This window comes from Mercenaria mercenaria, chromosome 4 (genome assembly GCF_021730395.1).
Source record: "Mercenaria mercenaria strain notata chromosome 4, MADL_Memer_1, whole genome shotgun sequence".
Lineage (NCBI taxonomy): Eukaryota > Metazoa > Mollusca > Bivalvia > Venerida > Veneridae > Mercenaria > Mercenaria mercenaria.
Window position 1 is genome coordinate 12,695,691 of NC_069364.1, and position 212,996 is coordinate 12,908,686.

The window sequence follows — 212,996 nt, forward strand, 5'->3', positions numbered from 1 at the left end:
GATGCAATTTACCATTTTTTGCGTTGACGTAACGAAAACAGTATGCCACACAACGATTAACTGCAGGAATTATTGGTAGCACTCCCAGGTTCCAAGCATAACATGGCCTTACATACTAACTGACATACTTTTGCATAAGAAAGACAGAAAAAAAAAATGGGAGTTCACTGTTAGGTATTTGTGTATACTAAAGGCAGCATTTATTGATGTGCAAATGATACAAATGACTTTATCTTTTGATAATACAAACATGATCACTACAACATTTTCATCCGTTACAAAACGTTATGACTAAGGTTTTTTTCAAAATATAAATTTAATTAATATAGAAATATTTTCTTTAACTAAAGACTGTGCATTACAGATATACCGAGTACATGCAGTCTTTAAACAGATAGTATGATTGCTTGAACTCTTTTAACATATCCTAAACCTCTCTAATTTTAACCAGCAGCTATGTATAGGTTAGTGTTATTAATGTGTATTTACAAAGTTTAATCAGCTACGAGCGGCGATGTACCATCCATGTTGTACCACAGAAAAATGGTTGCCTACGGCCAATAATAAAAAAATAAGCTATTTATATAAACATAAAATGGAAGTAATTAAAAAAAAATATTGTAAGTGAACAAAAAGGGATCTGCCATATAAAAACAAGGACACCGCAAAGCATAGCAATATACATACGAAACTAAGTCATATGACCTCTGACCCTTAAGAGTGACCATGACCTTGAAGCAAGCCATCCGAAAAACGCGCTCTGCACGTCTTCTCAATGTGGTGTACAATTGTACCAAACTTCTTTGAAATCCTTCAAGTAGTTCAAGAGTTACAGAGTGGAAACAAATCAAACTCATATGACCTTTGACCCACGAGTGTGATCTTGACTTTGAAGCAAGTCATCCAAAACATGCACTCTGCATGTCGTCTTGATGCGGTTAACATTTGTGTCAAGTTTCTTCAAAATCCTTCAAAGGGTTCAAAAGTTACAGAGCGGACACGAAATCGCTAACGGACGAACGGACAGACAGATGAACGGTTCCCGAGGGTATAACATAATACGTCCCTTTGGGCGTATTAAAAATAATTTCAAACACTAATATCGATCTTATATGTAACAGGAATAAACAAAGATTGTTACCATAAACTGTTAAACATAGGGAGATTCGGAGATTGTTTCGAGATAATAGACCAATATATTTTCATTAAATATAGCGCTTGTAAATGTTATATTTACGGTGTAAAATGATGATATATAAAATAAAGATTCCATTTCAAACATGAAATGAAATTGTACTCAGTAAAATGCACATATTACTACGTAATCACGGAACTGTTTTGCACTATACGCCATCTGAAAACAGATATTCAAGTTCAGGGCATAAGATTTTTCATAGTTAGAAGGTATAATATTTAAGGGTAATTCAGAACTAACGTCTCACAATCTTTCATAGCCAAATGGATGAGCATGTTACGAGAACCAGGTCTTTTACCTTAATCTTTGCAAACCATTAGGTTTAAATTTAGTCGTGCAATTTGTAATATACTATGACATATATTGTTTGTTGCTGCGGTAAAGTGAAAATATTTATTAGTATTGATCATTAAGGAAAATGTCACAATTAAGAAGACAGATATAATTATGTTTACAACTGACACAGAGAAATCATACCTTCCGTTCTTACAAAAATCTATCAGTAAATAAAATTTCAAATATTTTCTTTATTAGTAAATGATGCACTCACAGGGAATATTACACGAGTGTATTTTTGTATTATATCATAAAGAAGTCAATTCGACGAATGTCTCCTATACTTTAAAACGAAGTCGACGTCAAAGCTTTATTATACTAGTATATTATCAATTTAATGCAATGGCTGTATTTCAAATATGTGATAAAGTCTTTTATTATATACCTATAAAAATTATGTACAAAATCGGCTTGTATTTCACAATTAAATATGGACAGACAGACAAAAATTCCGTATTGTACCTTTTGAATTCCGTATTGTACCTTCCGTATTGTATGCTGCCGGACTATTTTCATTAATATGCATGACCCGGCACATTTCTATAAATAGCGCACATAAAAACTTCACTAAGTTCCATTTAACATCGATTAACATTGAAGATTTCGTTCAAGAACAAAACAAGAATCAAAATGGTAAAGGTATATATAAAAGGGTCTTTATAACAGTTGCTAGATCTGGGACTTTGTATTCGGCTCTCGTGGATTTTGCAAGGTCGGATCACACTCGGCGCTTGCGCGCCTCGTGAGATCCTATCTGTCAAAATCCACTCAAGCCGAATACTGCTTCCTAGATGAAGCTCCTGTTATAATAACCCTATTATATCATACTTTGACATTTCTTTCTGTTTGGCAAACTAATATATAGAATATAATTTGGTATTGAACAAAATAAAACCAAAACGCATCCACTCCCGGATATATAAAGACAGCCAAACTATGAGAAGATGTTACATTAATAAAGCTCCGATCCTTGGTAGTTAAATTTTGCGCAGCCATAAGAGTTATTGATCGCGGCCGATGAGGATCGCCGCGATCATATTGAATAGGTAAAGTATATGCGCGCTGGGGAAAACATTTCATGATGGACCTGTGAATTCTTTACTTATGGGTGAAACAGGTCTCATAAGCGTAAATACGACTAGCTTCTACTGATTATAAAACATACCGTACGATTTGTTGTGAATTAACTGTTGTTGTACTTTTTAATTTAACCAAACACAAGTTTACCTGCATAAACAGAAAGCATGATATGTCAGCATGCGCGGGTCCCGAGCGGGGGGGGGGGGGGGGGGGGGGGGACCGGACCCCGCCTCTGGAAAATCTTTAAAAAAGGAAAGAAGACAAGAAGGAAAGAAAATGTTTTTCGAAAAAGGAAACATTAGGACTGCATGTAAAGTATATGCGGCTGCTGCTACATACGACCCCGACATAATTCATATTATTTATCTTAAAGAATCTTACCTTCAAGAAAGCTTGATTTTATCATTTTCCCAAATTTAACAGGTTAGTCCATAAAACTGTCACAGAATGCAAAAAATGAAGTGCTAAATTTCAAAATTTCCAGGGTGGGGGTGGGGGGGGAGAGGGGATCGGACCCCCTCTGAAAAAATTGGCTGTGTCCGTGCATGGTCACTATACCTGTCCAGTACTGGACATTATGGTAAACGCTTCTTTCCTGCACAAATGACAATTTCGCAACTTCTGTCCGGTTTGTACAAATTTCTGGCCGCGATAAACCATTTGACCTGTTGCTTGTCCTTGTAAAGCTCTTCGTTTATTTCTCACATCTTTCTGATGTTTAGATATGAATGATATTATAGGTCAGATTTTTTTGTTATTTGTCAGCATAACTTGTAGAGATACATTATAGTCATACAGTTAATTGTACTGTTCGCTAGTTTAATCCTATCGAAAAATGTTCTGTATAATATACGTATTTAGACATGTACTTTGGCAGAGAAGCTATCTCTCTTTCTATCGACATTGTTTATATCCTTTCCATACCAAAGGTCAATGCCAATCTTGTTTATTATAACTTGGTATTGCATACTTAGTGTAAGTATGCAAAGCAATAATAAGCATCAGAGATTATTTATTTATCATTAGCGGTTACGCGCCAAATATTTTCTAAACAAGTTACATGACAGCGGTATTTTTTTTAGTGTTTTGACTAACGTTTCCCGCGTGAGCAAAACAATAGAACAATCAATCAATTGTATACAACGGTTAATCTGGTGATCTCGTGAATAAAATGGAATTAAAAAAACAGCAATCACGCAATAACATTTCAGTCATGAAGTCAATGTAGAAAAATACAGCTCCAGACCTCTAAGATTACGGAAGGTCGGCTCGTGCCTGAAATAATGCACGAAAAGGCAACTGGGGTCTTCCTCCACACCAAAAGCTGAAAAGTCGCCATATGACTAGTGTCAGTGTGACGTTAAACAAAACAAAAAAAAAAGACCTTTCAAAAACAGACATCGCCTGATATCAACTTGTATAAAGATCATAAGTGAACACTTTGCATCGTATTAAAGTCACCTTCAGATGAAGCTCGTCTCTCTACAAGATATAGACATTATATACAATTTCGATTGTATCATCTTTACAAAAGTCTTGTCTCGACATGGGAACGAGTTTTCTTTACTCAAATTATTCTGGAGAACATTCGTCTCTACATGGGTTCGAGTTTTCTTTACTCAAAGTATTCTGGAAAACATTCGTCCCTACATGGGTTCGAGCTTTCTTTACTCAAAGTATTCTGGAGAACATTCGTCTCTACATTGGTTCGAGTTTTCTTTACTCAAATTATTCTGGAGAACATTCGTCTCTACATGGGTTCGAGCTTTCTTTACTCAAATTATTCTGGAGAACATTCGTTTCGACATGGGAACGAGCATTCTTTACTCAAATTATTCTGGAGAACATTCGTCTCTACATGGGTTCGAGCATTCTTTACTCAAATTATTCTGGAGAACATTCGTTTCGACATGGGACCAAGCTTTCTTTACTCAAATTATTCTGGAGAACATTCGTTTCGACATGGGAATGAGCTTTCTTTACTCAAATTATTCTGGAGAACATTCGTCTCTACATGCGTTCGAGTTTTCTTTACTCAAATTATTCTGGAGAACATTCGTTTCGACATGGGAACGAGCTTTCTTTACTCAGATTATTCTGGAGAACATTCGTGTCGACATGGGAACGAGCTTTCTTTACTCAATTATTCTGGAGAACATTTTCGTTTTCTATCAATATTGGGAATGTTCGAGGCGGCTTTCTTTACTCAAATTATTCTGGAGAACATTCGTTTCGACATGGGAACGAGCTTTCTTTACTCAAATTATTCTGGGGAACATTCGTCTCGACATGGGAACGAGCTTTCTTTACTCAAATTATTCTGGAGAACATTCGTCTCTACATGGGAACGAGCTTTCTTTACTCAAATTATTCTGGAGAACATTCGTGTCGACATGGGAACGAGCTTTCATTACTCAAATTATTCTGGAGAACATTCGTGTCGACATGGGAACGAGCTTTCTTTATTCAAATTATTCTGGAGAACATTTGTTTCGACATGGGAATGAGCTTTCTTTGTAAACTCAAATTATTCTGGGGAACTTTCGTTTCGACATGAAAATGAGCTTTCTTTGTAAACTCAAATTATTCTGGAGAACATCCGTTTCGACATGGGAACGAGCTTTCATTACTCAAATTACTCTGGAGAACATTCGTTTCGACATGGGTTAGAGTTCTCTTTGTAAACTCAAATTATTCTTGGGAACATTCGTTTCGACATGGGAATGAGCTTTCTTTGTAAACTCAAATTATTCTGGGGAACATTCGTTTCGACGTGGGTTAGAGTTTTCTTTGTAAACTCAAATTATTCTGGGGAACATTCGTTTCGACATGGGAATGAGCTTTCTTTGTAAACTCAAATTATTCTGGAGAACATTCGTTTTCTTTATTCAAATTATCTTTGTGAATATTCGTCTCGACATTGGATGAGTTTTTTTTATTCAAATTATCCCAGTGAACGTTTGTCTCGTCATGGGCCAATCTCTCTTGATTCAAATTATTTTAAAATAGCTGTCGTTCTCGACACTGGATCGAGTTTTCTTTACTCAAATTATCCGTTATGGGATCGAACTCTATTCACAAAAAAAAACGAGCGTGACACTCATGCATCCATGTGACTCTGGACATGGATTAATGAAATAATAAAAAAGGCTTTACATACTAAAACTACGTTTATTTCAGCGTTCTATATTATTCTTTCAAGTGTTTGAACGCACATGTAACGATGATTGGGGAAAATACTTAATTATATCGAGCTATAATGAAGTTTGAGTTGCAAATAGTTAAACCGAGTCCGAACAGTCTCTAAAAACAGACGTAAAAAGACATTGGCAGTACTAAAACATATGGTATGATCGTGTAAATCAAATCCTTTAAAACATCATTCTTTTACTCTAAACTTTGCCACTTTCTGGCTATTTTCTAATGCAGCATCAATAAAAAACTAAATGCCTCCCTTAATTTACACGGCTACATAATTACTAGAAACGTCTACAATACTGAGTTGTTGTTATTCGTTGTATATTTACAGCATTCCAACAAATCCGGTTTTTTGTTCCATAATTTGTTTGCAATGTATACAGATACTAGCAACTCGACATATTTTACATACGGAACTACTAGTGTCATGAGAGAAATTTCTAAAAGCAAAATTGTTCGTGTACATATATAACTTACAATGAAATATGACAAAAACTTTCAAACAACAGCAATATCAAACATTTTTATCAACCGTAGTCTTCAATGTTATTACTGGCACAATGAAATGGATCATACAACAAGCAGTAACAGCTAAGAAATTGTTTAAGGCTGAACTTCAGAAGATGTATCCATACCAACAGTTTTGAACGTGATCCCCGATGTCGATTAGTTTTGTAAAATTGTCCTCCTGTATGCCCTAACATGATCTCATAAAGGGGAGCGGTGGTCTAGTGGCTAAGTTGTCTTTCGCTCAACACGAGGGCCATGGTGCCGAGTCCCAATAGGGTTAAGACTACACCTCAAATGACCCCAGAACTGTTTTTTTTCCAAGAAGCGGACTCGAGAGGTTGAACTTATCATAACAATCTAGCTAAACTAAACTAACACGAAAAAATAAAAGATAAAAATGAAAATGATAGTACTTATTGCTTTGGTTTTATTAGAAATGAAAATTGTGTACACTGTTCACGACGAGTAATACTGAATAACAGTTTATTTCATATTTTGCTTTTTATTTTGAAAATCTTGATATTTACAATACTGGAACAAAGTTAAAGTTTGACTATTATAAATTAAACCCTTAGCCTGTTGGCGGCAAGTGATTCTGCCTTTGCGACCAGTGCAGACCAAGATCAGCTTGCACATCCGTGCAGTCTGATCATGGTCTGCACTGTTCGCTATTCAGTCAGTAAATTTTCAGTGAACATTCCTTCAAATAATAAATGGTATTGCCCAAATAGAATGATAGACCAGTCCATTTTAAAAATTTAGCGGACTTAAAGTAAAAAGACATACTCTGCTTCATGTAGAGATACGGGAGGATTTGCACATAGCAAACAAACTCTAAACTACCTATGAAGATACATCCAGCTAACCTCAATAACGTCAAATTGTATACGGACGTACATGCTTGTCTCAGGTTTCAATTCGATAAGATATTCGAGAAACTCCTATACTTTGAATTAAAGTTATTAAAGCACAAATAGTAAGAATAACCTTATACAAAAAGTTGTCAAATTAAAAGGACAAACTGTTCTTCAATAACTAAATGCATAACTCTTTTAAACCTTTGTGCCAAAAATATGATTTACCTGTTTAAATACATTTGCAACCCGCGATTGTCTACATTAAAAATAACTAAATGACTGTTCAGATATAACAGTATTCGGACTCAAGCATTCAGGATGTTTTAAGTACTGAATATACTAATTCCCGCTAAAAACCAACGTTTACTATGTTCTTCAAACATTTAAACACTCAAGAACTTCCTTATATTGGTCCAAACTGTTCACATTCATATTGTCATAAGGATACGAACAGTATTATGAGATCCTATCTACATGATCATAGAAAACTATAAGCATGGAACAGTTTAAAACAACTGAAATACATCATGGAAAAGAATCGCTTCTTTCACATGTAAAACACATTTCTATTCAGTTTATAACAACTGGAACCTTTACATGATAAAACATAAAAATGTATCATTTACAATTCACAGACATTTTCTGTGTGCCTAAATGAAAAGAATTCAAATGCGTAGAATTTAAGATCAGTGAAAAAACATTCAAAGACATACTTGAACATGAACTGAAATTCATATGTCACAAAATCATTCACGTTATGATTATACACCAGAAAAATGAACGATAAATTGAAGACTGTGTATATTCATCGCGTAAATGATCGGTAACATGAAATTAATAACCGTGATAGTACGTAGTATCTTGACGTAAAAACTGATTCTGAAATGATATAAATATATTTGTATAGATAAGGCCTTTTGATTTATATAATCCATCTATTAATTCAAACAATTTGATTTGTTTAGTCGAGTCGTTCACATACTGATGGAGCGCTTGATTCATGCGAGCATTTCGTTCACATACCGACGGAAATCTTGATTCCTGGGAATACTTCGTAGCGCTTGATTTATGCGAGTACTTCGTTTACATACCGCGTTTGATTCATGCGAGTAGATCGTTCTCATTCTAAGTAGCGCTTGATTTATGCGAGTACTTCGTTTACATACCGCGTTTGATTCATGCGAGTAGATCGTTCTCATTCTAAGTAGCGCTTGATTTATGCGAGTACTTCGTTTACATACCGGGGAAGCGTTTGATTCATGCGAGTAGATCGTTCTCATTCTAAGTAGCACTTGATTCATGCGAGTACTTCGTTTACATACCGGGGAAGCGTTTGATTCATGCGAGTAGATCGTTCTCATTCTATGTAGCGCTTGATTTATGCGAGTACTTTGTTTACATACCGGGGAAGCGTTTGATTCATGCGAGTAGATCGTTCTCATTCTAAGTAGCGCTTGATTTATGCGAGTACTTTGTTTACATACCGGGGAAGCGTTTGATTCATGCGAGTAGATCGTTCTCATTCTAAGTAGCGCTTGATTTATGCGAGTACTTCGTTTACATACCGGGGAAGCGTTTGATTCATGCGAGTAGATCGTTCTCATTCTAAGTAGCGCTTGATTTATGCGAGTACTTCGTTTACATACCGGGAAGCGTTTGATTCATGCGAGTAGATCGTTCTCATTCTAAGTAGCACTTGATTCATGCGAGTACTTCACTAATGAAACGCTTGATTTATACCAGTACTTTGTTCTCATACTAACGACGCGCTTGATTCATGCGAGTACTTCACTAATGAAACGCTTGATTTTTACCAGTACTTTGTTCTCATACTAACGACGCGCTTGATTCATGCGAGTACTTCACTAATGAAACGCTTGATTTATACCAGTACTTTGTTCTCATACTAACGACGCGCTTGATTCATGCGAGTACTTCACTAAAGAAACGCTTGATTTATACCAGGACTTTGTTCTCATACTAACGCAGCGATTGATTCATGCAAGTACTTCGTTCTCATACTTATGTAGTGCTCGATTTATCCGATTACATAAGCACTGTATTAATGCCGAATCAAGTACATGGCTAAAATATCTTCATTTCTGAACGAAACATATAAGAGTGAGCACTCATTTTCTTATTAAATATTTCATAACCGTCGATTATGGTTTGTTTCAATTCAAAATTTGATAAAAATGTTTATTTTGATGGGAGAGCAAAATCACTATTTCAAAGAAAATCGGGGAAGAAACATGTTAACTTGGAATTATAAGGATTATCGTATCTTTTTCTGGCGTTCTTGCTAAATTTAACATTTAAGCGCGCACGAATACCATAAAAATCAATCCTAAAATAATATTTTTATTATAGGAGTCACTTTGGACATGCCTCTTGATTTCTTTTTCCTTTTTTAAATTTGTTTACAAAGTAATTCAATTGTAAATAGCAGACAATAAAAAAAACTGACTATTGTAAAAATATCCATTGGTTTAAAAATATGTAGACACTTCAAAACCATTTTAATGTTTGTCATGCAGTAATTGTAACACTTCTTTGTAATTGTAACACTTCTTTGTAAAATTAAAATAACCAGCTTATTTAGGCATACTCCCTTAACTCAGCATATATGACTTTTGATTTTCAGTAGACTGTTGTCTATTACTAGCAAAAATTGTGATGTACATGTGATGGTATATCTCTTGGAAAAATATTGATTACAGTACATGGGTTGACTATTTTATTGCATGACGACTGAATCTAGTCTAGGTGAATTTGGTCGACCAAATATGGTCATTTTAATGTAATCAACCACTCCATGTGCTCTTGGTTTCTCCATTGCTTCGTATAAGTCCCATAACTTTCTATCGCTCGGTCTCCAATTTTCTGGCTCCCTTGACTTAGCAAAACGCTGAAAATTGTAAAAGTAATGTAATTTCATATTCATGTTCTGCCACTATCCCATTACGTAATTTTGTTGTACTTGTGATTAAGTTTGATATATTTTGATACAAGTTTGGATATTAAAGTTAAATATATGCGTTTATGATATATAAAAACGGAATATATTCCACATCACATGGTTTTAAGATATTCTATGTATGGAAATATAAACAATCACTACACATTAAATAAAGAAACATAAAATAGATAATTATGTCCGTATATATACTTAGAACTGACTGTTAGGTATTAAGTACTACACACTAATACATGAATACGAAAACACATTAGTTACTATAAAATGTCATAAAAAGTAGTGACATAAATTACTTCCGGTTTCATTTTACTGCTATATAGCATCTCTCAATCAGTCTAAGTTATTTCGTTAGTAAGCCGTCCAGGAGAAAAGTGAACTCGCACCATCTGGACTTAAATTCCGATTTCTTACAGTCAAATATATGAGCCGTGCCATGAGAAAACAAACATAGTGGGTTTGCGACCAGCATGGATCCAGACCAGCCTGCGCATCCGCGCAGTCTGGTCAGGATCCATGCTGTTCGCTAATGGTTTCTCTAATTGCAATAGGCTTTGAAAGCGAACAGCATGGATCCTGACCAGACTGCGCGGATGCGCAGGCTGGTCTGGATCCATGCTGGTCGCAATCCCACTATGTTGGTTTTCTCATGGCGCGGCTCATATTATGAATCGTTAAACTCACCTCTGATAAAGTTCCACTTCTTGTAACAAGTTCGTAAACAAAGCAAATTGGCAATGGCAATACTGGTATCAATGCTAACACAAATCCTAAAGTGATTGCGTAATCTGGGTATGGATGACCTTCGTAGGTAGCTGCCTCGTACCGTGATAACAGAAGGATAAAGACTATAAAGACGGCAGCGGGAGAAATAAAACACCAACATATACGAAGTAAAACGGGTGCACGGTAACCTAACATCAGCTTCAGGTCGTTACTGAATCTCTCCGCTCCTGAAAACAAAACATGTCACATTTCAACACATGTCATCTTTCAACACATGTCAACAGGTCTCGAGGTGCATCGTGGCAGTCATAACATATGATGGCGACATGGATTATTAAAATAATTTCTGAACTATTTTCTGCTGTGACTTGCGTAGACTTTACTTGCGTAAACCTGACTAAAAAGCAACTATCATATCAAACAAAGACGAATTAAAAGAATCTATTTGTGAACGCATGCATACAGGAATATATGGGTATAACTTTTAAAGAGTATATTGTATCAATCCTCATAAACTGCTTTTATAAAACGCACAATTTTATATTCATAACTAGCTCAAATTATTTGGGGAGAAGCAACTGAAAAAGTAAATTTTAGACTGTTAAATATGTTGAAAGTTTTGAAAGAGTCCAAGACGTTTTTGAAAATAAAATACACGAAAAGATCAACACTACATGAAAGATGACATGAAAGTTCATTCCTTTTGTTATAAAATGCACACTATACATATCAAACTCGCGTGTAAATTCATAAACTCATAAACGAGTCGAAATGGCATTCTTGGCAGCATGTGGAAATTTTATTTCGCTTGGATCTTTGTCACTGAAAATTCAAATGTCACATACCATAGTACCAGCCAACAGCAATGAACTCCAATCCACCTCCTAAACACATGCAAAACGCACTAGCATACCAGTCTATCAAGTTGTATATGTATATACCAGCCTGCAAGAAATATAAATGTCAAATGTAGATAAACCGGGTTATCATTTATACAGTTTACTATGTAGTTGAACTTTCTGTACATCTGTTCATCATTTCTCAAAATATAGCAATTGGATCCTGTGCCTGCCGTGGCCTATCAAAATAAATCTTAGTCTTTTGATATATACAAACATATGATCCTGGCTGAACCGAAACTTGGATTTTTTCATAACCCTCAGAGTCGTATTGTTACTGCGCGTTTATTCATGAACATTTCATAGAAGGGGGATTCAGTGGTCGAGGCCCCTCACTGATGTGGGTTCGAAACTTCACTTAGGGCGGAGAATTCTTCATGTGAGGACGCCATAAAGCTGGCATACAATAGGTCGACGGTTCTAGCGAAGAGCCCGCCCATACCTGAAGCATTGCCTTGCACAAAAAAAAAACGGGAAAAGTCGCCATATGACTTACATTCTGTCGTTGGGGCTCTAAACCAAACAAAATCAATCAATCTATTTATCAAGAAGAACCTTCAAAACATCTTAGATGCAATCTAGGATATCTCACACCAAACACCTCTAATTTTGACTAGCAACCTGATAAACTTTAGACCCTCCCGTATATTTTGAAATGTGACGTTTTTTGTAACATTCTGGGCCAGGCACAGTGCCCACACTGACGTAATAATTTTTGTGATAGCCACGTATTTGAAAAGATTTCAGAATTACTATAAACTACATAGTGCTTAAATCATAAAAAAACTTTCTCGGTAACAAAATTGTGTCCATGGCATATCCTCCCTTCTTACAGTTGTTATATAGAACATGACAGATGTGCCAAAAGAAAGTCACATCTCTCAGACTTTGATTGTGGTTTTATCTTGTTATGACGGATTCTTATTCAATTATACCGATTCTTGTTAAATCTGACGAGTGTGTGTATTCGGGTCTTGCGGATTGTTCGACCATTTTTCCGTCATATAACGGCGGTGTCTACTTGTAGCAACGCTAAAACTTTATATTGCTGCCATACTGGAATATCACGCCTTAGACACGTGACAAAGTACCCCATCCAGTCATATGGCAACGGGGAGACCTTGTAATGTTGAGCGCCAAGCGAGGAAGTTACTAATACCATTTTCACGTCTTTTGAATGACTGACGCGGCCTTGGAACGAATCGACGACTTCCCGCATTCAAAGCAGGTGCTCTACCACTAGGATACCAAGGCGGTCACAATCTGATAAGGAAGCTACACTTACACTTGTTGTAAACACCAGTCCAAGAATAAACATCGCACAAGCGATAGCTGCTGTGACCAGTGTTTTTCGCTTTGCAAGTTTGTGAGGAAACGCATCAACGATACCGCTAGATAGTGTCTCAAACATTCCAAACTGCAAAAAGGTAGAAAAAAGTTACACATGACAGAAACCTAAATAAGCGATGAACTAGATGCGTGTCTGTATGACACTGGTGTCCCACTTCCTGTCACTGTACTGTCATATGATACTTGTTGACAACACCAGACTAAGTAAACTAAATCTCCAGGTGCACAGCTTTACATAATGAACAGCATACCTATAAAGTTGCACGACTTTATGTCAAACACATTTTGACAAACATTTAAAACCTAACTGTATATTTTTTTTACTAAATCAACGCCATAACTCTTACTAAGTGAAATGCCATACAAAATACCAGGTGCACAACTTCACATGCTAAAAAATAATCCTGTATGGATTCATGACTCAAAGTCAACTTATTTTTGAGAAAATTGCGAAATAAATCTTACGGCATTTAACAATTTTTTTACTAAGGCAATAGCCATAACTCTGGTCTTACACTGCGAAATCCCAAAGAAAATCCTAGATGCACATGTCTTTACATGCTAAATAACAGTCCTATAAAATTTCATAACTGTAGGTCAAATACATTTTAGAAATGCGCGACACAAATTCAGACGAACGGACGGTCATATGTACGGAGAAAGGCAAACCTAAGAGTAAAACTGGCATCAATGGCAAACTAATCAGCTAGACGTGTAATATTAAAACTGAAAGCATTCAAAACTACAAAATGGTTGTATTTCAGACTATCAAATAGGCAAGTGAAGTGATGAATGTATCGGATGCTCAAAAAGTACTGAATTGACAGAATGGTTCTTTTTGCATGATGTTTCATATTAACATTATACATATCATGTTCACTATAATGTACATTTCAATCAGATACGAATCGTTAAAACAGAGGACATAATGAACGAAAGAGCCTTGAAAATACTTTCCCCTCCCGCGAACTATGACATTAAAAGGGTGTGTAACTAGCAGATGCTTTTGTAGAAAAGCGCATGTTTCCCCCAATGCATAGTCGTATAGGCAAGAAGTCAATGGGGGACTGGAGCGAAAGTCAAAGAGACACTGATGGTTGGCTGCAACAGGGATCATCCACTTGGCATGTCCAATCATCCCACTAAGTTTCAACAATCTGGGCCTAGTGGTTCTCAAGTTATGAATTGGAAACGGTTTTCCATGTTCAGGCCCCTGTGACCTTGACCTTTGATCGAGTGACCCCAAAATCAGTGGGGGTCATCTATTCTGCATGTCCAATCATCCTATTAAGTTTCAACATTCTGAGTCTAGTGGTTCTCAAGTTATTGATTGGAAAGTGTTTTCTATGTTCAGCCCCCTGTGGCATTGACCTTTAATGAAGTGACCCAAAAAACAATAGGGGTCATCTACTCTGTAAGTCCTATCACCCTATGAAGTTTGAAGGTTCAAGGTCAAATGGTTCTCAAGTTATTGATCGGAAATGGATTTCCATGTTCTGTCTGCTGTGACCTTGACCTTTAATAGAGTGACCCCAAAATCTATAGGGGTCATCTACTCTGCAAGTCCAATCATCCTATTAAGTTTCAACATTCTGGGTCAAGTTGTTCTCAAGTTATTGATCGGAAATGGTTTTCCATGTTCAAGCCCCTATGACCTTGACCTTTAATAGAGCGATCCCAAAATCAATACGGGTCATCTACTCTGCAAGACCAATCATTCTATGAAGTTTCAACATTCTGGGTCAAGTGATTCTCAAGTTATCGATTGGAAATGGTTTTCCATGTTCAGGCCCCTGTGACCTTGACCTTTGATTGAGTAACCCCAAAAACAAAAGAGGTCGTCTACTCCATAAGCCCTGCCATCCTATGAAGATTGAAGGTTCTAGGTCAGATGGTTCTCCAGTTATTGATCGGAAACTAAGTGTGACGGACGGAAAGAGCTAAAACAATATGTCTCCCCCAGTGGGGGTGAGGTGGGGCGGGGGGGGGGGGGGGGGGGCGGAGACATAAACAGGTTTTACGCAGTTTTCTTTTGTTTAACACATTTCTAATTAACAAACAGTTAAAAATATAATGTTCTATTTCAAATCAGTCTTGAGACTGTTATAACAGAAGCCTCACTTTATTATAATATAAATTGTCGATTTAAAAAAGGTTGAAACTAATGATATTTTAAATAAAACAAGTGCGCAATCTACAGAGTATCAGTCAGTAATCGTCTACCTGTGTATCAAGTCCAACAGTAATCATCATGATGAAGAAGAGAACCGCCCAAAGTTGTGGTACTGGCATCTTTGATATAGCCTCAGGATACGCTATGAACATCAGACCCGGTCCTGAAATTAATCATTTGTAAGTAAGTTTTTTTGGATCAGATTGTCCAGCATAAGTTATATTATACGAGAGTTACACGGGAAATTCTTGCACGTTTTTCTGTATAGTTAAGTAGTATTTAATCACATATTTTCAGGTACATCAAAAGATTCGCCACTTTACTAAAAGTAAAACACACTCGAGTCGTTATTGCAAAAGAAAACCTCGATATTATCCGATATGACACTGATGTGGATCATCAGTCAAGACCTAAATGTATAATTCTTTAGTATCTTCCCAGAAATGCTCTCACACAGATATCAAAAATTTACATTCTGACTTCGATCCCTACATCTGACATTGATTTCCAAACAAAAATAAACTAGAATTGCAATGCGAAAATAGCAAAAGTGTCAATGCCGATATTCTTTGACAAAATGAAAAGTAACAGGCTTAATTCTCTTTAAACGAACTGGACCTAGCTGTCAAATTTGAACATTTTTGGCAATTATTCAAAGACTGCTGAAAGCATCTTGAAGCAAATCACATTCTAATCGCATGAACAGCCTATGTCGAGCTCCCCGCTAGCGGGTTCGACTGATCAACTCAAATCCTTCTTTGTGTTATTGTTGTCACAGATCGGATGACATGCCTTCAGCCTATATCACCGGATTTGTCACTTACCAGCTGTTGCAACTTCTTCAATCGGTTGTTTCATTTCCACTGCCATGTAACCGACTACAGCAAAGACAACAAAGCCAGCAAAGAAGCTTGTCAGGCAGTCAGCAAGACACGCTATGAAAGTATCCCTGAAAAGTGATGGTAAAACAACGTGTTTAGCAGTGTCTTGAGTGCTGGGTACCCTTCTGTTTAATTTTGCTTTTTAGACACATCGTAGATCAACAAAATGGAACCATTAGTACAGATATCGAAACTTAACGGAATTTGGAATCACATGTTCAAATGGTTGTTACAGACTGACTTGATATCTATGTCTTTTAAAAACAGGTAGAAAATAGTAGAAATATACATTAATTTTTAATCCATCTCAATGTTCTTTGTTGATGATCTACGGTGTATAAATTGCAACACAGAAGGGCCTGGCCAGCACAGGTACAAAACAGTTATACATACTTTATTTGTCTTACCATGAAACGTCATCCAGAGTTAACTACTTCCTTACCTGTATGCGAATCAATATACTTACTCCCATGTACAGGCAGGGATGGTATTAAGGCATCGTCGATATAGTCTTTCAAAATCCTCGCAAATTGCAGGCCCTACTGCCTAACGACGGAATGTTGAAATACTGCGGACGGAATGTTGAAATAATCCAACAGCAACGAACATGAATCAATAAACGTTGAAATGAAAAATATCATCGAAAATGTCAACCGGACAATCATTAAGCGATTATGAATGTCGTCACTGGTATACGAGACATCTTCTAATACAACAAACTCTACGAGACGAAAATCCAAAAAGCAACTCCAAAGGAAAAAATCCATTTCGTTGTCAGTATCACCAGACTGATGTTACATAAAATCACGCGATGTTAAACAAGGCATGGCAGCAGAAAAAATGATTATTCAGAATTCAAACCTCGCACATTCGATTCGTAAAGACAACACATCAGATGAAATCAATGAAACAGTATGGCCAGTAAACGCATATGAAAGTGAATGAGTCAAAAGGAAACACAAGCTCTTGTTTACTAAAACGACGTATTGTAGACAAAGTCGAAGTATTTTACAATGATATCCTGAATTCTAGACATCGTTGCCCTCAATCGTAGTCACATACAAAATTAAAAACCCTTCGAATAAGAAATAGCGTCGTAGGTGTACACTAATCCACTGTTATCCAAATCAAGTCCACAAATTGACACATAATCTTCAACGACAATGTAATCAGAAGATACTAGTATTCAAACGTTTAATAGCTCATATGCCTCCGAAATATGTCTTCACGAAGAAACATGAAATTGTTTTTCTTTTCGTGGCGCACACAGAACAAACCCCGTGAAAGCTGAATATTTCATAACCACTTCAAGAAGAGAATTCAATATACCTTATGTGACGTTCGTTCCCCTTTTGAAAAATTGTCACGTTGAATTATTACATATTTCAAAGTGACACACATATTTTCTAGCAATCTTTTTATGAAAACTTTACTTAAAAAGCAAATATAAAATCACTTGTTACTTAAAAGCCAAAATGACATGAATTTATTTTAAAGCTCTTTGTGTCAATTAACAAAGATAATTTTTGCAGAGGTTTGTTAAAATCTTTTTTTAATGATGCTAGTATATGTTTTCATATAAAGCTATTTTACTCATAATGAAACCACTTTGCAAGTTGGTTACATCAATACGGATTGAAGCATTGTTAACTTTTTTTTCAAAAAGGAAGAGCTGTTTACAAACTTTTAGTTTTCTGACACACAGGATCTGATACAGCAATATATATTTATGCATATTCAACGAGTATTTTAAAAAAATTACCAAACGTTTTGAAAATGAGAACGAAGTGCGAACAAGAGGACCATGATGGGCCCAGATCGCTCACCTGAGTTACATCGCTTGCTTGAACAGTTCTGGTAAATGGTTATGCACAGAAAATGCCTGTGAAATTATTATGAAATAATGCCATTGTTTTCTGACAAGAATACTTTTCCACTAAATAAATATGGGCGGGTTATGTGTGTTATGTGTGTATACGTGTTAGGTTGGGATTGGGATAGGTGATGACATAGGATAATAAAAGACGATACCAAAATAAAAGATTTTTAAAGTTTCCACTACATAAATATAGGGGAAAGTGACTACAGAAGGGCCATGTGAAATTATTGCAAAATCTGACAAACGGTTTAGGAGGGAATGTCGTTTGAAGATTTTTCTATCTTTAGCTCTAGCGGCCCTTTTTTGCATCCAAAAGACACCATATGAGAATTTTGGAAGAGGACCACCCAAGGAACATTCAGGTAAAGTTTCTCAACTTCCGACATACGGTTTCAGGGGAGATGTCGTTTGAACAAAACTGTGGACGGACGGACGGATGGTGTGTCATCATAATAGCTCATCCCGAGCACTCTGTGCTCAAGGGAGCTAAAAAGACATGTTTGTATTACACATACTTATATGCCCCTATGATGGCTCGTCGAAAATAACTGAATATGATATGTTCACTTTTAAGTAAAATGTGAACTTGCCATTTGTTAAAATGGCCCTAAAACATTACATTCTATTTACTGACCACATAATATATTCATATTAAGTTTTACTGTTGTTTGTCCAGATGTTTACAGTTAGTTAAAGAAGAACAATTTTCCATCTCAATGCAAATGTAACAAAGGGACCGTGTTATAGGGCAATCATCGCATGAAGTGGGATAGTCAAAAGCATAATCATTGTCCAGTTAATGACCAGACACCATTTAACTATAGTTACATTGGCCTTTCGCTCACTCACCCTGTCCCCACCATTCCGGAATCAAAATGTGTCTTTATCTTGCCTATGCTATGGGTATTGATGGCTGAGGGCCCAAACATGCTCAAGTTATAAATCAGAAATTATTTTCAGTTCAAACATCATTGTGACCTAGGCCTTTAGCAAAATGATCAAGAAAAAGGATTATCTACTGGCAGGATACTATCTTACACTGTTTTTACTACTGTATAATAGAATGTTCTCCACATTATAACTGTGAGCCATATTAAGTGCAATATGACGAGCAGGAAAACATATGTAGTTTGAAGGCGGCAAGCCTAGCGGTAATAAACCACATTTTAGCAGCATAAAGGTCACCGAGACATTTGACGTATTGAACCCAAAAATGGTTTCATCTACTGACTTCAGACTACCAAGGCCCTGTGTCAAAGAGTTCTCAAGTTATAACTGTAAACCTATATCTTTACCTTTGATGTACTGACAAGAAAATATAGCAGTCATCTACTGAACACAATTAATCACCCTATTACGTCTAAGGGTCTTATGCTAAAGCATACTCAACTTCTTTAAGAGAAACAATATAATCTACGTACAAACCTTATAACCACCGACCGACATAAGTAAAACAATATACCCTCTTCTTCGAAGTGGGTGGTATAAAAATACCATTTACTTTTTTATCTTTAAATATCAGTAACTTTGTTGCAGAAGTGTTTGCCATCACTTAATAATGTTAAACAGTTCATTCGCAGTTTGAATGACAAAGATGCATGTGAACCCATTGTAAATTACCATATATTGATAACAAATAGAGTTAAATAGTCATCTGATTCTCATCTCGAGGGGTGAGTACGAGCCAGGTTTAACTGTTTCTTTGTTTACAAACACTTAGACCTACTTCTCTTTCACCCCAGTAGTTAACACAGTAACCCTTTCCTTGAATACAGACTACGTGTTACCCACCCCCCACCCACCCCCACCCCGGCCCCATATTAATAATCGTCCGTAAACTGAAAATCTAGCAATTTAGCATAAATATATATTGCTTAATAGGGTGTCTAGCGGGTAGCAAATGATTGTTAAATAAACTTGTGTTCACAGTTAGTATACCGGGGTCAACTTGTTCACTCCTGAGCGGCTAACACAGATCGCGCAAGTGGCTAGAACGAACTGTGCTTACACATGCTGATGGACATGATTGAATGTGATAAACAAATAAGCATAGAACTAGCACCTATTGTTTGACTGTGACAGAAGTGACTTTAAACAAGTTTTTTTCTCTATATTCTCCGAAAATAAGACGTTTACGTCTGATGTATGTATGCACAGATAAAATGTTTTACCATTCCAGCCGACTCGCGCACTCTGTACACAAGGACGTGCGTTAAATCTACGCCAATATTACAGGCGAATCGAATTAACGACAAGTCCATAGCCAACTGTGACGGGCGGTTGTTTGACCTCTAAACCAAATTAACTCTTACTGCAAGATTGTCAGCCATATAAGAGAGTAAAAGGAACTTTTAAAAACGTTAAAATTCAAATATAAATGGAAAAAAAACAACGTTTTATGTTGTTTCCGTAAAAACTGATCTCCTCGGTTCTGCCATACACCATGAAGGAATCTAGCACATTAGCTTTCTACAGCGAGACACCATTAGCTAGAATATTTAAATGACTTCTGAAATGATTTGAGTCAGAAAAGCGATGTAACACTACAATGTTCCCAATTCTGCTCTCATCACATAGCTGTAATCAGTTATGTATTCTTGCTGAATAAAATACAGTAATGTGTCAGTATAGGGACAAACATTGGTAACTCTTCCTTTTTAACGAGTCACGTGGAATTAATGAAAAGCATGAATGTCTTTCAACAAAAGTATGCTTAAATATTACTTTGTCAGAAACAGTATGAAATAATGTATTTAGCTGAATTTAAAATAAAATTGGATATAAAGAAACTGTAACAAGCCAAAAAAAAAAGTTTAAAAAAGTTGAAAAGTCATGCGTTTCACTAATTGCACGTGACTTTAGCCCCTATATTCTCATCACATGACTCTATGTGGTAATATTCGTAAACAAACAATGAAAAACCGTGGTAGACTAAAATATGAGCGACTTAATCGACGACGACAATCATGTGTATCCCGACAGTAACTTCACATATTCGCGAAAACAGTTCTAAAAAGCATTCTTACCGAATCAAGACAAAAAATGAAAAAAAAACTCATTTACTGTAAATTATATTGAATAGTTATGGAAATGAAAGAGATGGGATGATTTCCTACAAGCGAAAATAAGAACTAAAAGAGGTGATTCGAACTCAGAAAAGGGGAATTTAACGCGTTCACATGCTAATACCGTTTTTCAAAATCTTCAGTTTTACGCGACAATATTACGAATACATAGTCACTTGATTTGAGTCATGTGATGTATAGGTGCAAGGTTCTTGCCTCAAGCAATTGTTCCTAAACTTGTTGTAGCTTGCCATGGTGACGACGCCTCCCCATGTTGGTCCGAGGGAATAAAAAACCTGCACGGCGGCCTCCAGCCAGACCTGTTTGGGTAGTCAGCATTCATGGTATAGCAAAATATCTCTGGCCAATATCGACTGGCACAGAACAAAATACTTTCTGCAAAGGCAGTAGGTGGTTTAACAACAGAAATAAATTGAAAGGGGATTGAAAAAAATATTCTGTTAGAAATGCTGAACGCGTAAAACATGAATGATAGTAAAACAACGCATTGTAAAACACGTCTTTAGTGCGTTAGTGTGCTTTCCATTCGATGAAAATCAAAACCCTTGCAAATTTTCAATCTATTTTGTGGACGTAAAAGGTAACTTTTTCATTTTTATTCATAACAGCCAAATGAGTAACAAAAGAACGTTCGACAATCACGTCTGACCACAAGTCAACACTTTGGCACGCTATGATAATGTTCTATACAAAAATGAAATCGTAATGTTTAAAAGACATGGAAATCCTCTACAATGAAAATGTCAAACAAACTCAAATAAACGAGTATTTTTAACTTATAATAATCGCGCATTATTTTTATAACACAGATGTGAAAATGGGATATGAATATATCTAGTTTATGATGATCTTTCAAAGGACGAATATAACTCCTACCTATAAATGCTCTGAATGAAAAAATAAAAACAAGATCGATAGAACAACAGCCTGACTGTCATTTTACTAAACGCTTTGAAAAAATATATGAGCCGCGCCATGAGAAAACCAACATAGTGGGTTTGCGACCAGCATGGATCCAGACCAGCCTGCGCATCCGCGCAGTCTGGTCAGGCTCCATGCTGTTCGCTTTTAAAGCCTACTGGAATTGGAGAAACTGTTAGCGAACAGCATGGAGCCTGACCAGACTGCGCGGATGCGCAGGCTGGTCTGGATCCATGCTGGTCGCAAACCCACTATGTTGGTTTTCTCATGGCGCGGCTCATATATAGTATTGTAACAAATAACAATATCAGGCCAAACACGGCGGTAACATAATAAAGATAAGTTCCATATCTTAAAGAGTCAGTGTTTACTAAACAGTAATATTAATCCAGGAGATCCCGTGATCCCTCCCCAATGCCTACTGCTAAAACCCATTTCTTTTAAGAAAAAATCATATAAAACGATTTTAATATAAACGATTTATAAATAATAAATTAGAATAAACTATTCTTGTAACATTGTACGAAAATACAATGGTCAATTTGTTTGTAATGTCGACTGTAACTTTAATATAATAAGCAGATCTCACAAACTGGAAAGAAAGCATTTATATACCCATCTAGAATAACCTGAATAAGAATTGGATTGGACTTTTCATAACATTTCTGTAATTTAATGAATAGCGACAGTTTCTCTTTTCCAACAACTTGTATTTAGTATTAACAAAATACAGTGGATAGATCCCAGACTTTAGCTATTGTACGGTTGTAGCAAGGAGTTATCCTTTTAAAGACCCGCTTCCAGAATTCATTTCAACTGAAAAAAGCTTGTGTAGGACGGGACCATTTATATTCCAACAAGATCGTCCAGGTTCAATTTGTTTTATTTTTTATCAAAGGGCTATTTGACATGTTTTCCCAGAAGAAATGCAGATATGTATCATAACGACTCGCTGCTTCAACGCGTTGCTCACTTTGCGTATAACTGAACTACAGATACGATCAAAGTCACAGTCTTTAAAATGTACCCACTTTCCAAAACATTGCACGTTTATGTTAATTCGTATTTGGGAGATTGTTCACGCTATCCAAACAGAATGCTTTAAAGAAAAAAAAACTATTCGGAGCACGCCCACCATACCTTTGATGGAAAACAGTCATTGTGAAGTCCGACCCTTCAAGCAATAAAAAAGGAATATATATTACTCAAAAACAAATGTCATTTATTAGGCATGAACAAAAACAGGAACCAACTCTTGACTAAAGATCTGATTTATTCTCAAATGCAAAATAGTCAAAATGATAAAGTTATAGGAATATGAAATGTCTGCAGTTACATAACACTGTTTGCACAAAACAAATTCGAAATGCAAAGATTTTTTTAAAATAAAATTTTGTATTAAACTGAATTAGTAAAAACTATAAAATAGTATCTTAGAAAACTTTTAAGTAATTACTGAGAATAAATATTAATTAAGATAGATGATCAGAAATATCTATATTACCTGACTGTCACGGAGTCTGTTAAAGTCAGGTGAGAGGTAGTACCGTATACCAGCCATAGCCCCTGGAAGAGTCAGCCCACGCACCAGGAAGACCACCAGTAACACGTAAGGTAACAATGCTGTCACATACACTACCTAGTGAGATACGATTATAGGGGGTGATTAGTACATGATATGGATAGACAGTCCGAACACCAAGAAGATCACGAGTAACACATAGGTAACAGCACTGTCACATACACTACCTAGTAAGACACGATTATAGGGGTTGATAAGTACATGATATGGACCTGACAGTCCAAGCACCAAGAAAGCCACAAGTAAAACATAGGGAAACAGTGCTTACACATACACTACCTAGTAAGATACGATGATCGGGGGTGATTAGTACACGATATAGAACCAACAGTCCAAGCACCAAGAAGACCACCAGTAACTCATAGGGTAACAGCACTGTCACATACACTACCTAGTGAGATACGATTATAGGGGGTGATTGGTACATGATATGGACCTGACAGTCCAACCACCAAGAAAGCCACAAGTAAAACATAGGGAAACAGTGCTTACACATACACTACCTAGTAAGATACGATTATCGGGGGTGATTAGTACACGATATAGAACCAACAGTCCAAGCACCAAGAAGACCACCAGTAACTCATAGGGTAACAGCACTGTCACATACACTACCTAGTGAGATACGATTATAGGGGGTGATTGGTACATGATATGGACCTGACAGTCCAACCACCAAGAAAGCCACAAGTAAAACATAGGGAAACAGTGCTTACACATACACTACCTAGTAAGATACGATTATCGGGGGTGATTAGTACACGATATAGAACCAACAGTCCAAGCACCAAGAAGACCACCAGTAACTCATAGGGTAACAGCACTGTCACATACACTACCTAGTGAGATACGATTATAGGGGGTGATTGGTACATGATAATGACCTGACAGTCCGCGCACCAAGCAGACAACCAGTAACATATAGGGTATCAATGCTGTCACATACACTACCTTATAAGACATTGTTGTAGGGGGTGATTAGTACATGATATTGGCTTGAAATCGAGAACACTGTTAAGAAATATTAGGTGTAGAATTACTGTTATTGATTTGTACCTTTTATAGATTTGATAATGGAACAGTCCCATTTATAGACTATCCAGGAGAGGAACACTCCTTGGTTGTAAAGTACATACAGTGTACTTTTGCAGAGTTTTGCAATAATACACTGCCAAACAAAACATGCATTCAGAGGTTTATCAAGTGTAAAACACACCCAATATTGTCAATGTTTTAACAGGAATTTATATGAACTGTGCCGATTTTTGCTCCAATGCAATACCTCACTAAAGTGAAGTGGTGCTTATTTGACAGGTGTAATAAAGTACCGTTACAAACGAAGAAGTTGTGAAACTCTATGTAAGATAGTTAATCATGAGGCTGTCCAAATGCAACATTAATACTAGGTATGGGTGCTCTAGATTTAATATAATTTCTAACCTATATCCCTTGCAATACTTGAGGAAACTTTGAAAACATTTTCATTGTCTTACTATAATTATGAATAAAACTGATGCCTGTAACGGTCCAAAATTTGGTTCCAGCAATCGAGCTCCATAATCTTAATAGTGTAATACATAAGACAACAGAACCTACTCCAAAGTGTGCACCTTTGGTTTGATATTTATAAAAAAAATAACTTTTAAGTGAAGCTCTATGTAAGACACAAGAATGCCTTTTGTAGAACACCACTATCCAATCACATGTGTCATATCTTTCGTCAAAACCTTTGTACATTTTGGAGAGGAACTTAAACATTCAAGGCACCTGGAGCGAATTCTTACACACAAGAGGTCTTCATGAAAATTAAAGCAGCAGGCCAAAGAACAAGTCATTTGAATTTACAATTTATGGACGAACAACGGAAATGTCATGAAAATCGCACAAATCTTCTGATGGATGATAAGTGGTTTAAGGCACACCAACACATTACCTGTTATATGGCACCAAACAGGAAAATGAGGCATTGATTCAAAACTTTTATACCTGCTGGCATAACAAAGATACAGCAAAACAAAGAGACCAGACCCTATTATTCGCCTCGCATGATCATGCAAGGGTAAGAGTGTAGTTCCAATCTTGAGTTTCACATGCAAGTTGTGACTGTTGTCCCACAATCACACGAGGCGGCAGCAAAACTTAAATTTCAAATTACATACTTCAGAGGTTAGAAAGTGCGTTGAATTGAGAGTAGTACGGTATCAAATACATCAAAAGGACAGCGAAAGGACACATCTATCAACAGTATTTTTTTCTTGAATGTTACAGCGTATCAAGCACATTTTCAAAGTTCAGGCAAAAATAGATGTAGTAATGTAACTTAGTTCAAGGTAGTCTTGGTTCTGACGTTGGCTATGATTTATTACAGACCGTAAGTAGAAGTGGTTTTTCTTTACTGCGATAAATCTCCCAAGCAGATCACATTAAAGTAATGAGCTTGTACTTTATACTGCAAATTGCAATCTTACATGTCATAATGTATCCCATTCATTTGAAAACGTGGTCCCTCTCAATGTAGATATTCTATTGCCTTTCAACTAGAAACCACTGAAGCTTGGATAACAGATGATTGTATTTAATAAGTTTTATAACCGTGAAGGCACAAATTCATATGCTAAATAATTTAAAGTCATAAAGAGAAACTGGTTATGTTAAATTTACAGTTTCTGTTGACGAAAACACAACTGAAGTTTAGCCCATAATCAAAACAAAAACAATCTTCAACACAATGTTCTTTTTCTAACTTAAGCACGTGCTCTCGATCTTTTATACTATAAGGACATAAAAATTTGTAAAATACGAGAAAGGAATTGGAAATATATTTTTTCCAAGGTAGGTGTAGCTAAACAATAACAATCTACTAGCATTCCGAACAAATTTGACACCCTTAAGAAGACAAGGAACGTATGAGCCTATTTATGGTAACGTAAGAGGCACGGAACAACACTTATCTATTCTTGTGACACCACAAAAACGAAGAGGAATGGTATAGCACATAAGTGAAATGCTAAATAACATTCATAAATACCCTTCTACTCACCTTTCCAACAGATTTGACACCTTTAATTAGACAGAGAAAGACTAAGACCCAGGCACCCATTAATGCCAAGACCAAGTGCCATTTAACTGTACCGATCTCATCTATTCCCGAAGACATCTCTAACACATTGTACCTGTAAAAGAAATCGAAAATACTTTAGTTTTCTGATTGTAATTAAGGTCCAAACATACTGCTTTAAATGTTCACGCACAATAGGGGCAAATTCCCTGGAATATTCCAGCCCATTTGCATCAAAACGGACAATGTCCCTATGCTTTAAAAGCAATGCTTACCGAATTATCCATTTTTGACATGAGTTATCTTATTACATTTTTACATACATAAATTTTATTTTTTTCTTCAGCATGACATGCTCATCGACATAACAGTACTTCCCATTCTCAAGGTATCAAGTAAATCTTACCGGATTAAGAAAATTAAATAGTTTAGAGATCGCACCGGGCGGCACAGTAGTAAGGAGCCTTGACTACAGTGCCAGCGATCCAGGTTTCATTTTCGGCTGTGGCAGATATCCAGACTCTGTCCAGTTCTGATTACATAAATAGATACTGTTTTCAGCAGTATCTGACTGGACTAGATGCTGGGGAAATAAATATGACATCGTCATGGGCTCGGCTGAATAAGTTATTTCAATTTCAGTTGAGGACTCTCGGCGACAGCCCACATAAAATAACGAACATTTACATTTACCTTTTATAGAAGAAATATTACTCAACAGGAATAATTGCCAGGACAATAAAGACTGAATATTACATGAAAGCAGAGTGCAGAATCTGCTCAGCTGCACTGAAAATAGTTTGCAACGATCGATTCCTACGTCAGTAATAACTTTAACAGTAAAATTTACTTTTGCATTTACTTGTAGTCTTCGTAAACAATTCAACGAATGACATAAACCACATGACATCATCCGACACAAGGCAGTCGATAAATAAGCACATGAAGGATGTTTGAGAAACAAACACAGATATCGACTTACTGCCAGAATTCCTTCGCCGAACTGACGTTTCTGACAGGAACGAGGCTATAAATATCTTCTCCAGTATGATTAGTAATACTGTTGTCTTCCAGCTTTTTAAGCGCTTCTGGGTCAGATGGCCTACAGTTTTCAGTATTCCAGTCATTGTCACAGGTAGACCAAGGCAGCGTGGGATAGAAGGAATTCACAAGATAGTATAGCACCCACGCAATTATAGTGTTGTAGTACCAGGACACTATGCCTGATATAATAATCATTAGCCAACCAAGTCCTGTAATAAAATACCGAAATTTACGAGCATATAATCACAACATATCATTGTTATTGATCTGATATTATTTTGATCACAAATGACATTCAAAATACTAAAAATATATATTATAATTTGAATGTTCTTATTTGAACTGAAATTTGATATAGTTCTTTAACATTATGGATCAAACACTATCACATTTTTTGCATCGTTTGGTTAGGTATGTACGTTATGTTAAACCTTTGGTGAACGTTTTCCGAAGGGCACATTACATGGTCCCATAGCACAATTTTAAAAATGGATATACATGTATGTACTTATTTCACAAAATATATTGATCAACTTTGAATTTATCAACCAAAATCCATTTCGATGGATTATTTTGAACTATTTTTTTCCATTGCTAATTTCAGACATTTTAGAATTACACTTTTGACTTGACTATCAATGGTTAAATATCATCATAGGTTTCTATCTTTTAGGACAGCTTAATTAGCATATAAGCAATCTGTTTACTTAAAGGTTGTGATAAAAAAATCCTTTCTTTCCAAATTGACATGGGCAAAATTTTAAGCACTGACATCCCTGCGAAAAAAAATGGCAATACGGGTAAATGATTCATTCAAATGTAAGTTATAAATTTTCTTATCATTGGGTCCAATAGATACACCACTTAAACTAAACGAACTTCATATTTTATCTATGACAGGCAATAAAACCATAAAAGAAAAATTAAACATTTTACTATGATACTCAAAACAAGTACATATAAGGTTATATTGGCTACTTGATATTGAGTTAAAGAAAAACAATCCCCTTTCCATGAAAACGTATACATTTAAATATGTTTCAGAAACTGCAGTTTGCGAGTATTTTATGACAGAGAGATATATTTATATTTTATCATATTTATATCTAATGGCTGATGCCAGTCTAAGGTCATCGAGGACAAGCTGTCATCAGAAAAATAAGGTCAATCATCATGATATAAACATGACTGATATTCAAAACTTTCCCTTGTGTACAACTGTGCCCATACAGTGTGTGCACGAATGGGGTTTGAGCTATTGCCCAGTCAACAGTGTCAGACAGTGTAAATCACTTCAGCTGCCTTATGCAAGCTATAAATATATGTCCAGTAAATGCCTTCAGAATCCATATCTTTGAAAGCATATGTTAGGCGGAGCCTCCAATATGAGGTAATTTCCCTGAATCCCCAATTCCCACACCCCTGTTGGGGCTACAACTTTTCAAAGCAACCAAAAAAAAACTTGTTCTTTTTAATTATAAACATTACATGCAAAAGTCCGCATCAGTTTTGGCTATTATTTTTTTATAGTTTCAAAAGTTGGCTATTATTTCTCAGAGGCCAGTGTGAGCCCTGGTCAATGGCCTTCGGTTACACCTGGCGCTGCAAAGCGATTCAGCAATACATCGTTGTGCTGAACCAGCTTATATCAGCCTGACTCATTTGCACTTTAAATTATTAAACAATTATTATTTATTGTATGTATTCATGTAACTGTACATAGAAGTTGCAATAAAACATTATTAAACATAATACACACATTCTCTTCGCTGTCAAGTTAATTAAAACAAACAATATCATTTCATGTGATTCAAATAATAAAATCGCCTTATTTTCGTCGTTGTTTTCGCTGTAACATCATTGTACAGATTATAGATTCATTTATTAACTTTCTGAAGAAAAACGAAGCGTAGGGAAGTGAAAGCTATAACTTAATTTATTTGAATTTATATCTATAACCTATTGATAGTTTATCAAGTAAAACTGTAGATAACCTTTTATTAGCAACCCTTATATCTGCTAACTAAATGATATACATAATGGACTCGCTCAATAGATACTGTATAAACTGATATATAATTCTCTTAGTTGCTGACTGGATCTTACCATAAAGAAGAGGGTCATGATGACCCTAGATCGCTCACCTGATAATATATCCAACATGTCATCAATAACACGAAAGAAGGTCTTAAGGTGAAATATATCATAACTATTGAAATTTTGGTGAACATGGCCCATATATCAAAGCTGCTGCTAAGATATTCAGAAAGTAGGTCAGTAGATCAAGTTATTGATTTCATCTGGTGACCTAGTTTTTTTAACCCACATGATCAAGATACGATCTTGACCTAAAGGTCATCAAGACAAACATTCTGACCTAGTCTCATGACGATAGGGTCATAAATGTGGTCTCAGCGTTTTAAAAAGCTTTTCATTTGATTTGATCGGCAGACCTAGTTTTTGACCCCCTATGACGCAGATTCTAACATGGCCTAGAGGTCATCAAGACAAACACTCTGACCTTTTCCCATGAGTTTCAAAATTAAATGTGGTCTCTAGTGTGTTAACAAGATTTTCCTTTGATCTGGCCTACTGACCTAGTGTTTGACCCCAAATGACCCAGTTTCAAACTTGACCTAGAGATCATCAATAGAAACATTCATTAAGATAGGGTCACAAATATGGCCTCTAGAGTGTCAACAAGGCAAATGTTGACAGAAGCCGGACAATGACCGGTCACAATAGCTCACCCTGAGCACGGAAGCTAAAATGTTACTAACCGAAATCTTTTCTGTTTTAACTTAGTACTCATTAGCCTTAAAGTTCTGTAAGGCTTTAAGTTTTATGTTAAACACAGATAAGGGACCTCCGTGGCCGAGCGGTTAAGGTCTCCGACTTCAAATTTACCCGTCACCGATGTGGCTTCAAGCCTCACTCGGGGCGTTGAATTCTACGAGTGAGGAAGCCATCCAGCTGGCTTACGGAAGGTCGGTGGTTCTACCCAGGTGCCCGCCCCTGATGAAATAATACACGGTGGGACACCTGGGGTCTTCCGCCACAATCAAAATCACCATATGGCCTATAATTGTGTCGGTGCGACGTTAAACCCAACAAAACAAAACAAAACAAATAAAAACAGACAAAACAGACGTTATGCAATCTTACAAGAATAGAAAAGCACTACTTCATATTGCAGTTACAGCCATAATTGGAGGTAATAAAAACAATGGATTCAAATAACACCTTCCACTATGTTAATCAATATTCAAACCTTTGACAAATATGAGAGAAAACAACTATCTAAAATAGGTAGGAACAAGAAATTAATATATATGTTCATAACAAAAATGTGGCAGCCACAGTTATAAGCCTTTCACGGTCGGTCACTTTTCATCAAATATATTTGAAAACTTACCTTTTAAAAGCGGGGCTATTCTCCAGACGAACAAAGGACTGCTGGCAGAAAACTGACCCAGACATACCTCTAGGTAATACAAAGGAAACGCAACCAATCCCATGAATATGAAAAATGGAATCAAGAACGCACCTGCAAAAGTTAAAACATCAAACAGTTGATATATTTTTTTGTTGTTGTTTCTTCTTAAGTCAAATTCTGCAGCTTTACTGGCGGAGACAGATCCCGCCTGACCCGTCAGATAATATTTCAAGCATGTGTAAGCATCTCTGTGTAAAATCATGTACAGTCATTTTGCAGGCAAGATGGATTGCTTCTGGTAAATGATGTGAAAGTTTCTGACTTCGAACAGGCACAATCCTCAGACTTATGTTATTCACACTTCCTGAACAAGTATTTTAGTAAAATCAGGGAAATTTGTTTAAATATCAAGACGTTAATTAGCGAGTCTGATGAAAATTCATTCAGCGGCAGAAAATTGGAGAATAGAACTATTATATCCGCGTGTGAAAACCAGCCTGAATTCTATCTATTATCAAATTTGAATGTAACATTATTTATCAAATATATACACCAGTTCTACGGATTTATAAATATAGTTGAAAGTCGATATATTGAATAAACATTAACTTTTCCGCTATGAAAGTTTCCATTGTTTCAAATGCATGTACATGCAAAGATGACATATACTTCTTTTTTGTGTGTAGGAACGCTTATTTATAGTCGCCACCGGTAACCCATATGCGCGACAACTCCAGAAGATTTTTAGTATTTTTTAGCGGGATAGTGTTAGCTACATAAGACAATCCAATTCCAGGAGCTTCCCTGATTCTAGCGAGCCAGTTGTAAAGCACCCATAGGCGGGACTCTTATCCCAATTTAAGAAATTTTAGTTTGAGGAGCGGGGACTCGAGTTCACGACAGAAGTCAGACAGTGTTACCCCTGTACCACTTCTTCCGCTCTATGTTAACAGTTTATATCAATTATATAGTGGGAAAGTGTTCTCCGACAAATCCAGACGAATATACACTGGTACTTGACTGACAAGATTTCAGATCTACTTTACCATAACCGATGTCACAACTGAAACAGAGTGAAAATATGTATAATAAAAAGAACCAACGGGAACGTTGACAACACTTGACAATTTCTTTAAGGTTGCCAGATACCATGTTTCATCTGTAATGAACTGTGTTTGAAAGTGGTTGCTGTTGATGTTAAACTGCATACAGGTACTTTAATGTAATTAAAATGATCGTTCTCTCCCACCATCTTCCCACTTGGCATTTTAATCCGTTTTTCACCTCAATAGCATTTTAAGAAACATCGTGTCAAGTGGGCAAACAATAGGCAGTTAAGTCAGATAAGGTCGTCATAAAAAGCTACTTCCTTATTATAGTGTTGACACTAGCTGACGTAGGAAAATCTGTCTGATTAAAGATGACATGAAAGTGAAATCGATATTTTTTATACCATTCAGTAATATGATCTAAGCAAACACCCACATGTACAAAATTCAGGCAGTATTGAAACTGTAGTGTAGAGCGACGGTTAGAAATAAAAGATACCTTAATGAAAGTAAGATTTTAATCTAGAGGATCATAATTGAGCCGTGCCATGGGAAAACCAACATAGTGGGTTTGCGACCAGCATGGATCCAGACCAGGCTGCGCATAGAAGCCTATTGGAATTGGAGAAACTGTTAGCGAACAGCATGGATTCTGACCAGACTGCGCGGATGCGCAGGCTGGTCTGGATCCATGCTGGTCGCAAACCCACTATGTTGGTTTTCACATGGCACGGCTCAATTATGGTCTAAATCGCGCTCAGCAGAGAGAATCAAAAGACCGTTTCATCTAAGATTTGACCTTCGACAAGCTAGCTATATAGCTTCTTCACATGACGATTCGAGCGATGTAAGAGCCCTGGGGAGAGGGAGAAGAGCTTCCAACTTATCTACATGGCCACGGAGGCCTCGCGGCATTTTGTCAAGTTGAACTGCGATCTAACAGCAAGCTCGAAATTCCATGCCGCTTTGTTGAAATCTGAAAATCTGAATTAAGGTATCAACTCGAAGTCGCTTATTACGATCGAGGTTCGCTTTTTAGATCTAAACGAAGTTTCTATCTCAGCGCAAACTTCAAAGAATTATTCAAAATGTGTTGTATTCCCATCTGACTACATAACTAAATCATGTGTTAAGAGGGCATCTGCACTGTGCTGATTCAGATATAGACGTTTACAAAATCAATGATGACATTTAATAGTAGCTGGCATGAAAGTAGCAACACACAAAATGTCATATCTTATTGAAATCGGTTTTGTTTATATAGCACTGTGCAAAATTATGTGCAAAAGAATATGTACCACTTAAAAAGCAAAAGCACAAGATAGGTAATGGTATTGAGCACATTGTACGAATTACTGAGAAGAATGCCTCCACGAGTACAGTTAACAAAAACAAAAATGTTTCATTACATTGTTACAAATCATTATAAAGTTATAATTCTTATTGCATGATTCATTACATTAATTATTAGAGTCTTGTTTCTAAATCAAACGCCCTGTATTCCTGATGTCTAATACAACGAAGGAGTATTCTTATACAACGAAGGAGTATTTGCATGCATATTTGTGAAAAATGTATCTGTTACGAAACGTTACAGCGTGGTTTTTTTTTTTTTCAATTTTGGGAGAATGGTTGCGGGGCCCGTTTGGAGGGGGAAATCGCGCCACGACTAAAATAAGGGGAAAACTGCGTCGTGATAGGCCTAAAAGCAATATTTTGCATCAATAACACTTGGAAACAAAATGATTTCAAAGCACATTGTCTCGTGTTTTAAAGGCACCGTTTACATTATTATGTAGATCTACTAAGAGTTTCGGATAGAATATATATATAAATACTTTTTTTATAAGGCATTTTTTCAGATATGGGGGAAACACATACTTTTTGAAGAGGGGAATGGGGCCGAATTTCGGCCCACAAAAACCGCCCAAAAACAATCCCTTACCTCCGCCGTTTCGCATACACAGGTACGGAAATCTCATCAAGTTGCCAAACGCAACGGCATAACCGACGATAGCGAGTATAAATTCGAACTGTGACCCCCATTTCTCCCGATCAACGTAGTCCGATTGGTCGTCCAAGGAAGAACTTTCATCACTAGGGACAGAACCCTCATGTTTCTCGTCTCTATCTTTCTCCACTAGATGATCGTCTTGCTCCATCTGAAAATAAAGAAAAAGAAAATATATCATGACCTTCACTTTTTTTAACAGTTCCGCCCGTGAAAAACGTGCAAAATGTCCGCAAAGCATACGTTCAGAACTGATATTTTCGTTTCTTTTCACATAAATGAAGAACAGAATGTAATACAAATGCAAAAGCATTGAAAGATGATGTAAAGAAAGGCTTTTCTTTTTTTATTAAACGGTTTAGGAGGCACAATAGCTTCATTTTTAAAATTTAATCTTATTGCAATATGTGTTGTTATTTCCCATAGCTTTAAGAGTTTTTTTTGTATATCGTTCCACTAGTATTATACACGTAAACATGTAATGTTTTGAAGGTATATCCTATATGCAAGGACAAATTTGCTTTAATATCCACACATACTTGCCGTGATACTGATAAGCAAAGTATGAAATAAAAATCACCAGTGCAGTTTTTACAATTTTCAGTTACGAAATATAAAGTGAGAATATTTGTTTGTTTCAATGGAAGGTCAGATGTAATATTTTAACGAGTGGTGTAGCCAGAAGTGCAACTGTAAAATCTAGGATACTGAGATATTTGTTTTTAAATCCTACTTATAAACAAGTGGGTCATGATGACCCTATATCGCTCATCTGTTAAACTTGGCCCTGGAATCATAAAGATAAACATTCTGACCAAGTTTTATGAAGATAGAGTCATAAATTTGGCCTCTAGAGTGTTAACAAGCTTTTCCTTTGATTTGAGTGGTGGCCTAATTTTTGACTCCACATGACCGAGTTTCGAACCTGGCCTAGAAATCATCAAGATAAACATTCTGACCAAGTTTCATGAAGATAGGGTAATAAATGTGGCCTCTAGAGTGTTATCTAGCTTTTCCTCTGATTTGAGCGGGTGACCTAGTTTTGACCCACAACACCCAGTTCGAACTTGGCTTAAGAATCATCAAGATAAACATTCGGACCAAGTTTCAGGAAGATAGGTTCACAAACATGGCCTCTAGAGTGTTAACAAGCTTTTCCTTTGATTTGAGCGGGTGACCTTGTTTTTGACATGAACTGACCCAGTTTCGAACTTGGCCTAGGAATCATCATCATAAACATTCTGACCAAGTTTCATGAAGATAAGTTCGTAAATGTGGCCTTATAAGTGATAACACGCTTTTCTTTTGATTTGACCGGGTGACTTAGTTTTTGACCAAACATGACCCAGTTTAAAACTTGGCATTGGAATCATTAAGATAAACATTCTTACTAAGTTTCATGAAGATAGGGTCATAAATGTGGCTCTAGGGTGTTAACAAGCTGGTGCTTTGATTTGACCTGGTGACCTAGTTTTTAACCCCACATGACCCAGTCTCGAACTAGGCCTACAGATCATCAAGACATTATTCTGTGCAAGTTTATATCAAATCAAAGCATAAATGTAACCTCTATGTGGCTGACAGGGCCAAAATAGAAAATTCTGACCCTTTCATGGGCAGCAAATCTTGAACCCATGAGGGAATCTAGCCGGTTTTCCCAAGGAACCGAGATCTTTTTGTGACTTAAGTTGTGTGAAAGTGTGGTTAAATTCAAATATAAAATGTCACTTCTATCGTGTTCGCAAGGTAATGATTAACATATTTTGGCTCTTTCAGGGGTCTACCAGGGGCCGTAACTCTGGAACCTATGATTGGATCTGACTGATTCATCATGGAATCCAAGATCTATTGTTGTTAAATATATTTTGAAAGTTTATATCAAATCAAACCATAAATGAAGTCTCTTTGGCTGCAAAAGCCAAAATAGCAAATTTGGGCCATTTAAGGGAACATAGCTCTGGAACCCATGAAGGGATCTGGCCAGTTTTCGAAAGGACCCGAGATATTAAGCCAATGCAAGGTGTGTGCAAGTTTGATTAAAATCGATTGCAAAATGTGGTATCTATCGTGTTCACCAGCCAAAATAGCAAATTTTGGCCCTTTAAGGGGTCATAACTCTGGAACTCATAATGGGATCTGACCAATTTACGAAAGGAATCGAGATATTATGCCAATACAAGTTGTGTGAAAGTTTGATTAAAATCAATTGCAAAATGTGGCCTCTATCGTGTTCACAAGAAATTGTGGACGGACGGACGGACGACGGGCGATCATAAAAGCTGCCCTTGTCGCTACGTGACAGGTGAGCTAAAAACAAACAATTTTTTTCTTTTTCTTTTTTGCTTTTTTTCAACAGTTTCAACCAAAGTTCACTGTGAAATTATCAGATATATTTTCACTGTCATATTTCAACAACTCACTGAAGTAAAACAACAATACATAAACAATGAAAACAAAAAGGATGTAATAAAACTTATATTACAAAAACACATTTCCTGTCATTTGTTACACGGTCCTGTCTGTTGAGCTTATCAGAGAAGATGTTGTGTTGCTGTATGATTACACTAGATACTGTAAAGAAATTGCCCAGTAAGTCAATTTATTTTGTTGGGTTTAACGTCGCACCGAAACCATTACAGGTCATATGGCGACTTTCCAGCTTTGATGGTGGAGGAAGACCCCTGGTGCCCCTCCGTGCATTATTTTATCACGAGCGGGCACTTGGGTAGAACCACTAACCTTCCGTAAGCCAGCTGGATGGCTTCCTCACATGAAGAATTCAACGCCCCGAGTGAGGCGTGAACCCACATCGATGAGGGGCAAATGATTTGAAGTCAGCGACATTAACCACTCGGCCATGAAGGCCCCACCCCCACCCAGTAAGTCAAGGATATGTAAATCATGATAAAAGTCTATCTACCTCATCATTCACCCACACCTCGACCTACTTTCTTCTGAAATCGCATTTCAATATGCTTATATTTACTTTAAATCTACATGTATGTTAATTCCTAAAACACTCCATCAATGGTGTGTGTGTGGGGGGGGGGGGGGGGGGGGCAGGTTTTGGCCTTAAAAGCTTGAACTGACTCCAACATGTGATTGGTTCAGCCTTTAAAACTAAGCCAATCCTCTAACATTCTGACATCTAGCTAAATTCCACTTTGAGCTGTCAGTATGTATGCTACTGACTGGATTATGTTAATATTTCACAAGCGAGTTTCAGAAATGTGTTTTTTCTGTTTGCATGTGCTGGGGGTGGGGATAAATCTATTTTCTTCAGTTTTTCTCCGAAGGTTCTCATGGTTTCTCCCTCATTTCTAAAAATGCTGTAGAAATGTGCGATGTGACTTGATAATTAAAAATATTGATCCGCACAAGTCTGGTAATAACAGCAGACGAGAACCAGGAAACTCTGAGAAGACATTTATTAGTTTCTGTTTACACATACTGAGTGGGATTGTTTTCTCCTATATAGAATAAGTTAGACCAAATGTTCCAGTATTGTCGAACAAAAATAAAACAATGCTATTCTTTTGGATGTTTCGTTAGCTTGGTCTGACTTATGATCTATTAGGTTTATTAAATTGTTATCATATAAGATTATCAGATACTCTATATTTCAAACCATGTAACTAAAGAACTTGGCATCTATCCAAAGGAACTTGGCATCTATCCAAAGAACTTGGCGTCTAACCAAAGAACTTGTCATCTTACCAAAGAACTTGGCATCTAACAAAACAATCTGGCATTTAACCACAGAACTTGGCATATAACAAAACAACTTGACATGTTACCAAACAACTTGGCATCTAACCAAAGAACTTTAGATCTAACCACAGAACTTGGCATCGAACAAAAGAATGTGAAATCTATTTAAAAATCTTGGCATCTAACAACTAGGACCACTGGCAATGCAACATATCAAATACCAATCAAATACATATCAAAATCCTATGCCTTGCAGTTTCAGGCAAAGAGATTTTAAAGCTTTTTCCTATATAAGTCTACGTAAAACTTGAGATCCCCCGGGGCAGGGCATCTTTTCACCCAAGGGTAATAATTTGAACAATCTTGGTACAGGACCACAAGGCAATGCTTCATACCAAATATCAAATCCCTAGATCGTGTGGTTTCAGACAAGAATAGTTTTAAAGTTTTTTTCCCTATATAAGTCTATGTAAAACTTAGGAACCCCGGGGCGGGGCCTCTTTTCACCCCCCCCCCCCGGGGCACAATTTGAACAATCTTCATAGAGGACCATTAGATAATGTCAAATGCCAAATATCATGCCTCTACGTCTTGCGGTTTTGGACAAGATTTTTAAGTTTTTCCTTTCGGTTGCATGTCAATCAGAGTTCTGCATGGAATTCAATTATTTGAACAATTTTGAAAGGGGGGGGGGGGGGCACCCAACGATCATTCATGTGAGGTTTGGTGTAATTCTGCCCTTTGAGAAGAAGATGTTTTAGAAATGTTGACGGACACACGACGGACGACGGACATTGAGCGGTCACAAAAGCTCACCATGATTCTTTGGCTCAGGGAAGCTAAAAATTCAAATACATGTAGTCGACATAAAACTTGTGCAACTATCGTGAAGATTGACAACAAATGTAAAAATAGCAATACTGACAAATTCAAGGGCCATAAATGAGCAATATTGGCCGTTTTGTCCCTTGCATATTGTGTAGATCTACACATATAAATCGTCTGTAAGTTTAGGCAGATTACTCAAGAAATATGGCATCTTATGTGGTAATAATGTTAAATAAGACAATTTTGACTAATTCAAGGGTCATAACTCTTTATGTTTCTTGAGCTATCTTGCCAATTATCGACATGTATCAATATCACGAGGCTTTTTACAATCTACGCAAGTTTTATGAAAATCGCTACAGAAGTGTGTATGCTAGTATGTGTACAATGAAAACTAAGATAAGTACAACAAATTCAAGGGTCATAACTCTAAATAACTATGCCCAATATCAACCTATTTTCAAGACCTTTAAGCCATATACATGCATTCTTTGTAAATTCAACGAAGATTGTTTAAGAAATGTGGCCTCTAATCCAAACCAGCAAACCCACATCTAGCTACCAATGAACAGATAACATTATTATATTGGATAAATTTATTTTGCTTGGAGGCATTGACATGGCACCCATGTTTATTCTGTATGTTTCGTAAATCAATTTTTATTGAAAAGCTAATACAACAGTGTGTACACTACGGTAGCGCTTTCATACTGTCTAGACGGAAAGTAGTGACGTCATCCTCTATGTGTAGGATGGCCAATACAAGGCACTCATTTTTTAATTATGTGCAGACAGCTATCGTTAAAAAAAGATATTTTTAGGATACAGAATGTTGTCGCCTAAAACAGCGAAACTGCTCGAAAATATTGACGAAGATTAATGCCAGGTCAATGTTCACGCACAATGTAAGAAACCGTTTGCCGATATTGACCCACTGTTTCACATAATGTTCTTCTAAACGGTTAGGTACTAAACTAAAAATTTGATGTTAAGAAATATTTAAATCCAACATTTTTGTACCTTGTCAAAATCTAAATAGTTCTAAATTTCCTATCAATAATAAATTAGCTCAATATTAATGTAAGACTGGCATCAGTCGTTTGAGTCCTTAAAGTAAATATCTCTGACATAGCCTAAAATCCTCTCAAACTGAAGCACTCCTCTCTTGTCTAGGGAGAAAAAGGTTTTCTTAGAAATTATCAGTGTCATTTTGAAGAAAGAAAGATAACTTGATCTCAACAGACTTCGTAAGTCTATGTTTATGTTCAACATATCGTCTGCCTTGTGGGTTCGAAACTGATTGCATCAAAACACTTTCATTCGTTCGTATCTCTATGACACAATGACAGAAAAGTTTGCGGACAAGAAAAGTTAAGTATCAAATCAAATATGATATTAGTTAAATGCCACGAAAAATATCGAGTATTCTCTCCCTTGATTATCGATTGGGTTAAAGCCAATCTGACTAAAGTACATCTCCTATTACGCTACGCATAGGATCTGAGAACGACCTATTCATAGCCTCGTTCTGACGACCCTTTAGCTAACCAATCATAGCCTAACTTACAACATTTTGCAAATGTACCTGTAGCCTTGACTTTTGATATTTACAATTCTTATGTCGTAATGTGTCAGATAGCCGGTTAGCTCAGTCGGTAGCCCGCTTGCTTTGTAAGCGAGGGGTCCCGGGTTCGAATCCCGGAATGAACGCACATTTTCTTACTCTTTGACTTTTAGAACAAGTCGTCTGATTGGATAAAATAAAAATAGCAATACTGGAAATCCAAAATATACAGAAGACGAATGTGAATGGGTCGTTCTCAGATCTTCGTTTAGAAGATCAAGTACTTTAGTCAGATTGGGTTAAAGCAATGCTCTCTGATTGGATTGTCTCCCTTACATTAGCAAAAGCCGATAATCACGACCATAGAATTTGCACTGTGATTGTGGTATTTCTTTTGGCAATACAATGAAATAATGAGCGAGTTGGGTTTTACGGCGAATCGACACAAAATGGTCTTATATCGCCGAGCATAAACAATGAAATAAAGCTCGCATTTTAACCCACAGAAAGCAACATAAAGAAACCCTTCTGCATTTTGATTATATTTGCTCTGGCCATTGTCGTTACAAATCCCATTACATAATAGATTCATATAGAAATATTATTTCTTTACACAAGTAAAAATAAAAACGTGTAAAAACCTTATGTTAGTCTATGCCAAACTTTATGATGTTATAGATTTCGTGTTTTCATGTAACAGAAAATGAATACAGTTTTAAACGGATTTCTTTCCTTTTGTTTTGAAACTTTAAATTCCGTCATAAAAAGACGGCCAAATATTTCATAAAAAACCCCCAAAAAACAACAACAACAAAAACATGTAATGTAATTTTCCTCCTTGATAGATAGAAACGAGACTAATATAAAGATACACGTATTCCTATTTTGTTTGCATGCTCTTGTCTATATAACAGTAGTTTTAGTGTTTAACAAAAAAAAAAGCACGTACATTGGACCGATTACCAATTTTTCACTGATTCATTCTGTCTTCTTACTTAATAGTGTGAAAATGTGACAAAAAGAGCAAATCTGAAGTTGCCATCAATGATTCGTATATCTGTTTGCGCTGATTTATCAATCGGGAAACCTATATTGATTATCGGGTTACTTTCAAGGGGGACAACCTAATACGATATGCCGGTGCAAATATATTAAAAGCTGGGGATGCATGATGGGAAGAGAATAAACATGATAAAAGAAAGAGAGAAAAGGGAATAGGAAAAGCAAAAATAAAAAAAATTAAAAAAACATAACCTGAAAAAAATCATTAAAAACTTTATGAAAAAAAAAAAAACTGCTATCAAAGACACGTCCTCGTGCTTACGCGGAAATCACATTATCATTCGGGAATAGAAGTTACGGAAAATGTTTAAACATTCATTGTTACACACATAAGAATAACACTACAAAGATAAATGTGATTCATACTACTTTATATCGGATGGACATCCGGTCTTTGTCGGACACATCTGCCGATACATTTATTATTCCCGCCACTAACCTATATGTATTCGATATGGACTCTTTCTAGGGATGTGTTATCAATGTAAAATATGACAATTTTGATTTATTCAAGAGCCATAACCCTGGTGTTACATGAGCAGTCGAACTTGACCGAGATATTGTGGTAAAATACATCATGGTTTAATATCTATAAACGATATTACTTCTGACAATGGTGAAATTAATACAAACAGTTTATATCGAAAACCCGTAAACAAAGAGAACTGGATTGCTGAGATTAGCAAACTCAAATAAAGTCAATTCCTGGTCGTTGGAAAGACATTCTTACTTCTGAAGAGTCAACAAAATCGAAAGTAAAAACATCTTTTAATATGTACATCAAACACAAATTAATCGAAAATACAGCAATTAAGGACATATACGACTCTTTTCTCGACGCCAAATTTAACAAACCGTATATTCACAAATATTGGTCAAATAATATCAAATGGGAATCCTTTTACTATGTGTTAAATAAAGTTGTAGTAGATAATTCGGGTCAAAAGTAGAAGTAACATTTAACAGATGAGGTTTTAATAAATCATTCAGGAATTTGAGATGTATGATTACTGGATAAAAGATAGAACTCCGTGAATATAACTATATAAATTTATATATATCATCATGAATTCGAAATACAGACATGATTCTGTTCTGCAATGAATCAAGGTCAATCACCTCAGACGCTCGAGAGCAGAACTGGTAAATAACAAACTTCTGATAATATGCCAATACTCAAGATAATAAATAATGTCCAGTTTCATTACAATCAGGCGAATAACCTCGGGCCAAGGGCATCTATTTTCCAATTGCGTTATTTTTTGTTCTTGAGAATATGGGCGACTTCTCCACTGCTGAAGACTGTTATAAATTTTTAATAAATTTCAGGAAATATATGGACACTACTGTGCCCGTAATTTAATGTCGTTTGATGCGTTTTAAAAATAATAAAATGCCGATCTTTTTTTTTAAAAAGGTGACTCTAATAATCAATATTTTCCAGCTAACTGAACTCATGTGTGCCTTTTTTATCATGTGCCCTGGCCCCTGGCTTTTTAAGAATTTACCATCTCCTATTACTTCGAGTATGAAATAGCTCCATTTACATATCTCATTTGCATAGCTCACTTATGCAGCACGTTTTAAACAACGCGTTGTGGGTCTTTAATATCCGGGTAATCATAAATCTTGCGTAACAGCCGTTGGTTTAACTCGTACAAAGGCCACAACGTGTATTTAAGCAAATATTTGTAATCGGTAGTTACCTGTTTCTTTTCAAGTGTGTTTTTTGTTCAAATTGAAGTTTGCTTGAAATCACGAACCGTTGATTGAGTTTGTCGCGTAAAGGAGATATACAATGACACCATCTCTAAAGTAATAATATCTATGTTATCTTAAACTTACAGAAGAAAATATCACATTTGCTTCGATTAACAATTAAGTAAAGATCGCATGGTTTAACAGTAACGAGATATGTGGTGAAGTTTTATCATTTCTTTCATTTAAGTTTTAGTTAATTCAGCATTTTATCAGAAGAAACTCAAATAATCAATAAATTTGATAATTGTACATAATTTATAGTCACGCCAATACTGAGGACAAAATCTCATACGCCGGTTTTGTATTAACACCATGGCATTGTAGTGACTAATCAAAAATAATATCATATATCTGCAGAAACATTTAAAATCATTTTATTATTCAGTTTTTAAAAGCAAAACTTATCAGACAACGTAATTACTAATGGTTTCACGACATAACCTATCAGCCTTTTATATAAACTATTTTATCTTCCCTAATTAAAACTTCCCTACTTAAAATCCGCTATATTTAGGGAAATTAAAGTTAAAAAAACAACGATTTCTTGTAAAAGGAAATAAATGTTGTGATTCATATTTCGTTACATTTTTGTATACATACATGTAACATGTGTATATTGTTACCAGGCCTAAAACATTATTTGGTTATGGTAACCCGACCCTACCTATACCCTAGCATTTTTTTTCAACTTTTAACAAAAAGGGCATTTTTAAAAAAGATGGAAACTTTATCTGTCAATAAAAGCTCTCGTGTTTTCTTTTAATTAAGTATAACACTAACATGTCCAATTTCTGATGCCCTGTCCAAACTTACAATACCTACATATTTCGGAGACATAGCTTACACTAAACAAACATTTTATGCCTTAATGGTTAATCATTCTGAATATCTCAAAGAGTGGCAAAAGGGACCTCGTTTTTTTTTAAATATCAGCACTCAAATAACTTTTTAATAATTGAAACAAATTTAATACAGTAAAAGGTTACAGATTTACATATTAAAATATTCTCCATTCAATTTCAAGGGATAAAACTATAGCTGGTATTACGTTATAAAACATAAAATAATGCATGTTATAGCAAATTAGTAATAACCAACATTGATAAAACAGTGGCTCTAATGACAAGGCATTAAAGTATAGAAGACTTTTTTTTACAACAGTTGAATAACTCAACCGGTTTTTGTTAATACGGTGATGTACCGTTACATATTGAACAGTTAGACTGTCCAATCACTATAGAAGAGATTTCCAAAACTATTTCCTCAATGAATAGAAATAAAAGCGCAGATTTTCAAAACATTGTTGCTGACTTTTTTATTGACGCTAATAAGTTTATAAGTCCTTATTTGTGTACTATTTTCAATAAAATTTATGAGACAGGCAATTACCCCGAGGCATGGCGTAAAGGGATTATTGTACCTATACATAAGAAAGGCGACACCGGAAATCCTTCTAATTACAGGGGCATTACGCTGGTAAATAATATGGCCAAAATATTTTCCTTAATACTTCGTAATAGAATTAATAAATGGTGTGAGTCAGAGAGAGTTTTTAATGATGTACAGTTTGGATTTAGAGACTCAAGATCTACAGCTGACGCTATTTACATTCTTCATTCTCTTATTCAAAAGGTTTTAGCTAACAAATCTAAACTTTACTGCATTTTCATTGACTATGAAAAGGCATTTGATACAGTCATAAGAGATGCTTTATGGATTAAACTGATTGAAAATGGTGTCAGCTGTAAAATAATTACTATGATAAAATCTATTTATTCATCTGTATTGTCTTGTGTTAAACTAAATGCAAATATGAATTTATCAGACTTTTTTGAGGTAACTCTTGGTTTGAAACAGGGAGAGCCATTATCTCCCTTGCTTTTTATCCTATTTTTAAATGATATTGAACAATGTATAGATCTTAACAAAATGTCAAATACTGACCTGGAGTTATTATCCAAATTTGTTACTTTTTGCTGACGATATCGTGCTGTTTACGACTGACCCTGTAAGTTTGCAGGCTCAAGTAGATAATATTTATGAATATTCATCAAAATATGGTCTCAAGATAAATGTTGACAAGACTAAAGTGTGTGTTTTTGAGAAACGTAAATCAGCCCATAATTTTAACATAACTATAAATGGACAAGTAATAGAAAATGTTGATGATTTTACTTATCTAGGTGTGAAATTTTCTTATACAGGTAGCTTCGTTGAAGCAGCTAAATCTCTCTCAGATCAAGGTCTCAGGGCCTATCACAATCTTTTAGCATTATTTGATAGAGTTAAACTTGATGTTAAAACAAAGTTATACCTTTTTGATACGATGATTGCTCCAATCCTGCTGTATGGATCTGAGGTTTGGGGTATATATAAACTTAAAGACATTGATAAACTTCAGATTAGATTCTATAAATATGTATTAGGTGTTAAAAAACAAACCCCAAATTTTGCAGTTTATGGAGAAGTAGGGAGATTTCCGTTGTCGGTTTTGTGCAAGGAAAGAGCATTAAAGTTTTGGAATAAAATTGTTATGAATCTGCAGTCACCAGTTTATGATATATATTTAGACCAATGCATCAATGGTAATGATAAATGTTGGGCCAAATGTATTCATACAGTTATAAGGAATATGGGGTTTCCATATATTTTAGATAGTTTTGTTGTCAATATCAATTATGAAAAGTTATTTAAACAACGACTAAGAGACCAATTTTTACAAGAGTGGCACGACTGTATTGAAAATATGCCAAAACTTGATTATTACAAGAAATTTAAAACACAATTTTGTTTTGAGGAATATCTCAATATTGTTAAGAATGACAACTTACGTAAACAGATGTCTTGCTTTAGATTGTGTTCTCATACTTTAGAAATCGAAACAGGAAGATACACAGGGACGAGCAGAAATGAAAGACTTTGTAAAATGTGTACGCAAAAGAACGTTGAATCGGAATACCACTTTTTATTATGTTGTCCTTTATATTCTGAGCTAAGAAAATCATTTATGAAACCTGCATCTTTTCCAACACTGAATAAGTTCAGCCATATAATGTCAACGAAAAATAAAGGTAAAATATTGAAATTATGTAAATTTATAGATAAAGCATTTGCATTAAGATCTGGTGTTATAGGAACAATTTTAGAATCGTAATATTACATTTACACTGTTGTTATTTTGCATTATATATATGTGATTTGTATGAATGTCAAATTTCAAGTGTTGTATATATTATGTTTTGTATGTATTGCCAAAGGCAAGGATTTGCCGAAAATTGCAATAAAATTTGAACTTGAACTTGTTAAAGCCCTGTTCCGCGGCTATACAAATTCTATTGTGTGTATGCAACCTATGATTACAATAGGTAACAGTTAACGGCCACGCGCCACAATTTAGCACGCAAAACCACAGGTATTTTATACAGAATTTTATATAAAATAGACTCTATTTTGACAGGCGTCGCTGTTCATAGTCAGGATTTTCATGCTTTTTCAGTGACAATTTAAGGTTAAAAGGTAGGAATGGAGCAGGTCTTTAAGATAGATCTTAGTACCAGATAACAGAAAATATTGGGTTTTCAGTATCTAACTGCTCCCTTACTTCCAGATAGCCAAACACCTGACTCATAAGAGGTTAAATGAAGCTCATCAATATTTTCGCGATAAGCATTGATTACGGCAAATGTTCAGTAAAATTGTAGTGTTTTCCAATCAAACAGAAAGTATATGAAAACTTCCGAAATACCTGCTTCTTTGGAAATGCGTTAGAAACGGAACTATTTAACATGCACCCGAATAATTATATTATCGGGTTACCACAGGTGTCTTTTTTACGCTGCTCTGCTTAGTATTACAATACAACCGAGGGAACCCGGACTTCTGTGCATATCATCAAATTATGTTTTGTATGACTGTATTCTACATATAAATGAGCCGTGCCATGGGAAAACCAACATAGTGGGTTTGCGACCAGCATGGATCCAGACCAGCCTGCGCATCCGCGCAGTCTGGTCAGGATCCATGCTGTTCGCTAACGGTTTCTCTAATTGCAGTAGGCTTTAAAAGCGATCAGCATGGATCCTGACCAGACTGCGCGGATGCGCAGGCTGGTCTGGATCCATGCTGGTCGCAAACCCAATATGTTGGTTTTCTCATGGCACGGCTCAAATGAGTTCCTTGAAAGTAAACAGAGATATCGCATATGCCACGTGAATACATACACAGGATAATCCAGATTATCTGATAATGTGGTTTTGGTGGTTAGGTATTAAAAGTTTTTCTTCATGATAACAGGAAAAAAGGTAACACTTGCATAAATCTATGATAACAAAGGGCAAACTGAAGACAAAGAAGTGTGCAATGCAAATTATGTAAACTGCACGTTTTAAATACTTGTTTTTACACAATCAACACGATTTCTGTCTTTAGAAAATGTTTTCGTGCATGTAAATGTGTTTTATATAAAATACATCAGTTAGTAAATAAAGCGTTTGAAATAAAATATATCAGTTTCTTTATAGACTGATTCGCTATTTAAACTAGTAGACAAGCACCCACGAAATAACACTGTGACGAGAAAAAAAAATCGAATAAAAGTAAAAGCTTTTATTAATCTCTGAAAACTTCCGCTAAATGACTGCTTTAAAAGTAAATTTAATATTTTTGATATTGAGTATTCGTCACTCTCGGAATCTTGATGCTAAATTTATAGGGCCTGGTTATAACGCATGTGCATACATTAAATAAAAAAAATCTGAATATAACTATTGATACGGATTGAAGAAAATCTCTGACACTTTGAATATTCTCTTGCTTTGTTTTTCATGCTCTACTCATGTCATTACTAATGCTAAAACAGCGAAATATCATAAAAAAATGTTGAATCATAAAACAGTAAATTCAGGCCCCGAATCCAGGATGCCCGTGACCCGTGACCCCCGCCCCCACCCCTAGCGGAGGGCCACTCCCAAACCTAACCCCGGTGACGCCTTCTTACTAAACTTGTGCACCCTCTAACCCCACAATTAAATATTTCTGGACCCGGACCTGAAACTGATGCATTTCTCAAGGTTTAAACAATTTAAACGGCCTCAGCAGTTTATATCAGTGTATATTTCTTTTATAAAAAAAAGTACCGTTGTGATAAAATATCCAATTTTTTTAAATATGTGCATCTTACGATTAAGACGAACAGGAAATCTGTTTAAGTGTTAAACTTTTGACGAATAAATTAAGTCTGACAAAAGAACAAAGAAAGAGAATAGATTACACTAACCTGGTTGTGTCTGTTCGCCTCAGTATTCCAGTATCTAATACAAAAACGCACGTGGTTCTGACAGCTTTTCTCCAATAAAATGCGAACAACTACGTTAAAGCCGGCAGACTCCAATATTTTGCAGGGGTGCTAAGGCGCACTACATAATCGATACTGCCGTACATTTCATATTAAGAGTGCGATAGATTCTATTTCATACTAGTTTATTTTCTTTTTTCAGTTTATCCGGTAATTTCACAGTGGAAAATATCAAATATATTTTATCACTAGTGCTGAACTGCACAATGGATGACATATAACATAAAACGGTGGGGTTTATGTCACACATGAAATTATTGCATGCGAATTTACCTCTCGATGTAACACAAACAAATAATTAACCCCAATCTGTGTATTAAATTTCGATTTTAAATGTGTTCTATAAACACAATATCATCGAAATAACAATAAGTTATTTACTTTAAAGATAAAAACCACATTTAACTTGTATAATATAATTTCCGTTAAATAACCGGACACACACTTAAGAAAACTAGTTTAGTAACTGCAAAATTCAGGCATTAAGTTATCATTATGATTCAAAATAGACTAGCAACTAGACTGGTAAAAAAGAATTTGTCACACATTTTCATTTCTTTGTAATATTTCTTTTATTTGATGTAAACATGACAAATTCCAGTCAATTTTAAAACGAAATATAATATCATTATATTGGACATAGGATATAGACTGGCTGTATTCACAATTTTTAGAAACTAAAAATGATAAATCATAGTCTTGGGGCTAGTTTAGATTCATAAGACAACAATATTTCCCCTCTCAGAATATACGGAACTCGTAAAGTGGCTTAAAGTTTAAACGTTATATTTTTTTATTTCATAAAATATTATCTCGAATAGTGTTTATTAATGTTTATTCTATATCTATTTTATCTATCCAATCGCGAACGTTCATTTGCAACACGTGACCGTGCAATATGATGAGGTTATTTAACAGTGTTGAGTATAATACTGAATTCTATTTGGACGATGATACTGTAACCTAATAGTATTAACAAAGTTTAATCAGCTACGAGCGGCGCAGCCGCGAGGCTGATTAAGTTTTGTAAATGCACATTAATAAAGTTACACTAACCTACTTAGAGTTTGAAGTTATTTTTTGTTTCCAGATGATGTCACAATAACACACCTCTTGTCCCTTCTATAAACATGACTAACCTGATTAATAAACGACTGCAATGCCATTGGACAAAAAATAATTTCAAATACTAAGAAATATAATTTCTTAAAAGCGATTTATCATTTCGTAGAAATTGATGATCATTTTGTACGGTGGTATGTTTAGGACATGCATTTATGTTTTTTTAAAGATTGAATTATCTCGAGCGCACGACATCTTACCTCGAGCGATCGACATCTTATCTCGTGCGCACGACATCTTATCTCGAGCGCTCGATATATTATCTCATGCGCACGACATGTTATCTCGTGCACTCGACATGTTATCTCGAGCGCTCGACATCTTATCTCGTGCGCACGACATCTTATCTTGAGAGCACAACATCTTATCTATATCTTGGGGCCCTTTGCGTGTTTTAGGTCATCAACAAAAACATACGAAGAAGTAGATAATTAGGGTCCCGCCTATTCAGATGTTATTTTAACTTCCCTCAAGTACAAGTTTATCAGCAGTGCATATAATATCATATCTTATTATCTTATCATTTATACCCTGTTTAGACTGAAGATGTGTATTATTATTGTGCGGATGCCATTAAAAAATAATCTAGTTTGCATTCACATTAAATATTAAGGTATATGCATGCAAGATTCATGAATATCTATAGCATTGTTGCATTGAGTGAAGAAAACATGAATGTAGAAATATAGTTGTAAAGTAAACCCTAGGAGAGAAAATACCAAGGTTCCTACTGGGGCTCGAACCACGGACCTTGTGATCTGTAGGCAGACACTCTAACCACGTCGCTAAAGGGTTAACCCAACAGCAGGGCTGTTGGAAGTGGCCTATAAACCTACTATCACTACACTTCTCCCCCTTTACTTTTCAGAGATTACCAGCTCTCCAGAATGACACTTCATGCACACCGCATGAGTCCGTCAAACACTTCTGACACCATTAAAGTAAACCCTGGGAGAGAAAATACCAAGGTTCCTACTTGGGCTCGAACCACGGACCTTGTGATCTATAGGCAGACACTCTAACCACGTCGCTAAAGGGTTAACCACAGCAAGGCTGTTGGAAGTGGCCTTTAAACCTACTATCACTACAGTTGTTTAAGGGAATGATTTGTAATAAACAGAACAGATAACAAAGAAGGAGGCCTGCAGATATATGAAGGAGATGTAAAATTCACAGTCATTGTATCCATTGTTTATAAACACTAAAGATAAACATGCTGCATTCTCCCGCCAAAATGTCAGATTTGGTGGGAAAGCCCAAAATATATTTTTTTTAATATTCCACACTAGTGATCACACTAGTCAATGTAGATTAAATTTTAATGTAACATTAAAACTACCTCTGAAGGTAGTTTAATTAATGTTACATTATTTTTTTTATTAATCCACTTTTTACCTTCAAATAATACACATTCTAATACACATTGTGTGTGGTCGCAAACTGGATTAAAAAATAAAACCGTTTTAAAACACATTTAAACCCAAGTCTGAACAGAGTATTAGATAATTGAAGATCACACCTCTCTGCACCTATTGTTTTGATGAAGATGGTACTTTTATGTAATTCACGTGTGTTATTTGCCCTGCGAGAGTGACTGCTTTCTCACAAGTTTGGTAATTTTACTGGCTGTTAATCGCGTTAGACAGGGTCACGCTATATAGTGGTTCATTATATAGGACTTTTCATTTCGGACCTAATGCTGGCCGTTACAGACAGGGTCACGCTATATTCAGGTGACCGCTATGGCATGTTACACTGTATTTGTTTTACAGCGCTGGTCTGTCTTGTTTTACCCACCCCCACCTGAGGCACCCTCTTCCTGAATGTTTTAGTACTTTCATTGGTTGAAATGTGATACATGTACTTCTGTGAAAAAATCTCCCTAAAATCCATACTTGGAATAATGGAATAAACATGTTCGGTACTTTCTCCTAATATGTTTTATATGCAATGTAGTTTTTACATTGATGGATATAATTTACTGCATTTGATACAGGCCGTATCCTACCCCCACCACCACCCCATCCCACCCCTATCTAAGTAAATGGGTCAATTATTTCATAACATACATTTTTGCTACAGACAATCAACACAAGGTGTCTAGACAAGAAAATTGCACTGAACTACTTTACATGCATATGGTATGTATAAAATGGTCAACTGAATGCGATAGTGAGGGTCATCTCCCTTCTGACATGAACACCTCTTGAGTGGCAAAGAAATATTTTACATGATCTCTTATGTCTGACCTGGAATGAGCCTAGAGAGGAAAGGGCTTTCTAAACAGTACGTTAAAAAGAAATAAGTTGTATTAAAGATTTCTATGTGATTTTGAATTACTCAGTAGATGTCAAGAGACAGAATACCAATGTACTTGAGCATTAACATAGACATTTAGTACATACAGGGACTTAAAGTAAACACAAACACTTACTTTTCTCCGGCTACAATAGATATGAACTCGGTCAAAACTATATAAAAGTAAAGTGTTTGTTTTATTATAGTGTCACCCCTACTGAAAGGGCCAGACATAATATTGGCTTAGGAGACACATTCATACATTGAACAGCATTACTTCCAGATTCCTAATTTTTAATGCCAGGCACCAGGCAGGTAGGGAATCGGTAACCATTATTCAACCAGCTGGCGGCTCACCAACCGGTCTCCCTTCAGTAACAAGACGTGCCTCTGACAGGACTCGAACTTTTGACCTCACGATTGCAGGGCAAGTGCCATATCAATCAGGCCTCCGCAGCTCGGTATATATATTTTTAAATATCTATATAATAGACTGTAGAAAATTAACCTTTTATGACTACCGACTCGATATCTAACGAAGCAGATTTCATGCAGATATATGAACTATGACGTATAATCCCAGACATCTTAAAATATTACCTGTCATATGTCTTTTAACTTTGGAAAAACATGTTAAAACGACGTTTAAAGGTACTTCCAGAACTAAGACCAACAACTTCCGAGCTTTTACCTAAGTTCAATAACCCATGAGTCATTTTCATCCATGAGGTATACTCTAAACAAGAAATATCTTTAAAAATGATGGTCGGCGAATTGTAATAAGGAAAGAAGTTTATGAATTTTTCATCTAACATTCATCTTTCATCTAACATTTTTCAAATTGCAAAACTAAACACCGTACTTTAACAATTTAAATGGTTCTCTTTTAATTTTTCGCAAAGGTTTCGTACGGTTGCAATTTTGTTTAGTTTATCCTTAGACGAATAATTACAGCAGTAGTTTGATGAAGATTCATGATTCATTTCAAACATCTTATCCGCAAACTCAATAACAGGCTTAAATGACATTTATTGACAGAAATACACTAATATTCTACATTCTTCTCTATACATGTCACTAATAGATCCAAGGACAAATTACTTGCCATCAGCTAAGTGATTACAACAACATAAAGTAAAATATAAAATTAACAGTAGCAATAACAACAACGCGAAACTAGCAGTAGCAGTAGCACTAACAGAAACGCGAAACTGTCAGTATACATATAGCTGTAGCAGTAGAATAATTAGAAAATGTTGAACTGCCAGTAGCAGTAGTAGCATGATTAGAAAATGTGAAACAGGCAGTAGCAGTAGCAGCAGTAGCAGTAGAAGACTAAGAAGTAGCAGTGGTATCAGAAGCAGCAGTAGGAAAACGTGAAATTTACAACAGAAGTAGCAACAGTAGCAGTGGAAGATAAACAGTAGTAGTAGAAATAGCTCAAGAAGACCACGCAGTAGCAGTAGCAGTAGCAAAAACATGACATTGGCAGTAGTAGCAGTAGCAGAAAAGTAAAATTGGCAGTTTCAATGAGCAGTAGCAGCAGTTGTAGCAAGCCAGTCATAGAGGTAGCAGTGAGCAGTAGAACAAATAGGACTAGCAGCAGCAGCAGCAGCAGCAATTGAAAAACTGTGAAACTGGTAGTAACAGCAGTAGTTGATACAGAACAACTTGAAACTGACAGTATCAACAGTAGCAGTAGAAGAATAAATAATACTAGAAGTAGTAGCAGTAGCAGTAGCAGTAGTAGCAATAGCAGTAGCAGAAACAGTAGCAGTAAAACAATCGTTAAACGGACAGTAACAGTGAGCAGTAGCAGAAGAAGTAGCCGTAGTAGTAGTAGAGGTAGCTCTGAGCAGAAGCAGTAGAAATATCAGTGAGCAGTAGCGTTGAGCCATGCCATGAATATCCTACCACTTTAGATTTCATACAGTTTGCCGGGTTTTAGTGATGAATATAGCCAGTCTATCCCTCTGATCCATGACACTCCGTGCAAAGCATGGTTGCAAATCCATTCCGTGCAAAGCATGGTTGTAAATTATCTAAATACATGTACACTGCTGACTAGCGTACAAATTAAACCAACAACAAATCGAGTCTGCAATATTTACTATTTGTTTTGTCCTCGTTGCTTCTGAGGAATCTATTTTTCAGATTTTGTTAGGGCCTAATATATATTATGTTGTTATTAAAGACGTTCGCGGTAGTAATTTCTGCGCATCTTTTTCACGCATGTACTGTATTAGATAATTTTAGGATTTTATTTAATGATAACATCCTTACATCATTTAAATATGTTTCAGCAAATAACTTTTTATTTACACTACAGTATGTTCTTTGATTTTAATGCCGACCGTAACTTTGTAAATTCTTGTCCGTGCTGTAATTCTGTCATCCATGAGGATAGTTTGGCATAAATATATTAACCTTAATGAGACGACGTTTCATGTGTAACACCCAGACCCCTTTCTACAAGGTCAAGGTCACACTTAAAAGTCAAACAGTCTCTTTTGTGTCCGGATCGTAACTTTGCCATTCATCAAGAGGTTTTAAAAGTACTTAGCATAAATGTTTATCAAAATGAGAACCCTAGCTCCAAGGTCAAGGTGTTAACAGTATTATTTTTGTGTCCGGTCCATATTTCTGCTATCCATGGAGGGATTTTGAAATATCTTGGCATAAATGGTAACTATAATCAGACAATGTGTCACGCGCAAGACCCAGATCCCTTGCTCCAAAGTTAGTGTCATATTTAGAAGTCATATCATAATAGATCTTTACGTGTCCGATATATAACTCTGTTATCTATGAGGGGGATTTGAAACAACTTGGCATAAATGTTTACCATAAGGAGGCAATGTGTTACGCGCAAGTCCCAGACCCCTAGCTCCAAGATCAAGTTTACACTTAGAAGTCAAGTGAAAGGTTAAGATCCGATTCGTAACTCTGTCATTAATCATGTTACAATCTAAATATTCTAAGATTTTGTACCAATTGCAAATTAGCTCAGTGGTAAAGCATACAGTCCATGTTAAACAAATATTTTACCGTGTGGGTTCGAAACTCACCATCGACATTATTTTTTTTCTCGTAAACATTTAGATTCCTTCATGAACTATGTGACAACACTATCATAAGCCGATATGGCAGGTCAGAAAAGTTTACCATTATATCAAAGATGATATTGACTAAATGCATGCATTTAAGCCATGCAAATAATAAACATACTGTTGTTTTATATAAAGGCATACATACAAATACAAACCATCGAAAAATGAAACAAAAATATGGGAATGAAAAAGAAAACACACACACACACACACACACACACACACACACACACACACACACAAAGACAAAACATGAAACAAACTCACGTAGATTCGACCCCACAAAATGATTACGCGCAAGACCCAGACCCCTAGTTCCAAGACCAAGTTTACACTTAGAAGTCAAGTGAAAAGTTAAAAGGGTCTGTTTCATATCCGGTTCGTAACTCTGTCATTAATCAAGAAATTTCGAAATTAATTAGCAGAAATATTCCCCGATAACGAGAAAACGTCTCGTGCATAACAACCAGACCACTAGCTCCACGATCGATGTCACATTTAGAGGTTAACGGTTTACATGGTGTGTTTCTTGTCAGTTCCATACCTATTCCGTCGATGAAGACATTTTAAAATTACATGGCATAAACGTTGACGTGTCAGACGCAAGTCCAAAATCTCTAGTTTCAAAGTCAAAGTCAAACTTAGATTAAAAAGCTAACATTTATGTTTCTTGTCCAGTCAATAACTCTGCCATCATCAAACATTATTGTCACAATTTTCCCTATGATGAGTTAGTGTTCATGTTCAAGACCCAGGCCCTAGCTCTAAGGTCAAGGTTACCTTCGGAGAAATTTTTTTCTCTTGTAGAAAAATTAGTCATACCTTAACTATTCTGGCATATTTTGCGCATCAAACTGTAGCATTCTTGGACAAACCTCGGGGGCGTTTGTCACTATAGTGCCATCTCTTGTTTGAGCTTCAATTCTAACTTGAGAGTTATATATATTTGTACTTATCCCTTTAAAATGTCAAGGTCAGTAGTGGCTATTGTCAAGTTACCTTAAAGACACACCACTAACTAACTGTAACCATTTGTATTTCCATAATGCTGTCTGACTAAAGTACATCTCCTATTACGCTATACTTAGGATCTGAAAACGTGCTATTGATAGCCTCGTTCTGACGACCATTCCGTTAGCCAGACAGAAGGCTTACTTATAACATTTTGTGTAAGAATAAAAAATCTATATTTAGACTGGGTTTTTGATAGTTACATTTTTTATGACGTAAAGTGTCAGCCGGTTAGCTCTGTCGGTAAATCGTTAGCTCTGTCGGTAGAGCACTTGCTCTGTAAGCGACTGGTCTCGGATTCGAGTCCCTGACAGCCTACACATTTTTCTTAATCCTTGACATTCAAACAAATCGTCTCATTGGTTAAAATAAACAAAAATAGAATTGCGTAAAATAAAAATAGCAATTCTGGAAATCAAAATGTACAGAAGACGATTAAGAATGGGTCATTCTCGGATCTTCGTTTAGAAGATCAAGTACTTCAGTCAGATTGTTCCATAATTGTAATTATACATTTTTGTATGGAGAAATGAGAAATAACAAGTGTCTAATTACAGTTTGACAGTAACAGATATAAGGCTAAGACAATGTATTACTAAATATATTATTCAATTAATGTAGTAGTATGCGCGGTACTTCATGTATTAAGGTGAGTTTAGATCACACTTTGTTTCTATATACAGTGTAAGATAGTTATTATTCTTTTTTTTATAAAACTATACTGAGAAGAGAATGACTGAGTAAGTCTGCAGATGAAGTTATGAAAACCAGACTGAGCTTGTCCACCTGTCATCTTGTAGAATAGTTGTATGATACCAGTATTACCAGAATTATTTGCACAAAGTTCATGTGGGAGGAAAAGGTAGACCACTAGGTGTGGGTGGGTCTTTAACTCTTCTAACTTGTTAAATACCGATGGATAAAAATAAATGCTATAGCCTATAATTAACGGTCAATGCGAATACGTTAATGTTACACACCGATAGCCACACGAAAACTACATGTAGATATAGACTTGCCACAGTTCTCTACTGCGAAAATCTAAAGTGGTAATTTTGACCGGGAATTCACGGCATGAGTATCTTGAGCAGTAGTAGTAGCAGCAGAAAAGTGAAACAGACAGTTGCAGTATCAGCATGAACAATATACAGTACAGCCTCTCCAGAGCAGCCCTCTGTTATGCAAAAAATCTCTCTATAAGAACATCATCAAAATTTCTCTAAGCTGAAATATACTATCAAATTTACCTCTCCAGAACAACAACCTCTACATAACAATCAATATTTGTATCACCCAAAGGGTGTTGCCCTACAGAGGTTGCACTGTAGGCACCAAAGTAGCAGAATAAGTAGAGACAGCAGTAGTTGCACTCGCAGAAACAACAGCAGGGAAAAATCGTGCACTTGGCAATAGCAGTAACAAACAGCAGCAAAAACGTAAAATTGGCAGTAGAAGTTGTAGCAGAAACTTAAAAAAAGGCAGTAGCAGTCGAAAAACGTGAAACTGACAGTAGCTATTACTTGCTATTGCTCACTGTTACTACTAATATCACGATTGTTTTACTGCTTCTGCTTCCACTGCTTTTACTTTTCATTCTTCTACTGCGACTGCTGCTTCCACAATTTCAAGTTTTTGCTTCATCGACTTCTGCTGCTACTTCTACCGACAATTTTATGATTTTGCAACAGTTTTCTGCTCACTGCTACTGGCAGCCACTTTCACGATTTTTTACCACAAATTTCACGTTTTTACCACTGCTACTGCTACTGCAACAAATTTTACGTTATGGCTGCTGCTTCCCTTACTGTTTATTTCACAATTTCGCTACTGTTACCTTAAATTTCAAGTTTTTGCTATTGCCATTGCAGCTACTGCTCCTGCCAGATTTGCGTTTTGGCTAATGCCACTGCGGCTACTGCTACTGTCAATTTCATGCTTTCGAAAATGCTGCTGATGCTACTGTTCCTACATATTTCATGGTTTGCTGCTACAGCTACTACAAATCTTACGTTTTGGCTACAGCTACTGCTGGTACTACTTATATTGCCTATTTCACGTTTTTGCTATTGCTGCTGCTACTGCATATTTCACTCTTTGCTTCTGCTGCTGCCTGTTTCACGTTTTTGCTTCTGCTTCTACTACTGCCTGTTTCACGCTTTTGCTTCTGCTTATGTACTGCCTGATTCACGTTTTTGCTTCTCCTCTGCTACTGCCTGTTTCACGTTTATGCTACTGCTGCTGTTATTGCCAAGTTTACCATTTGCTACTGCTGCAGCTGCTACTGATACTGCCAGTTTTACGTTTTTGCTACTTCTACTGGTGCTACTGCTACTACATATTTTACGGTTTTGCTACTAATACTGCCAATTTCACATTATTGCTACTGCTACTGTTTCTGCTGCTTCTACCAATTTCATGATTTTTGCTTCTGCTTCTGCTAGTAGTGCTACTACAAGTTTTGCTACTGCTACTGTGACTTTCACGTTTTTGCTACTGCTACTGCTGGTACTGCTACGGCTACTACTGTATCTTCCAATTTCATGGATGCTGTTTTTTGCTTTGTTTCTGCTATTACTGCTACAGTAACTACAAGTTTTACGTTTATGCTACTGCTGCTACTACTAATGCTACTCTGAATTTCAATGTTTGCTATTGCTACTACCCCTGCAAATTACACGTTTTTGCTACTGTTACTGCATCTGCCTATTTCACGTTTTTGCTACGGCTTCTACTGCTTCTGTAGATAACTCAGTCCTTAACTCAGTTTCTTTATTTCACTCAGATCATGCAAACAAACATTACAACATGATGTAATAAGACAATTACTAATATCATACGAGGCTAAAGAAAGCAATCATTACAGTGTATATATATATTGCAGGAGAGCAAGTAATACAAAAGTTTTCTACAGAGCCAATTTCATGTTGTTTTTTTTTGCTTTTGCTTTTGCTTCTGCTATTACTGCTACAGTAACTACAAGCTTTTAGCTACTGCTACTTTTACTACTGTGATTGTGAATTTCAATTTTTGCTACTGCTAGTGCTACCACATATAACACGTTTTTTCTACTGTTACTGCTTCTGCCTATTTCATGTTTTTGCAACGGTAGTTGCTACTGCCAATTACATGTTTTTGCTACTGCTGCTGCTACTGCCTCTTTCACGATTTTGCTACTGCTGCTAGTGTTACTTCCAATTTAACGTTTTAGATACTGTTACTGCTAATGCCAATAAGTATTCATCGTAGAATAAACGAAGTCGAAATATACGAAACCTTTGTGAAAGCCATTTAAATTGTCAAAGTGAAGTGTTTAGTTTTGCAATTTGCAAAATATTAGATAGATGATAGAATAACACAAATGACACGAAAATATTATAAACTTCTTGTCTTACTACAATTCGCCGACCATCTTTTTATGCCCCCGAAGATGGGCATATTAAAATCGCACTGTTCGTCCGTGCGTGCGTGTAAATTCTTGTCCGGGCTGTAACTCTGCCATCCATAAAGGGATTTTGTAATTACTTTGCATAAATGTTCACCATAATGAGACGACGTGTCATGCGCAAGGCGCAGACTCCTAGCTCCAAGGTCAAAGTCACACTTAGAGGTCAAAGGTTAACAGGGTCTGTTTCGTGTCAGGTCCATAACTCTGCCATCCATGAATGGAATTAGAAATTACTTGGCATAAATGTTTACATTAATGAGACGACGTGCCGTGCGCAAGACTCAGACCCCTAGCTCCAATGTCAAGGTCACACTTAGAAGTCAAAGGTTAACAGGGTCTGTTTCGTGTCCGGTTCATAACTCTGCCATTTCATCAAGTGATTTTGAAATTACTTGGCATAAATGTTCCCAATAATGAGACGACGTGTCGTGCGCATGATCCAGCCCCTTAGCTCTAAGGTCTAGGTCAAACTTAGAGTTAAAGGTTAACATGGTCTGTTTCTTGTCCGGTCCATAACTTTGCCATCGATGAAGGGATTTTAAAATTACTTGGCATAAATGTTCCCTATATTGAGATGACGTTTCATGCGCAAGATCCAGACCCCTAGCTGCAAGGCCAAGGTCACACTTAGAAGTCAAATGTGTTTCTTGTCTGGTCCATAACTCTGTTATTTATTAAGGGATTTGAAAATAATTTGACACAAATGTTTACCATATTGAGAAGGTGTGTCGCGCTAATGAACTGTGTCTCTCAGGGTAAGGTCAAGGTCATAAAATGATGTGTGATTTTTTTTTTTGCGCAGACAACTGTAGCATTCTTGGGCACGTTTCGTGGGCATTTGTCACTAATAGTGACAGCTCTTGTTAAATGATATTTCTTGTTTCTACTGCTACTACCACTAGTGTTATTGCCAATTGCACCTTTTGCTATTGCTGCTTCTGCTACTGCCAACTTGATTCTGATCGAATACACCCGAAAAATATGGGCGATAATTAATGACTGCCAGGTCAATGCTTATGGACAATAGTTACCATAGATGTGTTGACTATCTGTATACATTTTTCTTAAGAACATTCTCGCATTTATCCGTATAAGATACTAACCAGTGTTTACAGTGTAATCATATAATGAAATACTTATTGTATGATGATATCGATGATATCATACACTTATTGAAAGTCTTGCTGGTCTATAGTCTGAACTATTGCCTGACGTCCGAATGATTTTTTTTACATGACATCAGAAAGTAGTTTTAAAGACCCACCACGACCTACTGACCTAATTTTTTCACCCACAAAGACTTCATGAAAATCATCAGTTATACTACAAGTTTTCAGGTGGACAATTTAGGCCCTTCCTAAATAGATGTGTTTTCACAACTTCAACTGCAAACTTATTCAACGGATAGGGACTATCTGTTTGAAATAATTCAAATTATCATTGCTATGTATCAGAAATAAATACTGTTTTATTTTAAAAATAGAGATGAGTCAAATTTTAAGTGAAACAAATACGGTTTTGTTTGATGAGTCATTGTCTGTATTTGACGATTGTAAGAATATTAATACTATAGAAACTATTCCTGAAGTTGTGTCTTCCAACATGCCAGTTAATAAAGGTAGTGCTGCCGCCGCGGCCAATTCTACATCAAAGGGACAACCTAAGCTGCCTTCAAACAGTGATATTATGGAGTTTCTAAAGTCACTTGAGACTAAAATTGTAAACGTTGAATCTAGGTTGAATAAACTCGACTCATTAGATAAAAAAGTGTCTTCTTTTGAAAAGGATATTAAAACGTTGTTTACACAGATCCATGTACATAAGAACATAAGCCAGCTCTGAAAGTTTCATAAAAATAGATGAACGTATTGAAAGGATTGAGTTCATAACAGGAGAATATCAGTCTCGCATTCAGGAACTTGAACGGGAAAATGGCGATCTTAGAGACCAGGTAACATACTTAAAATCCCAGTCAATGCGGAACAATCTTGTTTTTGGAGGCATAGTCGAGGAACAAAATGAAGACTTAGATAAGAAATTACGTGAAATCCTCGCCAACAAACTCAGAATTACTCAAAGCATTGTTAACTCCATGAAAATTGAGCGTATACACAGGATGGGTCAACTAAGTGATAACCCTGGTCAAGGCACGTGTCACAAAGTGGTTTGTAAGTTCGCGTACTTCTCAGACCGCGAACTCGTCAGACGTCAAAGGAAACTCCTAGAAGGCTCGAACTACTTTCTTCACGAACAGTTTCCTCCTGAAATCGCGGCAAAACGTCGCAAATTGATTCCGAAACTCAAGGAAGCATTCAAAGACGGGAAGAAGGCCTGGATTGTTTATGATACTTTATATATAGAAGGTAGGCCGGTCAAATGTGATACTAGTAACTAGGATCGGCCGGAGGATGGACTGAGTGTTCTAGTATGGAATACCAATGGATTAACTGACACTAAACTTTCTGATTCAGATTTCATTTCTACTTTTTCTGATAATGATTTAATAATTTTGAGTGAGACATGGACTGATAAGCATTCTAATATTGAAATTGATGGATACTTTAGTTACAATTTTTACCGTAAGTTTAAGCATAAAAAAGCTAGGAGAAACAGTGATGGAATTTCTATATATGTACGTAACTCATATAAGGAGGGTATTACTATTATCAAAAACCATTTTAATACCATTATTTGGTTAAAGATAGATAGGGACTTTTTTAATCTTGATAAGGATGTATATTTTTGTGGTTTGTATTTATGGCCAAATGAGTCTCCGGCCGCCAATGTAATTGAAACAGATTTATTTGAGGTTATTGCTCAAGATTTTTTAGATTTCGAACAATTAGGTCGGGTTTATTTAGCAGGAGACTGGAACTGTCGCGTGGGAAATAGGTCAGATTACATTCTTTGCGATAGAAGAATCGATAATTTTGATCCAGGGGACTATATCCCTGATCAACACCTAGGTAGGGCCAGGCCCGTGTGCAGGATTTGATTGCTGGGGGGGGGGGGGGGGGCCCAACCTGAGGTGGGTTCGGGAGGGGTACCCCCTCCCGATTGTGAAATTTTTTTTATATAGCACATGAATAGATGCATTTTCCTGCTACCTGAAACACCTTTAAGGATGCATGAATGTATTATATATTTAAGGAAAAGTCTACTTTTTAATCATTTCATCAAGCCTTTTAAATGTATGTATGATTGTACAGTCACAGTGTATGGACTTATTTTTCTGTATGATACCTAGTTGAAAAAAAATGTTGAAGTTTTAAGATGATTATTAAGTAGACTAGCTCCTAGACTATGATGATTTTTTTTCACATTTTTATGATTTCATGTAGTGAACTGAGCCAGTCTATATACTATGTCCAATATTACAATTTTAACATCAGTCCTCTTAGAAAATCTCTAGAATAGACTGGCTTTTGTCTCTATGCACACAAAAAAGAAAAAAAAATCATAGAAATATCGTAATTATCAGTCTAGTGGCTAGTCTAATTATTAAGGGTATCCTATTTGCAAAATGGCCAACTGTTTTTAGATTTCCAACAAAACAAACGAAGTATTATGACAATTACTATTTACATCACAGATTTCAAATGACAATGAACTCTTAACTGTACCAAAGATCTATAAAAATAAATAGATGTGTATTTTATACTTCTTTGACTGTACAAACTATAACATCACAGCACATATTAAATATTTTTATGTATAAAACCTCTCATAAGTAACGAGCTTTAGATACGTTTTGTAAGATTTACTGAGAAACTATTTTTAAAACTATGAGAGTTTTTAAGTAAGGTTAATGGACCCAAAAGAGTAAAATTGATACAGTAGTTTCAAATTCATAATTGTTGTAAAATAAAAAGGTAGGATAAATATGTATCAATTTAATAAATTTGGGGAATGTGCCTTAATGTAAAAACAAAATACAACCATCATAATGTTTCAATTTTCAAATTCATTTTATGATTTACTTAACAAAACCAACAATGTAATGATCATTTTATAACACTTCCAAAGAGTAAAAAACATAATAGTTTCTCCACTACCCAATCAAGTACCGATCAAGCGATCAATGAAGCATGCACAGATAAACTTTTACCTGTGACATGCCTTGGGCTAATTTCCACTACTGGACACGGTTTTATGGCTCTTTAGCCTGTGTATTGCTGTCAAATCAAGCCAGTTGCGCTGGTGTATAAATTTGTTAATTGAGGGGCCCATAGTAATAAAAATCGTAACTAGCCAGCCAGCTGGGGGGGGGGGGGGGGGGGGGTCCCCTGGCCCCCCACCTGGACACGTGCCTGATTCATTAATATGTATAAATTGTCAGTTAACCATATTAAAACACTTCGCTGAAGCGAACTGGTTAAAGAAAGGTTGAGGAATCTTGCGTGTCAAGGTGTGTGCAAATAACAAAAATAAATCGCACATTTTTGACAGTTGAGGACTTTCTTCATACAATACAAGGATCATATTTTGATGTACTTAAGAAAACAATTGGACAAATAATCAAGTTGACACTCTCTAAGTACAGACAATTTCATCTTTGTGTCTGCCTTTTTCTCCCCAATAAAAGATCCCATATGTATCAGTATCTACTTTTGTTTACCTCTGGTCCCTTCTTTCACGCATTCGCATGTCAAGATATGTATAACCTTTAACCATTGTTATGAAAAATAGACACAAAATAATTGATAAATTATGATGATTACATCCAGGTATTTAAAAACGTAAATTTACTTTGACATAGAATTTGCCGTAACAGGAAACTACCTGTATACCGAGTCGTCTGCTCGCATTCGGAAAAATCCGGAAAATTCTGTGTCGGCCCGAGTCTTCATTTTAAAAGTAATAGTAATGTTATAAAACACCCAAAGGGTAAGTTAAATAAAATATTTTTTTTTAATTTATTTTTGCACAGTTGAGTCGAGCAATAATTATTCTGTAGAACATCACCGAAGCAAAAACGATTATTTTCACCGATTTTCGAACTTTGAACAATTACCCTAAATTTTAGCAAAAAATAGACATCTACAATTGACGTCAATGGAAAACAAGGGTGGTACGTTTAAAAGTCCAAAGGGTAAGCGAAAGCGTAAACTTACAACATTTTAAATTATATCATCATTTAGATGAAAGATTAAATCAACGAATGCCACCGAAGCAAATTCGTTATTCTAAACCATTTAAACGATATAGTGAATAAATCGAAGTTATCCTTCTTTATTTAATGTGTCAAAAATCGATAATACCGATTATTGGAAAAATTTAAAGTTCAATATGAGTCAATCTCTTTTCAGCATAGTTTCAAAAATATAGATAAATAACTATCTTACACTGAAGAAACAAAATGTGATTGAAATTTAACTAAATACACTGATTTCTGTACATATTGCTACAGTAGTTCAATAAAATGTAAAGACAGTACACACATTGTCTTGGCCTAATATATGTCACTGTCAATTTGTAACTAAATACTTGTATATCTATTTTTTTTTCATGTAAATCATGTATAACTACCATCATGGAAATACAAAAGAATACAGTTATTTTATGGTGCATCTTTAAAGACGCGCCTCGAAATAACTGTATTCTTTTGAGTTTCCATAATGGTGTTTATACATGATTTGCATGAAAAAAAAGAGAAGTAAAGGAGTCTAGTTACACATTGACAGTGACATATATAAGGCCAAGACTATGTGTTTTTGGTATTCACAGTACTTGGTGTATTTAGGTGAGTGTAGATCACACTTTGTTTCTACAGTGTTAGACAGTTATTATTCTGTTTTTTTTTAAAACTATGCTGAAAAGGGTTTGACTGAATAAGTTTGCAGAAGTTGTGAAAACACATTAATTCATGGAGGGCCTAAATTGTCCACCTGTCATTTTGTAAAATAGCTGTATTATACCATTATTATGAGAATGATTTCCACGAAATTCATTTGGGAGGAAAAGGTAGGTCACAAAGTTGTGGCGGGTCGTTAATTTAAAGTAAAAAGGTAAGTGTAAAGTGTTTCGTGGGAAGCCGACGAAAGTCTTCACCCAAAAAAGATGGAACAACTTATTTCCAGCTGAGTCCACTGCAGGTCCCCAACATCCAGTCTAGGCCTATACTGTCTTCTGCCAAATCTTGCATTTTATATTCATTCAATTTTCAAAACTGTTGAGTGGTCGAGCACTGTTCTTGTTTTAAAGTTATGCTCATTTTTCGAATAAGCTTTTTTCTAGTTAAGTCTTTTGTATGTAAGTGTTTCAATCGCCGCGTTTGGTACTTGACTGAAACTTTACACACTTGTTCACCTATAACTTTTTCGCTTTTTGACAAAGTTATGTCTTTGACAATATGATTAAAATCATCTCCAATTAAAGCTACGCATTGGATCTGAAGAAGGTTACGTTCAGGAGCGTACCTGGGCATACGCCGGTACGCCTGTGCGTACAATTCAATTCAACACCGGGAAAATAAAAAAAGCTTAAAGTGTGAAAAAATGCAATAAAATGTAAAGCGTAAGGGGAGTTAGACGGCTATTTCAAGTTCTTCGTTTAACAATATCATCTGCATGAGATCTATCAAATTCGTTTTTGAAATAGATTTATTTGTTCCTGTAATTATCTTGGAAAAGGTAAGGGTAGATTCCTTGCAAGCATAAGGCCCAGCAAATACAGCCAGAGCCACACATCGCCAAATAGGCGCGCCTTAAATAGAAACACAGACGCACACATGATTATTGATGAAAGCTGGTCCTATTGACAGTATTTCATTTAGTACTTCATATGAAAAATTCAACGCCCCGAGTGAGGCTCGAACCCACATCGGTGAGGAGCCAGTGGTTCAATGTTAGCAACCTTAACCACTCGGTCATAGAGGCCCCAAGTAAAACATTGGTATTCAAGCATGCAAAGGGAGAACAAAAATGCTTCAGTCATTCGAGGTCCTAAGTAAAAAAAGCTTGCGCTAAGATTTAACGTCAATATCGATGTGCGATTCAATCAATCAAAGGATACCGAAATACCAAAGCAATTTACGCAGTTTGAATTTTCGTTTGCAAAAATTAGATGTTATTTACATTTAAAATGTTTACTTCCGTGTGAGAAAGATATATCAATGATTATTTGATAAAACCTGACACATTCACAATGAATGGGTAGACGCATTTATAAAAAACCTACCAAAATGCGGATGCAGAAGTCATGCATGAAATTTCAACAATAATTAGGATTTCAAAAACGATAACAACAAAAACTAGTATACCCTTGTAAACACAATCCAATCGAGACTCTCTCTCACTCTCTCTCTCTCTCTCATCTACCCTATACTCACAGCATCGTTACTGGCTCATAGTTATGCTGCTCATTTATCTGGCGTACAGTTCAAAATCATGCAGGTACGCCCCTGACGTTCAGACGACCTTTCCGCTAGCCAATCTGAGATTTGCTTTCAAAATTTTGAAAGTGAAAGTAGAAATCTATATTTAACCTGGGATTTTCAGTTTATAACGGATTTTTAATTCTTATGACTGAACCCGCGTGTTTTTTCTTTGCGAAGGAATAAAATAATAAAGCTTATGAAAACACATGAGAATTAGTTGTTGTTCTTATTTTTTACCAATTCGAAATTGAAAAGCGTTTGCAAAAGGGTACCGGAGATAAACTGCCTTAGTTATTAGCTTTATAATTATGTACTTGTTCCTCTGTGGTGTACTGGTCAAGAACGCGGGAAAGTTTTTATTGCCGCGGCGACCCGGGTTCGATTTCCGACTCGGGCGTTATTTCTTACTGATTTCGCATTTTTTAATCTTAAAGATAGTTTAGAAACAAAAGCTCATGTTCTTATGTCCATGATATAATGAAACTTAAGTTAGCCAAATTTTGTCAAGCCAAACGCTTGTTGAAACAAATCGTTTGATTGGTTCAAATAAAAATAGATTGGTTGAAATAAAAATAACAATATTGGAAATCTATTTATACAGAAAGATGAATTTGAATGGGTGGCCACCAGATCTTACGTTTAGAAAGATCGTGTACTTTAGTCAGATTGTGTCTCTGATGTTATCTAGGGTGGCTGATATAGGACATTTCGTGCAATTGCGTGCGCCCGGTTTATCTGGCAAATTCGTTGTGTCGACCTGGGTCGCGCGCCAATGCACCATAACGAAAATTTGAAACTTTTTCTTGTCGTTTTGGTGCGTGTACAAACGCTACGAATCGAAACAAAGGACGCAATATAATGAAACATAAACACGACAAAACGAAACATTTTATTTCGTGCTGGCGCGCGTGCCATCAACATAAAAGGGGTCGCCAACAAGAACTGAAATATTTCGTTGTTAATGGTGCACACGCAAGCGCAAATGTTCCGTTCTGTCTTGTTCTATGTTTCATTATGTCGCGTTGTTAGTTTTTAAAATCACATCTAACTTTCAAATTCCGTTATTGCGCGTTGGCGAGAGCGAAACGTGCTTCAAAAGCCGCGCGCACGCGATTGTAAATAACAAATTACTAGTACCGTGAATCAGGTACCATACTTCTCTGATAAAGCATCTTAAGAGAGGAAACTTCCATGATTTGGATCGGCAAATACATGTACATGAATCGCACTAGCAATCAACTGTTCATTTACCATGAAGATATATTGCATTTAAATTATATTTTCTTTGCATTAGTTAGCAAATCTGTGGTATAAATTGCGCATTTTTATGCATTTTACTTTTAAGTTCAGTTTTCGTTTTTTTCCTAGGCCGCATACTGAAGCTTAAATGATGCTGTCTCGTCAACTTCCTAGAGCAAAATGACTGTAGCTTTCCTGTCCTGCGCAGGCGCAACCACAACGCTTTTCCGTAGCTCAACGTAGTTGATCGTAATTTGTCGTAGTTGTTCGTACTTCGATCGTAGTATATACGTAGTGTAACGTAGTAACTCGTGGTAAGACGTAGTGATACCCTAGTTAACCCTACCCGATTTACTCGTAGTTGAACGTAGTTGTTCGTACTTACACGTATTTCAACGTACTTAGACTTTCCATATTTCATCTTTTAAACCTAGTTCGAGCGTACTCCAACCTAGTTGACCGTAGTATTACTACGACAAACTACGTTTAAAATGAACTACGACCAACTACGTGCGTGAACGTAAATGTGACCATTGCTTAAGAGTCTCTCATTCAGTATTTTATCAATATTGTATGGTGGCTGTTTACTGCCATATCGTAATTTGGTTTTAGAGGATATAATATTTCCTATGTGTCTTTTTGGTCTTCTAGTTCTGTCGTTCGCCCCCCAATAACATGAAGAGACGACAATTTAGATAAATGACGTCTTTTTGCGGGCGAAATCATCACGTGACAGAAATCAGCCATTGTAAAACAAACGAAACGAAACATTACAGAACAACAACAAAAAAAAAAAACAACAACAATAGAAACAAAAAGAAAGCAAGAAAGTAAATAAATAAACAAATAATAACTTTATCACTGCGCCTTACAGGAGCTTACCTCACGCTAGTGCTTACGAAAACAGCTGCACTACGTTATTTTGTGTGGTTCACGATCTTTTCCCAAGGAAGCGGACACCTGACGAAAATGATGATAACATTGATTTGTTTCAGTGTAAGAGCAAGATGTGTTATGTTTTTCAATGACTAATTCAATTATAACGGTAGATTATATGAGGTTATTTAACAGTGAAATTCTGCTGGACGAGTACACGGCAGTAATAACTCATATTTGGACGAGGCGAATACTGTTGTGTACGAGTCCGATTGGATTCAGTATTGTACGCAACACTGTTAAAAATGGCCCCTTTATTTCACACCATAAAAAGATAGACGTGAAAAAAAAAAAATCACGCATTTCAACTTACAAACAACCGTACTTCTCCAATAACAAATATATGTTAATTTTCCAACTTTTACTCCCAGTGCCAAAAAAAAAAAATTAAATCGAAAACAACTTTTCATGAAATTTTGAACCGAAACCATAATCATCGGATAGGAAACGTTCTAACTAAGAAATTGAGTGCTTACACTTACATGTTTCGTTCAAAAATAAGAAAAATATCGCATTTAAAAAAAGATACTGCAGCCGCTATATATAAGGGAAGTAGTTCTAAATGTCTCTTTATAAGGATTCGGAAGAGTTGTCCCGTCCAATATGACCAATATTAAAAAATATGGAGATTTCGGATGTTGCTGTATATACTTAAGAAAATGCGAATGCCCAGTACAATATTGTTTTCTATTGTATTGCCACGTGATAGAAAAAAAAGCTTCCAATTGGTTGAAAATATGTAGGTGTGAAATAATATTCTTTATTTTCACAGTTCAAACACACGATGTCAATTCGTAAAGGATACCCAGTAGCGCAATTTACCGTATCCAGTACCTTGAAGGCACCATACTCTTTTTGGAACATACAAGTCTTTGTGGCAACCCAAAAGCTTTTGTAGTTTTCTAGGAATGCTGGTCACGGGATCGAATCGAGAGAAAATGTTACTGAAATCGTGAGTTAAGGTTCAATGCATTTTGCTTAAATAGTTCTTTTCCTGAATTATTCACGACTGTATACTCAGTTCCAAAAGAAAGTGTGCACTTTTTTAAGTTTAAATATTTCAAAAAATTCCCCGACGTTTTTGTTTCATTTTTTCATACACTAACTCTCAGGTATAGCTCAAAATCTAAAATGCACACCAATTTGTTTACGAACTGATTTAAATTTCGGTACCAAACATTATAAGTTTTCATGAAAATAACCGAGAAAAAATAACAGAAAACTAAGTGCACACTTTCATTTGGAACTGAGTGTATACACTTCATCATTAACTACAGGTTTTTGTTTTAAATATACTCCCAAACCTATCTGTCTAACAGAATTTTTACGTTCTTAATATTTTTACAATGAGCGAAACACTGTTATACGTTTGCTTAACTGTGATGTTTGTATTGTACAATCATTCCTATGCAATAGCTGTGATTCAACATACAGTACGCACAAGTGTTTAAGGGCGCACGAAGTCCGCATCATATACTTCTACTACGGCAGAATTTCTATCACACGATACTAGAACCACCCTATCCCCATATTTGAAATAACATAAGAAAAATGATTCATTGCTTACAGCACTTGAAGTTGAAAAATCCAAACGAAGGTTTAACTTTTCTCGTGTCCCAATATACACGCACTGACTTCGTCGTTGTATATATATTTATTACGTACTCGTTTCTATTCCCCGATAAGTTATAACGGTACTGTAAACGTCAATACTTTTACATATACTGGCACCTGAATTATATATCGGGTGCGTGGCTTAATTTAATGTGTGTCGTTACATTAGTTCAGTATTGTCAATCAGGCTATTGAACAAATTCATAATATTCAGATTACATTCACACGTGCAAGATGTATGTAATAAAAAGTTATTATATTTGCATCGGTATATATGCACTCGTTCTTAAGCGGAAGAATATTTCGTTCCTAAAGTCGCTGCAGAACTCATGCATATTTCCCGAAAAATTTGAAACAAAGTTATGGCGCAGTATATATTTGCCACTATAATGTTTAGGACAATAAATATTGGTGAATACGGGCCCAGACCTTCACCTAAGCATTTCATTTAACATATGATTAAATTTTTGACAGTAAAAAGTAAATAAATAATGTGACAAATACCTATATATCTATGAATTACTCCCGCAATATGTTCGTATATATACGATACTCAGCAACAACGAAAACTCCTTGGCTGTACAAAATTTACCTAACAAATTAAACCTATAATAGTCTTCCTGTCAATTTATAAAGGGATAACTGATTATGCATGGGGTGTCTTCTTCATACAATATCGATCTGCGTTTTCTGTGGTCTTAGTCATTTTTTCGTCTATGCAAAATCGACATTTCGTTCAACTAGATAAGCAAAATAGCCATCTCCTTTCACTCGGCGTCTATTTCGTAGAAGAACCAATTCGTGATCTATAATAGATCTATAGCAAAATAAATTGCATGTAAAAGATGTCAAGCAGGGCCTCAAAACTGGCTGTGAACTGGTTTATCCCAAACTCACTAGTATCACGTGAAAAATGGTATAATTAGTAGGCCTACAGCTGGAATAAACGGGATAGATATCTTTAAAGACCCACGGCAATATAGTGACCTTTTTTCTGAGTTACTGTATATTCAAAACTTTGATAGCAAATTATTTCTGATTAAATCAATCAACTTACGGTATATTTAAAGGTTTTAAAAGTACCACTGTATAGATAATTGACACTGTGGAAGCCAGGTGTGTCTAAACTTATTTAAATACGTCAGTTCCCCTAACTTCTTCAGAACCCGGACACAAGTGACCACAACTTAGGTCAGTATATACTTATACTGACTCTGACCAAGACAATAACCTATCTATAAACATAAAAAACATATATAGTTTCTATAAATATGTTTAATATGTTGAAGCGATTGGGTAGACTTTACAGCACATCTTTTAACAATATTATGCACAATATTAATATGACCTTTCTTATAATGATAGAATCTAATGATCTAATTCAGTCCTTCATTATTTGATTATCAATAAATGTCAATATCATTTGAAATTCAGTAACTCTTTATGTAGTCACTTATCCCAGATTATCATGAACTGTTCATCTTTCTCAAAATGTCACCTTTCATAAATAAATTCATTCTTATTGATAACAATGCAAAATTTACTATATATACAAAGTAAAAAATTTATGCTTTCAACTTTCAAACATTTTTTTCAAATGTAATTCAATACTCTTAGTCATAGTGAATTTCTGTACTTCAAAACAAATGCCAAATTAAAAAGAATTTTAAGTTAGCGTGCTACTATCATGATACCCAACGCTGAACTGACCACACTACATTTATCATCAATAACTGACCGGTTCTTATCCAATCAGGGGAAATTATTTTCCCGCTAATTCGTTACGCTCAAACGCATTTATTTTGCATTTGGACAATAAACACACAAGGCCTCAAAATGTCACTGGTGAATTTTGTTTTTCTCAATATGGTAAATATCATATTTACAAATGTACAAATAATTACCATTATGGAAGCGTAATAGACTACAGTTATTCTGAGGTGGGTCTTTAATGGAATGGACTTAAAGTCGTCCAAGGATCAGCTATGTATCAACAAAAACAAAACAAAAACAAACAAGGTCATAACTTTATAGTCCGATTTTGAGGTCAGCGATGTTTTTGTACTTTTAATAATGGAATGGTCCGTTATTTAGGTAGTGTTATTCAGTGCGATAGTGGTTCTTATCTAAATAAGGCAAGGCAAATCATGCTGATTTCCCTAATCGGCAGACGAATCTATGAATTGAACTCTCGAAGGTCAAAATAAAACTATACGACTCCGCGATTTTTAACTGAGTGTTTACCTAATGATAGTATTCACGAAAAATGTACACAATATATTTTTATCTTAATTGTATGAGTTTTTTTATGCAAGCGCACGGTTCACCTTGAAAGTCCTTGTACCCATTCTCAGGTATGAGAAAACAAAACAGAACAACCAGAGCTGTCTAAAGGACAGTGCGTTCGACTATACAAACCTATTTGCCAATAGAGAAGTGAAAAATAACATTTTAAATGTAATAGAAAAATTACACAAGAATTTGAAAGAGGAAAGACCATAGATGAAAGAACAATACATTGATTTTTTTTATTTCTTGACATGATCGTTGGGCGAGAGTATTGGGTTGGGACGAAGGGATGAGGATATGTATTGTTCAGATAGAATTTTTTTAACAAAATTAAGTGGTAACAGGAAAATGAAATTTGGTTGCTAAAAAGCAAACGCTGTCTTCACATTGACTTTTATTTCGAGCAATATAATTACATTAGCAAACCCTTTACCACTGAAATGCGCCCCTGCTGGTTGCATAGTATACCTCTGACAACGTCAACATGTCTTCGAAGCAGAACATATTCAAGGGAACCGCGACATTAGAACTAGTGCTGTTTTATACCAACATACTGGGAATTTGCGTTTTATTCTTAATATTGAAGTTACAAAATGTACTTGTTGGCGGTACTGTTTTGCATACATTGCTTTGTTAGTTTGTCTTAAGCTAATCTATCTGATCATCATCATCCCTGAGATACATGTAGTTTTCTCTTATATTTGAAAGACCAAAGGCAGTAAAAATAAAGGAAGCACCACTTTCGTATGTGTCATTTCGTAATCATTTTTGCAGTTTCAACCTCCGAGGCTAAGCGCATTTTTTTGGGGACATTGTCCAATATCTTGACAGTTTGAAACCGTACTATTCACAAGCTACTGCATTGTTACAATGACTTAGACTATGAATACCTTTTGTGTATCCAGAAGTTTCACATCAGCCTTTGTTTATGCTGAATTTAATCCATCTATTCGAACGTTGTCAAAACTGTATCGAATCCCTTTGGTGCATAATCTGATTTTTTAAAACTCCAACATTCTGAAGTTTAATCCGATGACAGAGTTGAAAACTTTGGTCTTAGCTCGGGCCATATTATGATACGTTGAAAGTGTATGCCAAGAACATTAAAAACCCTTTGAGATGACAAGAGGTATTTGCCGAACACGGAATCTAAGACTAATGGGCTTTCCTATTACTACATGCCATCATTTTAAGGGCATAAGGATCAAAGTAATCCAGATGTCAGAAGTACATATTCTTCGATTTAAACTGTCTTAAGAACGTACAAAGTATGTGAGCTTTTAACATAAGTGTGAAGTCTCGACACCTGCAAGTAGAGTGTTAAACTGAATGATTTGGGAATTATGCTTTCGAAACAATTTTACAATGGTTTGGTGTTCTTGTCACATTATTCCGGCCAGTCTGGACGGAAGGGCATTACGATAGAATGTTTATTTAAAAACAACGAAAAAGACCGAAGCCGTCTAATAAAATGGAGACAGTTTTTACCTTGTTTTCAGTGTGAGCAATTATACTTTATTTGCGATTGCTTTGCCAAGCTGAGAACCAGTTTCGTTTTGAGCTGCTGAAAGGAATTTCATCTTTGCGACATTCGGATCTCTCGTCGTTGACTTGTTTATAACTATGTTTTACAGTCTGCTGACTTGACTATTTAATCTTAAGATGAAGACGTTATGCATTTTGTACATTTTAAACTATAAGGCGAAATTTTAAAGTGACTGAAAACGTTCAATATGTTTCCGATATAGTCTCCAATTTTTACATGATTTTAGTGAACTATGAATACAGAATGTAATTTGAACGACAAAATTTCTGCATTTAGGTTACATTATACTTATTCAGTTCCTTCTTTATTTGATATGAACAATTAAATCTGTAGACCCCATTTTTCATTTCTTTAGAGCATTTCAAGATATAAAAACCACTGTGTATATCTAATTAGTATTAAATAAATGAAACATATTAAGATGTCATATACATAGAAGAAACATAATCTGTTCTGAAAAACAACATCCTATGAAAATGCTCCCATGAAATGCATATGCAGACATTTTTCCTCAATGAATAAATCAGAAAACTGCTAAAATATATAATTCACAATGAAAGTGGTCTAGATCTTTACTCAATACAATAAGAAATAACACTAAATAGAAATGCTGCATCCGTATATGCCTCATAATACCATATTTCCTTAACAACATGGAATAACATTTTGGACTACTTCGCATGTAACACTGCGAAGTCATTTCCTATTTGGTGTAAACAGTCCTTTAGAAGACTTTTTTGACGTGATCTAACCAAAGAAAACAAATCAGACTAGATTTAACTTTTGACTGGAATTACAGAAATAAACCTGTCAAAATCCAACACATTAAGACCAACACATTTAAACTAAATAAAACCCCCTTGCCAACCAGAGGAGGCGAAACGAAACGAGATCTTTTTGATTTTAAAGGCAGAAAAAGTCGCTATAATAAAAGATCTAACATTTTTTGCTTTATATTATGGGCGGCGGTTACCGCCAAAATTAGTAAGTATACAATCCATTCATAAACAAGTCAGTCAGTGCAGTGCATTTCAACGCCGTCTAGTCTAAAACTCCATCCCGTCCAATAAATTTGCATTCAACGCATTGTATTTTGAAACCATTTAACACAAAACTTCATTCCTTCCATCTAAACATGGAAAGATGCATTGAAAAACTTGTTGCGATGCATCGTACTATGAAATCATCCAACAAAACATGAAACCATCCAGCTCAATGTGAAGCCGTTTAACACAACATGAGTACGTGCAGTGTAAAATGAAATGATTTATTACAACTTGACGCCGTCTAATGCATATTGAAACCGCTTTGTGTAATTAAGAGCGGTGTATAATAACTTGACGCCGAAGACGTTTAACGCAACATGAGTTCGTGCAATGTAAAATGAAACGATTCATTAAAGCTTGGCGCCGTCTAATGTATACTGAAACCGTGTTGTGTGATTTGGAGCGGCGCATCAAAATTTGATGCCATGCAGCCAAACATGAAGCCGTTTAACGAAACACGAGTACGTGCATTGTAAAAGGTTAATAAGACTATCAGTTCATAAGTTTGCCCTGTTATAAATATAGATACTGAATCAGTTTTACATAAGAAAATCTTAAAATTTATCCTTAAACCGACCTTGTGGTAAAATTCTAACATTTAATTTGACACTGTTCCTGCAATTTATCTGACTTATTTTCGTGAAACATGTTTCTTCTTAGTTTAAGCTTTGTCAGAAGTATGCTTCGTGAAACAGACTCAGTAATAGAAATAATAATGACAAAATTAACAAACACTAAAAATCTCCCGAGTTGATTATTAATCATATAAAATAAATGTTAAGAGACAGAGACGCCCAGAGACAGCCTGTTGTTAAAATATGTGAGCACCTAACTTCACTCATAGTAAAAAGAGAAGGGTGTAAATGCATGGGGCGGGAAACAAACAAGACAATAAAGCTGAAACTGCGGCGGGGGGTGGGGGGGGGGGGGGCGGCGGACAGTCTTTGAACGGTCAGTAACTATGTAAAACCGGGAGATTAAACACGTTTAGGACATGCCAAACACCAGAAACATATTTCATATCAGCTCAGAATAGTTTGAATGTTCCATCTGCTCAATCGTGAATGCGTTGCGGCTTAAATAGTCCAGTAACATACAACTAGAAATTGTATCGACCAAAAATCTTAGAATGTCTGTAAGGAAAATCCTGGTAAGAGCCAGATTATCACAGAAGAATCTTTATTTTAATATTGTCGTCAAATCAAAGTCTATACAACGATCGCAAATTTAAATTAACCATCACGCGGGAAATGTCAACGGTAGTTGGATGGCAAATGTGTTTATTGCTATAATAATCGTTATTATCTTATCACACTAGAGAATCTTATGAAGCATGACAGGACACAACCCCATCTAGTTTTTGAAATACTAAAAGTGAAATTATTTTTTCAGATATTACATATTCTTATAAATTAGAATATTGTATTTAAACGGATGCCGTAGCATACAATTTAATTAAAGGTACAATAGATCTAAATTTGATATATGAAAATATGAGCAATTACTACATATATTTTATGTAAACATAGAATTAACTTGTATATGTTTTAGAATTACTACATATATTTTATGTAAGCATAAAAATAACTTGTATATGTTTTAGAATTACTATGCCTTATATGTGTTAAATGAGCCGTGCCATGAGAAAACCAACATAGTGGGTTTGCGACCAGCATGGATCCAGACCAGCCTGCGCATCCGCGCAGTCTGGCCAGGATACATGCTGTTCGCTAACAGTTTCTCCAATTCCAATAGGCTTTAAAAGCGAACAGCATGGATCCTGACCAGACTGCGCGGATGCGCAGGCTGGTCTGGATCCATGCTGGTCGCAAACCCACTATGTTGGTTTTCCCATGGCACGGCTCAAATGTCGATGAAGGTATAATAAGGCTTTATATTAATTCAAACTTAAGTAAAATAAGAGCGACTAATTACCTGCAAAATCTTTTTACATGTTTCTATTTAAAAGTGACTTTACTTAATTTAAGGCACCGACGTGCAAACGTAAAGAACACTACTATTTGTAACAAAACCATTGCACTTATTTTAGATATGTTTTTTACAAGTCATACTTTATGCTTCCCAGTCCTAAAAAAAGAGGCGGGGAATACCCGACAGCTTTTTGAATGCATGGATTAACACTAGTTTTTTTTAACTTATATTTTTAAATCAAACGTCATTAAAACTTGTAAATTCCATATTCGCCGTGATTCATGCAGTTTCGGATAGAGCTAAAATATACATTTAACCTATATCCACATAAGTATATAAACACTTTTAAAATATAAGTGATACCTACTTTAACTAATTTACTATTTCATGAAAGGTGTCATTTACGCGTACTTCTAAAACAAAAATGAAACGATAATAGTGTAGAGTAGACAGGTGATTATTGATTTGCGTTTCAACAGTTATTTTAAATATTTGATACACATTATCCGAGTATTTAGTGTTTTGATATTATTGAAACCCGACTTCCTTCTTTCTATATATCAGGAAGTGATACTTTTACACTGGATTTAAATGTTTGTTATTATGTTATATCCTGAGATCTTTTCGCCACCTTGGACGACGGACATAAAATCGAAAGAATGAAAATTCAAGAGCATCTTTTGTACATTCTTTTATTCAGTCTGGTCAATACAAATAAAGGTAACTCTTTTTAATTATAGACTTAAAAAGTTGAAAGCTAATTGAATGTAATATTAATAGCACATTATGTGGTTAACATCACATTTGCTTTTGACAGCAAGCTGGTACCATTGTAATTCGGGGTATATTGATCACGCACTCTGAATTCTGCGTACAGGAAAGGAAACACATTTTAGTTCTGAAGATTAAATGTTGAAATTTTGAGATCTGAAAGGGAAACCACTAGTATTTTGTAATGAAATTAAGAATTCTTGTATTAATACTCTTTCACATTTAAAGTTGTAAGCAAATGCAAATTATTTCAAACCAAATCAGTGGCAGAGTAAGTTGTTGGAAAATTTTTAATTTCTAATTTTAGTTAGAGATTCAATCAATACAATCACAATCTTGTCAATTAAGTCAAACAGCATTAACTTTTAAAGTTATTATCTATATTTATAAGAACCCGAAGATTCTTGCTTCAATTTTCAACCCTCTTTGTTTAATAGGAAAATTGATCAGATCGTGTTAGAATATATACTGAATTGTCATTCCATAATCATTATATTTTAGTAATACATTTAACGAAACTTCTAACGCTCCCTTCGGTGGTTTTTGCAATATCTGTCATATTTAATGAGATTCATTTGGTCACGTGTTTGGAAGATTATATTTCAAATAATACATTAAATTCTAAGCCTTGATATCTCTTTTAGGCCTATGTCTAGAATTTATATATCATTTTGGACTTGTTTGGGTCCAACTTTATGTCACACACACATATATATATATATATATATATATATATATATATATATATATATATAAAACTAAAATGTATGTATTCTAGTCATTATAGTTCTCATTTTGTTTATTAAAATGTCTGGCATTGGTTAGATGTCAGATAAAGTCAACATACACACTGTGTTTTCTTTTCTATGTGACATAAATACAACTTCAGAGGCTAGAGATGCGCAAATATAAATATCTTTATACCTGACGAGTGTACGTTTTCATCAAATGAGCCGCGCCATGAGGAAATCAACATAGTGGCTTTGCGACCATCATGGATCCAGACCAGCCTGCGCTTCCGCTCAGTCTGGTCAGGTTTCATGCTGTTCGCTAACAGTTTTTCTAATTCCAATAGGCTTTGAAAGCGAACAGCATGGATCCTGACCAGACTGCGCGGATGCGCAGGCTGGTCTCGATCCATGCTTGTCACAAAGCCACTATATTGGTTTTCTCATGGCGTGGCTCAAATGAATTTGATAGCTTCTAAACAAGAAAGAAAATTCATGATCTGCTATTGTTTCATATAAGATAACTGTTGATTAAAATATCGAGTGCAGCGTTAGAAGTTCCGATTAGTATATAACTTTTAACATTATTTATACTATCAATGTACTTCAGTAAAATGTTTTACATTGAGTATGTTATTACAACAGCACAATGCAATGCTATATGTGAAAACGACAATGCTATATACAAAACAAAGGTCCAAAACTCTTACCTTGCTAAATTTCTATAATGAACTTGTCCGTCTTTCAATTTGGACAATACCATTAACTGTTAAAAGGGGCGCTTACCAAAAAGATACTGACTGAATGGCGAACAGTGCAGACCATGATCAGACTGCACAGATGTGCAGGCTGATCTCGGTCTGCACTAGTCGCTTGCCAACAGTAGGCTAAAGGTAAATGATAAATAATCTTGCTACATTTCAGGTCAGCTTTCTTTAAAAGAAGATTTAAAGACAATAAAGGAATGTGACATTAACAATATTAACTTTAACTGTAGTAACAACGACGACGAAATCATCGCAGTGCAGTCTATAGAGTTTTGGTATTCTCCTGAATGCGAAAGTGTATGCTGTGAATACAACAGCAGTCACGCTAAAGATGATCCATCCTCAGGTGACATTGAAGCTGTTCGCCGAATGTGCTCTGGTAAACAGTCGTGCACTCTAAACTTGGATGTACTGCGTGATTTTAGCCCTTTTGGTCTTCAAAAATCCGTTTATGTTATTATACAGTTTCACTGTATACCTAGTAAGTGAATGTTTGATATCTATTTATTTATTAGCAAAGGAATATCAGTCAGCAGTTTATTTTCACTTTAAAACGACGTTTCGTCAATTTCGCTCCAGTTACAATATGGTCACCCTATTGTTATGTTTCTCCTAAATCTTTCCTCTAAGTTGGTGTATAGATCTGTTAAATAGGGTCCAATTTGGGATTCATGTTTTGGAACTGAAATTGAAACTCTTGTTTTATCAATCACCTATTGCTATACAAGTCAGTATTCAATAAAATTGTACTATAAGTTTTAAAACATCAAAATGTCATAAAGGTACATCAGAATACAATATACAACAAAATTACGTAACAAGATACATAAAAAAAAATCTTTGAAGGAGAAGCATAAAAAGCTGGCTGTTACGTTATGAATCAATGCACAAAAATCTCCAAAATAAAAACGTCGAAGGATTTAGTCTGCCTTGTATTCAAAAGTATATCATCCGACAGTCTCGGACATTCAGTACTGAAACTTCTATCATTAAATGACAACACAGCATCCCAATGTAGTGGTCAAAGGCCTAAAGCCTGGTATATTTAGACAATATTGAGATAAAGGACAAGACAAATAGACTGGTGCATTTCAAATAGAGCAATTGTACCTGAAATAAAAATATTAAAATCTAATGTTGGTTTTGATACGTGATCAAGTCGGGTTGTACAAGACCTATTTGTGCAATTTCCTCATCACGAATGATGAAGTTATACAAAGTATCTATGAAAAAAGTTTGTAAAATCTATTAAATATCATTTTTTACAGGAGCAAGGAGAACGTCAGTTTGCTCTAGTGACGTGGAGCTCATGTCAAACGGACTTCCGTTGTACCTTACAAGCGAAAACTATCCGAGTGTGGTAACTGGAAATAGCATGTGCTCATGTTCGTTCTCATCATGTTCGTCAAATATCAATCTTTATGTTATTGATGTAGACTTATATCTTGAACCGGCAAATTGTGAACAAAGTCTTCAAGTTTTGAGCGGCGCTGATGCAGTTTTACATGAGATGAACTGTGAAAGTCACTATGACAGGAACGATATAGCTGTAACTAATCTGAACTCCCGTTACGTCAACATAAATTTCATTAACAATTCAACACAGAATCAAGAAGGTTATTTTTTTCTTGGATTTGCAGGTATGTCACAATTGACACTTCACGCATATATTGGCTTTAATTTTATACGGAGTTTATTATGCCATACAAAAACATTGTATATATCGGCGAAAACATGTGTCGTAACTTGACACGACTTCATATTACGTGAAAAGTCTCCCTGTACTTGAATTCAGTGTTGTTATATTTTCTTGTCCTTTGGTATCATAGAATCCATTCAATAAATGTGCTATAGAGTTCCGCTTAAGCCGGTGCTAGGGGGCGTGAGAGTTGTTGCACGTTTCATTACATCTCCGTCATGAACAGACTCATCAAACCGTGTCTGCTATTATTCTACTTGGTTGCATTCTTTGCTTCCAAAATATCTCTTTACAGATTTTATTCAATAAACTGCAGAACTGATTTGTTTTGTAACTTATACAACATATTAACTCGTTACATTAACACGTGTAATCAAATTGTGTGCAACGTTACATATCAATTATACCTAGTACATATATCAAATTCAGGAACTTGAATTAAAGCTCGAATGTTTTGTTGTTGTAATCTGTATTATATAACGGTAGCAGCTAAAACAACTGTAAACGTTTTTACATCTTAGATGAAATTTTCGTTGTTGCAAAAATTTGTTGTTTTCATGGAATTTTACAATTACGTTTATATTTCAGCTTCGGATCAAAATGCGAACTTCACCCTTACTTGTCGGGATGAACCAGCGTCCAGCATGTGTATTGGTAAGACGTAGCTGACAGGCATTCAATGAACTAACTATTTTCTATGCCCCTACTAAACTGTGTTTATGGGAATATATAGGAATCACTTCTCCCACCCCGTCCGTCCCTGCCCTTTCCCGTCCCATCTATCCCTTGATACCGTATATATCTATATATCATATATATCTTATTGAAACTTACAAAATGTTTTACGATCATAACATAACTTCACATTAAATGTTCCATTACTCTGACTTTTGCCCTGCACAAAATCGGCCATCCCGTTCCGTCTCCACTCTGAAACCCACCCATATCATGCTGAAACTTAAAATTTAATATTAGGATCATAAGACAAGTTCATATACCAGGTCTAATAACTCTGACTTTTGTTTTGACAATTTGTTTTCACCATTTCACCTTTAATTGAAACTTCAAGCACGTATTAGAGATCAATATGTACGTTTACACATCAGGTTCCATAACTCTGCCTTTTATTTTGACAAAATTACTCACCTTTTTGACTTTCCAATGTGGTACAATCGATGTTCTTTTTTAAATGAAAATATTGCATCAGCTTCAAAATAGGGTTTTTAGGATCATTAATCAAATTAATACAGCAGGCACAAAAACGCTTACTTCTGTTTTGACAAAAATCCATTTTCGCACTTGAAAAATGTCTCGAAAATGAAACCTCCTTCAATATTTTGTAAATATATGTATGCATTGGCCGGACTGGAAAAGTAACTTTACATAAATCAAGAATAATATATAAATATCATATGGCAGCGTGTTTGACATTGATATTGTCAACCCGAGGGCAGAATGTCACCCGAGGCGAAAGCCGAGTGGTGACATTCTGTTTCGAGGGTTGACAATATCAATGTAAACACGCTGTCATATGATATTTATTTTATTATACCGAACAAAATTTAGTATATAAAAATGTTTAAAAATGTTTTTAATTCATTTTATTTAACAGTTTCATCTTTAGCGCGGTAATCGCCTGTGTACACATTGAATAGTGACGTCACTACTATGTGTACAAGGGAGACAATCTTTTGGCTAAAAAATTGAAGCAGTTAATTGCCCTTATATGACATTCAAAATATCAGCGCGGTCACATGACCTGACAGTCACTTTCGCTTGGTCACGTGTCAAAAAACTTGAAAATGTTTTTGATAGTCAAAATATCTCTTTCTCGGGTAATGGGATTTTATCATTGTAGACAAAAGAGAGGTATAATAATAATGTATTTATACACATTAAGTCAATGTAGATGTTTTATTTTGGCAAAGTTAATACCTTTTTCGGACTCGAAATGTAAATAATTATTTCCTTTGAAAGCTCTGACGGCAATGAAGTCATTTCATTTGAACTGTACACAAACTTTTGATTTCATTCAACCTGTCGATATAAGACGTCCTATAACTCTTGACTTTTAAACAAAAAAAATGTCAGCCTGTTCAAATTCTGCAAAACTGATTACATTTCTAATACTTATAACAGTCCTACCATGGAATATTTTTCAGTGTCCGATGGAAGTTGAATATAGGGTTATTTTATTCATTGATGAAATACAGGCTGTATTTCAGACAAAAAATCGTAGATATACAATACAAAGAACAATACACAAACAAGGTTAAAGCTATGTTGATAATTTAAGCACGATAACGCGTGTTAATGCCTTTGAAATTTGATCCATTGTTTAAAGCAATGAAATAAAAGTCAAGCAATTCACACGTCAACTGTAATACATAATGTAAGAGTCTGGCTAACAGAATTTCTCGCGATATGGATTTTAGAACACGATTCGCTCAGACAGAAAAAATAAATGATATGTTTATAAGGTTGTTGAATCCATATACAAATTAAGTAAATCATATTGGGAAATTAATATCTTTAAATGAATAACAGTCAGAGAAATGTCACATGAAATATTGGTAAAGATGGGAGGTAGCCTAAGCTATCATACACATGTGGAGTCGAATAGTCTAATTTAGGAAATCTTCCTAATCACCAATTCTATTTTCTTATATATACTTTCCTTTTTTGATTTGTACATCTTTGATAGTTTTACCAATACTACGTTATCTTTCTTCAGTTTCTGCAAAGCGTGTTTGGAGAACGAGGAAATGAAATAGTTTTTAAATGTTTCGTTTCGTTATTAATGGTACTGAGAATATTATACCAGTATATCATACTTTGGTTCCCCAGAATGTGTGGTGGGCGCCACAGTAACGACCACGAATGGTAGTATTAAAAACTCAGTACAATGTATGTCTTCGAAAATTAATACACACATACATCCGGGGATCTAGTGTGTAAACAACTATTCAAAACTAAATGTTGGCGAGTTGGAACCTAATAAAACTTCTTCTGCCATTCAAGACAATACCTTAGGTGCTTAGTTTGACAAATAATAATATAAGGTTCAAATTTCCTTGTGACATAATTTTTTGAGCACGTCTTAAGTAGTTGTTTTTAATGACAGTATTTGAATGTACTGTGAGCATCGATGATTCTGTCACCAGGATTAAATCGAGCAATGAATGTGGCCGGTGGCCGTAATCCTAACATTTTCTATGTTTGGGTCGCTCGAAACCTTTGATATCCTTTCCGCGGCCGTAACGTAAAAAAAACATATTAACGTCTGATGGCCCTTTCACGCTTCCGTAGAATCAACTTTATTACACGAAATTCATTTTGAAAATATTTCTGAAATGTCTAGGTTTGCAGCTCTCAAATACGGAACAATCTGACATTCGACGCATCTACTGACACTTTTAGACAACATCAAAAAGGACCTTTTGAACGATTTCCAAAATTCTCCATATACCCTTGCTCCGTTACGGACCCCTGTGGGATTTGTGTTTATTTCGAGTGCAAATATTATTTCAAAGATGGAAAGCTAACATGTCGTGCTAAAGCCAAGGTACTTTCAAATTGTAAGAAAATGCTGAATATTGACTTCTTATTAGAAAAAAAGAAGTTTGTTTGCTTTGTTTGTTTGTTTTGGGTTTAACGCCGTTTTTCAACAGTATTTCAGTCATGTAACGGCGGGCAGTTAACCTAACCAGTGTTCTTGGATTCTGTACCAGTACAAACCTGTTCTCCGTAAGTAACTGCCAACTTATCCACATGAATCAGAGGTGGAGAACCAATGATTTCAGACAAAATGTCGTTTATCAAATAGTCACGGAGAACATACGCCCCGCCCGAGGATCGAACTCACGACCCCGCGATCCGTAGACCAACGCTCTTACTTACTGAGCTAAGCGGGCGGGTTTTTAAGACCACATGCATACATTTAGAGCAACTTCCTTTCTACACCACGTCCTAAAAACTTTAGTTATATTGCTCAACTAATCGGACAGAAAATTTTGTGTTATATCCAATTGTATAGGTTTTGAATTTTCAATAATATAAATTCGTTGATAGTTACAACTGAAATATGCAATTTTGCAAGTAGGAAATACATTATTTCTTCACATACAGATTCCTGCACACCAGCAAATGTCCCAGACTAAATGAAAACATGGTTGACCATGGTCACCACAGTTTTTGATGGTTGACCATGTTTTCACATGGTCAACCATCAAATACCATGGTCAGGAGCAGGGTCGGCCATGGTCGACCATGGTGAGAGAAGATTGGTCATGGTCGACCATAGTCAGAAAAGACAATCAACAGTTTGACCATGGTTTACCGTGGTCAACTTTTTTCAACCACGGTTGACCATGGACTACCATGGTCATGTTAGTAATTTTCACAATTATAAAGTTTTACAATGCACAAAGATGCCTGACTGCATTTTGGCTCCAAAAGTTTTCCTAGATATAGAGTTTTCCTGCATTTATAGACAGATTCAAAGGTAAACTTTCATAGGCTGACTATAATTTCTTGTCATCTTAGCAATTTTATGACAAATAAATGACTGATTTGCAAAAGAAGATAGAGACTGCAATTGTCATGTATGTTCACGACCCTTTCAAATTTATATTTATACATTTAATTACTTATCTGTATTGGTGAAATATTTTGATATATTTCCAACAAACCTTATAATTTGTAAAGTGCAAAACATTGTTCAAATATATACAGATATTAAGATATATCAAAATCATAGTGTATTTTGATTTCTCGTTACAAAGTAATTTTTTCACATAATATACCCAAATTTTCAGTATATTTACATAAGTAATTACTACCGAAGAAACGGTCTCTCAGAATTTTGAAATTTTCTCCAATATGATTTTATGGAACAGTCAATTTCTTTTATCAAAATTTAGCCACCGAAAATGTTCCATTATAAATTATAATGTCATCGAACAAGATATCAACAATCTGAGAGATGCTTCCCTCCATATTACACCACGGCCTTATCACTTCAGTAAATATTGCTTAACTAATCGGACAGGAAATTTTCTGTTATATCCATAAGTATAGGTTTTGAATTCCCAATAAAAGCATTGAGTTGATGGTTGCAACTAAAATATGCAATTTTTGTAAGTAGGAATTATATTATTTCTTCACACATAGACTGTGGCGCACCAGCAAATGTGGATGGCGCAAATGTATCAACATCAAATGATAATCTTGAAAACTCGGTAGCAACGTATGTTTGCGAAAATGGACATACACATACTTCTGGAGATCTAGAACTTACTTGTGGGTCCGATGGTAAATGGAATGGAACAGCGCCAGTCTGTACACCTGGTATGAAATGCTACATTTCTTTTTCTATAATCTCATCCAAATTACTGTAGTTAACATAACATAACTGGTCAGATAAGAAATGATTTCTAATGACTGTTTGTTCTAAAGTCCGTACAATAGGCAGATGAACTAATCGTTAGTAGTACAGTTTGTCATTTCAAAATTGCAGACAACATTTGTATATCGGTTTTTCATGCATAGATTGTGGTACACCAGTAAATGTCGATCGTGAAAATGTAACGACATCGAATGCTAATATCGAAAACTGAGTTGTTACGCATGCTGCGGAAATTGATATACAAATACATTTGGAAATCTCAAAGATATTCGTGTGAACGATAGTAATGGAACGGAGCATCGCCCGTTCAGACTCTTGGCATGCACTACAACAATTGTCTTTTTTACACCACGGCCTTATCACTTCAGTAGATATTGCTTAACTAATCGGACAGGACATTTTCTGTTATATCCATTTGTATAGGTTTTGAATTCCAAATCACAGCATTGAGGTGAGGATTACAACTAAAATATGCAATTTTTGAAATTTAGAATTATATTATTTCTTCACATATAGACTGTGGCTCACCAGAAAATGTGGATGGCGCAGATGTAACAACATCCAATGACAATCTTGAAAACTCAGTAGCAACGTATGTTTGCGAAAATGGATATACACATACATCTGGAGATCTGGAACGTACTTGTGGGTCCAATGGTACGTGGAATGGAACATCGCCAGTCTGTACACCTGGTATGAAATGCTACATTTTTATTTTACATAGCGTTTTAATCGTTGTAATAAACATAACTTGACTAGTCAGATAGGAAATATTTTCTAATGCCTGTTTTCAGGTTTGAATTCTGGACAACAGGCAGGTGAATTATTCGTTGCAATTACAAATTGCCCCATTAGGATCTTCAGAAAACATTTGTATATCGTTTCTTCATGCATAGATTGCGGCACACTATCAATTGTGGATGGTGCAAATGTAACGACATCGAATGGTAATACGGAAAACTTAGTAGCAACGTACGTTTTCGAAAGTGGATAAACACATACATTAGAGGATTTAAAACATGTTTGTGGGAACGACCGTAATTGGAACGGAACATCGCCAGTTGTTCGCCTGGCATGTACTACAATAATTGTCTTTTTATACGACAGTCTTATCACTTCAGTAAATATTGCTTATTAACTAATCGGAGAGAAAATTTTGTCTTATATCCATTTGTTTATGTATTGAATTCAAATAAACGGCATTGAGTTCATTGCTGCAATCAAAATATACAATTTTTGCAAGAAGGAATTATATTATTTCTTCACACATAGACTGTGGCGCACCAGAAAATGCGGATGGCGCAAATGTAACAACATCAAATGATAATCTTGAAAACTCGGTGGCAACGTATGTTTGCGAAAATGGATATACACATACTTCTGGAGATCTAGAACTTACTTGTGGGTCCGATGGTAAATGGAATGGCACAGCGCCAGTCTGTACATCTGGTATGAAATGCTACATTTCTTTTTCTATAATCTCATCCAAATTACTGTAGTTAAAATAACATAACTGGTCAGATAAGAAATGTTTTCTAATGACTGTTTGTTCTAAAGTCCGTACAATAGGCAGATGAACTAATCGTTAGAAGTACAATTTGTCAATTCAAAACTGCAGACAAAATTTGTATATCGGTTTTTCATGCATAAATTGTATATCGGTTTTTCATGCATAGATTGTGGTACACCAGTAAATGTCGATCGTGAAAATAAGACTTCGAGTGCTAATATCGAAAACTGAGTTGTTACGCATGCTGCAAAAGTTGATAGACAAATACATTTGGGGATCTCAAAGCTATTCGTGTGAACGATAGTAATGGAACGGAGCATCGCCCGTTCAGACTCCTCGAATGCACTACACTACAACAATTGTCTTTTTTACACCACGGCCTTATCACTTCAGTAGATATTGCTTAACTAATCGGACAGGACATTTTCTGTTATATCCATTTGTATAGGTTTTGAATTCCAAATAACAGCATTGAGGTGAGGATTACAACTAAAATATGCAATTTTTGAATGTAAGAATTATATTATTTCTTTACATATAGACTGTGGCTCACCAGCAAATGTGGATGGCGCAAATGTATCAACATCAAATGATAATCTTGAAAACTCGGTAGCAACGTATGTTTGCGAAAATGGACATACACATACTTCTGGAGATCTAGAACTTACTTGTGGGTCCGATGGTAAATGGAATGGAACAGCGCCAGTCTGTACACCTGGTATGAAATGCTACATTTCTTTTTCTATAATCTCATCCAAATTACTGTAGTTAACATAACATAACTGGTCAGATAAGAAATGTTTTCTAATGACTGTTTGTTCTAAAGTCCGTACAATAGGCAGATGAACTAATCGTTAGTAGTACAATTTGTCATTTCAAAATTGCAGACAACAATTGTATATCGGTTTTTCATGCATAGATTGTGGTACACCAGTAAATGTCGATCGTGAAAATGTAACGACATCGAATGCTAATATCGAAAACTGAGTTGTTACGCATGCTGCGGAAATTGATATACAAATACATTTGGGAATCTCAAAGATATTCGTGTGAACGATAGTAATGGAACGGAGCATCGCCCGTTCAGACTCTTGGCATGCACTACAAAATTGTCTTTTATACACCACGGCTTTATCACTTCAGTAGATATTGCTTAACTAATCGGACAGGACATTTTCTGTTATATCCATTTGTATAGGGTTTAAATTCCAAATAACAGCATTGAGGTGAGGATTACAACAAAAATATGCAATTTTTGAAAGAAAGAATTATATTATTTCTTTACATATAGACTGTGGCTCACCAGCAAATGTGGATGGCGCAAATGTAACAACATCAAATGATAATCTTGAAAACTCGGTAGCAACGTATGTTTGCGAAAATGGACATACGCATACCTTTGGAGATCTAGAACGTACTTGTGGGTCCAATGGTAAATGGAATGGAACAGCGCCAGTCTGTACACCTGGTATGAAATGCTACATTTTTATTTTACATAGCGTTTTAATCGTTGTAATAAACATAACTTGACTAGCCAGATAGGAAATATTTTCTAATGCCTGTTTTCAGGTTTGAATTCTGGACAACAGGCAGGTGAATTATTCGTTGCAATTACAAATTGCCCCATTAGGATCTTCAGAAAACATTTGTATATCGTTTCTTCATGCATAGATTGCGGCACACTATCAATTGTGGATGGTGCAAATGTAACGACATCGATAGGTAATACGGAAAACTTAGTAGCAACGTTCGTTTTCGAAAGTGGATAAACACATACATTAGAGGATTTAAAACATGTTTGTGGGAACGACCGTAATTGGAACGGAACATCGCCAGTTGTTCGCCTGGCATGTACTACAACAATTGTCTTTTTATTCGACAGTCTTATCACTTCAGTAAATATTGCTTATTAACTAATCGGAGAGAAAATTTTGTCTTATATCAATTTGTTTATGTTTTGAATTCCAATAAACAGCATTGAGTTCATTGCTGCAATTAAAATATTCAATTTTTGCAAGAAGGAATTATATTATTTCTTCACACATAGACTGTGGCGCACCAGAAAATGTGGATGGCGCAAATGTAACAACATCAAATGATAATCTTGAAAACTCGGTGGCAACGTATGTTTGCGAAAATGGATATACACATACTTCTGGAGATCTAGAACGTACTTGTGGGTCCGATGGTAAATGGAATGGCACAGCGCCAGTCTGTACATCTGGTATGAAATGCTACATTTCTTTTTCTATAATCTCATCCAAATTACTGTAGTTAACATGATATAACTGGTCAGATAAGAAATGTTTTCTAATGACTGTTTGTTCTGAAGTCCGTACAATAGGCAGATGAACTAATCGTTAGAAGTACAATTTGTCAATTCAAAACTGCAGACAAAATGTGTATATCGGTTTTTCATGTATAAATTGTATATCGGTTTTTCATGCATAGATTGTAGTACACCAGTAAATGTCGATCGTGAAAATAAGACTTCGAGTGCTAATATCGAAAACTGAGTTGTTACGCATGCTGCGAAAGTTGGTATACGAATACATTTGGGGATCTCAAAGCTATTCGTGTGAACGACAGTAATGGAACGGAGCATCGCCCGTTCAGACTCTTGGAATGCACTACAACAATTGTCTTTTTTATCCCACGGCCTTATCACTTCTGTAAATATTGCTTAACTAATCGGACAGGAAATTTTCTGTTAGATCTATATCCATTTGTATAGGTTTTGAATTCCCAAAAACAGCATTGAGTTGATGGTTCCAACTAAAATATGCAATTTTTGAAAGTAAGTATTATATTATTTCTTCACCTATAGACTGTGGCGCACCAGCAAATGTGGATAGCGCAAATGTAACAACATCAAATGATAATCTTGAAAACTCGGTAGCAACATATGTGTGCGAAAATGGACATACACATACTTCTGGTGATCTAGAACGTACTTGTGGGTCCAATGGTAAATGGAATGGAACAGCGCCAGTCTGTACACCTGGTATGAAATGTTACATCTTTATTTTACATAGCGTTTTCATCGTTGTAATAAACATAGCTTAACTAGTCAGATAGGAAATGTTTTCTAATGCTTGATTTTCAGGTTTGAATTCTGAACAATAGGCTGGTGAGTTTTTCGCTGTAATTACAAATTGCCCCATTGGTAACTTCAGAAAACATTTGTGTATCGTTTCTTCATGCATAGATTGCGGCACACTATCAAATGTGGACTGTGCAAATGTAACGACATCGAATGGTAATACGGAAAACTTAGTAGCAACGTACGTTTGCGAATGTGGATATACACATACATTTGGGGCTTATATCCATTTGTTTATATTTTGAATTCCAACAAACAGCATTGAGTTGATTGCTGCAATTAAAATATACAATTTTTGCAAGTAGGAATTATATTATTTCTTCACACATAGACTGTGGCGCACCAGCAAATGTGGATGGCGCAAATGTATCAACATCCAATGATAATCTTGAAAACTCGGTAGCAACGTATGTTTGCGAAAATGGACATACACATACTTCTGGAGATCTAGAACGTACTTGTGGGTCCGATGGTAAATGGAATGGAACAGCGCCAGTCTGTACACCTGGTACGAAATGCTACATATTTATTTTAAATAGCATTTTAATCACTGTAATAAACATAATTAGTCAGATAGGAAATGTTTTCTAATGCCTGTTTTTCAGGTTTGAATTCTGAACAACAGGCAGATGTATTATTCGTTGCAGTTATAAATTGCCCCATTAGTAACTTCAGAAAACATTTGCATATCGTTTCTTCATGCATAAATTGCGACACACTATCAATTGTGGACGGTGAAAATGTAACGACATCGAACGGTAATACGGAAAACTTAGTAGTAACGTACGTTTGCGAAAGTGGATATACACATACATTTGGGGATTTAAAACATATTTGTGGGAACGACCGTAATTGGAACGGAACATCACCCGTTGTTAGCCTGACATGCACTACAAGAATTGTCTTTTAATACGACGGTCTTATCACTTCAATAAATATTGCTTATTAACTCATCGGAGAGGAAATTTTGTCTTATATCAATTTGTTTATGTTTTGAATTCTTCCAACAAACAGCATTGAGTTAATTGCTGCAATTAAAATATACATTTATTTTGCAAGAAGGAATTATATTATTTCTTAACATATAGATTGTGGTACACCATCAAATGCGGATAGTGCAAATGTAACGACATCGAATGGTAATATTGAAAATTCAATAGCAACGTACGTTTGCGAAAGTGGATATTCACATACAGCTGGGGATCTAAAACATAGTTGTGGGACCGACGGTAAATGGAACGGAACATCGCCTGTCTGTACTCCCGGTAAGTACAACAAATTCCTTTCTACACCACGTCCTAAACACTTCAGTAAATATTGCTTAACTAATCGGACAGGAAAATTTGTGTTTTATCCTGTTGTTTAGGTTTTGAATTTTCAATAATAGGAATTCGTTGATAGTTGCAACTGAAATATGCAATTTTTGCAAATAGGAATTACATTATTTTTTTCACATACAGATTGTGGAACACCAGCAAATGTGGATGGCGCAAATGTAACAACATCAAATGATAATCTTGAAAACTCGGTGGCAACGTATGTTTGCGAAAATGGATATACACATACTTCTGGAGATCTAGAACGAACTTGTGGGTCCGATGGTAAATGGAATGGCACAGCGCCAGTCTGTACATCTGGTATTGACATCTGCATTTCTTTTTCTGTAATCTCATCCTTATTAATGTAGTTAACATAGCTTTACTGGTCAGATAAGACATGTTTTCTGCTGCCTGTTTGTTCTGAATTCCGAACAATAGGCAGATACATTAATCGTTACAACTACAAATTGTCAATTCATAACTGCAGACAACATTTGTATATCGGTTTTTCATGCATAGGTTGTGGTACACCACTAAATGTCGATTGTGAAAATGTAACGACATCGAATGCTAATATGGAAAACTTAGTAGCAACGTACGTTTGCGAAAGTGGATATACAAATACATTTGGGGATTATATCCATTTATGTTTTGAATTGCAAGAAACAGCATTGAGTTGATTGCTGCAATTAAAATAAATTATAAAATTTTTGCAAGTAGAAATTATATTATTTCTTCACATATAGACTGTGGCGCACCAGCAAATGTGGAAGGCGCAAATGTAACAACATCAAATGATAATCTTGAAAACTCGGTAGCAACGTATGTTTGCGAAAACGGACATACACATACTTCTGGAGATCTAGAACGTACTTGTTGGTCCGATGGTAAATGGAATGGAACAGCGCCAGTCTGTACACCTGGTATGAAATGCTACATTTTTATTTTACATAGCATTTTAATCGCTGTAATAAACATAACTTAACTAGTTAGATAGGAAATGTTTTCTTATGCCTGTTTTCAGGTTTGAATTCTGAACAACAGGCAGATGAATTATTCGTTGCAATTACAAATTGCCCCATGAGTAACTTCAGAAAACATTTGTGTATCGTTTCTTGATGCATAAATTGCGGCACACTATCAAAAGTGGACGGTGCAAATGTAACCACATCAAATGGTAATACGGAAAAGTTAGTAGCAACGTACGTTTGCGAAAGTGGATATACACATTCATTTGGGGATTTAAAACATATTTGTGGGAACGACCGTTATTGGAACGAAGCATCGCCCGTTGTTCGCCTGGCATGCACTACAACAATTGTCTTTTTATACGACGGTCTTATCACTTCAGTAGATATTGCTTATTAACTCATCGGAGAGGAAATTTTGTCTTATATCCATTTCTTTATGTTTTGATTTCCAACAAACAGGATTGAGTTGATTGCTGCAATTAAAATATACAATTTTTGCAAGAAGGAATTATATCATTTCTTCACACATAGACTGTGGCTCACCAGCAAATGTGGATGGCGCAAATGTAACAACATCAAATGATAATCTTGAAAACTCGGTAGCAACGTATGTTTGCGAAAATGGACATACACATACTTCTGGAAATCTAGAACGTACTTGTGGATCCGATGGTAAATGGAATGGAAAAGCGCCAGTCTGTACACCTGGTATGAAGTGCTACATGTTTTTTACATAGCATTTTAATCGCTGCAATAAACATAACTTAACTAGTCAGATAGGAAATGTTTTCTAATGCCTGTTTGTCAGGTTTGAATTCTGAACAACAGGCAGATGAATTATTCGTTACAATTACAAATTGCCCCATTAGTAACTTCAGAAAACATTTGTATATCGTTTCTTGATGCATAAATTGCGGCACACTATCAAATGTGGACGGTGCAAATGTAATGACATCGGATGGTAATACGGAAAACTTAGTAGCAACGTACGTTTGCGAAAGTGTATATACACATTCATTTGGGGATTTAAAACATATTTGTGGGAACGACCGTTATTGGAACGAAACATCGCCCGTTCGCCTGGCATGCACTACAACAATTGTCTTTTTATACGACGGTCTTATCACTTCAGTAAATATTGCTTATTAACTCATCGGAGAGGAAATTTTGTCTTATATCCATTTGTTTATGTTTTGAATTCCAACAAACAGGATTGAGTTGATTGCTGCAATTAAAATATACAATTTTTGCAAGAAGGAATTATATCATTTCTTCACACATAGGCTGTGGCTCACCAGCAAATGTGGATGGCGCAAATGTAACAACATCAAATGATAATCTTGAAAACTCGGTAGCAACGTATGTTTGCGTAAATGGATATAATCATACATTTGGAAATCTAGAACGTACTTGTGAGTCCGATGGTGACTGGAATGGAACATTGCCAGTCTGTACATCTGGTATGTACTGCTACCTTGTTATTTGAAATAGCATTTTAATCGCTGTTATTAACATAACTTAACTAGTCAGATAGGCAATGTTTTCTAATGCCTGTCTGTTCAGGTTTGAATTCCGAACAGACAGGTGAATTGATCTTTGCAACTACAATTTGCTCTATTTGAAACAGTAAACTACATTGTATATCATTTCTTCACGCTAAGATTGTGGCACACCAGCAAATGTGGATGGTGCAAATGTAACGCAATCGAATGGTAATGTTAAAAACTCAGTAGCATCGTATGTTTGCGAAAGTAGATATTTATTTATATATTTGGGAATCTTAAACATATTTATTGAATCGAAGATAACTGGAACGGGACATCGCCCGTATGCACTCCCGGTATGCACTGCAACAACTGTCTTTTTACACTACGGCCTTATCACTTTAGTAAATCTTGCTTTACTAATCGGACAGGACATTTTATGTTATATTCGTTTGTTTAGGTTTTGAATTCCCAAAAAACAGCAATGAGTTGATGGTTGCAACATGCAATTTTTGCAAGTAGTTTTTATACCACGTTCTAATCAGTTTGATAAACATTTCTTAACTTATCGCACAGGAAATATTGTGTTATAATCGTTAATTTAGGTTTGGTATCCCAAATGAGTTGATGGATGCATCTAAATTATTCATCGTTATCAAGCAAAACTTGTGTATTTTTTTCACACATAGATTGCGGTACACCAGCAGTTGTGGATGGCGCATCTATAACAACATCAAATGGTAGTCTTGAAAACTCAGTATCAACATATGTCTGCGAAAATGGATATACACATACATCGGGAGATTTAGAACGTACTTGTAAGTCCGATGGTAATTGGAATGGAACATCGCCAGTCTGTACACCTGGTATATACTTCTACATTTGTTCCACATTGCATCCTTGTCACTGCAGTTAAAATAATTGAGTAGTGAGATAGGAAATATTGTCTGATGTCTCTTTGTTCAGGCTTCGTATCTCGAACAACAGGCAGATGGATTGATCGTTGCAACTGAAATTTGCTCCAGTTGTAGGTGCAAACTACATTTGTATATATATTTTTTGTCATGCATAGACTGTGGCACACCAGTAACTGTGGATGGTGCAAATGTAACGACATCGAATGGTTCTATTGACAACTCAGTAGCAACGTACTTTTGCGAAGATGGATATACACATACATCTGGGGATCTAAAACATCTTTGTGCGGCCAACGGTAACTGGAAAGGAACAATGCCCGTCTGTACTCGCGGTATGCAATACAACAACTTTCTTTCTATATCACATACTAATCACTACACTAAATATTGCTAGAATTATCGCAAAGGTAATATTTTTGCACATGTATATGATTTTGTTTATGTTTTGAAACCCCCAATAACAGCAATGAGATCGCTGCAACTAAACTTTTTACCGGTCCCAAGTTGAAATTAAATAATTCCATCTCATCACTCATTTATTGTGGTACCCTAGCAAATGTGGATGTCACATTGATATCGACATCAAATGGTTGTATTAAAAACTCAGTAGCAGTGTATGTCTGTGGAAATGGAAACACACATTCATTTGGTGATTTAGAACATGTTTAAATATACTGGTTGGCGGCCCAGATTCGGACAATTTTACAACCTTTTCAGCTGTCATATTTTCATTTTTAATGCAAGATCCATGAAATGTTACCTGAATCAAGTTCAGTTCTTTGGTGATGCAAAACGCCAATTTGCTTGTATATGAAAATAAACTGAACACGTCATTGAGGCCCGAAAGAGGGAACGTAAATCTAACTATTTTAACGTGTTGCAGGACCCAGAAATTAGACAGTAGGAAAACGCTAATTATCATCATTTTTGTCTCGCAGAATCACGTTTAGGTCGGTGTTAATGATAAAAAGACATGTTTACCTTGTTTATATTCAACTATTTATGTTTGATATAAGGCTGTCAAAAGTTTAAAATATCCGGCTGGCCTATTTACGACACAAAATTTAAGGTAAAACAATTTGGCTTAAACGCATTGAACTCGTGTTATTATCGGGAAAACCTTGACACTTGTTTTAAAACACGCAGTTTTCTCGTCCGCATTTAGCAGATTGTAGATGAGTACCCCTTGAATAATGTTGGGGCCTAAAAACAAGTATGCGCGTGCGCACTGAAAGCACATGCAGCTTCCCCAAGCGATAGCTGTCACAACATTTCGTGAACAAATGTATATATTCAAATTTTGTAAGTTTTACTTACCGATTTTCAATTATTGCAGATGATGTTGCACATAATGCAAGCGTTTTTGTACTTGTCAACAAATGATCAAATATAACACAAAAATAAGCGTTTACACGACTGTCCGATTTCCTGGGTCGTCCGAAATTCTGGGTCGCCAACCAGTATATTATACAATAACTTCATAGAATGCGATACACCAGCAAATGTGAGTGGTGCAACTATAATGTACAGCATGGAATCCTAATATATAAAAGTCAATACATCACATCTTCACGTCAGTTAAAATTTGCATACATAATAAGAAATGGTTATACTGTCTTATGTATACACATTATGTTTATAAAGTCCTAACAAAACATATGGGTGAATTTGGTCGCTAAAAGTCCCTGACCGGTGTTCGTCCTTACCCCAGTCAAGATGATTTTTATTGAAAGTTAGTCCCCGGATAGAAGACACTATGTAGAATATACAAGTCTTGTTATAATGTTGTTGCAGAACATGCGGTTAATTTGAGAATGGTAAAACAAATAGCAAAGTGTGATTCTAAGGTGGCCTGTTGGATGTTTTTCATGAAACGTGATAAATGAGTAGATGACAATATGAGGAATATGCACGCCATTAAATTTTGCAGCTATGTCGGCAGATGAGGTTGATCTGCGGACAATTAATCAAAATTATGACTTAAAAATACCCTTGAATCTATTGCGGACAACGTGAATACTACTTTTATTTTCTCGATTCATCCATCTGCTGTCATAAATAGTGGAGTCTGTCATTACTTTAAAAACAAGATATTTTCCATATACTCAACCATAGATAGAAGGCAGTGTATATAATATACAGATCGTTTTATTTTGTGCTATAATTTGTCAGTTTGTCCTTCTGCCAGTAAATCCGACAGTCTTAAATGATAGACCCTTTGTTAACTTTAAAATCCTGCTATTCGAATTGAGAGTATGGTCCTCCAGAAAGAGTGTCATTGTAACACCTTCAGATGGGAATATTAAACACCCAGTTGCAATATTTATTTGTCAGAATAGTTCTTCTCACGCAACCGTCGATCTTCATCGAACATTTACGTCCGAAAGTGAATTGAACTGGACGTTACAAGTTTGCTTGCCCGGTAGATTGCTATTTATTCTTACATTTCCGAATTATCAATTTATAGATTTTTCTATTTGGATAGTTATTTCTCTCAATCAAACACGTGTCGTTCCGCCAGAGTGATAGTGATAACTTTTGAATACAGTTTCACGGATATAAACTCAAAAGTAATTCGTGGCTACGGGTGCCCACCGTAAAACATTTCCAAGTTCTTGGACTTGGTGTTGTTATATTTTCAGGATTTTTGGAATCATAGAATCCATTCAATGTTTTAATAGATAGAATTACGTTTTAAATCAGATTGGGGAAATTTAGGGTTGTTGTATATGTAAGAAATAATATGTTCCCAAACGTGGTTTATCGTAGAATAACCTATGTTTTGAGTTCTTATGCGTAAGAATATATCAAGAAGACCATAGGTCTGAGTGGTATATTGTTTCGCATAAGAAGAAAAATCTCTGGTTATTCTACAATAAATCACACTTGGGAACTTGTTAAATAGATCTAACACGACATACTAGTATCAACAGTGTTAGAAAAAATGGTAACTACTTTTACGATCGTGCTACGCACCTGGATCAGATGACGTCATTGCACGCGCGTGGGGTATTGCACAGTAACCCGAGATAGATTTTGCTCTACATGTATGTAGGTTATTTGATGATCGTGTTAGAATTCTTCTTTTGAAAAGACCCGATCAATCTGATTCTGCTTTTATTTTCCCTGCTTATACTTTCTGTGTGTCCGGGGGATTTTCTTTAAGAAATAATCTCATTTAGTGATTTGTCGCTGAATAAGTCATTGTTTGAAGTTAAGATTCGCCCCGTGATATGATAATACGCATATGAACGACAAACAATGACTTTATTCAAGAGCAAATCACTTACTGAGATCATTTAATATTTGCCCGTTTTCAATCGGTTTCTTTTCAAGCTCCGTTATGACGTTTGATGCTATGACGTAATAATTTGTGACGTCAGAAAAATGAATTGTTTTATAATAATTCACTGTTTTCAGACCTTTTTGTTTCATAGGAAAATGACTCGGTTCGTGTTAGAATAAATATTTTACCATTCATTTATATACTTGTTTTCTTATATGAAATCTGTAGCAATGCAACAAGCACCACCCCCAGAGGACACGTTTGAAATTCTGTAATAACATACAGTTAAGACAATTACACCCAAACATCTAGAGGACTACTACGTACATGTGGGTCAGTCAGAAAATGGAATGGTTTCAGAGTTTGCTACATTCTCATGATCAATTTTATAAATATGTGTTTATATGTGCCGGGTCTCAGTATTGTTATATATGTTCAGGACTCTGACATCATTGAGTCCATTCAATATCTGTGCAACAGAATTTCCGCTTAAGCTGATGTTAATACGCGAGAGAGTGTTATAAGATTCTTTCACTGGTTGTAGGTGCAGATGGGAATATCCGGCCTCGAGGGTAACTGTTTAGGCGGTAACGAGGCTCCTTGCCGAATTACCGCCTAAACAGTTACCCGAGAGCCGGATATTTCCATCTGCACCTACATGTATAACCAGTGACAGAATCTTTTTCTTGCATACCGATTTCAAGAAATAATAATAAAAATAAAATCAATCGAACGGCTTTCTTTTTAGAACTATTTCATATGGCAGTATATTTAAACAAAGCGCGGGAAACCAACGTCCGTAAACAGGAAAGACGTCATGACGTTTCAAAATAAATAACAATGTTTAGTTCCGGTTTTCTTTTATCAGTTGCAGCGTAACGTTATGAATTTTGATAAAATAACGTGATTTGAATCGCGAAATGTACTATCAGGAACCAATAGGAACTGTCAAGGTATTGAATTTTATTCCTTTTTTTAAATAAAATATATATTACTACATAAATCTTCTACATATAGATATGGAGTTCGTAATACGTCATTTAAAGCACGAGAGTCATCTTACACCCCGGGGTGTAAGATGGATTTTTCCAGCACCGGTAAAGATACCGGAAATCCCCGTCTGGTATGCAAGAATGCACTTTCCTTAACCTCTCTGAACAGACTCAGTCAAACCAAGTGTGCTATTATTGTGTTATATTTGGTTATAAACTGAATTGCTATTTAAAAAACAACAACAACATAAAACATGTGGCATCTTCAAATGGCATAAAAATTCAAACTAGCGTGCTCTACTTATTTTTATATTATAGACTGCGGCCCACCAGAGAATGTGACGGGGGCAGTCATAACAACTTCAAATGGAAGTATAGAAAACTCAACAGCAAATTATATCTGTACAGACGGATATGCACATACGTCTGGGAATCTGCAACTTACATGTGGTTCCGAAAGTAAATGGAACGGAACAGTTCCAGTTTGCACCCCAGGTATACTCCAGTTGTAAATTCATACATTCAGCCAAAGATATACAAGTGAACAAATAATCGAGGCCTTCGATTGGTAGGTCGCCTGATTTATAGCCTTTCAGAGTTCGGATACGCAGGAATTGAAGTTTAGTATATAAAAGTATTTGAATGATGAACCATTGAAAATTAGACGATAACCACAAGAAGACCTTGATTGTTTACACTCTTACAAGCTCATTGAAATATTTTAATAAAATTTTGCTGGGTTTCATTCATCCGAGACGTCATGCAGCAATCGACTTCGTATATGACGTCATTATCCTCCCTTACCGATCCGCGCGGCTACCATTTTCTGTTGTAGAATATACAGAGCTTGACCTGCTTATTTGTTTAACTGGAAATCAGATCAGGCTATGTTCACACTGGATAACCGGCTATCCTGACGCCCGCTGGAAATGTAATCCAGCTGGAAATGTAACCCAGCTGTAAATCGGTAGGTAAAGTTTTTCATTTATTTCTATTCAAACGAAGCCAATTCTTGCAAATCAACTTGACAGTTTTGTCAAGAAATGACCATGGCTTACATTTACAATTTCTGGGCCAAATTCGATCGTTATGTTTTGAGATATTTGCTTACAATTTCTTCAGTTTGAAAAATCGAGCAAAAATCCAAAGTTTTGCGCAAATTGATTTGTTTATGAACAATCTGTGAAAACTTTTATCAACTGGTTTAACAGATGTGTCCCTTCGGAACACCTGTGTGAAGTTTCCGGGTTCTACGTTATTCCTGAAAAAGTATATTAGCTGTTAAATAGGCATGGTCGAGAAAAAAGAGTGTCGAAAACGGCCGCTAGTGCTGTCGTTGAACTCGGATGTTAACATTTATAGACTATCCATTAACTCCGATGATTTTGAGTACTTATGTACGTAAAAAGTATTACTGGCAGTGATTTGACGGAAGCGTAATTATTTTTAAAAATGACACTCTCATTTCAAGAGACTTTAGGACTATATTCCTTCACACCCGGGCTGAATTTTAACCTAGTTCACGCGTTCTTGCCATTTTTCCGCCATGCGAAAGCCAACCATATAGTTTTTTGCAGTTATACCGAAGCAATATAGTACATATTGCCGTTCTGCCAGCTTTTGATGGTGGAGGAAAACCACTCCTCCGGGCTGCTACAGAAAGTAATTTCACCTCAGGTTTTGCAAGTGCAAACGGTTGCTTCTGGTCGTTAGTCCTTTGAATTACGTTTGAAGAATTCAGTATCATTAATGAATCTCAAATGCCCGTTCTTGTTTTGAAAAGTGTTCTTTGTGTGGTGCTAGATAGGTGTATAATCTTATTTGCTCATTCATAATTATTTAATTGCTCCTAATGTACTTCTGCTATTTTGTTTTATTCATAAATACCTTTTTAACAAATACCAGTTTATTCATGGTCTAAAACTGCAAGTTGTTGATGTTTCGGGGCAAACGATTGAAAACGATTGTTTCAAATCTAAATAAGCACAACTTTGCAAAATCTCACATGACTGTCAATCAGTTATTTCTTAACATGGCAGCCACTTTAGCTTTAATTAACATATAACAAGGTAGATCGGAACTATTCTTTGCTTGTTTACGATGTTACGATCCCGGATCCCAGGATTTATGTCACAAGAGTTATCCCCCTTTTGTGCAGTTTACACATTTGCTCTTTCTATCTTACACTGTTATTTTGTACAACGCTAGGTATTGTACATTAGTACATGTTTGATTCATAAACAATATAACATTGTATTGATTTTGAAATTATAAATCATGTATTATGCGAAAACAAGAAATAAACCCATTATATCATTGCATAGCAACTGTAAACCAGCTACTTCATCCAGAATATTTTTTTATTGAAAAAAGTAATGAAAAGGACATATTGAAGCAAGTGACATTACCTTACAATACACAGTCAGCTATCAAATAAAACCGCATGAAAATAAAAGTTCTACTATACGACACAATATATTTGAAAATTGCCGGTCTGACACAAAATACTTATATATAGCTCTGTGTTAAAGATTTTTTTGTTATAATGACATTGGAGGTAGTCATTAATGAATGGGCCTCACTAATACTTGTATAATTGGTAACACATGTTTGAAGTTTAAAAATCAATACTTAAAAATCAGTCCATGCATGTAGAATCAGAGCCCGGATAAGACACTGCTGGCGGACGGACGGGCGGACGAAAGGAACAAAGCAAGTTTTAGACTCTTAACCAAAAGGACAATGATAATGAAATCAACCAGAATTACTCGACATGGCAATAAGGACCAAACATACATAAGTATATACAAACTGTTTACTGACTGCAAGTATACACATTTTACACAAATGGAAGACGAAAGAAATCGCAAAAACACAGACTTAACAGATACAAAATATACATAAAGAAGAGACACTACGGGGCATATAACAGGTCTACAAAACAGTTTTTTTTTACTTTACTTTTATACAGCTGTATTCTCGATAGCCGACAGCTGACTTCAACGACTGCCTATTTCAAATACAGCGGCCGTTTTCGACAGTCTTTTTTTCTCGACCATGCCTATTTAACAGCTAATATACTTTTTCAGGAATAACGTAGAACCCGGAAACTTCACACAGGTGTTCCGAAGGGACACATCTGTTAAACCAGTTGATAAAAGTTTTCACAGGTTGTTCATAAACAAATCAATTTGCGCAAAACTTTGGATTTTTGCTCGATTTTTCAAACTGAAGAAATTGTTAGCGAATATCTCAAAACATATCGATCGAATTTGGCCCAGAAATTGTAAATGTAAGCCATGGTCATTCCTTGACAAAACTGTCAAGTTGATTTGCAAGAATTGGCTTCGTTTGATTAGAAATAAATGAAAAACTTTACCTACCGATTTACAGCTGGGTTACATTTCCAGCGGGCGTCAGGATAGCCGGTTATCCAGTGTGATGTTAGAATTATTTTTTTTATCTTCTTAGGTGTGTATGTAACCGGTTTTCAGTAAAATCTGAGATAGTGTATGAAACTGAAAAAGCAGTAAAGTAAGTAAATGGCTTTGCATAAATATTACATAAAACCAAATAGTTTCTACGTAAGCTAAAATGTTCTTTTGTGCTAATCTTCAGTCTGTACATTTATCTTGCAAATTCAGACTGTGGTCCTCCAGAAAACATTACAAAAGCAGTTGTGACAACTTCGAATGGTAGCATTGAAAATTCAGTAGCGACATACGCCTGTGAAAATGGGTACGCTTACATTTCCGGAGACTTGCAACGTGTATGTGGATCCGACAGTAAATGGAACGGATCCTCGCCTGCTTGCATACCCGGTATACATCATTTTCTTATTAATTTTAAGAATGGCTATCACGTGTTCTGTAGCATATGTAAATGTTATGGTATGCTATACAATTAGAGATGGACAATTTTTTATATAAACCAGTAACCTCCGGTCATCTCAATTTTAGTTTTGGAAAGTGTGAAAACATTGTAAAAACTCGCTTATAGATGTAAAGCCTTCTTATAAACCAGATAGTCTGGACATAAAAGCTTTATGCTGTTAATTCCCGGTCGCGGCTGATATCCCGACTAGTGTTTAGTTCTGGGTTGTTTACTTAAATTGGTACTGTTTCCAGCAGTATCGGCCTTGACGGGATGCTGGGGAGGTAAATATGACGCCTGCCGTGGTCCATCCATTCCAGGTGTGACCTTTCGTCGACTAATCACGTTAAACAAAAGGTCTTACCTTTAACCATTTATAGAGTAATGTTGTAAAATGTTTTCCTCTTTATTATTAAGACTGTGGCTCTCCAGAAACTGTGACTGGTGCTACAGCTGCAACTTCAAATGGAAGTATAGAAAACTCGACATCAACATACAGCTGCGAAAACGGATATACACATACTAGCGGAGACCTAAAACGTACCTGTGATTCCAACGGAACATGGAGCGGAACATTGCCGACTTGCACACCTGGTAGATACATCATTTGAAATAATTGACGTGATTTTTTTTTTCATACTCAGTAGGACATACCAAATGATCTAAGTCAGTAATGCTTGATTGTCGATATATTATAAACCTTAAAATCAAGATTTTAAAATAACGTTTATTTATCAGTTGTAATGGAATTTATTGATTGTAAAAATGGTAAACCAGATGTGAATACTCGTGTCGCTTAAAACATGCTTACCCTTGCTTTCAATGTAGTGTTTCCTAGTGCTGTCTGTTTTATATTATAATGTTTGTATATTAAATTCATAATTTCTAATCGTTTAAATCATTGGTGTACAGATATAAATATTTTACTTGTATTGATTATGCATTCTTTAGGAGCCACTACCATAATCTCGAATTTAGACATCAATTTTTGTGTTTTAAAAACATCTGTTTCACCATTAGCAAATTCCTCTTTTCTTTCTTACAGTGGAAGCAGCAACGCTACACCTGAATGATAGAAATGGACTTATGTGTCTGTTCATTTTGATGAATATGTGTATGACAGTTCGCTATCAATTATTGATCTGTAGTTATGAACTGGTGTATGCCAGGGTGCTATTTATAACCAATCATAATGCCGAGCCTCCAGATTACTTTTTTCAATAAAGTGGAAAACTTCCAATTACACTATTTTCTCTTAATTTATCCAAACATACATTGTAGACTGTGGCAATGTCAATACAATCGAAAATGGGAATTTGACCCTAGCGAACATTAACGCCACTCTCGTTGGAGCAACAGCCACAGTGTCTTGTAATAAAGGATACAACATATCAGCACCGTCAATAACGTGCCTTTCATCTGGACAATGGGAAAGTGCCGCATGCAGTATTATAGGTAAGTTTGTATTTGAAAGAAGCCAGATCTATTTTTTTCTAGATAATATGTCCATGTGCAATTTTGACAAATTGAATCCAAAAAGATATATCTGTGTCGCTAAAAGCCGTCGTTTCTACACACAATACAGTTTTTGTAAGAACTTACCTTTTACTGAGATGACATATCGAAAATAAAGGTGTATGTATTTGTAGTACACATTGAGACGTAGTGCGACCATTGAAATACCATCACAAAGAAAGAAATTGCAATAAAGAGTAGCTAGTAATATTCTAAAAGCAACAAATGTATGTGCTTTGTATGTTCAGTTGTCATTACATGTATTATACTTTTACAGTTTCATTGAATTTTGACATGTTTTTGCACAAATTTAATTTCATTATTTTTTTCAAGACCAACTGCTCCCTTTTCAGACTGTGGACAGCCCCCGCTTATAATGCACGGGATTATTTCAGTTTCATTGGATTCAAGTACAACATATGGCTCTATCGCACGTGTCGTTTGCGACACAGAATATAAGACCGAAAAGCAGAATGTTGTTTGTAAAGAGACAGGATCATGGGAGAAAAGCGTTTGTAAGAGAAAAGGTAAATACACTAATGAAATGTTCAAACTGGAGAGAATAATTTTATGTTGAACCGGTCCATTCCTAAAATCAGAATGAATATTGTCTGTAGACAGTTGTCTACGAGCTTCGTTACGTAACATTTCATTACCGGTTTTTCACCTTAACTTTGTCCTTATATGGAACACGTCATAGGATAAGTGATTCCATTGCACGCAGCACATTCAAATAACATAGACAAGAGGTGACATCGTACATTGTGACGTGTATAATGTAAATGTAACACAAAGCAAGTGCGACATCACTTCTGTTAGTGGTGTAGTGTTATAGTAAAACCCTGATACTCAACAGATAATAGCTTTTAATTTGTTCTGAAACTGAAATCTGTGCACCATTAACCGGTTAAACATTTTTTATATTGACCGTTCAAAGATAATTTTCCTTTTTTTTGTTTATTTTGTCCTTTTTGTCTGTATGTTTAACTTAGTCTGTTATGTATAATACTATACTATATACATCCAGACATACCATAGATTTTGGTATGTACTGGATGCATTCTTTGTCATTCCATTTCGTTAAGAACTACAGATAACACATGATACATAATTAAAGTCAATTTGCACTGTACTGATAATATTACTACATTTATTTATAAATTATTGCAGCAGATCAAGATGTGCCTGTAACTATTTTGGTCTCCGTACTGGTGGCCGTGGTGGTGGTCGCCACAGTAGCCGTCGCATTGATCTTGGTTTTGAAGATTCTACCACAGAAAACACCTAATATGCCATCCATAGAAGTAAGTACAAGCATTGCTCGTACATTGACAATAACTAAACCTTACTGCTTTAACAACATTTTTTCTACAGAAAAAATAAAATTCTAGATTAAAACGCTATTTGAAGGTTGTCAGTGACTAATTTCTTTAAAAAAACTAACAGAAACATTATCCGGGAAGCATTTAATGCAGGTTGGCAGCTATCTTAGAAAAGTTGTATATGTCAAATTTTAGTTGAAGATAGAATTACTCATGTTGAGTCAAATTTTCCACTTCAGATATAGAATTACTTTATGTCGATGGTCTACTCGTGCTTAAAATAACGGCCAGAGTGACACGTCAGATTATTCTTCACCATTTAAGCTGAAGAAGAAGGTCCATATAGCTTACAGTATGTCGGTGTCAGTTAAAACCATGCTAATATGCGATTAACAAACTTTGTCAAAAGTTTGTCAATGTATAGAAAATTACTTGATAAAAGACATAAATTTGTTCAATGTTTTCAGTATTCGAGTCCATTTTCTCCATCACCTCCCCTGGCTTGGAACAGTCCTGTACACGCAATGAAAGAAGAACAAATATTTGACTGGAACCATGATGCATACATTTATGATGGAAAACCTTGATAAGTTTGGACATTAGACGACATTAAGATTATCTTGTTGAACAATACGTTTTACATTAAGTGCAATTAGAATTTCATTTAAGTTGATATTATAACTTTTAGTGTTATAGCGTAATACTAGTATGTATGATACAAGCGAATAGTTTAATTCAAATGTAGAAAGATATTTATATGACTAATTTCTAATAAAGGTTTGGCCAAATATGAGAATGGTCAATCATTAAGTCAGTCACAGCGTTATCGTGATATGTCAGTGTAAATATCAATTATAATGTGTGAATACTTTTACATATGTTGACGTAAATATCATATTTCTGTGAAAAAAGTAAAACTTGAGTATTGGTCAGTTTAATTAAATTTGTTTAACAGAAGTCCAGACTGTAAAGGACAAGCTAAAAGTACCACTTGGTACATGTATACGTGTTAAGATTGATACTTTTTCACTTACATGCTAATTTGTTGTTTTACCAGATCTAATAGATCAACAATAATATACGGGTTTTCTGAGCGGTGCAATTACTTGATTAAAAATAGGTCACATTGGTGATCATGACCATAAAATTAGACTTGTTTGTGATTTCGAGGATGTAACCTAGTTCGACCAGTCATGAAAGAAGCGCATACGTATCTGATGCGACTCACTGACTTACATCCTTCAGCTTATCAATACCATAATCAGTACGCATTCATACAGATATGTCATGGGGTGGAGCTGTTTCTTAGATTCTAATTCAACAAATCACATGATGTCAAAGATTTTAAATAAGATCTATATCAAGATCGTTTGGAAATTTCAAGGAAAGTTCCTCTTAAAAAGTATTCATATCAAAAAATATACCAACATCGATTTCGCTACTTGTGAGAATATTGTAAATTATTATTGTATTATTATTATTATGCCGCATTTATATAACACTCTTTTCATGTACATGTACACGTTCAAAAGTGCTTCACAGTAAAATTGCAAAAATACAAACAAATACGCATACAAAAATAATGCATTCCACATTAACAAAAATCATAAATGTAAAACATATAGATTGAACAAGATAAACATGCATACATATTTGAAAGTATTTAAGTGACCCTAAGATGAAATATTGTTCTACGCCGTTTTATGAAAAAGAAGAAAAATAAGCATCAATGTATCATTCAGTTAACAAAATATTGTACAAAGAAGTGGGTTTTAGCAGGTTTTTAAAGCAGCTAGCGTGTCAGCTTCACTGATCTTGATTGGAAGGGAGTTCCAAAGCTTTGGAGCAGTGCACGAAAAGCTACGATTAACATACATAATAGTTTTAGCTTTCGGCATAACCAGTGACAGCGTGTCTTGTGATCTTGGGTTTCTGACCGGTTTATACACTTCTATCATGTACTTAATTTAGGCAGGGGTGTGATTGTGTAAAGCCTTAAAGGTTTAAGTCAGAACTTTGTACTGCACCCTGTATTTCACTGGCTCCTTCAGAACTGGTGTTGCGACGGGGTGTCCTAGTGATGACGCGAGTTGCCGTGTTTTGGACATGGTGCAACGTTTTAAGTGTGCTGTTTGGAATACCACTTAACAAGGCATTACAGTAGCCTAACTATGAAGTAACCAGGCTGTTGATAAGGTTCTTTGTGACATCACTAATAAGATACCGTCTGAATTGACCTATTGTGCGAAGTTGTACATATCCAGCCCGGCACACAGAGTAGACTTGTTGCTCCATGTTCATATTGTTGTCAAGTACTGCACCAAGATTCCTAACACATTTTGTGGATTTTATCACAGAGTCACCAACCTTCATAGAGACATATTCAATGTACTTGGAGTTACGCTTAAAAGTGAATAGCATTACCTCCGTTTTATCAGCATTATGCTTCAGCATGTTGCAATGCATCCACGAGACAATTTCAGCCAGACAGCTCCCAATGCGGCAGAAAAACTCACTTCTAGCTACAGCCTCTATCGGCTTAAAGGATAGGTATAATTGAGAGTCATCGGCGTAGAAATGATGAAGACCATGACGTCTGCATATGGCACCAACGGGTTTAGTGTACATGATATAGTTCTTTGGACCAAGCACTGATCCCTGGGGCACACTGTATTTCATCAACATAGGTGTCGACAACTCAACGTCAACGCACACAGTTTGATAGCGGTCACTAAGATATGATGACATCCATGCAAGTGCTTTGTCTGTGACTTCAAAATGATGTTCGAGTCGGTATAACAGTGTTTGGTGGTCAGTCGTGTCGAAAACTGCAGACAGATCGAGTAGCACGAGGACTGTTACGGAATTTTGGTCGAGATATGTGGGGATGTCATTCTGTACCTTTATCAAAGCCGACTCTGTTGAATGAAACGTTCTGGAGATTTTTATATGATTTATTTTACCTCTTCTGTCGTTGTAGGAGCCAAATTAATAAGACAGTTTGCTACTTCCTGGTGTTCCCGCAAGAATATTGAACCACTATCACTTTGGTTGTGTGAAATAATGACATTCCTAATGTTTTCAATTTTCCTGTTTTCATTTTTCTTGTACACTTAATGCGTAAGACAATGAATTACAAAAAAAGTCATATTTTATTTTCAGAAATAATTCAATTAATATCTCCATGAACATACAGGTATACGCTGTACCGTAATAATACAAAATAATCTGGAAACTTCATAGAATAATTTTTAAAAAATTCAACTAAAAAGTCGTGACAACATGATACTGGAATTTTTCACGTAGTGCACGTTGTACGGGCAAAGTGGGCATAATTTGGTGAAAAGTGGTGATCATAAAAATCATAAAATAAGAAGAAATATGGTTTGTTTCTTTCGTGAACACCATAATCATGTATTGACTCGTGACCGCGCCACTTGTGAAAATATTTCAAATATTATCAATTTAGTGAAATATATTTAGATCTTACTCAGAAACAATTGAGCAAATGTAATATAAAAGGTAAGCAAAGATTAAACATTCCACTACAAAAGACTTAATCACGGATGTCTATAGAAACGAAGTATACGTCGAGCAGAAATCTGAAAAAATAGCGTTAATTGATAACGAATAGGATGATCTTCATGCAAATACAATTTACGACTCAAGCATATGCTGAAAATAAAACTTTAACACGCAATTCATATACATGTTAATTCTTATACATGATAACACGGATATTACTTTGCACATTCATGCTATATAATAACGAAAATTGATTTTTTTTAATTACAGTCAAACCTGTCTATAAAGACTACCCTTGGGGGAGCCAGAATATGGTCTTTATTGTCTTTATTTACAGGTTAAAACTGACTTTAGAGTCAGGTGGCCTCTGTTTTGGGGTGTCTGTAACACAGGTTTGACTGTATATAATAAGGATTATTAACCTCGCATTGTAATAGAATGTAAACGTTAAACAATATAGAAATACGTCTCTTCTTTAGTGTTTGTGATAAAATCGAAGAAAGGTATATGAATATAAGAACAATGTATATAATATCGTTCAACAGGAAATTATTACAGTTGTGTAGTACACCTTCACCAATCAGGAAGCAATGTTTTACTTACATTGAAGCTTTTCAATAGATATTATAACATATTCGTAACTACAACATATATTGAACTGTACAAATATGGGAGTACCTGGTTTTATTTTTGGCGTTGTATTATTCATACTTATTCAATTAAGTGCGGGTAAGAAAGTTTTATATTACATAATTATGTACTTTTTATTTCTGTATGATGAATTTTGAATACTTTTGAATACAATGATCCACTGGATTATACAATTTATCATCTATTGCATGCAAGGCCTTGTGATATTTATGTATTTTATGTTTAAAGTAGTATAAGGTGTTAATAAACAATTACATTCGTTCTCCTTGAACTAGTTCATATGTAGAAGTAACGATAAATGAAACATCTTCAAAGTTAAATGTCAATACACGAGGACCAACGAAATGAGACCTCTTGCATATTTGATATAAATATAGGTTGCAGCAACAATGAGATTGTTGCTGTACATTCCCTGTAATTCTTCTACGATTCGAACTGTTCGTATGTGCTGTTCCTATAACAGTAGTCATTCAAGTAACGGCGCAGATTAAAAAATTCGCAATATAACTATGAAATAAATTCGTCGCATATGCTCTGGTAAAGCCTTCTGGAGTCATATACTTGACGGAATGCTTAATTCTGGCCGCTAGGTGTACAATATCTTTCATACGTTTTGATTAATATTTCTCCATTTCTGGTAAGTGATACGTGAAAGATTTTTTCTTTATAAGTTTATATTGAATTTTCCAAACTAACATGCAGTTCGAAGCGAATGTTTATACATTCTGTTTCAGTTAGTAATCATTACCTGCACAAGGAATAGAAATTAATTTGTCATTGTGCACTGGACTTTTGACGTAATGACGTAAAACAAATACGTCGTATCAAATTTGATCTTAGACAAAAGCATTCCCTAGTTATCTGGCTAAAAAGTTCTACTTTTCCGGGTCAATGTGACCTTGACCTTGGACCTATTGACCTCAAAATCTATAGGGGTAATTTGCCAGTCATGGTTAACCTCTCTCTTTTGTTTCGTGATCTTAGGCCCAAGCGTTCTACAGTTAACGATTTAATTGTTCTAATTTACTGTCACCTTGACCTTTAACCTACTGAGCACAAAATCAGTAAGGGTCATTGGCTGGTTATTATCAATCTCCCTATTAAGCTTCGTGGTCCTACATTTAAGCGTTTTCAATTTATCGTCCGGAAACCGTTAAATATTTCCGGGTTACTGTGACCTTTGACCTATTCACCTCAAAGCCAACAGAGAACATACGCTTGTTATGAACAACCGCTAGCATTCATGATCCTAGGCCCAAGCGATCTCAAGTGATCGTCAGGAAGCTGTTTAACTATTCTAGGTCACTGTGACATTGATCTTTTATCTACTGACCTCAAAATCAATAGGGGTTATCTCCTGGTTATGATCAACATCCTTAGTAAGTTTTGTGATCCTAGGCCCAAGTATTCCCAAGTTATCGTCCGGAAAAAAGGAAACCGTTGAACTGTTCCGGTTCACTGTGACCTTTTACATATTCATCTCAAAATCAGTAGAGTTGATGCCCTTGTCATGATACCTCCCCATCAACTTTGATTACCCTATACCAGAGCGTTCTTGAGTTATCATCTGGGAACGGTTTGACTATTCCAGATCACTGTGACCTTGACCTTTCACCTGCTGATTTCAAAATCAATAGGAGTCATTTGCTGGTCATGATCAACCTTATTAACTTTTAAGATACAAAGCCTAATCGTTTTTGAGTCATCATCAGGAAACGGCCTAGGCCTAGGCCTAATCGTTCTTGAGTTATCATCAGGAAACGGTTTAACTGTCCCGGGTCACTGTGACATTCACTTTTGACCTACTGACCTAAAAATCAATAGGAGGTATCTCCTATTTATGAGTATTCTAGGCTTAAGCGTTCTTGAGTTATAATCCGGAAACGGTTTTGATTGTTCCGGGTCACTGTGGCTTTGACCATTGATCGACATACCTCAATATCAATATCCGTATCACCTTTCATGATCCTAGGTCAAAGCGTTGAGTTCTTGAGTTCTTGAGTAATCTTCCGGAGACTGTTTAACTTTTCCGAGTCACCGTAATCTTGACCTTTGACCTACTGAACTAAAAATCAATAAGGGTATCAATCTTCCTATCAACTTTTATGATCCTAGGCGTTCTTGAGTTACCATCCGGAAACGGTTTAAAATATTCCGTGTCACTCTTGACCTTTGACTTACAGACTTCAAAATGAATAGGGATTATCTGCTTGTTATGTTCAACCTCCGTGTCAACATCCATAATCCTATACTTAAGCGTTCTTGAGTCATCATCTGGAAGCGGTTTAACTGGTCTTGATTCACTTTGACATTGACCTTTGACCTACTGACCTTAAAATCAATAGGGGCATCAACCTCCCTATCAGCTTGTATAATTCTATGTCCAAACGTTCTTGGGTTTTTATCTGGGAATTTTTCCATGTCAGTTCGACCTTGACCTTTAATCTACTGACTAAAAACCGATAAGGGTAATCGGCCTATTATGAGCAACCTTTGTATAAGCATTCATGATCCTAGGCAAAAGCGTTCTGTAGTTATTATGCAGAGACCGTTTACTTGTTCCGGAACACTGTGACCTTGACCTTTGATCTACTGATCTAAAAATCAAAAGGTGTCATCTGCTGATCGTTACCAACCCTCCTATTGTAGTTTTGTGATCCTAGGAATAAGCGTTTTCAAGCCACTCGGTACAAATTTGAGTACCTGCACCAGTCACGTTGTCTCAATATTGCATATTGCAGAGATGCTCCACATATTTTATGCTTTCGTCAACGTTACAGAAAAAACTTGCATGAATTCTCCTAATGAACATCCCGTCTCGCGGTCACGGCAATGTGCACAAATTAGGCGAAATGTAAACAAACAAAAACAGAATGCAAAATATTCACAGTTATGCAATTAAACTAGAAATGATGAATGAAATTCATCTTGTATATGCTTTTGAATGTGAAATCATACATTGGTAAACATCTGTTGTGTTTATTTAATTCATTCTGCACATTTATGCTGCATTTACAGATTTTAGCGTACACGTGTGGTAAAACGACGACTGACATACACTTTCACATCAGCCAGTCAGAATGGTTTTGTAATCTAGACCGGAACTTCAACAGGGAATTTCAAGCAAGTTTTTTTATTGTGTAACGTTGAAAAAACTATAAACTACGCGTTGTTTTTCTAAGATAGTAAGTACTGAAGAAATTTGACCAGTACACAATGGATGATGAATTATCGCGTGTTTAATATCACGATGAGGATGCGTACACCGGATATTGCCATTAAGTGATAAGGTATTTTCCGAAAACGTGATTATTTTTCGTCAACAAGGTAAGTAAAACCCCGATTTACTATTGTATTATACTACTACAGAAGAAAAGAGCACTATTTTTCTTAACTAGATACTGTGTATATGCTGTCACAAGCGTAAAAATGAGTCAATCTTAAGTAGAAATGCTAAAATTTGTGACAAAACGACTAGTTTATCATTTGATAAATGCATGCCGTAAACACATTTTTCCCGATGCCATAACCTATTTGCATTGTCGGGAAAATCTGAATCGTACGATTTATTTAGTTACATACAAAGAAAAAATGTGCAAAATTTCAGCTTTGTAAATGTTCAAATGACGGAGAAATCGGTGGTAAATGAGCGACGATGGTGTACTGTGTATTGATTTTTCAAAATTATATTTGTACTGTGTATTGCAGTTTGGTGTACTGAGTATTGATATTGAAAACGTGCATAGTTTCAGCATTTATGGTTATTAGATAGACAAGGCATGTAATTCCATTGGCTTAAATGATGGAATGTCTTTTTCTGTTTGCAGATGAAATTAGACTTCACAGCGAAAATCACAAGCACCAGTTTAAACACTGATATTACAACTTACAATTACAGCGGCATGCCAATAGTCACTTCGAGAAACTATCTAAAGACTAGCCATTACCGAGTGAAGACCCAGCCGTGAACTTTTATAATAATGTAACACAGGATATGATGGCGATAAGTGTGGAAAATGTCTCCCCTTATAAGAAGAGCAAACATGAAAATATGTTATCCTTTTGCCTTCATACTACAAAGAGATATAAACCTTGATCAATAGACGACTTTAATCGATTATGGTGTCAATACTTCAAAGGTCAAGGTCGTAAAGGCTTTGATCCTTTAAAGTTGTTTCTCCTCAATAACCTTAGACTCATTTGACGTAGAACCTTCGAATTAGCTTCACTTTTCTTAAAATAACCCTATAGTCAACGCTATTTTAATTGCTTTAAATGCATTGTTCTGAAAGGTAATTAGCTCACCGCTTGCTTTATACGAAACAAAATGGGTGTCATATGCACTGAACAATTTGTTTTAAAAGTAGGAGGAAACAGTGCCATGTATTATTCTTGAAATATATTTTGCACACTTTATTTGCAAGATATATATCATTTCTATGCAAACAGTTCGTTATCACCTCCATGTAATCAACTTCCTTGACCAAAATAGCATATGTATTTTCAAGGTCAACTTCGATCTATAACAAGCGACCGGGAATTGACTTGAAGATCATTCCGACTTTTCATGTATTGAAACTGTTGATTGTAAAATAATTATCACCTTTGGTTTAAACATATTTATTCCCAACAATATACATTATTACATTTATATACTAACATTACAAGTGCAGTTGGTGGAAAGGATTAAAACGAAAGACAAATCTTATAGAGTTCTTCTACTATCTTATTATGATCTTTGCTATCTTATGAATTTGTGTTTCCGTTTCGAGTTTGTTTAATAAATATTTCAATGTACATGATTATTTGTTCTTTATCAAAGTAATAATGGCTTTTACAATATTGCTTGTCAAATAATGTTTGGTAAAAGAAATCTGTCACAACAGAACCTATTTCAGTATCAATGCCAAGTCTTATGTGGAAGTAATGTACAGTAGTGACATTTATGCAGTAACTAGCTGCTTCCTATAATGTCAATAAGTATTCGTCTGTCTTGCTTTTCCCTTTCCTCTTAATTTAGCGACAGAAATGCGGTCTCTGTTATTCACGCAGTTGTATAACTATAAAATCATTGAAGAGTTATTACCCTGCTCTTCAGAACAACTTGCAGTCTTCATTATACCTCATATTAACCAAATTGTCGATGAAAACATTATGCGACGTCAAGAAATGTAGGAAACGCTAAAATTAGTTAAAGAAAACGTTTCTTGGCAAACAAACTGATTAAAGGCTATTTATTTATCCATCTATTTTGTCACATTTTTTCATAGACTGTATATCAATGCTCTCCGAAAACCTTGTCTGTCCGTGGAATTGCACTCTGTGTAACATTGCAAGTTCCATGTACACCGCCGTGTATGTGTCTCTAGATTATATTATTGTACTGGTAGCATTGTGTCAATGTTGAGTTCTGCTAGATGGCGTGGTAGGTAGCGTACATTTCCACTGCCGTCAATGAACAGGCTCCTCACCATTTGCCCAAATCAAAGGTTTCTTTCTGTTGCAAATTGTTCCCTTTTGTTAGCGTGTTCCTTTTTGAAACATGTCTGTCAATATTTTCTGAATCAACAGTATATTTTCTGCTTTATTTCTCAGCATATGTCTGGTGCTATCTATGTAATTTACCTTTTTGCGGTTTTGGTCGTTAGCGTACTATAATATTCTCGTCATTTGGGCGGTGTTCAACAAAATGACATACAATGGCCTTAAATTCGTTCGTCAAGCCAGCCAAAAACACACATAAACAAGTTGAATCTGCAACGAAAAAAATCACAATGGAGTATTTATTAGTAGGGTCGGGCTTTCTGCAAGATATTGAAAGTAAGTCTTAGTGGCATCCCAATGCAAAATTTTAAAAGATACCTTTAACTGTTTTTGAGATAATTCATGTTATATCAACTTCAACAATGCTCAGTGATAGAATAGAATATATATATCTACATTTACAACTGGTAAACATAACAAAAAATATTGTCCCTGTTGTACTATGGTGACTGTGAGTTACGTTCTGAGCTTATTACATGAATTACAATAGAGTAAACGCTATAAATATCAATGTAAAAACATCACGTATCTTCAGGGCTAAAGAAATTACTGTTTTGTACTTTGAAAAGGAAATGATTATGTACATTTTGTAAGATTAATTCTATAGAACTCCGTGATAATGTAAACAATACACAATACAGTAAAATGTGATACAGGTCAATACACAGTACATATACTTGCAATACTCAGTACGCCATCGACGCTCATTTATCATCGATTTCTCCGTCATTTGAACATTTACAAAGCTGAAATTTTGCACATGTTTTCTTTGTATGTAACTAAATAAATCATACGATTCAGAATTTTTATCACAAGACAACAAGTGACGATATCGGGAGAAATGTGCCCCCGACCTGCATTTATCAGATGATAAAGTTGCCATTTTATTACAAATTTTAGCAATTCTACTCAAGATTGACTCATTTTACGATTGTGAGAGCATATACACAGTATATAGTTATTAAAAATAATACTCTTTTCTTTTATAGTAGTATAATACAATAGCAAATAGGTGTTTTACTTACCTTGTTGACGAAAAATAAACACGTTTTCGGAAAATACCTTATCACTAAATGGCAATATCCGGTGTACGCATCCTCGCCGTGAATATGCAAAGTACCCATTTACCGGACTGCGTGTTTTAGGTATGAAATGCGCGATTTAAATGGGTTAGTATAGTTTCCCGTTCATGATCATGGTTCTTATACCTCGGGGTAGGGTACAACACGTACAGAGGCATTTTCTTTCTGGTCTGGTGCCAGTGGTCCCTGCATTTCGTGTTTAGTAGTCGCACTTGACAATTGCAAGAAAGAAACCATGTTTGACGAACATAAAAAGCGGTCGGACATCATCTCGGCAAGTAGAGAAGTCGAGCAATAGTATTACTGTTTCAATTCCTTTAAAAAGCTTTTGTTTAGAGAGTTTTTGTTGATGTTTGACGAGAATGATACTAAGTAGTTTGTATATACGCGTAACGAAAACTTCTATGTTGTTTTTTTTTGTAATATATGTCGTATTCAAAATGATATTTTGTCTGACGTTTGTCATATATCAAAGTTCAATTAAAGAAAAAGTCCATGGTATCCCCTACTTAAATCTGTTTTTAAAACGCTACAGAAAAGAAAAAAATGCTTAAATATCTAGGATTAGATATCTACCATTATGTATTCTTAAAACTAACGCATGCGCGTTTTAACCTTTAGCTTGCTACCCCTAAAGACCTGTCCATTTTCGAAATTTAGCAAGTTACAAGTTAAATCATCAAAATATTTAGCCGCACCATGAGAAAAACATACATAGAACATTCGTGCAGTCTGGCTAGAAACCATGCTGTCAATTTCAACGCCTTTTGCAATAAGAGAAACATTTAGCGAACAGCATGGATCCCTACCGCGCAGACTGGTCTGGATCCATGCTGGTAGCAAACGCACTATGTTGGTTTTCTCTTGAAGCTGCTTAAATTAAATATATTGTTAACATATAAGAAATTTCATAAATGCAAATCAAACATTTGCGATATGATAGCTGTTGATTAAAATAGCGAGTAAAATTTTAGGATATCTACTTAGTATATATAATTTTTTAACATTTTAACATTATTTATACTAACAATGTACTTCAGTAAAATGAATTACATTGAGTATGTAATTAAAAGGTCCGAGAAAATCTTGAAACATGGAAAAAGAACACTTTCCTGCCACAGGCGACGCTGAGATTCGAACTCACAGACATGAGGACAGATATTCACTTTGCTGCGTTACGGATAATTCACGGGCGACTCTATGAAGTTGATACCAACAATAAAGACTGTTGCGTTAAGAGGGGCCGTTATTGATAGATAATCTTGATACATTTCAGGTCAGCTTTCATTAAAAGAAGATTTAAAGACACTTAAGGAATGTGATATTAACAATATTAACTTTAACTGTAGCAACAACGACGAAATCATCGCAGTGCAGTCTCTAGAATTTTGGTATACTCCTGAATGCGAAACTGTATGCTGTGAATACAACAGCAGTCACACTAAACAAGATCCATCCTCAGATGACATTCAAAATGTCCACCGAATGTGCTCTGGTAAACAGTCGTGTTCTCTTAACTTGGATGGTGAGCGTGAGTTTGGCTCTTTTGGTGGACAAATACCAGTTTATGTTCTCATACAGTTTCACTGTATCCCTAGTAAGTGAATGTTTGATATCATGTTTGTTTAACGGAATATCAGTCAACCTTTTATCTTAACTGAAAAAGAATTATATAAAAGACGGTTAGTTAATCATAATAATTTACAGGGTAAGACTCATTAAGTTTCATACACAACATAAAAATCTTCTTTTCGATTAGGCCCTCTAACAAACACAAAACATTCACTCGTACAAATGAAAATGTCACATTCATTCAATTGAGCAGAGTTATACAGAAGATAAACACGTTAACAGTCATATACTATTGAAGCTCTACACTGTATTAATTAAAAGAAAGTCTCTAAGTAAATATTTAAATGAATAAACTATGCTTCTCTTTCTGATTAAATAAGGTATATCTTTCCAAATTTCTGCTGCCATAAAAGAAACCGAACGCTGAAGAAAATTTGCTTTAGGTCGAAGGTGTCGTACATCAAAATTCGTTATAGTATGCATTGGATGCCAAAAATATATCAATGTGCAAGCTTATTTTTAATGCTTTATAAAATAGAACGCTAATATTGTATTTCGCCCCTGTAAAAATATGTTCATCGTATATTTAATGTTTGCCCAAAACTAACAGCTTAATTGCAGTAACGATTTGCTATATAGGGCCCATTTTAGCATTTTTGTTTTATAACTGAAATTGAAACTCTTTTTGATTAATCACCTATTACTATACAAGCATGTATTCAATTTAAGTGTACAATAAGTTTTAAAACGTTGAAATGTCATAATAGTACATTAGGATAGTCGTAATATATTGAAACTCATATTTAGTAAAAACTACATTAATCAAAGTTAACATTCAAGGAAAAACATAAAAAAGCTGGTTGTTGTAAAACAATGCACCTAAGACCATGCATAACAATCTTAAAAGTAAAATGTCTTGAATCCTTTTTAAAATATCTAAGGAAAGGATTTTGTCTGTCTTGTATTCTAAAGTATATCATCCGACAGTCACAGACATGCAGTACCAAAACTTCTGTCATTAAAATACTTATTGAACTGTTCAACATAGCATCCCAGTGTATAGTGGAAAGACCTTTTACCTGGCTTATTTAGATAATACTGAGAAAAAAGATAAGTTAAATAGACTGGAGCATTTCAACCAGAGCAATCGAAAGAGAGAAATTTAATTCTAATCCTGGTTTTAATAGGTGATCAACTTAGTTAGTACAAGGTCTATAAGTGCAACTTCCCCATCGCGAATGATGAATTTATACAAAGTTTGTAAAATCTATTAAATACAATTTTTTAACAGGAGCAAGAAGAACGTCTGTGTGCTCAAGTGACGTGGAGCTAATGTCAAACGGACTTCCGTTGTACCTTACAAGCGAAAACTTCCCGGAAGTGGCAACTGGAGATGGCACATGCTCGTGTTTGTTCTCATCATGTTGGTCAAATATAATTCTTTATGTTATTGATGTAGACTTAAATCTTGATCCGGGAAATTGTGAACAAAGTATTCAAGTTATGAACGGCACTAATGCAGCTTTACACGAGATGAACTGTGAAAGTTACTATGACAGGAACGATATAACTGTAACTAACCTGAACTCTCGCTACTTCAAAACAAATTCCATTGACAATTCAACACAGATCCAAGAAGGTTATTTTTTTCTTGGATTTGCAGGTATGTCACAACTGACAGTTCACACATACATCGGTTATATTTTATTTATTATTTTTTTTATTGTTTAGTTTATTTTGCCATACAGAGAATATTGTCACTACCGGCGATAATATATTTCGAAAACTGGAAACGAATTCTTGAAATTACGGAAGAGATCTTGTATCTTATACAGCATAATAAATCCTTACATAAACACTCACAATGTATATAGAAACTAAGTGTAACAGCATATGCATTAAGCAATCAATCATACCTTGTACAAAACATGTATTTAATCAGATTCAGAAACTGAAAAAACGGTTTATTTTTACATTAAATAAGGTTGTAGTCTGTATTATGTAACTGCAGCAGCTGAGCAGTTGTAAACGTTTTTACATCTGAAATGTTCGTTGTTGCAAGAATTTGTTGTTTTCATGGAATTTTATTTTTCGTTTATATTTCAGCTTCGGATCAAAATGCGAGCTTCATCACCCTTACTTGTCAGGATGAGTCAGCGTCCAGCATGTGTATTGGTAAGCCTTAGCTGACGGGCATGATTTTAGCGAAATATTTCATGTCTCCTCCAAACTATATTTTTGGGACTATACAGGTATCATTTTGTCCCATCCGGTCTGTTCCTGCCCTGTCACGTCCGATCTCTGATTTGTAAACATATTTATGCATCGGATTTGAACAGTTACTTTACATAAATCAAGAACTGTAATGTATTTACACATCAAGTCAATTTAGATATTTTATTTTTTGCAAAGTTAATGCCTCGTTTGGACTCGAAATGTGAATATTGGACTTCGAAAATGAGATTAAAATATTGTTTCCTGATACCAGTGAAGTTGTATACAAACTTTTAATTTTGTACATGTCGATAAAAGACGCCCTATAACAAAAAAATGTTAGCCTGTAGAAATTGTACAAAACTGATTACATTTTTCTAATGCTTAAAATAGACCTACCATGGAATATTTTTCCTTGTTCGATGGAAGTTGAATAATGGACATTTTATTGATTGATGAAATGTAGCTTTTTTCCAGACAAACAATTCGCAGATGCAAAATAAAGATCAATACGCAGACAATGTTAAGATAGCGTGTACTAAATCTTTTTTGAAATCTGACCCGTTTTAAAGGAATGAAATAAGTCGAGCAAGAAATGCATATTGTAAGATTTCCCGTTACATGAATTTAAGAACACCATTCGCTCTGACAGGAAAATGAATGTTATGTTTATAATGTTGTTGTATCCATATACGATCTCAGTAAATACTATTGGAAATGAATATCTTATTGGTAATGAAGAGAGACAGACTAAGCTAGTACACAATATGTAGAGTCAAGTAGCCTAATCGAGGAAATATTCCTAATCACAAATTTCTGTTTTCTTATAAATACTTTCCTTTTTGGTTTGCACATTTTTGTTAGTTTTATGAAAGATTATAGGTTGATTTTTCACAGAGCACTAAAACACAGCCTTAGATCCACGCATTTGCAAAGTAGGCCCACAACAAAAAGAAGCTGTAAAGGAAAAATATTAAAGACATTTAAATATTTTGCATAAGACTACGTAATACCTTTCTTCAGCTTCTACAAAAAGAAGTAAAATAGATTTTAAACGTTTCTTTTCGTAATTAATGGTACTATTAAAAGCGCAATAACAACGTTTATCTTGCCTCCTACAAGTTTCTTGCATTTCTATTGGTCAATAGACGTCACGTGGAGACATGATATATTCCAAATCCTGCTAGTACATTTCAGATATGAATTTTGATTTAGAAAAATGGCTGCCGCTTTGTTAATTTACAAAATATTAGATTATAGCATGTAAGTAAAGGGCAGTCGGCAAGATAAAATCATTACACAGCTTGTTGGTGACAGGATACGGGATATACGCTGTCTCGAAAACCCATATCAGGATCGAGCTTCGCTCTCGCCTGATATGGATTTCCTCGGCAGCGTATATCCCGTATCCTGTCACCAACAAGCAGTGCAACTAATAATACACACATACATCCGGGTATCTAGTATTTCAAAACTAAATGTTAGTGAGTTTGATCCTATTTAAACATCTTCCGTCATTCAAGACAGTACCTTAGGTGCTTTCTTTGACAAATGATAATATAACAAGTTCCCTTTTTGAGCAAAAGATAATAAGTCTTAGGGTAGTTAATGTGAATGTACTGTGAGCAACGACGATTCTATCAAGCAATAAATGCGGCCTGTGGCCGTAGTACTATTATTTTCTATGTCGCTCGAAGCCTTGGATATCCCTTCCGCAGCCGTAACGTGAAAGTGCTATTAGCGTCTGATGGCCCTTTCACGCTTCCGTAAAATGTCAAATTAGGTACTCTTATAGTTCATAGAATATAGAAACTTATCTATCATGTAACTGCAACTTGACTCGTCACGTCTAGGGATGAACACCATCTGGGGGTTTTCTTAATTGATTTCATTATCTGCGTGACTAGCCTAATTCTCATACTAAAATTCGGTATATAGTATACAAATACCTTTGTTTTGTATCACTTTTGTGGAATAATCCGGTTTGAACGATTGTGACTATAATAGTTTTCTCCTTGTTAAGGTATCGCTGTAATAAAATGACTTTATGTGCAATTTATTTAAAATTATTACGGGTTGAAATAATGTTAGGTCAATAATCGACATTTTTTTAACTAGCTGGTCGCTTCGCATCCGACAACAGAACAGTTCCGAATAGCACTGGTTCGAACATTCAACTTTCCACTAGAGTCGGAGCCTTACCTGCTAAGCTTATATTTATTCGTCAAATCAGGAATTCCCAAGGAGCAGGAAAAACAAAAACTACACTTCTGCGTAATGTCAACCGTATAAACATAAAAACATCTTTAACTTAATGTTTTACTTGAAACAATATGAACATTCCTGGTCATTTAAGCCATCAACTCCTTGTTCTACATGATTACTACAAATGATTAACTGCAGAATATTTGATACTGTTCTCTCAAACAGCTAAGTTGGGTATATTGTATTAAATTGTTTAAATCCTATAAGCTGGTTTTGGACTGTACTGAATTATCGACGACGTTTATTATCATGTAGATCTAGTGTGAATCTAGGGTTATCATTGGTATATCTTTAGCGTAGTAGCTCTAAGAGTGATATCCTTCAACAAGTTGCCTATGCCATTCACAAACTTCAGACTTTATTCATAAGTGTTCGTGTATTAGTACATGTCTATATCAAGCAAAATAAGGCGAAAGTTTGATGAGTTTATTTCCAACGTGCAAGAGCATACCATTTCCAGTAGTTACTGAAGGGTAATTCTCGTCCGTAAGGTACAGCGGTAATTATCCCTGCGACATTATCTCTTCATTCGAGCAAATTGGTTTCACCCTTGATCCTGTACACACGAAAAGTTAGAAAGTTGTCAACCGATGAAATGTTTATCTAATTAAGTTTAAATTCCAAAATCATATATACTCGTTGGAATGCATAAGTAAATAAACGCCTCAAAAGTTCAAAGACTATTCAAATTGTTATAGAATTTTATTTCACATTTTTGTATCAATAATCTAGAGATAGTATGCTGATCAAATATTTCAATGACAGGTTATATGTATAATGTGCTGCTCTTGTTAACTATAGAATTCATTGTGAAAGAGTTGTACATCATTTGACCACGGACCAGTTAGTTCTACTTCGCAACCATGTATTGAATGTATTTGAAACAGTTTAAAAAAAAAAGCTTCATTTCATAAATATAGCTTTTGTGTACTTAAGAGTTTCTCTCCGACATGCATAAAAAGTAATTGAGTTGTATAATGCTCTTTTGTCTTCCTGTAATAGCCGTCTTGGCTTTACAGTAACTTTCACAATGCTTCGTTTTGTTTTTATTTGAACTGGACACTTTGGCTTTCATTAAAGAATAATCTTTCATAAAGCTGATAGACTTGTTTCAACTGTCAAGAAAGATACTTTATGAAACAATATTCTCTATATTTACATGCAGAAAAAGATTGCATTTATTATCTATCCTGTTTGTTATTTATTTGTAATACAGAGAAAAATGTTATTGTCATTCGACGATTTCCAAAATATAGATTACCTTTCAGATTGTGGCAATGTACCTCGGATAGCAAATGGTATGGTGACACTAGTAGATAATCAGAATACAAAGTACGGTGCCTTAGCAAATGTAACGTGTTCGGAAGGATTCGAATCTGACAGCAACAACATTACCTGTTTAGTTTCAGGTCAATGGTCTCAAATTTTGTGCACATCTAAAGGTGAAATACTGATTTAGTTGAAACTGTCATGAATATTCAACACAAAATATATCAGCAAGCAAAATAAAATGAAAGCAGACTAGGTTGACTGAACCGGCTCTTGAGAGGGTTTTGGTTTTAATTAAAGCTGTCATGAATGTTAAAAAAACTATTGATGGCATGGGACATACCCAAGCAAATTAATAGCAGGCTTTGTTGGTCATAAGAGGTAATGTAATGTGCAATCCCCACTTTTGTAGTACTTTAAGTCTACGTAGTTGTCGCTCTTACAAAACATCTTTCAAATTGTATTTATTCAAAATTGCTCAAAGGGGCCTAACCAATGAATTGTTTATACATGATTCCGAAAGGTCAGTGTACAACTTCTACTGTTACAATGTATGTGTTATTAAGTAATATATATATGGGGCGTTCCATGAGAAAACCTGCATTAGTGACAAAAATTTCAAAATTTAGATAACAAAATATTCATGAAGAACATTCTTTTATCTTTCAAATCTGAAAATTTGATGTAATTGTCTTCACTATCTTAAGAGCTACAATGTTTTTAAGTTAGCCACCGAGGGCATTTTGAGACATGACGTTAAGAACGTCATGAAAGCAGTATGACGTTGTTGTGCATGGCGCGTATTTTTCAAGTCATTAATGGAACAAATTATAAGTAACACTTACTTAGCATCATACATTTAAATATTAAGCAACACTTTACAGCGATTTTAATAAAAAATAACTTAACCGTATATTTTGGTTTCATCACAGGCCATTTATCTAAGCACCTCTATATTTTCATGACGCATAGGTGCTTTGAAATTTCCGTTGCCATGACAACAGAAACAACATTTATATGAAAAAGATGGTAGAATTTTGTTTGTCTCAGATGACAGATGCACACTACATTAGTTTCTAGCAAATGTTTTGTGTTCTGTATATTTTCATTGTGCATGCTATATATTTTAACATTTGTTACAACTACATTTTTGAAAACAATCGATCTTGGCAGAATGTTTAATCCGTACATACACGTTACCTTTACAATATAAACTTCCTGTAATAAGAGTTTTGAGTTCATTTGATGGGTATATGACTAAGATGTGTTGTCTTAATAATAGGAGATTCAAAAGCGTATTTCTCAGTAAATGATGTACATGTATTTAAATTTTGCCAACAGTTATATACATATACAAATATGTGCAGTTTATGTCCGCACGGATTGATATATGTAAGATGTTGACATTTGTAAATTAGTAAAGCTGTGTTCTGTCCTCTCTTTTGATTTCTTACTGCACGGCTGTAGATTGTGGAAGCATAGCAAGGCTTGATAACGGACAAATAACATTAGCATCCGAGAATGTGACCAGTGTTGGAGCTATCGCAAATGTTGCATGTGATATTGGATATTCAGGTTTTCATATCTACTGTTTTCTTTTGCTGTATTTGCATGTTCCGTCAAATACTATATATTTCATTAAAAAAAATAAAACTTGTAATTGAGAACATGACTATAAAACAAATTTAAAGTTGAAACACCCAGTTTTATTTGCTTGTTCATGTAAATAAAGATGGAAATTTTCTCATCTTCCATGAGAGATTTTGATTTCTCTGGTAGAACTGAGTGAACCTTTAACAGCAAAAATAATCAAAAAAAAAAAAAAAAAAAAGGTTTTGACCATTACTTATCTGTCAAAACAAATAATCATAACGACATAATGTTATTATGTCTTTTTGTAATAGAACAGTCAAATGTGTGATGGATTTGCATAGCCGTATTAAAAAATAACTTGTACCATCCTTAAACTATCTGACGTAGAGGTGAAGTTTCCTTGATGTAAGACAATGATATCGCACATGTCAGCTTTCAGGTTAATTATCATTGTGTTTATTTTGAATGTTAACATGTTTTGTATGTTAACATATGGTATAAACGTCAAAAACTGTGTGTGCTTATAACTGAAGACAGCCGGCGGCAAAACTACAGATTCATATAGTACTGATGAAACTTCTGTATGAGATTTTGCATTGAAATGAAATGACTTGTAATCCATGGACAGCAATAATGGAAAAATGTAATAATAAAATGACATTGAAATCATGTTGGGAATATAATTTATAAATACATTTTCAAAGCAGGAAAACAATCATGTAGTCTAAGTATCTAAAACCAATCGCCTGAAGGGCAGTTTATATACAGTCAAACCTGTCTATAAAGACACCCTTGGGAAAGCCAAAATGTGGTCTATATTGGGAGGCAGTCTTTATTCACAGGTTAATCTAACTGTAAATATCAAAATGGGATACTAAACATGCGGTCTTTAGAGCCAGGTGGTCTCTATTCAGAGGTGGTCTTTATCACAGGTTTGACTGTACTTCATTGTGTACGAAAGAGTGGCCATTTAAACACTGACTGACTGGAGAGACCAGTGAAAACAACTACGTCATTCCAACTATTGTTCTAATCTAAATAACGTAAAGTAAATCCTGCATAATTTCAATTTCCAGACAAAAAGGCACTATTTATTTTGTAATGTTAAGCTTTATTTATTTTGACATGACTTTTATAAGTAAAACAAAAAATATCGACAAGTATTATAGAACAGACTAGCCATATCTTTAAAATATCTTTACCTTTTTACGAACAAACATCATTGTTAAAATTTAATGTAAATCTATAGAAATGAAGGTTATTTTTCTTCTTTTTTATGAGGAAAATCCTTTCTTGAGTACAGCTTTAGTTAAAAAAATAAGAATATAGTTCATAAATATAAGCTTACATTAATCATTTAGTCTACGTTTTAAAGTTTATAGCTAGTCCATCAACAAAATGATTATGCAACTTATATTCTGTTTGTTTTTAGACATTATCTTACTCATACAAATCACAGAAAACAGCTAGAACCATTAATATAGTTGAGGACTATGATTCAAATAAAAGAATTATCTAAAATATGATTTAACACGATAAAGACATTTTAATGAGTTTATGAGCTATATTGTCTGTTTTTTGTTGAATTTCATGTCTTACAGACTGACGTTTGTACATACGACAACCTTGCGATGCTGTAAGACCACAATTGTTCTCATAGGATATACTCAGGCCCAGACGGGCTCCTAGGTAGAATCACCGGCGTAACGCGAGTCAGCAGGATGGCTTCCTCACTTGACGATCCTATCAAAGTCAATGCCAAAAAGATAATCAATTCAAAATCAGTGACTTAAGAGGCCATTAACTCCTTAATTTGAGCTTTGGTTTTGTCCTTTATTTGTCTGTTTATCCTTAGTTCAAAGTAAACCATACCGTAGAAAATACACCGTCAACATAGTTAAGAGCATGTACAATTAAACATTGAGCATCCAGATGAACGTCAGAATATCATATATGTGATATATAATAACCATAAATCAAAATTATTTAGTTCATCATATGTAATGTGTCAGTCACATTACACCGTATAGCGTTAACGGACGCCAAACGAATAGAAAAATTGCGGCAGATAGTTTTCCGATGACAAAAGACATCCCCTCTGCTGCTCGGTGCTCTTGCGATCGGTGTATGGGGCGCATAAAACGCACAATGACCTCAAGATTTAACGCATATATATAGGACGAACAACGTTCAAATGACGGATATCACCGTACTAGTAACGGACTTGCACGGCGTAAAACGTTAGCGCAACGCATGAGAAACTGACATAACGTTCTTTTCAGTTATCGTCCATTTAACATACGTTACATTCGATGTATGTCCGGTAGCAGTCCGGTCGTGAATGAAATCTACCGGAAAAGAACGAATGCGAACCAGTCAAGTACAGAATAGGGAACGCACGAGTAAGACCAATGAAGTTCTGCCAGAAAATCAACAATGTAAAGAATCGAATAATGCTGTCAAACCTGATGAAGTTCTGCAAGAAAAACAATACATAGAAACGAATGTTGTTGTTTAATCCGAAGAAGTTCTACCAAAAAATCAACAATGTCAAGAAACGGATGTTGCTGTCAAAACCGATGAAGTTCTGCCAGAAAAGGACCGATATGTTGATGCGATGACTGAGAAAGTTCTGCATGAAAAGCAACAAGGTCAGGATTCTGATGCCTCTGCTCCGAATGACAAACTATCAGACAACCAACAAAGTCAGGTTTCGAATGTTGCTGGGGACACACAAGAAAAAGAAAAGCCGGATCAGAGTTGAAGTCTGAATAACTGTTGTTATAGAACGCAACCATTTCTTAAATATTGCATTACAGTTTTAAGTGTGATTGTGTAACATTTATTAATGGCAAAGCTTTGAATAAACTTCCTTAATTTAAATGTGTTACTTTGACATACTACACATGTACATAACAGTTCAGTTTCTATACTACATACATCAGACTGGTAAGTGTGCAGGAAAGGAATCCAATTGAAAATTACTGGTAAAATGTGTATATTCACCTTAAATGGGTATTATGACATTGTGTTCTGGTTTCCTATGTGTCTGGTTGAGAGTAGCACCGAAACAATTTATGTAATAATGCGACTCACATTTTAAAATGGTAGGTGTCCCAGGGTGACCCTAGGGGCAATAGTTCAGGCCTGGGCGGGAACTGTGTCAAGACCATTGACCTTCCATTAGGTAGTTTGATGTTAGAAAGGTTTTGAACCCATATCAGTAAGGCAAGTGGTTCCAAGTCAGCAACGACTATTACCATTTGACCAAGTAGGCTTCGTGTGTAATACTTGGAAAAAATAAGACTTGAATAATGAAACATAAACTCAGTGTCATAAAGTAAAAAATACATATTTCACCGGAATTTAATACGATACTAAACAAGTACCAAAACTGAAAAATATTCTTATCGAATGTATGAATGTATTTTGCTGTTGTAGATATATATTCGAAAGATGTTAAACCGCTTTGTCTACGTTTGAGGTTCTAAATTTTGTGTTATTCCTAAAATGAAATACCGGAAGAGTACATTTTAGAGTAAAATATTAGATCTTTACAAAACTAATGTGCCTTGATCTCATTAAAACTAATCTTGAGTAGCCTAAACACTCATAACAAAATACTTTTCAGTTATTGTATTTCGTTTCTGATATTACTATTTTAATTGTTATATGTGTCGTTAAACTGACCTTTTATTAAATAAATGTGTTTAGTGTTTGTGATTAGATATAATTTGTTCCTAACTATTGTGATCTTCGTTAACTCTAATTAAAAAACAATTTACATGTTAACATGTTGCAAAATGACGACATAGTAAGTCGTTCTTTCTTTCTGAGTTCTTATGATGGTAAAAAGTCTTATATACAAGGCCGGTAGCGATTTAATAATCAATCATTTAATGTGTAATAAAAAACACAGTGACACACCGCCACACAGACAAGCGAAAAGAAAGACATTCTTTGAGCAAATGGACGAAATATTCGAATGAACACTTGCACGATATTTGATAATGAATCGTTTATAAAATACTGGTTAATACACATCGTCTGTTTCATATATAGTCGTAATATGAATTCCGAGTGTTGAGGAAAGTAATTGATCTCCTAGGGCTGAAGCACTATTCTCTTTAGTTTATTGCAGATATAAATCTTCTGAATTTTATAACCGAAATAGTTATTCCTGGCACTGTATAAGGCCCACTAACGCGCATTCAGCAAAGAAAACGTACTATTTAAAGAAAAAAAGTAAAACATTCAACGAATGAGCACATAGATACGAAACAGAGTTGCTACAGTGACTAGTCTTAAGTAACCGCCAGCAAAGTTTATGTTGTAAAGCCGATACCGGCAACAATATCTATTGTGTTGCTAACTAGATGATATATATTTGGTTGATCACAAATTCAACATGTTATCAAATACATATGATAATGGGAATATTTCACGAATACAATTAAACTATAAGGGCATGCTACTATGTTGTTTTATGTTTTTAGTTGAGTTAAGATAACACTGACACAATTATATGTCATATGGAAGCTGTTCAGCAGTTGATGCTGGAGGAAGAATCCAGGAGTCCCTCCGGGCATTATTTCATTAAGGACCAAGAGTAGAACCAACGGCATTCGTTTACCCAGCTGGATGGCTTCCTAAAATTACACCATAAACAAGGTTTTGAAATTCCACAGTAGTGAGAAGCAAGTAATTTGAAGTAAGCGACAAAATATACTTTTCATTTTCCGTATGAGCTGTAGTTAATCACCATTGGCATGAATAGGAATTTTAATGCACACAATGGGGACTTATAAAACTGCAACTGTAAGATGTTTTATTGGTTAATCTTTGTTTTTATCTTCCTCTCTTTACTGAAGCGTGGCAAGATCTTTTGAACGAGCAGTCAAAATTATTACACATATGTTTCCCAAACTTGTTTATTTCATTTAATTAACGCAATCCTATGAACGTAAAGTTTTCAAAATATACAACAATTTAGGTGAAAATTTAACAGCAGGTTTTACATGAGAGAATATATTCACCAACTTCCTTTTTGTGCGTGACTGCTAACCGATGTTAGCATACACAAAGAAAAGAAACATGTTTTAAGTTGACTTAGAAAAAACAAGGCTACATTATATCGTATTATATTACATTATACTGTCTATACACTGTATATTATAAAAACGTTCGACTTGTTTACTTTGGTTTCGTCTGTGTGATTTTATCACGTAAATTGCACTAAATGCTGTTAGAATTCCTTATTTGTTAACAATCTGTTTGACTTTGACTTTAAGAATTTAACAACATGGCAATCAACTTGTTAATTTCTTGCATACCGGACGAGATATTTTGGTGCTGGTAAATTCCATCTTACACCCCGGGGTTGGAGTAACGCGACTCTCGTCCTGTTAATGGCAAAATAAAGGTAACAAACTTCATTTATGTTGTAGATTCGTGATGAAATCATTTTCTTAAAATATTGAGACCATCGCCATACAAAGAACATGTTAGATTGGGAAGATAATATACATACAAAAACTGAATTTACCTCAAGCGTGGGAATGACTCATCAAGGTAGGAATTCACCATACCAGAAGATAACTACATTACAACATTGAAAACACTGTAAAACATGAACCAAAGGTGGAGGACAAACTACTACAGACGCACTGTGTCCTGACAAAATGTCACAGTAAACATCTACCTCTTTTAAACATTATACTCATACCTTTAATATGTACCAGTTGCGAAATCTAGTTTGTACTGGGTGACGCAGTAGGGCGACATTTGATATTGTAAAAGTAATATCAAGATAATATCTTGACAACTAATGTATTGAATGTACAGTTAACACTAGTATCGTTCTCATCCGTCAGAAATTCGTCAAAATCCTGCACGGACCTGTTCAACCAGGTGCTCTGCATCCGGGAATGTACTAAAATATGCATAACCAGATCAGAAATAATTATGGAGTCAGACCTTTATTCAATATAAGAAGTCTGATCTCTAAGTGCAGTTTGGCAGTCATGCACACATTTGGTCTTCTCTAGACAGGTGGCAGTTGAATTATGTAAAAATGTACAAAAGTCCACCAGGAAAAACCACATTTAAAGAATGATGTGGCCAATATAGCACTTCACATTAAACAATGAGTATTTGTAAATATGTGAGTGCACATTGGCTGAGCACATGTATAACGCGTTTATAAGGTTATAACACACTAAATAGCCAGCACTATATATTCTATATAAAATGACATGTTTTCACAATGCTGCAATACACACCTAGACCCATTTTAAATTTCTTTAACTTACATTTTCTTGTAGAGCAACGTTTATACTGTAAAAATATCCAAAGAAAAGTAGGGGTCATGTTTGATGCAAGAAAAATATTTCTGGCCAAACGGACACACCGTAATTTTTGAACCGAAGTGACAATCACAATTTAGGGTAGGGGTGTATGAATAAATTTCACATGTTAAATCAGTTTGGAGTCTTTTTTCAACATGCGAATGCTGCCAGTATGTCAAGTATAGGCATGCAATATGCTTTCAACCAATATATAGCAATGATTTCAATATTTGAGACCAAAATGTGCCAAAGTTTCAAACTTATAAGACCGGTCCGGTATTGTCTGCAGATGACTGGCTTTTAGTTGATCTATATTTTATAACAAATACTAGTGGGTGTTTTGAAATAGTGCCCAAAATTGAGCAAAATCTACCTTGATGGATGACCGTTCCTAGTGTGACACATTATTTTAGTTTTAAGACCCGATCGTCAAATGGAGCCAAGAAATTCAATTCAGTCATCATTTATTTTACACAACGATTACTAATTCGATCGAATGCTTAGTTAAACATTAGAAAAATAAATGCCTATACAAACAGACCCTATTATTCAGAAAACGTACCCTAGCCACAATACTTAGCTGACCCTTGCACTAAAATGCTTAGTTAATGGTACAGCAATATAAAAGCTAGATATATAGTACACCGCACAAGTATATTGTTTTAGTTGTTTAAAGTTACTCGTGTATTGTAGTGCCTGCCATTCAGCACAGTAGTATAAGGTTACAAGTCCAATTTAAAATTAATATTTACATTTTAGATATTATAAAAAGTGTATAGAACCACAGCTCGAATTTATTTTAATCATTGTCGACTGCCGTACAGACAATATTTCTTTTCGGTATTGTCTCAAAATTGATGACACAATAGAATACTATAGGTTTTTCTCTTGCAACAATGCAAACAAAAGAGACATGTTGTTCTGCATATAACTGTAGTACACCTAAGAGGGTCACACGTTAAAAAATAGGACAAACTTTAGAGTGACATTTGATTTTTATTTTGACTGGCATATGTTTGACATAAAACAGTTTTTTTCTTACTTTGACTATGTTCCATATTTATCGTGATTGTTTTTATGCTTATTTTATTTGCGGTTGGTCAGGTAAAGACAATTGTAGCAAATAAGCACTAATACAAACCGAATTAATGTCATGAAAGAAAGCTTTTAAAATCTTATGTAAAACAATTAACTTAGCACCTAAGATATTTTTTTACAATCCTTATTTGTCGATAATACGCTATCCGCTTCAATTAGCGTGTGTGCACTGGGAAACTATATATTTTTAATGTTATTGTATTCAAAATTAATAGGAGCGACGGCCGTTAAAATTCCTTCATTCTGGAAGTGAAATTAAAATGTATCACATTTTAACATACTATTGGGAAAATTCATAATACATTACTCTAAAAGGACTAAAATGGATGAATATTCCTTTTGTTTGATATTTTTCATTCAGGTTTTAAACTTTATTACAGGTAACAGATTTTGATGATCAATTGAACAGGTAGAAGATAGTAGTTGTAGAGCTAGAAACTTGATTTTACATTAACGGGCTTACATTTTGACGATCACTATAACTCAAGTGAAAAGTATTATTAATAAATATTTTCTGATTAATTTTGTATTCAGTTGTTTACAAAGAAATATGTTCCATTTGTATTTAATAATCTCAATATTCTAATTATCTAACAAAGCAGTAGGAAAACAATTATTGCTGTAATCTTTCAAACAGTGTCGAGAATGTAACGTTTCTTAATCTTTATTCGAAGTTCCTATATATACTTTAGATTCCATTATGTAAATGAAATACAAAGTCTTGTCTAAACCTGTTTCGCTTTAACAAGGTTCTTCGATTGACATTATTTATTTAACTATAAACAAACCGTAAGTAATAAGAAAATCAAAATACCATAAATGGGAGTTTTTGTTTTGAACTATTTCAGGTCAACTTCTACCACAAGAAGAGCTAAAAAATGTCACATCGTGTGACTTTCCTATAAAAGTAACCTGTGGAAGCAATGAAATTATTGCAGTTCATTCCTTGTACTTCTGGTACCATGCAACTTGCACTGGCACATGCTGTAACTATGACAGCAGTCACTTTAGTACTGGTGCAGATTCCGGCGTTATCCAAGCTGTCCGTCGTAAGTGTTCGGGTGGAAATGAATGTACACTAGTCCAGCTTGATCTTGATGGTAAACGTGATTTTGGAAGTGGGGGTGTCCACGACCCTTCTTACATTATTGTCAAATATTACTGCATACCTGGTAAGTGGGAAAATTCAAAATTAAGATTAAAGATAAAAATCCAAATTCGTCTTTGTGCTTTAATAATATTTAATAATGAAGAACACTCTTTAATACAGTATGGTACTGTGAAACAAATTATCATAGTTTGATTCATTTTGTTACAGAAATTCGACATAAAAACAGGTGCATGTCTTATGAGCCTTATCCTACAGTCTTACTTTCACCGTTTTGAGCTGTCGTTTTTCCGCAAAAACAAATATGTCCAACATATTTGTCAAATGTCAACAGATTTCTGTCGCTAGCTAGTTAACTACAACATTTCTTTTTTCATGTTTTAGATCGTTTAGGTCTACCACTAAAGTCATTTTGCTGCTACATTGTAACACCAAAGTATATAAAAAGTATTTCGTATTGACTTTTGTATTTTGTTTTCAATTTAATCTGTCTTAATATTTTTCTTTGTATACAGCATCGAGGACGACTTCAATTTGCTCAGATGAAACGCTAACGTCTGCAGGTGAACCAGTGTATCTAACAAACGAGAATTATCCCTCCGTGACGACTGGAAATAGCACGTGCTCGTGTTCTTTAGAAGTTTTCTCGTGCACGTCGAGTATAAACCTTTATATACTTGATGCAGACATGTACTTGGATGCAGCAACTTGTGAACAAACTATTGATTTTGTTGATGGTACAAGTACATCTCTCAGTATGATCAATTGTAAATCTTATTATGAAAACAGGATAGATGAGATAAGCTTTAGCACCAATTACGTGAAAATTGATTTAATTGATAATTCTGTACAAAATCAAGAGGGATACATTTTCCTCGGATTTGGAGGTAACTATGTTGTTAATTTTTAGATTTTTAAAAATATTTTACAAATGTGAATGTTACTGTTCTTTAGTATAAGCTTTTTCTTTTCTGATTACTATCTAAGCCATGTTTGCTCTTTACGACAACAACAAATACATACCCAAAATTCAGGCCTTTAGTAAGCATTATACACAGTAGTAATTTGTTATTAAAATAAACACATAGACCATAAAAGAAGACTGGTTCTTAAATAACAGAAAAATATACTTTATGACTTTTAGATTGATCAAATTATTAGCTAAACTAGAAGAGTGAATTGCCATGTTTTTTTTGCATTTCAGTGTCTGAAAAAGTTGCCTTTAAACTCAGCTGCCCATACGAACAACAAACTGTATGCCGTGGTAAGTATGGCAAATGAATATGTGAATAATGGTCAGTCGTAGCAGAAATAAACAAAATTAAGCTTGTGTCAATTTCATTTATGTTTAATGCTTTTGACACTAGATGACATGTCTTGTTGTAAATGTGTGGTCAATTATCTTTACTAGCAAATCATGAATTAAATAACCATGATGGTAAAATTGCAATGTTTTATAAAATAAAATGATCTAGTAATTCATTTCATTAAGCTGTTATTATTTTGAAGAACCATAAAAGGTAAGTCAAGAATAAAGATGAGCTACCGATATATCCAATCCCCAGGTAGTAATAAAATATTGAACTGTATTATTCTTTTGAATAACTGACAGGTTGTAGTCTTTTTGTGCATTATGTTCTCAACCAATTCCAATTTTGTTCCACTTTCCACTTTAACATTTAACGTTATACAGTATTACTTTTTTAATGAGGCAATGCTATCCGCAGTAAATTGACGTCGATATTTCAATTGATAAAAATGTTACATAAAATTATTGCAGACTGTGGAGTTCCGGGCCTTATTCCTGATGGAAAATTGGAACTCGTCGATAGCAGCAACAGTAGTTATGGTTCATTAGCTGAGGTCATCTGTGACAATGGATATGAGTCAGATGATTTAAATGTCAGTTGTCTAGATACAGGCGAGTGGGAAAGTACTGCGTGTTCACTCAAAGGTTAAGATATATACTTGATTAAGACATTAAGACAAGTTTTGTTTAAAACATGTGTCCTTTAAATACGTGGCAATTAGTTTGATTAGGTAATGGTTGCAATGAATGGCTTGCAGCGAAATATAAGTAATATAAACTGTAGCGTCTTCTGTGGCCATTTTAACCATTGTTTAATTTACAAAATACTCAGTTCCATTGTTGTTCATCGAACAGTTTTGGCTCTGCAACATTTTCAATAAAGGTATTTTAACTTTCAGAGCAAATGAGAATAAGTAAAATCACATTAAAATATTGGACCCAACAGAATTAATGTGGGAAACACAGTAATACAATGTTAATATACTTGTGTTAGCATAATGTTACTGAATTAAATCTGAGCTCTGTGGTAGTATTCCCACTTCTATAATGCAGAACAAGTGCATATGCCATTCTGGACCCAATCTAATTAATAACGTCTGTCCTTATTCTTTTGTATTAGTTCTTTGATGAAACTGAATGTGAAAGGGCCATTCTAAAACTCTAAAAATTAAAATGCAAATCAATATAGAAATATATTTCACAGATTGTGGGACACCGTATGATATCTCCAATGGCACTATAACACCTGTCATCAGTGGGAGTACAACCTTTGGCACAACAGCTAATGTTATATGTGATGAAGGATTTAAAGTAAAAGGTAAGAATACAGTATGAAACATATACAAGTATATATGCACTTTTTAGGGAGACTTGGAGGACATATCGTGGAAGGAACAGTCTTTGTTATGCATCGTTTCACACAGATAAGGTGCCTAGTGAGCACTGTGAAAAAAGTAAAATGTTGTATGTGATGAAGGCTTTGAAATAAAAGGTAAGAATACAGTATGGAAAATATAATTTAAAATGCCCCTTTGAGGGTGAATGGGGAAGATTTGTCTTGAAATGGAACAGTCCTTATAACTTATTCTTTCACCCAGATAACGTGACCATTGAGCAATGCGAAAAGCTAAAAACAATTTGAATATTTGGAAACATAAAATTTAGGATAAAAGTTACATTTTAGATTTTTCTCCATCAGTTGAAAATTTTAATTTATTTTTATAAAATAGTAAGTTAAGAATACATTGCAGCATCTCTAGAATGAACACCGCCGAGTAAACTAAGATTATGTTTGTAATTTATAAAGATTATTTAGAGCTTTATAAAGCTTCCACTTGTCATTTTGTTCTGTGAATAACAGTAAATAACATGGACTGTTCCATTCCATACTATTCGTAGAGGCGTGTTTTCTCTCTAGAAGTATCGTTAAGGGAGTTTCTATTTCATACCATTCAGATTATACAATGTGATATTTAATGTTAATGCTTTATTAAAGACAGAATAAAGTACCAATATATTATGTCATTTGACTTTTTACTTTCTTCGTGTCATAAAAACATCGTCTTTAAATTGAACTGAGATAAATTTTAATCAAAATTATTTGAAGGTTAATATCTACCATTACAGGAAATTGTGCTGGTACCCAGTTTCAGTGTGGCGATGGTTCGTGCATCGACAACAGTTTGTGGTGTGATAATTTTCCACATTGTGACGACATCTTAGACGAATTATTGTGTGGTAAGTCATAATGTATTTTTTGTTCGCTAAAAGCTATCAAAAGATAGGCTAATTTTTACACATCCCATTCAAGAGTCAGATAACAAATTAGGTTCAAAATCACTAAATACTATTGCCTATAAGTTATATATAAAATGGACACTGTCCACGGAGCTGTCATACAAAATGGTGTATCGCTGCTGCACGAGTGAAATGAAATGTTATTATTCTTGAGTGTTTGCTTTCGTTTCAGATGGTGAGCAGTCTTGTCTTGAAGGTCAAATGTTATGTGGTACGAGTTGTGTTGATTCTCAAGTAGGCCTATCATGCAATGGTAAATATTATCTTGTAAATAGAGGCCACTTCGTTTGAAAGGTATATTAATTCACTTCATTCTACTTCACATATACCGTCCTGAAGTGAAGTTTGCAAGTATAATCATAGTTATCAGACCCAACTATAATTTGCACGTTATGATGGCATTGACCTTCTTTAAAATACATAATATATTTTACGTCTTATTCGCAATATACCCATCAAATTAGGTCAGAAGGAAGAGCGGAAATATAAATTGAGATGTCGTGAATTCGATGTGGGAGCGGCGAATGCTGCCAACAGGTTACGATTTGGGACATGGCAATGATTGAAGTCATTCGTCCTCGACCTCTGATTTCCTATTTGGAAGTTGTTAGTAACTCCTAGAGGAGTGGCCAGTATTTGGTATCAAATCCGATATACAAAATATTTAATGTAATTCTATTAAAAAACGAAATAGACCCATAAGAAAAAACATTCCCTTTCAGTATAGACATAAACGATATTATAGCTACCGTTCAATTAAAGCTATCGCCTTGTTTGATCAGGATGTTGACGACAGTGTAAAATGACAATTACAGCTTTTGGTGATATATCTCAAGATATAGTGTCGTATTTACAGATATTGTTCAGTATTTTGTTCAGTTGTACATGTACATTATTTATATATGTAACAACAGAGCAAGAGCATTGACAAAGATGGTGCGTTTAATGTACTGCTGTTGCTTTCAGTCAGCAGTACAACTGATACAGAAGCAAGCACTGAAACTATCACCATTAAAACCGTTTGAATAATTTTGATTCACAGTTGTTTTCAGACAATGGTATGATGCATACCGAACAAGCACTGGAACTGTTTACAAAGAAAGAATTTGATATATTTATTGCACTTTTGTTTTTACACAGTGGTATATGGATACCAAAGCAAACACTGGAACTATTTACACAGAAAGAGTTGGATATATATCTTAATGCATTTTTGTTTTCATACTCTGGTATCATAGACACCAAAGCGATCACTGGACAAATTTACATAAAAAGAGTTAAATTCAACTTTAATGTTTTTTTTGTTGTTTCCAGATAGCGGTTCAACTGATGTTGAAGACAGCACTGGAAATATTAGCTGTTTAGTGATAGGCAAATGGGAGGTTGTCAAATGCTCAGCAAAAGGTACTTTCATTGTATAACAAAATGACACAGATTTCAAATCTATGCAATTGTTTATATTGGTTTATGGTCAGTCGGCGGGGATTAATACAATGTATTATCTTTTTATATTATTACTTCATTTTTAAAACGTATCTTTACATTATTTCTTCTATCAGTGAGGTCCGGGGTCGCGTTAAAGGAGGGAGTCAACTTGGCATAATTATTTACATAATATTGCACTGTAACTTGATACTAATTCGCGAGTGCCCGATACATATTTGAATAACATTTGTGACTTATCACGAGTTACGATTTTTTTTAAAGTGCATAGTAGTTACTTTTAAAATGGTTCGAATATTTAGACACTTAATAATGTATGTTCGGACACGGATGTTATACTTAAAGCTGTACACCCCTGTTTTATAGTTTTATGTCTTTTTTTTTGTTTCGAAATTAAGAAAACGTAACCATAAGTTAGTAATTACAAGAAAAATACATCTTAAAGTGATTCTTGGCGTTTTAAGAAATTTTTATCAGCGAGACAATAAAATTTATTTAAAACGCTCAAAAGCATTAGTCACACTATTGAAATTTAGTATAAAATAGAAAGGTATACCATACATAATTGTTAAAATATCTACTTAAATCAATACTTTCGTACTGTGTTCGATATCAAATTATAAAGAACAAAAATATCGTTCTCCTAGCATGGGTCTTGACATTTGCGATTGACTATACATATTCTATACAGTGAATTTATAAAATAAAGTATCAAGCTTTTGTTTACGATGATTATACGTGATAAATCCTGGTCAAACAGTCATTTCATGTAAAGACTCATAAGTTTTTCACATTTGTAAACATCGCACATAATTGTTATACTTTGATGTCATCACTGCAAGTACTAAATGATGTTCTTATAGTTAACAAAGTTTTTTTTCTTACCTTAATTAGACTGTGGAAATCCCGTGGAGATTCAGAATGGTAATATATCCCTTACTGACATCGACATGACAACGTATCAGTCAACGGCTGCCGTAACATGTGATGCAGGTTTTGTGGCATCGATTGAAGCAATTTCCTGTCAGGCAAATGGCACTTGGGAAAATGCCAGTTGTATTACTGGTAAGTCATTATTATTTCTCTGTTATTGGCAAATAACAAATCAAAAGATCCTTAATAAGAGTATATGGTTGATGAACGCCTTCAAACTTTGCGTGTTTCATTATTCAAAAACTAACAAATAGCGAGATATTAGATATATACTGTTTATATTCCTCTCGATTGATGGTTGTATAGTGAGGAAATTTCTCGGATATGTTTCAAACCTACTAAAAACTTCATCGTAATTAAAGACTCAAAGTCATAGTATTCACAAAACACATTATTAAAATGTCGTGGATTTTGTCAACTGGTAATGTTTTCGGTCCAGGAACTTCTACTGTTTCTGTGCTCCCATAAAGGGTAGCAGAGAGTCGCCGCTTCTTACGTCCGTCCGTCCGACAGTTCTTGCCCGGAGTATTTCTCAACAACCACTTGTTGGAATTTAGCGAAACGTCATAGGAAGCTTTAATATCGGAGAAAATGCTGTTTTCGGGCGGAATTTTGTTCTTTTAGTTATTACCATTTGATTACTCAACATTTGTATATAATAGTACAAATCTTGTCCGTAGTATTTTTCAGCAACCACTGGTTTTAATTTAGCGAAACCTCATAGGAAGCTTCACTATTAATAGAAGATGCACATATTATCTTCGTGTTTCGGTCAGATGATTTTGAACTGAGTTATTGCCCTTTGATTATTTAGCATTATTATACTACAGTACAATTATTGTCCAGAGTATTCCTAAGCAACCACTGACTGGAATTCATCGGCAGCATTAATGGAAGCTTCACTGTCAGGAGAAAGTTCTTTACATGTTTCGGTTGTATGATTTTCGCTGAGAGATTGGCCTTTGAATATTTAACATACTGTACTACAGTACCATTTCTTGCCCTTAGTATTCCTCAGCAGCCACTGGCTGGTTTTCAGCGAAAATTCTATGAAACTTCACTATCAAAAGAAGATAGGCATATTATCTTCATGTTCCGGTGGGATGATTTTTCAAGGAGAAATTGCCCTTTGATCTGTCTAATAAAATTCCGCTTAATCTGGCGCTAGGGGCGTGAGGAGTGTTGTACTTATCATTACCTAGAATGAACAGACTTTGTCAATCAAAGTGTGCTATTACAATGCTTGGTTGCATTCTTTGCATTCAATAGGGTCGTCTTACAATTTTTACCATTGTTACATAATTACAATAAATAGACCATTTTACAGTCACTCCAGCACATACCCATCATTTGTCACGTATGTGATGACCTGACAGTACTAGAATCATCTTGATTTTACTCGTATGACCAGGTGAAATTACAGTCTTTTTTTCTTGCGAGTGTAGCTTTTACTGCGCCGCCACAAAAGCCAGTAAGACTGCAAACAGGCACGTGGGATTATTTTATTGACATGTATTTAGTTTAAAACATTTTAAAGTGATCCCGCTGTGAAATTGTCAATGAAAATGCGTTTTCCTTATGTTTCAACTTATAATACTACACACAATTACAGGGTTATTACGTAAACATCTGCTTATTAGCATTATGATATGCTTAAAGTCTTTAATTACTATTAGTATCAATTTGGCACAGCTAACATGTTGCATGCAATAGAGGTACAATTTACAGCGGCATGATATACAACAATGAGGGCGTTTTTACATTTTAGAGATAAGCGATCAAGCTATAGCTAAAGTGGTAAAAGAACTACCAATTGGTTACTATTTGAAGAGGCTGAAGTCTTGGAACCTAGAATTGCATTATAAACATTTTTCATTGTTTATAGAATTATCAGTTAAATTGGTTTTTTTAAGTTGTCATTAAATGGACATTCTGACCTAATGTTGAAAACACTTTCCTATCTTCTAAGGATTGTCTAGATCAATAGTAATGACGATTACATACAAACATTATGTCATAAAGAATCAGTTTTTTCCACAATCTCAGATTTGATATACAAGAAAAGAAATGATTCAGTCTTTTTCTTTGAGAAAATGACAGATATGATTGAAATCATCAGAACATACACTATTGTTATTCATTGTATTCTCGTAGACTGTGGTCCGCCTCAAAATGCGACCGGTGCCTCAGTAACAACTTCAAAGGGTAATATTGAAAATTCAGTAGCAACATATGTATGTACAGATGGATACGCACATACATCTGGGGATCTACAACGAACATGCGGATCTGACCATAAATGGAGTGGAATATTGCCAACATGCACGCCAGGTAAACCTTTGTGTATTTGTTTCTGTTCCGTTTTAGGTGAAGTGGCAAAGAGCTTGTTCAGTACTGTGGCCAGAAAATATTTACCATTACTGTTAAAGCATTCAAAAACAATATTTTCATTTTATCATAAGGTATTAATGCATTATGGAACGGCTTAATACTATCGGCCCATCCTGCACTTTGTAACTATTTGTTTTTAATATACGTAAAACGTTGTTATTACACTCTTAGGAAAGCCTCATCGTTACACTAACTAAAGACGTTTTAGGTTTCTTAATTATTATTTCATTCGTTTTAAGACACTTCTATCTGAAGTGAATTGTAAGTCGTTCGTCTTTATATATTATCTTTTCGACATTATATATTTACTTTCCATCGATGAATTTTGACTATCATTGAATTATTCAGGTGCTATGTAAATTCAACACAGCATGTTCGATGCTTCAGCTTAGAAAAAAACGATACATCTAATTTAAACCAATGAATACAGTCAGTGTCATGCTTTACCAGTTAACAGCTTTCACTATAGAGTTTTATTAACGCATGTCAATATTATTTCTCTTCGATCTTATATGATAATTTTCATATATTCTGAAAGAATGAAATTTCTTAAAAGTATTTAAGTCAATTGTAAAACATTTACTTGTTTATGTTTAACCTGAACGTGATCTTTTATGCTGTTTTATATCCTTCAATATTCCAAGTATTTTATAGGCCTTTGTTTATCATAAAATGAACGCCAAACTGTTCAAAGAAGTAGACGATTCTTTCAAGAGAGATTTTCTGTATATCGCAACACATTGCTTCCTGCATAACATGTAATTCGGCTACAAAAATAGAAGATTTACAGTAAAAAAGCATGTGATATAAAATAAAATGAATATTTCCAAACAAAGTGATCTTTGTAGAAAGTACGAGGGCCATTCTAAAACTAATGAAAATCTTGCTGGAATATGATACAAAGTCTATGTACAGACTTCGAATTTAGTTTATCACGTCAAAGTATTCATACCAGGAGACCTGGATATTCTTTTGTGGGCCACAGAGTCGCGTTGACAACAGACAGCGGCTGCATAAAGGTGACCGTACACCAGTTATTGCAAACAAACTATAACTGTACAAATTCCTACGCTGTCAGGAAAGTCAGTCACTGGAAAGTTTTATAGATATAGACACAAAGTACTAAAAGCTATTAAACGAAAGTACAAAAGAAAATGCGTGGCTTTGTGCTATCATCTTAACTTGATTTTTAGCGTTTCTTTAGTGCCTTTGGCCCTATTGACCTTTTGCTCCTCGGTTAACACGGGAGGCACCCATCGGTCACAAACCTTTCTTAAACCCAAGTGCTAGGTGAGAATCTCATGAGTTCTCCCCGTTGAAATGCCAAGAAAAGACGCTTTCACCGGCTGTGTGTACCTGGCGTCTTCACCAATGTTGACGTCACTGCTATTTTGGGCTTGCTAGTATAAGTCTTGTCTTTAAGGGTTGCCCAGCCATTTCTAAACTTACGTACCCACTCTCTGATACAGCAGACTTGAAGTATGCAATTCAATGAGTATCTGCCTTGCCGGTATTTCTAAGGAACAACGTACTTCCATCTATGCTCTAATTTCAGAATTTTGTAAGCTTCTCATAGCTAAATGTATTTTGCTAAGTGGATATAACTTCACTGCATTCAAAATTATATATCCCCGAAACGGAACGATAGCTTTAAATACTAGTAAAACTTTGCAAGATTATAAAGGAGTCATTCATGTATCATCCATGTTAAACGCGAGTTTCTTTTTCCGTATCAAACTTCTACGGGAGAGCGCGATTGTCATTATTTTTAGGATGCCACTTGTATTTCCTACTTCGCCTGAACCATTCAGTAAATGCATGTAACGAAAGGCATTGTTCTTTGAAGATCAAATGTACCCGAGGGACGGTCGCGGGACACTTTACATTAATCTAAAACTCTTTAGCTTACTCCAGCCAACATTCTAGATTTTATTTCTTCTTCCATCCCTGTAAAGCTCACCATAAATTTACAATCAACGCTAAACATGCTTCTTTATTCTAGGTTCGATGCGTCATGAGCAGATGCTCTTTTGAAATGGCAAAATGAAACCTTATTCCCTCTATACAGAAATGTCGTCCTTCAATTCCCGCTTGAGAAGCTTGAAATGAGCATTGCAAGCATTCAGGTGATTGCATGGCGGAAACAGAGTGAAAAATCAAAATATTACCGAATCATGATTTTGCAATGACATTTTAGGTATGCAAGGTATCATATATAGGCAGTTCATGCACACGGCGACGCAACGCTGGTATATCTGCCACCACTAACAATACTAGCTGGCTAAGCACTCAGATGCAAAAGTCATATTTCGCCGCCGCTGGTAGTTTGGCTGAAAATGGCACAGTTTTGTTACTAGTTATGTCTGTTCACTTTGTAACATCAAATCTGTATGAAGTAAGGTAGATGTATCGGTTTAATGTTGTTAAATCTCGAAGTGTCTGTACACATGGCTAAATATTTTAAAAGATGGATGGACTATCATTTGTTTATTGTGTTATACGTTACGGTTTAATCAACAACACTCCCCCCTGTTTTATTTTCTATAGAAACTAAAAAATATAGATAGTAATTTCAGCTGTTATTACTTATAAAACTGGAAACTAAAATCAAATAATAGCACAGTATGCACTAAGATAAAGTAAATTTTATATAACAACACTCCCCCTGTTTTATTTTCACGAGAAACTAAACAATATAATTATGTGGAGCAAATTCAACTGTTACTAACCATTCAAGTAGAAACTAAAATTAAAGAACTGCACAGTCTGCACTTAAAAGAAACTAAATTTTATAGACCAACACTCCTCCCTGTTTTATTTTCAAGAGAAACTAAAAAAATGTAGATAATAATTTCAACTTTTATTGCCCATACAAATGGGAACTTAAATTAAAGATAAGCACAGTCTTCATAAAAAGAAACTAAACAATATGGATAGAATCTTTACCTTATTAAAATATTCCATTATCCTTTGTGTCTTCTCTTTAGTCAGTGATGTCTGTTGTGCTGATTGCATTTTGAATGTGTGGCATTAGAGTGCCGAGTGTTTCAGCTGAGTAAAACATGTTTAAGGCACCACTACATTTTCGTAAGGAATGTATAATGTCATATATTCTTGGTTTTTTTTCCAGCATAGGCTGTAGTGTCTGAAGTGCTGGCTAAGGATGCATGACACCTTATTTTACTTTATTTTCGTTTCCTATTAAATTAATACCTTAAAAAATATATAAAACTCACTACCTTAGGACTGCTACTTTAAATATTAATTTCAATACCTTAAAATGTATGCAGATCGCTGTCTGTAAACTGCCACCTTTAAAATTCTTGAATATTATAGTGAATACTGAATTGATAGAACTGTTAATTCTGAATTAATTTTGTATTATACATTATCGGATTGTGGTGGTACTTGATGCTTTAGAGTGGTAGTGCTAGACTATTATACTTACTTCATTTGAATATTCGGATGCGGTGACTTTGTGTTTACATTTAAATTTGGAATATTTGAATGACAATTTTCTGCGTGCCAGTTCGTTCATTTCATTATTACGGCTTGATGTTACAAGATTCATGAATACAGGGTGAGGATCCCTGTCTATAAGGGCCACGCCAACCTTACAAATACAGACATGTTCGTTCAATTCCTCTAATAGTTTTACATTCAGGTATTTAAGAAGTCAATGGAGATTGCTTTTGAATGACGTGGCTGTGTGTTTTTCAAACGTAAATATGTCATAATGAGCGGTAAGAAGCAACAGGTATTGGTCGTACAATTTCTCTAAAACAATTTACCTTTAGGTATTTAAGAAGTCAATGGAGGTTACTTTTGAATGACTTGGTTGTTTGTTTTTCAAACGTAAGTATATCATAATGAGCGGAAAGATGAGGCCGCGATCATATTGAATAGGACAAGTATTTGCACGCTGGGGAAAATATTTCATGATGGACCTGTCAAAGCTTTACTTGTGGGTGAAACAGGTCTCATAAGCGTAAATACGACTAGCTTCTACTGATTATAAAACATACCGTACGATTTGTTGTGAATTAACTGTTGTTGTACTTTTAGTAGTTTAACCGCCACCCTTGTTTAAGAGCAACATTTTAAAAACACGTTTTTTTCATCCTCAAGTAATAAGTAAGTAGACTCACCCAGTTTAATCAATCTAGACGCATAATCTAACTGTTATATATAGAGCGCTTACTTCACCCGATTTACATTCGGAACATTTTCACGCGTTTCGGGCTTTATCGTATGTTTAACATGGGATTTTTGAACCGTTCAAAGATGCTGGAAATGTTTATCTCATTGTTTATTTTTTTTAATAAAAATGTTACTGCTTTCATTGTCTACCACTTTTTTTTCCACCTTTGCCTGAAAAAACAGTAATGAGTTTGTACACTGTTCAGACAATTTAACCAAACACAAGTTTACCTGCATAAACAGAAAGCATGATATGTCACCATGCGCGGATCCAGGGTGGGGGGGGGGGGCGGGGGACCGGGGGTCTGGACCCCCTCTGGAAAATCTTTAAAAAAGGAAAGAAGACAAGAAGGAAAGAAAATGTTTTTCGAAAAAGGCAACATTAGGACTGCATGTAAAGTATATGCGGCTGCTGCTACATACGACCCCGACATATATATCATATTATTTATCTAAAAGAAACTAAGAGTTTAACCTTCAAGAAAGCTTGATTTTATCATTTTCCCAAATTTAACAGGTTAGTCCATAAAACTGTTCCAGAATGCAAAAAATGAAGTGCTAAATTTCAAAATTTCCAGGATGTGGGGGCGGGGGCAGGGGATCGGACCCCCTCTGAGAAAATTGGCTTTGTCCGTGCATGGTCACTATACCTGTCCAGTGCTGGACATTATGGTAAACGCTTCTTTCCTGCACAAATGACAATTTCGCAACTTCTGTCCGGTTTGTACAAATTTCTGGCCGCGATAAACCATTTGACTTGTTTACAGACTGTGGAGATCCAGAAAATGTTACTGGTGCATCTGTTACAACGTCAAGTAATAACTTAGAATCCTCTGTTGCTACATACCTATGCGGAGACGGGTACATGCATACTTCCGGCGATTTGGAACGGACGTGTACATCCGATAGTACTAGGAATGGAACACTTCCAACTTGCACACCCGGTATGAAATTACGCAGTTCGTTTAAAACTTGAAAATACAATACATTTCTTCATGAAGATCTCTGATAAGAATTTTATGTGTTATAATCCATAAAATGTCCATTCACTTAGAATTATTTCCTATTTAATATTTTCAAACTATGCAGATAGATTTAGGAAATGTTACAAAAACTGTACATTGTGGCATTTCTGCAAGTTCGGTATGTATTTTTAGCTGATACTGCTGAAAAGTTTGCAGAATAGTACTTAGTATTTTAGACTATGACAGATCAATAAATGATATATATGGTAGTTTTGATCAAATCTGAAATTCATAATCATTATATAGGCAGTGACTTACTGCTTTCCATTGTAAGATCAAATTTGTATGAAGTAAAGTAGATGTATCAGTCCAATTTGTTAAATCTCGAAATGCTGCGTGAGCATGTTTGTTCAATTCCTCTAAAAGATTTACATTCAGGTATTTTAGAAGTCAATGGAGATTGCTTTTGAATGACTTGGTTGTTTGTTTTTCAAACGTAAATATATCATAATGAGCGGAAAGATGCAACATATAACTTATTTACAGATTGTGGAGATCCAGAAAATGTAAATGGTGCAACTGTTACAACGTCAAGTAATAACTTAGAATCCTCTGTTGCTACATACCTATGCGGAGAAGGGTACACGCATACTTCCGGCAATTTGGAAAGGACGTGTACATCCGACAGTACTTGGAATGGAACACTTCCAACTTGCACACCCGGTATGAAATGACGCAATTCGTTTCAAACATGAACATACCATACATTTCTTCATGAAGATTTGCGTAGAGAAAATCCTCTGATTTTTTTGTGATAATTCAATACAATGTCCGTTCCCTTAGAATTATTCCTTATCTAATATTTTCAAACTATGTAGATAGAACAAGGAAATATTATAATATGTGTACATTGTGGTATTTTCCTAAGTTCCATTTGCTATAAGGTAACGATTCCAGCTAATACTGCTTAAAATTTTGCAAAATAGCATTTAATATGACAGATCAATAAACGATAAATAATGTATTTTGTATCAAATCTGATATTCATAATCATTATACAGGCTGTGTCTTACTGCTTTTTGCTAAATTCTGATGTGTATGAAGTAAGGTATCAGTGCAATGTCGTTAAATCTCTAGATTTTGCATGAGCGTGTTAGATCAGGTCTCCTTAAAAATTACATTAAGGTATTTTAGGAATCAATTGATATTGCATTGGAATATCTTAGTTGTTTGTTTTTCAAACCTAAATGTATTATATATGAGTGGAAAGATGCAACAAATAACTTATTTACAGATTGTGGAGATCCAGAAAATGTAACTGGTGCAACTGTTACAACGTCAAATAAAAACTTAGAATTCTCTGTTGCTACATACGTATGTGGAGAACGGTACACGCATACTTCCGGCGATTTGCAGCGGACGTGTACATCCGACAGTACTTGGAATGGAACACTTCCAACTTGTACACCTGGTATGAAATCGCCAAATTCTTTGATATATTAACTTGGAGAATATTGTGTTAATAGTCTCTGGAAAAACAAATTAGTTCATGAGGGTTACACCTTGAAATCTGATACAATTTAAATTGACGATTATGATTTATATATCTGTTTTATCTCAATAAATTATATAAAAAATATTATATATTATCATATATGTAGATTGTGGCACTCCTCCAAATTCGACGGGCGCTGAATTAACGACATCAGCTGGTACTCTTCAAAATTCAGTTGCAACATATGTTTGTCAAAATGGATTCACTCATACATCCGGTAATCTTATGCGTACATGTGGACCCGACAGTACATGGAATGGAACACTTCCAACTTGCACACCCGGTATGAAATTATGCATTCGTTATAAATATGAACATGCAATACATTTCTTTATGAAAGTCTTAGTAGAACAAATCCTCTAATAAACATTTGATGAAATAATTCAATTAAATGTCCGTTCTTTTAGAATTATTTTCTATCTAACATTTCCAAACTATGAAGATAGATTAAGTACTGTGAAATCATTTAAATTCGCTGGCATGAAATTTCGCGCAAACGTGAGGAAGGACTGTTTCGCGCGGGCTTTAATTCGCGCATTTTCAATTTTAGCAATAAAAAATATAATAAAAAATAATAATAGCGCGGTCTTAAATTCGCGCATCGGTCCTAACGCAAAATACGCGAAAATTCGTCCTACGCGAATAAAAATGATTTCACAGTAATTTTTATTAAAGTGCACATTGTGGAATTTCCGCTACTTTGGTGTGTAATTAGGTAACGAGTCCAGCTGATACTGCTGAAAATGTTGCAAAATAACCGTTATTTCTTAACACGATGACAGATTAATAAATGATATATAAGGTATTTTGTATCAAATCTGATATTTATAATCATTATAAAGGCCGTGCCTTACTGGTTTCTATTGGTAAAACGATACCTGTATAAAATAATGTAAATGTATTGTTGCAATGTCGTGACATTTGTAGATGTTTCTTGAGCATATTTGTTCAGTTCGTCCTAATAATTAACACGTAGGTATTTAAGGAATCAATGGAGATTGCTTTTGAATGTCTTTGTTGTTTTTGTTTGAAACATGTATGTATTATATAAGCGCGGAAAGATGCAAAATATAACTTATTTACAGATTGTGGAAATCCAGAAAATGTAACTGGTGCAATTGTTACAATGTCAAGTAATAACTTGGAATCCTCTGTTGCTACATACGTATGTGGAGAAGGGTACATGCATACTTCCGGCGATTTGCAACGGACGTGTACATCCGACAGTACTTGGAATGGAACATTTCCCACTTGCACACCTTGTATGAAATCACCATATTCTTTATATATATATATATATATATATATATATATATATATATATATATATATATATATATATATATATATATATATATATATATATATATATATATACGAATTGTTAGCAGTCTCTGGAAGAACTAATCACTTAATGAGTTTTATACTTTAAAGTTTGTTACAATTTAAATTAGCGATTATGGTTGATATATCTGATAAGTCCGACCAAATTATTTAGAATGAATTTGAATGTATTATCATTTTATGTAGTTCTTGGGATGGAACACTTCTAACTTGCACACCCTGTATAAAATTACACAAATCATTTAAAACAATAGCATGCCAAACATTTCTTCATAAAGGTCTTAGTTGAACGAATCATCTGATAAACGTTTTATGTGATAATTCTTTAAAATGCTCGTTCACTTAGAATTATTTTCTATCTAATATTTTGAAACTATGCAGATAGATTAAGGAAATGGTATTCAAGTGCACATTGTGGGTTTTCCGCTACTTCGATGTGTAATTAAGTACCGATTCGAGCTGATACTGCTTAAATGATGCAAAATAGCATTTATTTCTTTACACGATGACAAATCAATAAATGATATATAAGGTATTTTGTATCAAATCTGATATTTATAATCATTATAAAGGCCGTTACTCACTGGTTTCTATTGGTAAAATCAGATCTGTATGAGTAAGGTATATGTATCGGTGAAATGTCGTGACATTTGTAGATGTTGCGTGAGCATGTTTGTTCCCTTCGTCTTAAGTATTTAAGGAATCAATGGAGATTGCTTTTGAATGTCTTTGTTGTTTGTGTTTGATTTGGTTTGTTTTGGATTTAACGCCGTTTTTCAACAGTATTTCAGTCATGTAACGGCGGGCAGTTAACCTAACCAGTGTTCCTGGATTCTGTACCAGTACAAACCTGTTCTCCGCAAGTAACTGCCAACTTCCCCACATGAATCAAACTGAGGTGGAGGACTAATGATATCAGACACAATGTCGTTCATCAAATAGTCACGGAGAACATACGCCCCGCCCGAGGATCGAACTCGCGACCCCGAGATCCGTAGACCAACGCTCTTTCCTATTGAGCTAAGCGGGCGGGCTGTTTGTGTTTGAAACATTTTATGCATGATATATGAGCGGAAAGATGCAATATATCACTTATTTACAGATTGTCGAGAGCCAGAAAATGTAACTGGTGCAACTGTTACAACGTCAATTAATAACTTAGAATCCTCTGTTGCTACATACCTATGCGGAGACGGGTACACGCATACTTCCGGCGATTTGCAACGGACGTGTACATCTGACAGTACTTGGAATGGAACACTTCCAACTTGTACACCTGGTATGAAATCATCAAATTCTTTTATATTGACATGATGAATGTTGCGTTTGTAGTATCTGGATAAACTTGTCATTTAATGAGGTTTTATCCTTGAAATTTGATACAATGTTAATTGGAGATTTTGGTTTATATATCTGCTATATCCGACTTAAGTACGTAGAATGATTTTAGATTAAGGAGTTTCACCAAAACACAGAAATATTTGATAAACGAACAACATCGTTACCAATATTTCACCTGACCATTACATGTTCTGCCGTACTGCCCCCTACGACGGATACGTAAAATATTCTGAAAAAATTGTCCCCCTTTGAAAATGAATGCCATTTGTACAAAAATAAAAATAAACAATTGCTGAAAACTGTGTTCCACCTACTTATGTGAAATTTCAACACTCGAATGCTATTAGGCAGTCCTTTTCCGGAATTCAATGTTTATATCAGTATACTGACACTTGTTTTGTTGAGTAATATACACAGTATCATTACAAAAACTACAAACCAAGTGTCAGTATACTGATCCACATGAATGCTTGGATTGTTTGCTAACTTTGAAGATGTGAAACCTGACTAGAGATGGAAGGTTATTAGATAATAAGAAGGTTCTCCCATTATATATATATATATATATATATATATATCAAAAGCAGGATTCCTATGGAAGTAGACGTGTGGTCGGCGACTTTTATTGCCGAGCAAAAGTCATGCTATTCGAATTAAGACTGTGGTCCTCATGAACGAGTGATATTGTAACAACTTCTAATATTAATATTAAACATCCGGTTGCAATATTAATCTGTCATGACAGCTTTTCTCACGCAAATGGTGATCTTTACAGACAATTTACGTACGAACGTAAATGAAATTGGACGTTAACAGTTTGCTTATATGAGAAGCATTGAGGAGAGGAATGATATTCTGCAATACGGACAAGTTGTATTAGATGATGACATTTCGGCATTATCATTGAATGAAGAACATCAAGCGGGGCAATATACGCCCGAAGGCTTACATCACAGGATGGGAGCAAAATTTTAAGAACTTGACTGTTGTAGCCCAAAGGACTAGAACAACAAAAGGAAAACTTCAAAAAACAAATCTAAGTCCACAAAAAAAAATGTTCAAAGTCTACAAAAAAATCCTTATCAGGTACAGATATGTTAAAATAGACCTAAAAATTGGAAGTACCATCCATGTTGTACCACAGAAAAATGGTCTCGGTTTTTCCCTACGGCCAATAATAAAAAAGTTTCAAAGTAAGCTATTTATAGTAACATAAAAGGGAAGTAATTTAAAAAAATATTGTGTGTAAAAAAAAGAGATCTGCAAAATAAAAACAAGAGCACTGCAATGCAGAGCAATATACACAAAGCAAAGTCATATATGACCTTTGACCCTTAAGTGTGACCTTGACCTTGAAGTGAGTCATCCGGAACATGTGCTCTGCACATCGTCTCAGCGTGGTGAACATTTTTGCCAAGTTTCTTTGAAATCCTTCCAGCAGTTCAAGAGTTACAGAGCGGACACAAAACAAACTGATATGACTTTTGACCCCTAAGTGTGACCTTGACCTTGAAGGGAGTCGTCCAAAACATGCACGCAGCACGTCGTCTTTGTGTGGTGAACATTTGTATAAAGTTTCTTTGAAATCCTTCAAGGGGTTCAAGAGTTACAGAGCGGACACGAAACAAACTGTTATGACCTTTGACTCCTAAGTGTGACCTTGACTTTGAAGCGAGACATCCAAAACATGCGCTCTGCACATCCTCTCAGTGTGGTGAACATTTGTGTCAAGTTTCCTTGAAATTCTTCAAGGGGTTCAAGAGTTACAGAGCGGACATGAAATTGCTAACGGACTGACGGACAGACGGACGGACGTTCTAACGAAACGGTATTTATGTGACACCCCCATCGTTCTCTCTATTGTTCTATCAGTCACATAAAAAGAAAAAGGTCACATAAACAGAACGGAATGAATGACATCAAAGAGAAAATACCGTTATACAGTGACTTAACCATCATTTTGCGGGCACGGACAGACGGATACCAGCGTCATAACATAATACGTCCCTTCGGGCGTATAAAAAGGTGAAGATCGGTTAAGTCATATAGAAAAACAGTTGATGATAATAAGAGTCTGATAAATTGAAATCGTCTTTCAGAATCTTTGGTCTAGAAGAGAAAGAAAATGAAGATAAACCACTGATGTTTATAATTGAGGAGGAAATCCTGAGTGTGACTGAGGAAAGTAACGATAAGGTTTCTCATGAGGTTATAATTCATGCTAAAGGTGTTGGCGAAAAGATAGGAGTAGCGCCTAGGATGGTTATGGTTAAGTTTACAAATAGTGACGATAAATTTAAGTTATTTAAATTCCGAGATGTTCTTAGGCAGAAAGATGTTAGGTTATCAAATGATATCTCATATGTACAGCGCCAGCAACTTAAAGAGGTTAAGCGGAAGGGTTTAATAGGTTATTTCAAGAACGGGAAGCTATGTACGGACAGGCCTACACCAGAGGAATATAGTGGTGAATCTAGAGTCTTTGAACAAGCACGCCGAAGTGCTAACGCTAATAATGTCAGGGATAGGTGTGAAACAGACGATATGGAGTTAGTTCCCAATGATGTTGACAATGACAGTTTATGTAGTAAATAGGTCGACGGCCAACGCCCAGCACAATTGAGGAACAACATTAAATTGTTGACATGGAATATAGAAGGTTTCACGTCTAAATTGATAAACTATAATATAAATTATATTTTGAAATCTTATGATATATTTGGTTTGCAAGAAACTTGGGAGTTAGATTCTGACAGTCAAAAAGCTGAGTTTCCAGATCATGCATTATTCTGTTGTAAGCTATACAATCTGTTGCTGGAGGCCAATCTATTGGTGGTGTTACAGTATTTGTTAAAACCATTTACTGCCATTTGTAAAGCATATGTATAAGGATTTTAGTTTTGGTTTCATATTATTGTTAGAAAAATCACTGATTTCACTAAGTAGATGTACTTTATGTGTGTATGAATGTTCCTCCAGAAAACTCACCATTTTATAATTATGTAAAAGTGTCTGGTTTACAACAGCTTGAAGTGTATATTACAAAGTTTTCACTTTTTGATAAAGAATTTATGTTAATTGGAGATTTTAATGCTAGGACTGCGAATGTTCCCGATTTCACTGTATTTGATACAAATGTCCCAGAAATGAATGAATATATTGATATTTTTGACAATGATATATGTACTTCACGATTATCTCAAGACGCAAAGATTAACAAATATGGCAACGAATTAATTGAATTTTGCAAAGTTTATGTATGTTATATTGTTAATGGTCGCATTGGCACAGAAAATGGAAGTGGTTTTACGTTTATAAACCAAAATGGGTGTAGTACAATTGACCACTTTATTGTTTCGAAAGCGATATTTGAGAAGATAGAAAATTTTCAGATTTTGTCAGATGTCGAGAGTTGTCATTTTCCATTGGAAATGTGCATTTCTTCAGTTAAGAATACACTGACTGATTGTTCAGGGACGGATAAGATACAATATTATTATTCCTTAGATAAAAGTAATTGTGACGAGTATTTACACTGTCTAGCTGAGAATGCACTAAACGATTGTTTTGATACAGTTGGTAGTTTATTATCCAACATTGACTCTGATATAAATGTTATTGTTGATGGCTTACATACAGCAATCATGCAAAGTAGTGATAAATTTTGTAAAATAAAGAAACCTACTTTTAAGATGAAAAATAAACCCTGATTTGACAGAGATTGCATAATAGCTAAATTAGATACCAGAAGGATGATAAAACATTTTCGTGCTAATCAAAATGAGAATATCCTAAATAATTATCTCCTAAGTAAGCAATAATATCAGTCTCTGTAAAAGGAAACGCATAGAGTATATTAAGAGATTTTTAGATAAACTAAAAGCTTCGGTGAACGATGCCAAAGTATTTTGGCGCGAGTTAAATCGATTGAAAAGTAAATCTAGATCTGAACCGAATATATCACTAGTTGATTGGTTCGACTATTTTCATCTGATGGTACTGAGTTACAAGGTACTGCTGCTGAAGTTGATAATTCATTGTCTGATAATTTTGATGATATTGAAAGGTTGGTCTTTGACTCATGTAGTACTGATGAAGAGATTATAGAAGCTATAAAAGCCTTGATGTTACATAAGGCGACAGGGGGTATTCTTATCCCACAACATTTAGTTTATGGTCTGAGTGTTTTATTACCGTATATACGCAAATTGTTTAACAGACTGTTCTCTAGAGGTGAGTTTCCAGATTTATGGGCAAAGTCTATTATTATCCCTATACATAAAAAGGGAGTGCCTGTGATCCAAATGATTTTAGAGGAATAGCATTAATAGATGTACTAAGTAAAGTGTATATATCTATAGTAACCAAACGTGTAACATTTTATGTCGAAGCTTATAACAAACTTTCAGGGGCTCAGGCCGGTTTTAGACGTGGATACTCGACAGTGGATAATGCTTTAGTGCTTTACACGATTGTTAGCAGATATTTTTGTATGAAAGGTAGAACAGTTTATGTGGCCTTTATAGATTTTCAAAAGGCCTTCGATTCTGTTAATCGCTTGAAATTATTTGATGTTTTACAGGAGAATGGTATTAAAGGAAATTTGTTAAGAACTATAAAGGCTATATAATCATCTGTAAAAGCTTGTGTTAAAACCAGGGATGGGTGCTCTGATACGTTTTCATGTCCCGTAGGTTTGCGTCAAGGATGCAATTTAAGTCCGATTCTCTTTGATATGTTTATAAATGAGGTATATACATTATTAAGTTGTATGATATACGGGGTCTTCAGCTTTTTCCTGATACTATTGAAATATTCCTCCTTATGTTTGCTGATGACATTGCTCTTTTATCTGACACAGTTTTTGGTTTGCAAAAACAATTAAATATACTGCATCAGCTCTGTATTGAAAGTAAACTTGTAGTAAACAGAGCTAAAACAAAAGCCCTTGTATTCAAGGGGGGGGGGGGGGGGGGGGGGGGGGGGGAAGGAATTTGGCAAGAAGAGAGAAATGGTCTTATGCTAATACTGAACTAGAGGTTATAAATGGTTTTGCTTATGTTGGAATTTATTTCTCTAGTAGATTATCCTTGTACAAAATGGCCGAAGAAATGTCAGTAAAAGCAAAAAAAAAGGTACTTATGCACATATTTGGTTCATTTCAAAGTATACCAGGTTCACCAGTTTAGTCATTTTTTAAAATATTTGATTCCAAAGTTGCATCTGTGCTTCTGTATGGATCAGAGTTATGGGGGTTAAAAAATCCACACTGTATAGAAACTGTACAAACATATGCATGTAAACGCCTGTTGAAAGTACCAATTAGAGCATGTAACGAAGCAATACTTGGAGATTTGGGAAGATTACCTATGTATATATATTCATCTAAACGCTGTATTAAATATTGGCTTCGTCTGCTAGAAAGAAATACCAAGAAATAGATATATAAAATTGTGTTATGAAATGCTTGTTTACTATAATGACAGTCTAGGTTTTTGTAATTGGGCAACAGACATCAGAAAGAGCTTGTACACAAATGGTTTTGGTTACATATGGGAATCACAAAATGTGACAAATAAAGAGCTTTTTGTTTCAGAATATATCGAAAGACTTAGAGATCAGTATATACAAGGCTGGAGGTCAGGGTGTTTGTCTTGCAGTAAATTATATCACTATATCAACTATAAAGTTGACTACAGCACTGAGATGTATTTAAAGGTGCTTGATATTGAAAAATTCAGAAGTTGTATGGTAAAGTTTAGAAGCTCCTGTCATAATCTCTCAATTGAAAAAGGTAGATACTATGATCTTTGTAAAGATTTTCGTCTCTATCAATATTGTGAGGGTCACATTGAAAATGAGTATCATTTTATTCTTGTATGTCCATTATATTCTGACATTAGAGAGAAATATTTGCCGGATACGTTTTTTAGGTTACCATCTCTAGAAAAAGTTTATAGTTTAATGTCAAATACAGATGTAAATATCATTCGAAGTTTAGCTATGTATTTGACTTACTCTCTACAGAAAAGGGATGAATTTATGTCAATGTTTTAAAATAACATGATATATGTTTAATATTACTCATGGGTTTTAGATAGAACTAATAGAAATATGTATTATGGATGTTATATATATGCATTGGAACTAACTGTGTAAATGCATATCCCTGTATTTAATGTGTAACCCGTACTTTACATATTGTATAATAATGCTTTCTTTGTATTTCAATGTACATTTGTATTTGTGTATGGGCCGGAGGCCTTAGTGCGCAATAATTTTTGAAACTTGAAACTTACACGATAGATGGCTATTTATTATTACATTTCCGCATAATCAACTCATAGATTTCTTTTTATTTTGATAGTTATTTCTTTAAATCAAAAACGTGTTTTTCCGCCACAGTGATAATGATAACTTTTAAATACAGTTTTGCGGATGCTTATTGATAGATGAAAATCCGAACATAATTCGCGGCTCCAGGTGCCCACCGTTAAGTTTTCGATTCGTTGTTGCTATCTTTTCAGGAGGTTTGGAATCAAAGAATCCATTCAATTGCTTTAAAGCCAGAATTCCGTTTAAAATCAGATATGGGAAATTTAGGGGTGTTACATATTTCTACTTTTGAAGAGACTTCATCAAACTAATTTTGCTCTAATTTTTCCAGATGTTGCTTTCTTTGTTTAACGTTTATGCATCAGTTGTAATGTAAAATATCGATTGTAAAAATGGTAAACCAGATGCGAATACTTGTGTCGCTGAAATCATGCTTACCTCTGCTTTCAGTGTAGTGTTACTTTGTGCTGTCTTTTTATATTATGGTGTTTCTATATTAAATTTATAATTTGTAATCGTTTAAATTATTGGTGTACAGATATTAATATTTTACTTTTATTGATTATGCATTCTTTAGGAGCCGAATTTAGACATCAATGTTTTGTGTTTTAAAAACATCTATTTCACCATTAGCAACTTCCTCCTTTCCTTGTTATAGATGAACCTGCAATGCTACACTTGGATGATAAAAATGGATTATGTGCCTATTCATTTTAATGAACATATGTATGACAGTTCGCTATAAATTGCGGATCTGCAGCTATGAAACGATGTATGCCAGTGTGCTATAAATAAACAATCATAAAGCCGAGCCTTTAGATATCTGTTTCTCAATAAAATGGAAAATTTCCAATTAGACTATTTTGTCTTATATCATCCATACCTACATTGTAGACTCTGGCAATGTTAATACAATAGAAAATGGGAATTTGACCCTAGCGAACATAAACACCACTCTCGTTGGAGCAACAGCCACAGTGTCTTGTACTAAAGGATACAACACATCAACAATCTCAATAATGTGCCTGCCCTCTGGACAATGGGAAAGTGTCGCATGCAGTATTATAGGTAAGTATGTAAACTGAAAGAAGTCAGATATATTTTCTTTCTAAATAATATGTCCATGTGCATCATGGATTTTTTGAATCCAAAACGGCATATCAATTTCGTTCAATAGCCGTCGTTTCTACAAGAATTTACCATTTACTGAGATGACATGTCGAACATAAAAATCCATGCGTAATAAACACGTTGAGACGTAAAGCGATCATTCAAATACTACCAGAAAGAAAGAAAGAAATACAGTACAGCTGTAGCTATCCATTGCATATGTTTAAATGTTAATATTCAAAATGCAAGAATTGGACTTGTATAGTAAATTCACCTAAATTCAAGTTATTACACGTATTTCGCATCGCATACTTTAAAAGTTTCATTGAATTTTTATAATGTTTTTGCATAGAGTTCATGTTTATCTAATACCAATTGCTTCCTTTTCAGACTGTGGGCAGCCCCCGCTTATACTGCACGGGATTATTTCAGTTTCATCAGATTCTGATACATCATATGGATCTACCGCACGTGTCGATTGCGACACAGGATATAAGACAGACAAGCACAATGTTGTTTGTAAAGAGACAGGATCATGGGAGATAAGCGTCTGTAAGAGAAAAGGTAAAGATTCTAAAGAAATGTTCAAAATTGATAATACTTTTGTGTTGAACTGTCCATTCTTAGAATTAGAATGAATATTGTCTGAAGACCGTTGTCTAACATTTAAGTGTTTTTCACCTTAACACTGTCTGTATTTGAAACACGTCATATGTACAAATAGGTAAGACATTCCATTGCACGCAACACATTCCATTTACAAAAACAAAAAAAGGTATTATATCGTACATTGTGCGTTGTACAATGTAAATGTAAAACAAATCAAGTGTAATATCACTTCTGTAAGTGGGATAGTGATGAGAGTCAAATCTAACACTCAACTGAGAGTAACTGTTAATTTGTGTACAACGGAATTCTGTGTACCATTAACTGGTTTAAACGTTTTTATATTGATCGTTCAAACATTGTTTTCCGTTTTCTTTTGTTTATTTTGCCCTTGTTAACTGTATGTTTAACTGTGTCTGTTATATTTAATTTCATAAGGTACACATCAACACATACCTTGCTAAACTTTGGTATGTGCTAGATGCATTTGAACTGCACATTACACAAGATACAGCGTTTTACGTCCATTCGCACTGAGATATATTCATAATATTACTATTCATATATCATTACAGCAGATGAGGCCGTGCCTGTTACGATTTTGGTCTCCATACTGGTGGCCGTGGTGGTGGTCGCCACAGTAGCAGTCGCATTGATCTCGATTTGGAAGATTCTACCAAGGAATACACCTAATTAGCCATCTATAGAAGTTAGTAAAACATTGCTCCTACATTGACAATAACTTTACCTTACTGCTTTAACAACATTGTGATTTTTTCTAGAAAAACAAAATATTAAATTTAAACGTTGTTTGAAAGTAACCAGCGACTAATTTCTTTAAAAAGCTGACAAAAAAATATTATCAGGGAAGCATTAAATGCAGGATTGAAGCTATTTCAGAAAAATTGTATCTTTTACGTTTAAGTTAAAGGTAGAATTGCTTATGTCGATTCAATTGTCCACTTGAGATTTAGATTTATTTTATGTCGATGGTCTGCTCGTGACTAAAATAATGGCCAGAGTGACACTTGAGATCATTCTTTACCATCCAAGCTGAAAAGGCTCCATATAACCTACAATATGTCGCGGTAAGTTAAAACCATGCTAGCAAACACGAGACGAAACAAAATTTGTAACAGTTTGTCAATGTATAGAAAATTATTTGATAAAAGACATAAAATTGTTCAATGTTTTCAGCTTTCGGGACCATCTTCTCCAACACCTCCCCTGGCTTGGAACAGTCCTGTACACGCAACGAAAGAGGAAAAAATGTATGACTGGGACCATGATACGTACTTATATGATGGAAAACTTTGAAAAGTTTGGTCATTAGAAGACTGTAAAGATTATCTTGTTGAATCATACTTTTAATATACATTAGGTGCAATTAAAACTTGATATTATAACTTTACATGTTATTAGCGTAATATGTATGGTACAAGGGAATATTTAAATTCAAATGTAGAAAGATATATATTATGTAATTAATTTCTAATAAAGGTTTGGCCAAATATGAGAGTGGCCAATCATTCATTCAGTCATAGCGTTATTGTGACATGTTCGTGTAAATAGCAATTATAATAACTATGTGGATAGTTTTACATAAATTGACGTGAATATCATATATCTATGAAAAAAAAGTGAAACTTGAATTTTGTATTTGTTAGTTTGTAGAAAACGTGTTTTATAGAAGTCCAGACTGTAAAGGACAAGTACCACTTGGCACATGTATACGTGTTGAGATTTAAATACTTTTTCACCTATATGCAGATACAACCGTTTCATGACCAACCTTCCACATATGAACTTTCTACACGTGACTGTAACTACATCAATAGACAAATTAACAAGGCCGATGGTTGCTCTGTTGTTTAACCGGATGTTTTGATTCTAATGTTATTTACTGTGTGACAAAAAGGCCGTTCTTATAGATCAAAAATAATATACAGGTTGTTGCTAAGCGGTGCAATTTATTACGTACTAATTCTGCAAATGACATGATTAAATATAGGTCACATTGGTGATCAAGATCATATCATTAGATTTGTTTGTTATTCCAAGGATGTCACCTAATTAGACCATTCATAAAAGAAGCGCATACGATGTATCTTTGTTGCGACTTACTGACTTATACCCTTCAGTCCAGTTCGCACTCGTACAAATATATCATGTGACGGGGCTGTTTCTTAAATTTACAATGATGTTTAAAATTGTAAATAAAATCTTTATCAAGATCCTTTGGAAATTTGATGGAAAGTTACTTTTAAAAGGATGTTCATATCAAAAATATATCAACATCGAAATCGCCATTTGTGAAAATATTGCAAATGGTGTTCACTCGGTGAAATAATAATATATTTTGATCTTATACTGCAATAAACAAATATCCTACATGTATTAGCAATAAAAGAAACATGCGATACCTCTATCACTTTCATTCTTCTTGTACGAATCTACACTTGAATGCGTAAGAAATTGAATTACAAAAACAAAAATCGTTTTGTTTTTTTGCAAAAATAATTCAATAAATGCCTCCATGAACATAAATATATACGCTGTACCATTATAATGTAAAACAAATCTGGAAACTTCATAGAATAATTTGAAATATTTTCAACATAAATATCGTGACGTCACGATACTGCAATTCATTACGTAGTGCACGTTTACGGGCAAAGTAGGTATAATTTGGTGAAAAACAGAGATCATAAAAATCATAAAATAAGAAGCAAATTTTTTTTTTCCTCTATCGTGAACACCGTAATAATATTTTCACTCGTGACCGAGCCACTCGTGAAAATATTTCACATACTATTCACTCGGTGAAATATGTTTAGATCTTACTCAGAAACAAATACATATATTAAAAGAAAATGCAATATAAAAAGTGAGCAAACATTAAACATTCCACTGCAAAATGAGATACCCAGAGACTTAATCACGGATATCTATAAAAACGAAGTATACGTCGAGGAGAAATCATAACGGTATAATTTAACCTTTACCCTGCTAAATTTCTAAAATGGACTGGCCCATCATTCAATTTGGGCAATACCATTTATTACTTATAAGGGTGTTCACTGAAAATTTACTGACTGAATAGCGAACAGTGCAGACCATGATCAGACTGCACGGATGTACAGGCTGATCTTGGTCTGCACTGGTCGCAAAGGCAGAATCACTTGCCGCCAGCAGGCTAAGGGTTAAACAAAATTAATTGATTACGAATAGGATGATCTTGGTGAGTATTATGGATATTTTATGCAAATACCTTGAATTTACGACTCGAATATATGCTGAAAAAGCGCATTATATATATGTAAATTATTTTACATGGCAATACGGAAATTACTTTGCACATTGCTTTATATTAACGAAAAATGTATTTTTCTAATTTTCTAAATGATTGATTTTGTAACTATATAATAAGGATTATTAACTACGCATTGTAATAGAATGCAAATGTTAAACAATATAGAAATACGTCTCTTCCTGTAAGTTTTTGTTATAAAAGCGAAGAAGGGTGCATGAATATAAGAACAATATATAATATCGTTCAACAGGAATTTATCACAGTGGTATAGTACACCTTCACAAACCAGGAAGCAATGTAACACTTAAATAGAAGCTTTTCGACAGATATCATAACATTTTCTTAACTACAACATGTATTGAATTGTAAAAATATGGGAGTACCTGATTTCATTTTTGGCGTTGTCGTTTGCCTACTAATTCAATTAAGTACAGGTAAGGAAGTTTTATAATACAAATGTACTTTTAATTTATGTATGAGGAATTATGATTAAAATGATCCACTGGATTATACAGTTGATCATCTATTGCATGCACGGCATTAATGTTATTTATGTATTTTATGTTAGGTGTTCTGATATGAAATGATTACATTCGCCTGAGATCTACCTAGAAGTAATAATAATTATTAATAACATTTAGGTCAAATGTTGATAAACGAGGAGCTACGGAATGAGGCCTCTTGCACACTTGATGTAACTATAAGTTGTGGCAACAATGACATTATTGCGGTACATTCCGTGTACTTCTTCTATGATTCGGACTGTACCAATACGTGTTGTAAATACAACAGCAGTCATTCCAGTGTCGGCGCAGATGAAAACGATATACAGGGAATTCGTCGCCTATGCTCTGGTAGAGAATCATGCAGTCATGCGTTTGACGGAAAGCGAAATTTTGGACAGTGGAATGTACAGACGCCTTCCTACGTTATGGTACAATATTTCTGTATTCCTGGTAAGTGGTATGTTAATGGTTTTATTTTACTATATATATTGAATTTCCTATTCTATCATATGATTCGAAGCAAATGTGTGTACATACTATTTCAATAAAAAAATCTGCACATCCTAGTGTTTCAGATATTTTCCCACGGTGTATAGCAATGGTCTTTTGTTAACAGAAAGGAATAATGCGTCCAATATTATTTGAAATAAACGAGAGGCAGTTGGACTATTTTGAATTCATCATGAAAAACGGGTTCAATTGGTTTTCTTTCAGGTTTAGCTACACAATGTGCGTTAAACATTACAGACGTTAACTGACGAAACTTTTAACGCCTCTTCGATATTTTTACCTTACAAATAGTGTACGTATAAATTTCTCAAATACGCCCGCTTAGCTCAGTAGGTAGAACGTCGATCTACGGATTGCGGGGTCGTGAGTCCAGTCCCTGGGTAGGGCGTATGTTCTCCGTGACGATTTGATAAAAATCTGAAATCATGCGTCCTCCACCTTTAATTCACGTTGGGAAGTTGGTAGTTACTTGCGGAGAATAGGTTTGTACTGGTGCAGAATCGAGGAACACTCTTTAGGTTAACTGCCCGCTGCTACATAACAGAAATACTGTTACACCCAAAACAAACAAATATTATTTAAAACGATATATTTCAAATAACATATTAAACTTTCAAGGAAATTGAAAACAGTAATGATATCTTTTAGTTTATTTTAAGACCGCAAACAATTTCTGGAAGTCACAAAAATACAGATAAATATCTATAATTATGAAATGAACGAATTTCGTATATTGCACGAACATAATGACAAAAGCAAATTTACTACCTTATCCTGCCATATCTAAGAAGAAAATTAAATGTAGAAATATTTTCATCTACTCCTTAATATCATATCAAATGATATCCCACGTTTATTAAAAACGCAAAATATTTAGGTATTTTTCTCTAACTTTTCTTAAAATGGGTTGCGGTCGTAAAGTGAATAAAATGACATCATTTCATAATTCGATTTTCTTGCAATTTCTACATTCCATTTACAACATGTTGGTCAAAATGTATGTATGATTTCGTAAAATGTACTACTTGTAAAAATATGACAGATATTGAAAAAAATATCAAGGGGGCCTTAAAAGTTTCGCAGATGTTCAGTAATTTATTGTTATTTTAAGGATGAATTGAAGTCTTAATTTAGATGTTATCTAGGATAACAAAGCATTTTAACATGACCTTAAAATACATTTTAAACAATAATTATGCTAATGTCTCTAACGAAAACAGGATGTAAAAAAACAGGAAATGTTACCTTAATATGATTTCCATGGGCAATCATAAGTGCATCAATGATGAATTTATTTATTTTGTTCGGTTTAACGACGCACATACACATTTATTGGTCATATGGCGACTTTCCAGCTCCGATGGTGGAGGAAGACCCTAGGTGCCGCTCCGTGCATTATTTCATCACGAGCGGGCACTTTGGTAGAACCACCGACCGTCCATAAGCCAGCTGGATGGCTTCCTCACATGAAGAATTCAACGCTCCGAGTGAGGCTCGAACCCAAATCGATGGGGGCAAGTTATTTGAAGTCAGCGACCTTAACCATTCGGTCACGAAGGTCCTGCATCAATGGTGAAGGAACTAGCTGCCCAATGCAATAGCTGTCACATATTGATGTCGAATCATGTGTTCATTCATAACTAATAACCTAATAATGCGAATGGTTTGTGCTAAAATGGGCATGTCACGTTTAATCTGCTCGAAGAAGGCCATAAATGTATACACTGTAAACGAAAAGTTTTGAAACATTGTCTTAATCACAGCCGAAGTGTTTGGGTACAATTAAAAGTTAAAAAAAACAAAAACTATAGCCGAATGTTAAATGCTCAATAATCGTCAGCTCACTCAATCCTATTTTTCAAAATTACTGGTTAATTTAAAAGTAGTTGAGTCTTTAATGTGGAAAACATTCTGCGAAATGGACACTGTAATGCAGATTCCAGACTTATAGCAGCCGAGCACATGAAGAAACAGTCGAGCAGTTATCACATCAAACACCCTCATCTGACTTCTTCCTGTTTAAATGATTAAACAATCGCTAAACATAAACCTTACATACATATAAAGCGCGCTTTTAAATAGCTCCATATACGATCACTGGATGATCATGCTACGTTCTCCGGCATTATGTTTCTCGTTTTGAAAAGTATGTGCCAGCTCATTGTGATTTTATTTTGTTTTATTTTTCATTTTGTTTTAATTTATACTTCATAGATATAAAATTGATAATATAAAATTATTATGCTATGTTGAAAACTTTATTTCAGTTGTAGCTGATTAATACATATTTGCAGAAAAATATCAGAACCAAACTTGATCTATTTAAATAGACCCCTATCCCGTTATGCATCAGACATCGAAAAACAAGTAGAATCTGTTTGGTTAAATGGTACATAATAAGACATATTTTGATGATTTAGAATTTATTCTCAGCATAAATTTTGTAAGGAAGAAACAATATTCTAAGAAACATTTTTCAAAATGGCGGATATCCTGAAAAACGCTAGTACATCATTAAACTGAACATGCATATTCATTTTATGATAAAATATATAAGAAGATCCTTTGGAATGATAGCAGACTCGGTTTAGTTCATAAGAGGTAATGGAAGATGCAACACCCCTCACGCAATTTAATGGACTCCATGATCCCAAATGACCTGAAAATATAACAACACTGAATCAAAGTGCGGGAGATATTTTACGACAGCCACACGGCACTTAAAGATCGAGGGTTCAACGCAATAAGGGCGTATCTACTTATAGTTATCATATGTAGATACGCCCTTATTGCGTTGAACCCTCGAGATTGCTGTTGTGATAGTCAGTAAAATCTTCAAGAAGATCCTTTGGAAGCATAGGATGCAACCAAGCAAAACAATAGCAGACTTGGTTTGGTTCTTGAGAGGTAATGGAAAGTGCAACACCCTCACGGCCCCTAGGAAGCGGCATTCTATTACATAGATATGAATGAGCTCCATGATACCAAAAGTTCAGACGATATAATAACACTGATCATGCATTGTCTTAACAATTTCGTCCTTTATGGTTAAAATATTTGAATATTTTTTGTTAGGAAAATTTATGAATGATTGCAACTGTCTTTGAACTTTTGAAACGATTATCTACTTGTAGATAAGATTTTGGCATGGTAAGAAAAATGTTCAAATTAATTAGATAACATTTAACCACTTTCTACATTTTTATATATACAGGATCAAGAATGAATACAGTTTGCTCTAATGAAGAGATAATGTCGCAGGGGAGATTACCACTGTACCTGACAAACGAGAATTACCCTTCTGTAACAACAGGAAATAGTACGTGCTCTTGCTCGTTGGAGATAAACTCGTGTTCTTCAAATGTTCGCCTTCATTTGTTAGATATAGACCTATACTTAGACACGCAAACCTGTGAACAAAGTCTCGAATTCGCGAATGGCAAAGGCAACTTGTTGAAGGACATTCACTGTGAAAGTTACCACACCAACAATATAACAACAATAAATCTAGGTTCGCACTACGTGAGAATAACCTTCGTCGATAAATCAACGCAAGACCAGGAAGGATACTTTCTTCTAGGATTTGAAGGTACTAGTATTCCTTTTACATTTTTTAAACAACTTAATACAATCTACCCAGCTGTTTGAGAGAATAGATTCAACTATTCTGCCGTTAAGAATTGGTAGTAATAATGAAAAACTATATTTTGACATATGATTAAAATATGAGTTGACAGCTTAAATGACAAGAAATGTTCATATTGTATTTCAAATAAAACATTTATTTAATGATGTTTTTTATGTTTTAACGGTTTATAGGGAATCGGTCGCGAAGCGACGAAAATCGGGACCAATCCCTCTACGATAACTTGCGATATACATAAAATGAAATATACTATCAAATTTAAAAACGTGGTTTTCCGGCACGTGCAAAGAGCGTCTAACTTCTCATTTTTTTGGAAGAATACGCTTATTCCTTGTGCGTAATAAGCGTCCACGTAACTTTTCCAAATCGCATCGTCTTGCACATCAGTACAAATATGTGCAGTAGGGTTTTTATTCAAAAATCTACCTTTAAATATATACAAACGTATATTTCTGGGCAAGCTGATGGACTGTAACGATTCCCAGTTGAGGCATTGCTTTAGTTGAAAAGGATAAAATCCGAAAGCTAGGCTTAAAATGGTCTTCTGCTATATGGGATAAATTAAAATTTTTAATAAACTTGGCGGAATTAGATATGGGCTTGAAATATGTCACAGAACAAACATTTAGCGAATGTGCATTGAAAAGAACAAATGACATGAAACCAAAATTGGTATCAAGTTAAAAATTAACAAAGTTTTCCAAAGAATCCAGATTTGAAATCGAAGTTAATAGTATAAGTGACATTGAAAAAGATAGCGTTAAGTTTATTTATAGGATGATTTCGTCCGGTAGTGCGAACTGCATAGACAAATAGATAATATTGGTAAAGTGAAAAACACATCGACTATAAAGCGTCCTTATAGAAATGAAAAGAAAAAGAAATGAATGTATAAGGTTTGGTTTGGATTGATGAAGGTTTGGGGAAATTGGAGCGTTAGTTACTACAGTTTTTATAAAGCTCATAGACAACGTTTGCTTAACCTGATGTAGTTCTGAGCTGCTAGGAATGTGCTGTTGTTGATGTCGTCGCTAAGATTCTGGTCCCCACACAGAAGAGTGTGCAGAGTGACAGTGCAGAAGCTGGAGGTTGTTTGGAGGAGTCTTCTACGGATATCATTGTAATCGGGACATTGAAAAAAGAAATGTTGATTGCTCTCAGTGCTTCCGCAATGACAAAGGGGTAAAGCAGAAATGTTTTGTCTTGTAAAGATGTTGGTTCAGACAGCTACACTCAGTACGCAGCCGGGCATTATAAATTTGCCATTTCTGTACACCAATGTAGAAGTATTTTGGACATGTAAAGGTGTTTCACTTTAGCTGTGATTTAAAGGTAGTCAGGATTGGTGAAATTTGTATTTCTGACGGTAAACTATTCCATTCTCTTAGAACTGATGAAAGGAAAGAGTTGTAGAAAAGAGCAGTTCGAGCGTGTATACCCTGTATACTATTAACATTGCGTAAGTTGTATCGGGTGGCTTCACCAACAGACGGAGGAACTAGAGCTGAAAGGTAGCCAGGAGAAATACCATTTTTCATTTTGTACAGTAGTAAGAAGGGGTGAATGGAAAGGTTTTGATGTTTCGCGTGAAATTATTATTGTTTCTGATTCAGATGGATAGAATGTGACTAGACATTTGTCAGCCCGGTCTGAGATTTTATTGCTATCGGACTGACGAATACCTGCAGCAGATACCGGGCGATCAGCGATTATATAGAGATTTGTATCATCGACAAAAAGGTGGACATGAGAGCCCATATCTTCCATTATGTCGTTGATATACACTAAAATCTGGAGAGGACCAAGGATAGAGCCTTGGGGAGCTCCTGTCTTTATTGTAGACCAACTAGATATGGTACCTTGTACAACAACAGCCTTATTTCTATCAGAAGGGTAATCATGAAACCAGTTAAGTCCCTGCACACCAGCTTTTCGGAGCTTGAAAATTGAGCCTTGATTTGCCAATACAAGACATATGACTAGATCACTAGGACTCACATGAGAAGAAAATTTATTTTAAGTTGCAAGAGGAATAAATGTAAAAAAGTTATGGTAATATAAAGATAAGTCTTAAACAGGTATTATAGATAGTGGAAGAAAGGAAGTATGTGTTATATGGTGAGAAAAAAATGTATGGTCCTTGGCAAGCGGTGGTTTCTCACCAATGACTTTTCCATCCTCTGTTACCACGACAACAAGACCATCGGGGTCCGTGTAGAACACGCACTCTAGGTAGGCCCTTTTCATATTCCATTGGTTTTCTGTCGTCAACGCGTACAGCCCCTGTATATCACAACGACGCATGGGCCGGATCTCGTACTTTGGGGATTCAACAGTACTGCATAATCTTATTATAGGCCTGCAAGAAAAACAAAAATCAACACAAATTAAACTATTGACAAAATATGATCTTTTTACAGAGATGCATACTATCAATGTTCTGAGACAGAATCGTTTTGTTGTTCCAAGTCGTTCTCCTATGAAAAAGAAATAAACAAGAAAAAATATATAAAATAGCTTGCTTTTTAGATCCGATTCTACGGGTGTTGTTTATGTTCTTTTCGATATTTTGCAGAAACCAGAATTATAACACGATAAGCTTTACAATATGATTAATTTCCCCCATATTTCATTCATCTTTTTATATTGAAAGATACACTCGAGGCTCTTTAAATGTAAATAAGATATAAGTTAAATCAGCCTATTCCAGTTAGAGAATCTGTTAGCGAATAGCATGGATCCTGACCAGACTGCTGGTCGCAAACGCACTATGTTGGTTTTCTCATGGTGCGGCTTTTATTATGATGATATTTCTTTGTTATTCACTTATTTCATCCGTTCACAATTCCTATGGATCATATGAATTGCTATTTACAATTTGTCTGTTGGCAGGCACGCTTTGTGCTGTTAAATCACAATGTCTTTCAAATCGTATGGAACATGAAACAACCTATTCTACAAAATAATATTCTATTATTTGGGAGTATTTAAAAATATCATCATACTTAACCCTTAGCCTGCTGCAGGCGAATTTAACAGCCTTTGCAAACAGCTTGGAACCAGATCAGACGCCGATTAAATCGGCGTCTGATCAGGTTCCAAGCTGTTTGCTACTCTGACAATATTTCTTCCAATTTTGGAGCAAATTAAATGAACTTTACAATTTTAGCAGACGACATTTCCAGCAGACGACAATTTATCTAGCATGCTAAAGGTTAAAAAATGTTTAAATAGAAATATTGTAATATAATGGTTTAATTATCTCGTTGGGTATTGATTTCTCTTTTCTTTTTTTTACAGCGGAAGCTTGGGCTCCTACTAATCAATATGTTTTTGTGTGCATATTTAGTAGGATGTTTTACAATGTAACACTACATTTGCTTATCTCATCCCATTTATATTGATTTAACTAAGCATGTGAAGATATAATGCTACTCGAAAGAGGAAAAATGTTTATAATTTTTTATGCACTTTTGGGTTTTGTAATTGGGTCGATTAGCGCAACTACAATTAACGATACGGAAACTCTACATACGGACTTATTTCAAAATTATAACAAAAATGTGCGTCCAATAAACAACCAGAGTGCAGCTATGACTGTAAGAATATCCCTTTATATCAAATCAATACAGGAATTTGATGAAGTGAATGAAAAATTTTCATTTGTTGCGGCTCTACAGTTAGCTTGGACAGACGAAAAATTGATGTGGAAGCCCGAACAGTATGGTGGACTTAACCTGATAACGGTATCCTACAACGATGTCTGGGTCCCGGAACTGACTTTATCAAGCCCGTCTGCAAGGGGTACAACAATCGGGAAATCTTCCGACAGAATTCGTATAGAAGACAATGGCGAAACCGAATGGATGCCAGCAAATATCATCGAGAGCACGTGCAGCGTTAACGCAAGAAATTTCCCTTTCGACACTCAGAGTTGTTCGACTAGTTTTACATCGCTGGGTTACAAAAGCAACGAAGTTACTCTAATAGCAGGGTTGTCAACGATTTCGTTTAACGTTTATTCTCCTAATGCATTGTGGGACGTGACTGGATCGGAAGCTAAGACGGAAATATTTGGTACTGCTAGAGAGTCTGAAATTACGTTCACTCTGGAGTTGAAAAGAAAACCAGCTTTTGTTGTAAATAACATCATATTGCCAACTTTTATTCTCAGCTTGTTAAATGTGCTGGTTTTTGTTCTAGTGCCGGAATCAGGAGAGCGTATAGGGTACTGTATCACAACCCTGCTAGCCATCGCCGTGTATATGACAATTGTGAGTGACTTGTTGCCGCAGACAGCTGAGCCAGTACCTCTTATTTCATATAAATTAATGATTGACATGATCTTAAGTGCACTGATTGTTTTAGTCACCATTGTGAATATGCGGCTGCGCTCCAAAGATGATGCTGACATTGTCCCAGCATGGCTGAATTCTGTTTACATAGTTTTAAGCTGTACACGGAGTAAGATACATCCAAAAGAAGACGCCGAAGAAATTCCAAAAAGAAAAAAGTTGTTGCAAACAAGTGCGGTCGAAAAGGAACATTTAGCTGAAGAGAAAACTAAAGGTGACTTTGACCAGAAAAGTAAAGCAGAGAGTAAAGAAACAGACAATCCGATCACGTGGAAGAAAATAAGCTACATGGTTGATTGGCTCGCTCTTATAACGTTCACATTTGCTTCGCTGTTGAATATGACTGTGTTCATTGGAATCGCAAAATCGTGAGGCAGTGTCAAAAAGTGAACAGATGTTTTTTTTCGGAAAAGACGTCTGTATGAAACTGGACAAGGACAGGAAATATACGGGTCATCTTTCTTTCCCTGTAGATCTTAAAGTATACTGAAAGGTTTGAAAGGAATCTTGCTCTACCTTACCATATCTGTTTTTCTGTCTTTATAACATCAGACATGATCGACTCCGCATTATAATATCTAACACGATCGACTCCGCATTATAACATCAGACACGATCGACTCCGCATTATAACATCAGACACGATCGACTCCGCATTATAACAGCAGACATGATCGACTCCGCATTATAACATCAGACACGATCGACTCCGCATTATAACAGCAGACACGATCGACTCCGCATTATAACATCAGACACGATCGACTCCGCATTATAACATCTAACACGATCGACTCCGCATTATAACATCAGACATTTTAAGTCGACTTGGAGTGTTTGATTTAATAAAAATACTCTTTCTGCTATAGTCATTTCAATGAATGTAAAACAGTAGCAACAGTATTACTAAACATGAATTTTACTGATACAACAAGGACATGTAAAGGATCAATAAAACTTGATAAACTTGAAATATATTCCATTAACCATTGGTACACTTGTGATGTATCGGGTAAGTAATGTCTTAATAAAAAAAGGGAAACATGTGATGATAATAACAATATATGCGATACCTAGACTCCGCCGAGTTACGGTCAAAACGGCTACCCGAGAGTCGAACATTCCCATTCGAGCATTACAGGCAGTGATATATCTTCTTTCGTGCATACTATATTCTACGAGTTATAGAGAAAATAAAATAATGAAAGTGTTAATGAAAAACGTGCATTTTCCTCGAAGTTTCCCATGGGAAGTGTTCGTTGTGATGTGACAATACAATGTTTGCTATTCAAACTGTCGCCGTTTTTTATCGTTTCAGAGATTTATTACTTTAAAAATTTGCAGCATAGGATCAAACAAGTCAATTAGAAAGGAAGATAAAATAACTGTAATTATAAATTATGGAGTTATATTTGATAATGGAAAAATATTTTTAGTGTAAGAAACACGCTGTAAAATCAGCTAAAATTGATACCCCAAATTATACTGGTTGTGTATAACTTAAGTTTCAAAATGCTGGAGGAGTACTACTATTTCATTATGAAAACGCTTACTTAATGGCAAACAGACATCTGGCATGGATTTGATTCCAGCAAAACAGTGCAATGAAAATTACGAAAGTATTTCTATAGAGTAAAACAAAGCTATTTGAATTCGTCATTATGTGATACCATTTTTGCACGCAGGAATGTATTTACTACCCTGTGAAAATGCCCCCTTTTTCGTGTTTGAGTCATACTGTTCAGTAGTATTAAAATGGTGTGCTTCTATACTTTCTGCACAGCTTTGTGTATTTTCGGTGTACAATAGGTCAACATATTTAATCTGTTCGTTTGTATTTGTTCTTTTATTAATGTCTTATCTGTATACATCATATACATACAACACCAACAATTTAACATTAAACAGTACTGTTAATATATATTATACAGCCGCTCTATACAGAGCAACAAGAGACAATACATACATTTCATTCAAAATAGAGGTCACTTAAAATAAACTCATCAGATTTGTATTTAGTTTACATCCTAGGTAGGTAAAGAGCATTCTTCAAATATTAACTGGTTACCTGCTTCGGAGACTAAACTAAATAACTCTTTGTCATGTTTTTAAAATTCAAACCTTGCTCCCTCATATATGAGTGATAATTTTACCCCTGTCAGTGTTGTCCATAATTACTCTACTAGGTTCAGGGTAAAAGTCGGTACCAACTTTGACAGTCCATGTAACATAGTGACAGATAGTAAGAGATATGCTATTCTTACTGTCAAAGGCTTTGGCAAGTCGAACAGTTTGCCTGAATATATCATTGATTCTAGAACACCTCTTCTTTTGAATCCATTGTAAATGGACAGTTTGTAAATTCTATTTAACTTTTACAACATGTGCCGTATACATTTAAGTTTCAACTTGTTCAGATAGATAATCTAGTCATTTAAACGTATGTGCTTTATACAATATTTTAGTAATTTTCAATATGTTCAGATACATAGTCTAGTCATTTTAATGTTTCACATTACATACCCAGGACCACAATGGAAATAAGTGTTTATTTTAACTCTTTTTGTGTTATTCTTGACATATATTGTTGATTAACATGGCTATATTAATTCATACATTGTTCATTGATTGTGCGTAAAGCTCTTCAGGCGATTGTTGTGTAGTTGGGTTTTGTATTCTATATCTGAAGTTAGGTGTACATGTCTTGCATCCATGGTAGTGACAACCCTTTACGTAGATAAAAATAAAATATTAATAATTATCATTATTATTACGATTATTATCATTTTATTATTACTATTAGGGAATCGACCATCACTTTGCGACGAAAATCAGGATCGATCCCTCTACGGTAACATGCTATATACCGAATGAGATATATACTATCGAATTAAAAAATGTGTACTTCCGGCACGTGCATAGAGAGTCTGACTTCGTTCTTTTTGGAAGAATACCCCTTTTCCTTGTGCCTAATAAGCGTCCACATAACTTGTCCAAACTTGAACGTCTTGCACATCAGTACAAATGTTGACATATGATATATATACACGTAGTATGCACTTGTAAATAAAAGCACCTTGTGAGCACAGTTGATACAAATAAATATACCTCTCCGGAGGCTGCGCCAATCCAAGAGGTGGAAATTACCTGTAATACAATACAATGTGGGAGTTGTTTTTATTCCAAAATCTTCCTTTAAATTGATAGGGAATCGATCCTATGCATGGCGACGAATATCGGGATCGGTCCCTATGCGGTATCATGCTACATACCGAATGAGATATTTTCTATCGAATTAAAAATGTATCCGTCCGTGTTGTCATTAGACAGTTCTTTTTAAATGTTATGGGGTGAGTTTAAGTCTGGTCGATACCCGATTGAGGCAGTGTCTTATTTCAAATAATTATGTACCAGTGTAGTAATTCCTTTTCTTGCTGTTTGGGAATTCTTAATTTGATGAATAAATATTACTAGCTTAGCAGATAAGGCTCCGACTCGAAGCGGAAAGTCGAATGTCCGAACAAGTCCTACTAGGAAGTGTTCTTATTGTGGTCGGATGCGGAGCTACCATCTAGTTAAAGAATGATTGATGATTTCAACACGTAATAATTGGAAATAAAATGCACACTAAAGTCATTTTTCTTAGAGCGATAACTAATTACAGTAATAATTGTTTAAACCGGATTTTGTCTACACCAGTGATACAAAACAAAGATATGTTTATACAATATACCGAATTTTAGCATGAGATTGAGGCTAGTCATAAATGTTTGTGTTACATTACTGAAAAATATAAATACTGAAGAAAATCCCCAGATAGTGTTCACCCCTAGATGAACGAGTTTTAGACATTTTTACATCTTAAAAATGGTAAATTTTACAACACGCCTACCTTCATAATGTGGCTTTAAATTTCAGTGTCTCAAACACATCTATAAAAATGTTTTTGTGTAACTGATACGGTCATCGGATTTAGTTGTTACGACGTCCTATAACATTGAAAGGCCTTGAGTGGGAATTAATCTACAATCTGTGTGAAACGATTCCAAGTAATTAGAACAAACTTTGCTCACCATGTAGCAGGATTTTCCATATTTGTCAGTTAAATGGATATGTCGATATGTCGATGAAACGTTTCATAACGTTAAACTTAGATCTGATAATCATGCTAACAGAATAAATTGAACTATGTATCGACAGTCAAAATACATATTTTTTGTTCAAACGTAGCCGGGAACGCAGGCTCTACAAATTTTGGCTGATACAATGGAGACAAGTTGATCGATCGTTTATTTCAAATTTACTAGCCTTAGTGCTATATCAACCACAAAACATTGAGTACTTTTTATTGAACAACTGTTGTGGAAACAATTATTTTTTTGAATATTTACTATTCCTGGTTGTGATGTTACCTCCCTTTGAAAAATGCCGTGGTGTACAACTGATTTATTTTGAACTGTCACGGAGGATATCAAAACGCCAACGCAGCTTTTCAATGCAAAGATTACTCTTAAGATAAAACGACTTGCTAGGGATGACACTGTCATCAATAAGAATATAACTTTTATTGATCTATGTTAAAATATACTTTCTTAATTAGATATCATTTTGTTTTCTCACAAAATCTGCAATAATTGTTTCAGCTTCTGATGCAAATGCTTTAGTCAGTCTTAGCTGTACTTACAAGCAAGAGTCGATATGTCGCGGTAGGTAGTTTCATTTTTATTTTAATTCCATTTCTGCAGGCAACTTTCCCACTATATCTGCATAATACTTCGAGAATGATATTATTTTTTTAAAAATATTCGCGTCTTTACTGTCTGTGATTTTCTTTTTTTTTTTGTTTGGATAAAGATCCAAATCAAGAATAACTTTCAGTGACAGGTACATATTTAAGTTAATAGGCAGATAGAAAACTTGCAACAGGAATGTTATTGATAAGAGAAACAAAACATGCAATTTATCTAGGTGTGACATGCTAATTGCTGATTACCTTGTCATGCATATCATTCTAGATTGTGAAGATAATGCCAATGTTTCAAATGGTAGCTTAAATCTCCATAATGTGAGCAACACTGGTACTGGTGCACTTGCTGATGTCGAATGTAATCCTGGGTATGAGACCAAGAAAACAATTGTAATTTGTCAAGAAACAGGACGTTGGGAAAATTCTACTTGCTTTCCAAAAGGTACAAAATATCACTGTAATATGAAAGATGATTTGATACTGTTAGCAGTGCCATTATATCAGATTCCTAAAAGCAGTAATGTCTGATTTCATTGAATTTTATTTCACATTTTTACACAAATAATCCAGAAATAGCATGCCGATCAAATATTTCAATGGCAGGCTATATGTATAATATGTTCCCATTGTTAACTATAAATGTCATTGTCAAAGAGTCTGATCTTCTTCGCAAACCATGAATAGACTGTATTTGAAACACCTTCATCGAATAAATGTAGTTTTGAAGATGCAATATTCCATTACATATATTAGAATATGTATTAGGAGCATAAAACATAGCCAAGCAAATTAATAGCAGGTTGAGTTGATTCATGAGAGGTAATGAAATGTGCAATCCTCTCTTCTTTAGTACTTTAAGTCGACGTAGTTGTCGCCCTTGCTAAACTGAATGGTATTTATCTAAAATTGCAAAAAACTGATTCCGAATAGCTAGAGTACAGCCTGTACTGTTATGGGGTATGTGTGTGTGTGTGTGGGGGGGGGGGGGGGGGGGGGGGGGGTGGAGGTGCTGCGTTCTTTGCACGTCGCCTTTTCTATTGGATCTTTGACTTCGTTTTGACCTTAACATTACACTTAATCGAAGAAGTGACATGGTTCTTGGTCTCAGTTATTTTAATTGTTTTGTGTTCTGTATATTTTCCTTGTGCATGTTATATATTCTTTACAATTGTTACAACATTAAATTAAAAAAAAACAAAACAATCTATCTTGACAGAGAGATTTATCCTCGTATATATGTAAACTTTACAATATAAACTTCCTGTAATTAGATAGTCATTGCGAGTTCAATTACCGGGCAGAGAGATGTACTATCATAGGTAGGTACTAGAAGAAATGATTTTGACAAAGTTAGACTTACTATATTGATTTCTTTTTTAAATTTGCACCCGGGAGGTAATTTCTGCATGGAGTAGAGTTTAATTTAGGCAGGGTTTCTGGCCTCTATTAAAATAATCTATTCACTGAGCTTAGACTAAATGTTCAATGTATTCTTTTCACAACTTACATGTTGATATCACAATTGTAACTGTATTTACATGCTGTTTTTGCAGTGAATGAATTTATAAGTACACTAAATAGAAGTAAATAAAACATGTAAAAAGATCCTTTGGAAGCAAAGCAACCAAACATCATAATAACAGACCCTCACGCCATGTAGCATAACGTATCATTGCAGACTGTAAAATTGTCGTGATATGATACACACTCAGTCACATTAAACTGACACCGGGCTACCAGTCCTAGTTCTATCCTCTAAATGCTGAGCACTAAGCGAGGAAGTAACTAGTACCATTTTTACGTCTTTGGTATGCCGCGGCCAAGGATCGAACCCACGACCTCCCGCACTCGAAGCAGACGCTCCACCACTAGGCTACCGATGCGGTCTTATGTAGGGTTATTACCTGTAATGTAAGATTCATGTAAGTTTTTTGCAGATTGTGGCAAACCGCATGACATTGAGTACGGTAGTGTTACATTACTGAAAGCCTCGAGTACAATGTACAATTCCATGGCACGGGTTACATGTCAGGATGGATATAACACTAGAAAGCAGGTGATTACTTGTAAAGAGACAGGCGACTGGGAAAGTAGTTCATGTGATCCAGAAGGTAATTAGGGAAAAACTTCTTGATAACAATACTACGTTACCAGTATATCATATAATGTGAAGAACAGAACAAAATCTTATTATGCTTTATTTCTTGTGCACATATTGATGACTTTGTAGAATAAATCGTAATATTTTTAAGAAGGTAAGAATGAAAAACCCTTCATTGCGAAACATCCGGCTTTCATTTAAGTCTTAGACCGAAGCATTAAATCTATGATCACGTATTTTGATTGTATATGTAAATGATTACCTTCTTAATTAATGTGATACATTAGTATAGATCTAGTAGTTCAAGCAAACAGTTTGAAGGAATAAGTAATTTAAACATATGTGCGCATGCGTATAAGACTAGCAATCATTAAAAAATAGTTACCTCGAATACAATGTCGCTTGGTCTGTCCGTCCATAGCCTTGACAAAATTATTTAAAGTATTCATAGTGATATAATACAATGACTAGAAAACAAACACCCCTGGGTAATTGTTTCTAAAAACTTATAAATCTTGCAAGGAAAGTTACTGTTAACTGATACATGTTGGGTAAATCAGATATACAAACATTCCATATCACACTGGATAACCGGCTATCTTGACGCCCGCTGGAAATGTAACTCAGCTGGAAATGTAACGCAGCTGTAAATAGGTAGGTAAAGTTTTTCATTTATTTCTATTAAAACGAAGCCAATTCTTGCAAATCAACTTGACAGTTTTATCAAGGAATGGCCATTGCTTACATTTACAATTTCTGGGCCAAAAACGATCGTTATGTTTTGAGATATTCGCTAACAATTTCTTCACTTTGAAAAATCGAGCAAAAATCCAAAGTTTTGCGCAAATTGTTTTGTTTATGAACAACCTGTGAAAATTTTTATCATCTGGTTGAACAGATGTGTCCTTTCGGAACACCTGTGTGAAGTTTCCGGGTTCTACGTTATTCCTGAAAAAGTATATTAGCCGTTAAATAGGCATGGTCGAAAAAAAAAGACTGTCGAAAACGGCCGCTGTATTTGCAAAAGGCAGTCGTTGAAGTCAGCTGTCGGCTATCGAGAATACAGCTGTATCAAAGTAAAAAAAAATGTCTTGTAGACATGTAATATGCCCCGTAGAGTCTCTTCTTTATGTATATTTTGGATCTGTTTTGTCTGTCTGTGTTTTTGCTACTTCTTTCGTCTTTAATTTGTGTAAAATGTGTATACTTGCAGTCCGTAAACAGTTTGAATATACTTATGTATGGTCCTTATTGCCTTGTCGAGTAATTCTGGTTGATTTCATTATCATTGTCCGTTTGGTTTAGGGTCTAAAAGTTGCTTAGTTCCTTTCGTCTGTCCGTTCGTCCGCCCGCAGTGTCTTGTCCGGAATCTGATTCTACATGCACGTGAACAATTTCCTCGTGTGCAGAACCTGAACTTGTCCTCTAATTGATTTTTGGATCTAAGATATCCAAATGACCTCTATCATGTTTTGAAGTACGGGATTGGCAGTACAAATCAGTAGGCTATCATTGTACCTCTGAGTCACATTTATACACGAATCTTAGTAGATAAGATCTATACACGAATACACTAAAAGTCTGTGTTTTATGGCAGCTTATTTATGGCCTAATACTGTGTATGCGTAAAACTTTTATTTTTAAACAAAAAGACATCATGTATGTGAAACAATATACAATACCTAGCGTTGTACAAAATAACAGTGTAAGACAGAAAGAGCAAATGCGTAAACTGCACAAAAGGGGGATAACTCTTGTGACATAAATTCTGGGATCCGTTATCGTAAGATCGTAAACAAGCAAAGAACAGTTCCGATCTACCTTGTTATATGTTGATTAAAGCTACCTGTGACTGCCATGCTAAGAAATAACTAATTAACATTCATGTGAGATTTTGCAAAGTACTGCTTATTTAGATTTGAAACAATCGTTTTCAATCGTTTGCCTCTATACATCAACAACTTGCAGTTTTAGACCATGAATCAACTGGTATTTGTTGAAAGGGTATTTATGAATAAAACAAAATAGCAGATTTACATTAGGAGCAATTAAAAATAATTATGTATGAGCAAATAATATTATACACCATCTAGCACCATCAAGGACTGACGGCCAGAAGCAATCATTTGCACTTGCAAAACCCGAGGTGAAATTACTTTCTGTAGTAGCCCGGAGGCACCTGTAGTGGTTTTCCTCCACCATCAAAAGCTGGCAAAATTGCAATATGTACTATATTGCTTCGGTGTAACTGCAAAAAAATATATGGTTGGCTTTCGCATGCTGGAAAAATGGCAAGAACGCGTGAACTACGTTTAAATTCAGCCCGGGTGTGAAGGAATATAGTCCTAAAGCCTGTTGAAATGAAAGTGCCAATTTTAAAAATAATTACGTTTCCGTCAAATCACTGCCAGTAATACTTTTTACTTACAAAAGTATTCAAAATCATCGGAGTTAATGGATAGTCTATAAATGCTAACATCTGAGTTCAACGACAGCACTAGCGGCCGTTTTCGACAGTCTTTTTTTTTCGACCATGCCTATTTAACGGCTAATATACTTTTTCAGGAATAACGTAGAACCCGAAAACTTCACACAGGTGTTCCGAAAGGACACATCTGTTCAACCAGATGATAAAAATTTTCACAGGTTGTTCATAAACAAAACAATTTGCGCAAAACTTTGGATTTTTGCTCGATTTTTCAAAGTGAAGAAATTGTTAGCGAATATCTCAAAACAAAACGATCGTTTTTGGCCCAGAAATTGTAAATGTATGCAATGGTCATTCCTTGATAAAACTGTCAAGTTGATTTGCAAGAATTGGCTTCGTTTTAATAGAAATAAATGAAAAACTTTACCTACCTATTTACAGCTGCGTTACATTTCCAGCTGAGTTACATTTCCAGCGGGCGTCAAGATAGCCGGTTATCCAGTGTGCATATGTAACCAGGTATCCTTTATACATGATAGAAAATATTTTTTAAATTTTTGTCACATATCCAAATCCTTCAGCTATTGTTTCCCATTATCGCACATAAGAAGCCACACATCTGTTATAAGTAATGCATTTGACTTAAAATGTAATTGTTCACTTCTTGCAGATGATGACAGGCTAACTTTATTTGTTCTGGTTTCCATTTTGTCCACCCTTCTAATAGTTGTTATGATACTGTTCGGGTTCTATGTAATTTGGAGATACCGGAAGAGGCAGCGAAAAAGAGGTTCTTCAAAGGAGGTAATATCCCATGCATATGTCTACGTCTCTTGTAAACAGTAATAAATAGCTAAACGCAATAAAAGAAACTTGTTTATTTCTATGAAATATTATTACATAGACCTTAAGTAATAAAATTCTTGTTTGTCTAATCTCGGTTCATTGATATATTGATCATTTTCCAGGTGAATACGTACGAAGAGGTATTCAGACAAAGTCAGCAACCCCAGTATTCGGACATTGCTCTGGAAAACACCAGAGTAGATGAATAAGATGTGTTATTGCATGACCTTGTACTACTAAACGCTGTATTCAGGACATGTATATACTATAATATCAATATATTAACATTTGGAAGTCAAAACTTTGCGACATTTACAACTATACTTCTTCTGGATTATTAGAATGTTAAGTGGTATAATTATTGTATAAATTAATTCTGTAGTTCCTACAATGTGACCTATTTTTTATTATTTCTGTTGTTTAGTGCGGCAGTATAGTTGTATTTGTTTACCATGTTTATATGATATATACCAGCATACAAATAACAAAGTCGTTCGGCCATGCCGAAACATAAAGTCTAGTGATTCTAACTATGTTATGTTTTAATTTCAGTCAGTTATGTGTACGTATCCTAACTTTATTTACAAATGTGTATATTGTCTAAAGCATTTTATGTTACTACAATTATTTTTTTGGATTATATAACACTTTTGTACCAAATAGTATTAAATATTCTATGAGATGTCTTGAAACACACCATGTTTGTAACTCTAGTGCATGCCGCTAACAAAAAATAAATTGCTGTTTAGTTTAATATTTTATTGCTTATATATACATGGACATTTACGACACAGTAAATAGTGCAAAAGGGCTGTAAAGATTGTTTCATATTTATTAACAAATCATTTATAAAACGTAATAAGCCAACGTGAGGTGATTCTGGTTTTCATATTTACTGTTTTCTTTTGCTGTATTTGCATGTTCAGTCAAATACTATATATTTCATTTAAAAAATAAAACTTGTAATTGAGAACATGACTTGTATAACAAACCTAAAAATAGAAAACACCCAGTTTACTTGCGTGGTCATGTAAATCAAAATAGCAATCTGCTTTCCTTCCATTAGAAAGTCTGATTTCACTGTTAGAACTGAGTAAACCTTAAACGGCAAAAATAATTAAATAACGAAGAAATAACTAGTTTTGACGCTTACTTTTCTATCAAAACAAATAATCATAACGACATTATGTTATGATGTCTATTTATAATAGAACAAGTCAAATGTGTGATGGACTTGCATAGCCGTATTAAAACGTAACTCGTATCTTCCTATCAATAACTGACGTAGAAGTGAATTTTCCTTGATGTAAGACAATGGTAGTGCACAGGTCAGCTTTCAGTTAAATTATCATTGTGTTTATTTTGAATGTTATAGAACATTAGGTATAAACTTCAAAAAATGTGTGTGGTTGTCATGGTAACTGAAGACAGCTGGCGGCGAAACTACAGATACTACTGAAGTTTTCTGTATGGGATTTTAAATTGAAATGAAATGACTTGTACAAGACAATAATAACGAAAAAATGTAATAATAAAATAACATTGAAATCATGGTGGGAATATAATTTCACCTCAACATTTTCAAAGAAGAAAAACAATCGTGTAGTCTGAGTATTTAAACCCAGTCGTCTGTAGTGGAGTTTATATACTTCATTGTGTCTGAAAGAGCGGATACTTAAACACTGACTGACTGGAGAGACCAGTGCGAAACAACTACGTCATTCCTAATATGGTTCTAATCTAAATAAGGTAAAGTAAATCCAGCATGATTTCAACATCCAGAAAAACGCGGCACCATTTACTTTGTAATGTTAAGCTTTATTAATTTTGACATTACTTTTATAAGTAAAACAAATAATTTGGACCAGTAATATAGAACAGCGTAGCCATATTTTAAAAAATATCTTTGTATACTTTTTTAAGAACAAACATCATTGTTAAAATTTAATGTAAGTCTATAGATTATTTCATGAAGAAGGTCCTTTCTTGAGTACAGCTTTAGTTAAGAAAATTAAAAATATAGTTCATAAATATGAGCTTACATCAACTCCTGCACCTTTAAAACTTTGACAGATAGTACTGATCTTTTTGTATGCATATATGACAAGGCTGTTGTAGTTTTCATTTCATCTACTATCTTATCTACTGTTAAAATTGGTACGCATTCAAATTCTTGAAGTCTGATGAATTTTTGAACAAGACGTTTCACATAGTCTTCCTCACTGTCCTCAAAATCTGAGTCTTCCAACTCAACTGTCTCAACTCCGTCATTGTTTGACTGTTTGTTTTGTTTCTTGATATAGACAAACACACGGTGCACAATCACGTGGTCTATGACGTCATGCTGTAGGTATCGCGCCAAGCATTTTTTGTCAACAAAGCGTCGATTCGAGAAAAATCGTCGTAAGTATTTTGTTACGAAGTTTTGTAAAATGTCTTTAGTATGTTGCAAGTCCGTTTATAAATGCGTACCTCCGATCACACAGCATCTGTCCGTGTTTGCTTTAGTTTGGCTGGAAAACGGGACAAACTGACCAAAATCTCAAGATCGCTCTTGTTATCGCTCCAAGCTGATTCAAGAACCGCATTAAAACCAGCTTTCTCTTGCTGAATTTTCCAGATGGCCGTTTTTGTTTGTTACTTTTTGTCTCAAAACAGCCGCTGATAGATTATTTTTCACGTTAAAAGTGTTATTTTCAAGTAAACCCAAAGATAAAAAAGTATGCTATTTCGGCAAGTTCTGAAAGATAATTGATATCGCAACAAGCTTAAAATGTATGCTCTAGCACGTAGTTCTAAAAGATAAATGCTATCGCAACAAACTGAAGCATTTATGTGCGACGACGGCTTGAAAGGTTTGAGCGTGATTTTCAGGATAAACAACGGCTTTGAAGCAAAATAAATCTGTTTATATGTTAATGTAGAGCGGTAAATTCGCGGGGCTATTATTATCATATTACAAGATTAAAGGTTAGTCGTCAAAGAAGACTAATAAAACATATACAGTTCTTATGTTTGTAATTTGTTCTGTGATTTACAACGATTTGATTAATGCCAGTATTTCATAGTTCAAAGTATGTTTTGTTGCAGTAGTCATTAAATACAGTCACAATTGGCCGGACGTCAACAATCCGTCTAATACAGCGCCCACTCACATGCACGCTTGAACACACACACGCTTGAAAAATCGCCCATGCCCTTGCACTGCTTCCCAAAATGGCCTTTAGATCTTTTACGATCTGCATTAGATCTTTTACGTGAGGTAAAAAAAAGCTTCTATTTGCCACCAGGCTGAGTAAAATAAATTTCAACCAATGAATTCCATCATATACACAATACACTTTAGGACATTTCCGTTACAAAAATATACACCCGGAAATAAACGTTTATAAGCATATCATTTTAGGCCATGAGTGCAGTTTATTTCGTTTATTTCCGGGTGTATATTTTTGTAACGGAAATGTCCTTAAGTGTATTGTGTATATGATGGAATTCATTGGTTGAAATTTACTTTACTCAGCCTTCTTTAACAAACAAACAAATTGACGTCATACTTCTTGTAATGCAAAATCAGAATTACGGGATTAAGAAGTATTAACGTAGTCTTTCTATTTTCAGAAAAGAAAACGTACTGTTGATATATTAAGCCTTGTTCACTTTATTTACAGATAAACATTGGGTCTTTAAGAAAAACAAGCTAAAGCGATCAATAGCTAAACAATTCTGGCATTATTTTGCAAAGTAAATATATAATGAATGTTCAGAAACAAATTCATTCCACTTTTTCAGTAGCTAAAATATAGTGGATATATTACACACCTTTAAAATTGTAGGAATTGTAATACAGAGAAAATAGTTTGCAATTGATACAACTATGCTTCGACATGTGGAGCAGTTACTGGAAGAAATTATTTTGAAGTTTCGAAATATAAAATTTTAATATCGTATGTTACATTCACATTCATTGGCAAAACTGGTGTAAGCGTCTGATTTTATCCGAAATCCATCATTACAGAAATAATATACATATTTTAGATACTATAAACACATCTTTAAAGTTTACAAAATTAATGTAAAAGTTCTTTTAACACATCATGAACTATTGTTTCAGAAATAACAGGATTTCTTACTTTCAATGTAGAGACAAGGTATATGTAAAAACCAAATATTCATAGGAACGAATTTTCGGGAAATGATACATTATTTTACAATCATATGATAAGTGTGAGTTTTATCTTGTTTACGTATGATTATACATGAACATGAAGTTACATGTCTTTAAAACTAATAAAAATGAAGCTGAAAGTTCTGGAATATGTTAGTTGTAAAATATTACAAATGTTTAAACGAACTGACTCAGGAAAAGTCCAATCTACATCATGATACATAGCCTTAAAGGCTTACGAGAGTTAACTGTGTAATAACTAAAATTTCCAATATACAAAATGTCTTCAAACTTGGTCTATTGACTCATGACAATGTCTAAAATAGAATTTTGAAAGAAACGCCCTATGTCAGCAGCCTTGAATTTTTAATCGAAAGGCAGTCAAGTAACACGCAAACATGTTGTGTATCATCAGTTTCGAGTCCAGTTCTAACGCTCAGAGGGATCATAGTTTGCTTTCATTCTGCCTTGCACTGCTGTCCCATCGAACACAAAGGGGTCCCACTTAACAGCATTCCTGTCTAGGCTCACTTTAGCTACCTTTTTCATGCACAAGACCCTAGTTCTCTCTGAGCGATCAAAGTCGTGGTCCCTGTAACAAGCAAAAAGACAAAAACTGGTAAAGTCTTATAAATTTTAAAATGACTTATCATAAATGCAGATGTGACATGTCTTGTGCTTGCTATAACATGTCGCCACGTATTTAATCCCAAAACAAATGAATACATACATGTACTGCTTAAATTACTGCGTTGCCAAGGGCGTTGATAGTTTTGTTTTACTCATAGTTCGTTATGAACTGACTCAAATCGAATGTTGGTTTCTTTTGTCTTTTTTTTTCTACGGATCTCTTCAGAGTTTATTCAATTATTTTGTAACACGAAGGCGTTTCCTATTAAGTTTGTTTGTTTTGCCGATGTAAAGGTTATTTCAGTGAGTTTACAAACTAGAATTTCCCATATTATTATCATTATTATTATTATTATTATTATTATTATTGAATATAATTTATTACCTGTCTTCCAATGTACAACGCTTATTAGTGGGCACACGTTGTATGGATCTGACATCTGCTTGTTGCTTTGTCCACCAGATTGCAAACAGCCTTCCGGCTAGTTCGATAGTAAAAGGACCTGTAAAATGTTTAATCCAATGTCATATTTTCTCAAAATAAAAGTATCAAATATTTCATATGGCATTTGCATTATCATTTGACCAGTTTCGGTTTAGGTAAAAGAGTGATATGCGTTGATTTACGTATGAATACTGATGGGAAAACTGACTTAAAATAAGAATATCATTTCAGCTTGTTGCGATATCATTTATCTTTCAGAACTTGCCGAAATAGCATACATTTTTTATCTTTGATTTTACCTGAAAATAACACCTTTAAGGTGAAAAATAATCTATCAGCGGCTGTTTTGAGACAAAAAGTAACAAACAAAAACGGCCATCTGGAGAATTCAGCAAGAGAAAGCTGGTTTCAATGCGGTTCTTGAATCAGCTTGGGGCGATAGCTAGAGCAATTTTGAGATTTTGGTCAGTTTGTCCCGTTTTCCAGCCAAACTAAAGCAAACACGGACAGATGCTGTGTGATCGGAGGTACGTATTTATAAACGGACTTGCAACATACTAAAGACATTTTACAAACTTCGTAACAAAATACTTACGCCGAATTTTCTTCTTGATTCGACGCTTTGTTGACAAAAATTGATTGGCGCGATACCTACGGCGTGACATCATAGACCACGTGATTGTGCACCGTGAAACAGTATCTGCATAATCTGGTATACTCTGGCTATGTGAAATATCTTGGTGACACCGAGTTACACGGGAAGTAAAAGAACTGTACTCTCGTGAACAGCCCTGAACTTGGCATGATACTTTACATCCACTCCTCACATGCACCATTCAAGTGAGTAAATAAATCAAGAACTGAAGTAAACCATTGTTCACATAAGGTGCATTTTCTAGCAGTGGGACACAAAGTTAAAGTGGACAGCTGTTTATCCCACAGGTGATGAAAAAGCTTGGATCGCTTTTATGTGAAAAAGCAATGTGATGTAAATATAGCTTCACACTGCCCGTGTGCTTGTCACAAAAGTTACATACTATTACTGGTAGTAGTCTACTAATCCAAAATGTTAAGCAAATGACTGCACTAAGAACATATTTATTCGTTGAAACCATACCTTACAATGCGAACACCACCGAACGTTGTGTAAAATATGAGCGTCTCGCAGGGCCGAACGTTTTGTAAAGGAGGCAGTAAACAGTTTTCTGAACTTCTCGGCCTAGAGTCGCCTACCCAACTTTCAAAACCTCACACAAAAGTCTGTAACCACACGCCTGAAATAAAGATATTGCAACATTAACATCACTGTATGTCTATCGTTACGAACCATCTGCAATACATCTCTAATATCTAGTTTTCTGTTTATAAGACCTGAATTTTGTGCTCTCCCGGTCGCGGAAACTGATGACGAAAAAAACTAAATTGCCAATTTTCAAATCGCTGTAGAAAATTCCCTGCAAATGATAGCCCCAACTGCTACACTGTTCCATACTCCGGTAACACTGTAAAATCTGAAAATAAGCTCAAATATATGTGCCATCCGTACCGTTTTTTCACTATTCCAGTTTTCCTGAGGCTCCTGCTAAAATGACAACCCCACTTTAAGCTAGCTCAGAGGAAGCATGTATACGCACATGCAACTCGTTACGTCATACTATCAAGATCAAGGCTATTCAACTGATTTTCTTTAGATAAGTGAAACTCAATTCTAGCCGCTGAAACTTCAATTCTAACAATTATTATTATTTTAAACTTCAAATATCCACTTAAATCCGTAAATTGCCTCTTATTTGTAAATGGCCAGTTCGACACTAACAGCTCAAAACTGTTTACTGCCTCCAAAATATATGAGCGTCGCGCAGACGCAGATTATTTTTACATATTTACACGTCCATGTTAGATTTACGCCGCATTTCGTGTAACGGTTAACGGAAAATTAACACGTACGATAGATAAGTTACACACTAGTTAGTGTAGAACATCTTTACACCAGCAGGAGTGCAAACAATGTTTAACAATTAAGAAAGCCTACACTACGCATTTTTCAAAGTGTTACTAAACACAACATAGAAAACAAAGACAACGCTGGTGTAAAATCATTCTTTGATATACCTAAATTTTACCTGAAGTGTATTTTTACCTTGAAATTGGCGTAGCTTCGTTGCTGACACCAATTCTGGTGTCAAAGTGACACTTATTACAAGGAAATGTTACGCATTTGTTTTTACAGAAGTTTACATACGTTCTGCAATTTGTATAAGATCAATTTATATTTTTACATGTAAAGATTGGAAAGATCCCTTTAAAAATGTGAGAGATGTTAATCAGACAAGATTTCAGTAGTGTTTTGCACACTGTAAAATTTCAAACGGACATAAGTCATAAACAAGACGTGGTACAATATACGCAAGTTCACATCACAGTGAGGCTTTTATTAAGGGAAAGGCAACTGCCTGGGTATATGGGGTAACCTAAGACGTACTTCTTGTTAAAATTGACGATTGGTACAATTTTCTTCATTTCTTTTCCTATTACGTTTTGCAGTCCTAATAAGCTCTTTGATACGTGTTGTAATATAGGTTTATGTACCTTCTAAGCATGATAAAAAGAAACGTGACCTTTAATATTTTAGCGAATAGATATTCATGAGGCGTGGTACGTCACATGAAGCAACAAAACAAATAGCTTGGAGTCTTCATATGTGTTTAAACATTATCAGAAATGTGTTTGCATTTCCTTTCCGAAAACAGAAAACCTACCTTTTTCTAGCCTGTTAAACAGAGATCCAGTTAAGTTTATGCATCATTAAAGATATTTAAGCTTAAATATGCATACAGAATGAATACAAATTTTTCCTCATTAAACATTTGTTATTCTTGGCGAATGTAAGACTAGCTCAAAGGTCAGGGTCATGAAAAGTGCAAAATTCTTCAGGCTTTTAAGTATCGGCTACAATAGAACTCTATTATAAAAAGACATTGGGTGAACCTCAAAGGCCGAGACTATATAACAATATTTCGTCCAAATACGGAGAGATTTTTACGACAACCACACCAATCAATTTACTACTGGGCATTCCGTTAATTTTACATATAATAACTTATACATGTGAAACTGTTCGGAACAATGTTGTCTTTGCTGCAAATACGTGGTTGTCTGTAATAATTTGCAAATAGTTCAACACAAAGGAGATGAAACCTTTCATTTTGTTTGATCAAAGGGTGAAAAGGTAAAATTTAAATCTTTCAGAAGTTTAGCCAATATCTACATTTTTTGATTTTTTAAAATGTCGTTAAAATTGTGATTTTCCTATAGACTTTCATTATAAACAGTACCTTTAGGAATATCCACCCGAAGCGAAATACGCATTCAAACTACATAAAAGGACAATAAAGAAGGTAAAATGTTTCATATGTAACGTGGGTTAGCGACGATTTAGATGGAAAATTGCTTTCCAGTCATATCCACGATATGTGGAATATTTCTCTTCAAGTATCCATTCTATGCTGATACTGCTAATGTCACAAGGTGAGATAAATGTGCAGCCAGACCGGAACTCGAACCTGGGGCCTCGGAATACCGTTCCGATGCTCCACAGACTGAGCTATCCGGCCGCCTACACATTTTCTCTCATTTTGATATTCAGATAAATGTGCAGCCAGACCGGAACTCATAATTGGGGACTCGGAATACCGTTCCGATGCTCCACAGACTGAGCTACCCGGCCGCCTACACATTTTCTCTCATTTTGATATTCAAGTCATATACCGTGACACTACAACATTACAAATTTAAGTTTATCACCAAGCACTGAAAACTATACGGGATATTAGCCGCAACAAGGAATCGAACCCGGATCAGTATCGTTGTAGTCCCACCTGCTAACCACTTCGTCAATGACCCCCTTGAAATGAATCAGTTACTCCCATATTTGCACTCTTCACTTCACTAGACCAGGACGTTATGTTTAACAATGTTTAACAATAGGTAAGTGTTTTCTTCCTTAAACTTGTAATAGCAGTCCAAGGACATGAATAAAGTAATCATATACCAACAGGAAAATATTTAAATTTTGTAAATGTGAAGGAAATCTATTTCCTCAATCAGGAAGTCAAGTAGCACTTATATTACTGTATTTAAATAGATGCCGTTGCATATTTGTCACTTTAATATGCAGTGAATATGCAGTGAATAGTGCAAACATGGGAGAAAGTTATTTTGTTTTGGGCTTTGGCTTTTGTTTGCTTATTCAGTTAAATACAGGTAAGGAATCTTTAAAAAAATCTTATTCATTTTAAGGTACTTAAATATTTTGATCCGCTTGAAAATAGAATTAATAATATATTTAATGCATTCTTTTATGAGTATTATGTTGTTATAAAGAAAAACTTAATAAGAAGTTACATTTCTAGTACATTAAAGTTTTCACAGTTATAATGATTTTCCGGTTATAAAGAACACTTCCAAATGTCCCGACTTTCCTCTTTTTATTATTACTAAAATAAAATTGTTACAGTGAATTATCGGATATAAGGAAAACATTTCTAATCCACAACTCTATATTAAAATACCATCGTTTATAGCGAACACCAAACATTCATAATCAGAAACTTGTATAGTGATTTAACATCACCATCGTTTTTCTTATATGTGCTTATTAATGTTCGATATAGTTTTGGACCAAACAATGTATGGTGACAAACAATTATAAATTATAACAATCTACGTGAAAAAAAAAAAACAATTATGTGAGACAAATCACGTTTGCGCTGTAAGCAACATGTCCTATTTTAAAAGCTTTTACCAGAGGTTACTGTACTATTTATACTAATAATTTCTAAAATACTGATTTGGCGATAAGCATTATTCGTATTGTAACTCGTCGCGTCTTCCGACAGTGCACACTAAAGAAGCTTTCTGGTCAGTCCTTGCAGGTCTTCCAGCAGCTGTACAAAACAAATATTTTCGAAAACAGAATTTTCCAATCAGAACGCGTATAATAGGGTTATTACAACAGTAGCTCGATCTGGGATGCTGTATTCGGCTCGAGTGGATTTTGCCAGATAGGATCTCACGAGGCGCGTAATCCACTCGAGCCGAATACAGCATCCCAGATCAAGCTACTGTTGTAATGACCCTTTTATTATATACATCCACCTTTTTGTTTTCTTATTTGTAATCGAACGAAATTTTGATTGTTTGTTGATGTTAAAATGAAATGAATGGTGGCTTTATGTGCGCTATTTATATAACTGTGTCAGGTCACGCATATTCAATGAAAGTTGTCCGTCAACAAACAATACAAAAGGTACAATACAGAATTTTTTTCTGTCTGTTCATATTTACTTGTGAAATACAGTCCGAATTTTTGACAGAATTTATATAGGTATATAATAAAGTAATTTATAATTCACATTTCGGCCTGGGTGGTTCCAATACTCCCGCTTTCATAGCTTTGGGTATTGTTTAATCACCCCTTGGATATGGTGCCTGCTTTTTAATTTTGTCTTTTGGCAGTTTCTGTGATATGCAGGTTCATAACCACAGATCCCCTTTCTAAATTCTAGTTTGTTTAGTTCTGCTCATTGTTTTCTCGTTTAGGGCAAACCCATTATTTTAATTGGGGACCATACGCCGCTTTTCATGGAATTACACACTAGTGTAGCATTGAAGGTTCCATGTGCACCGCCGTATGAAAACATCTGCGGATGTCTCTAAACTGTTTTTGTACTTTTAACATGTGTAAATGTTGAGTTCTGCTCAACCCGGGGCTAGAGGGCGTGGACGGTAGCATGCATTTCCACTACCGTCCATGAACAGGCTCAGTCAAAACCGAGCCTGCAACATTTTCGTTTTTGTTGTGTTGAGCAACCTGTGGAGTTTCCACTTTTTCTATTCTATCATCTCATTCAATACAAAAACATTTCAGTTCCATATCACATCATTTTTCACAATTGAAATATTCACATTTGTATAATATGATATATTTGGAAAGAAATAAGCGAATTATCATTATAGGTCAACTGTTACCAGAAGAGGAACTTCGGAATGAGACCTCTTGTACACTTGATGTAAATATAAGTTGTAGCAACAATGAGATTATTGCGGTACATTCCCTGTACTTCTTCTATGATTCGGACTGTACCAATACGTGTTGTACATACAACAGCAGTCATTCAAGTATCGGCGCAGACGAAAACGATATACAGGAAATTCGTCGCCTATGCTCTGGTAGAGAATCATGCAGTCCTGCGCTTGACGGAAAGCGAAATTTTGGACTGTTGAATGTACAGACGCCTTCCTACGTTATGGTACAATATTTCTGTATTCCTGGTAAGTAACATTTTAATAATTTTAGTTAATTAGATTACCATCAATGAACCATCCCAGACAATCCTGTATAGTTACCTTTTCTTCAGCATTAAGTGATTCATATGACATCAATTTGCGATATAAGTATTGGTGATTCAACGATATAACAGACGCTACTTAGCGATGGTCGTGCATGAAGGGAATCACTTCTGCTAGGCTATATTTAATGCGCATTACACAAAACCGGTGTTATGATATATATCAGTTTAGAGGTTAAGTGTTTTGATATAAAATCAATATTCATTGTGAAACTATACTTCCTTAATTGTGTGATAAACATGAGTCCTGTATAGGTTGTGAAAAGTTAAGCAATTTCATCTCAAATAAAATTATTATTGATTTGCGACCTATAAATTTTAACCGGAACAGGCATTTGCGGAAAACAAATGTATCACTGCACATTGTGCATCGATTCACGAAATTCTCATGTGAAATTGTTTTGTGTTGAATGGACATTTCTTGTATTACCTGTTCCCAAAAGCCAACAATAGTATAAACTGCAAAATAAATTTTCAAAGAAACTAAAATATACTGTTTGACTTGAAATTTAAGACAACCTTATTCTCATAGTGCATGTTTCTGAAGGACTCCTGGGGTTTAAAATTATTAGAATATCTTGATAAGTTTTTAATTCATGATTGTAAAACAAAGGGTTTCAATATTATTGTAATTTTCAGTCACATTTGACACCAAAATTTATCAACATTCAATTTTACCTTGACTTTCGTTTGGTGTTTTATAACTGTCAGGATATTTACAATGCAGCACCTAAAACATAAAGCAAACATTTCAAAGTTGGCCAAGTATATTAATTACAGTATCTCAAAATGTCAAAAATATCCTACTACCAACCATTGAGACTATAAAAATGATATATGAGCCGTGCCATGAGAAAACCAACATAGTGGCTTTACAACCAACATGGATCCAGCCCAGCCTGCGCATCCGCGCAGTCTGGTCAGGATCCATGCTGTTCGCTAACAGTTTCTCTAATTGCAATAGGGTTTGAAAGCAAACAGCATGAATCCTGACCAGACTGCGCAAAAGCGCAGGCCGGTCTGGATCCATGCTGGTCGCAAAGCCACTATGTTGGTTTTCTCATGGCACGGCTCATATGATTTTCTGGATCATACAAAATAAAGCCTAAAAACGTGTAACGGATATGGTAGGCATCACAATAGATAGCTGAAAGCATTGTTGTTGGCTTTTTATTTCCTGTCGAAGTGTCTGGTTATGATTAAACAATGGAAGAAACAGGCAAAAGAGGGGACACAATACAGTTTCTCTTTTCTCACACTTATAGTTAAGGAAAAAGACGTTTGCAGATTTCATTACTTCTCATGAACAGGCTCAAACAAATCGAGTCTGTTTTTATGTTGCTTGGTTACGTTCTTCGCTTCCAAAGGATATTTACACATTTTTATCATTAATGCCAAACGTTTGAACAGCTGTCAAGTTCAAAAATCATTAATTCAAGCAATGCTTTCTAACAAACACAGGCAAAATTTGAAATACATATGTCCTGGATATTGTTCAACAAGTACTGCGGACATAAAACAAAGAACCGGCAGTCGTAACCACACGAACCATACTCAAAAGATCTAAGTTCATATTATTTCGTCCTGTTTCCGCGACTGATCATTTTCTGTTGAACATTATACATAAAAAGCACAAACATATATAAACCAAGCATCTTCCGCGCATATTTTAGGCGACTTCAGAGTATACCGGTGGATGATTATACTTCGGTTTTTCGGGTCCAGATATATTAGTTATGTTCAGTCTTTGAAGGGCATACTTTAATAACGTTCTTCCATTATAAGGAAAATTTGAATGTTTTTTTCTCTAAAATATTGAAGTTACTTAGCTATTACTTTGTTTGTTCTCCAACGAATGTATAATATTTTGGCAGAGAATATAGCGTACATGTAAAACTCGAAAGAAATTGTATTTTATTATGTTTGTTTATAATCCACATTTTACATTAACTGGTATACTCAACTGGTAGGATGACAAACGTTCAGTTGTCGAGTTTTCAATGAATGTATTTAATCTACTTTGGTATATTTTCTTTCAATATTTCATATTTTAATGAGGCAAGCCTGTTTCCCTATTATTATGCAATTAAGCATGATACTTGATAGGTGGAAACTGGATTTGGAACTTATAATGTTAAAACTTGGCATAATGCATCAGCATTTTGAGACAAATTGAATTGTGTATTTATTTTTGATATACATATATATGTACTGAATTTAAATTTTTTCTCATCACGACGTCTCCCGTAAATGGTAAAATATTGCTAACAAATCAGTTCTTGTAGATTGTGAAGATAAATACAACATTTCAAACGGATACATTAGTTCACGAGATGTTAACAACACTGGTAAGGGATCATTGGCAGATGTTAGTTGTGACGCAGGATATGAAACCAACAAAACTTACGTCAGCTGTCTGGAAACAGGACATTGGGAAAATGCTACGTGTTCCCCAAAAGGTACACTGGGTTTCCAACATGCCGAATGTTATTTTTATCAAAAAATATTTCTTAATTATTTCAAACAAGACATTTATGTATACATGCTCAGACCAAGAAACGTATTAGCTTCGTGATAGCAAATTAATGCATATATAACTTAGTAAAGAATACAAGCATGCTACGTGTTAAATTTTTATACATAAATGGTTAACATTTTTACTGGTATCAATGGGTAATTTGATTAACATACTTTTGTGACAATGAATTCATAAAATCTGAATGATATTCATATTTCGTTTATAAAGTAAATGTTGTTACAGACTGTGGTAATCTTCCTGAGATAAGGAATGGTGAATATACATTGAAAGACCCTCAGAATACAACGTATGGCGCTTTAGCAACAGTAAACTGTTCAAAAGGGTTTGAAGCTAAAAGTAGTAGCATCAGCTGCTTGGAATCAGGACAATGGTCTCGTGTGTCATGCACTTCTAAAGGTGATGCAGTTTAGTATAATCGGTTTGTAATAGATATGAACATTAAGTCTGAGTAACAAAACAAACGAATTTATTTAAAATATGAGTATCAATGTGTAAATTCCCCATGTGTTTCAGTGAAATGGCTCGTTCGATGTTTCAGACCATTGTGCAAAATGTACGTTTACATTTTCAATCCCAGAAATACCATTTATAGCTTGTATATAGCATTTATCTAAAAGTAAGAAGAGAATGAAAGGATCATTTAATATTTTCCTGTACTATACGTGATATATTTGAAAGTGTGTTCATTCAGAATACATAAAAAACTCATATCGAGGGCTTAGAGCAAAACTGGTCTATCTGTATATAAAAATATAAGCAGATAGACCAGTTTCGCTCTAAGCCCTCGATATGCTTTTGGCATTTGTCCAATTATATATCCGTATTGAATACAAATGTTAGATAACATAATAGTATATGATATGTATGATAAAACGAGGTTCTCTATAGTCTTGAAATGTTCATATACTTGGAAAGAAATAAGCGAATTATCATTATAGGTCAACTGTTACCAGAAGAGGAACTTAGGAATGAGACCTCTTGTACACTTGATGTGAACATAAGTTGTAGCAACAACGAGATTATTGCGGTGCATTCCCTGTACTTCTTCTATGATTCGGACTGTACCAATAGGTGTTGTACATACAACAGTAGTCATTCAAGTATCGGAGGAGATGAAAACGATATACAGGAAATTCGTCGCCTATGCTCTGGTAGAGAATCATGCAGTCATGCGCTTGACGGAAAGCGTGATTTTGGATCGTTGAATGTACAGACGCCTTCGTACGTTATGGTACAATATTTCTGTATTCCTGGTAAGTAACATTTTAATAATTTTAGTTAATTAGATTACCATAAATGAACCATCCCAGACAATCCTGTATAGTTACCTTTTCTTCAGCATTAAGTGATTCATATGACATCAATTTGCTATATAAGTACTGGTGATTCAACGATATAACAGACGCTACTTAGCGATGGTCGTGCATGAAGGGAATCACTTCTGCTAGGCTATATTTAATGCGCATTACACAAAACCGGTGTTATGATATATTATCAGTTTAGAGGTTAAGTGTTTTGATATAAATTCAATATTCATTGTGAAACTATACTTCCTTAATTGTGTAATAAACATAAGTCCTGTATAGGTTGTGAAAAGTTGAACAATTTCATCTCAAATGGAAATATAATTAATTTGCGACCTGCAAATTTTAACCGGAACAAGCATCTGCGGAAAACAAATGTATCACTGCACAAGTTGCATCGCACGTGAAATTATTTCGTGTTAGATGGACATTTCTTGTATTATCTGTTCCCAAAAGCCAACAATACTAGCAACTGTAAAATAAATTTTCATAAAATATGAAATATACTGTTTGACTTGAAATTTAAGACAACCTTATTCTTGTTACATCTTTCTGAAGAACTTCTTGGGTTTTAAATTATTAGAATATCTTGATTAGTTTTGAATTCATAGTAAAAGAAGAGGTTTCAATAGGGTATTTTTTCTATTGTTATTTTCAGTCACACTGGACACCTAAATGTATCAACATTCAATTTTACCTTGACTTTTTGTTTGATTGTTTTATAACTGTCAGGATAATTACAATGTAGCATCTAAACATAAAGCAAACTTGCTGGCCCAATATATTACTTACAATATCTCAAAATGTCACAACTATCCTACTACCAGCCCTTGAGACCTATATTAAAATGATATATAATATTCTGGATCTAACAAAATTAGGCCGAAATTCAAAAAACAAAAAACAAAAAACAAAACAACATTTAACGGATATGGTAGGCCACACAATAGATAGCTGAAAGCATTGTTGTTTGGCTTTCTATTTCCTGTCGAAGTGCGGTGTTGTGATTAAACAATGGAAGAAATAGGCAAAAGAGGGGACACATCGATTACTGTTTCTCTTTTCTCACACTTATAGTTAAGGAAAAAACCTTGTACAGATTTCATTACCTCTCATGAGCAGCCTCAATCATACCGTGTCTGTTTTTATCTCGCTTAGTCGCACTTTTTGTTTCCAAAGGATCTTTAGACATTTTCATTTATGATGCCTAACGTTTTAACAGCTGTCATGCTCAATGCCTATCAATTCAAGCAATGCTTTCTATCAAACACAGGCAAAATGTAAAATACATATATCCTTGATATTGTTAAACAAGTACTGCGGACATAAAACAAAGAACCGGCAGTCGTAACCACATAAACCATCTCACCGCACTTACGTTCATATGATTTCGTCCTGTTTCCGTGACTGATCATTTTCTGTTGAACATTATACATAAAAAACACATACATATATAAGCCATGCATCTTCCGCACATATTTCAGGCAACTTCAGATTATACCGGTGGATAATTATGCTTCGTTCTTCCGGGTCCAGATATATTAGTTATGTTTTCAACATTCATGTCAGCCTTTGTAGGGCATAATTTAATAACGTTCTTCCATAATAAAGAAAATTTGAATGGTTTCTTTTCTTAGATATTGAAGTTACTTAGCTATTACTTTGTTTGTTCTATACGAATATATAATAATTTGGCAGACAGAAAATATAGCGTACATGTAAAACTCAAAAGAAACTTTAATTTACTATGATTGTTTATAATCCATATTTTACATTTTGTTTTTTACAGGGTCAAGGGTGAATACAATTTGCTCTAATGAAGAGGTAGTGTCGCAGGGGAGACTACCATTGTATCTGACAAACGAGAATTATCCTTCCGTTACAACCGGAGATAGCACATGCTCTTGTTCTTTGGAAATAAACTCATGCTCTTCTAATATACAGCTTCACCTATTAGATATAGACCTATACTTAGATACGAATACATGCGAACAGAGTCTCGAATTTGTAAACAACAGGGATGGTGTGTCAGAGAAAATCAACTGTGAAAGTTACCATAACAACAATATTACTTCTATGAACATAAATTCCCACTACGTCAGAATAAATTTTCTTGATAACTCAACACAAAACCAGGAAGGTTACTTTCTTCTTGGATTTGAAGGTACATTTATCAAAATTTTGCACAAAAGGTAAAGTCTGTTTTAGGTTAACAAGTAAACATGCTATGACTTTAGTACTTTAGCGAAGCATTGTTCTTAACCATGATTAAGTAATTTAATATACTCTATTGGGGCGTAATTGTCATTGTCATGATTGAATTTGTAGATAATCTTGTGAGATTTTTTTTTATATCTGGTTATATATATTTTAATATTTGACCAAACCCCGCCCCCACCTCGCAAAAAAAAAAAAACAATACAAAGAAACATAGTTCTTTTATTGGTTATGATTAAATAGATCTGCCCATTTTATTCATAATGACGTTTTTAACATTTTAGCGACTGGTGAAAATACTACCTTCAGTATCAGTTGTCCATACAAGCAGGAGTCGATTTGTCTTGGTATTGACCAGTATTCCTTCTCTACTGGACCCATTCGAGATAACATTTAATAATTTTTATAATTTTCTTTCCCTATAACCTCTCAGTAATAGAAAGAAAAGAGATTGTTTTCAGGTTTTCTTTGTTATTAAAAAGGAGTAAAATCAACTGGTAGGATGACAAACGTTCAATTGTCGGGTTTTCAATGAATATATTTAAACTACTTTGATATATTTTCTTTCAATATTTCTTATTTTAATGAGGCAAACCTGTTTCCCTATTATTATGCATTTAAGTATGATACTTGATATGTGGAAACTGGATTTGGAACTTATAATGTTAAAACCTGGCATAATGCATCAGCATTTTGAGACAAATTGAATTGTGTATTTATTTTTGATATACATATATATGTATTGAATTTAAATTATTTCTCATCACGACAAGTATAATAGTAATTTTTTTCTGGACTTCTCCCGTAAATGGTAAAATATTACTAACAAATCAGTTCTTGTAGATTGTGAAGATAAATACAATATTTCAAACGGATACCTTAGTCCACGAGATGTTAACAACACTGGTAAGGGATCATTGGCAGATGTTAGTTGTGACGCAGGATATGAAACCAACAAAACTTACGTCAGCTGTCTGGAAACAGGGCATTGGGAAAATGCTACGTGTTCCCCAAAAGGTACACTGGGTTTCCAACATGCCGAATGTTATTTTTATCAAACAATATCTCTTAATTATTTCAAACAAGACATTTATGTATACATGCTCAGACCAAGAAACGTATTAGCTTCATAATAGCAAATTAATGCATATATAACTTAGTAAAGAATATAAGCATGCTACGTGTTTAATTTTTATACATAAATGGTTAACATTTTAACTGGTATCAATGGGTAATTTGATTAACATACTTTTGTGACAATGAATTCATAAAATCTGAATGATATTCATATTTCGTTTAAAAACTAAATGTTGTTACAGACTGTGGTAATCTTCCTGAGATAAGGAACGGTGAATATACATTGAAAGACCCTCAGAATACAACGTATGCCGCTTTAGCAACAGTAAACTGTTCAAAAGGGTTCGAAGCAAAAAGTAGTAGCATCAGCTGCTTGGAATCAGGACAATGGTCTCGTGTGTCATGTACTTCTAAAGGTGATGCAGTTTAGTATAATCGGTTTGTAATTGATATGAACATTTAGTATGAGTAACAAAACAAACGAATTTATTAAAAATATGAGCATCAATGTGTAAATTCCACATGTGTTTCAGTGAAATGTCTCGTTCGATGTACAAAATTGTACAAAATGTGCATTTACATTTTCAATCCTATAAATACCAATTATAGGTTGCATATAGCATTTGTCTAAACGTAAGAAGAGAATAAAAGGATCATTTTTATATTTTCCTGAACTATACGTGATATATTTGGAAATGTGTTCATTCAGAATACATAAAAACTCGTATGCTTTTGGCATTCGTCCATTGAATAAAAATGTACGATAACATAATAGTATATTATATATATGATAATACGAGGTTCTCTATAGTCTTCTTTGTTTGTTTGTTTTGGGTTTAACGCCGTTTTCAACAGTATTTCAGTTATGTAACGGCGGGCAGTTAACCTAACCAGTGTGCCTGGATTCTATACCAGTACAAACCTGTTCTCCGCAAGTAACTGCCAACTTCCCCACATGAATCAGAGGTGGAGGACTAATGATTTCAGACACAATGTCGTTTATCAAATAGTCACGGAGAACACACGCCCCGCCCGAGGATTGAACTCGCGACCCCTCGATTCGTAGACCGACGCTCTACCTACTGAGCTAAGCGGGCGGGTTCCTATAGTCTTCTACCTTTCATAATCATCATTGTACTTTACAACAGTTAAATACCACAACATTTACATTTCATTGAACCTTAAACTTTATGTACGGCTACAATGCGTTGGCTCTTTAAATTATATATCTAAATAATGTATTTCTAAAGCACAGTTATACTGTGGATATCCTATATCTAAGACTATGGTAGTACATACCCGCATGATTATAGCGTTAGTATCTAATGCAACTTAAGTTGGCGCTGTTGCTACCGTGACGTGTAATACAGGATACAATGTATCGGTGACGTCAATAAAATATCTTCAGTCTGGAAAATGAAAAACTGCTTCGTGTAGTATTAAAGGTACGTTCTAGATGAAATGGATTAGACAATACAAGGTAAGTTCTGTGGTGTAAAAAGCAACGAAAGCTACCAAAAGGATAGTTTTTGCGCCCTATATCATATTGCAGTTAACATTTTAGAAATTTTTATTTTTATTTTCGCAGACTGTGGAAATCCACCTGTTATTGACTATGGAAGTATCAGATCAGAAGACGGAAGCACAACATACACTTCTACAGCCAGAGTTACATGTCAAGAGGGTTATAAGGCAAAGAAACAGGTGATCACTTGTAAAGAGACGGGGATGTGGGAAAGTAGTTCATGTGAACCCAAAGGTAACTCCTTTTCATGGTTGAAAGAAAGAGTTTCTACAGTCTTCTCATATGAACTCGGTTGTCTTATTTCTTATTGAGGTTTTTAAAAAAATCAACATCGTGACGTTTAATTTTCTTGAACTTAAATGAAATACTTGTTTTTGTCATAAACACAGGAAATATTATATTTAAAGTTAAACTGATACGGTGTAGGTCAAATGATGATTTTTATGGTGGATAGATGATGGAGAAAGACTACAGTTGCACCCCTGGGTGTAATTTCATGACGAGTGTGTATCTGGGTAAAAATACCGACCTTTCGTACGCAAGCGGTAAAATAAAAACAAGAGGTTTTGCGCGCTATTACCATATTGCAATTATGTATATGCCTTTAACAGTTTTATAAACATATATGATCATATTCGAAGACTGTGGAAATCAGCCTGATATTAACTTTGGAAGTATCACTTTATCAGAAGACGGAAGCACAACGTACACATCTACATCATATTACAGTTAAAATTTTAAGAAATGTGTATGGTTTTTTTACAGACTGTGGAAATCCTCCTGTTATTGACTATGGAAGTATCACTTTAGAAGACGAAAGCGCAACGTACAAATCTACAGCTAGAGTTAAATGTCAAGAGGGTTATAAGGCAAAGAAACTGGTGGTCACATGTAAAGAGACGGGGATGTGGGAAAGTAGTTCATGTGAACCCACAGGTAATTTGTTGTCGTGATAAAAGATCGAGGGTTGAACGGGTCGTTTCTTATATTATTAGGAAGGAGTTGCGATGGTTTTCTGCTGAGCACTTTTTCCATGTTTTAAATACTCACTACCTTGACGTCTCATTTTATACGCCCGTCTGAACTTGGGACACTTGTTCACCATCATATGCCGGAGTGTCAGCCACAAGAACCAGGTCCGTATGCTTGAAGTCAAGGTCATACTTAGAAATGACATTTTCTTGTATGACTGCTTGTACTTATTGTCACTAAACTTTATATGCAGATCACCCATGACACTCAAATTAGGTCAAGGTCAATATGTCAAATTTCAAGGTCACTGTGACTTCATTTACTAAAATGCATATGAAAGGTGAATGATTCCACCCATTGACTTCAAAGTTAAATGTTAGGTCACCTATTACACCCATTTGGAGGTCAAGTTCAAGAGGTAAAGTGTCAAGGCCATTGTGAATGCATACGGAATGTCAATGCTTCCACATGTTGTTACAAAACTTTATATGTAGGTTAACCATGACACCCGTTTTGAAGCTCCTTTTATACACCTGTTACGGAAAGTATTTTGTTGCTCGGTCACATAATGAGATGAGGCGTTTGGAGGAAGTTCAATGTACAAGAAACTTCGATTTGTTTAATATTCTGATTGCAAATATAGGTGTTAGTATAAAGTAATTTGATATGATGGGCGTATATTGTGATATTCTGGAACTGAAAATCGTACATCTTAATTATGATGTAGATGAAAACTGAAACACTATTCTCACACGAATGAAATTCAGGTGTACTATTCTTGTCTTCAACCAAGTCATAAACATTGGAAATGGGTTTTAATCACACTGACACAATTTTGGTCAAACGGCGATTTTCCAAATTTAAAATTGTGAAAGAAATAAACTTAGTTGCCTTTCCGGGCATTATTTCATCACGGATGGGCATCTGGGTAGAACCTATGAGCTACCTTAAGCCAGCTAGATAGCTGCCTTGCATTCTACACAAAAAGCAGTGTTTTGATCCAACATCGGTTTAAGGCAATTGTGTTGAAGTCAGTGATTTAAACCACTTGACTACGGAGGCCCATTAACATATATAAAATCTGTGCTACATATATATATATGAATATAAGAACAAAATGAGGTAAACTATTTTAACTATATCACTTAAATGCGTATAAAATTTTGCGAGATATATAATGACACTTTTAAAGAAAAAGACATTTACATTGAAATATAGCTTTTTTCAGTTGCATATTAATATACATGTACGTAGACCGGACCATAGCTTTTTTACTGCAAAGTAAGATTACATTTATATGTATAATATTCCGTCATCACAAATTCATTTTTCTTTTTTTTTTTATTTAACGTCCCCCCGACACATAATAGGCCATATGGTTACTTTCCAGCTTTAATGGTGGAGGAAGACCCAGGTGCCCCTCCGTGCATTATTTCATCACGAGCGGACACCTGGGTAGAACCACCGGCCTTCCGTAAGCGTGCTGGATGGCTTTCTCACTTGAAGAATTCAGCGCCTCGAGTGAGGCTCGAACCCACATCGATGAGGGGAAAGTGATTTGAAGTCAGCGACATTAACCACTCGGCCACGGAGGCCTCTAGATTCAAATATATTTTAGATTTCGAAACTGTTCAACATGCATTTTTTCAAATATTTTAATTTAAATAAACTTTTTTTTCAGAGAATACACACGATGAAAAACAACAAGCAGGTATGTAACATATGGAAACATTTCATCAATCCAATTTCCAATTAGAAGCAGGTTTTATGAATTCATATTCTTTTCAGGATAACGAAAAGTCAGCAATTAACATATATTTAACATTTTGATTCATTTTAAATAACTTACGAGATGCTAAGGTAGATTATAATGAGATGCTATTACTAGTATCTCACATTTCAATAATTAATGCTCGTTTTTTTTAGATTTTCTGGTGTGATCCTGTCGTATGAACACAAAATACTTAATTTAAAGAAAAAGGAAAGAAAATATGTTGCTATAAATAATATTTTTTCTAATTTCTACATGTGTTGAAGCAAAAAGGTAAAACAAATGTAGTTTGAATTTTTGATAGAAACGTTTATTAAGTAGGACTCGAGTTCTCTGAAAGCATTGTAAGATTTTTTCAGAATTATGCAAATGGTGAAGTACACAGTTCACTAATATACCAGTACTATAATATATGGATACATTGTCGAAATGACATAAGAGATACATTTGCTTTTTCTTTACAGAGGATGGCAATGCGTCTTCGACCACTCTGGTAGCCGTGCTGGTATCATTGATGGTCATAGTCATACTGATATTAGCAGTCTATGTCATTTGGAGATACAGACACAGATTGTGTAAAACAAGAAGTTTTAAAGGGGTAATCAAATATACGTTATATATTCATATGTTCATATTGCATTGAATTGAAATTATGGGGAAAAATGAGGCACCCATTTAAAGAAATGTTTGATTAATAGCTTATTTATTGACAAGGCATTCATTTTAAATTTCTTCAATTGAAACTTACTTTTCCTTCCTTTTTATTCCCATTTTTTCAGCATGAAAGCATATCATTTAAGAATGAAGAAGTTCTTCCAGAAGATCAAGGATATCAGAATTTGAATATATCCTTCGTGAATGAAGGCGGCGAGTCAAAAGATCAACAATGTCAAGATCCCAATGTATCTTTTAAAAATGAAGACATTCGTCCAGAAATTTCAGAAGTTCAGCCAAGTCAGGATTCGAATACTAATATCCAGACTGACGAAATTGTGCCAGAAAAACAACAATGTCAAGAATCGACTGTTGCTGTCAAAACTGATGAAAACCTGCCAGAAATACAACTCCAGGAATCGAATGTTGCCGTCAAAACCGATGACGTTCTGACAGAAAAGGACACAAATGTTGATGCAATGACTGCAAAAGTTCTGCATGAAAATGAACAAGGTCCGGATTCAAATGAAACTGCTCCGAATGACGAACTACCAGAAAACCAACAAAGTCAAGAATCGAATATTGCTGTCAAAACCGATGAAGTTCTGACAGAAAAGGACAAAAATGTTGATGCAATGACTGAAAAAGTTCTGCATGAAAATGAACAAGGTCAGGATTCAAATGTAACTGCTCCGAATGACGAACTACCAGAAAACCAACAAAGTCAGGTTTCGAATGTTGCTGGGGACTCGGAAGAAAAAGAAAAGCCGGATCAGCATTGAAATTTGAATTTTGACTGTTGTTATAGGACTCAATCATTTCTTGTATATTGCATTACAATTGTACGTGTGATTGTGTAACGTCTATTAATGACAAAGCTTTGAATAACCTTTCTTAATTTAAATGCAACACATTGACATACTACACATGTACATAACAGTTCAGTTTCTATACTACATACATCATCCTGGTAAATGCGCAGGATAGGAATCCAAAGGAAAACACTGCTAAAATGTGCATATTCACCTTAAACGAATATTATGCCATTGTGTTCTGGTTTCTAATCTGTCTGGTTGAGAGTAGCACTGACACAATTTATGTAATAATGCAACTTTCACGTTTCATAATGGTAGATGTCCCAAGGTGACCCTAGGGGTAATATTTCAGGCTTTGGCGGGAACTTGGGCAAAACCATTGACCTTCCCTAAGGTAGTTTGATGTTTTTCTTATATGAAGAGAAAGGTTTTGAACCCATATCAGTTATAGACAACTATTACCATCTGGCCAAGTCGGCTTTCTGTGTAATAATTGAAAAAAGCAACAACAACAAAAAAACTCTTAAACAACTGTTTTATAAAGTAAAAATACATATTACACCGAAGTTTACAGCGATCCTGAACAAGTACCAGAACTGAACAAATATTCTTATCGAATGTCTGAATGAATTTTACTACAGTAAATATATCTTCGAAAGATGTAAAACCGTTTCATCTACAATTTCTAAATTTTTATTTTATTCTCTAACAGAAAATACTGGAAGAATAAATTTTAGAGTAAAATATCAGATCTCCACAAAACTAATGTGTCTCGTACTCACTAACTGCAAAACGTCTTTCTACAAAATGCAATGAATCGTACTATACCAATGTGTCTTTTTAAATCCATTAATTAATTAACTATTCTTGCGTAGCCTAAAATCCCAGAACGGAATATTTTTCAGCTATAGTATTTCGTTTCTGATAATACCTTTGTGTACTTAATTGTTATTTTAATTGTTATATGTGTCATTATACTGACTTCTTATTAAATAAATGTGCTTAGTGTTTGTGATTAGATATTATTTGTTCCTAACTACCGTGTTATTCTTTAACTCTCATTTAATAAAACAATTTACATGTTAATATGTTACAAAATGACGACATAGTAAATCGTTCTTTCTTTCTGAGTTTTTATGATAGTGAAAAGTCTTAAATACGGGACCGATAGTAATTTAATAATCATTCATTTAATGTGTAATAAAAATCTGAGTGACACTGCTATACAGACAAGTGAAAAGAAAGAAATGTTTTGAGAACAAGAATCAAAACATTATCAGGGATGAACACTTGCACGATATTTGATAATAAATCTGTTATAAAATACTGGCTAATACACATCGCCTGTTTCTTGTAAGAATACATATAGTCGTAATATAAATGCCGAGTGTTGAGGAAATTAATTGATCTCCTAGGGCTGAAGTACTATTCTCCGTAGTTTATTGCAGACATAAATCTTCTGAATTTTATAAGCGAACTAGTTATTCCTAGCACTGTATGAGGTCCACAAAGTACTATTTAAAGGGAGAAAAAAAAAACATTCAACGAATGAACACATAGATACGAAACAAAGTTGCTGTAGTGACTAGTCTCAAGTAACCGCCAGAAAAGTTTATGTTGTAAAGCCGATACTGACAACAATATCTATTGTGTTGCTAACTAAATGATATATATTTGGTTGATCACAAATTCAACATATTATCGAAAACATATGATAATGAAAATAAATATTGTATGAAAACAATTAAACTATAAGGGCATGTAACTATGTTGTTTTACTTTTTAATTGGAGTTAAGGTCACACTGAAACAATAATATGTCATACGAAAACTGCCCAGCTATTGGTGCTTGAGGAAGAAAGCAGGAGTCCCTCCGGGCATTATTTCATTAAAGGCACTGAGAAAAACTAACGACATACGTTAAGTCAGCTGAATTGCTTCCTAATATGAAAGAAAACTACACCAGAAGCAATGTTTTAAAATTACACAGTGGTGAAAAGCAAGTGATTTGAAGTGAGCGACTTTAACCCACGGTCAGGGAGGGACCGATTTTTTGTTTGGTTGAAAGTCAACCGACACAATTAAGGTCATATACGGGCGACTTTCCTAGCTTGTGACGGTAAAAAAGATCCCAGGTACTCCTGTTTCAGGCATGGGCATGCACCTGGATAGAAACTTCGGCCTTCCGTAAGCAAACTGGATGGCTTCCTCGAATGGAGAATTCTACGCCCAAACAAAGTTAAAGCCCACATTAGTGAGAAGCAAGGTGATTCAAAGTGAATTAACTTAACCATTCTACCATGGAGAGAGAGCCTAGAACTTTTTTACTTTTTCTTTTCTCGTATGATCTCTAGTTAACTACTTTTTGGTCTGAATAGGAATTTCAATGCATAAAACGGATCGTCTTTAGAATCCGTTGAATGATCGGGGACTTATAAAACCGCAGCTGTAAAATGTTTCTCAAACTGGTTTATTTCATTTGATTTACGCAATCCTACAAACGCAAAGCTTTCAAAATATATAACAATTTAGGTGTAAATTAAACAGCAGGCCATGCATAAGGGAATATATAAACATTTTACCAACTTCCTTTTTGTGCATGACTGCTAACACAATAAAACATATGTTTTAAATTGACTTAAAAAAACAAGGCTACATTATCTCGTATTATATTACATTATACTGCCTGTACAATGTATATTAAAAACGTTTGACTTGTTTACTTTGGTTTCGTCGGTGTGCGTTTTATCACGTAAATTGCACCACATGCTGTTAGAACTCCTTATTTGCTACCAGTCTGTTTGACTTTGAGAATATACCAACACGGCATTCAACTTGTTAATTTCTTCCATACCGGACGAGATATTTTGGTGTTTTCAACGGTGCTGGGAAACTCCATATTCAACCCTGAGGTTGGCGTACACGACAGTCACTCGCGTGCTGTTAATGACAAAATATAAATAACGAATTACGTCTATGTTGTAGACTCGTGTAGTAATCATTCTCGTTTTTTCGTAAAACAGGATAAAATGTATTATGTTAATAGTTCCTCTTTGTTCATTACTACATTCATATTTATCTAACTTCCTGTTTGAATAAAAAAGAAATAAAACTATTTAGACCATCGCCATACAAGGAAAATGTCAGATTGGGAAGATAATAAATATACATACAAAAACTGAATTTATCTCAAGCGTGGGAATGTCTCATCAAGATAAGTATTCACCATACCAGAAGATAATTACATTATAGCTTTGAAAACATTGTAACATATTCATCAAGTTATAACACAATCAAATATGACGCGCTGAGACACCCGGTGTAACAAAGCTGATCCATATACCGTCGGCATTTCAAAAACGTGCTGACATGATATATTCATATTCAGATGATTCAAAAATGATATTTTTTCTCCGTCAATTTTACACCACAATACTCTCGGGGATGGACGTGATTTCCGCCATTTTCTGGTTATAATGCCGTTTTCAACAGTATATCAGTTATGTCACTTATGCAGTCTCTTCACATTGGTAGAGTGTACCGGTGCTGACATATTCTCCACATGAACCAAAGACGCATTGTGTCCTGTCAAAATGCCACGGTAAACACCCCCCTCTTTTTTAACTTTATAGTGACTCTCATACTTTTAATCTCTACCAGTTGCGAAAACCATAGTTTGTACTGGGTGACGCAATAGGGTGACATTTGATATTGTAAAAGTAAGATCAAAATATTATTTTTCATGTTTAAATACAAGTACATAATATAGCCTTAAACTGCACATACCGATCGTGACAACTTATGTATTGGATGTTTTCATAAATATGTTACAATTAACAATAATATCATTCTCATCCATCAGAGATTCGTCAAAATCCCGGACTGACATGTTCAACCTGGTGCTCTACATCCGGGAATGTACTAAAATATGCATAAACAAATCAGAAATAAATATGAATTTGGACTTTCATTCAATATAAGAAGTCTGATCTCTAAGTGCAGTTTGGCGGTCATGCACAAACTTGTTCTTCTCTAGACAAGTAGCAGAGGAATTATGTAAAAGTATACAAAAGTTCACCAGGAAAAGCCACATTCAAAGAAAGCAGTGGCCAGTACAACACTTCACATTAAATTATGAGTATTTGTAAATACTATTTACGAATTGCCATGTATTTGCGATTGCGCATGTGGTCAGTTAAAGACATTATTTGACGATCACTGTAATAAAAAAATTACTACAGAACGAATTATTGTCTTGAAAAACTTTAAAATTATTATGTAAAACTATAAACATATCGCATAGTGCGGCAATTTTCCTTTGATCTTTACAGCATGTTACACATGGTAACACACATTATTACTACAAAATCTGTGCTGATATTTTACAAAACTGTTGCGATATATATCAAGACGAAAAGCTCTATGGAGTTTTATAAGAAAGAAACTGTTGTGATATATATCAGCACAGTTAAACTGTTCCGAAATATATCGCAACACTTTTTCTCTTACAGTGGCCAGGTCCTATCAAGGGAGTATAATTTTTTCCTTTCAAAGAAAAGATGATTTTTAGCTCCAATTTATAGTTCACAGAGAAAGAATAATCACAAACACCTGCATCTATAAAGTAAAAAATAAATAAACTACAATATTTCAAAGACTCGATATTTATCGCCAAATGAATATCAGAAATACATGAAATAAGAACTGATGAGTGTTCCCAAATGTTTCTTTTTCTTTATCTTTTTACAAACAAAACAACAAGTCTACA

At 34.9% G+C, this 212,996-nt stretch overlaps 7 protein-coding genes and 1 long non-coding RNA gene across 14 annotated transcripts; 6 read left to right on the plus strand and 2 right to left on the minus strand.

The window, feature by feature from the left end:
- Window positions 1-5,762: 5,762 nt before the first annotated feature.
- On the minus strand, window positions 5,763-71,205 carry LOC123551034 (sodium- and chloride-dependent glycine transporter 1-like). 2 transcript variants are annotated; one of them, XM_053540479.1, is made up of 13 exons: window positions 71,182-71,205; window positions 34,180-34,396; window positions 31,165-31,296; window positions 27,688-27,958; window positions 26,688-26,820; window positions 23,570-23,704; window positions 21,340-21,443; window positions 16,123-16,247; window positions 15,349-15,461; window positions 13,061-13,192; window positions 11,722-11,821; window positions 10,835-11,103; window positions 5,763-10,084 (listed from the first exon to the last, which is right to left on the minus strand). In XM_053540479.1, exons 2-13 carry the CDS (start codon window positions 34,394-34,396, stop codon window positions 9,914-9,916), a joined length of 1,902 nt encoding a protein of 633 aa, XP_053396454.1. In that variant the 5' UTR covers window positions 71,182-71,205; the 3' UTR covers window positions 5,763-9,913. The 2 variants fall into 2 exon arrangements, with proteins under 2 accessions (XP_053396454.1, XP_053396453.1); XM_053540478.1 differs by lacking the exon at window positions 71,182-71,205 and adding an exon at window positions 48,447-48,870.
- Window positions 60,996-163,613, plus strand: LOC123551035 (sushi, von Willebrand factor type A, EGF and pentraxin domain-containing protein 1-like). Its single transcript, XM_053540053.1, has 50 exons — window positions 60,996-61,229; window positions 61,426-61,873; window positions 79,914-80,237; window positions 81,025-81,396; window positions 82,044-82,109; window positions 86,580-86,804; window positions 87,379-87,555; window positions 88,135-88,311; window positions 88,914-89,090; window positions 89,664-89,840; window positions 90,420-90,596; window positions 91,200-91,376; window positions 91,807-91,983; window positions 92,564-92,740; window positions 92,936-93,112; window positions 93,541-93,717; window positions 94,297-94,473; window positions 95,049-95,225; window positions 95,939-96,115; window positions 96,322-96,498; window positions 100,763-100,939; window positions 104,089-104,265; window positions 104,735-104,911; window positions 105,599-105,772; window positions 106,186-106,359; window positions 107,003-107,136; window positions 107,622-107,739; window positions 119,233-119,487; window positions 120,820-121,191; window positions 121,635-121,703; window positions 135,163-135,486; window positions 135,938-136,309; window positions 136,627-136,686; window positions 137,203-137,376; window positions 137,936-138,049; window positions 138,859-138,969; window positions 139,202-139,282; window positions 140,344-140,433; window positions 141,367-141,537; window positions 143,560-143,736; window positions 148,764-148,940; window positions 149,508-149,684; window positions 150,256-150,432; window positions 150,623-150,799; window positions 151,602-151,778; window positions 152,963-153,139; window positions 160,432-160,605; window positions 161,038-161,211; window positions 161,829-161,962; window positions 162,451-163,613. Exons 1-49 carry the CDS (start codon window positions 60,996-60,998, stop codon window positions 161,948-161,950), a joined length of 9,180 nt encoding a protein of 3,059 aa, XP_053396028.1. The 3' UTR covers window positions 161,951-161,962; window positions 162,451-163,613.
- On the plus strand, window positions 107,746-127,028 carry LOC123551036 (uncharacterized). The gene is made up of 5 exons (XM_045339661.2): window positions 107,746-111,408; window positions 119,233-119,553; window positions 120,820-121,191; window positions 121,635-121,703; window positions 125,276-127,028. The coding sequence occupies exons 1-5, from the start codon at window positions 111,348-111,350 to the stop codon at window positions 125,464-125,466; spliced, it is 1,014 nt and encodes a 337-aa protein (XP_045195596.2). The 5' UTR covers window positions 107,746-111,347; the 3' UTR covers window positions 125,467-127,028.
- Window positions 163,614-164,819: 1,206 nt separating the features above from the next.
- LOC128556213 (uncharacterized) lies at window positions 164,820-179,239 on the plus strand. Of its 2 annotated transcripts, none has more exons than XM_053540480.1 (5): window positions 164,820-165,000; window positions 165,208-165,522; window positions 168,797-169,171; window positions 178,227-178,289; window positions 178,599-179,239. In XM_053540480.1, the coding sequence occupies exons 1-5, from the start codon at window positions 164,940-164,942 to the stop codon at window positions 178,856-178,858; spliced, it is 1,074 nt and encodes a 357-aa protein (XP_053396455.1). In that variant the 5' UTR covers window positions 164,820-164,939; the 3' UTR covers window positions 178,859-179,239. The 2 variants fall into 2 exon arrangements, with proteins under 2 accessions (XP_053396455.1, XP_053396456.1); XM_053540481.1 differs by having other exon boundaries at window positions 178,633-179,239.
- Window positions 172,615-174,296, plus strand: LOC123551039 (acetylcholine receptor subunit alpha-type unc-38-like). Its single transcript, XM_045339668.2, has one exon. The coding sequence runs from the start codon at window positions 172,657-172,659 to the stop codon at window positions 173,953-173,955; it is 1,299 nt and encodes a 432-aa protein (XP_045195603.2). The 5' UTR covers window positions 172,615-172,656; the 3' UTR covers window positions 173,956-174,296.
- LOC123552673 (uncharacterized) lies at window positions 179,143-184,678 on the plus strand. The gene is made up of 5 exons (XM_053540054.1): window positions 179,143-179,149; window positions 179,602-179,649; window positions 180,268-180,441; window positions 183,530-183,663; window positions 183,828-184,678. The coding sequence occupies exons 1-5, from the start codon at window positions 179,143-179,145 to the stop codon at window positions 183,912-183,914; spliced, it is 450 nt and encodes a 149-aa protein (XP_053396029.1). The 3' UTR covers window positions 183,915-184,678.
- Window positions 184,679-188,219: 3,541 nt separating this feature from the next.
- On the minus strand, window positions 188,220-190,573 carry LOC123553209 (uncharacterized). Its single transcript, XR_006686673.2, has 3 exons — window positions 190,063-190,573; window positions 188,886-189,003; window positions 188,220-188,462 (listed from the first exon to the last, which is right to left on the minus strand). It is a non-coding gene; the product is annotated as an uncharacterized LOC123553209 (long non-coding RNA).
- Window positions 190,574-193,050: 2,477 nt separating this feature from the next.
- On the plus strand, window positions 193,051-209,239 carry LOC123551040 (sushi, von Willebrand factor type A, EGF and pentraxin domain-containing protein 1-like). 5 transcript variants are annotated; one of them, XM_045339669.2, is made up of 14 exons: window positions 193,051-193,208; window positions 194,964-195,278; window positions 197,632-197,814; window positions 198,117-198,290; window positions 198,833-199,147; window positions 200,988-201,362; window positions 201,700-201,762; window positions 202,259-202,432; window positions 202,735-202,908; window positions 204,081-204,251; window positions 204,783-204,953; window positions 206,671-206,700; window positions 207,225-207,358; window positions 207,540-209,239. In XM_045339669.2, the coding sequence occupies exons 1-14, from the start codon at window positions 193,148-193,150 to the stop codon at window positions 208,194-208,196; spliced, it is 2,997 nt and encodes a 998-aa protein (XP_045195604.2). In that variant the 5' UTR covers window positions 193,051-193,147; the 3' UTR covers window positions 208,197-209,239. The 5 variants fall into 5 exon arrangements, with proteins under 5 accessions (XP_045195604.2, XP_045195605.2, XP_045195606.2 ...); XM_045339670.2 differs by having other exon boundaries at window positions 197,641-197,814; XM_045339671.2 differs by lacking the exon at window positions 201,700-201,762.
- Window positions 209,240-212,996: the final 3,757 nt, after the last annotated feature.

Coding starts and splice junctions, on each gene's coding strand:
- LOC123551034 (XM_053540479.1), bottom strand. CDS start 34,396: ATGGAGCAAGACGATCATCTAGTGGAGAAAGATAGAGACGAGAAACAT. Junction 21,444..23,569: donor ACAGACTCCGTGACAGTCAG/GTAATATAGATA, acceptor CTACCCAAACAG/GTCTGGCTGGAGGCCGCCGT. Junction 10,085..10,834: donor GAAGTGGAACTTTATCAGAG/GTGAGTTTAACG, acceptor TACAATTTTCAG/CGTTTTGCTAAGTCAAGGGA.
- LOC123551035 (XM_053540053.1), top strand. CDS start 60,996: ATGAGTCAAATTTTAAGTGAAACAAATACGGTTTTGTTTGATGAGTCA. Junction 119,488..120,819: donor TCTTAACTTGGATGGTGAGC/GTGAGTTTGGCT, acceptor ATTTTTTAACAG/GAGCAAGAAGAACGTCTGTG. Junction 150,433..150,622: donor ACTTCCAACTTGTACACCTG/GTATGAAATCGC, acceptor TCATATATGTAG/ATTGTGGCACTCCTCCAAAT.
- LOC123551036 (XM_045339661.2), top strand. CDS start 111,348: ATGGGAGTACCTGGTTTTATTTTTGGCGTTGTATTATTCATACTTATT. Junction 111,409..119,232: donor ACTTATTCAATTAAGTGCGG/GTAAGAAAGTTT, acceptor GATACATTTCAG/GTCAGCTTTCATTAAAAGAA. Junction 121,192..121,634: donor TTTTTTTCTTGGATTTGCAG/GTATGTCACAAC, acceptor TTTATATTTCAG/CTTCGGATCAAAATGCGAGC.
- LOC128556213 (XM_053540480.1), top strand. CDS start 164,940: ATGGGAGTACCTGATTTCATTTTTGGCGTTGTCGTTTGCCTACTAATT. Junction 165,001..165,207: donor ACTAATTCAATTAAGTACAG/GTAAGGAAGTTT, acceptor AATAACATTTAG/GTCAAATGTTGATAAACGAG. Junction 169,172..178,226: donor CTTTCTTCTAGGATTTGAAG/GTACTAGTATTC, acceptor TAATTGTTTCAG/CTTCTGATGCAAATGCTTTA.
- LOC123551039 (XM_045339668.2), top strand. CDS start 172,657: ATGCTACTCGAAAGAGGAAAAATGTTTATAATTTTTTATGCACTTTTG.
- LOC123552673 (XM_053540054.1), top strand. Junction 179,650..180,267: donor AGAGAGATGTACTATCATAG/GTAGGTACTAGA, acceptor AGTTTTTTGCAG/ATTGTGGCAAACCGCATGAC. Junction 183,664..183,827: donor AAAGAGGTTCTTCAAAGGAG/GTAATATCCCAT, acceptor ATCATTTTCCAG/GTGAATACGTACGAAGAGGT.
- LOC123551040 (XM_045339669.2), top strand. CDS start 193,148: ATGGGAGAAAGTTATTTTGTTTTGGGCTTTGGCTTTTGTTTGCTTATT. Junction 193,209..194,963: donor GCTTATTCAGTTAAATACAG/GTAAGGAATCTT, acceptor TTATCATTATAG/GTCAACTGTTACCAGAAGAG. Junction 199,148..200,987: donor ACAATATTTCTGTATTCCTG/GTAAGTAACATT, acceptor TGTTTTTTACAG/GGTCAAGGGTGAATACAATT.